The sequence below is a fragment of the Bactrocera tryoni genome, chromosome 4, assembly GCF_016617805.1.
Source record: "Bactrocera tryoni isolate S06 chromosome 4, CSIRO_BtryS06_freeze2, whole genome shotgun sequence".
Classification (NCBI taxonomy): Eukaryota; Metazoa; Arthropoda; class Insecta; order Diptera; family Tephritidae; genus Bactrocera; species Bactrocera tryoni.
Window position 1 is genome coordinate 74170344 of NC_052502.1, and position 288358 is coordinate 74458701.

Sequence of the window (288358 nt, forward strand, 5' to 3'; positions counted from 1 at the left end):
GGAATTTTTTGAATTTAGGGTTGCCATGTGTAGAAACAGAATATAAAATAAGTTTATTACAAAACTGGTAAGAAGGAAAATACTTTACTGAAAACAAGACTTTATTTCAAATTTTTAAATACAGTGTTGCCATATACATACACATGTACATATATAGAAGAAAGTATATGATATAAAAACTTAAAAAATTGTATAAAGGAAAATATTTTACTAAACAAACTGTATAACATATTTTTGAGAATAGTGCTGCCACATGTAAAACAGGTTTTAAAATAAAAAAGACTAAAAAATGGAAGAAGGAAAATTTATTTATTAAAAAAGAACTTATTAAAAATTTTAGAGTATAGGGTTGCCATATGTATACAAGATTTTAAATTAAAAAATATTAAAAAATAGTATGAAGGAAATTTTCTAACTTAAAAAGACTTCATTAGAATTTTTGAGTATAGGGTTGACCCAGTTAAAACAGGGTAAAAAATAAAAAAAAATTCAAAAATTGGAGAAAGAAAAATTTGTTTACTAAAGAAATAATTTATTACAAATTTTTGAGTATAGAGTTGTCATCTATAAAAAAGAGTACAAAATAAATAATTTGTATGAGGGGTTATCTTTTAATAAAACACGACTTCATTATATATTTTGTAGTATAGGGTTGCCATATTTTTTTTAAAACATAGTAACCAACTCAGAAAAAATTAACACCATAATAGATTATATTAATATAACATTGAAGCAAAATTAATAACATACGAAATGAAATGAAGAAAACTTTAGAAAACGCAAATATATTTAATACAGAGTTGCAACCTGTTCAGGTATTTAAGCTAGCTTGAAGGAATAATAGATTAACCTAGTAATCAGACTATTTGCGATGATTTCAATCAAAATTTATAAGTTTAAATTTGCCATTTTCCAATATTTTTTCACTTTAATATATTCCCCATGATGAAAGATAACACATAATTGAACTTCCTGCGCCGCTAATTTTAGAAATATTATTCATAAATAGCGCTGAATCTCTGAGGCTACTTCACTTTCTAGCCGAGTTGTAACTAGCAATCATTCGACAAGAGAAACACCGCTGATTACAACGCCGACATTAGTGAAGCAGCAATAGGGCACAGCCGCGGCAAAATGAGACATCTGTCCAACGGTGGAACAATTTTATCAGTTCGTGATGTTAAATAACAAACTCGCAAGCAAGCAGATAAAATAATGTGTCATTTCGTTAAGATAAAAATGGCAATTGTGAAAATTGGAAATAATTGGTGATGGAAAACTGATGGAATTTTAGTGAGTGCCAACTGAATGGACCTGCTGGATGCACATAATTATTCAGTGCAGAAACGTTATATAAAATAATAAGTGGAAGCGGAAAAATTATTCAAGCAATTTAAGCAGAATACTAAAAGTCTTAAAAAAAGTATTTAAAAATATTTTACCAAAAAATGTATTAAGAAAATATTTATAAAAAAATATAAAAAAAAGTTGAAATTATAAATAATTGAACTATCAATAAAATGCTACATTTTAATAAAAAAAATAAAACGTTTTCAATAGATTTTGATTTAATGAAACATTAAATTCTTAATAACTATATAATAAAGAACTATAAAATATATAAATATATTAAAAAAGTCTGTGCAACGTGTTCAAACTAAAAAAAAATTAATTGTTGTGCAACACTTTGCAAACCGCATGAAGCATTAAAATGAAATTTCATACATATTTTGTCGTTCTACTAATTTTCTTGAAGAAAGGTGAGTCAAAAAATATACCAACATACTGGAAAACTGAATTTTTTTATTGGCAATCGATATTTGAATGAGATCTTTGAAAAAATACAAGATATTTTCGTTCACCATTGATAACAGTTATCTTTGCAAAAGATAAGAGATTGTGGTGAAGTACAAGAGAAGAAATTCTTTACACTCATTAAATAAATTGCCTTAGTCAAGGCAATAAAGAGGGTATAAACAAAATTATTTTCAATTAGGCAAATTAATGCGAACAAAATATTGTAAAAAACGAATGACAGTCCGAACAAAGGCTCTAATGCGACATTGGAACCAGTTTAGAAGCAATTTCAACTCTTTCCATTTATTCTTTCTTTGTTTCTTTGCTCAGACTCCGACAAACAATTAATTCCTAGATGATTATTTTCGACATAAATACCGCACTTTTCTCCGAAGCAGAAAAATCCACAGACTCCCAAGGCAGTCTTATCAAGTGGGGTCTTTTCGAGTTGCTTAACCGTAGTCAAGCCATTAGATCAGCACCTTCTTACTCTTACATACGATAAATATATCAGGTTAAGATCTATCACATCTTGCCGTATGAACCAGTCATATCAACTCAAAACTCGCAGCTTTTCACCGAAGTATCCATGTCTCCTAAGTTCCCTTTTTCAAGCCCCTCCACGAAAACGGTATTTCCAAAAATTTCATAAAAAATCTCTGATATCAACCATAATTAAGGTATTTCAAATATCTTGAGCATTTACTATTAAACTTGCGAACTCTTCCAAAGGTATAAAAGGTTAATAAGCTAACGAAAGAAACGACAATTGACATCAAAATTAAAAAAGTTCTAGATCTCTCAGGAATATTGTCATAAACAGATGACTCTTTAACTGACAAAGAAAGAAAGCACTTTAAACAAATCCTAGCTAAGAACACTTCTTGTTCTATTAGTATCCCAAACCAAAGATCGAAGAGTAAAATACTTAGAGTAACTTTACTTTATACAGTAAACCCTTACTATCTTAGTTAACTCCTCTAAAATCTCATACCTTCCTTACAGCCAATGCTGACTACATTCAGTGCTACGTATGTGAAGATTGCGAGGAAAATGAAGGCGAATTGGTGTCCTGTGCACTTCTTGGGGAGTTACAATTAATAGACCCAATAGTTCAGACAACAGCAGAGACCGCTGCGCTCATCAGCTCAACACAGATGACAACCACAACAATAATAAACGAAAATACCACTTCAGCCAACTTTGAGAACCTGACCTCAACGACGACTGCAGTCACCTCAGCCAATTTTGAGAATGTGACGTCCACGATTATTGCAGTTCAAGAAAACTTAACTACAGTTAGTATTCCGAATGCTATTGACTCCATGGAATCTTATGAGGATATGGAGTGGGAACGGGAGAGCGCAGAGTCGCCAATCTACAACGAGCCTGACAGAGAAACAACGAACAGAACTAGTGGAGAAAAGGAAACTTTGGTAGCCAACGCCACTGCGATTACAACCAATGAGACCTCCAAGACAACGGACGACGAAAGCGAATTAGCAGAACCGGTTAATTTGACTACCACTTTACAAGAAAATACTTTCACGAATACTACTGATATGCTCGGACTGAATGCAACTGCAAACGAAACTTTCTTGAACTCAACTACATTTGTCACAACTCCCAATGCTACCTCGGCAGCAGCACCCGGGAGTGAAAGTTTTGAAAACATCACCCTTGCAGTCGAGACTACTGATGTAGGTCCTCTAAATACTTCGGTAAACGTAAATTCTACCAGCATGGCTACTGAGGTTTTGGAACTCAATGGTACAGAAAACTTGATCTCGGAAGAACTTAATGCAACAATACAAATTAACACAACTGACCTAAATTTTGGAGGTGATACAACAACAGTCAATAATACGAAACTCAGTTCTGACAACGTAACGTCAACAGAGATTTTAATATTGGAAAATGAGGCCAATTCTGGAAACGGAACAATTACAACTACGCCAATATTGGCAAATGAGACCACGAGTTCTTTGGGGCTGAATGGTACAATACAAAACAATACAATAACCGTATTAGAAAACGGAACCTCGAATTCAATGGAGATTAACGGTACAGCAGGTCTTACTGCCGGGACATCGTTATTGCAAAATGGAACCGCGAGTTCTGTGGGACTTAACGGAACAACAGCCCTAACTTCTGGCAATGTAACAACTACAGAATCCATGACCAGTTCCGTAGCTTTTAATGGTACCACAGAAGTTAATACAACAGCTGTAAGTTCGGGAAATATAACCACTGAGACGCAAATATTGGAAAGTACCATAGGAATAAATGGATCAGCACAAGAAATTTCTTCAGCAGTGGATTCTGGGAACCTAACGACAACAGGAAATTCGACATTGGGAAGTGACTTCATGAATTCTACTTCCATATTAGAGCAAGACAATTTGACGATTCCTGAAATAATGGAACTGGCTGAAAATCTTAACGGTACACTGCAAAATATTACCACAGCTACGCTTTTGACAAATTTGACGGCCACTATAACAGGCAATGAAACAAGCGATGCGATTGAACTTAATGGTACTTCAGAGTCTCAAACAAATGCGACAACAACATCGACAAATGCCAATGCTACATCAACTGTAAATAATGCGCCGAACGAGGCTATTATTTCCGAGGAATACTCAGACGAAGATGATGGTAACAATTATGCCGATTCTGACGAAGAGTTCCGCAAACGCTCGAAGACTTATCGCGGAAAGCTTGGTGCTACTCAGGAAACAACAATCAATGGCATCCAGTTGTCCAAGCCATTCCTAGTTAAACAAACTTCTACAGACTTTTTACTCAACAAATATAGTAAACTAAGGCATGTAGCGGGACTGAAGCAAGTAAACATAACCTATAAATGTTACACCGTACGCGTTAAAGGTAAGATTAGTCGATGGATGAACTCTAATTGGGGCAGTAATGCTTTGTTTATATTTTGAAGTTATCTTTTCAACAATTTGTGGGGTATTGTAAGACGATTTCGAAGTTATGAACTAGATGTATTGATATCTGAATTTATTTTTATCAAATATTGCTCTTCTGAATTTTGCAAAACGTTAACCGTTATTTACGTAATTCGTACATCAGTACGAAGTTTTTGAAATTGTGGCCTGTTTGATAGACTACATGACTTCGATCTGCCTTTGCTCTATCAGAGAAAAGGCAGAAACCCACTAGCTCTTTTGTGAAATCTGAAGTTTCGAACTTAGAACTTAAATTCCACTATCTTTTCGTTAGTGTATCTTTATCAATGCATTCATTTGGATCCGGAATTCGTCCATCACACAGATATCAGTCACTAGTTTCAACTTAGTACTGCCACGTTGATATGTCGTTCACCACTTTTATCTGGGAAAGCGTCTTTTCATTATATTTTACACACTACTTTATGTTCTTTTTAATTTTTCAGGCGAAAATAAAGTGCAAATCAACAAAGGCTGCATTGCAGTGCCTGCAGAACGGACCGCCTGCGAGCTGCTAGGAACAAAATATGGTGAGGACGCGTTGCAGGATTGCCAAGTGTGCTTGGAGGGCAAATGTAATAGTCGAAGCAGCAGCAATGATTTGAAATTTTCCATACCGAGTGTTATCTTAACAATTGTAAGCGCTTGGTTGCTCAGTTGAGTTCTCAATGGCTATTCAGCCTTTTCTTCAGTTTATTGCAAACAATATATCTTTATCAATTTAAGCGGTATAACCGAAATATATCCGATATTTTTAGCCTTTTCGTTGCAATTAAATTAGCACGAAAACTTATTTGACACTTTGTTTTCATTTTCTCCTGGATGTACGCGCTACTTTTGCCATGTCACTTATCATTACAGATATAGGTTATCTGATTTATAATAAAAGCGCTAATGACAGGGTTGCACTCATAAATATTTAGCACTTTCTGACTACGGCTGGCAAGCAATAATAACGGGAAGGAAGTGTTTTCATTTGAAACATGATACTTTCCGTTAATAGATACAAAAATAAACAAATATAAAGGTAAATAAAGTAAAGTAAAAGGTAAAAATTTTTAAGGTCACTAGGTGCAAAGTTGACAAATGAAAAGGTAAAGCAACAGCGAATATCTGAAACAGCGATAAGCAATAAGCGTTAAGTGAGACGAAAGAAGCCTAAGAATACCAAATATAGAGGAATCACCGAAAATAATGAAAAAGGCAGAAATGTATAGCAACAATGTGCAACCCGCGAAAGTTTGTCGAAAAAATAACAGTATCATAACATCTTAATGTCAACCAACGTGATTGCTAGGGTGTTTGGAGACTCTTGAGCATACTTATGCAACGCAATTATGCTTCTCAAGTGCGCTGGCTGTTATTGCGACAATTTTACGCTAATGAATTTTGATGATAGGCGGTTAGCGGACAGTAATAAGAAAAAAATTAAATGGGAAGGAAAATAAGATAAATATATAAAAAGAACGAAAGGGTGTACTGTAGTGATACATATACGTAAACATTTTTCCAAATTCCAGTTTCAGATCGTTAGACGTCGTCGCAACAATACTGCAAAATCTTTTCATCTAAGATTTTCGGTAAATCTTCTCCTGCCTTTTAGGCGACTAATGGAATACCTACAAGTCTTAAGGCAGCTGTGAACGACCGAAGGATTTTATGAGCAGAATTTAGGGCGAAAACACACTGTGAGATGTACTATTAGCTGCCGAGGGACTTTAGTTATTACAAAAAATTCTGCGAACACATTTAAGGCAGAGACGCAATTCATAGTTGTTGACACTAGGCCATAACGACAGGAATGACGGTTTAAGTTAGAACATACTATATGCAAGGGAGAGGTTAGGACTGCATAACCAACTAATTCAATAATTCTAAATAGTAAATAAGGATAATGCATGAGCTCAACACTTCATTTCAAAATAGTCATAAACTAAATTTGCATGTTAAGAGATCAGACTCTCCGGAGCTTTGCTAAGCCATTACTAGGAGTAAGTGGAAGGAATTTTTGTATTTTGTTGTCAAATCAAAAGGAGATTCCTTTATCTGTCTTAATCCTTCAATTAATACCAAACCATAAACCCTAAGGCCTAATGCAGACACCTTGAACGAATTTCTCCACAGAATTATTATAGATTTGTCGACTAAGATGTCACTTGAAATTCTTTAACCGTATGACAATGCTACAGTAAATAGTTTAATCGTTGTATGTAACTGGAGACGAGTTATTCTAAGGATTAGTAGAATAAAATATGACTTAGAATAAGATGTGGAACAATGATACAGGAGAGGTTTCAATTGTTGTAACTGGAGATACTGGATTTTGACAGCCAGGACATTTGCGAAAACGAATTAGTTTAGGGATTTGTAGAATAAGATCAGGCTTGGTTCGTACTACTTTTGAAATGAAGCTGGCTACTGGTCAGTTACTGTCAATGGAGAGCGTTATAGATCGATGATAACTAACTTTTTATGACCGCAATTGGAAGAAGTTGATCTTGACATTAGCTGGTTCCAACAAGGCGGGGCTAAGTGCCACACAGCACGTGCAACAACCAAATTATTGCGAGAAAAGTTTGCAGATTCGATTATTTCTAGAAATTCTGACATTGAATGGCCTACAAGAAGTTGTGACATAACACCATTAGACTACTGCTTGTGAGGTTATTTGAAGTCATTGGTCTTTAGCAATAAACCAGAGTCTATTCAAGCTTTACAAGTCAATATTGAGCGTGCTATTCAGAAGTTATAGAACAAACTACAATATCTAAGACTATTGACAACCATTGAAGACCCAAGAGTTAACTAAATTTTTAAATAAGAAGAAGAAGAAGCAAAATCTGAGGCTACTAAGCGCTGCAAAGAGCCAAAATCTGGCCAAATCTTAGTAGAAGAAAGCTACTGATAGCCCCTGACGAATCAAAAGTCAACAAAATTTTAGAAGTAGTAGAAGAAACTACAATATCTAAGGCTTTTGATAGCCAACGAAGGCCCAAGAGTCAACACACCGTTTAAATAAGAAGAAGGAATACGAGTATCTAAGGCTACTGGACACAGCAGAGACACAAATGCTGCCCAAACCTTAAAAGAAGAAAGCTGCTGCTAGCTCCTTAGGAACAAAAACTTCTTACCAGTTAAAGAGAACTCTAGCCACGGAAGGTTTACTTGTTTTTCTACAAAATCTACTAGGTAATTGTTAAACACACCTACAAAGAGTTGAAATACAATTTTATTTTACCAAAATTTCAATTGAAAACACAAAATTTTCGATGAATTTCGAAATAAGGCAATAAAATATAAATTCATATGCGCACTTTTACACTCTGCATCACATTACACAACGCATAGACACATAAAAGAGAGCATAAAATTTAATTCACTGCTATTTACAGCTACAACCAGTACAACAGCAACAACATGACCAAACAACACTTGTATTGTTAATGAGATTTTACGCCTTTCACACGTGCTTTTAACAACTGTCAAATGCAAGGCCAATAATACAACAACCAAAAAAGCAACAAAAACAACAAATCAGGATATACCGTTGTATCCTGACATACATATACTTGTATTAAATTATATGTTTGCTTGTGTGTTAACAACAATTTCGAAGGCACAAACATTCATGGCTGAGTGGCTGGCACTCGTTGCTGTGCATGTGTGTGTGTTTATGGTGTGAACAGGTAGTAAAATATGACTGCTTGATTTCATTTACACACACACAAACATATTGTACATACATTAGCTCAACATAAGGTTTAAAAAGGTTGCTTAGAAAGCTTAAGAGCTACAGAGCGCCATATTAACAGCTTATAAGTGTATGTGTGAGTGAGTGCTTGCATGACTGTGTTTGTGTGGTAAATTGTATAACTGAAAAGCTATTGAAAATAGCGACTAACCGAAAAATCATAAATGTGGCGCATTTATAGCGGCATTTTATTGCACTTGCGCGTTCCGCCGCCGCAACCGTGTGCTTACGCCTGTGTGTATGCCACGAAATTTTATTATCACAAATTGAATTAAGTCGGAAGCGTGCTACGTATGCATTTGTACGTGTTAGTTATAGTTATTGGAGAAATTCAATCAAAAGCTGGTAGTGGAGAGATTTAATAAGAAATATTTCAAAGAGTTCGCGATAGAGAGATGTCTTAAAAGGATGTGGCGTTAATGGAAAGCAAGCATATGAGTACCTATGTATGTATGTATATAATATATGGAATGGAAAATAATATTTTCTCATAAAAAGAGTTTACAGCAGACGTGAGCGTAGTAAATACCGAATTTGTGCTTTAAAGCTCACTAGTTTAAACATGAAACACGAAAACCGTTATGTGAAAAACAGGCTTTGGTTTCAAAAAATCACGTCCATATTTGAATAAAACAATTTTAAGTAGAAAAGTATGATCAGTAATGCAGGGACAGATTTGTACTCAGCCGAGTTGGTAAAAAACGTTAGATACCGGTACTTTTAAATTGTATTATTTTATGAACCTTCTTTACATAGTGAGCTTCCAACTTTCATCGAATCAAATCTCCAAATTACGTATATAACTTATTTCGCTTCGAACCCACAATAAGCTTTTCTCCAAAGCTTTTAAAAATGGCTCAGCAGATTTAAATAACTTTTCAAATAACACTTTAATGCTTCAATTTATGTTTATAGCCATACAGATGCAACTAAATCCTGGCAATTTTTATTAAATGATTTTGCCCTGAGTAACTACCTTTAAAAGGCTTCAACTAACAAATTGGCAAACTAAACGAATTTCTCAAAAACACAGCTTAACGCACTTGAAAACCGCTACCCACGCCACTTTAAGCCAACTACTTAAGAGTTCACGCACACACACATGCATGTAAGGGCAAAGCGTCAGCCTTTCGTTGAGCGTGTGTTGCCTGCCAGCCTGCATGCAATCACATGCTCCATAAAGCGCATGAAGCGTTCCACTTCCTTAGATTTCATCAGCGCAGCGTTGAGGATTTGCTGAGTACCTGCGCATGTGTGTACGCGAGTGTTTGTGTATGCGCCTAAAAGTAGGCATTACCCCAACTGCTTAATTTCGCATATTTCTGCTTTTTGACTTTTCTGTGACCAACTTTAGTTTTTCACTCATTTTCTCTCTACGCGTTAACAAAATAAAAATATGAAAAAAGCGAAGTAAAAATTTTAGGAAAAAGTTATGACCAACCTCATACAGGAAACAAACACATACGCAGCAAAAGTCGTGCAATTGCAAGTTTACGAGTAAAATGACGAAAAATGGCAGAGCCATTCTGGCATATGAAATTTTTAAAATTATTTTCTTGTTGTTTTTTGTGTTAGAAATGAAGTCACTCACGCTTTGCTGAGTTGCGCTTAGAGCGAGCGAATGGTGAGGGGTCACAGGTTAGGTAAACGCAAGAATGTAAATGCATGCAGCATTTTTAAGACGGATATAGGCGTAATCCCGAAATTTTGGCACTGTGGAATTTTATATTTAATAATAGAAAATATGATGGAAAACGTCGATTGAAATGCAAAGCATATTAGTTTTAAAATCTCTAAATTACGATAAAATATGCATATGAAATCAATAAATTCCGGATTATTTAATTAAAAATGTCGACTAAAATCAAGAAAAGCATTAATTTTAAAATTCCGGTATTAAAGTAGAATATTTAAAAGTCTTAAATTCTGAAAGGGATCCGTAAAATGTAAAAAAGGGTCAGTGACAAAATGTAAACAAAGGTTGTGAACTTGGCTAAACATAAACAAAAGGGTCATTGACCTCAAAATATAAACAAAGGTTCTTGTCTTGGTTAAATGTAAATAATGTAAACAAAGGTATAAACTAAAACTAGCTCCCCTTCAATAGGCGACCCGCCAATACAAGGTCCTCGAGCATCCTTTGTGCATAAAAAAACTATTTGTATATGTAATAAACGCCAAAAATTTCAGGACTGTTAAATATTACATTTAGTTTAAAATTTTCAACATTATACTCTCATAAACGATGGGGTGCTCATATATAAATTGAAAGAATGAGCGCAATTCTCATTTGGTAGTTTCAAAGCTACATAAATTTTATTTTGCATTTCGACAACTAACTTTTAATCACTTCATAATCGTTGCTATTGCCTACCGACCACATATATGTATGTATATACTTTCAAATTCTAATATAATTGTGTTATACCCTACTTAGGACGAATATTAAAAGCAAATATGCCTTCACTAACATCAACTATTAACATTTGTACAATAAGTCAACAAATATTTGCTTTCCATCTATTGTTCTGCTATTTGCTTGGTAATTCGTGGAACCTTGTCTGCTTTGTTTCTATGACTTCGGTGGGGTTGCTAAGCAAATTCGTAGAGTAATCAAACTGAAATTGTGTTAACCTCACAAAGTGCGTCTGACGGACTGACATTCCTCTGACTAGAGGGTGCAAACAAATCAATTAAATGCAGATATCACATAATGACAGAGACACAAAGCAGTAAATTGCCGTTTAAATTTAAATATTATTTGGGGTTTCAAATGTAGTGAGCATGAAGAAATGAGCACAGTATTAAATGTGAATGGAAAACTGCTATCACCGAATTGGGGCGTGTGACGGTTAGGGGAAAGAGAGAAGTATGGTTTCATAAGCTGTTTAAAGGTTCCAACTTTGAACTCTATGTATTTATATCCCTACTTGACGTTTTATGCGACTGATAGAATATAATGCGTGCGAGGACAGTTTAATGCAGCGAAATCTCAGGATACATTAAGGGGTTGCCTAGAAAACCGTAGATGAAGACCTAAAAACCTAAACCAATTGGGTCTAACAAAGTGATTGGAAACAGAAAATAGAAGTGAATTTTTGTATCAAATATAATCATTCAATCGACCAGAGCCAAACTCGTACAAAAGCTCGCAAAATATGGAAAGGAAGCTGCTCGGAGTAAATTAGATGGTGGAAAATATCTTATCGAAAACCAAAAGAGAGGTGGCTTGATCTGGACCTGAGGAAATTTCGGAACTTTTACTGCGTATCGCCATTCAAATGAAGAATTTCTTAGGAGTGCTAAAATGAGCTTCTGAAAATATGTGTTCGACGGTCAAACCATACTTGGCTGTAAATTTGAGCATTATCACGAGAAATATCTTAGAAAATGAAAAAGTATCTGCAATCGGCAGAAGTTGGTCTCTAGACGGCCCCTATCAAACAAGCAAGCTATTGCTGCCCAAAAGATGAAGCAATCATTGTTATTTTTAAAGAAGTCCAAAAGGTAGGAAAAAGTCAAATAAGTATGAAATCTCTGTCAACTTTAGACCTTAATTTACCTTAAACTTTCATTACAGGTACAATGATGACAAGACCTAGAAAGTCGGAATCAAAAAGTAACGAAGTAATGATATTTAAAGTCAGCCAGCGAGATGTTCTCAAAGACCTGTTGTGACCAATTACCTCATTTTAAGCTAGGCTAGAAGGAAATGAATAGTTGAAAGATAGTAAATTTATAACCTTTAACCTTTCAGGAGTTGGAGGGAGTGAGCGCTGGCATATTAGGAAAAGCTTATCTTAAGTAAACAATCTTCAAAAGAATAATCTTGCTGCCAAACCGAAATAATGGGATGAGAAAATGTTTTAAATTAATGAAAAGGGTCAACAATTTGGACGTTTTTTTCTAGACCCAAAGAAAAATATAAAAGAATAAGAATAACAGTACACACTTTTCACCTCAACCCCTTTACACCTCCACCAGCATCCACAGCTCCCAAAAGATAGCCAATTTAGTGCTGCTTTTATAAACATATGTACCGATGAATGCTCTTAAATTTGCGCCAACAACAAATGTGCCCTTTAATAAGCATAATAATTCTTTCTTTTCGGACATCTTTCACATGTTTTTTTTCCACTTTTCGTTATCAATGCGCTTTTTTCCTTATACTCGCGACGGCTACGCTCAAATAGAGTTTATAAAATTTATGTAGTGCAACATTGGCATGAAATTGATATGTGAGTGAGGGCGGAAAAAGGTCAATTCGTGCCCCTCACACTACACTGCATAACGGAACTTACTAAATAACATGACAGCGTGGTGAGGGGTTGTCAGCGGTCTGCGTTTGTACTTATAAAAACAACGGGAGCTGGTCGGTCGTAAACGCCAGGCGAAGCGGATATTAAAAAGAAATAGTGCAAACGGAAATTATCGGTATTAAACGTTATCTGATGGATTGCTTAGCTGGTTAAACGCTCGCAGGCATAAAATTCTAATAAGACATATGCGTAGAAACTATACAATAGACAATAGTTGAAGCTGCTTGGAAGCTAATAAGCATTCGGCAAGTTGAAAAGTTTTAGATGAGCTATTTAAGACAGACACGAATATTATATAGCAATCATAACGAATACTACTTAAGGAACATAAGCAATTTAATTTTTTTTTTCAGATAATTTAGGAAAGGAAACCAAAAACGATTGCAGAACTTGAGTGAGGAACTCTGAAAATAGAATAACCATTTTTGTCTTTTTATTATACCGTTCCCATGAAGGTCGCGTCTTTGTAAACTGTTAACTTTGTAGCACTTCTCAAAATTATTTGAAAATCTTTTCTGCGCCTGTAACAGCAACAATAAGGACTTGATATAGCTAGGGACTCACAAAACCACCCATAATCTAAAATTACAGAAAGATTCCGGGTATTGGAAATAAATACACCAGATCCTGACCTATCCAAAAGCTTCTAGCGTACCAAAAAACTTTAGAACTATGAAGATTTTTTTTTCGCCTACGAAATTAAACGGCTATATCCACCGCATATCAAAAAAATAGTTTTTTTTTAGTTATTTTTTTTAATTTTTCAATGTAGCATTTTACTTAATTAATTAATAGTAAAGTAATAAAAAGGTAGATTTACATAACCTAATGGACTTTAATAATCGGCGATTTATTTTGTATTTCATAGCCGATCTTCAGGAAAACAGAAAAATTTTTTCTGTTTAAAATTATCTCAAATCCAGAAAACACAATAATGTTTTGCTATAGAAGGATCCAAAATATCCAAAAATAATTATCGAAGGACTAGTTAAGTTTTCATTTTTGACAAAGTGCAAGTTCCCAAAACCCGTAATTTTTAGGGAGAAAAATTACACTTCAGAGCGGCTAAAAAATCGAAATTAACTGGTGAATATATCTAAGAAGGTCATGTAAAATGTTCACCTCATCAGCTAATTCAAAGAAAATTTTCTCACCGACTTGCAAGTTTGGGTGCCGATTACACTAAGTGAAAAAATTCCAACAAATAACAAATCACATCTCAGAAATTATTAAACGATAAATTTAAAATTTTCAAAAACAAAAAATCGACTTAATAAAATTCACAAGTGAATAACTGTCCTATTGCCTTTAGAGCTTAGACAGCGCCATCTGTGGGAGTTTAGATGAAATTTCAAAGCCAGTTTGGCAGCACTGCCAAATTTGTCATTCCTTTCTATTAAATTACTGTAATTTGCATATACTTGCAGATGTTCGCTGAAATTACTTTCGAAATGATTTAGAAAGAAAATTAACTTGTAATGTATAGGTCACCGTTTAATTATAAATTTTATTAAAAATTGCTATATACATATTTAAATCACATTCATTCAACTACAAGTTAATAAATGAAAACTTAATTAACATGGAAAAATTTTGAAGTATAATTTAATATACTTTTCCACTAAAACACACAACAACATCCGTTCACTTTAAAACCACTAATTTAAACAACTTCCACCCGAAATTTTAAATTTTGTTACATTACAGCGCCACCTATCGTCTCAACATCTTCTTTGTTATGCGAAAGTGGCTGGCAATACTACAGCCAAACAGCTGACTTAACAAAATTCTTTTTGCACATCTCGCCGCAAAAATTATGAACAATTTAAAAGTACATATGTATGTATGTATATATAACTGTTGACATTTAGATTTTTTAAAATAATGCGAGGGCGAATAGAAAACAAGCATTTTAAACAGTCCACATAAAAATGAGCAAACATGTCTGAACCCAACAGCAGCATTTTGGCAGCAGTATGCATTATAGGATTTGGTAACTGCTCAAAACTTGGTTCTAACTAAGTGTTACATTATTTATAGTTTCATGTATTCCAGAGTCCGACAATATCTTAACACTACAGGAAGTCATTTAACAAATATTTATTATGAGGAAGGCATTTACACCTGCGATACGTGTGGACTATGCGAAGCTGATAAAGCAGTTAATGACATTTCAAATTTTTCAGAAAAAATTAATACGCACCTAGTGAAGGTTACGGGTGAAGTTAATTTTAAAATATCTTTCCACAAACGAATAAAATATATAAGGTTATACATGTCAGTTGTAAATAATTTAACCCTTTTGGTATTGCGAAATTCAGCTAGTTTTTTTGTTATTGAGAAGGAATATTAGAAAGAATACTGCATATGTAATGAATCGGTGAATACTTTCAGTGAATATTTTACACAAAAAGCGAATAGTGCGCTTATACGATTATAAAAATATCTCATCCATCAGGAATGATGGATTTTATTTGCATCACGAAAACAGCAGCCACTTTATGGCACATACATACACACATATGTATATGTACGTATGTCACAATTACAAACTTGAAAGGAATTATAGCAAATTACTCCGGTGGAGACATCTACAGTAGCAGCTTAATTTACCCATCATTGCTGCCGGAAGCAATTATTTTACAATATAAATTTTTTCAACTTGTGTATAAAACAACGTGTAAGGAAAATTTTTTATAATAATTATTGTATACAAAATGTTAATTGAAAAGTCCCACTCACCTTGAGTGTGCGCACCACCAAACTGAAAACAGCTGAAAGCTGCAGCGTTTAGTTGCAATATACTTGCAGACGGAAGACCGGCACCGGAACAAGTTAAACGTATAACGACGTGATTCTATTACTAAAACGCACAGACTTGCAAAACCAACGATATGTAAGAATTCACTTGTCAGTTGTAAATAATTTAACCCTTTTGGTATTTCTTAAGTTCTGCTTGTTTTTGTTATTGCAGACGAATATTAGAACGAATCGTGTATATATAATGCAACGGTCAGTACTTTTAGCGAATATTTTACTTAAAAAGCGAATAGTTCGTTTATACAATTATAATCAGATCCCGTCAAGCAGCGTTGATAGTTTTCATTTACACGTGCAAGCGTACTTGACTCTTTAATACAAGAAAACATATTAGCATTGCACCGCGAAAGCAGCAACTGGAAAATTGGCTTTCCTATAGCGACTACAGTACCGACTTAGTTTACCCATCACAGTTTTTTTCAAACTGTGTATCAGACAACATGCGAAGAAAAATTTTTGTAATAATCACTGTATGCGAAATGTTAATTGAAAAGTCCCACTCACCTTGAGTTTACATAAATTGGAAACGGCTGACAGCTTTAGCGTGTAATTTAGAATTATTGCAAATGGACGACCGACCGAGTATAACCGACGCGATTCTATTACTAAAATGCACACACTTGCAAAACCGACGATATGCAATTTTTAAAACGCACAGAAAACTAATTGCACACTTTACACATTCAATAATATACACCACACACATAGAAAAACACTTAAACTACATTAATAAACACTTTAAACTATGAAAACTTTACTATAAAACACTTTTTTCACTAAAAATAATGCACTTTATTAACACAAGCAGCCGAACGCTTTAAAACTCGCAATTACACTAATAACATCCGCCAAAAATGTGACAATTGTTGTTACTGTGCAGTGACACCTAGCGTAACAAGTCTAAACATGCATTTGTCACGTAACAGTAGGTGGCAATAGCGCAGTTAAACAGCTGATTATCTTGAGCAGCTGTAATTTGGTTCAAAATTTTGCAAACGTACGGCACAAAAATTGTAGTTAATTTTATTAAGCGAATAAAACTTATTGTTCTGACTTTTTAATTCAGAAAAAACGCAGTAGCAACTGTTTCTATAAGTTTGTGCTGGTAACAAATAGCAAAGATGTCTAAAGACAATAGCGGCATGTCGCACAACTCCAGTAATATGTCACTAGAGGATTGGGTAAGCGGCCACAGATGTGCAAGTGTTATTGATTTGTACCTGGTACATTGTTTTTGTTTTGTATTGCTTCACAGACCGATCACATTAACACGCGTCTGGATGTAATCTATAAAGACCTCTGCGACTTTGAACAAAGCGTTACTGCACAAAATGAAACTACCGATTCGGGTGAAGTAAAACTGATGGAGCTGCTTGAGGCAGTTAATGAGATACAGCGCACTGCCCGCAGCATACGCCCTATAACGGGCACATTGAAAGACAAACAGGCGCATATGCGTGAACAAATGGAGATGCTGCAACGGTCAGTCGAGCTGATGGAATTGGAGAATAGAACGCGTGCAGTGGACATTATGGAAGAGCCGATGGAGTGACGGCAGTATTGCTATAAACAACAGTTACATAAACATATGCGAGCGTTCATTTACATCAACATAAATACATACATACAAACAATATTGAGTGGCATTTATAGTGCAGCAGCATTTAATTAGCCCTTAATTTTCAATAGTTTTGTAAGCATTTAACGTAGTATTATTAATTTAACTTTGAAATAGTTGTAAGTATGCATGTATGTTAGTGGAATAAGTATAAAAGATGGCGCACAGCTGAAATTAATAGTTTAAAGGTTTGGAGATTAATTTGATGTTATTTGTTATTGGAAAAGCGTAAATGAGTAAATTGTTTTTTAACTTTTAATTTAAATAATTTTTCGAATTTCGTGTTTTTAACTTAAATTATTTACCGAATTTATGTTTATTGTTATAATTAACTTTTTTTTTTTGTAATTTTGAAAAATTAAATTGTTTTGTAAAAAAAATTATTTTTTTTTGTAATTTTGTATAATTCGATTTTTTATTTTTTATTTTTTTTGTAGTTTTGCAAAATTTGATTTTTTATTTTTTTTTATTTCAATAATTTATTTTTTAGCCAACTTCAATTATGCTCAATTACTATTTTTTAAATTAATTGCAATTATACTATGAATAAGGGTATTTTTCAATTTTATAAATTCTTAAATAATTTTTTAATATATTTTTATTGAATTTTATTATTTTGCTAGTGCTACATAAATACGCAGCAACAATTTTGCTTGATTTGCCATACAATAACTGTTACTTAACAAGATTGTTGCTTTGCAGCAGACATTTTGCATATTGTTTTATAAATAAACATACACTTATAAGTACATACATATATATTTCGTTAATTATTTTATATAAATATATAATAAAATTCGTATATTCATTAATAAATATTGGAGAATTTTGCCAATTTTGAACTTCCAAAAATGAGACACAACAGTAGAGAAAAATAATTTTGCATAAGCATTGATAAAAAATAAATAAAAAGTAATATTAAATAACTTAAAAAAATAAATAAATTTATAAATATAAAAAAATTTATAAAAAAAATATAAAACGAAATTTTTAAAAAATGTAACAATATACCTACATATTTAAGTATGTATGTACATATGTATGTACATACATACATACATATGTCTGTATACAAAATTTACAAAAAATAATAATAAAAATTAAATATACATACAAAATACATGTAAAAATGTAAGAATAAATTAAAAAAAACGAAAAAAGGAAATATATGTAAAAAAAAGTAAATAAAAACAAATTAAATAAATAAAAAAAAATTAAAAGACATACAAAATACATACATACAAAAATTATATAAAAAGTTATATGAAAAATTAAAAAACAAATAAAAAAATTAAGAAATATACATTTCTTTAATATAAAACATATAATTAATTAAAAAGAGGAGAAAAAATATTTTAATAATATTGCTACAACTGTTTAGATTTAAAACTAGGGTTTTCAACAAATTTCACGGTTTAACTTTAAAATTTTTTATATCACATTATGGAACATTATTTTAAGATAAACATACTTAGATATCTCAAAAATGCAAATGTTTTTAAACATTTATTTTTTAACTATAAGTGCATAAACGTATATGCATACAGTGGGCGGGAGGGGGCGTAAATAATGATGAATACTATTTTTAGAAGCAATTTGGCCACCGATTTCGTTTCTTAGATTTTCGTTTGCTTTTTTGCATACCTATCGCCTGCATTTACACCAAATAGCGGCGCTTATGTGCAACAAGTGCAAAACGTTGCATAAAATTTATATAAAAAAATAGACATGTACGGCTTTACTGGCTAATGTGTGCTAGTTTCCTACTTGTCGTTGTTGTTAGTACATTTTTGTTGTTGGTCAACAACGCGCATCACTCCTGCCCGCATTCGCATTCGCACTCACATTCACACGCGCACTCACAGTCATCACACACAGCACTAGCACTACCATTTGCGCCGTCCAGCCCCTCCGCCATACCGCCACGCCCACCGACTATTTGCAGCCAAGCCAAAAGCAGCTGCAATGCCGGCCATAGCAGTACCAAATTTCAGATATCAGTATTGAGACTGATGCGTGTCAGAAACTCGCCTTGCGAATCGGCCACCGCGCGTATAATCTCCAAGAGCAGCTCACGTGACAGAGCGCCGATCTTCGGCAAACGCGCAACTTTCGTAAAATCCTTCACTATTAAACGCAAGGCGTAATCTTTGATATCGTAAATTTTCGTTATGTCCGAGGCTTCCAGCGTCTGCAGAACATTCTCATACGTTATATTATGCTCGAGCGAATATTTACAGAAGGCGGCTAAACGATTGTTGGACAAGCCGTAAAAGCAGGGCGCTTGAAACAGATACAAAGCATCCTGTGGTGGCATTTTCGTTTCGCCATAGTAAATGTAGCGCAGTAGCGACTGGAAAGCTTCTTGTGAGGGTGAAATTTCACCGATTTGTATCTAGTGGCCAGAAAGAAGGTAGCGAGTGGTGAAAAGTTAACTGTAAAACGGCGTATACTTACATTCACTGTGTTATCGGGTGGCATAAATGAACGAAACATGCCTTGGAAGTAGGTGCAGCGTGCGGAGAGTATGGATTTGTGCGCGGGTATAGCTTGGCCATCGAGTATGAGATTTATATCGCAAAACTCTTTGCCGGTGGACTCCAGAAAGACCGCCATGTCGCTCTCCAGTGTGGTGCCTAAGTATAGAGTTTAAAATTTAACATATTTTTGTGCTCAAATTAAAAAAAGTTATTATTATATTACCTTCGCTCTTTTCGAAATTATTTTCCATAACAATTTTACCCGGGTTGAGGCGCCTGCGCACAATTTCCACGATTAGCGCTTTGTCTAGATCGCCGAATTCGCTTGACAGCACGACGTCTGCGTAGTTTTCATCCTTTATTATGAATTGCATGCAGTGATCCTTGATGATTTGTATTCTACAACACATAATTTGAGGTTATGTGTAAGTCAAAATATAAAAATGTAACTAAACAAACTTGTTCTTGTCCGCATTGTACAGCGCCTCCAGCACATTCTGCTTGTTGATCTTGAAATCCAAGTACTGTATGCAACCTTGCGCCAAGCGCGGCATTAGAAATCTACCCGCCAACTGGTATATATCGGTTATCAAAATTATTATATTTTTGCTATACGACTCCTTCAGGTCGATTCTATCCGTATATATGTAGTTCAGGATGATTTCGAATGCTTCCGGTGATGCTTGCGCCAAACGCACCTCCAGCATGGGCGCGCGATCTGCGCCGCCGCTACCCACCAAAGCGCTACGTATATCCATGGCTGGTCCGAACACCTTTTCCATCTGCTGTTGACGCGCTTCACGCGCTGCTAAGATTTTCGTGCGCAAATGTTTCGAACGCGCCGCTACAAAAGCGATATGCGCTAAAATTTTTATCTCCTCAGCACCAACTATAAATTGTATATCGCAGAATTGTTTATCGTGAAAGAATTTGCCGTAATCGTCGCGCAGTGTACATTTCGGATAGCTGGAGAATTGAAAGCGATAGGTATCGCCGCGACGCACGCTATTATCAACAGTGCCGCCGAAAATGTACATAGCATCACCGATAACAGCGCTCGCATGGAAAACACGACCCGAAGGCACATCCGAGTTCGGCTCGGGCGTTATTACCGACCACACTTGCGAGTCCAAGTCGTAACAGTGCAGATCGTTGGGCAAGGTGGAGTCCGCCGAGCCGCCGAAAACGTATAAAAAGCGATCGTGATGCACCATAGTGTGCCCGTAACGGCGTGAAGGTGGTGCTGAAGCGGCGCCACGTAGCACTGATTCGTTGGAGATACGACGCCAGCTGGGGGAGAGGTTTCGTTCATAAATTTACAGTTATTTACATACAAATTTACATACGTTTTGGTTTTAAAGTGGAATTCGAAGAGCGAGTTGGTGATCTGCAGACCACTTTGGCCGGAGAAGACATACATGCAGTCGCGCGCAACAGCGACGGGAAAATTACAGCATGTTGGCGGACGTTCACCCTTTTGCTCCACCTCCTCCCATTGATGGTTTTCGCCCTGCATAAAAAATATAATTATTTATTAATACGTTGTATTTAAATTACTAATAAAACTCACCAATAAATTGAGCGTCCACATGTCATTCAGACGCGCATTACCGTCATAACCAGCATATATCCACATCTTATTATCGTAGACAGCAGCGCCATGCGCAGAGCGTGGCACTGGCACACTAAAATCATGCAAAACAATAAAAAAAAAAATATTTCACACTACTACATTTTTTGTTTTTGGTACGCACCGTCCTGTGAATTTCCACTCCACCCACATGGCCGTCTGAAATTTATACTCGAACAAATCATTTTTATTCGTTAAATTCGAGTTCGAATGTATATCGCCGGTGTAGCCGCCAAAGATGAACATTGAACTGCCGTAGACCACGGCGGAGTGGTGATAGCGCGGCGCCGGCGCCACGCCGGTAGCACAAGCACGTCCCCACGATTTGTCTTTCACACCAAAACGTATTAAGTCGTTGAGCATCGTTTTGCCATTGTCACCGCCGAACACAAACATTGCATCCTTATACGCCACAACGGTGTGTTTGCTGCGCCTGCAATAACAAAGAAATTAGTAAAAACGAACAATAAAGATTGACTTAACACTCACTTGGCACCCACAAACTCGGCGCATTCGAGCATTTTCGACCACTGATGTGTGGCCGTGTAGGAACTAAAGTCCACATTCAATGCGTTCAAGCTATAACTGCCCGGTGATATTGACTTGCAGCTGCCTACATCGTACATGCAGACTGCGCCACTACTGCGACAGCTGCTGCCGCTACTGCCCCGCATTGAACTCGAATTGGAATGCGACATTTTGCTGCGCGATGAAAAACTTTTGCGACTCTTACGACTGCCCGTGTTGCTATGACACTTTTCCAGACCTGCCAGGCAGACGTTGCAGTAACCACTGGAGGAGAGACTGCAGACAAAGCCGCTATTAGCGCCACCTACACTGCCACCACAAGTCGTTTGATTGCAATTGCCAGCCGTGCCAATGACACTGCCACATGCAGCGCTCAAGCTGCTTGAAATAGAACTCGATGCTAGACTGATGCTACCCCCACCACCACCGACTCCGCCGCCGCCACCTGCAACACCACCACCACCTCCGCCACTGCTGCCGCTACCGCTACCGCTGGCGTTGCCACCGCTGCCACCGCCTGCGTCTTCAGTGGAATCTGTAGACTCTGAGCCGAGCAAAGCCTTCAGCATTAACGAGTTACAGGTGTAGAATCGCTTTCGTTGGCTTATTTTGATAGCTTTTTACGCACTTGTACAGAGTGAAAAAGTGTCAAGCGTGCAAACTAAAAACGCAGTTATACTATATTATTGCAATTAAATTAATTGTTAACGCCCACGCAATTTGCAAGCTAGCACGCACACACAAAGCCACACACGCTTTACTGGAGCAGGCAAACCACAAAACCAATGTCGTTAAGTCCAGCACTTCGCACTGCCCCACACAAAACTTGCACTGTTAGCAAAACCACAAGCTAATATTTATATTTATGCATTTTTAAACAAATTTTCACTAAAATATCGTTTTTTTTCTGCAATTTTCGCAATTGCTTTGTCTGTATACCAGAATGTATATGCACAATGAACACCCGCATTGACGTCGCCAACAAGAAATTAGCACAAAATTTATGAATGAATTGACAGTTTGTACTGTGCCAAACAACAGCTGAGCGACAGGGCTACCGTGTTTTAAAGAAATAAATGATTCTTTGACAGTAGAATTTGGAGGAATTTTAAGTGGCAGTGCTTCCAAGTGGATACAGTATTAGCCATTTCCACGTCCGTTTAGTTAATTCTTTTTTTCAAATTCAAATAAAAGGAAATATGAAAAAAATATATAAAAATTAAAAAAAAATATAAATAAAAAATTAAAAAATATATATAAAAAAAATTTAAAAAAAATATAAAAAATATAAAAAAAAATAAAAAACATATAAAAAATGTAAAAAAAATATTAAAAAAACATTAAAAAAATAAAAATAAAATAACATATATTAAAACAGGGCTTTAAATTATTTCAACATATATGTAAATACGTTATAAAAAACTATTAAGAATAAAAAAACACAATAAAGTATTTTTGTCATTTCATAGCATCTTTATTTGTAACATTTTTTGTTCATATGCGCTCTATACATACATACATATAAGATTTATTTAATATTTTATAAAAAAAACTTCCTGTTTACAGGAAGAAGGCTGAAAACGTTAACATTCGTTCGCATTTGATGTGTTCATAGAATAAATGTGTATGCACCATTATGTTGATGTGTAAATAAATGAATAAACAATAAATAATATGATTTTTATGAAACAATTTTTAGTTTGTGTGTGGAATAATTAATTGTCAATTATCGAAGGCATTAACTAATAGCTACTTTCTCGGCTAATACTAAACTTATCACAATAATTTGTTTTTGGCAATTTTGGGGATTGACACTTAGGCGGATGTTCTGGGATTATAGGAGAGCTGTATTAAATTAATTATTTACCACTAAAAAATAAAGGTCACTTTTATAGCGATTGAGGAATGCTTGAAAATATCATTGTCTTTATGCATAATTTACGATTGTAACAAATAATACTAATAGTTTCAGTTATTTGAAATAAACTGTGGCAAACTTATGGCATACCGTTATTGCGCTTATGTCTTTGCTTTAGCTGTCAGTACACAACCCATGAGTGGTGTTATTATTATTAACATAAAACTGTTTTTAGGCACTTTGAAATTACTTAAATAAACTTGAATACTGCCGACCTCTACACATCATCCGGCTTTTGTGTACGCTCCAGCGGAAATCCCTCCTGCATACTACTCTTTCTTTGCGCTTGTGCGATCTGCACGATTCGCGAGAGTGGCGAATGTGTGCTGCCAGTTGTAGGCGGACGTGTGGCCGCGCCAACAGCCGGCGTAGCAATGGAAGTTGAGGGTAGCAAGCGAGTAGTACTCGTCACGGTGCCACCGCTGCCCGTCGGGCTGGTCGGACTGGGATCACCTGAACTGCTCGCCGACGAAGTCGATGTTGAAATGTTGAGCTCGCGCGCCAAAGGCGATGGACGTAACGAAAGACGACGCTGCAAGACGCTTTGCGTAGATGCTGATGGTAATGTTGGCGCTGTTGGTACTATATTTTGTGACGCTAATGCGGCATTCATATTCGCACCCGGTGGTGGCGCCTTACCCGGCGGAATTTGTAGCGCTGTAGGCCGCACACTGAAGCGACGTTTGAATTTATTACTAGGCGTAGTAGTACTGTTAGTTGTTGACGATACATTGGTATCACGTTCACTATAACTTGGCGGTGGTTCGGGTATTTGTTGCACAGCTGATGACTTGCGGCGGCGCGTCAGCATGCTAGTTGGACCTGACGCCGCAAGCGTTGTTGTTGAGCCTGTGGGCGCATTGAACGAGGTGGGCAAAGCGCCAACAACTGTGGAGCGTCGTGCATATAAACGATTGGCAGCGGCGTTGTTCATAGCGCGTTTATTGTCATTGCTGAAGAGTGAGAATAATGGTGGCACGTCTGGTAAGTCCATGCCAGCATTACCCATTTTACGTTGTTTATTACTGCCACCAAAGATGCCACCCATATCGCTATGGGTTATTACTGGCGGGCTGTCGGCGGCTTCCTCCATTACAGTTTGCGTATGCATCACCTCTAAAGCGCGTATCAAATCAGCAATTGTTGTATTCTCCAACACCTCTCGTTCCTCCTCTGAGGCAACCGAGAAGAGACTAGGACGACGATCAGCTGCACCACGACCCCCAGTGGGGAAAAGACTGCCACGACGCGATGGCGTGCCTGTGTTTGGCTGCATACCAGACGTAAAAAGACTGCCACGGCGTTGTGTAAGTCCAGCCGCATTGGAAGTGGGAAACAGACTTCCACGCCTCACGCCTGCGGATGGTTTTTGCGTAAATATGGATTCGCGTCTTTTGCGTGGACCACCACCAACAACGGCATTACTGCCACGACGTGCACCAGCTGCCAAACCATTGAGTGCACCCGATGGCTGTTTCGATGTCAAACTGCCATCCGAAGGATAACTGCTAGGCGCGCCAGGTAAACCTGAAGGTTTGCCATTGCCATAATAAGGCGCATTCGCATCAGCTGCCACTGTGCTGTAATAGTCGAGCGGTGGTGCGCGACGCGCCGACTCTGGCACGCTCATAATCGAAAAGCGGCGTGTGCCATTTGGCATCGAAACATCCGTGCCAGCCTCAGCGGCAGTTATGCGTTCTTGTGAGGGTCGCTTCTTTGACGGGAACAATTTACGCAAACCATCAGGCATTGAGAACTTCTTTACACGCGGCTTTGGTGGCTCATCCTCCTCCATATTCACAACATATTCGCGTGGCGGTAAACCGAAACTTGACCGATATAGATCACGACTATCACCCTCCTTGTAACGATTGTTGATCGCCTCTTGTATGCGCTCATTATCACCGCTCCATGTCCATTCCGTTGGCAATGCAGTGGGACGACGTTGGCGCCATGGTGGCTCGAAGTTGTAATCGGAGTTGGCGCGTCCACGAGGCTTAGGTGCCTCATGAATACTCGGATACGACCACTCACTAGCCAATATTTGCGAATCAGACAGTCCGTGATAACCACCATACATGCTGAATTCATCCTCCTCTGGGGGTGGCACACGGACAGCGCCCAAAGCACCAACCACTTTGGCCAACAGTTCGGTAGTTTGCAGAAAAGCATCTGCGTCCTGGAAGGATTTCTGTTTATCCAATTTATCGAGAGCAGTATCGGAAGAAGCGTGAATGGGCGCGAGAGCGCCACGCGCCTCGATGACGTCATACGTTTCAGAGAAGGCGCGTTTGCGCGGGAATTCAGGTGGCGCATCCTCGCGATACATGGTGAGCTCGGGTGCAGAGTTCGAACGGTGCAGCTGCAGTGTTGGATCCGGCTCGGTATAGACCGGCTAGTTGAACGGAAAGAAAATAAAATAAATAAATTGTATGAGAAGGAAATTAAAATGAAAGAAATGTTAAAAAAAGTAAAATTATTAAATCAATAATTTAGGTATTTTTTGCGTTATCTGCACATAAAAAAAACAAAAATTGTTTAAGATTTTTTGTCATTTTTTACATTCTCATCTTTTAAAAAAAAGTGTGTTCCTTTTAATTCTGTACATATATTATTAATTTCAAATGCATACTTACAGCAAATTTCTTGCGTCCAATATTATAGATTACTTTAGTAAAATAACTATAAAGAATTAAAAAAGAATAAAACTTTTCTTAAATTACTTTGTTTGCTGTTAACCATATTTAACCCGCTTAGTAATTGTGGTACACAAAAATAACACTTTTAAAAGTGGCAGAAACAACAAAATTGTTCAATTATTTTGAGGTTAAAATTTTAAACCCGTTATTAATTATGTATTATTTGTTAAAGTGATGACAATTTACTTTTATATATATTCTACTTGAAGGGATTAAATTTATTTCATGTGCAAATAACCCAAGAATATTGTATAGTAAAAACTTAAAAAGTTGTTAGAGTAGAATAATAAAAGAAATAAAATAAATAAGTACCAAACATTGGCATTACTATTTACATATAAGTTTCCAGTTTTTTCAATAATCTTACCACGTTTATCATTATTTAAAACATCTGGAGGCATTTTGTTAAAAAAAATAAATAAATTACATTTTACTTTCAATTACAATTGTTTTACTAATATTTATATTGTTTAAATAACTAGTTATTGTTTTACATTAACCCATTTCGCTAAATAGTCGCAATAAAATTTGATAGTGTGAACATCTGGCTATGTATCATAAACAAAACAGTAACGGAAAATTACACATGATTTAAAAAATAATGCATTCAATGAATAGCGTTGAGCATTATTTCATACAAAATTTAGAAACTTATTTTCAAACATATTCGAGAAGTGTTAAAAATAAGTGGCTCATCCTATATAATATAAATCGATTTTTCTAACGACTACATATCAGTAATTAAGCAAAAAACTGCGAACAATTGATAGAGCGACTGCTAATCGCTTATATCAAGATTTAAGCTAATAGATATTGAAAAAAGTAATTTGTTGGCACTTCAAAGTTCTATTAAGTATTTGGTTTAGCATTGAATTTCAAAATTAATTGTGTTATACTTTTATCGTCTAAATATATTAATTTGTTTAAGTCCCAGTAAAAATAGTATATTATCATACATAAAAAACAAATTTTCGTTGTTAAATTCATAGAATTTTCATTACCTTCACTCGCAGTATATACAGCTCATTCAAAATCCTTCGTAAATGTCCGACATCTTTCGTAACACCACTCCATATGCGATTTTGTGTTGTTTTTATATTCGTCGATAGTTGTTGTTCTAAACGTCTTAGTTTCTTACTTTGTAAACCACTGTAAACGATTTTGAAAATGAATGTAGGGTGCAAATTTGTTCAGAGATTATAATAAAAAATTAAAAATGTTATATATATGTGAGATTAGTTATTTGAAACCAGTATGAAACTTTTAATGTGCCAGCGAAGAAATTATAAATATTAATTTATAATAACATGCAATTGCGTTTGGTATTTAAAAAATGCATAAATAGAAACTAAATATTTATTTAAAAACACCCAACATAAATGGTTGTAAAATAATTTCTTCGATAAAACTAAATAAGTTAGTTTTAATAAACAATAATCAAAGTAAAAGTACGAAACCCCTTTTATAAATACATATATACGTTCGTAGAAGCTTAGATAATATGAATATTATATGATGTATTGAGATGGCTAGGACTTCCAGTCTTGGTGCTATAAAAGAAACTGGGTAGCTAGTCTCAAATAACATCATATGATGTGCCACTAAGTGCTGTGATTTTTATCATATGATCGGGAGTGTTTGTTATGACAGCAGTATAAGAAACGGTGCTTGCTGGCTGCGGGCAGTCTCAAATGGCATCATATGATGTAAAGTATTCATATGATCGGTAGTGATTGTTATGGCAGAAGCCTTCTGCTGTGCCTACATAATAAATTCTACTAGTTGGCTGTAGACAGACTGAAATATCGTCATATGATGTGTTGCGAGGTGACATCACCTGATCGGTGGTAACTATAGTGGCGACAGCCTCTAGCTGAGTTTATATAAAAACGGTGGTAGCTGCTGCAGATAGTCGCATTTGACATCATATGATGCAATAACATGTGACGTGACGTGATATCACATGGTGAGTAATGATTGAGGTAGACTGGGCAAATATATAAGATACGGTGGCAGTTGGCTGCCGGCAGAAATGGTGTCATATAATATGCCACCATGTGATGTATCATATGATGTGTTGGGATTACTACGGCAGCAGTTTTTAGGCCTCAGTCTATCTATCTGTGATAGCTGCCTGCAGGCAGTTTGAAATGACGCCATACGAGGTGATATCTTGCGCTGTAAGGTGATATCATATAATGTGTATTAAGTGTTATAACATCGAGGGGCTAATCGGCTATATAAGAAACTACTTGTTTCAAACCGCACACAGTGGTGTTATATGGTGTGACGTAATGTGAATTGATAATATGTGAAAAGTGCTATGACACTGAATGACTTATAGAGTATACAACTTAAGAAACCATAGACCTATGCTACAAAAAAAGCTGAAGGTACTTCCGAGAGAAGCTGCCAAGAGGTATTATTTTTTACTTTTATATTTAACTACTTTTTTAATTAATCTGTCACCTTTTATAGTTGTCATAAAATTTGCTACAAAAGCACAAAACCTAAGGGAGGATTAAATAGTGGTAGCTGAAGCTTTAAGGCTTTTAAAAATATGTATAAACAAGCTCGTTAATAAAAATAAATTATAAGATTGCACCAATTTTACAATATTATACGCTAAATTTAATAAAATTGTTAGAAATTATTATTTGAAAATTTAATATTTTAATAAATACTTTAGTTAAAGAAAAAATATGAGATTTTAAAAACATGAATGCATAAATTTATAATAAAAATATTAGTAAAAACTAAAAGTAAAGCATTAATACGTTTTTTGCAATACGATTAGCTAGACAATAACATGAACACACACACACAAATCCCCACACAAATATTTATTTTTAAACATAAAAATTTAAATAAAAGTATAATATAATTACCGCGTTATGAAGCCCATAATCATAACTAAGTATCCCAAAGCGAATATGAACCACATTATGACGAATATCTCATATACCACAAACCAAGCACCGAACTCGCGTGGCTGAAACGGAAAGAGAAAATTGTAAACGTTTCAACGTTTTATTAAAATTAAGTTTTTTTTTTATTAAAAATCACTAAGCTCACCTGATCTGCTCCAAAAGTGGGCACATAGTCGCCGAAACCAATAGTTGTTGTGGTTACATAAGCGAAATAAATCGAAATGGAGTAAGACCACTTCTCGAAATATGTAAACACAAGCGCTGGTAACAGTATAAAAATACCGATACCCGGTATCAGGGCGATCAGTATAGCGGTGAGTAGACCCAATTGTGGTGGCACATAATGTTTATCGCGTGACAATTTGAACTTTTTATAGCGGCGATAAATTAACTCGAACTGAAAATATAATAAAAAACAATACAAATTTAAATTAAAAATATTACAAGAAGTATTTATATTAATTTACCGTTTTGCCAAAGTAGTCACCCAAGCCCGCAAAAAGTATACCATTAACCGGTATGCCGATGATCGAGTAAAATATCATAATCAGCCGTCCCGCTAAAGTGGTGGGATATATATTGCCATAACCGACGGTTGAGCAGACAGTGAAGGCGAAGAAAAACGAATGATAAAATGTCCATGTATAAGGTGGCTCAAATTCATCCGCTGTGTAGTTCGTCACCTTTTTACCGCAATAATCGGAAATGTTTTCAAGTATCTCTGTGATGGTGCTCTCGTTTTTGCCGGACAATTCGCTAACGAGGTATTCTGCAAATATGTACCATTGGAAAAATATTACAAAAATGTTTGAAGCCCAAAATGGGTCCCGTAGTAGCATGTTTCAGATCTATGACAAAAAAAATTACTATTTTTCTTTGTTACAAAATCAGCAGTTATATTTTCAAATATATTATGCAAATTCGGACTTACTCCGAAAACGGAAAATACTGTTTAATTCTGTTTATTCTATAATGTTAGCAAAAGTTTGAAATTTGGAATCCATTAGCAATTTCGGACTGACTCCGAAAACTGTAAGGACTATAATGAAACTTTTTCTTCTATTACAACTAGAAAAATCTTAGTCTTCTCAATTCATTATGCCAATTTGTACTAACTTCGAAACTCAAAAGGCAGTTTCAATAATTTTTAATCAATTGCCACAATAAAAACTCCAATTATTTAGTCCATTAGACAATTTCGAACTCGCTACGAAAACTAAAAAACTATTAGGAAATTTCGGACTCACTCCCATAAATTATTTAAATACTTTTTATTTTTTGCAACACCAAAATTTTCAATTTTAAAATCTTTTAGGTAATTTTGAAGTCATTTCGAAAACTGAAAAAAGCTACATATGTTGATACTTTTCTATTAGAATAATAAAAATTTCAATATTATTATATATTATGGAGTTTCGAACTCACTCCGAAAACTCAATAAACTATTTTGACACTTTTGTTCTCCGAAAATTTAAAAAATCGAAGAATATTTTACCTTTACAGTGATAATAAGCTGTAATGCCGGTTCAAAGTGCAAATTCGGAATCACTCCGAAAACAAAAGTATTCATTTTGGAAAAATTCTCGAGGAACTTACACACTTTTCGGCGCGTTACTGTCCGTGCAATGTTTACAATAAACTCAATGCCAACCTTACTTATGGTAAGTAATGTCAAATAAGTCACTAATGAAATAATCAAATTCATTAAATTATTTTTGATTTACAACCCAATAATTTCTTGTAAATGTGGTTCTGATTGTATTATTCTTCTTCTGGCACATTGTATGGCAGAGAATTGACTTTGAAAAGCCACAAATAATAATTTTCCACTTCTTGAGTGTGTTTTCGCTCAACTTTCGACAAAAGCCCCGCGTCAATTCTTAGTTAGAGGACGTGAATGCACTGGAGCCACTCATAAATATACTTATAGACATCATATAAGCAAATACATTTGCAGCAGCCATGTAAACATGCACAGCTTGAGATTTACAACAATTTAAAGCAATAATCATAACAACGCAAGTGACTTAGTAGTGCAATATACTTGCACTTAATCGGCGTCTGGATGATTGCTTATTGTCGCTCAGTTGCTTTATTTGTGCTACAAATTGCATTTGGCAGCCACTTGACAACCACTGACATTCGAACAGCTGTTCGCCATAGTCAAAATACAACACTTTGATTTGTTGTCGCTTTGTCCAGCCGGTTTGTTTGCATAAGTTAAGCGTTTTGCTTAAATTAGTAGCAATTTTCAGTTATTAACATTATATTTTCTTGCAATCTACTTTTTCTTGCTTTGTAGAAATTGCCAGGAATTGTGTGTAAATTAAGAAAATTGTAGGCGTTTATGACTGTGTAAATGATTTGAAAATTGCAATATTTCTTTTCTTTGGAGCATTTGCATACACAAGCGGAAGCAGAAAAACATGTCGCAAAGGTAATGGGGCGTATTTAATTAGGAAATTGTCCTAACCGTTATGACCTCTGAGAAGCTCTATTCAACAGCGTTGCATGTGCTTATTAATCACAAAATAAGCCTCAAAATATTAATTGCATGCATTAATAATTTGACATTGGAAACCCCATATAAATTTCTCGGGCGAGACTAATAAACAAATGAAGCTAAGGCTGGACCCAATTTATATACATATATGAGAATTGTAACGTTGGAGTATTTCTGACTTTTAGGGCTAATTTTCACTTAGCTAAGTTAGAAAAGGCAGTCAGAAAAACAATTCTAAGACATGCAACTGGCACTGGTCATAAAGCTACAATCAATTATGTGAGAAGGAACTTATTTTGTCACCAATGATTCTGGAGATTAGAAACCCACGAAACTATGAGATTTACCTTCGGTAGCTATCTCCGTCATCCGATCGATTTGGAGCCAAAAGAGAATAGTAAGAGAACGCTTTCGGATGAACTTGTTTTTGTTTTAGTAGCAAAAAAGATTTTTAAGGAAAGTTCCACACAGTTATGGGCAGTTAAAAATCTCGGCCCGCTCTGTTTATAGAGCCTTAAAGGTTTTTTCAAACGTCAATTTAGATAAGAAATTAAAGAAACTAAGCGAAAAAAACATTTATCTTTCAGAAAATCAAATGGTGGCAATTCGCTTTTCGCTTGTACATACATAAACCAATTAAACTCAGTAAATGTCGAAGCACAACGGCTTTATAAGGTTTAAAGTCATTTTGACTAAGTTTAAAAACAACAGAAATCAGCCTCAGCTAAGTTTCAGAAGCATACATTGGCTGTAATGTGAGGAAGAAGTAATATATTTAAAAAAATCGAAAAGCCGTGAGCCAGCATAAACGGTAGCCAAGCCAAGATTGAAAGTCAGAAAAGTGTTTCTGTGTGTTTGGTAAGATTATCAAGGAAACATCTAGTATAAGCTGCTCACCTACGGCTAAACTCCTTATTTGAACATGTGCTATCAACAATTAGATCGTCTGAAGAAGCAATCGCGCAGAAGAGATTAGTTTTGGCCATTAAGAAAGGAATTGTGTTCCATCAGACCACACACATCGACTAATTGCTTGGTACCTGTTCCTGTCTATGGCAAATGATTTTGTTAGTCCCTTAGTTTTTGAGATATCGATTTAAAGTTTAGCACACGTTCTTTTTTCCCCAAGAAGCTGCTCATTTGTCAGAACCACCAATATCAGATGACTATTGCATATAGCTGCCATACAAACTGAACCATCAAAATCAAGTTTTTCTATAGAAAACTTTTTTATTTGACAAGATATCTTCACGAAATTTGTCATAGAATATTGTACAAGACAACACTACAATCTCCGAACATATTGTGCGGATCGGAATACTATAGCATATACATAGATATACAAATTGACCGATCAAAATCAAGATAAAGAGCTTTTTATACCGTTTTGAGTTAGGAGAAATGCAGCTTTGAAGGGTTTTACAGCTTCGGTGCAGAAGAAGTTAACGTTTTTTCTTGTCACTTACATATTTACATTCAAACCTACGTATGTACATCATTTTGTATCTATACAGTACTCGGTAGTACGCTGTTTATTTGCCAGCGAAGCATTTTATTTTGATTGCATTCGCGAAATGTAACTGATAAGTGATACAAATACCTAATCTTAATGTCGAACAGTGAAACAACTACTAAATCAACAAAACCAAACGAAATAAAATAAATAAAATGTCATTAAGTCATTGTAAATGTCAATAAAATGTACTTAAAGTCAAATAGGAGCGTCACACTGTGAGTAAATATGTGCAAATTGTGCAGTATATGTGTGTACATATGTATGTATATATTTATGCATAAAACATGTGTATGCACATACATATGTACAACTGTAATTACATAAGATCCAGCCGCCATACAAAATGCGCCATTTAAACGAAATTAATTAATTAAAATAAATTTGTAAAAATCACTGATTCACTGATATTCGCTATCAGTTTGTATAATAGTACAAATTATGTATGCGGAAAATGCGATCATGCATAAAAATAGGCGGCGAAAGTGAAAAGAATAAAACTGAAAGCGTTACTTGCATTCAAAGGCACAACCAATATATCGATAACATTTTAAATCGATTACATGAAAACATGTGCTACACTTTGTTTTTAGGTTTTTTCGCTATTTTTACTGTCACTGTGTCAGCGCATAGCCGTGACACTTTAAACGCCGTTACTTCCGAAAACCATCAATCAGTGACATCACACGAAATGGCGGCGGTAACTACAATGGAACTTGCGACAAGCAGACAAAACAAAACAAAAATACTGTAATGATTAGAGGCATATTACATATGTAGTTATTTAGCACAAGACAATACCAAGCCGAGCCGAGCGATTTTGATTTTGAGCAGAGATTTCTTTTGAGTGCGGCAATTTATTCATTTGAAAGCGCACACGAAGCACTTGTAGCTGGACACACGAGCCCACAATGAAGATATATGTATAATACTTCCGCACTAAACACACATACATATACAAATACAAGCTTTGTAAGCCGGCGAGCGGCAGCTACCGCGTACGCCCACCTATCTCCACTAGGCATGTGATATTACAACGCCGAATGCTCATAGATCGGCTACGCGGCTACGCAACAGCTTCGAATCGTTACTTTTATATGGTTCATTGAGCATTTTGCTTAATTTACGTTGGCTACTTTAGTCGCACAGCTAAATTTCAATCAACTAAACGAGACAAAAGAAAAATTTGAAAAAAAAATTCCGATCGTAGGTGTGTTTCACATACAAATTAATTCGCGCGCGAGCGGTAAAGTTCGTTTACGGAAGCGCTTTTACGACGATACATTACCGAATTAGCTGAGTTTGCAGTTGCGCTGGCCATTGGTCGTTGGACATTCAGCCTGAATTTGCATATCGTTTTATGCACGGTACGTGTGAGTGTGGTTTACAACTAACCTACAACAATACCAACTCGGTAAATGGGGGTTAGCGGCAATAATTTCAAGTTCGATGTCAATGTTTTGTACGATTTCGTTAGTATTTGAGCGCGCATTGATGAGTTTGTGGGTCGGTGGGTGCAGTTTGGTGTCGATAGTTTTCAGAACTATCAGATCAGGGTAAACGAGCGTTCAAAAAGGCAGAAAACATCCCTGAACTAATTTGGAGGAGTGCTGCCAAGTTGACAGTTCTTGGTCGAATAAAAACCCGGGTTCGTTTCAGTTACGTAGACCCGACTGTCGTGGGAACGGTTCATAGAAAAGGATTGCCGAGTTGACAGTCCTAGGCCGAATAAAAACGCGGGTCCATTTCGGTTACGTAGACCCGACTGTCGTGGGGACGGCTCATAGAAAAGGATTGCCGAGTTGACAGTCCTTTGGCCGGATAAAGATCCGGTTCCGTTCCGGTTATGTAGACCCGACTGTTGTGGGAACGGCTCAGAGAAATGGATTGCCTAGTTGACAGTCCTTGGCCGCATAAAAATCTTTTCAATTTCGACTCTTGTTTTCACGTTCGCGAAATCTAGATTTATTGATTTCCAAATATACCACTTCTCAATGTCCGTTTTAAGATCCTTGAAATTCTTATGTTTTCAGTATCGGTACTCTAAGAGGCTCTAATGATAGATCGTCTCGGTTCAGTTGTTGTATGCCGAAACCGACACCCCACGTCAAAAGACAACTCTCACGAGAGTTTCTTATGAATCAATGAAATAAAAATCTCAAAGAATGTAAGATGTTTCGTGAAACCTCTTCACCAAAAATACTGATTTATGGAGCCTTGGGGGAACAAAGCTACACAAACTAGTTTTTGATATACGTAGACGTGAATAAGTGGCGCTTGAAGCGCTTAGAAGTAATCGTCTTTATCTCACAAGCTCTTACTAATGGCTTTAAGCTACCATTTCACTCATAAAATCTTTCAAAATAAAGCACAGATCAAAGAAAGAGGGACAGCAGCTGATATAAACAGCGGATGTGGCTAGTGAAGGTTTCAATAGCCTCACTTCCAACAACAGATCCAACTTAAAAATTTATCGGCGGTTCAGTATAACCTTTAGAATCTTCTTCTAGTCTAGCCTAGAGTTAAATCCTGATCTCTCACAGCAAGATATTAGATTATAACATTTATGGCAATGAAACTTTATATATACATAGGTAGTACATATATCGGATCAAGTGTCTTTACAATTAGGTAAAGTAGAGATCAAAACACTGGGGAAGAAGCTTTAGTAGTTATAGACTGGTTAAAGACAAATATATAAGCTTATAAAAAAATCTCTTGATTAAATGGGGATCTAAAATCTTCGACAATCCTCTTTCTTAGAGAGTGATAGATCGGAACATTGATTTCGCACAGTTCTTTAACGAAAGTTGTATTTCTTAACCAACACATTAAATGATCCGAGATGATGCTAATCGAAATTAGCAGCATTCTTCATACTTGCAAAGGGCTTGAGCCCCAATGCCTTTTTAGAGATGCGTAATTTATTCTAATTCCAAAATCATGTGATGAAAATGCACTATTTCAGAAGTAACACTTTTGATGAAGCAACCCCAAATACAATAAAAACTGATATTTAAATACGTCAGCCGCGATTAAAAATATCTCAAAACTTGCTATTTTTTCTAAATTTCTCTTTTCGTTGGCCAATTAAAAGCCTTGTGTGAAAAGTTTACTCCCACAAAAAAAGCAAATATCTCGACAAATAGTCTGCACTGATTTGCTTAAACAAATTAGACAACTTTTATAGTTATTTTACACAAGAAATTAACGTCTGACGAAATAAACGCTAATAAATTGGATTTTTATATTTACACAAAGTGCGCGCTCGTGAGTCTGACAGTGATGTGCATATGAGTTGACGTGTATCGAAGCATCGATAAATAAACAAAAGCCGCATTCCAGTAGCAGCATTTAGATTATTAATAATTATTATAAGAATCACCTGCCGAAGTGTTAACGAATTTCAAGAAGCTTAGCAAATCGGGCACGAACAGCAAATATTTACATTTTTACGGTTATAATGCAAATTAGGCGGAGATGGATATTTTGCTTGTGCAAATTTCTAAAAATTAACTTTTTAACGAAAAAATCAATTCATAAAACAATTGTGACGTACATGCTTTAAAATGCAGTGCAAATTGCTTTAGCAAACGCCCTCGGTTTGACTCATGCGCAAATTTATTCACTTTTGCATTTTTTTACTTGAGTTGCTTGCCGAATCCTTGACTAAGCAACAGTCACTACTGCAAAAATGTGCGAATTCGCGCTTAAAATGTATTTCAAGGCGAAAAGTGTTGCGTCTAAACCCAATATAATGGCTTAAAAGCACCGAAGAAATAAATAGTTCATATTGACTGAGTTCAAACGTGGAAATTTATTCATGATATGCAATTTTTTCGGATGCCCGGCCTTCGCCTTTCCTCGTCGTTCCCGCAACTAAAAACAACAAGTTCAATCAACAAAAGTATTCATAAGAGAACAACCTCATTTAATGGTTGCTACGACTGAATTCAAGGAAATTAAATATTCAGCTCTTAAAAAATATATGTCCGTTTTAATCCCGTTAGACAAACACTTCGCTAACTTTCGAAAAAGACACAAAAAAATCTTTTGAAAGTCTAAATTAATTTTCCATCCTTTCTCACTCCAAGTCTTTCAATGGGAAACAAATCGATTGTTTAAAAGAGTAAGTGGACAAGAAAGAAGAAAGGGTCTAAAATAATAAATTTTTTATGGAAAATACAACGTTTCTAGGTAAATTTAAATGTAGTAGAATGGTTTATGTATGGAATTCCGAAATCAATACCGAAACTTTGCGGTTTTATTGCTTATGTAACATTTCTAGTAGTTTATATACTGAATCCCGAAATCACAGGATTTTAACATAATTTTAAGTTTGTTGAACTCAGATATGTATAACCGATATTTTTTTTTAATATTAAGATTGAAAATTTGTTGAACTCTTTTAAATATACATTATGTATTTCAGCTATTGAGCTAATTACTCGATTTTTTAGTATGTTTTTTATATTTATATTTATGTATAACTTTATTATCTGATAACGGTACTTTTTAGTGTTTATATTGAATTCAATTGAAAAGATATATGTACATACATACATATAATATAAATGACTAATTATATAAATTTATTTGAGGTATATTGTTACAAGCGGCAAAAATATATTTTTTCGGGATCCCGAAATCAAACTTAGTCAATCCCGAAATTTCGGGATCTCACAAAAATTTACTATATCTTATTTCGTAATTTACGGCATAAATACATATATATCTTCGGGATACCGAAATCAAACTTAGTCAATCCCGAAATTTCGGGATCTCACAAAAATTTACTATATTTATTTTCGTACTCACCATTCATTTCAATACGTTCGCGCAGATCCGTCGCACGTTGTTGTTTCTCGATGCCATGCTCTATGTGATAGTAGATGCTGGCACCGAACATCAAGTACGCTATGTAAAAGATGAGCAATAAAATCCAGCGTCGCGGCGACATAACTCTGCTGACACAATCCTGCGGCCGTTTGCGCTCGCCTCCGCAAAGCACTTTACCACGTGGAAATGCGCGCAAAAGTTTGGCAAACATCAAGCAATACATATTGATGCAGCGATTTTTCGGCGTTTGTGGAAGACAAAGCAAAAACAATAGAAGCACAACAAAAACAATTCAAAAAATGCACATTTGAAATTTTTGGTTCACTTAAACATGCGGCAAATCATTTAAAGGTGACGAAGGCGTTTTCGATTTTTTTTATTTAATTTTTTTCAAGTTTTTTATTTTTAAATTTCTTTTTATTGAACTCCCAAACAGCTTGTGTTGCGTTCAAAATTTTAATTTGCAATTTAGCGCTAGAACCGCTTTTGAGCGACGCAATATGCACATGCCGCGAGGAATATTACGCGCAAACTGCTGACTCTACCGCTTATAAAAGCGTATTCAAAGGCAGCGTAGATATAAGAAATTATATCAAGTGAAATAAAATCAAAGAAAATAGTAAATAGTAACAAAACATTCCAAATACTCCATTGTAGTAAGTGCTTAAGTATTGCTTGAAGTGGTTGAGCGCATTATCAGCGCCTTACGGCCAAGCACCTGCGCGCTGCTACACCACGACGCGCCTACGCCAGTACAAAACGCGTTATTTTATTTTTGTTAAAATTTTTGTTCTTGCTAATGCTAATTGAACGTCATATAATTATTTATTAATTACAAAATGTAGAGATGCGACGTTATCGAATCTGCAAATCTCGCATATTTTGTATAAATACCATAATGATGATGACGTTGTTTTTGTGCTCATGATTGTAGTTACTTGTGTATGTGCCAAGAATGTTTACATTCGCGTATCTAAGACGGGTGTGTATTTTTATTGGCAAAATATACCGTGCAATAGATTAGAGTTACTTGAAGGTATTTGGAACGTGTACACGCAGCGAAAAATTGCGCTGCATGGCGAAATCTATTTTATGGAGGCCCAGTTCGAGGTTCATTATTAAATTTATAATGTTCAGTGGTCATTATTAGTAAATAATGATAAGTTTCAGTTTAAAAACAAAAATTTGCAATAGTTATATTCAATAGTGGAGATAAAATATCGATAAGTATTGAGCAAACAGTTAGATAACCTAAAGATAATAGTGTGATAGAGGGAGCAGTTTAAGTATACTTAATTATTGATTATATTAATAAAAAATATAAATAAATCAATAAAAATAAATATACACATGTACAATGTATATGCGAATACATATGCACGTTCTTAGCAAAATTTTTATTTTTTTATTTTAGAAAAAATTTTAAACAAATAATTGAAAAAAATTTAAATAAAAATACAGAAAAATGAAAAAAGGGAAAAACTAAAAATTTAAAGAAATAAATATTAAAAAATTTAAATTCAAAAAAATAAATTAGAATAAAAAATTATTAAATCGTTTTTAGTAAAAAATACTAATATCTGTGAAAAAATCAAAATATTTATAAAAAAAAGAAATACGTGCCAGAACGTGCCAGTTTGAAGTAAATACATATGTACATATTGTCACCTAAAATGCAAAATAACGTAACATTGCTTTTTATAAGTTTACAGGCGAAGGAAAAACGATGTAATAGAAACCACTCATATTTAAACAAATTTGAGTTTTGATTATAAAATGGTTATATATTGGTTATAACTGACAGCAAGAGGTTAAAATTTTATGATACATACATATGTATGTAATATGATGTAGTAAATCATAAGCAATAAAAACTCAATTTCGATTTTTTTAATTATACGTAGTTTTAAAAAAAAATGTATTTGTTAAAATTATAATATTTTTATTATCTAAAAAATAAAATAAGAAAGATAACATACATAAGTATGTATCTCAAAAATTAACCATAATAAATGTTGGCCCTTTGCTCCCCACCGCAAACATATAATACAATAAATATAATCGATTTAAAACATATTCATATTTTTGGAATTTGGAATTTTTTTTGTTAATTTTCCTTTTAGTAGAAATATTGATTTTTTATAAAAAAAAAATTATTAAAATGTCTAAATTTCTCCATTATTTATATGTATTATATGTATATATACATACATACAAATAACACAAAATTATTAATTAATACTCATAAGCACTAAAACCCATTCAAGTGTCATAGCAACAGGTTACTCATACGCCGTGTTAGCCTAAAGCATAGTTTAAAGATTAATATTAAATATTGTAATTATGATTACAATTAGACTAGCTTAGTAATAACACTTTTAAGTATTATAACACATGTTCTTTACTGAGCTTTAAGATGTTATTATGTTATATATGTAAAAAGAAAAAAATTTAATATTAACGTTTGCTGATAGCAAAAATTTTTCTGAGTGTAGCCAAATTTGGATATGTCACCATAACAACAGTTATTACATAGCAATTAAAAATCGAAAACCCCCAATAACGATACGGCATGTGGCCAATTGAAGTGTATAATGTTGATAAAATATTTATAAAATATGTTCTACATAAGATATATGTATATATTATATTAATTTTACATGCTATATAATTTTTGATATTGAAACAAAATAATTTTTGCAGAGTTAACAGCTGATTTATCAATGCATATTGCAAATATGAGAGTACTGCCAAATTTCAGAGATTTTCTCTCCATAAAGCTTTATGTGAACAGAGAGTCGTTTGTTTGGTGCCTTAACTCGCGCGATTGTTTTTCTTTGTTTTTTGTTTTAATGTTTATTTTGCTACGTAGGTGTTCGATTCAATATTTACTATTTTTTGTTATACATACTCTCGTGCCTTCTGGGCGGTTTGGTGATAAGAAATTCAAAGGCATTTTATTATATTCCTTATTTAAATAGAATGACCTCAGCGTTATGTGGAGTTTTTTTATCATCTTATGTTTTTGTTGTTGTATATGTTTTTTACCAACTTACGGCAATATAAATATACTAGAACACATCTGCCAACAACGTAAGATGTGTTACTCTAGCAAACTCTTGCCAGTATTCGAAAGTACCACTTTAATTTAAGACGTAATTTGAGAAGTACAAAAGTTCATATATCTTCTTCTTCTTTATTGGCGTATAAAATATTATATATGTATGTATATAACAGCATATTAAACACTTCAATTTGATTACATTAAATGAGTTGGAAAAACATGCAATACACGTGTATAAGTCACGTGTGTTTTGAGAGAGAGAAAGATAGAAAAAGAAAAACGAGAGTGATAAACTTTCTTTGCCATTCTTAACATAGCCGTATTTCTAGGATCATGGAAGAGAAATATGCTCCCATGTTCAAAATGTGTCGTTCAGAAAGGAATTGTACGACGGAGATAAACTTCAAAATCGTCACAAATTAGGCTAATATAGGTGTGTCTATAAACCTAAATTCAGCGGAACCAAAAGAAGTATCATGAAAAAGTGGAAGTGTAAAAATCCGATGATTCCCATCCACTAACCTCAATGAAAATCTAAATTTACGTTTTCAGAACTCATCGATTTAAGAAATTTGCACTAAAAATCTGACACTTTAATGATAGTTAACGGGAAAACACAGTCCAAGACACGCAACTTTATCTTTACTGAAAAAAACACGCTAAAAAGCAGAGGCCATTTATTAAATACGTTGTAAATTTAATATCAGCGGTCTTTGAAGAAAAATAATTGGACGCTTATCAAACTTAAGCTGTTTTATTGTCATAAATTTATATATGCCTTAAAAATCTTCATGACCCTCCTCACTTTAGAACATATTGTGCGCACATAACCTGCATAAATAATCATATACGCATGTCCGCACGGACAATACGCTTTTGCTTCTTCTTCCGCTGCTTCTTCTTCAACTTAAAGCAACTACTTGTGGCTACACTTTTGGCGGCGAGTGTACGCCTACCTAGCGGCAGATTAGAACTCAAGTAATTAGCCAATTATTAAAGTAGTTAATTGCTTTTTTATAACCTGGTTACTGATATCTCGAACAAAATAAAGATTACTTGAGAAGAATACGCTTTGCCATGATTTATTGGTATGGAATATGTCGGCGCAGATAGGGGAATAAAAGTCAGTGATTTATGTGTAGAAGCGTGTTTTCACTCTTTACGTTATTGTTGTTGTTGTATTGATTGTTTATAACATAAGTGATTGGTTTGCAGAATTGATTAATTACAGGAACTTGATTGGAGCCAAGGAAAACTTGAGCAAATATAGGGTTTTATGAATTGGACGTGACGTTTTATAGGCATAAATTCATGCTTTATTGTCACATAATATACCTACGACCTAATTAGAAGCTATCAAGAAACTTACTTTTGACTGAGTGTCGTGACGTACCGAATTTCCTGATAAGGTGACATTTTTATGTTTTAGAAACTGTAAAAAAGAAAGCTCATAATAGAGCATAAATCAAACCGGGTTGCATACAGTTACAAAGAACTGGACGTCCTACGAATGCGGTTACCAGAACTATGACCAATTGGATCGGCCCGGTTTCGCGAATCCTAAACTCGTTGGAATTAACTTCTGATACTGTATTGAACACTCGTTTGGGCTGTCTCGAACTTTTCTCATCGGTAAACTCCAACGATATCAGATCGGAAGTAGAGGGCTTCTTCTCCTCCTAAGGTTAGTTAGGTTAAAAGGTCGATCTAAAGATGGATCCCACTTAGACACGAGAACGGCTGTCGATCGTGCTCTCTAAACACTCCTAAGTATTGAATTAGAAATTGCCATACATTTTTGAGGTGGCGAATATCAAATATTAATGTCAGCTATTTCGCCAGGTTCTCCGAAGATATGACTACCAAAATGTTTCAACCGCAGTCTTGCAAAAGCTGAACTGGGTGAAAAAGCGTCTGGGTGTTTCCACCTCATCTTCGACCACACAACTTTGACTAACTGACCCGGGTTTTTTTACGTCTGACAAAATTTTCAGCCTTCTCGTAGGCGCGCTTGTTGGTCAATACCCAGCAAGAATTTTTAAGATTGCAACAACATGAATCTTGTTCAGAGCGAGTATTTCAGTGAATCTCTTCCCACACTAAGCCAGAGGCGCCTGCTAAGCTCACGTGAAGTCCAAAGATCCAGCGCAAAAGGACAACAGATACCCAACACATTCCCGATCAGAGGTAAACGACACAAGCGAAGGAAAAAGGTGGATAGAAAGATCATTAGACTTATATTTAAGTAAAAAAAAAAAAATAAACCTATTGGTTGGATTCCGATTCGTAAACCTTTAGGGCTTTTAGATCGAGCTTCTGCTTTTTCTTGTAGCTTACACCGATATATGGGATATTATATAAGTTTTAAGCGGCGTCGGAACGTTTATGGACGCGAAAAGTCGGATCGCCAATAAGATCTCCTTAACTTTCATTGCCTATTGTTCGGTAGCTTCCACGGAAAGCTCTTTGAAGTGCGCGGTATGAGCTTTTAATTACTCGACAGCTTTGTGTCAACTTATTGCTTGCTGTCAAGAGTTAAGTAGTCTTCTCTGAAGTGTCTTACTGAATCCAGAAATCTCATGTAGTCTTATTTCCTTAACCGTTAAAAAAATAGATAGGATAGGATATTTTATAAGTTTTAAGCAGCGTCGGAATGTTCACGTACTCGAAAACTGAGACCGGCAATGAAATCTCCATAACTTACATACTTCTGATAGCTCTTTGAAGTGAACGTTTTGAGCTTTTAAGATGGATTTGTTTTGACTTATTGCTTCTACTTGCTTGCTTTCGAAATTTAAGAAAGTTAAGTCTTACTGAATCCAGGAAGGTTAGACCAATTTGCAATAATGTTATCGCAATGATTACAATTACATAACTTTCTAGCGAACATTGTTGAGCAAGTAATGAGTACTCATCTCTTAAATACATCAAATTACATACATATAGTACATAGGTAATATTTTTCGAGATAAGCGCGTTCATTTCAAAAAATGCTCGTATACCAACAAGTAGTAGCCGCTAAAAGTCTTAAAGGCTCACACTTATCACTTAATTATCGATAGCACACGAGTATCACAAGCATTCGCATCGACTAACGATAAAGTAATGACACTGTTAAACTCGTGCTCGCATTTATACAATAATATGAAGCGCTTAACGGATGATAAAAAGCACACTTAAGTAATGTATATCCATATCTTATACATATGTATGTATGTATGTACGCACTTGTAAGCAATAAATAATAGTATAAATAAATGAGCGATGACGTTGAAGTTAATCATTGAATTAAGGAAAACAACATTGATGAGAGGAAAATTTCGGTGTGCGATAGCGTGAATTTATAAGAGTGTAGTGTAAATAAAATTGAGTATATTTTTTTAAATCTTTGAAATTTTAATTTTTTTAAACAAAATGCATGAATGACACTCTAGATAGGCGAGAAATTGCAGTTGCAATAACAAATGCAATTTCCTTAATTTTCATTTGATTTTTTTTTTTTTTTTGCAGTAATACATTTTTATCATTTCTATAGAATTTATCGGTTTCCAACTCGTAATGTTTATAAAGAAAGACCATTCATAACTTTAGAAAAATATAAGTACTTATCTAGAAAATGTGTAGTTCGTTCCTGTTATCAATTTCTCGAAATGTTTGCACCAAATTTTGAGTTTTGTAGTATTTAACTCTTACATTTTCATAATGATAACTGTTAATAAACCAGCAGTGTTGTAAGGCGTCAATTTTTCGAGTGCAGACACGGTTATGCCTAGGTAAACACGTGCTTACTGCACGAGCCAACTGAATTCTGAATCTACAAGGCGATCAAAGGAAACATATTCGTCTGGAACCGGTAAAAATATCAACTTTAACTTAAGACCTCTTAAACGACAACCTATATATGAAGCATAACATGTATGAGTTGAGAGAGCGTGCGTACGAAGAACTTGACAAGCTGGCCGACAGTGCTCGAAAATTCTACGAAAAGACGAACAGAACTAACCCCGACTAACACAAAGTTTCAAGACCGGAGCAGAGGTGGTCTAGTGACTGATGCCCAGAGCATACTGAAATTATGGAGGGAACACATCTCCAGCCTGCTGCATAGCAGTGAAAACATAACACCTGGAGATGGTGAACCCGAAACAATGACGGTGAATCAGACATTCCACTGCCCGACCATGAAGAAGTTCGAATAGCAATTACCCGTTTGAAAAACAGCAAAGCGGTAGGGGCTGATGGATTGCCGAGATTTTCAAATGAGGCGGTGAAGAACTGATAAGAAGCATGCATCAGCTGCTTTGTAGAATATGATGGAATTCAAGTATGCTCTGCCCAATTCACAAAATGGGAGACCCCACAATCTACGCCAACTACCGTAGGATAAGCCTGCTCAACAATGCATATAAGGTTCTATCGAGTGTACTGTGTGAAAGAGTAAAGACCACCGTCACCAAACTGATTGGACTTTATCAGTGTGGCTTGAGGCCTGGAAAATCAACAACTGGCGAGCTATTCACCATTCGCAAATCTTGGAAAAGACCGTGACACCCGACACACCACCTCTTCGTCAATTTTAAAGCAATATGTCTGAATTTGGCATCCCTGCAAAAATAATACGGTTGTGTAAACTGACGTTGAGTAATACCAAAAGCTCCGTCAGGATTGGGAAGGACCTTTTCTGAGACTATTCGAAGCAGAGGAAAAGGAAGAAGGTGGAGAAGGACCGCCAAACAGCGGAAAAAAGAAAGACTGGCGCGCTATTGTAAACTCGACTATAACCGCGTAAGCGCTGTCTACGCCAATAAAGAAGAAGAAACGTGGCATTAGAATTGCTATAGTTGACATTCAATATTTTATTATATTTATTATTTTCTACATATGTATTTATCGAGTGTCCCTCGTTTATATATGCAATAAGGCGTGATTTTCCCCGCTTTCTTGGCACATATCGACAGCTCCGCCGCTTATTAGCGGTTGATTGACATTTATTTGACAAAATAACGTACGGTAATTCCCCTCACACCGCAACGACCCGATACATTTTTAGCGACTTACGTTCAAAAATTAGTAACTGCGACTGCTTTTTTTTTGTTTTTGTTGCAAATTTCTTGAAAAAGAAGTGAAAAATGAAATCTCAGTGGCGTCAGTTGACAACTTCGACAACTTTGTAAACAAAACAAACACGTTAACGAGAAAAGCGCATGTTTGTATGAGTATATGTATGTATGAACATATGTAAGTGTTTGTATGCACAAGTGTCAATGCATATTTGCGAGTATTTCTATACGTGATCAGCGCTAAGTTGTTTTTATTAGCGGCGTTTTCGACGACATTACGCTAAATTAGAGTGGCAAAGGAAGTGCACATTTCAGATTACAGCGGTGTTTTTCTTACCAACGGGAAGTGCAGAAAATAGTTTACAAATATAGATAATTTATATTTTTAATCAAAAAATATTTTAATATTTCTTTTACTCTTTTTCTTTACCAACAACAAAACAGCCAACAGGTGTTCCACTTTTTTGTCGAAAAGAAATCAAAAGTATATACATTTTTTCACCTGCTTATATTTCCTCATTCAATTATGATATTCAACGATGTTTGCATTATTCTTATGACATTTTTGTTGTGTCAACTAGACACTTCTACATATTTACATTTACGACAACAAACATGCAAACATGCATAGCTACCGAAATTTTCGTGTGAATTCCGCAAATTGTCACATTTTCGCTTGGCATAATGAAAATGATTAGCAGCTTAAAAAATTTCAAAAAAACAACAACAAATGAAACGTCTTGTAAATAATGGATAAACGTAAATAAGCTCATTGATCGTGATTTTTTCGCAGAAAAGCTATGACATCAAATAAAATGACAAAATACCGGTAGTACTGCAGTGAATTATTTTTATAAACGAAAATGAACAGCTTTTACGTAAAATCTTTAATCATCTTTAATAATAGAAGGACGCATATGTGGGCACTTCTGCATATTAGAAACACAAAAAATCCTTAGGATCAGTGCACACCGCAGCAAAAATTCCTAAATTTGACAAATGTCACACTCCCAGAACCCCCCAGAAACGCAAAAATAAGAAACCGCTTTAACTTCGTCTGCATCGAAACTTTAATACCCTCATAGCTGAATTTCTTATACCATAAAAGGGTATAAAACGAACTTAATTTTGATTTTAATCGATCGAGACCTTTAATCTACAATATGTTCTACAGAAACACCCCGCCAAGTCCATTTCAAAACTCAACCACGTGTTTGCAATAAAAACAGCGTGCATTTGTTTTTAGCATAAAATTATCGTACTATCGATTATAGAGTACTAAATACTCTGAGACATGCAATAAATCATGTTTTGAATATGAATGTAAATTTAAAACACCCACATATTGTAAACTGTAACCCCCGAATTGTGAATCGAAAGTGTCAATTAAATGAATTATAAAACAATATAAAATATTTTTAGCTAAAACAAAGCGGCAGACATTTTTTTCGGTATGAATTGTCATTAAATAATTAACAAGTGTTCGTTAAATTGTGGTAGCGATGGCGCAATGTGACGTTATTTTTACTATATATAAAAAATATATGAATTTATTGTATTATTTGGGCTCAACAAAAAACTTTCCGACATAATCCACACCTTTTCATAAGAAAATGAAAAATAAGTAAATATTTTAATATTTATTTAAGATTAATAAGATACGTAAATGGTACGGAAAAATTTAGAAAGGCGTTGTCTTGTCGATTTTCGTGTTTTATGATTTTCAAAGGAGTTGTATCTATTATTTTATCTATAAGATATAAAAAACACGCCTCTTGGACGTAATGGAAATTTTATTAAAATATATTATTCGCATAATGTATTTTCAAGATATAAAAATATGGAAATTTTATTAAATATATATCTTTTGCATTTATGCAGTTATAAAATATATGTATGTACATTATGTATACATATACATATGTAATCCATAAATTATGACTCGCCATCAAATAGCAGACAAGGATCGTTCATTGTGAAAATCGATTGTTATCGATAGATTAATAAGTGTCAGTTGTTCTAATAGTGAATAATGAAATGAGTTATACAGCAAATAATTTTATGTTTGTGCTTGGAAAATTGATATTTTTACAATCGCACTAAAATAAATAATGAAAAATTAAATAAAAATTGTTAACTGACCAAATATGCTGTAAATAAATATTTAGGTTTTTTTGTATGCTTATTATTAGCATCCTGCTATCAATGTTGTCAAACTTTATCGGTATTTAAAAAGAAAACTATATATTTGAATGCTTATCTGTTAAATTACCTAAAATCATTTTGAAAAATTTGATGATTTCAAGAGACCAAATTACACGCGAAGAGATAGCCCGCTTACAAGTAATCTTTAATTTACTCAAGTTCACCTCAAATGATTTAGCGCTGTAGGGTTTCAGTTAAATTTATTGAAACTATATAATTCAATAATTTACAACAAAAACACATCAGAAAGAAAATTTGTAAATTTATGTACCAAAGGCAAATGTCTGCGGAGCTTAGAACTCGACGCAGTATCGAAACTAAGTTAATCTCCAAAATTGCGTAGCCATTAAGCAGAACAACAATTCTAAGACTCTCCAAATTACGACAAGGCTCGAACAGAGCTTCACAGAGACTTTGCGAATATAAGAGGTGGAAAAATGGACCACATACAAGTTGTAATATTACTAATAGAGGCGCTTACTAAAAAAATAACTGTGCAAAAGCGTGGAGTCTGTATAGCCGCCAGCCATATATTTTTGTCCCATTAAAAAAAATCCAAAGAATTTTCGGGCCTAAAAATGTAAGAAGGGCGCTCGAACACTAAAAAAAATTTCAGCATTATTTAAAAAATTTATACACAGCGACAGCGAATGTAAGAGCTCTGCTATTTTCAATCATTTAGTAGTCCCACCTTTCAAACGGCTAGGGAAGAGATATTTGCATAAATTCAACGTTTCAAAATGAAGTTAACTGCCCGACAATACCGCAATAAAACTCATGCTTTCCTTGCATTATATTTGCTGAACAAAGAAAATTTGATATTAATAAATTTCATGGTCGCCTTTCTACGTACTTTTTGTACAATTTTTAAATATTCTTGCAAGTGGCCGTTTTTGTATGCATATAATGTATTTCCTAGGTACCGCATCGCATTAATCAATCGGTTTACAACACAAGCGATATGCAACGACAGCTTATCAATGCTTCGGGCAGGTCAATGTACGGTAGTTAATGATACAGTTATTTTAATTATTGTAAGTACTATTTACTACTGTTATACGTGGTTTTAATAACTCAAGGTTGGCGCTTAAAGAAAAATTACATACATATAAGTTGTGTTTTCACTGTAGACTTATTGCAAGGAACAACAAAAAACGTTAACTTCGACTGCACCGAAGCTACATATAATACCCCGCACAGGTGAATTTTTTTAGCATAAAAAGTGTAAAAGGACATTTATTTTGATTTTGATAGGTAAATTTGTATGGCAGCTATATCAGCGATTCCAATAAATGAGCAGTTTCTTGGAGAAGAAAGAACATTTCTTTCTGGCAAGTTCATGCCAAACTTAATATACTTTCATTTTACTATTTTTAAGTTAGGCAATGTTGTTTGTACAAAAATAATTTAAAATCATATTAATGCGATTTATTTTTATCACTTAGTAGTTTGTTTAATATTTTTTCAAGCAACTCTATTACAGAGCTTGTTGCCCTTTAAAGTTGAAAAATAGTTTTAAGAACCGGCCTATTCTATTATGGCGCGTTACGGCATACATACTATAACATTTACGTTGACCATGCGCTGACCCATTCTCTAGCTGGCAATGCGCATAAATCACAATTTAGCACAAATCAACTCACACTTAATCGTATTGCACACATTTCGAGTGTCAATTTAGCGTAAACTTCGATAAGATTGCCCCAGTTTGCGTTGGTCTAACCTATGTATATGGCACGCCGCGCCTGCCTACAAGCCTACCAGGCTGCTTGATCAACAGCTAAGCTGTTGGCGGCAAACGACGCTGATATCATAACTTGTGCAATGCAATTTGATTACAGGTACATACTTGTATTGACGCAATTACACATGTAATTCAACTTTGTTTATTATACATTTTAAGTTTTATTTATTTGTTTTTTAATGTGTGTGCATACTTTCTGATATACATATTTTACTCGCAGTACTTTCGATACAAAATACTACAAAAACACTTGTCTCTCCTCACGTGCAGGGTTGGCACTTAATTAGTAGTGCACAAAATTTATGTTATTCATAAATTTAAATGCAGCACGCGGGCAACTGTATAGGCTGTACAATAGCAACAACAACGACATAATAAGTAAAAAAAATTGTTGTCACCCGCAAAATCCGTAAAATCAAGTTCAACACCAAATCATATATTATAGTAGTAATGAACAACACAATCACACATGCATACACAAAATATGATTGATTGTTTACAAATAAACCTGTATATAATTCATATTTGCATACGCTAAGGCTTGCAGTTTAAATGCCGACGATTTGTACGAGGATTTGCATTGGCTTTAGCGCTTCTTTTGCTATTCAAATTTGACAGCATGCCTTGTAAGCGCAGGTGAGTATGAGTCGATAACGCACATACTATATGAAAATAATCGATCGATTATTAATGCTTGAACAACAATAGAGTGTTTACATGCACAATGTTACAAACACGTATTTGTAGCAAAGCAGGCAATTTTTTGTTAGTTCGTGTGTTTGCATGTAGGTTTGCTGGTGAGTTTGGGCTTAAAAACTTTAAAACCCCCACCACCACAATATACATTTATTAGTTAGTGACAAATTTTATTATGACGTTGGCATTTGGCATAGTGCCGAAAGCGTGACCTTCGTCGGGGCGTTAACTCGGTTTGGGAAAGGCATAAATAAAAACGCTGTTTGCATAACAATTGAGCCGAGGATGCATAAATACTTTTTATAAGCCAATAAAGAGGAAGTATCAATGAGAGTGGCTACCAAAAGAAGTAGTAAATACTAATATCTGCTATGCGTTATTTAAGTACGTAAATACTAAATGTCAAAAAAATCGAAACGGCGGAGAGAGAATACGGAAGAATTATTTTTTAAAAGAGTTTATATATAGTAAATTAATATATTTTGATTTTGGATTTATAATAAAAAAAATAAACAAAAAAAAGCGAAAACTTCGGTTTCATGGATAGCATAAAACGGTACAGATCTTTATTTTGATTTTCATCGGTCAGTTTGTATGGCAACTACATAAATGGGCCGATAGTGGTCCGATCTGAACAACATGTTTAGAGACTATAGCGTTGGTTTGACCAATAACTTCAATGTTAAATTTCGAAAAATGTCTTCTTAAAAATTGCAAAATTTCAAATCGATAGATTTTGTCTAATAATCATGAAAAGATAATTAATCGATTGTTTGAACGATTGTACTTTACAATTAACGACAATTAAACAGTTTTATTAAATATAACATGCCACATCAGCTGATTGTGTTTGTTATTTTCGTTGCCAATATTTTACTCCTCTTAATTCTCCCAACGGTTTATTGCCAAGCACTACGAAAATAAGTTAATATTTTTAATATCAACAATGCAAATATTTTGACAAATCACATTTTAATAATGAATATATAACATAAGAGGTAATAATTAAGCCCTAATAAGTATGTGTGTAAGTGCTCGAGCAGGCTAATAATTGATGGGCATAGCGGTATTTATTTCAAATCAGCGTATTTATCAAAACAGTAATACAGTAAGCTAGCGGATTAGTTTTTGAAAATGTTACGTATATTGGCGAAGTTGCTAAGGAGAAAGTATAAATTTGGTTGGTGTATTTAAATAATATATAGAAAGAAGCAGAAAGCTCTTTGAACAATTTTTCGTTTGGCAATATACGATCTGCCGCTATTAGATTAGCTTAGTGAGTTGTTTGTTCGATTCGCCACTCTGCAAATTTTAGGAGATGGATTTTAATGGGTTATTAACAGTTTTTGATGAGTATTTCCAAAAAGCTTTTTACAAAAATTACGCAGGAAAGGCTTTAAGCTCATTCTGGAGATTTTTCTCCAACTATCAAGATCCCACTGTTTCAGCTCTAAAAAGTCCAAAGAGACAAAAAACCGTTTTATTTGACTGAATTTTCGCCTAATCACTGCTAAAAACAAGAGGCATAAATAAGATTCATGGAATTCCTGATTTAACACATCATGGCAACAATTTAAGTTTCTTTGCTGCGTGTCAATTCCACTAATTTGACATGTTCTCTAAACTGCTTTGACAAGTTGGTATTAAAATGTTCGTTATGTTTGCGATAACATTGAATCTAAACTGTCGCACTTCGTACCATCATTTGACATGTTATTATCTGCTTAGGTTTGTGATGGTATGAGGTGTGGGTATCACCGAGGCGACGCGTAGTTTTTGCTACTTTTGGCGTCAGTAAAGCTAATCATAAATTCTTTTAATTTAATTTTGAAAACATCATGGCACAGTCGTTGCTTAAGTCCCTTTGAAGTGATAAAGTGTGGCATTCTAAAGGCAGGAATACAAAAATACTTTAATAATGTGTAGAGGGTATTGGAATTTTAAACAAAATATTTAGTGGGTCAGTTCAGAATCCTTGGCCTGATGTACAAGTATGTACATCTGGGTCCGTTCCGGTCACCCGACTGTGCTGTGACTGTTGCCGAGTACACAATCCTTGACCGGGTATCCGGGTTCGGATCGATTACGTAAACCCGACTGTCGTGGAAATGGGTTGTCAATTGTCTTTGGAACAGCTTGATTTACACGGAAGTCTTATGGCTTTTAAAGTTATGGTATTAATTTTTAGTGCAAGTCCTTGATAAAGACAGTTCCGCATCCTTTGAGAACAGTCTAATGTTCAAGTTTGAGCGGAATTAGAGAAGACAAACATAAATATGTAGGATCTTTTTAACTCGTTTCACGAAAAGCGCATGATTGGAGAAGACTTCTTCATATACGAGTACTACATTGGAATATTCTACTAGACTCAATGGGTGATCTAAAATTAAGCAACCTGTCTCTGGACACGTGCAAAATAGAACCTAATTATCAGACTAAGCAAAAAAATAAGAATAAACGAAAAGATGGTATTCCAAATGGCATTAAAACCAGCTGATCGAATTGCAAAATAATATTCTCAAAATTAATAAATCTGGTTTACATTACTCATTACTTAAGTGCTAATTACAAATTCGGTTAATGCAATTTTAACATTTTATTAATTACATTATGATTACAAGGTGTTGATATTATTAATGAGTGATTTTTTATTGTTATTGAGCTGGCAAAAGCTAACAGCGTTTCGGTACAAAAACAGGGAACGAATGATAAGCGAAAACCGGAATCGGCTTAAATGCAGGGAGAAGACATTCGTCACACTTGTAAAATTAAATCAGCTGCTTTTCTAATTCGGTGCTTTGAGGTATTCTTTTTTTTAATTACTTTCAGACGAAATGCAGATCAAGCATATTTACAGCAGTGAAGCTTTTCTCATATATTTGCATATATAAAACGTCTTAAGTGAATTTAAATCGTTTATTTTTCGAAGACAGACACATTATAAGCTTAAGAGTTCGGTTAACAGGTATTTATGCGTATTTATTATTACACTCGCCAGTCACTATAACATTAATTCCATAAATAAATCCCCCACTCATTGGAATCAAGCTCTTCAGCTGATCTGCATATATCAGATATACTATAAGTAAGCCGTCTGCCGGGAGAAATGTACGGTAATCATATTCTTTACTTCTTGAACACTTTTTTGACGCTATAGAACTGCAATGAAGTCCAGTTTCTAGATAAGTAGTTAGAGTTAGACCACATTACGCCCGCAGGAACCGTCAGTACGAGAAGTTTTTCAGGGAACTACGTCAGGGAGGCTCGCGAATTACGTCAGGGAAGCATTGCGAAATGGAATTCAGAGTTGATCAGGAGACTGATCACAGCAAAATTATCTAGACGGAATGAGTTGAATGGGTAGAATGGAAGACCTGGAAGTTTTTCTAACAACCGAAGATCGGCGACAGTTTTCTAAACACATTTCTGGCATTAGACGTCTGAATCCATGTATATATGTAGAATGACTAGATGCTCATAATGAATTGTAGTCAGAGCTCGGTTATTACCTAAAATATGTTTAATGAAAAAGAAGCGCCTAAGAACCAATTTGATCAAGACTAAAGCTTAGTAGAACGAGGGTAGCTAATAAATCAAATAGATTAGAGGCGAAAATTATGTTGTAGCGGCAAAAAATATTCCTGCAGGAAGTGAGTAGGAATGAGTTGACATTCCATGCCTGGGTCCATTCAGGTTACATAGAGCCGACTAACGAAAAACTGTTCTTCCTCTCTCGTTAGATTATAAATTCGAAGTTAGTTAAATTCTGGTTAACTTAACCAAGACTTCTTCTTTCGGTAAAGAAACGTTTTATAACCTGAACAGGGTATATTAAGTTTGCCACGAAGTTTGTAACATCCAGTAGGAAGCGTTGGAGACCCTATAAAGTATATATGTATGTACATATGTATATGTATAAATGATCAGTATGTTGAGCTGAGTCGATTTAGCCATGTCCGTCTGTCTGTCTGTCCGTCTGTATATATACAAACTAGTCCCTCAGTTTTTAAGATATCGTTTTGAAATTTTGCAAACGTGGTTTTCTCTTCAAGAAGTTGCTCATTTGTCGGAAGTCCCGATATGGGACCACTATAACATATAGCTGCCATAAAAACTGAACGATCGGAATTAAGTTCTTGTATGGAAAACTTTCACATTTGACAACGTATCTGCACAAAAGTTGGCACATTTTTTATTTTTGTTATTTTCTAAGGGAACAATGTAATCTCCGAAGAAATTGTTCAGATCGGTTAACTATAGCAAATAGCTGCCATACAAACTGAACGCATATGTAGTTACTAAAAGAAATGCACCTGTGAAGGGTAGATTAGCTTCGGTGCAGCCGAAGTTAACGTTTTTTCTTGTTTTACTGACAGTTTGGCTGCTAACCAGACATTGAGAAAACGGTCCTTTGACTCATAACGACTAACCTCACTTTTAATTATCAGCTTAGAATAAGAAAACCATGAGTTCAGCGCCTCAATTAGTTAAGCAGATTATTAATTTAGTTTCTGTGAGCTAATTTAATAATTCGATTTAATAATAATTTATATTGTTAACGCGCGTCACGCATGTCACGTACCTTCAAATGATTTTTTGCACATTTTTTTTATTATAAATTAAATAATTAATTAATTTGTAGTAAATACTCAACCTACAGTGATAACAAAATGTCTATGCACCAACTGCTGCACTGCTGCTGATCCTGCGCGTCCGCGTTACTTAAAATCGTTCTGCGTTGCCAACAATTTAACAAGACAGTATGGTTTCGTTTAAAATAATGTTAATAATGCACTTAATTTAAATGAAGTGTTAACGGCACAAAATGGTATTTTTATTATTATTTAATTGCACGCTTGTATAACATTTAGGTAGCATTTAAAAAATCGCAAGGCGTTAACGGCTTGTAAAACAAATTGTTTTGCGCTTCTCTTATTTTTATTTTTATTTATTTTTTTGTTTTTGTTTTTCTTTAAAAGGTATTTATGCTGCGCTTGTGACTTTACTTGTGCAAGAAATTTATATGCCGCCGAAAGCGATTTATTTAAACGTTTTCTTATATTATTTATTATCAAACAAATTCAACATTTGTAATGCCAATATTTGTACATTTGTATGTATGTATGCTCGTATGCACTTAGACTTGTTACTTTCACGCCTTGACACACGATTTAGCACCGATAAAGCCACACCACCCGCCGCGTCTGATTGACTTACTGGCCGTCAAATTTACAGAAGTGTGTTTGTATGTAAATACAAGCATTCAACACACAGATTGATCGAGTTTCGAGTGCGTATGGACAGACAGATCAACACCAGGCGACGTTTGCAGCTTTGTAATGAGCTGCTGCTCAGGCCGTAATGCGATTTTTTTTTTAAGTAATTTAAATACTTTTTTAAATTTTATTATTTAATGAATTCAGTTCGTATTTTTCGTAAAACTCAGATGCGTGTGTACGCGTTGAGTCGCGTTTACGTATTAGTTGCGCGTAAGCTTGGCGCTGTAAATTTACGTATTTAATTTATGATATTGTTTTTTCCTTTTGTTATTATTCTTTTTAGTTAAAACTGTAACACTGCAAACCGGCATACGCTCACCGGCACGTCCATAATATGACTGACCGCTTGCCAGTGTGCACCGCTAACGTTAAATGAAAATTTCCTTTTTGCACAAAATCGAAAAAATTAAAAAAAAAAAAAAAAAAAAAAATTTATAAGTAGCGAAAAACGCGTTCACAACACAGATTGCTGAACCGAGTTTTCTTGACGCGCCTTTGCTGTGTTGTGACTGCTAACGCCGTTGCTCATACTGACTGCTGCTCCTAAACGTTTACTGCTGATGTTGCTGTTGCTGATATTGGCACGACTGTGATTTGTTGCTGCTGCTGCTGCTCGATTTTCAATTTCACACCAACCACCACTGAGCTTTGCTACCGCTCTATATAGGCGCACATGTGGTAGTGTTTGGCTTTTTGTTGTTATTATTGCATATTTGTTACACAGCATTAGGGGAAGCAGCGTTGGCGATCACAATCGCGATCGCACGGCTACACACTCAAGTGAATAATGCAGACGCAGCACACAAGCGCAGAAGTGAGCAGCGCGCGTAGGTGTCACAATAATGCTTTCGCACACACACCTAAAAACACACTTTGTGTAGTTTAAGTCGAGCGCCGAGCGCTATTGTTTAATGGCACACATACATACATATGTACATAGCCACATATACACAAAAATTGGATCAACGCGCGGTTGTGCAGGCAGCAGTTGGATGTAGGGATAGACATTCGGAGCGCTTTGAAGGCGCTGCAAGACGCGCTTTTGAAGATTTCGAAATCACAGCAGCAGAAATGCGCGTCGCTGAGAAAAGCTGGAGCGATAGCGTTAATTTTGCTGTGATATTTTTCAGGCCTTTATTATAATTTATTTAATTCTATATGCTTTATAAATCAAATTCACTTTCACAACAAAAAAAGTTCACAAAAAATATATTAAGCGCGTACATCGCTGCCGAGCAGCTTTGTATCAAATTAACAGGTAGTTATTTACTTAGATTAGTGAGCGACTGTGTGTGTGTGTGTGAGTATGCAGTGGTGACAAGTATTCTGGTGTCGTCTTCAATTTCAATTTTTAACTTTTAATTTATTGCACGCCATAAAATACGTTGTCTCACACACGCATATACATACATACATTTATATTAGAATTAAAGCGCTCCCCGAAAATTCGTTGCCCATATAAATACGCTTGTCGAATTCAGCGTTGCTTGTGCACTCACGCATACGCAACACCAACACAATTACAACACATTGAGCGAAAAAGCGCTTTTCGCGATCGGCGTATACAAACACGAATAAAATTTGCTACTAGATTTATGTATATGTATGCACACACGTATGTATATATCTACAAATCGCTTAGTTTGTCATACTAAAGCTAAATAAAATAAATAAAGCTTGTAAAAAATAACATATTTTTGCAATGTATAGATAAATTTTAGTTAAACAAGTAGTAAGTAACGTTTAGCTTTCTTGTTTAGGTCTTATTATACTGCTCTCGAGCGCAAATATGCTTAGACAGGCATTAATCGGAGCAGTTACGTACTCCTTACATTTTTTCCTACATTCCTAATGATGTGCAAATAGCGGTAACGCTTTAAAAAGCTTATTAAAAACCGGTAACTCGCTATTGAGTTAATTTCAAATGCAAAATTAGCACTTTAATAGTACAAATATATACATATAAAAAAAATATATAAAAAGTTTCAAATTATTTTTGGAAAGGATCTGGAGCATTAATTTTATATGCGCTTTTCTATGTGATCGCTTATTTTTAACTTACTAACTGAATAGTTTTAATACATAATGTGGCAAAGTGTCTGTTGTTAAAAATATGGATTACCGATATATACTTACCGATTTTCCATTCTGTGCTGCTTCCAATAATTTTTTTGGTCCAAATTTTTCAATGTCATTCTTCACAAAGGATGTTCGCGTACAATTTCCTTGACTTTCCTTGACTTTTTATAGCACAATTTACATTCGATTTTATAACACAATTAACATACTGATATTCACACTAAACTCATAACACGTTTTAAACATAAATATTTGCACATTTAACGGCTAGTTATAGGCAATTAAATCACTTTTATTAAATCTTATTTCAACTGTTGACAAACTGAAGTTGACGTTAGGTAACGGAAATGCTTGTTGTGAAGTTTGTTTACATTAGAATGTTAGGCTGTTCCTTGTTGTAATAATGACGGCGGTGAATTTCGCAAAGGTTTAATCATGCTTGTTAGTAGCGTATTTTATAGTTTCGCTGGCAAATAAATAAAATTGTTTGTATTTATAAATGTAACACCGATTACTCTAATTTTTGCACTCTATAGGTAGTATACACTCAAACACGACGTTGTGAAAGGCGTACATATTGTATTTTTGTAAATAAGAGGAAATTATGACAATAAATGATTTGTTGACGCTAAAATATACATACTACTTCAGGCTGCAGCGAAGCAAAAACAACAACAAAGCAAAAAGAGATGAACTCAAGTTACACCAATACTAGTAAATTATTGTTCAAACGCATACATATGTAGCATGAGCACACACTTATGAAATGGCAAGCTGTAGGAGGTAGCGAATTTGCAAATAAGCAACACAAACAAACAGTAGCAATGAATTAAATGTATTATCACCTTAACGATGCGTCTGCTGCTGGCCTCAGAGGCTGCAGAGCACACAATGTGCTTACAGGTTGAAAATTAGCCGGCGCATTTTTAGTTTGATTTACGCAAAAATTTAGAGTTTTCGTCCAAAGTGAAAATGTGTTTGAAACTAAGAAAAGGAGATATTTAAACATTTGTGCGTGTGTAAAGCAGAAATTGAAAATATTGTTAAATAAAAAAGTCATAAAAATAAAATTAAAAGTACATAGTATATAAAAATATATATAAATTATATTAAAAAAAATATAAAAAATATTTAATAAAATAATAACAACATTATTAAAGATATGTACAAAAAATACATAAAGTTAAATTGTATGCATTTTGTAGCGGAAAGCGTCATTCTAACCAACTTTAGCCAAAAAAAATGCAGGCAAACATATGTATGTACATAATTTATTACATTCATATAATAAATTTAAATGAAGAAGAAATGTATCATCACTTTCAGCTAACCAACTGCGCCAATAAAATTGATAATTGACTTTAGATAAACATTTGAGGGCGCAGCTAAGGAGTTGGTTATTTTACAAACATATGTATGTATGTATGCACATTGAAATCTATGAGCATAAAAAAGTCCAGAGATATCAACATAAGCAACTGGTCTTCAAGGGCACCTGTGACGTATGCGTGTGCCGTAGGAGTGCTAGACTAGCCCTTGCAGACATAAAATACGGGTGTACGACAATTGACATATTTAACATGCATAGAGAACATACCCAAAATACGATGTTATAAAAAAAATTGTCAAACTTAACGAAATTGTCTAACTTATAATTGATTTGTGTTGTGTATATTTTTTATAATTAAATGTCAATTTTTTAATTAATATTCACTGTCAAAATTTCGCATTTTATTTGCATTAGAGTTGTGCAATATTTAAATTGATTTTAATGGATGACTACCGATCAATCAGATAGCGAAAAAAATGTTATTACAAGCACTTATGTGTCTGTTTTAATTTCCCTCAAGACCTAGAAATTAAGTACTCACTTAAGGCATTCATAGACAGGTTAACAAGTGCGTGCGTAGGTATTCAAATTAATGCGTAATTTGCATGTAAATTTCCGCCGACAAAGATTTTTATTACAGATTAGTAATTGCTATTAATTAATTGTTACTAAATTTTTAAGTTGCGCACTAAATGCAAAAAGGAAGTGCCTTATGATTTATGTGTTAGTTGCTGACAACCTTTTTTAAATATTTTAAACGAAAGCAAACTGTGATTTTTTAAAGATTTACTTGAAAAAGTAACGTTGTCTGATAATGATTAATATTTAAATTAGTTATAATTGATATAAGAATTTTTTAGTCTAATTTTGATCAAAAAATTTAAATGTACATACATATATACAAATCATTTAGCAGTCATTTTTACTATCTCATATATTTATTTATAAAATTTATTATTATATAAGAATTAATAATTAAAAGTTTAAATTTATTATTTTAGTTTATTATATATTGTATTTAATTTTAGTATTAAATAATTATTTGCTTGTTACTTTTTTAATTTATATTTGAAATATATTTTAAGTCATAAATCGCACATCTGAACATACCACAACCACTAATCGATAGATATGGTGTCACTATAAACTTTGATTGTTATTTATCAATCAAAACAAAATAATATTATATACATACATATGTATATGCATTTAATTTATTACTTTTATAAATCAAAATAAAATGTAAGCTTCTAAATTGTTAAAGTGGTTAAATTTAACAGGTTGAAATACATAAAATTTCTAAACTTCAAACAACACATTAAACTGTGTCTTTAATGAAAAAATAATTTTAATAATTTTGTAAATTTTTTACCCAAGCTCGCGCCCACTAATTATAAACAGTTAACATATTTTATTCATAGCCCATTTAAACTAATTTTTAACTTTCAGAAACTTGCAACAAAAAACCCATCTGACAAGCTATTCACGACTCTTAGGTAGTTATATAAATGCATCATGCTTGTTAATAACTTAAGCAAACAGGCAATGAAACCTAAAATCATTTAAGTAACTTTGCTTATTTTTTCGATTTTTTGTATATGTATAAGCACATTAATTAAAAATTAACAGACAATATTACTAAATGGATGTTTTTGAAGTATTATGAATGAGGTAGTACACGACAGACGCAGGAAACATGGTCTTGTAATTCATTATAAAATGTTGGCAGGGGAGAAAGTTTAGACACATACTATGTATGTATATATGATGAAATATTCATATATGCAAGTAATTTAGAAAATTCTAAGTAAATGTACATATAATATTAATAAATCACTTAGTGATAAGCAATCACAACTTATTTGCAACAAACTTGCAAGTATGTATGTATATAAATATAGTGATTTAAAAAATAAAAATTATGAAATTACGTCGTTTTTAATAACAGTTAATTGTGAACTTTTCCAAACTTATCAGGGAGCAGCGAATAAAGCAAATATGTACATACATATGTATAGTATTTCATAGGAAAATTACAAATTTGCACCTTTCATTTTCATATGCACACATTCTTGTACATACATATGTATATGCAATAACTCATTGTTTACAAATATTGATAATGAAAAGGAAATTAGGTTGATTTATGGAAATAAATAATAAACGCAAAGCTTAAAACTAAATGTCATACAGTTAAGTAAGTATGTATATCGTCATTTTTCTAGAACACTTCGCGGCAGCGCATTTTTAGTTGTTTGTCAACAAAGGGATAATTTTATATTTTTTTCAAAAACTTTGTTGCGTGTGCAAACTAAGCCTATATTCCTCCATTGGTTTCTGTGTTCACGCCCAAACTGCACAAATATGCCTTTAAACACATTTGTTCGGCATTATTTAAAATGTGATTTTGCAAGGCTTTCGCTTGGTCCCGACTACAAAAACAAGTACATAAGAAAAAACAAACAAGAAAGTGTTTTCACATATTATAAATTAGAATTAAAAATCGTACACAGTTATTTCTAAGGAAATACTTGGGTAAATTGATTGGCATTACTCACATATCGGGTAGCACATTATCATCGCTAACATTCAAATTTTCTGTGTAGAGGTAGAGGTGTTTCAAAGCCATCAAACGATTGCCGCCGGTGATGGGTGGTATTTTTAAAAGGGCTTGTTGTAGAAATTGTAAAACGCGCAAGACTACAGTAACACAGAGCAAGGTGGGTGTATGTTCGGCTGGAAGCTGATCAATGAAGGACTTTTGTGCAGAAATAACGGACTAAAAACGAGAGTAAAAGGAGGGGATCAATAATTGCGATCCTAAACATATGTTTCCATAGGAAACTGTGATATTTTTAGGCAGGCTTCAATTCACATTTGTACATAAAACTTTTAGTTTTCTACGCTACAGTTACTCAGGTAGATTTTTAAGGTTATATAGTTTTTAATATTTCAATAGTTTTGATTATATTAATGTGATATTTTTAAGCATACTTAAGTTCATATTAACACCAACAACCTATCAAGTCGGCTACAAACTCTACTAAAAACTAATGCATCCCTACAAAAAAACTGTATCAGTAATTTTAAAGGGGTCATATCCACTTTTGAATTTCAAAAAATCGATTCTTTTTTTGCTTAAATATCGAATAAATGCATATATTTCAGATTCTTCTTCGAGAAGTTAAGTTGACCGGGCAAATGTTGTAGTTTCGTAGATATGAACGCATTTGAAAGAATTTTTTAATTCAGTGAAGTTTGCTCCCAAAATATTAAACGCGTTTTTCTACTTCAGAACCGAAGGGTAAAATTTTTCCGAAACGGCTGGACCCAACGGCATCAAATTTTCACACGAATTTCTTAGATCGATGGAATATGATTTTTAACAATTTCGACATTTAAGTCACTCTAAAATGAAATTTTTTCATAAAAATAATTTTAGGCAGCATTTTAAAATTTTAAAGGAGTCCAAATTTTCAAAGTGAATCAGCGATTATTAAAAAAAAATCCACAATTTTTTTTTTTTTTAATTTGAAAGTGTATATAATCCCTTAAGAAACTCAAAATACTTCAACAGAAATGTATGGTAGGTTTATTGTATGATTTAACCGTTAGTCTTCTTGCTAGGAAATTGGTGATTCTAGGTTATGTTTCGACTTATTTTTTTCGAAACATTTGCAACAACTTGAAATACAATATATATTATTTATCATTAACAAACATATATTTAGTTTTGTACTCCCAAATACCTAAAAGGTTAGAATTTTTTCTTCGACTCACCTGTATAACGTCTATTGTGAGCGGCGGCTTTTGATTGTACAAATTGTATATTAATACGGCAGAAATATGCGCAAATATTTTGGAATGGTGTTTTATTAAAGCTTGCATAAATGCAAATAGTTCATCCGCGAACTTATGTGTGGGCTACAAGGCAAAAGAAATGATTAAAAACACAAAAATTGATGTTACAATAATTTAAAACGAACAAGTGATAAGGTATTTTTATAACCTGAATAGGGTATATTAAATTTGTCACGAAGTTTGTAACACCTAGAAGATAATGGTATCCGACCTGCAAAATATATACACAACACAATTCCTCACTTTTTGAGTTATCGATCTGCACACGTTCTTTTCTCCAAAAAAAGCTGCTAATTTGTCAGAACCACTGATATCGGACCGATTAAAATCAAGTTCTTGTATGGGAAACTTCTTTATTTGACGAGATATCTTCACAGAATTTGACAAGGATTATATTTTAAGGTAACACCTTAAGAAATTTCCTAGATCGGTCCATCGGATTATAGCACATAGCTGCCATACAAACTAAACGATCAAAATGAAGTTGAATGATGAATTGAATTTTCCATGGATTATAAGTAGACTACAATATCTGAAGAAATTTTTCAGATTGGAGCATTATAGCGTGCAGCTGGCATAATAATGGGACGACTAATATTAAGTTCTTGTATGATTTTTTTTTTTTATTTGATCAGATAACTTTACTAAATTTGGCAAGGATAATAGACTAAGGCAGAGCTATTATATCTATCGAACCACTATAACATATAGCTGGCATACTAACTGAATTTATATATTAAGATCTTCTTTTATTTGATTAGATATATTCACCAAATTTGGCAGGGATTATAGGCTAAGGCAGAGTTATAAAATCTGAAGAAGTTTTCCAGATCGCAGTTCTTTTATGGAAAATTCTTTTTTTGTGAAGTGCATTATAGCTTCGATGTAACGGAAGTCAACGTTTTTCCTAGTTAAATTTGAATTTTAAATGACCTGATTTCAAATTTAACCGCTACAATTTTCAAAAGGCTCATCCTTAATGTATGCAATGCATTTGAGGAAGAAATTAGCTGAAAAACACCAATACTCACCGCACCATAGCGCAAACATAACTTCCAAGCTACTGGCGATGGTAGTTCAATATCTTTCGTTGAGTGCAGCATCGTGAAACTGTTAAACATACTTCGCTGATAGCTAATAATATGCTTAGGATGAAACTGCGACTCCTCTTCACTGATAACTTGCAGTTTCGGCTTACGCTGCAAACAACTAGAGAGCAACGTTTCAACCAAGACATGATATGGTTGTAACCTAAGTGGCAGCTTGGGTATATCAGTGACTTCACGAAATGAGTAATATAGGTTAGTAAGGCAGAGAAAATACTATTGAATGAATGAAAATGTAAAATTAAAATATATTTTAATTTAAAAAGTTATATGTATTTTTATATATGTATTTACCGTTTTCACACGATACATTTGAGCATTAGTTGTTGACTCTGCTTTGCTTAGAAATTTAACTAAATAATTTTCCAAGACGAGTATTTCACGCACAAGCCACATTTTTGAAGATCTTGTGAACTCTTTATTGTGTGACAACGTAATGCAGCCACTCACCAGCAAATCAATGGCATACACATCTAGTATTTATGAAAATTTTGAAAAATTCTTGTTTAAGTAGCAAGTGGCACTTACCAATAAAACTTTCTTTTTTATCAACAAACTTTTGTATTTGTTTAGTTTGGAGTAGGCGCACATGCAGCGTTTTCATAATGTGTTCCAACTGATCAAATACGTTATAGCCTACCTTCAATAAAACACCAATTTTTTGTATAACATAGCAGTAGTCATCCACTTGCTGCGCACTTGGTGACTGTTCGCATATATATTAAAAAAAAAATTAATGATAAATTTATAAATATTTTGGAAAATACCTACTTTTTCTGCACCAAGGCCTTGAAGCGCACGCTCTATAGCTACATATTGTCCATAGACGTGTAAACCGCATCCATCCAATTTATAGAAATTCGCTGTCTTTGCAATGGAGCGTGCAAAATGCACAAATGAAGCATACAAATAGAGATAGTGCACCTTTCTAGCACCCTTAAATATCGATATAAAGTAGTCTTCAAGGTTAGGTAGAAACTGGAAGCAAAAGCATTTATATTATTATATTTATTTTAGTTTTAATGCCACTATACTTGTTTTAATTCAGCTATATGCTCACACAGCATTTCCTGATCAGATATGCTATATATTTGCAGTAGTATGCCATTGACGCACTCGCTATTTGATTCTGCGAATAATGTAGGCAGCGTTTTGTATACGAAAATAAATTCATTTGCATAACGCTCACAATCTAAGAATTACAAGAAAAAAATATTTGCAGCCTAATTATTTAAAGTTTTTAAATCAAACATTATGCTTTTACCGTCATACTCCAACATTTTTTTGTACACCACAAGTATAAATTGTGCAACAAAATAATGCATGGTATCTGGCACGCTTCCAGCATCTTTCAACAACTTAAAATATATTTCTATTGACTGCATATAAGGAAAATAGGACCATAGAGCATTAACATAAGGCACCATCGATTCCATATTTGACTGAAAGTAATAAAAAAAAAGGATATTTATTTAAATAAATAAATGTTTAACGTATTAGTACTCAGCACCTGTTCTTCCAAAAAAAACTCCAGTATATGCTTTAGTATATAGTCGTCAGTGCATGTCTTGTCACGTGCAATTTTAATGTACAATTCTGCTGCAGTTAATGAAATGCTTTCATCTTTATGCAATGCAAGTCGAAGTATTGCCTCCAGAAACGTCTGCGATAAACATTCTAAATCGAGTAAATGTCTACAATGCGCTTTCAAGTATTAAAACATTCTTCGTAAAACAAAAAGTTTAAGATTTGCTTACGGCTTTAGTTTCTCCAAAAAGGTAAGTGTAGCCTTTAGCAAGCCCTTCGTCCTTTCCAATTTTAGAAATGTGTAGTAAACTTCCTGCATACCCTTTTCAATAAGAAAGCTTACAAGCTGACGATGGTTACTTACACTTTGCTGTGTTAAAAGTTTATCCAGCATACGTATGAGGCTTTTAAAAACACCACAATGTGTTGCTTTTTGGTGCTGTGCAAAGATGTTATACATTTTTTATTATTTAAAATGCTATGAACACAATGGCTTTATTACCCCCAATCTAAAAACAAGGCGATAGAACTGAAATGCGTCTTCATTAAAGCCACTGGATGATCCAAAATACTGCTCTATAACTTTACTTAAACCTTCAGCTATGTATGACTGACATTCCTCAAAACTGTAAAAATGAATGTTAACCTTAAATTACAAAATAAATTATAAAACATACTATAAGCCATGTAAGGCGCTATTCAGCAGATATCTGCAGATTAAGTCTACCCCGACAAAATCCATACCACATTTTTTTTTAATTTTGTGCACACCAAGAAAAAACTGGTAATCTGTAAAAACACTTCATTTGAAATATGTCCAACAATATATTAAAAAATATATTTACTAATTCGTGCAATTGGTTCTACGAGAAACTTCATTTGCATATCGGAGTCTTGTTTCTGCAAATCCATGCAGCAATTACACCAAATACCCAGTAATTCGAGATATAGCTGGAGTGCCTTCGATTCCACCGCTGTTGTTTGTATATTGCACACTGTTTTACTTAGCTGATTAAGAAAAAGCTCAAATCTGTTGAAAAATATAGAGTTACGATGAAATATATAGCGGCGGCAACCAGCTGCATCCCAGTCGAAATCTTTTCCCGTCTCACACTGCTGTGGAGTAATCTGGGTGTGCAAGCCAATCGCTTTGAACAGTTCATTAATAAAATCTGCTGCCGCCTCCAGGGAAAGCTCTCCTTGGGGCTCGGAACGAAGCAGCAACTGGTTCACACATCGCGATGCCACCACCTGCCGTATGTATTTTCACAATATAGTTCACACATTTGTTTCTTTGTAAAACAAAAGCTTACCTCTGGTGTAGTACCACAAGTAAGAGCGGCCACAAAATTCATATCAAATCCCTTATAACTTAAAAAAAACCAATTGCTAATAGGCGGGAATAATAACAATAATTTTCGATAAAGTCGACAGAACAACCGTTACCTCTTATGGAAAGACTCAGAGTTGCAAAAATCGTGTACACTTCAATAAGTTGAATTCGATAAGTACTACAAAATAATCGATAAAGGTAGTAAATAACATACTAAATAAATAAAAAAAGTATTATCATAATACCTCTTAATAGTTATATTACTTTTCAATAATTTATATTTTGTTTGGGTTTTTTCGTTTTTGTGTTATTTTATAACTTTCATATAACTGACTTTTTAATCATTTCCGGTGTGTTCTTCCTCTTCCTTGTTTTCAAAAAAAAATAAATATTTATTGCATACGGCAGCGCTTCAAACAGCTAAACCAGCTGATCTTTGCTGACACGTTTATTGCATATCTGCTGGTTGTTGCTTTTTTCCCACAAACTTTCAGCTTATTTATAATTTTGGTTATTTCGCCAGTAGATGCAATAATAGCTAAATTGTTTATAAATATAGTGAAATTAATTGTTGATACCAACCAATATATATTCAGTTGTTATTGGCCAACACCATGGAACCTGAGCAAGACGAAAACTGGTACCTCCGCCCACTCTGCGACCCGCGAACAACGTGAGTGCAATATTCATATTTTTTATCCTCTGTTAAGTGTGCAATTTAAATATTTTTTGTTTCAGTAATGCCCCTATCAAAGTTGCGCCTACCAAAGTTGCTGTGAAGACTGAATTGCAAGAATTGCGTCTATCGGAAGATTCACAAAAAATGACAATGGAGACACTGCGGGCGATACATGGCCCCGATTTTCGTCTTAATGACGCATCAGTTTACAGCGATCGGGGTAGTCATATGAAAAAAGCTTATTGGGAAGATCGTGGAACATTAGTTGTACATAGTGTCTCCAACTACTCAGCCGACAGTCAGAAAGCGGAAACTCCAGAGGACCGTTTGCGGCGTTTCGCTTTGTTAAAGTTGGAAAATTATGGCTTCGCGCCTTTGCATTGCGCAGAAGCTTTTGATCACTGCAATGGAGATACCGATGCTGCGTTGTTGTTGCTTTATCGTAAATATATGCGTGTACCAGCTACTCAAACAGATGACGAAGCTAACGAGTTCTTGAATAATGATATAAGTAAAGAAGATCTGTTGGAAATGCGTAACGACGAAAAGGCAGCTTTAGAATCTATTTATGATAAAGCTTTTGAGGAAAAGGAGAAAAATACGGTTTGGAGTTTGAAATTCAAAATAGATCATTTACTGATACATAGTCCGTCAGAGCGACGAAAACGTACTGGTATACCCGACCAAGCAGCGCAGCAGAAAGCGAAACCAACAGCCAATGGAAAGGCCCGCTGTCGTAATTTTGACAGCAATGGCACATGTCGGTTCGGCAACAAATGCCGTTTTGCACATATAGCACCTGTTGTAGAAGAAGGAGAGGGACAGCGGAAAAAACACGAAAGTAGGAATAAATGATTTTTTATAACATGGACGTGTTAAAAATTTTTGCCGCACTTTCAGATTTTCTCGATGGCAACGAAGAATACAATTGGTTTTTTCTTGAAATACGATTTCCAACCGATACTAAGTACCCATACGAAGCACCATTTATCTACCTCAAAACAACATGCCACGATCTACCACGTGATATATTGTTACTTGTAGCGCGCCGTTTATATTGTGAGGCACGCAGCATTTGCGCCGATGGCATGGGCTGTGTTTATAGCATTTGCGAAGCTATACAAAGCGAGGAGGCCTACTCACAACTGCCGAAAGGCGATGCCTATCCATTTCCTTCAGATGCCAAATCACTTTTCGCCAATGGTGGCGACGTTGAAACCACAACAAATGGCGGCGCGCCTGAAGTACTGCCAACACACTATGAACGAGGTCAGACGTCCCATGCCGAACAACAGCGTTCCACCAAACAAACCGAAAATGAAGATCGTGTGCTGCTGCGAAAATTTCTGCAAAGACAGGAAGACGAAAGATACCGTAAAATGATGTTGGGGCGTCGGAATTTGCCTGCTTTCGAGAAAATGCTTGAAATACTGGATTTAATAGAAAAGTCGCAGGTATTTTAAAATTTCTCTGAATAACGAACATAACTGTTAATAAACAAATTGTACCTTCAGGTCATTGTAATATCAGGCGAGACCGGCTGTGGAAAGTCCACACAAGTACCGCAATTCATACTCGACAATTGGCTATTTCATGCATCCAAACTCAAAGATTCCAGCAAAATACCACACGTGGAAGTAGTGTGCACGCAACCGCGACGCCTGTCAGCGATAGGTGTAGCAGAGCGTGTAGCCGATGAGCGCACCGAACGTGTGGGTCAAACGGTGGGCTACCAAATACGTCTAGAAAATAAAATTTCATCTACCACACGTCTAACTTTCTGCACCACCGGTATCCTCTTGCGACGTCTCACTGCCGATCCACTGCTTAGTACCGTTTCGCATGTTATTGTCGACGAGGTGCATGAAAGAAGCGAAGAATCCGATTTTCTACTTATGATACTAAAGGACCTGCTCAAAGAAAGACCTGAACTTAAAGTGATACTCATGTCAGCCACTCTAAATGCCAAATTGTTTTCGGAATATTTTGGTGGTGCACCAGTGTTGGATATACCTGGGCGCACATTCCACGTCGAGCAGTTATTTCTCGAAGATATTCTGGAAGTATGTGATTATGTAATGGAATGTGATTCGCAGTATTGTCGTAAAATTACCAAAAAGGAGGAGGAAGAGCTAATGCGTGAATTAGAATACTCGGATGTAAAGTCAGAAGCTGCCGAGCCTGCCAGGAGCATAAAAGATGACAAGCTCACGTTGGCGCAGATGTATGGGCGTTACAGTGGTAAGTGCTTATTTGAACGATCAAAATCAAGGCCTTATCTTCACGATCAACGTAGGATAGCTGCCATACAAGCTGTTCGATCGAAATAAAATTCTTGTATGGATTTGTAAAGGCTATTATAGTTTAGCTGCAACCGAACTTAACGTGCCTTCTTGTATGTTTTCAAATATCTCATTATATTTTTTTCAAAGATTATTCGAAGAAAACTTGCAAAAGCATCTACCTAATGGAACCAATGAAAATCAATCCTGAATTAGTGGAGTCTGTGCTGAAATACATTGTGGAAGGGGAGCATAACTGGCCCAAGGAAGGCACGATATTGGTATTTCTACCGGGGCTGCAAGAAATACAAACCGTGCATGAAGCGCTCGGCGATAGCGCCCTCTTTGGAAACAGGTTACTATTTGTTCTATTTTTATGTTGCATGCGCTCATTATTTCGTCTATTCTCTGCCACAGAAGCGGTAACTTCATCGTCATACCGCTACACTCATCGCTCTCCAGCGAAGAGCAATCGTCCATTTTCCGACCAGCACCGAAAGGTAAACGAAAAATCGTGCTTAGCACTAATATTGCCGAGACTTCGCTCACCATCGACGACTGCGTATTCGTTGTGGACTACGGTTTAATGAAAGAGAAGCGTTTCGATGCCAATCGTAACATGGAATCGCTGGAGTTAGTGTGGGTATCACGCGCCAACGCAATGCAACGCAAAGGACGTGCCGGCCGCGTCATGCCAGGTGTTTGCATACATCTCTACACGGGTCATCGTTTCCGGTACAACTTCCTAGCACAACCCGTGCCGGAGATACATCGTGTACCTTTGGAACAGCTGGTGTTGCGCATAAAAACCTTGCCTTGCTTCAGCACTAAAAATACGCTGGAGGTGTTGGGGCGTACACTGGAACCGCCTACCGAGGAAAATATACTTTCAGCTGTGCGCCGTTTACAGGATGTCGGCGCTTTAGATGAGACTCAAGACTTGACAGCGCTGGGTCATCACTTGTCGGCGCTGCCGGTTGATGTGCGCATCGGCAAACTCATGTTATATGGCGCCATCTTCCAGTGTTTGGATAGCGTGCTCACCATAGCGGCGTGTTTGAGTCACAAATCGCCCTTTGTGAGTCCTTTTAATAAACGCGCCGAGGCAGAGAAGCGCAAACGTGAATTTGCTATATGCAATAGTGACCACTTGACAATGCTATTAGCATACAAGGTGAGTGTGTTGAAATTTATTTGTTGTGGTATAACATATCTACTTTTAACTTGCAGAAATGGTTGGAAGTGTCACGTCGTAACTTCTACGCCAGCCGCAATTACGCAGATGAGCATTTTCTCTCACTGAAAACATTGGAAACCATTTCCGAGGTGAAATATCAATTCTTGGAATTGCTCGTCTCAATTGGTTTTGTGCCCATCAACATACCACGCAAGCGCAAAAACGCCAGCGATAATATACTCGACTTAACGGGTAATACAATATACTTTCAAATATATTTGCTAAAATATATCAAATTACCTATATTACACAGGTGCCGACTTGAACGTGAATGGTGACAATAATCGTCTGCTCATATCGCTGCTTTACGCCGCGCTTTATCCCAACATTGTTAAGGTGCTTACACCCGAACGCAGCTACATCTCGACTGTCGGCGGTGCAATGGCCAAAATGCATACGGCCAAAGATTTGCGCTTCAAAACACGCCAAGACGGCTTCGTCGCCATACATCCATCATCGGTGAACGCGATTGTGGGCAGCTTTCAATCGCCGTTTCTCATCTATCAGGAAAAAGTGAAAACGTCGCGTATATTCATACGTGAGTGCTCCATGTTGCCTCTGGTGCCGTTAGTATTGTTCGCTGGTAGTGATTTTAAAATCGAATTGCATGGCGGTGATTTTGTATTTCTGCTAGAAGAGGATTGGATTATACTTAAGGCGCATACGCATGAAACGGCGGAGATGATACAATGTTTGCGTTTGGAATTGTTAAAATTGTTGGAGGAAAAGATCAGCGATCCGTGTTTGAATTTGCTAAATCATGAAAATGGTCTGAAGATCATTAAAACAATTGTACATCTTATAACAAATAATAATTAAGTGAAAACATATACATCTGTGAGTGTGTGTATGCTTTAGATAATGTATGTGTATGTGTGAGTATATGTTGTAAACAAAATTGTGCGAAAACATTATGTCTATAAGGTGTGTGATACAATATTGTAGTTTTGTAAAACCATCTTTTCAGTTTTACATATTATTTTGAATAAAATATTTTAATATGCTAATTCGCATAGTGTTAGTAGCAAAATTTTGTGAAAGATAAAAAAGAGATTTTTTTGTTTAATATATAAACTATATAAAATAAAACTTTTTGTTTAAAACGGACAAAGCAGTGTAATTTGGAAAAATAAATTTTGCTAAAGGTATTTTAAAAGCTTAGCATATCTTTAGGCGAATTAGCTCTTTGGAATGGTAAACTATGTTGTTTAAGTAATTGAAATTTTATATAATTTATAAAAATGAAAATATTTTTGTAGATTGGGATCAGTAATCACAATTTATCTAGTTTTAAAATTACTCCGCCGGTTTCGAAGTGAAAACGATTTATTAATTCAATTCTTTTTATATTGCTTATAATAAAAACGAATTTTGATAAAAAACGATATGATCTTTTATTTACTTGTGTATAAATAAGTGTTTCCAAAGCTTTAGAGCTAACGGTTAAGTATAACAGAATAAAAACGTAACTTTACAAAAGAAACGGAAACTGAACAGAAATGACCACAAATTTTACTATTACAAGAATGAATTTGGTACAGTCGAAAAGAGAATAATACAACCAGATATACATATGTAAGTATGTTTTCTAATTTGACTCAATCAAATTTAATCAAATCTTTTAAGATTTTCTGCTTCTGTTGTTAATTCTGTTTCTATTTTATAATTTGACGCTTTCGAATTAGAGGCTTTTAGACTGCTTCTATTTTTTATTTTGTTTATGTTTTCAAAACAGTTCTCTAATTTGACCTTCCCGATATTATATTTATACATATATTATATATATATATGTATATTATATATTTATATATAATTTTCTGTTTCTGTTGCTAATTCTGTTTCTTTTTTCAAAACTGTTTAATTATTATTTTTAATTATTTATTAATTTTTAATGGTGAAGGCTTTTTCCCTAATTTCTGTTCTAGTACTCTAAGTGATGCTTATTTAGCTAACATTAAATTTAAAATTTTCTAATATTGTTATAAAATAATCGATTGTTTTCCGATAAATTTTCCAAATTAATTATTTTTGATACATAAACATGCACCTCAAACAAACTTTTTCTTTGAGTCCTGTAATTTTTATTTTCTTTAGCAAAATCATACAATCTGGCAACAATATTAAAGTATGTTTTGCGCCAAAGTAAAGGCAATTGCTGAAACGTTTGTTTAGTTTTTTTGCGTTTTAAATAAAATAAATAGTGTTTCAACAGTATATTATGAGATATGTAATTAATTAGACGCACGATCCAAAGAAACAATTGATAATATAATAGACATTTTTAAATATGAGTTTGAGCCTTTGTCGAAAACGACGCGTCCAAGACCATAACGATGTGTCTAACATTTCTACAAATTCCACCGTAAATACTCAGCATCGTAGTGCACGACAACGCAGAAGAGACGAGCTACCCTCCGAAAATGTGGGAAATGAAGCTGCCGCACAGGAAGATGCCCCAACGTCCAGTCAAGCTAAAAGACAGAAACGGAGCGAAGGCACACTGGTAAGCAGTTTTAAATGTGCTTTGGTACAACATTTTCATAATATATATACATACATACATATGTAAATCTTAAATTTATCGTAGTCAAATTCCCAAATTGGAATGGACGCTACACGCTGTGGAAAAATTAAAAAAGTTGTTTTAGTAAATTTTATGTGTCATGCACACTACTGCATTGAGTTACATCCGCGTGTCAATTTCATGGTAGGTCGCAACGGTTGCGGCAAAAGTGCTATATTGGCGGCATTGGTAGTGGGTATGGGTGGGCGTGCTCGTGCCACCAATCGCTCGACGTCATTACATAGTGAGTATAAAATTTAAAATTCATGTGCACAATGAAATTGAAAACGTTTTGAGCGAAACTGCAAAAACTTGCAAAACATAGTATCATGATTGTTAAACTTTTTCATTTTATTTTCTTTTTATTTATATTAAGGCTTAATCCGTAATGGTCAACATTCTGCGCGTGTCGAAATTACAATTTCCAACGAGGGTGTTGAGGCTTTCAGACCAGAGATATATGGTGATGAAATAACGATTGTCCGCGCCATTACCCAATCGGCAAGTAATTATAAAATTAAGAATGCAAGTGGCCGTGTTGTGTCAGAGAAGTTTGATGAATTGAAGCGCATTATGGACATACACAATATACAAGTTGACAATCCGGCTTTTGTCATGAACCAGGACAGTGCGCGTGAATTTCTCAAAGAGTAAGTTTGCTATAACACTGTATATGGAATTTATTAGGAATGTGATGATGTCATTTCTTTATCAGTATGGAACCAAAGAAGAACTATCAGCTGTTTCTGAAAGCTACACAATTAGATTCAATACAAGAACAACTTATCAAATGCTATTATGAGTATCAAGATCATAAACAACGTTTAATGCACATTGAAAAGGTTTGTTAACATATATCGTAAATTATATAATAACGTAGACAAATTTTAATAATTTTATTAAAGAAATTGGAAGAAGATCAACAAAATATAGCTGAACTTGAAACAGAGTACCGCAAAATATTATCCTTTGCACAACTAAAGGTAAATTTAATTAAGCCTAATTATTAATAAGAGGACAAAACATTTACACATATTTGTTATAGCAAGAAACAAATCAGAAGAAGGCCGAATATGAGTGGTCTTTGGTAAATCAGTTGGAAATGGCCATTAATAAGATAGAAGAAGCGATTTCTGAAGCTATGCGAGATCGTGACAAACTTGAAGAGCAGGCGAATCGCAAAAACGAAATTGAAAATAAACTCAAAGCCGAAATGGAGTAAGATTGCGAATACTTTTAAACGTTGCAAACTATTTTTAATTTATTTTTTTTGTTATAAATCTGTAGTACCTGTAGAGAAGTCATTGGCCTGAACCGCACAGAGTACGATCAAAAAAAGGATAACTGTCAAGCGATTAATACGCGTTTGAAAGAGAAAGCAAAAGTGTATCATGGTCTCAATATCGATATGGAGAGTCTTAAAAAACGCATTCATCATTTAGAATCGCTAACTACGGATTTGGAGCAGAATATAGCGCAACGCTCAAAGTTAGTATAAACAAAACAAAACAGATTTTAAAAAGTTCAACCAAGTTACGATTTAATATTAATTAGATATTATGATTTTGAAAATACCTTCTTATTAGAACAATGGGCGTTGAAGAGCTACGCCGTCGCAATGAAGCCGAACTGGAGACCTTGCGCAGAGAGCAGGCCGAGAATAAGGCTATGAATGAATCAGACAAACGTGAATATGAAATTTTTGCCGAGAACAAATCACAAAAGGAGGAGGAATTCAGAAATATTAAAATTCAAATAGATAATTCAATGCGTCGAATCGGTGAGTAAGGCATAAATGTAAATATATAAATTGTTATATATCTGCCAGTATATTTTTATTATAATAATCTTTCTTTTTTAATATTATTTTGATTATTTTTTTATTTGTTGTTGTTTTTATTTATTATTTATTTACCTTGCTTAATAGATGGCATCAAGCGCGAAATTTCTAACTTACAAGCAAACAAAAGGAATCGATACTCAATTTATGGCCAGGAAATGCAAACGCTATTGGAGGAAATCGATCGCCAATACCGCGCACGCAAATTTAGTGAGCGGCCGCGCGGTCCCATTGGCAGTTATTTGGATGTACCTGAGCAAAAATATCGTAATGTTGTCGAAAATCAAATTGCCGATTTGCTGCGTGCCTTCATTGTTAACAATACAGCCGATCGTACGCTATTAAATACGATTATACAGCAACGCTGCCCTAATATGCATGTGACAATTATAACGGCGAAATTTTTAAACAGGGTTAGTAATCATAACTGTAAAGCGCAAATTTCTGTAAAATTCATCATTCATTAAATATATTTTATCAGGTACATGATGTGCGCGCCGGTTGCGTACGTCCACCCGCCGGCACGCGTTTGCTCTATGACGTCATCCAGTGTCGTGATCCTGTCGTCATGAATTGCTTAATTGATCAGTTAAGTATTGAGACCATACTTTTAACAGACACTAAGCAGACCGCTGAGCATTTAACCATTCAGCAGGAACAGGTGCCGCAAAACTTACGTAAAATTATCGTAGACGCCCAACCGGCCTTGGAGTACTTTCCGGCGCCGAAATATCGTATGTACTCGTTGAATATACGACCAGCACGGCTGATACAAATGAATGTAGACGAATGCATAAGGTGATGTTTGTGAAATTTTGTATAAAATAATTTAGGTTTTTTTTATTGTAAATATTTGTATTGTGCAGCCAACTTAACGACAATTACCGCACGATCGAAAATGAAAGATTAAAACTGCAAGAAGCTTATGCAAGCACAGGACGTGAGTTGCGCACTTCTCTGGAACAGTTTAAAGAGAAGCAAACGCTTATGCAAAAGCACCGCGATAAAATTATGCGCCTGGAGCAACGTATTGCCGATTTGGAAGGCTACGAATATCCAAATACGAATGAATTGTGTATACTGGTAAAGTTAATGATATTGACTACACTTAAGCAGACGTTTTTTAATTTTTTTTGTTATACAAACAGCAAAAAGAGCTCGCTGAAAATGAAAGTAAACTAGAGCAATATAAGAGCAAATTGGAAGATAAGAAGAGGGAATGCGCTGACGTTGAGCTTGAAAAGCAAAATATAGAAATTGAAATGCGTAAACACACGGATAAACTAGAGGGTATGCAGCGTAATATACGCGAAAAAGAGGTAATTTAATTCATTACAATATATTTTCACGAATATTAAGTAGTTGGACTCTAAAAATCAGAAGATATTTTCTATATATTTATGCTTGCTTTACAGAATGAATTAAACAAATTACAAATGGACATGCGCACCATTCAGGACAATTTTCTCAAATTTGAAGACAAAAAGCGACGCATTGACGAGCGCATACACACAGAAGAGGTGAGTTTCAAAATATACTTAATTTCGGTTGCATCGTAGCTTTAATATCCTTCACAGGAGCATTCCTTGTAGCATTAAAAGATATAAAAATAAAGATATTTTCTTAAAAAAAAAAAAGATTTTTCCACAAAGACATGTAGATATGTGAAAAACTATGGAACTGGTTCGCATATACATATACAGATGAAGATAGTTAAACCTTCTCAGCACGTCAGGATGATGGAGTCTCCGACGTTTCCTTCTGGACAAACTTAATATACCCAATATAAATATATATTTATAATATTATTAATAATTGCCTGTATTTTTTTGAATATATTTTATTTTTTGAGTTTTTTAATATATTAAACACACACAGACAAACAAATCCGTCAAACTAAAGGAGCTGAATGACAAAAAGAAAGTGGCACAAAAATTTGGCCAACGAGTGCAAACAGAGCGTACACCCGACGAGATACTAGATGAAATCAAATTAGGTGAAGTTAAATTGAAGCAAGGTGCGCCCTTAAAAGAAGACCCCGACAAATTAGAGAATGCAATAAAGCGTTTGAAACGTAAACTCTCCGTTGATCGGAGCACTTTGAAGACATTCACACTTGTCACTGACCAATTGAAACAATCGCATTCGCGTCGCATGTATTTTGTGAAGCATTTTAAGGGACACATGATAACCATGCTGCAGTATACTTTTAATGTGAGTGGTTTTTATGATTCATTATTGAATTATTTCTTTACTATTTATTATTATATTATTTGCTTCAACTTTCATCAGACTGCCGAACTAACCTAACCTATATTTTTTTATTTCTTACAATTATTTTGCAGAATGTGCTGAGTAAACGTCGGTTTACCGGTAAAATCGAGGTCAATCACAAAGAGCAAACGATGGAAATATCGGTGGTGCCACGTGACAATCACATCGCCGATGCTGTTACAAACACGCGTTCGCTGTCGGGTGGTGAGCGCTCGTATACAACGGTAGCATTCCTAATATCACTTTGGGCCTGCGTGGATCACCCGTTCTTCTTTCTTGATGAATACGATGTGTTTGCGGTATGTATAATATATTTTCGTTTTTTATTTTATGTTTCAAGCAAAATTTTATACTGTGCAACGCTTTAGGATGAGGTGAATCGCGAATATATGACGCGTTTATTGAAATTTGAAGGCCAAAAGCGTCCGAATCGTCAATTTGTATTCTTGACACCACAAGATATGTCCATTGAGGCTTGCGATTACATACGAATACATCGGTATGTATTTTATATTATTTAATTATGTATATTAATTTTCTTTAATCCACTATTCTCTTTTTGTCATTTTTCACACACAGTTTGGCCGAACCAATTCGTAATTGAGTTGTGGTAATTTTTTGGCGCTGTTTCGATCATGTTAATTTATTTAGTTACACTGTTGAATAATATTTTCTACATTAGTTTTATACTCACTTACTCAGTATTGTTAAATTTCGTTTATTTTCACAAACTACTTATGGATATTAATTTTATTTTTATATATATAATATGTATGTATGTGTATGTACACATGTTTATACGCATTCTCTTAAATGTTTTTGTATGTATACGCGTTAATAAGTATGTATGGACTCGCGACGAACCAAAAACATTTACCAATATTGAAAGACAAAAAAATTACATAAGTTTTGTTAAATCGTTTCATTAAATGTATAAATAAATATGTTTATTGCGAATTTTATGAAATAAAAAATGATTTTAGTCAATATGATACACAAATTGGCGTGAAATGTAATTTAAAAAATATGTGTCGTATATTTTTTTAAATCTATTTGTAAGAAGCTCTATATTTTTTTGCTTTATAATTTTCTGTTCAACTTGATTTTTATGTTACACAGTCAAATATATTTATCTTTATGTATTTTATGTTTTTTGATCTATATAAAAAATTTTACATAATTTTTTTGTTTTTGTTTTTAATATTTTAAACAATTTTTGTTTTTAATTTTTTCTTTATTTTAATATATGTATTTATTTATATTTGTATATTCTTTAGTTTTTTTTATATGTATATTTAAATATATATTTTTATTTTTTTATATTTATTTCTTTTTTTTAAGAATATATTTAATTTTCTTAAAGCTTCGCTTTGAAAGTTTTATTTAAATTGATTTTTTTATATAATTTTAACCTGTAACAATTTAATCTTTTATTTTTTTTTAACTTTTTTGTTTTAAATTTTTAGGTTTGTGTTTCTTTTTATTCATCATTTACTTTAGTGATGATTTCTTATATATCTTATTTTTTCTTTCATTATTTTTATATTATTTAAATCTTTCTTTTATTTATTATTATAATTTTTTTTATTATTTTTTTATTTTTTATTATTTAATTTTTTTTTTTTTATTATTTATTTTTTTTTTATTATTTATTTTTATTATTTATTTTTTTTATTTTTTTTTTTTTCATTATTTATTTTTTTTCATTATTTATTTTTTTTTATTATTGTTTATTTTTGTTTTTTAATATTTTTTTCTATTATTATTATTTTTTTTGTCACCTGTTTTTATATTTTATTTATATGTATGTATATATAATTTAACATCTGTCCTCAACTTTCTCAACATAGCCACGTTTAGTGCCAGCACGCGTCTTATTGCATTCTTTTACCACTTCCTTGAGCAGTTCAATTTCATCTTTAATAAAATCCAACTCTTTTTCGACTTCGTGACGTTGAAACAAAGGATCACGTCCTGAAATTGTAAGCAAACACATTCATATAAGTATAAATACTGTGTAATAATGTCTTTTTATTTTATTCGATTTTTATTTGTTGCTGTTATTTCAACCCTTACCTTGCCTGCGTCGCAACATTCTATAAATATCGCGTATGCCATCCAACGCACGATCCTTATTAAGCTCATTTGTGGCCACGCAATCTTTGGCATTTGCTAAAATACGCTCCCAATGCAGGCACTCGCTACGCGCCTTATTATACGAACGTTCCAGCTCAGCTAAATCGTTTTTTAAACCCAAAACCGTTAACGCGGCCTCATTTGTCACCTTCACCATGCGTTTGCGCATCTCTTCAATTTCCATAAATTTTTCCTGCTCCAAACGCGATATCTCCACCTGAGCCAACACTACAATTAGAATACACGAAATAAAAAGCAAACAAATCCAAAGCTTTAACAATTTTTCATGGACTTACTCAACGCATCACAACGATCCATGCAATCCTTCACCGAATCGAATATCTCCGATTTCTCCACCACCTCCTGTATGACCGTCTCATAAGGCTCCAAGTCGTCTACAGTCGCTTTCAGCACTTCACGAAACTCGGCCAACTCCGATATGGCACGCTTGAACTTTTCAATATTCTCCGCCAGCTCTGCATGCAATGCGGTCTCTTCGGATATCTTCTTATCAGCTACACGTCGCTTATCCTCACAGTCTTTGATGAAATTATTCACCTCAATGAAGCGTTTACGCAAATGCGCGTGTATCTTATAGAGTTTGCGTATGCGACTGGCGTTACTTGCCGCCTGCCGCTTCGAATTCTCCAGCATCTCATCTTGTAGACGCAACATGGCAGCATGCTCACGTTCATTGCGTATATAGAGCAGCTCAATGGAATCGCCTGCCGAATCCCAATTGGGTGGTTTGCTAGTGGGTGTTAAAGAGTCTTATTATGTGCCATGTGCCTCTAACTAACTTTATATGACTTCAAAGCCAACACTTTAGACAAAATCTAGACAAATCGTTACAACAACAACAGCAACTTACACGAAATATACATCTTGCTGCTTGGATTCGATGTAATCGCCAACCGCCTTCTCCGGGCTCAAATCCAAATTGCCGATAACATCGATTTTGGTTGTCGGCTTGAGACGTGGCATCTTCTTTTCAACTTCAAATCAATTAACAGTTACTATATGTAAAAATTTGTAGAAATAATTTGTGTGCGTAAAATATTTTTTCTGCCTCAAACAGTCAATAAAATTATTTTCTTTTTGTCGCCTTGGTAACGCAGGCAGTCACTTACCCTTCCTAACACCTTGTGTGTGTTTCAAGTGTTAATTGTTTTTAACTGAAAATTAGGTTGTCTGTAGATTACCAGAAATAATTTTATTATTAATTTTATCGTATTTATTTTCTAGAAGATTGAACCGCAATCGTCCCTCAAAGACCTCCTCGACCGATTTTTGGTACGATTTGAAATATAACCTTGGCTCGAACAGAACAATTATGGTTTGAAGTCCCTTACACCTTGTGTTGGTAATGCAGGAAATTTTGCACACGTCCTTCACACTCCGAGGAGTTTCTCATCTGTCGCAACCACCCATAGCCAACCACTATATATTCGAACAAATTTGACTGATCGGATCCCTATAAAATATAGCTGACACACAAACTGACCGATCGAGAATAAGTTCTTATATGGATTTTTGGTGAGGGTGCTATAACTTCGAAGCAGCCAAAGTTTACATGATTTCTTCTTTGGATAAACCCTTGTCCCTTTTCTTCTAAATTCGATAATATTGTTGCATTGAAAAAATAAATTCAATTTTGTATTTTTTTTATTTCTTAATTTCCGTATGTATAATGTATGTATGTATGTATGTGCTGCAGTTATATTAATTTAAAAATACACACACACAAATAGCGCAATTACAGAAAGCTTAAATAAAATAGAGTCAAATATTTTCAATAATAATATTTTTTCATATAATTTTTTATAGTTGATTTTCAATATTCATATTTTACACTTTGCTGCTGCCGTTTTTTAACATTAATAAACAATAAGAGTAGTATATTTTGTAATTTTGCAACAACAAAAACTGTATCTGTGAACTAGTTAGTGAATATATTTTTTATTTTATTATTCTTTTATTTATTTAATTTTTTTGTTTTGTTGCGACTTGAGTTTTTAACGAATGATTTTAAATGCTTCCTTTTTTTTTGTAATTATCGCTGATATATTTTTATTTGCAAATACAGCAAAACTGTATTTTAAGATTATTTATGCTTTAACCTTAAAATTTTACTATTTTAAACATGTTTTTGTGTTTTTCTTGTAGTTAACTTAATATGTCCTATTTATTCTTTTATAAACAATTTTGAGTTTTGTTATGTAATTTTTTTGATGAAAATATTTTTTACTTATATTTCAAGTGAAGCCATTTCTAATGGGTTTTGCTATAATTTTTGTAATTGTTTGTAGTTGTTGTTAATATGATGAATTACTTACGCGTCATTTTTAAATGTGTTTTTACAATGGTTAGGCGAACAAAAAAATTTTTTTTGGATATTGCATTGAATTTTAAAAATTAAATTTAACCGAAAAAAAAATTAAATTTCACTGAAAAAATTAAATTTTTAAACTAAATTTCACTGAAAAAAATTAACTTTTTATTTTAAATTTCAAAGAAAAAAAATTAAATTTTCCTTAAGTGCCATTTATAATGAAAACTACTAGTTACTAGTCAATATTTGTCAATCTTCTCCATCCAAGTGCTCCTCCATAAAACCATATGATATTTATATAAAATTTTCAAATTTTTTAGAACAAACAATAAAAAAACTTTATAAGACATACATACATCTATAGACGAGAATTGTTTTAGGCCTCACTTTGCATACAATTTGTGAATACGAAATTTTTTTATGGCGAATATAAAATAATTGGAAAAAAAAATTTAAGATTAAGGCTTTTAATAAAAGCTTATTCCTGACATTTTCATATTACTTAAATTCGATGTACAGAAAATATGTTTCAAAAATTTAAAACAAAATTTAAAGAAAAAATTACTTTTAATATTTTTTTAATTTAAAACCTCAAGAAGTGTACTTTTCGCATTTTTATTCAATATTTCATCGTGCCTAAATACATTTTTTAATTTTTATTTTTCATCAGTTATTTATTTTTTTATAATTAATTTTTATTTTTATAATTATTTTTTAATTTTATAATCAATTCGTTTTTATTATGAATAAATTAATTATTTAATTTATTTTTTATTTATAATGTTTTTTGAATATCTTTTTTAAATAATGTTACAAAATTATATGCTTTCAATACTTTTTGTTTAGTACAAAACGTTCTAAATAAATATTTCCCAAAAAAATCTCTCTAATTATACTGTTAATTTCCCTATGCGATTCCAATAATCGCTTAACGGTTTTCTAGTGTGCGACCAAATGTTATAGAGCGTGTTTGAGTAGGCAGACAATTGTACATAGACAATGAGGAACCAAGCTATATAACTGATTGTTTGTTGGTGTAGTTTGATTTGGCGTTTACCTTATTTGTAACTGTAAAAAGAGAGTAAAGAAATTGGAAAATGATTATTGATTTTTATCGCAAATTATTCACTTTACTAAAATTTTTTTTTGGAAGTGATTTTTTAAATTAATACTGAAAGTGTGATATTTGTTTAATTACTTAAATAAGATAAAATAAAAAAACATTCCAGAAATGGCTAAAAATATAAAAACGTCATTTGAATTACAAAAATATGCAATTAGGTGTATTAGTTTTTATTCTCCATATATGTAAGTTTTTACCCATTTTTAGGTAAAAAAGTAAGTATTAGTTTTATATGTGACATTTTTTCGAAATTTGTTCACCATTTTTAACATATAATTGCTACTTTTATTAGCTACTTTCTTAATATCATATTTTCGAAAATAATCGTAGTAATAAAATAATAGCAGTTATTTTCGAAAATATGATAAATAATAAATTTCGAAAAAAGGCTAAATTAAATTTCGAAAATAAATTTAGTAATTTTTCGAAACACGGTTTTATTAATTATACGAAAATAAATTTAGTAGTTTTTTGAAAAAAGGTTTAATTAATTATCGAAAATATATATGTATATACGCATTGCTGTTTTGAAGACATACATACATATTATGGATATAATTCTTCGGCGTACAAAAGAATTTTATTTAAATAAAAATGTTTCTTGATTTTTTAATAGATATTTATTAACTAAAAAGTTTTTATTTTCACTTATAATAAAGACAAAAAAATTAGCATAAATTTTTCATTTCATTTACGTTATTTGTTGGTGTTCTTGTTGGTTCTCTTCATCATTTGTTCAACACTACACGTGCTTTGTAATACGGTTTTTCTTTATGGAATATTTTTTTTTTTGTTTTCAGCTTCGAAACATGACAAGTCAATCAATTGAGGAGTTATAACAGTACAGTAATGAAAAAAAGTTCAAATACATCAAATACAAATACAAAAAAAACACAATATTTCCATTATATATATATGCAAAGAAGAGACAACAAAGCACGAAATAATTAATTAAACAAACAACTTGTAATTATAATTTTAATTGGTAATCGTAATAATGGTAATGTATATGTGTAATAATAATTATTATATATATACTTGTAATACATTTTTGTATAATTGTATATAGTTTTATATATGCAAAATCTATGCCGAACACACACACACGCCTAACGCTTTTGTTTTTGTTTTGTTTCGCTTTGTATCGATATATGTATGTAATGCAATGTTTTCGCTTGTATTTCCCTGCTATAGCGTTTAAATGATGTAACTACAACTACATTTACATGGGGAAATTGTGATTTCGCATTTAAATTTTCGTTTTTGAATTGCAATTTTACTCGTGTTTAAGTGTGTGTTTGTATGTTTCAAATTTTTTGCAACGTTACGGATTGTGTTCTTGATTTTTTGCTAGTTTTGTTTTTTGTTGAATTTCGTTTAATTTTCACTTTCAATAATGTAGTAGTAGTGGTTGTTGTGGTGGTGTTGTATTTGTAGTTGTTGCCTACATTCCATAGCCGGGATAAGCCATGTTTGGCGCATAGCCAGGCGCCGCCGCATAATTTTGCGCATATTGTGGTGGTATGCCCATTGCCGGTCCAGCGGTTATCATCAGTTGTGGTTCCATTGTGATGATATTCTTGTGTTCGACGGTTTCGTCCTCCTTTTCGCGTTGCGCTTCGTTTTGTTCCAGTTTATCCACTTTGCTGGTGTATTCGCGTATTACCTTTAAAGATCAAATGAATATTAACATGATAAAAAAAAATAATTATAAAAAATCTTACTTGTATCAAATAGGGCATGGCGAAGTCCATGATATTGTGTTTCCATGCCAACTCCAGTATAACATCAGGCCGCAGCAAATCGTAACACTAGAAAAAATTAACAAAAAAAAAATATGACTTTATTCCTTTTAAAAATGTTTTTCTTTCTTTCTCAAAATATCTCGTTTTAATTCTTAACTTTTTCGAACTATATTGATATATCATCTATATCATCATATCATCTGACTTTATCTCAAATTTTTCCTCATTACGCTCTCTCTCTCTCTCCCTTACCCGCTGTATATTTTTATCTGTATTCTGAAAGTTCTCCTTTTAAACTTTGCGAGACTTTGTCTCCGCCCAAGTAATTCGACTTGAGACTTTTCGTCTCTGCCCCCTCTTTTTTCACCATATTGGAGGATATGAGTCCTTCAACTCATTTATAACTCGATATTTTCTTTATATACATATCATATCTGCCTGTTTACTTATCTCTCTTCATTTAACTTTATCTTTAAAGCTTACTTCATATCTAACTCTCTTTTTTATATCTCCCGATTGCTACTGGAGGCTCTTATCTCTCTCTCTGTCTATCATTTTCAATTATATATACGCTCTTTCGATCACTACACACTCACTTGGAATAGACAGGCAGCGAAACAATCATGGGCATTGCGTTCTAGGAACCAACCCAGAAGTTCTTCGGCAATCTCCTGTTTGCCAGATTCAGCCGCATACTCCATTGCATCCTTGTAGAGTTTGTCCTTTTTGCACAATTCGACGCTCTGCTTCCAACGGTTGTTGCCTATATATTAAAGAGATGTTTTCAGTCTCATAAAATTTGACCAGTGTTTTTAGGTTCATGATAATAGAAAACCCCAGCACACCGCATTCCAGTTAAGCGAATCTATTTTTTTTAACCAATTTTCTGTTGCCTTACTCACCTTTATACAGATAGGCAGCAATACGTCTAAATTCGGTCAATTCGTGCTTCTCCAGCTTTTGTGCCAATGCGATTGTGTCGAAGTTATCAAATCCATCAATGGAATTACGTAGACCCTGATAGTCCTCCTCGTCGATGAGTAGGCCGTTGAGCGCCTCGTTGATCGCCTTGTTGTTGAGCGATTGTACTGAACGTAAATATGGTTTCACCAATTGTAAATGGCCGGTCTTCGAGAAGAAGCTAACGGCCCGTGTATGATCCATACGTGGTGCCAACACCAATAGCATGTCGTTCAATAACAATGGTTTGTAATCCAAATAGAATTGTATAGCTTTGTAGTACAATTCGATGTTGGCCACTTTGGTGATGATGTCCTTGAAGTGACCCTCACGCCAAGCCTCCGTCGGATGTGCCATCATGGCAAGCACTGCATTATCGTACTCTTCATACTTGTCGTAGAGGAATACCAGTTCGGACCAAAGGTGCGCCGATTCGGCAGCGCGCAACACTTTTGGTATGTTGACACGCGACCAGAACAGCTCGAGATGCTCACGCATCTTAGACGGCTTGAATTTCGAATAGAGTATAGCCAGTTCGGTGAACATGCCCATGTGTGCGCGTTCCAGTCCCAAAGCGGACTCCAACAACGCAATGAGTTCCTCAAAGTAGCCACGATCTTGGTAGTAATTGATTAGATCTTCCAATTCATCGGCGTGCACGACGATGTGCAGACCGCACATTTGCGCTAGACGGAATTCCTCAGCATCGACGCAAGCGAAGCACACCTCCTTCCATGTGCGTGTCGAATTAGCTTTGCGTGCAGAGTCTACGGCGCCCTGGAACTCCTTCAAATAGACCAATGTAATGGCGAGACGTGCAAAGTTGCTAACATTGTTGTACAACAATTTGGCTGCATCGTACATGCCATCGTTAAAGCAACGATCGCCGATCTTCTGTATGTCGGCATGATTCGGACCCGAAATGAATTCTTCCAAATCAGCAAGACGGCCGGTACGTGCATAGGCATAGATCAACTCGCTTTCAATATATGATTCACGCGCCTTCTTGCGTGCCATCTGTAGATAACGCACCAGATCATCCCAGGAATCAGCCTTTGAGGCAACATCCACCACATCCATGTATGCGCTTGGATCGTCCGCTTTAATGTACGAATCAATGGCCTCCTTAACGAGTCCCTGTTGTAGTTGTGCTTTAGCGAGCTGTGACCAAACGGCCGGCTCGTTGCAGCGCTCGGCGAACTCATTAGCGCGCTCCAAATTATTCACCTGCTCGATAAGCACCTGTATAGCGGAGGTATTCACATCGAATTTCTTGAAGATGGCGAATGCCTCTTCGTACAATTGATTCGAAATAGCGATATTCGCAATATCGGGCGCATCATAGTTGTCCAAACGATTGATATAGTCCATGACGCGTGTGCGATCGGCTTTGATAGCGGTCAAGATAAGCAAATTTTGCAAATTACGATGGTCGGAGAACACAGACGAGTCAAGTATAATTTTTTCGAGCAATTCAATTAACTCATTGGGCAGATCGGCGGTCATGAAGGCCTTCACCGTCACAGAGATATCGTCTGGGTCCTGTGTTTCAGACAGCGCTGTCTGCACGACCTGATCGATCAATTGGCGCTTGTAGGGATTTGCCTCAGACAAAACTTCCACCCAAAGGGCGGGATCGCGACGACGCACCAAATAACGCGCCTCGCTCTTGAACAACGAATTCTCATTGCAAACAGCAATCAGCTCACGATCGCATTGACCGCGTTCATAAGCTACACAAGCCAAATGGGGATCACGTTTCTCGCAATAACGACCGACCACGCGACTATCGTAGTATTGGTTCTCCTTGAGGAAACGTTCTGGATTATTATTCGAATCGATATAGATCTTGGCCAATGCATTGTGTGTAGCGGGTTCTACACAACCGTCATGCACGCGCGATTCCAACCACGGCAATAGTAATTTCAAACGATTACGCTTCTCCACTTCAGCCACTAGCTCATCGGTCGAGAACTGGCCCTTTACGACAAGTATCAAATTTTTGATAATATCCTCAGAGCAATCAACATCCAAGAGACCACCAACGACAACAGGCAAACGTGATGGATTCACTTTTTGCACGTAAATTTCAATATATTTCTGTAGATTGTTACGGTATAGGTAGAGTACTAGATCGTGTACGAAGTCGAAACGATCACAAACAATGATAAGTGGCAACTGATCAGTGAGTTTGGCCTCCTTTAGGAAGTTCTTAACGCGTTCTGCATTATAACAGTTTGATTCCCGACAAATGCGTTCAACTTCCTTGATTTGATTGGTTTTGCAAGCCGCCTGTATATACTTGAAATGCACTTCGGGATCCTGCGAGTAGTTAACGATCGAGCCGAGGAAGTAAAAGAGTCCCTCGTAAGACTTGAAACTCTCGAAGAGATCAATCAACGCTTTAGTGGTCAATTGCTCATGATATTTGGTAGCAATTTGCACGCAGATCTGCAAGTTTTGACGTATATTCGCCGTTAACATGGCTTTCAAGCACTCCAACGAGTCCTCCACGGACAGCGTTCCAAAGTAGCCGACCAGCCAATCGGCATTCAACAGATGTGTATGCACCACAGCACGCTTAATGTCATACAAGTCGGTGTAGTGTTCCAATGCGCGTTGCAACAAGCCGGCCTTCTCGCATAGCTGTGCGATGTGCGCACGATCGTAATGCGTGAACATGGCATTGCCGAGAATGGCATCAGCCACTTGTGGCGCCGAAACCAAATTCATTTCCAACAAACGCGTCTGCAAAGCACCCTCATTGGGGCGATTATGCTTGAGTGCGTCCAACAGGAAGGCAGTACATTGCTGCACCATTGAATGCTCCATGAATATATCGACAATCTGATTGATATCGGCCAGCGGTTCTTCCTCTTCGGCCACCAACATCGAGGCGAAACCGGCGCCTTGTTCCGGATTGGTGCGCATCACCGAACGTAACAGGAATATATAATCCGGGGTATAGTTGACCTTTTTAGCGTACAATACGATCTTCTGGAATTGTCCCGTCTCGGCGAAACACTGTATAACCTTATTGGGCACATTAGCACGCAAGTAAATTGATAGCGCCAATGTCAAATCGGATGTCTTCACCAAATCACCCAATTCTTCGCTGCACTCGAGTTTCTCCTCTTTCAACCACTTCTCACATAACTGTTTCTTACCCTGAACCAACACGGGGCGGCACAACTCCAACGACTCATACTTGTTCAGTTTGCCCTGATCGAGTAGTATGCCAAAATATTGTAAGAGTGGTGGCGTCGTTGAGCCAGCAGGCGACTGCACTTGCTGGAAGCGTTGTATTGTTTGTGGTGTACGCAAGATTCCCTTTGGTGCGAGCGCTGCCACCTTAGCCGCTTCGGCATATTGACCTGCTGTGAAAAGTTTATTGAATTTACGCACAAAGAGATCCTCAGCGCCGGAGAGATTATTGCGCACGGCCATGCGTAAAGCCAAATCGGGATTCTGCAATACCGTATTGATGTATGGGATGATTTGCTCCTCATCGACGGTCACGGATAGTACTTGCCCCTTGCGATTAACACCGATAATGCCGCCACTGGCCTCGTGCGGTGCCGTCACAAAGATCGTATCGGCCGAGATACGATTCATGTAGATGCACGTGGCCGTTTCCATGTCATACAGATGGATATAGCCATATTTGGTGATCAAATAAATGGTATCATATTTGGCTGAAACTTGCATGGCGACGGGGAAATCGCTTTGCGCCTCCGGTGGGAAGAACACATCCACAGACTTTTTGGGGAAAGGCTGATTACCTGCCGGCGGGGCACCTACTTCGATAATATGCAATTTTCCACCGCTTGCAGTACGCACAGCGAAGCAGAACAGTGTCGATGCCTCCTTGTTGCCCTCCATTTTGAAGCTGGCGAAAGAAGCAGCGTGACCTGCATGAAAAAGCATAGGAAATTAGGTGTAAAAACAAAAACAAAAATATTTTAATAATTTTTATGATTTTAGGCATTATTTACAACACCACGCACTTACCTTCGATAGCCTGTGAGACCTTGCGCTCCACCGAGTACAACTGCATAGCACCGGCCACACGATTTGGCAATGCCGATATGCCCACCAACAACAACCACTGTTGCGATGGATTGCAACGATAGTTGATAATTTGACAACCATTTAACGATGAATGGCGATCAAACATTTTTTGCGGGGTGGAATCGCCTTCCATGGACCAATGGTAGACAGAGGTTTCGGTGACCAAGGCCAGTGTGTTCAAAGAAATCCATTTCCAGAAGACTACATCCTCGGTCATGGTGTGCGCCTTCATTTTGGATTTCATTTCGATATTGAAAATTTGCAAGGTCTTTTGAGCTGCAATTACGAATACATATTGGAGTGTTTATATTAAAAAAGTATGGCAAGGACGTTCTTACCCTTGAGCGCAATAACTTTGCTGGCTGGATTCATAATGGCCGAGTCGGCGGAGATGGGACGCCGGGTCGGGTTGCTGACATCGTTCATGTCGATAATGACCACTTGAGCGGTGTCATTGACCTTTTCACGCACGCAAATGAATTTGTCCGACTCCATGGTGAGAGTACTGAACGAAATCGAATTGATGTTGATGCCGACATTTGTGAGCTGCAAGGAAATAAATAAAAATTAAGGGCAATTATTAACGGAATAATTATTTTTGCGAAATTTTAAATATGTATGTAAATATAAAAAAAAACTTATAAATTTGTCAATAAAAAAGAAAAAAACATTCACACGACATTCAATCAAAAAACATTATACCAAAAATAATAAATCTAAAAATTTAGAAATATAACAAAAAAAATATATGAAACAGAAAGAAAAAGGTTTTCAAAGTAAAACATCGTCATCATTTTCATTTAACGCCAAAATTTTCTATTTTTATTATTTTTTTAACAAATTCTGTCTAGTTCAAGGTTACCATTTGTTACACCCAATACAACCCCTTCAAGCTACAATAGCGCCCTCATGTCGGCATGTGCCTTAAGAAAAATGTGGCGCCATTTTTCATTCAATGCAAACTACAAGTACATACATACACATACATACATCAGTTTGCAGACAAATCTAATGCAAATATAAAATGTACTTGAATAAATACAGATTTAATTGCTACTAGCTGCGCCAAAGTCGTAAGAAAAATTAACAAACTTTTTGAACTCTTTATGCCGAGCGCGTTTCCAGTGATAAGCGAAAAGCGCACATACCCACACAGCACTTGAACGGCGCAGGAAACGCAATATGAGTAAGATTTATATTTAAATGCAATAAACTGACAATAAAAGCAGCAAGAGCAACAAAAAAAATCATTCAGTATATTGTTTAAAATATGCATTTTGCAATTCTCTCAATAGAATGTCAATGGCATCAGCTAAAATAAGACGGTAATGCCGGCCGACGGATGAGGGATCACGATGAGATGAAAAATGTTTCCAATTTTATGTTTTTGAATGGGAAAAACTTCCGTCAGCTTACGACGATAAGATGCGATCGCTCTCCTTCATACTCTCTCGAACACAGGGATAGAAATCAGCTCTCAAAAATATTTTAAGCTATTATAAACATCGAGACGCAATTGTTGATTTCTTTATAGGAAACGCTGCTGCGCATTTCTTTGTTTGATTTCGTGGCGATTGTAAAGCAGAAAGCGTGAAAACAAAAAACCGAAATAAGCCAAATTAACGCCATTCCGGCCACAATGCACAACATACATACATATGTATGTGTATAATATTTTATGCCATTACAATAATAACATGGAAATATGGAATATCAGTTAATTTTGTAGTATACATTCAGGGGCATTTAGGTAAAAGGTAACGTTTTTTCGTAAGGCTAATTCACATACATATTTCATTTTATAAGCTAAGTTATTAAACTTCTTCTTCTTCTGCTTTACTGGCGTAGACACAGCTTACGCGGTTATAGCCGAGTCAGTTATTAAACTTACCATATATAACAATTTAAAGCATACTTTTAGGCGCTAAAGCGATACTCTTGTTGCAATTTTCCAAATTCTTGCACTTATTATTCGAAAGTTCGCAAATTAAATATTAGAACATACTTTTAAGCGTCCAAACAATGTTAGCTAAATTTTAGCTGAAACATATAATTATTGATTATATTTTATTGCCCTAAATTCTCGCATAGTGCTATATATGTAATTGTTTTCTACAAAAATATGTATTATTATAGCATACTTTTAGGCTATATAACACATTTACAACTAATCAGAAATTACCGTTGGTTGCTGTTTTTTAAACCTATTTTGTTATAAATTTCTCATATTTATCATTTTTTATAATATATTTTTCATTGCTGTCTTAACTAAAGCATACTTTTAGGCTTATAAAAAATTCCATATAAAACAGTACATTAATTCTTGTTTTGTTTATCTATCACGTGCTAGACATTCAAATATGTATTAAATATTTACTCGCTAATTATAAGAACCTACTAAGACGCTTAGTGTGATGGTGTATGTGTGTTTTAACTCATTTGTCTAAAGACTGTAAATTACTTTGGCCCAACTGAGCAAACGGTGTATATATAGTATCTCTTACTTAGAAAAATGATGGCTAATCATTAAATTAGAGAATTAAAAATTTAAGAATATATCACAACATTGTAATGTTTTAAACGTGGAACTAGGTAAAAGGTCTAGAAATAAATTTAATTCCAGAGTATAGTCAATCATAACACATATTTACGTATTTAAATGTTATTGCTTTTTCGAAATAATGACAATGTGGCCTTCGCATATACTACACTTTTCTCCAAAATTTCGATTATGTTCAGACCATATGGCAACACAATATAAGAAAACCCATCACGCATTTATGTATGAGCTTATGAGGGGAGTTAACAAAAACAACAAATTAATGATAATAATGTTTTTGTGGAGCAGTAAAAGTTTAGTATTGTTACAGTGAAGCAAACGAATGAGCACATAGTCGATATGTACAAATACATACATATGTACATACATATATATGTACATTAAGCTAATGCTTATAACGGCATACAAATTTGTATTTTCGTAAAAGTTCCGTTACTACCATATAATATGCATTCACAGTGGCGCCATTGAGTAGCAGTGGGTCAACTATTAAGTGATTGTATGTGGAACAATATATGTACATATGTATGTATGAGTGTATGTAGTTCCAATTAACTGGTGATCAAGTGTCACTGAACGAAGTAACGATAGGTACAAAGATTTAAACAATTTTAAGAGCAGCACTAAATGACCAAATTTTATCATATATTGCGATATGTATTTATTGTTAAATTTAAGTGTACAAAAGTGGTGTCGATTAATAATTAATTAGAGTTTAAACATAATTGTTTTATCTACATACTTAATTATAACGTTTATTATGATATAAACTTAATTATGAAAATATACAATTGGAGGACAAAATTAAGGAATAAAGCCCATTTGGAGAAAAAAAATATATATGTACATATAAATATATTCGATTTATTAAAACAATTTTAGAATAAAATTAAAACAAGTATTAAAAAATACAAATAACAATATTTCATGAATATTTTACTTCATGGGAAACGGCATATAAACCTACTTTAATTCATAATTCTTTCCTCACGGCAAAACACACGAAAACGTGAGCCACGCTTCTCACATAAAAGACGTCAAAGATTAATGAACTCGAGTGTACAAAATCAGCATAATGCATAAAGAAACACGTAAGAAAATCATTGGATTGTCAGGAGTACATAAACATAAACATATACCGGCGTAATTATAAAAATTGTGCTCAGTTCTGCTTCGTAGTTAGTAATCTAATTATGAAACAATGGAAAGAACATGTAGAAGCCTTAACCACAAGAGACGAAAATCATTTTTATGTCAGCGAAAGGCTTCTCCGGCACCAATTGGTCAAAAACAAAATTAAGCTTGAGTTGGTATGCGCACCTGAATACAAATTCATAAATAAAAATTTATGTCAAAACATACTTACATACATAAGTATGTACTTATGTACGTACTCATATTACGGCGACTATGAATCAACTAAGACAGCATTGGGTAGACTCAATGGAGTAATTGTAATTTTGTATATTTTTTTTACTATAGTACGCCATAAGAAGCGAATAAATTTAAATAAATCACAAAATACCACGAGAAAGTGGAAAAGTCGTAAAAGTATGAGTAAGCTCACTCAACCAGCGCGCTGTACTGAAATAAAGGTAACGAACCGGTTCAGAAGCTGAAGCCAAAACGAAAATTCAAAAGAAACACAGTAAGATGTACTAATAGTTAAAAAATGTTGATGTAACTACAATGACTAGCCAAGAGCGTGTGCTGAATCGAAGTCAGTTCTATGACGGCGAAAAAGCGAATACAATTACGTAGGAAACATAAAATTAGTGATTAGATAATGAAAAATGCAAGAAAATATGAGCATACGGGATAAAGTAAAATATTTAATGTGGAAAAAATTTATTATATAAAACATATTGGAGTTAGCGAAAACATATTATTTGATATGACAATTTGACCCTCAGCTTTGATATCAATTTAATTTTTTAAATAATAAATCTTTTTTAATGAAAAGCCGAAAGCATATAAACTTAAAGTGCTAAGCCAGTAAGCAACAAAATAAATTAAGTATTTAGTCAAGAAACCTACATATATTTGCGTTAACCCCCAAACGCCAAATGATGAGTCACATTTTTGCTGTATGAACACTAAAACATGCATGCACATACACTAAAACATGCATGGCGCATAAATTTTTTGAATGGCAGCAGCGATTCTACTGAGCGCAGCAATATGAGCATACACACATACATATATACATACGTATAACGAACAAACCGGCGGCCGGTCGCACCAGTCACCGACACACTCGGTAAAGCATTTTTTTATTCATTGTAAACTACAATGCGTTTCAATTTCAGTTTCATTTTTTTAAACAGAAATCAGTGCAAGTAAGACAGCAGGTTTAAATTTATTTTTTCTGCTTTATATAGCCATGTGTATGTATGTACCAAGTAAATGTGGAAATTGAAACTGTGATTTGATGTAGGCATTTATGTGGGTGTAGAAGGAAAATCGTGATAAAACAGTCTTCTTATCAAAACTCAATGAAAGTGTATGTATATATACATATGTATGTATGAACATCCTCCTGTAGAGCTTTTTATAACCCAGGAGGCTGATAATGAAACTGAATATTTTATGTGTGCGTTGAAAAGAACATCAGAAAAGTGGGTGTTTGCATTTGTAGTAACACTGTACAATATAAAAAAAAATTGCAGATGATGGTTATTATCAGCTAAAACCCATTTTTTAAACCACAATACTCTTTTAGGCATTTTTAAATAACTTACAATAATCTTACTATGATTCAAACACTCACCTGTAAATGCTCCTGGAAGCGTATAGGCAAAACTTGCGTCATTTTTTGCAGCTACAATAGTAACACACTAGTTATCTTTCACTGCAACGGCGCTGGAATTGCGATTATGATTTACGACTTCAGGGTCACAATGTGTTATAGTTGACACCTTTCGTACTATTTAAATTAATTTTAATATCTTCAAATTCTTTTTTCGTTCGTTCGATCGATTGTGTTTTATTCTTATTAGTTGTTGATTTGGTTTTGACAGTGGTTATTTAGCACTTATTCACCTTAATTAATTATTAATCTCTTCTCAGTGAACCTTTAGCATTTAAAATTGCAGCAAATGGAGATAACATGAAAAAAAAAACAATGAAAGATTAAATGAATGGCAAAACAAAATGCAAAGCTAAGCAAATGAAATCGCCGCAATTCAATAATTGCATTCCTTTACAAAAATTGAATAAACTTTACTTTTTAAAATTGGTTTCAATGTTCGGATTCACTTCGCGGGGTTACAAAACACATCCGTATATTACAATACTTTTGACCTGTTCACTTTTCCTTTGTCCACATAAACACTGAAATTTTAAAGAAAAAGTATTATTATAAATTCAATAGATCTACACAAGATATATAAATTAAAATTATGATGCTCTAAAAAAACTACGTGACCGTACGGAAAGTGGGTAGATAGCTAAATTAACACGATTCACTGCTGGACGTCACCGCCTCTCAAAGAAAATAAATGTCAGTGAGCAAATGCACAAAGAGTTATGGTTGGACGTTAACGAATTTTTATTTTAAAATACTTTAAACTTACAGTAACACATTAAATTTTGGTTTCATTCGCAATATTACTTTATTCAAAAGAAAATAACTGGTACTGTAGAAAGATTACACGAATTTAACGGCACTGATATTAACTTTGCACTCGAACTCATTTACTGCTCGCCGATGTCGTTTTTTTTTCATTTGACAGCAATGAAAATTCAAGCAAAAGAAAGCGCACCACTGACAGCGAAAACGGCGAATTGAAACGAAATAAAAAAATTAGTGGTGAATTCACAGTAAATTCTTTGGTAAGAATGACCTAATCAGAAATAATTGATATTATATACGTTTTGAAGATACTGTATATTTGTTTTTAATATTACATATGCCAAGTTAAAACAACAAACGTTTTCGAGTAACAAAAAGGCATGAAGAAAAAGAACTACGATGCAAAATTCACCACTACTATTTAGTACAAACGAATTAAATGTATGCAGTGATGCTGCATTTTACAAACAGCAATTAAGGTGCGATATACACGATATACATAGAAACGCACAAAAATAATAACTCCTGTAATTCCAATTAATCAACTCCTTTAGCCAACTGTAGAATTCGTTTAAAAATCTAAAATGCTATGTAAAATCCACGTATGCCACATAAACAAAAAATATGTATGCATGAATGCGGCGAAAAGTATGTAATGCTTCATTGCTGTTCAACAACCGCCCACCGCCAATAAGCGCAACAAACGTAGCTACAACATGGTATCCAATACCTGAACATATCAGTTAGAATGAGATGACGAGCTGTATATTTAACTTTTCCAAATGATAGTCATTTTTCACTGTAGTTATCTACAGTATCTCTGTTTCTCTTCCTTCGCCTTTTGCGTTGTCTACCCTTTCTCTAGCCAACTTGAAAAATTTCCACTTTTCCTTTTCGGTCACTTTATAATGTTAAAAAAATGCATCTTTCTTTGCACAGAAACTTAATTTTCGATATAATTCATATGCCACACAATTACCAATTATCGTTGTAGCTTTCTTTGTTATTTATTTGGTTAAATTCGCATTTAAAATCCACTTAAATTGCACTTAAAACGAGTTTAACCATATTGATTTCTCCACCACCGAAAAGCGAAAATGACAAGAAAAATTCTTTCTGACAAATGAAACTTCTCAACTGATGTCAAAATCGCTTGAACAAATATGATTGCATTCATACCATGGTGAATTCTCGACAGGAACTGTTCGATTTACGATTGCAATGAAAAAGAGGAATTTAAGATGTTCTTTCATAAACAGTATTTGTGGTTTATCATAATAAAATAACATATAATAATAAAATATATGTATTTTCAAATAATCAAGGACAAATATTAAAATTACAAAATTGTAGTAAATTTTATTTAAAAAAGTAATGATTCTACTATTTATAATATGTGTAGATTGTCATAAATCCAATTCGACTAAAAACGAATTAATTTTTGGACAAGTATGTATATACCTTCCAAAATTAATTTTACTGAATTATCTGCCAGTAGTTAATATTTCAGCAATTTTTTTTGTGTTTATTTTTTAAATTGATTTTAGATACGAGTTTTCGCAGTGTAGGATTTTTTAATGTACATGGAAGTTGGCTGCTTTTCAATAACCAAAGTGCGGTAAAGCAACTGTTGTTTGTAAATATTTCATATATTCTATTTAAAATTTTATATCCAAACTCTAAAAGACATAATATTTTACATTACTCAATACATAATTTTAATCAAGCACTTTCACCATGCCAGATTCTCCAAAGCTATAGACTGCATGCAATTTTACTAGATTGTGTTTTGTTTATATTTTAACAAAAAAGTCCTACTAAATACTACCCTGTGTAAGCAAGTGAACCCGCGCGTGCGGACAAACTCAAATCTCACGGAGTCACAATAGCCAACAAACAAGGCATGTAAACAATTGTAATTGTGCAAAAAAAGAGGCAAATAAAGTGTACAGTGGCGGAGGGACGCAATAAATTCGTGAATAAAAATTTAAATGTATTTAGTGTGTGCCAAAGTGAACAGCGTCGCATCGTCTTAGAGAATGTGAAAAATCAATAAATTAGTAAAAGAAGTATATAACATAGCTACAGTAAAAATAATTAATTTAATTTTACTAGCCAACAATAACTGTGTATGTATTCGCGTGAGTTTTATTGTGCAAATATTAATGGCAATAAAAAGGACGCGGATGTATCGATGAATTAAGGTGAGTTTTAAAATTATAAAATAAGCGAAAATAGTTTATAACATAATGAAGCAGGCTGTCTTTCTGCATAGTTACAGCAAAAATAGTTTATACTCAATGCTACATGTGCATACATATATACTTTTAAGAATATAATTGTATATAACTAATATATGCAAGTATGAGAAGTAACTCTTTGGATTTTTGTGCAAAATTATTCTATCTTACGATTATTGCTTCAATTTTGTGCTTTGCTGGTTTAACTTGCTGTTTTTGCTATATTTTGCTACACACAGATTTACTTGCAATTATACATACATATATGTATGTATGTACATGCACGCCTCCTGCCGTGCCTTGCACTTGGCTACGACTCTTTCGTTAGGTTGTTTTTTGATCTTCATGCAGCGGGTACAGTGAATAAGTTCCTTTGCTAGTTTTCGCTGTATTCATTGCATTTAGTTTCTATGTTTTTCCACATAAACTCCTCTTTAACGGCATTGTCTTGTGCTGTTGTGCTATTTTTATTGTGCATAGCTTGTTTTTAATTTTTTCCTGTCCCTTACCTTATTCGTGGTTATTGCTATTACTAGTTTTACTATATACTTTTCAAAAGCGAAGCGTGTGCCTGCGATTTGAGCTTCTAAACAGGAAAAATAATAATGTGCAACATTTTGTGACAAATTTACCCATAAATTGTTAATGAAAATCAAAGCAAGAAGAGATAAAAATTTGTATACTATATTGTATTTTAAATTAGAAATAAGTGAAAATAAAATAAAATAGTTTTTTTTTCAATATAACGACAGGAAGTGCTGAAGTTGACGAGCCGGCGCTTGATAATTTTTGTTTGTTCCTATCATTGTGGAGGACATTGCGGTAATTCTCTATACACAAGGAAAAGGTGGATTCTACTATAATAAAAAATAAATCCCACCCTCCCATATTATTGCTAATTTTAGAAACGTCAAAATGCCCTTCGTGCTTCGTTCGCTATTGCGGTTTGTCAGCAATGTGACATGATTTTGGTAAAGTTAAGAAGCATTGACTCCCCAGCTAGCGATATTCAACTGTATACATATTCCGCCGAAGGCTTCCTTACCTAAAAGTAGCATACATAAGTATATATGTATGTATGTACGTTAATTTATTCACTTCTCGAATCGTTGCTGGTTTTTTTGCAACATGTTTTTTGTTCATCGTCTTCGCATTGGTATTTACAAATTTTCTTTCCCTCTGCGTGACATAGCAAAAGTGAATGTTGCACTACGTATACATGGCTTTCCTGCATCACACCTTCGCCTTTCTTTTGTCATTATTTTATATAGTGTGTTTTTTGATTTTATACTGCGAAGCGCGCACATATGTATGTATCTTTCCTCAAACAACCCACTTAATGGCGCGTTTTTGTTTCAGTAAAAATAATAATGAGCCACACTTGTAGGCCTAAATTAGTATTTTACATACATATTTTAAAATCCATTTTATTAATGTCTTAAAATCATCCCTCCAATGGTATATATACATATACATATGTATGTATATATGTATATGCACCGCGCTACTTTCTATTAGTGTATGCAATATTTTGTTTAAATCCTTGACAAGGTTACCAAGTTAGCCGCCGTGCAATAGGGTCGAACAAAATGTGCTAGAATACATATTTTGGATGTAATAAAAAAATTACAATAACTAATTAAATTTTGTATTTTTTATGTGGATTATTACGCTTGAAAATTTTTTAAAATTAAAAACTAAAAAGTCTTCAAAGTATAAAATATTTTGTAATTTGAAAAAATAAGTATTTGTATTTTTTTTCAATTTGTTGTCATCATTTTTATTTAAATAAAAATTAAAATTATGTAAATTTTTACATTCTATTTTATATACTTATGTACATATGTATGTATAAGCCTCACCCTATTAACGTTGTGGCAATCAAAAGTTTTGTTTATTTATAAATCCTCTCTTTCTTTCTTTCTTGTGCTTGCTCCTGACTTTTGGTTTTGCGCTCTCTGGGTAATCGCATTTGTTTATTTTTGTTGAAAATCCATTCCTTTTTGCTTTTATTTTTGTTTCCTGTTTCGGTACATTTCATCCACCAGATATCATCATCATCCTTTCTTGCTCTTAGCCTTAATGTGTGTTTGTATATTTTTGTATGCACATACATACATATGTATGTATATATGTATGTATTTAAAATTCTGGTTTTGTTAACATTTATAAGTATGTATGCAGGTACATTTTCACATCCATACATATCAATTTAAATTTTATAAATTTTGCGCCAACATTTTTTGTATATTTGAAAAGCTGTTATTTCACTTAACAGCGATGTTGTCAAATTAGAACGTAAGGAGTGGGCGGAGTGTGGATAGTTAGCTACATATCTTCTTCTTGAATCATTTTTATTCTGCTCTAAGCATAGATAAATTATTTGTAGAGGTTAATGTCGCAGAGGTTTCTATTAGTTCACAACTAAGTAGATAGAATTTTGGTTAATCGAAACAAGATCAACCAAAAGGCACACAAGGCAGACGGGTTAAATATAGAAATCAAATTTCAAAAGGACAGTTTCTTAGCAGTGCTTGGTTGGAAGTTTAATTATTATATACAATTTCTTATTTCTTTTTATATATCAGTACACATACATAAATGAAATGAAATGAAATAACTTTCTTGCTATTCTAAAAAATAGTATTGATTTCTTTGACTTGCTTCCTATACATGTGAATACTTATATGCCATAGTATATACATACATACATAGCTTCATAAGTAGCTACGCAAAAATACATAATTATTTTTATAGTTAGTGCCGCCACTGCGACTTTTTGCGTCCCCTTTTTTGTGGTTGTTGCAAACTTTATATTGACTTTTTTTTTATAACTTCTCTCTCAATGCCTTTCGCGAGCGCAAGACGCAATACAAAAAAATTATTTAAATTTTTTCTCAGGCAAATTTACTTGCTATCTCTTTCGTTTTGTGTCTCGCTAATTCCTGCTGCACAAAATGCACATGTATAGCTAGTAGATAGTTTTTGTATATATTTTTAAATAGCTTATGCTTGCCTACACCTTTGAAGAAAATTATTATTTTTCATTGTGCGCCATATTGTAGATTTATTTATGTCTTCGCCTGCAATGTTGTTTAACCACCATTAAACATTTTCCCATTCCAAAGCGCTCTCCTCCTTGGAACATTAAACATTATACTTATTAATGTATGCGTGCGCTCTCACTACGCTCTATGGTTTACTCATCAATTTGTTATACCCGGTCGCGTCAGTCCTGCTGCATATTGTTTCTTGATGTTTTTTTTTACAAAATTGTATTTGTTAATGTTCTTTGGTGTTGTCTCTCAGCAATGTCTCGGTTATGCTGCCACATGTGTGCGCCGCGCCTGTTCTCTCGTTGGTAGCTGGTTAACAGGCAGGCTGTGTCGGTTTGCCTGCCTGCCTGCTTTCCTTTTTATTTTTCCTTAAAATATTACTTTATTTTTATTGTTTTTGCTCTTTGCTGTTGAAAAAATGCTAAAGTACAGTGTTCGAAATTTTGCGCTACACTTTAGTAATTGTAGTTGTCATTGTTGTTTTTGTTGTTATAATTGCTGTTGCCACTGTGCGGTGTAGTGTTGCTGCTGCCGACGCTGCCTCAGTCACTGTTGTTAAACTTCTGCTTGTATATAGTTGTTTGTTGCTGCTGCTACTTTTATTTTATTACTTTTTCAATTTCAGTATTTCTTTGTCTTTTGGCCTTTTCTGTTAAATGCAAAAAAGGAATTCCTACTTGCGCACGGATTTTTCAATAAATTTGCTGCAAAAGTTTCTGTCTTAAGAATGTGAAAAATAAGAAATTTTCATACAAAAAGGTGTGTGTTGTTTGGTTTTCAACAAAAATATGCTATTCAATATTTTATTCACAAATTTTGAATTGGTGTACTATATGTTTGTATGGTGTGGGTTAAATATAGTGAATTTTCAGTAACTAATTTTGGATGCTTCTTTGTCCTTGGTGTGCTCGCATTTTAGTGTGCAAAGTGTATGCGTATGCATGTGTAGTAAGTGAAGTTAAAGCAATATTTGGCGGTTGTAGAAAAACGCTCATACTTAAGTGAAAAAAAAACAAATTCTATTAAAATTGGGAATATTATAAATCTAAAAAACAAAAATAAATAGTTTTGATTAGCTAATTATAATATGCAGTAATATACATAAAATTTGATTAAAAAACTTACATCTGTCATATAAATTGTATTAAAATTTTAATAAAAACTAAAGCGAAATAGAAACATAATATTTGGTGATCCTTGAAAAAGCAACTTCATTTCATTTTCCAATATTTTCTGTACACGTAATATTTTTTATTTATTAATTATAAGTGCAAGTTAATGATGTTAATTAATGGTTGAAAATCATAAAAAATTGTCACGCTTATAAAATCCAGATTAGTCATAAAAATTAGTGAAACAGTTGCTTGTTGGTGTAAGTAAAATTTTTGTAGTTTTTCCAAACTTTCACCAAAAATATATTAAACACTGGTTTCAATACAATTCTCAATCGTATTTAAGAAGTTAAAACGCGGCTAAACGATACCCGTCGGTTATGGATTACTTGTTATGCGATTTTTAAGGAAATTTTAATTAAAGTTGCGCAAATAGCGTGTATTACATTATGGGAAAATTTATTAGTATTTTTGTTATAAATAAATTTTGTGGTTTTCTCTTTTTAGTCAACGCTTAGAAATATTAGCGCTTCCGTAAGGCTCCGTACAGAGTTTAGACTTCCCTACAGCCAAAAACACGGCACTTCTAATTGAAAACGTGATATATTAATATATAAACGAGTTTTACGTGGAACCATCAATTTCTTACGGCAACAGAATTATTTCACCTCCAGCTAACGAAAGCCTGTACCTGACTCTGAACGCTTGGTTTGTCTACCAACGGCACCGCCACAATGAACGCGTCTCAGCGTCAGGAGTTTTGTGTGCGCTGGAACAGCCATTTGGGTAGTATCGGCGCCGCATTTCCTCAACTGTTGGCCGGTCAGCGTTTTGTTGATGTGACCTTGGCATGTGAGGGGCATCAAGTGCATTGTCATCGGCTCGTCTTGGCCGCATGTTCATCCTATTTTGATAGCATCTTGGCTGAGAATCCTTGTAAGCATCCAGTCATCATATTACCCAGTGAAATAAAGCTGTGGGAGATCCAGGCGCTCGTCGACTTTATGTACAAAGGTGAGGTGAATGTCACACAAGCCGGTTTACCGCAACTACTGCGCTGTGCCGAACAGTTGCGCATTCGCGGTCTTTATGGCTCCGATGCCGCATTGAATTTGAATCAGCTGAAAGCGCTTACGAATAAAGCGGCTGCAGCAGCTGCTGCCGCGACGCAACAACAACAGGCGGATGGCATTGAGACCGACACAGATACCGCTACCAATTCGACGACAACAACGACAGCAACAGCAGCTAGCGCACTACAGCAGTTACATGCTGGTGGCGGAATGTCAGCGGCTATGATGGCCCAAGAGCTGCAACAACAACAGCAGCAGCAACAAAAGTATCAGCAACAACCGACATTTATGATTAAAAAGGAGCCTATACAACAGGATATGGAACATGAACAACAAATGGAACAGCTGCAGCAGCAACAACTACTACAACAACAAAGCAACGGCAGCCTCGCGCACAGCGCCATGCAACAAAATCACCTTGAACACCAGCAACAGCTCGTACATCAGCAACAGCTACAGCTACAGGCACAACAACAACAACAACGTGTACCGCAAGCAACATTAGCTCATGTGGCCAATGCTGCAGCGGCCATGGCTGCCGCCAGCGCAGCGACAAATTCGAATGCCAACAGCGAGGATGACGATTCGGGCGATGATTCCAATTCCAATCAGGCTTACGAAGAACACAGTAAATATAGAATGCAGCAAAAAGTAACAGCCAATAATATGAAAGCGACACAAGCGGCCGCTGCCGCTGGTACGCATTTGGACTCCACCATAGAAGATGATCACAACTATGTGGCCGCACACGATGAGGATAGCAGCTACTGCGCCAGCGCGGACACTGAACACGAAAGCTCAGCCAATGCATCATTACTCAACATGCTGGCGGCGCAGGCGAACAGCGGTGCTGCTAATACCGCTGAAATGTCCGGTTCTCTAAAACGTGTGCGCCGCTCCGAGGCATCACTGGCTCAAGCAGCAAAGTGCGTTTCAAAAGGACAAACCTTCCAAACGGTCAGCAACATGTTTAACATACCAGTTTCGACAATACGCTTCTACATGGCGCGTAAGGGTATATTGCCACGTCGTAAGCGCGGACGTGGCGCCTCATCAGCGGTGAGTAGCGTGACCGCCGGTAGCGGCGGCATAATGACGGCCACGGCAGCAGCAACTATGGCGCAAGCGTTATCGCAAATGAAGCGTGCCGAAAGTCCGAGTGGCTTTCCAGCTCATCAGTTGGTGAGTGGCGCCAGTGTTGGCGGCAAGGCGCACATTTAATTCAACGCAGCAACGAAGATAAGTAGCGAGCGACACATGTTAAACTTGTAAAGTTTAGCAGTAAGCGTTCAAAAGCTCTCAACGGTTACGAGTGAGATTACAACTACAACTACACATACACTTAAGCGCCGTACGGTGAAAAAAAAAACACAAAAAATACTCTTAAGCTAAGTATGTATGTGTAAGGAAATATACCGCAAACGCCAATTTACTTAAGTAATTATATTATATAAATTAAAATTGAATTATTCTTAAAGTTTCTACGTAAGTCATTCTTGCACGTTAAGTTGTACAAAGTATTGTTTTAATTTCCTACATTCATGGTTAGTAGCTATGTATATGCAATTTATAATTTTTTCAAATTTCATAAATGTCATACCATACACTGTTTACTGTTCGTATATGTTGTGCTGCGCGCAAAATGTTTCAAAAAGTTTTATTTTTTATGCCTTGCATTATTATTCAACAAAAATTCAAAGCAGCTGTATCACATTTTACGTGAAGCTTTTGAGTCATGGGCTGAGCAACAAAATATACATACATACATTCAAGAACATTTTCTATTTAAAAAAAATGTCAAATATGCATTTTATACTAATACAACTGTATGATCCAACGCAATTAATTTTATAATTGCTTAGTTATTTTTTTTATTAATTTTGTTTTACAAAAAAACAACAATTAATTTTTTATTTGCGTTATTTATTAAACTTTTTTTGTGTATTTTTTTTTTAATATATGTACATTTAAAAAAATGTTTTCATGCTGTAAATATTTATATTTAGTAGTAAGTTTATAATTTTAATGCACAAACGATAAAATGATTGCATTTTTAATTTAGTACTACTTAAAGCTAGCTGACTATAGAATTAAGTTAATAGTTTTAAGCTTCAACTAAATTACTGTTGACGAAGCGTTCGATGTGTTAGTGCAAAAAAAAAATGTATTTTAATTTGTTTTAAAAAATGTACGTAAAATTTCATTTATGACATCCAAATTTGTTCGAGGAATTTTTGCTAAAAAAAAATTTTTTGTTATTTAGGACATATAAAAGAATGTATGAAAAAATAAAAATAATATGTTTAAATTTTTTTTTTTAATTTCTGCTAATTTTACTAAAAATTTTTGCAAAAAATAAACACAATGTAAAAATAAAAATTATATTTATAATACTTTATTATGTTCATTGATTTTGTTTATTGATTTGCGAAATTAGACTTTTTTAATTAAAAAATATTTATCAAATCCATTTGCTTCCACTAGCACATGTACGCTTCATTACAGATAGCTATCATATGCTTCGGTTCCATGGGTTTCCTATATTAAGTATGACACTTACTATATTTACAAATACAGATGTATATAACATACATATGTATATATTATATATGTATATGCATATATAATAGATAAGCAAAAAGGTCTGCGCAAAAATCTCTACACAAAGTACACAATGCAGAGCAGAGTTGAAAATGAAAAAAAAAAAATAATTTGCAATGTAAAAAAGTAAACGAACCAATTCAGTTTATTATATAAAACATTAAAAAAAATTCAATGTAGGAGGAAGTAAAGGAATCAAATCGGTTTATGCGAAAATTGATCTAAGCATAAATTCATAAAACCTCACAAACAAATCTTAAATTGTTGTTGTTTTGAATGACAACCAAAAACCAGTTGATCAATCGGGTTGCAATGATAATGGAGAGAATTTGAACATTTAATGGTGATTTCAAAGAATATTAAAACTAAAAAATCTTTTTCCTAAGCTACGATGTTCTGAAATTTTCAATATTTTGCTTTGCTTAATACGATTTTAAACACATGCTGCTTTCATGTGTTTTTTTTTTTTTTGTATATTTTTATATAAGCTAACAATCATTATAAGTAAGTTTTAAATACTCCAAATAATAAATAGTATTATTTTCCAATAAACTACGAACGAAAGAAACCGTGGTTCAGTATTAGAAATAAGATTACGTATTAAGTGTGAAATTTTAGATTTAGTCGAAAAAACATGAACATTTTGGAAAAATCAAAGCATGTATTACATTTTTTCGTATTTTTAATTCTTTTTTTTTTTTACTACTCGGCACATTTAGTTTATCGATTGCAACTTATTCTTAATACAATAGTTAAAGAAGTTTATTTTTTTCGGGAATATAAATATCAATAATATAAATTGCCATATAACTGTTAAAACCGAACTGATTTTTTATATACCTGCAGTAATTTGCATTAAATGATTTAAAAACTTCTTAGTCATCAGAAATGCTTTAATACATAGTTATTAGTTTATGTTTTACAAACATATGTATCTCTCAAGTCAATCAGATTTATGCTGAAACAATTTTATATTTCAATTCTATTGTGAAATAGCCTGAAAGTATGCAAAAAAATAATATTGACATACCTTGAAAGTTACATACATATACCTCGTTAATATTTGTTTTTCTAATAACCAAAAAATAATAATTTATATTAAATAAAATTACCTGAAAGATGGGTTTATACAGTTTAATAAAATAAAATGACGCTCGATCACCGATCTTGCTGGAAAATCTACAAACAATTCCTGTAAAATGAAAATAAATATTGAAAAAGTAAATAAAGACATTTTTAGTTGCTATACTCAAACACCAGTATTAACAAAAGTAAACAAGTTGGAAATGTTAAAGAGATATGATATTTTTCGAAATTTGACGCTATTAAGTGGAGTAAAACTTTTTTTTTAATTTGAGATTTAGCTAAAACATAATTAGCAATTATTTTGTTTCATTTATTATTTAAAGTAAGAATTGTAAAGAAATCGTTATTGATAAAAATATATAATGTACATCCATACATATAAACATGTAAGCATAGTAGAGTGTGTTAAATAGCTGTAAGGATATAATTTTTTTAAATAAGTGCATTCTGAAAAGCTGTAGTAGAAATCTTACTATAGCATGAAATTTAATAAAATATAAATATGTACATATATAATATAAATGCAGCAATTTATTTATAAATAAATACGCTATTGAAAAATATTGTAAAATACTTACAAATGTGAGATATTTTAATATTTAGAAGTGTAAACAAAATAATGTGTATAATAAAAAGAAATGCAATAATGAACATGTTTGAAATGTCGCAAAAAATTCAATATTTATAAACGTAAGTATGAAAATTAATTTTTTTTTATAAAATATATATGTATGTATATATGCTGTAAAAATACAAAAATTATAACACCATTATTATTTTTTATTTTAAAGTTAATATACATAATAAGTTCTTTAAAGTAAAAAATGTGAATACAAAATTTAACAAAACAAAATAAATATTAATTGCAACACTGCCACACTATTAACTATTTCTCCACCCTTAAAATTGTAAACAAATAAACAGCTGGTGTGTTACACTGCCTTGTAGCAATACGCTAGAAAATTAACTTACAACAGATTTTCTTAAATATATAATAAAAAAGATTGCTGTTAATTTGGCTGCAATGTTACGAAATGTGCATCGCTGCAATCAGCACCTAATACATATAGAATGGAGCTCGAAGGGATGTGCCCTTATTTCAACCGCTTGTGGAGGCGTTACCTATGCAAAGGCTGATAACATCAAGTTTCAGAGTAAGATTATAAGTAAACTTGTTGGTCATCGTATATCAGGAAGCAAAAAACGTTGGTATCCCAGTAATGACGTAAATACTTCGAATTCAACTAGACAGCGTAACGCTGAGATGTTTAACAGTGCGCATATAACCAAATCCACTAGTAGTGGCGGTGGCAAAAATACAACACGTCGCATGGTAGTATTGAATAAATTGTTTATGAAACATATAACCGATCTCTTGGCAACTGGAGAAGCCTCAGAGTCTATATTAGGACGTGGTTTACAAGTGACACGCGTAAAGATCTCACCAGATTTCGCATACATTAACGTGTATTGGTTAGCTGGTGGCGAGCCGTTAGCAGATGCACAACTCGAAATGGAATTGCAACGTTGTAGTGGGCGTTTACGCCATGAATTGTCACAATTAATGTTAATGAGTGAAGTTCCACGCATTAAATTTGCTCGTGAGAAAAAATTGTCCAATATCGCACAAGTAGAAGGGTTGTTACGCACAATTGATTTTGGCCCGCTAGAAGAAACAGCTGAAGGAAGTACAGAAGCTGTAGGTGAACATGTGCAACACAATTTGGTGGCTAATCTGATGCAACGTGAATTTTATGGCAAAAATGACATAACCGTAGCAAATGAAAATAAGAGTGACAACGAAGAGGAATTTCCTGAAATGCGACATGATGTACTTGGCCTAGATCATCAGCATATCATGTCCAAAATATTGACAAAAATGCGTAAATCGCAACATGCTTGGGAACAGCATGCACGAAAAGATAACGCCCTTGGTAATGCTGCGGAATCACTTGAGCAAATTCAACAACAGCTTACTCGAGCGGCGGAAAGCTCAACAAACTTTGAAAAGTTTCTGGCTAAAAGACGTGAACGTAAAAGTACGCCAGAGCGTAAAAGACATGATCGTGCATCTGAGTGGGTAGATGAAAGTGCTGAACAAGCTGCTTTGGAAGCAGCTGCTGCCACTGTGCTCACACCTGCGCAACGAAGGCTAATGGAGTCAGAAGATTATTTATTTGAAGATCAAGACGATAAACGTAATCCAAATGAGAAATAGAAATTGTGCAAATTGAAACAAGTTAGTAATTGCAATAACTTATTCAAGTCGTTTAATAAAATAAATTTATTTTAGTTTAAAATTCTTTGAAATCATTTATTTATAATTATTTTTTTTATATTTTAAAAATTAAACCTCATAATAGCTGAAAAGAAATAGTAAAACGGTATATTGATCGTATTGACCTCGTTGAGTAGCTGACCGACACACTTTCCTAAAATAAACAAAAAAAAAATATATTAGTATACTTTATAGGTAAAAACTGAAGCATTTTTTTTAAATTTTTTTTTTAATCAGATAAAAACTTATGCAACATCAACGTTTATTCTCAGTCGAAAGATGGTGAAAGTTTTATTCATCATAGAGTTAAAAAATGTAATTTTGTATCAAATTCACATTTTTTGAGCATATGTATGAAGATACGGTGTTTTTTACTCACCTAAAATAATAGCTATTGGTTTTGTTGCTCCAGAGAATAGTCATATGTTTGCAGCAAGCGGTATTAATCCAGATTTCCTTCAACGATTTGTTTGTTGACATATATATCTATATACTATGCTTGAAATTAAATTTTCAAAAATCCCTCAATCCTAAAAACTTTACCAACCACCAATTCTGTTAATGACCCTATCATCTATCATTTTAAATAAAAGCAGTAATTTAAACGTGTAAAACTTTACTTTCTTTTATTTCATAGAAATAAAATTCAACTATGTTGTATAGGTTGTCAGTTTGTAATTATCCTTACAAAAAACACAATTGTGCTTTCTACAAGGAAATCTACATTCATTTTAAACCCTCCCGTGCTGACGTTGTTGACCGAAGCTTGAGCAGTAACCTGTAAGAGATAAAAATCCAATTAGCAATTACGTACGCATTAATGTATGCATAAAATATTTTGTTGTTTATTTAATCAGTAGAAAACTTATGTGACATCAACGTTTGTTCTCAGTCGAAAGATGGTGAAGTTTAATTCATCACAGTAATGCCGAAATAATGGCAATAATTTAGCAATGACTCACCCAGAAGTTTTGCACGTTTTTTGTTGTACTAGCGATTGCCAGTGGACCCCGTTAAAAAGAATTAATAGCTTATTCGAAGAGACCGAAGCCCATGTCGTCGTCCTCGGACTCAGATTCTTCCTTCTTCTCCTCTTTCTTGGCTTCCTTCTTGTCGCCACCAGCATCAGCAGCACCACCAGCTGGAGCAGCTGCAGCAGCAGCGGCACCACCAGCAGGCATGGACGAGAGTTTCTCGCGACCCTGGGCAATCAATTCTTCAACGGACTTGCCGTTCAATTCCTTAACAACCTTGGTGAGGCGTTCGGAGTCAACTTCAATACCGACCGAGCTGAGGATCTTCTCGATATCGGCATTTTTGGGGTTTTCGGAACCGCCAAGAACAGCCAACAAGTATGCAGCCACGTAACGCATTCTATAAGCAAATATCAAGAAATAATTTAGAAGAACACATCAAAGAGAAACCAATTGCGTACATCGCAAAAGTTTCCGCGCACACAACAACATATCAGCTACATATCAACAACTGCTGTTTAACTTCGAAGGAAATGCAACATTTTTATCTTATAAAATCTTCAACATCTTGCACATATGTAAAACAATAACATATAAATATTATGCACTGTTAGTTGTGTTCGCGTTAGCTTTAATTTTTTTCCAATAAACTTACTTTTAAGTCCTTTTTTTCGACACGAAACGTGTACAGCACAAGAAAATACAACTTTCGTTTAAAAACTTTAGAACGAAAAGAACTCTGTCAGCTAGTTGACATTTACAGGATACTTCCGCCTCTTCGCCACTGCACAGTAACTTGTGCTATTACTACATACTAGAGTTGCATTTCATTTACATTTAGTTGTCAAAATAAGTGAAATAAATAAAATTAATTTAAAATAATTATAATTATATTGTATTTACATATGTTTTGCAGCAATTGCTTTAGTAATAAATATCATAGTTATATTCTAGGGATAATTTTGTTTAAAATTTTCATAAAAATATTTATTGGATACATTCAGTTAAAAAATGCGATAATCTATTACTATTATTATTATAAGTTTATAAATTATTGAATCTCTTAAGAATTGCTCTATAATGGGTCATAGAACTTTGAATATATTAAAAAATAATAATATATTTTAAAGTCTGTTGCAAAATTCTGACAAATGTAATTAATGAATATATAAAAAAAGGGATTTAGTAAAAGTAAATATGCTATATAAATTTTATATTGTTTATAAAGAAATTAAAAAAAAAACTGATAACAATAAAACTAATATTTTTTTTCGAAACTGATTGGCAAAGCCATCAAATTTATAAGCTCAGTGGTAGCATTCTTTTTTCAGGTTAGCTTAGTTGCTATTTTTCTGCACCACCGTTGGTGTTTCTAAAATTTTCTGTATAAAAGATTTAGTAATTTCACAGTAATTGTAGAGAAAATAAATACGTTTTAAGAGCAGAAGCATTTTGCATAAAACAAGTTATTGTGACGTGACGTGTACTAGCATTTTGAATTTATACATTCCAATTAGATAAACACAGCAAAATACATAGAAAACGGTAAATGACGAGTCACAAAAATTTTAACTAAAAAATAGGAGATTAGAGTTATTGCACATAGTAATGGTGTGAATTGGCCGTGAAATTGGTTGATAATCATATGTATGCATGTATGTGTGAAAATATTAATGAACTTCTTTGATTAAAGAAAGTAAAATGCAGTTTTAGAAAAGACGCTGCGGTGTGCTGAGGTAGGAAAAACATTGTTCGATAGCCGAACTGCCATTATGAATCAGCGTCAGATAGCAGTGAAATAGTAATTAGCAGCTGGATTCGCTTTAATTCTACTCGTGTACGTAACTTGCGTGTTTTGCAATTTTCTAGCGCTTTTCCTTATAAAATGCATCTGTTTTGGTGTATTTATGACACTTGTTTGTTGGATTGTTTCTTTTTTTGTTGCGTTGAATTTTTTTTTTACGATTTTTGACAGTTGGAATTATTTGTTTTGTATCTTCGTGTCATTTATTTATTTATCTGCCTTGTGTTGCTTTCTCTTGAATTACTCCTTGCCAACCTCTTCGTTAAAATTGTCAAAACAAGAAGAAGCAGCTGTAAAAGCAGAATTAACGGATGAAAAAGAATGGTAACGTAAAAGCAATTGAAAGCAAGGAACGAAAAATCGAAATCAGTCGAGGGCGAATCAAAATCGTGATAGATACCAAAGAAGTGGATGTGAGGAAAGAACGTATAATTTTTTCTCCAATAATTCCATACAGTGCTGAAAATTTTTCAAACTAATGAAATAAAATAAAATTAATAGAAAAATAATCGAAAAATTCTTGAAATAGCATTCAAGTTTTATAAAGTACGTGGTGACAAATAGTGTAGATATCAGACAAAAAAGTGGTTTAGAAAAAGTGGGCGCAGTACATAAAATCGTAATCGCTAGTGCAGTGTATGCGAAAATTTCTGGACACCACAAAGTGATGTCTTGGAATTAACGAAATCGTAATCGTGTTAATATTAAAATAGTTTTTATAGGTATAACAAACGAATTAAGATAGAAAAAAATAAGAGTTACAACAAACGAATAACCCACAAACGTAGTCGCGCAGTTATCAGTGGCCGTAAGGCAGCCACTTTTCGAGTAAGGGCAGAGGCCCAAGCAGTACAACTACCAGCAAAATGGAGCAACTAATTCCAATTGTTAATAAGCTACAAGATGCATTCACGCAATTGGGCGTGCATATGCAGCTTGATTTGCCACAGATCGCTGTCGTAGGCGGTCAATCGGCCGGAAAGAGTTCGGTGTTGGAAAATTTCGTTGGCAAGTAAGTGTACACCAAAAGATAACATTAACTTACTTATATGTATATATGTATGAACGTATATACTATATGAAGATATGACATATTGTATTTGAATAATCAATGAATTTGGCTGTGCTCCATGGGTCGCATGTGGGGCGGCATAAGATAGTTGGGTGATTGTGTCTGACTGGTGGGTTGGTAGGAACACTTTTAAAAGAAAAATGTACATTGTGTAGCGGTTATTATGCAGCAGGAAGCAAGACGTGATGGTGCCATGCGCAAACACTTACATATGTATGTTCTCGCATGTACGTTTGTCTCCTACTCCGACCACCTTGTACCGTATTTAGTTCAGTCTTGCTTTTGTGTTTCGGATTTTATTACCGCTTATTCTCCGGGCACCTGCCTGAGTGGCCAAAGCAGTAAACGAAACCGAAATGTTTGAATATGTGGAAAAATCAATGTCTTTACATTTTATTTCTAGTTTTGTGTAACCAATTTATACACACTTCAAGGCTTATCAGTTACTACTTATTACTTCTAAGAGTAAAGAAAAATGCAACTTCAGTACTTATTTTTTTTATCACTAACACAGAATTTGTGTATATTTTATTCTATGGATTTTTAAAAATAAAGCATATTCTATACATACACATAAGCATACGTTCATTTTGTGTATCTTTCAGCTTTTTTATCCAATTGCTTTTTCGCTTAATGGTTTTGTTTCATTTTATTTATTTCTTTTTGTAAAGTTTTTACTTTTCGTTAACATATTTCAACGCCTCTGTCTTTTGTGTTTTATTTGCACGCAAAAATTTCAAAATTCACCTTCGTGAATGTGTCCACAGTCTTGGTTTTTAGTTTCCATTGCTGTAAAAGAAGTTTTCGGTTTTAACTTTTCTTTGGTATTTACAGATAATTTGAAACGAAATCTTAAATTACGTTTTTTTCTAAAATTTAATGATTTTTCCTGAACGCAAATACTAGTTAAACTTTAGTACTTGATTTTTTATTTGGAAATCTAATACCTATTAACCGTGTATTATTTTTAAACAATCATCTGCTCAGTTTGTTTCCACTATCCAATTCTTCTGTAAGTAATTGGTTTCTCCATCCGCATTCATAAACATTATCAAAAAGTGATAATAACCTCTAATACAACCACAGCTACACGAAACAAGAATATGTTAAACTGCGAACCCAAATTAAAAATGGTGTGTAAAAGAGGGAGTATTTCCACATATCATAAACTTTAAATTCCAAAAAAATATTTAAATATTAATAAAAATATTATACATACGTTTAAAAAAATAGCAATGTTATGAAAAGGCCTAAATGAGACCAACAAAAAAAATACTAAAAACAAACGGCAAATACAGAAAAAAATTATCACAAACTAAGGGGGTGTTTAAACATAGCGTATGCGCACTATCAGCTGACCAAAAAGGTCATGGCAGCAAGAAAGAGAGCGCTTGGGAGCACGCTTTCAAAGAGCGTACCTTAAATCGATGCAATGAAATTGCACAACTGAGAGCGATTCGTATTTTATATTGAATTTAAATTTTTTTTTTCATTTTTATTTTATGTGCAATTTCAATATCGCACTCCTACGCTTTTTCGCTATTTCACACTATCCCTATTCGTGTTAATGTTTCAGTGTTATCCTCCCTGTGGTGCTACGTGCGTAAATATCAAGTGTAGTACTGCCACTATGTGAAGTTTTCATTGACCTTTCGATCGAAAGATACATATGAACATCCATCTATTGGCGCAAATGTACTTAGTATGTATGTAGGTAAAGTTTGGTTATGTAAAGCAAACAAAGTCTCTGTTTTAGTTTTTTTATTTAGAAAAAAGATCTCAAATTTTATCTAATAAATAATTAATCTATGATTAAAGGGTTAGGTGGGTTTCAAAGGTACAAAAAAAGGTATTTTTACGATTTTTTTAATGTAAACAAGTAGATATTTCAAAAATATAATATGCAATATCGAAGGTAGATATTGGAACAATGTCTCCTTGATATAAACATGTTGAAAATTCAGCCGCTGGGCTCTCATTAAATTTTTCATTTTTTTCTTCGACTTTGAACAAAAAAATCTAATTTTTTGGTAAAGTTTTCGTCATTTATTGGCTTAAAAATAAGTTGTAATTAAAAAAAATCCTTCGTTCAATAATTAGTCAATGTTATTTCAAAGATGTGTACACAATTCGAACTAAATCGGTACATAACTTTTCGAGAAATCCTGTCCACCGACTTCAAAAATAGAGTTTTGAAAAAAACGCATTATGCTGTGCGCTACACCGACGTGGCGTGAAGGGCGGAACTTCCGAAGGGACTATCTCTAGAATTGTATTAGGATCGATTTAAAATTTTGGAAGAATGTTTTAAACATATTCTACTATTTAATAAAACAAAAAACCCCTTAATGGATGAGTAATCTATAAATAATACAACTGAGATATGAGATATAAAAAGATATGTAAAATGAGACTGTTAAATAATCAACCCCTTCGGGTGAAAATTGCAAGATAATTTACAACTGAAGAGGACTTTGGCTATCCTTAGTCACCGAGCGAACATTATCCCTTAAAATGTACTTATGTTTTTGGAGACAACGATCTAAAATTTCGCAAGTTTTTGTATGGAATTTTTTTTATTTGTTAGAAGTATCAGCTTCGGTGAGAGTTTTTTTTCGGTTTTTGTGTTTTTTCTGTAAGTTTGAACGGCTAAATTTTTGTCGACATTGGTTTTTTTTTATTAATTTTCAACTTTGTGCTCGATCTTGTATAAAACTACTTTCAATTTGAATAAAATTCTCTATTATATTATTTTTCCAAATTTAACAGATCAAAAGCAAAATCCAGAATTTTCGGCATACTTTTTCATTATTATAGGAACTGTTATTTTCTTATCCTATGCTGTTGTATAATTTCAGATTCGTTTCAGTCGATAAAGTTTGCAAAAACAAATAAGTACGAGGCAACGAATGAAAATGTAATTTAGGAGTAATAAATTGCAATATTATCGATTTTGTTTGCATGACAATTAGGTTACGAGCACAGGTTATACATACATATGTATGTATAAACATAAGAAATTAAGTATGTAATTACTGATGTATTTATATATTTACATAAAAAAATGAAAACGGGTATTAAAAGATTTGTAGAAGGCTCGCCGAACGAAAAAATGTTACCTGATATTAATAAAGCATAATAAATATCAAATAATTTATCGGACTTCCTAAACAAACAGAAGGCTATGTTTCATGATAACGTTCTACTCACGAGGATATAAAAAGAATGGTAGCTAGAAATTTTGTATTTAATATTTTAATTGGTTGTGGAACCATTTCTCCTTTTAGATGATGTCTCTTAAATATTTTTTTGGTATAACAACTCAAAACCATGTGAATTTTTATGTAATTCGAAACAAACATTTATAAAACTATTATCATGAAATAATATTCCCCACCCATTTTTTTTATCTACAATTTCCTTTTTTCATGTTCTGCTTTATTTACGTACTTATCATTTGGCTTGTTTTCAAATTCATTTTCTACTAATCCGCTGGGATTTAAAGCAGCCTTTTTATTTAATCACTGCGAGGAGGACTTAATTGCATACCTAACTCATTATGCTTGACAGCCAACATTCGGTGGCCTCTCAGTTAAAAGCGAGTAAACTGTTCGATGGAAATTTTGTTATATAAATGACATTTTTCCCTTTTCGCTCGTATTCACTTCTGTCCTAGGCAATGTAAACAAAATGTTGAACCCATTTGTTAAGAATCACTTGATATTTCTGATTAACAAAGCCATCAAAATGGGACGGAGAGCAGTGAAAAAAGAAAAAATATGTGTCCCATTCAACGCTGAGATCATGAGAAACATTTTTAAGCTTTTCTGGTTTTCTGGTATTATCCCCTGTTATGTCTAGCCAAAGTACGAAAAATATAAATCAATAACCATTGTGTTTGCATATAAATGTTATCGACGGATATAAATTCGATTCACTTTGGCTGTATACACAATTGGCAATGTAGATAGAAATCTCAAGTCAAATGTACGTTTTTTCTGCGTTTCTCACGGCCCCATCGGATGTATTAACAGGAATTTGCCACGAGCGTAGTTTTCTAATTTTTTCTTTGATGTTTCTGTCGTCGGATCATTTATTGGTATCATTAAAAAGGGGTTTTTCCTCCAACACAGACGGACTTCGAAAAAAGTAAGATTTCGTCAGAGGACTGCGTTGTGAGCTTCTAACATTTTTTCATCTTCGAATTTTGATACGCTTGGTCTTCTGAGGGCGTGTGTTTAAAACACACTTAAAGTTCACCAAATATTTTCGCTTCATTGCTTTTTTGCCGCAATTATTGTACACATCGTTTATTTTTTGAAGATAATTAATTATCGAGTACTTGACCGCCTGCCTACCGACTTCATGCAAGACTATGGCCAACAACGGTCATTTTTGGTTTCAGTTTTGCGCTTGCAGCGGAAATTTATGGTCAATGCGCTGGTGTATGAAGTAAAATAAAGCAGAAGCAGTACACAAATATCTGGGTCATTAACGTTAACGCTTGCTTTCGATTTATTGTAACTATGGTGGGGTTTGTAGTAATATTGTGCATAGTATAGTAATATTGTAGTAGTTAATACACACTTGGGTGCGCAAAGAGTTTTTCTCAATGCCATTTGCCATTTTATCAATTGCTGAAAACAATTTTTCTTTATTGTTGCTATTCTTGTTGCATATTCATGTTACTAAGTTTCTTTCAACTTGGCATTCTCTGTTAGCGATCTCCATATTTTCACTTTGTTTACATTGTTTTGTCATCACTGACATACACATTTTATTTGGTTTGGTTGCTTAGGATTTCAACATACAAATTCAAATATATTCCATTCATATATTTGCCATAATTTTATTGTTATACGAGTACACTTTATATTGCGCCTATAAGCTGACAAGTATACTTTCCTGCATTGCTGATTTCATTTGTACAGATTATGTAAGACGACTTTGTGTGTTTGCACACTCACTTATGCTTGGATGAGAGCAACAGCTTTGTAGTTGTACTTGGAGAATTTTATACATAAAACATCCAGTCAACTCTGGCTAATATTATGTACATATATTTTGTAGGCTTTGCATCTGCCTTCCTTGCGGCTGTTAGAAAAGTTTCTAGTGCTGCCTTGTTTTGCGCAATTTGCACACCAACCCCTTTAACTTGGCAAGTAATGGATTTTTTTGTATTGAAAATCATCGGCTATACCTTAATTTTTGGCACTCGCCTTTAAGTGCCCATCAAAGTCTATTGTAATTGAAAATATTTTAAGGTTGGTAGCTCAAAAGCCATAAAATGTCATAAATTTACTCTACGATTGGGCTATGAGTAATGTTTATTACTTGCTACATTTAAGTAAATCTAAATAAAAAATACATAAAACACAAAATTGCCGTTATGCGGAAGTACTGCTATCTTTCGATACAGTCTCAACATTTTTTTCTACAAAAAAATATGTAAATTGCTTAAAGTAATTTCTTACAATTTTATCGACCTGACAAGTCCATTCAATATTTCACAGTTTTAATTTGAAAGTATTAAAAGGTTTTAGTTTACATAAAAAAATCTGCCAAAACATTAAATAATTTACATTTGTAAAAATTATTTGAATTAAAATTTTTCGAACCAATCATATTTAATTCTTATTCAAATTAATCACCATATTCTTTAATAAAGTATAATATCGGCTTTTCTTAAATACATATACTCACATCAGCAGAGGTTAGAATATTTGAATATTTCGATTTTTTCGGTATTTAAAATTTTGGTTCATGCGGTTGTTGTTGTTGTACCAGCAGACACATCTCCGAAGTAATTTGTGGGAATGCTACCGAATTTACAGTGCTTAGTCTGATAATAATCCGGGTCCGTTTCGGTTAAGTAGATCCGACTATCTTGGGAACGCGAGTTTGTTAGGTGTTGTAACTATTATCCGTTTTTCGTTGGATATTTCGCCTCTCCAACCACATTTTTTCAATGCAAAATATCTTACATTTTATAACTTCCCAAACCGTTATTTTAAATATTTTATGTTTTACGTGAATTATGTTTTCTTTCTTCTCATCATTATTGGCCCTCACTCTTTTGTGAGTTTCAACTGCTCTTTGATTGCCGTACGTGATCGCTGATGATCGCATATTGTTGATTTGTATGCGTGTATTCGCTGTTGTTTTCAACATTTATTATTTAAATTTCCATTTTCTGGGGTCCACGGTCATGTCTTCTCACATGTTTATCAACGTTCTTCTCGCCAAACATGGAGGTTTCCAAAAGCTTACACAAAGCAAGATATTTGCTGCCGGCTGAAGTTATAAAAAAAACAGTCTACACTGGAATACAATGAGCGCTGCTTGCAACGTTTTTGTATGTATAAAGAGTCAGCCAATATAATTACTATTTTTGTTCTTTTTACCCTTTTTATATTGTTTTACGCGGCAACGTTGTCTCTTTTGACAGTTTGACCGGTTTTTTTTTTGCTTTTTTGTTCGTCCGCAACTAACCTCTGTCGATTTTATATTACCTTAACATTCGTTACGCGCTTGAGTCATTTGAATGATGTGGTTTAACTATTCCTAAAACGTGTTAAGTTTCAGTTTACCGCTTGTGGGTAATGGAGTAATGTTTAGCTCGCGTCTTCAATATGTTTTTCTACGCCAGATTGATAGAGAAAAGCCTCGTTTAAGATATATGAAATAATGATCAGAAAATGATTATTTGTAGATTGAACCCAAAGTTTATTTATTTTATCTATGTCATCCCCCTTAAAGTAATCCCCATTGGCCCAATACACTTGTATCAACGTGTTTTCCAAACTTTTTCCAAAGCAATTGTTAAAGTCAATTTCCCTCAATGTCTTCAATTGACTCAAAACGGCTTTCAAGGAGCGGTCGTTTGAGTTTGCTGAATAGCCAGAAGTCACACGTACCTAAATCAGTGGTTGTCAGGCACGATATTGGTTAAAAATTTGGCGAAAAACTCATGAAGAATCAATTGATTATGCGACGTTACATTATCGTGGTGGAAAAAACCAAGAAGCCCATAATTCTGGCCTTTTTAGCTTCACGCAAACGACGCATAACAATCAAATAGTTTTCCTTGATAATGGTAGTGGGAAAGCATTGTTTCAAAGACGTTAACACGCTGTTTTTCGAAAAAATTTAGTGATTTTTTCGTGCTTTCACTTTTAAAATGGTTTTCACTGATCCTTCGGATATTCCAACGATGACAGTAAGAACTCTGACTGTTAATCGTCGATTCTCTCGCATCAATTCCTTTACTTAGAATACGGCTTAGATATCTATAAAATTCAGAGTTCAAGGGACTTTAGTCTTTATTAAATTTAGCAAAAAGCGTTGACGTTCCGCACGACATAAACATTAGCTAGTATTGAACCTCCATCTGAACTTACAAAGTACCTGTAGGACAACCAGCCATTATAACCTAACATAAGGATCTTGATAAATCAAAGTACATCCCATTCGCAAAGAAAACCGCCAACGCTGGTATAATAGTTAGGAGATATTCAATATACCAGACCCCGTAATATGCAAAACTATACTGACGTTTGCTCAAGTTCGTCGACCGAAGTTAAATATACATATAAATAGAAAATATTTAATGTATTACACACACGTTGGTGACGGTAGAGAAAATAGAACCTTAGAGGTCACTTAGGTTCTGACATCGAAAACATGTCTCTGAGTGAAATTATCACAATACCAACCGTTAGTAATAAAACCGTCAGACAGACAGATAAAAATAACAGAAAGGAAAAAGATAAAAAAAAGAACGAGAACTAAAACGAAGCATATAGAAAGCTAATGAAGCCCAAAGTTAGAGGAGAGAATAAGAAACAAGTTGTAAAGGGAAGCCTTTGTAAAAATTAAAATATATTAGAGCGGCATGCAACACTACATCATACAAATAAATTAAAGTTGGCGAAAAATAGGCATACACAAACTAAAAACTTCTTTTGGGTGATAAACGGGGTTTTTTTTTGTGATTTTTTCTATCAGTGAGGGAAATTATATGATTATTAAATGAAACACTTGTGGTACTTAACCAAAATGCCTTACAAAGTGGTGAGTCAACTTTTAGCTCATTCTGTAGAAAGCATAGATGTTAAAGTATTTTCCACAAGTCATTATCAATTATGTCCCTTTTTGGCAATAATGAAATTTTCAATGAGTTCAATGCTCAGAAGTAAACTTGCGTATGACTCATAATGTTAAAATATTCTAGGGGTCTACAAATATTTAATAAAGCCGAATAGAATATTTTATCAGTGATTGTGAACTCCCTAATAATTAGTGATAGCATAAAAGAATTTAAATTGTTGTGTTGACTCGACGAACGGTAAACTCGATGAAAGGCAAAAATTACATGCACATTGTTTTGTTATGATATTTAATTTGGACATTTTTTAAAATTAAAAAATGTAAAGCAAATTTGCATAAAAAATAAGCCAACAAGCGAGATCGCTTTCTATTTTCGTTTATCAATTTTTTTATGCTGATAAGATGCCTAAGCAAATATTGAAACAAAATTTTTAAGTATACTTCACTTATTTAAAGCCTTTTTTGCACCCGATAAGAGGAAATCAAAAATATCGCAAAGCGAAGCAATAGAACTCAAGTATTTTTGTATTCACTCAACAAAATGATTCATTTAAATTAATACTCGTACTTGTGGAGGATCTTCCATCCTTTAGCACAATTTAGCGTTAGAAAACAAGTAGAAAACTTTTTTAAAATTTTATGTATGTATGTCGTCACCACTTCACCTCGCAACACCTCAATTAAGTCACATGGCTTCTAGCTAGCCATCCCAACAGCATTTCTTATATAGAGCCGGCGGCCAGAAGCGCGGCAATTTGTTTAACATGGCATCAACATTTCACTTAACATCAACTCAATCACGTCACATGGCTTCTAGCTAGCCTTCCCAACAGCATTACTTATATAGAGCCGGCGGCCAGAAGCGTGGCAATTTGTTTAACATGGCATCAACATTTCACTTAACATCAACTCAATCACGTCACATGGCTTCCAGCTAGCCTTCCCAATAGCATTTCTTATATAGAGCCGGCGGCCAGAAGCGTGGCAATTCGTTTAACATGGCATCAACATTTCACTTAACATCAACTCAATCACGTCACATGGCTTCAAGATAGCCTACCCAACAGCATTTCTTATATAGAGCCGGCGGCCAGAAGCGCGGCAATTCGTTTAACATGGCATCAACATTTCACTTAACATCAACTCAATCACGTCACATGGCTTCTAGCTAGCCATCCCAACAGCATTTCTTATATAGAGCCGGCGGCCAGAAGCGCGGCAATTTGTTTAACATGGCATCAACATTTCACTTAACATCAACTCAATCACGTCACATGGCTTCCAGCTAGCCATCCCAACAGCATTTCTTATATAGAGCCGGCGGCCAGAAGCGCGGCAATTTGTTTAACATGGCATCAACATTTCACTTAACGCATGGCATCAACACTTCACTTAACATTAACTCTGTCAAGTCACATGGCTTCCAGCTAGCCATCGCAACAGCATTTCTTATATAGAGTCGGCGTCCAAAAGCGCGGCTATTTGTATAACATGGCATCAACACTTCACTTAACATTAACTCTGTCAAGTCACATAGCTTCCAGCTTGCCATCGCAACAGCATTTCTTATATAGAGCTGGCGGCCAGTAGCTCACCAAATTGCTTTGCTGCCAGCCCTTAAAAAATGCTTTCTTGTATAGAGTCAGCAGCTAGAAACCCGTCATTTCAGATCACATCAACGGGCTAAGATCCAGATATTCTGATCATGCTTGATTATAAAAATTTTTCACAGCCGAATTAAAGTGCCTACGTAATTCTAAATTTCACCAGCTTTGTATTTCAAACACACAAGCTAAGCTCTCCTATTCACTCGGGCAACTCTTAATTTATTATTTCTTATATAGAGCCGGCGGCCCTTTCCTGGGCTTAACATATTGCTCTGGTCATTTGATATTGGCAGTGGTGAAAGGGAAGGGGCGCAAACTCAGCTTGGCAGCTGTTATGATGAGCCCAACGTAATTTCCTGCTGTCGCTAACCTTGCTTATGTGCTATAAACATATATGAATATATGTATGTACATTGCTTGTATGTGCATATTGCACCATAATCGATGACACCTGTGCAATAAAATTGCCGTCGATTTGTCGACCTAATGTACTCGTACTTTATCTCCGATCACTTTCTGCTATTGCTGTTTCTTATCTATATGATTCTTATTATTTTTTTGTTACGTACATACCTTGTCATATATGGTATACTTGTGTTAGAATGTTTTCGTACATGTTTGTATATAAATAATTTGATATTGTTGTTTACTATGTGTCAATGTTTGCATAGTTTTGATTTTAAATATATACTATACATACAGACATACTTTCATACACTTCCATTATGCAATGCGACGTCAATTAGTGTGTAAAGCCAATACACCTTCTATGGCCATAAATACAAAAGGGGACGCCAACCGTCAACAAACTAGCAACAAAAATGACACTTTGAACACTGCTTGTACAAACATTTTATCGAGTATATGTGACAAATTAGTGGGCTTATGTCAGATTAGTTAAAGAGCGACTGAAAAAAAGTTATAAATAAAACAAAGTAGGTTAGATAGTGGTTATAAGGCAGTTAGCACGAAAAATTCCCATAAAATTCAATATTATTATAATTTGGAGATAAAATTCTATCACTTATCTACATGAAATTAATTGATTTTAATAGAAACATTGGCATTCACGGGTAGCATAAATGGGTTTAAAAATATTGTTATCTTGAATTTAATCAGTTTGTATGGCAGCTATATGCTTTAGTGGTCCCATCGGTTCGCAAGTCCGATCATTTAATAGGATTACCGACTTTTTCTTTTGCGTGCCACAAACTTCGGGGTAAATTAAATAATTCCTCTTAAGGGCGATGTTCTTGCAGCGACATGAAACATTTCGGATTCCGTTCGGGTAACATCAAATCGATTGAGCTATTGTCATGGGAACGGACTTTGAACGAACTCTGAGAATGATTTTTGTTGTTGTTGCTGTAACAGCAGATAACATTCCTCACATGTATTTTGTGAATGAGTCGAGACTATCAAAGTTCTTCTCGGAAGAAAATCCATCCGTTAATATTATTTAAATTCCAGAGTACCCTTATACAAGTATATACATATGTACCGTATGTTCTCTCGTTGTCGAAAATTTCCATCGATAATTAAAACTTAAGAAACGCTTTTAGAAAAAGGTCTGGAAAGTTGTCTTTTAGCGTCAAAAAAGGTTATCTCCCTCGATTTCAGAAGTGCCTGTCCAATATCTTTTGAAGGGAGTGACATTCTGTCGACTTTGTGTTAGTCGACCTTAACTCTACTCACATTTGAATAGTCCGAACTTTTTAAGTTTAAGTTCTGCAAGCTTAAATATTATGCCTTTACATAGGGTCGGTTCACCTTCCGAGATTGAGGTACCTTGCTTAGACTGTCAAATCTTTGTTCCTCCAGCTATGGCGTCGAATATAATTTTTGTTAAAATCATGTTGCTTTAGTTAGAGAACAGATGTTTGACTAAATAGCAGCTCTGATTACAGACGGGCCAAAAACTAAGTCCAGAAACCCAGCTTATGGCTGAAGAGCTCTGCAGATTAAAAGTCCAAAGGTTTTTTTAGAATGCTGCTGAGAAAGTATCCATCTGATTGTGAAGCCACAGTCGTGTCTAAGTACAAGATATAAAAAAATATCCGCCCGGTTGCAAGTCCGATTCATGGCATGGGAACGATTGGGTTGACTTTTGTGAATTGTTGAGCCAAAAATTTATGTAGTACTTATACTCCCTTAAAGACTATTGCCATTGTTGATACAACAAGTGCTTAAACAAAACATTTTTATCCGGCTTACCGTGCGCATAATTAAGCGTCAAGAAAAAACAAACATTGCCAAATTCCAAGTGAAATTTACTACATGTCAAAGATCACTGAAACTCGAGCGTATGTCGGCGAAGAATTTCTGGAACTTTCGTTAATTAACTTCACACGTACATATAATCCAAGAATATACACGCCGCGCGAAGAAAGTAAGCAATTGTGGTGTATTGAACTTTAAACTCGAAAGTCAGATGAATTACAAATTCAGTTTTTGCACTGTAAACAAAAAGAAAAGCCGTTAAGCGAATGGGAAATGTGTTTAAAACCTATAAGTCACTGTACCAGCGAGCAGTTAGACTTTGAAGTAAAGGCTGAATAGCCGTAAATGTGCACAGCTGATGGGCATTTATACGATTATATGAGTATAGATCAGTTAGCTGTCAGCTGTCAAATGTTGTTGATGATGTTATGTTTTTAAACCAACGCTGCTGGTGCACACAGCAACAGCTCTTCAAACGCTTGATAAATCATTTCACACGCCGCTTAAACTTTGTTTCTCTAATTAGTCTGTTGCATGCGCTGGACTTTTAATGATTCGATGCGTCATAGCGACACCCACAATCGCAAGCTATGCATGTGTGTGTATGTTTGCGTTAATAAAGAAAACGAACGTATCGTGCTGGCGCTAATTGCGAATGCAGCTTTTCAGCTGAACATATTTTCGATAAATATATTTAATTTTCTTAATTGAAATTAAAGTTCTCTGTTATAACAATAATTGAAATAAGAAAAAAACGTTGCTTAAAATTGTATTTCGTTTGTATAGTACGATTAATGAAGACTTAATTGATTACTTTTTCCTTTGCAGAGATTTTTTGCCTCGTGGTTCAGGCATTGTAACACGTCGTCCATTGATCTTACAGTTGATTAACGGCGTTACCGGTAAGTTAGGCGTATTATTTTGTTTTTATTATCACTCAAAATCTTCTATTTTATCCGCGCAGAACATGGTGAATTTCTGCATTGTAAGGGTAAGAAATTCACCAGTTTCGATGAGATCCGCAAAGAGATCGAGGATGAAACGGATCGTGTAACTGGCAGTAATAAGGGCATATCCAATATACCAATAAATTTGCGTGTCTACTCACCACATGTACTCAATCTGACACTCATCGATTTGCCTGGTCTAACCAAGGTGGCGATCGGCGACCAGCCCGTAGACATTGAACAACAAATTAAAGGAATGATCTTTCAATTTATACGCAAGGAAACTTGTCTCATTTTGGCTGTAACGCCAGCTAATACAGATTTAGCCAATTCGGATGCATTGAAATTAGCTAAAGAGGTCGATCCACAGGGTGTGCGCACAATTGGTGTGATCACTAAACTCGATCTTATGGACGAAGGCACAGATGCGCGTGATATTTTAGAGAATAAATTATTGCCACTGCGACGCGGCTACATTGGTGTGGTGAATCGCTCACAAAAAGATATTGAGGGACGTAAGGATATTCATCAAGCCTTGGCGGCTGAACGCAAATTCTTCCTTAGTCATCCATCTTATAGACATATGGCCGATCGTTTGGGCACACCATACCTACAACGTGTACTCAATCAACAGTTGACCAATCATATTCGTGATACGCTTCCAGGTTTGCGTGATAAATTACAAAAGCAAATGTTGACACTGGAAAAGGATGTGGAGCAATTTAAGCACTTCAGACCTGACGATCCTAGCATTAAGACAAAGGCGATGTTACAGTAAGTTGGTGTCAATAGTTGTTAAATGTGGTCTCCTATTGCTTATGTGCTATTTTATTTTATCTCCAACAATTAGAATGATCCAACAATTGCAGTCAGATTTTGAGCGTACCATTGAAGGTTCCGGTTCAGCTTTGGTCAATACAAATGAACTATCTGGTGGTGCTAAAATCAATAGAATTTTCCATGAACGGTGAGTTAGTAGGGCTTTAAAATTATTATTTTTGAAACTGAAAAATTCTGTTTGTTCGAATGAAATAGTATTCTTCGAAATTGAAAATTCAGTTTTTTCGTAGAAGGAAAATCCGAAAGTATAATTTCTAAAGTTAAATTTGACCGAAAAATGCTTTTCGATATTAAGTATTTCGAAATATAATTTTTCGAAGTTAGAATTTTCCGGCGGTGTTAAAATCAATAACATTTTTGAAGAACGGTTTTCCATGAATTAGAAGAATTTAACGTTTATTATATTCAAAACTTGAAGTTTTTTGTTCGAAAAAATATTATTCGAAATGAAAGTTCAGTTTGTTTCAGGAAAAAAAAAATCGAACGTTTCATTTCTATCGTAAAAAAATTCCTTTCAGAATTAAATTTAAAGTTAGTAGAGCATGTTATTTGTAATTTTCAAATTCATTTGTTTTATCAAAAAAATATTATTCTTCGAAATTGAAAATTCAATGGAATATTCGACTTGAAAGTGACATTTTTTCTAAATAATCCTTTTCGGCAATTTTTAGAAATGAAACTTTTTTGAAAGTTAAAATTTTGATGTTAATTTTTCGAAATTAAACTTTTTCGAAAATAATAATTTCAAAGTTAATCTTTCGAAATTAGATATTTTCGAATTTATTGTCTAGTGTACCATTTCTAATATTAATATACGCATTTATTTACCAACTTTCAGTTTACGTTTCGAAATTGTAAAAATGGCTTGTGATGAAAAAGAATTACGTCGCGAAATTTCATTCGCCATTCGTAATATACATGGTATTCGTGTGGGCCTGTTCACACCCGACATGGCCTTCGAGGCGATTGTCAAGCGTCAAATTGCACAATTAAAGGAGCCGGTCATCAAGTGTGTCGATCTAGTCGTACAGGAATTGTCCGTTGTGGTGCGCATGTGCACAGATAAGGTAAATATATTTTTTATTGTTATATATATTTTTTGTCAATTGCATTGTTAAAAAAATAAATTTCGATATAAAATTTTCTTCAGATGTCACGCTATCCACGCTTGCGTGAGGAAACCGAACGCATCATCACTACACACATACGCCAGCGTGAACAGTACTGTAAGGAACAAATCCTGTTGCTCATCGATTTCGAATTGGCCTACATGAATACCAATCATGAGGATTTCATTGGCTTTGCAAAGTGCGTAGTTGTACAAAATACCACAATTTATATGTTTTTATATGTAACTATTTGATTATTTTGTTTTAGTGCTCAGAACAAATCTGAAAATGCCAACAAGACTGGCACACGCCAGTTGGGCAATCAGGTTATACGCAAAGGCTATATGGTCATACAAAATTTGGGTATTATGAAAGGTGCGTACCTATATAATCAAATTTTTTTAGATTTATTGTAATTAATTTAAGCGTAGCTTAGTTTTTACGTCATGCCACAAATCGTGGAGTGTCTAATATTATCGATTTATTGTTGTTGTTTTGTATTTATTTAACGTATATTATTAATTATAAGTCTATTGTGGTTGAATTAGCTTGGTTCGGGTGTTGAGAGATTCATACGCTTGTGTGGTTGTGAGCTGATAGTTATCGTAATTTTATGTAAATTATAGGTTTGTTTAGATATCAGTAAGTTTTTGTTGTATTTGTGTTTATATGACTGCTATTCGAAGTTTTTTGCTTTGTTTATTTTCATTAGTTAATAATTTCTATTGAAATTGTTATGATAATTAGTAAGTTTCATTGTGGATGTAATCTACAATAATTTGTGCAAATAACCGTTACTTAATCAGAATTTTTTTGTATTTATCTTTCATCCCAAATAGCGGGAATGAAAAAATAAAGTACAATTTTAATAAAAAAATCGGAAAAATAGTGAAGAACAATATTAATCCCAAGTTTCTAAATAAAAATAAACAAAATTGTTTTTTGAATTTGAAATTATTTCGCGCTTGCGTGCTACGTATTCTACCAATGTGGGTATCTTTGAAAAGGAGAGTTTATTTTAAATAAAATCAGAGTTTTGTCTTACTAACATTTAATTACATATTTTTAATTATAGTTTTTCAGTTAGAAATATGTAAATCCTTCCTTATTATCTCTTTTCATTCTTTTGATATAAAAAATATTTTGTTTTTTTTGTTTTACTTCAAGTTTTAATTTTTTTTATTCTGATTTTGGGTTTTTCCTTTTGGGATTTTCTGATTTTGGATTAAAATTCGGATTTTCTTTTTTTTTGGATTCTCTGATTTCGGATTAAAAAATTTGATTTTCTATAACTCATTCTGATTTTGAGTTTAATTGTAATAACTCGGATTTTGTGATTACCAATTAAATTTCCATTAAATTTATTCAAATAAAAAAATTGCAAACCTGGTAAAATTATATATTTTGTTCTTACAACGATAATAACTCGTATGTGTCCAAGATAATGTTTATTAAAATGGTTGTGACTTTCAATTTGAGTCAAATAATTTTCAATCTGTCAAAGGTAATAAATTCCGGTACAATAATTTATAATTATTATTTTTTTTTGTTACAACAACTAGCCTTAAAACTGCGAATAATATTTCGTTTATATTTTTCTCCATTGTTGAATAAATTTTGATTTTTAAAATACCTCTCATAATTAATTTTTTTACATAAATTACAAATTAATTGATTGTACTAAAAATATATAATTTATACTGAAATATTGTTTTCAGGGATTATTTGACTAACAAAAATATTTGCAATTATTTGTCGATATTAAGTAGATTTATGTACCAAATTGTTTAACACTTAAGTTAGACTTACTTAAAGTTACAAAATATCAATTTATACTAAAATTTAGTTTTTAGAAACAGTACACAATTCTTAGATTATACTTAGTTACAAATTTGTCAAAGTCTTTCGACCACTCTGCAGGTTATTTAAATATATAATAATATTATACTTATATTTCCATTAATGTTTCACAATTTTTTAGTACACTTCTGATTTATACAAAAACGTTTAGTACTAAAAAATAGCTATGGCAATAGCTGAATATAATTTATTATTTTGTAGCACCTAATTGCTGTACTTCACATTTTTTATACAATTTTAGTACTTTTTTCTTAGGGTTTATTTAGTACATACAATTCTAGCGTTTTTAAAAACGTTATCCTAGAAAAGTTTTTACAAGTACTATTTGGAAATATGTTTTTTCTCTTTACAAATATATATAACATTTTTTTCTTATTCGCTCAGTAATCGCTTCACTGTTCGTTCTCAGTTTTTGTGTGCGTCTACTTAATTTAAATTAAAAATTGCATGTTTTAATTTATGTATTTAGTTTTCTATGTTTATTTTAATTATCTGTCTCTCCTACTCCTATGTTTATGATTTTCTTTATTCATTTTTGTAGCATTGAAGCGATTTTTGCCACAAATTCTTGGTTCGTATAATGCTCGATATATTTTAAAAAGTTTTCTACAAGAATTTAATTTTAATATTTGCATTTTTCGTTGCAACTGTTTCTTCTCCTCTTGTAATTTGTTCTCAATTTATGTGTGCTTAATGAAACAAGTTTTGTCACTAGTATTGTGTTGCGTTTTTATTGTTATTGATATATTTAACTAAAAATATATACCATATTTATGTTTATATATAGCGAAATTTTATGAATCTATATAATTTACAATTAATGTAATAATATTGATAAACGTTTAAATGCACACACGACACCACTGGATTTGATATTTCTTTTTATTGGTTGCGCATGCGCATAAGTTTTAATATTTTTACTAGCGCAGATGTTTAGTTACGTTACTTTAAGTGTTCTTGTTGTGCACAAATTAGTTTAAAACCCGAAAAATGAGCTTTTGGCAAGTTTAAAAATAAAAATGCGAATATTTTAACCTACATCTGTTTTAGGAACTTTGTTTTATAAAAAATAACTGCAATAAATTTCCAAAAACTTATTTATTGCCATTCATAATGAATTACCGTTAAACATATGCAGTTTTTATACCCTGAACGGGGTATATTAAGTTTGCCACGAAGTTTGTAATATTTTTTCCTCCAAAGAAGCTTTTTTGTTGTTAATATCGAACCGCAAGATATAGTTAGTTGTCATGCAAATCGGTCAAAATGAAATCCTCATTTGAAACATTTTTTTATGCTACAAAATATTTTTTGCCACATATCCAAGCCAATATGTAGTACAATCTCCGAACAAATTACTCAGTTCGGACCACTATATCATATAGCTGCCATACAAACTGACTGATCAAAATAAAGCTCTTGTCTGAAAAACTCTTTTATTCGATAAAATATCTTTACGAAATTTGGCATAGATCCAAGGCAATTATACAATCTCCGAACACATTGTTCAGGTCGGACTACCAGAGCATAAAGCGAACAAAATCAAGAAAAAAAAAGATTTTTTTATAACCTTATATGCTATAAGAAATGAACCTGGAGGGGCTTCCAAACAGCCGAAGTTAATTTTCTTGTTTTTTTTTTTATTACATAACCGTAAATAGATATTATATTAAATATATTCCTCCAAATTAATCTACATAAACATATGTAGGTATACATACGTATTCGTCAAACATAAATCGAGTATAACTGGTTTTACAGTATCGAGTTTTATGAAAAAAATAATTTTTTTCCACTTTTACATTAATCTAGCCTAAATTTTTTGTCACTTGCTATCTATAATTCTTCAACAACTCTTTCTACTTTTTTATCTCTATTTTCACGTATTATCTATTGTATGTACTTCTGGCTTCACCTTTCCCACTTTACTCTCCATTTTTTTTGTTTCATTGTGATTTTTTTGTCCATTCGCTTGCTTCACCCATCTTTTTTTTAATTTTCTGCATGTAATACGCTTTTGAGTTGACTTTCGTCGGAAACTCGTTTCTGTTTTTAAACTTGCTTTCGGCTAATTTTTATGTTAATATGTAAATAGTAATATAAATTTTTTTAAATTATTTTTTTTGTAAATAGTACATTTAGCTAATTAAAATACTTCATATTATATACTTAGGTTAAGTTAGTATATGTAGCTTAGGTCTCACAAAATTTTACGTATGTATATTGTAAATTACTATAGGGTATAATTGTATAGAGTTATCCATTTTACATGCTCATAAAATTTCTATAAATGAAAACCAACTAAAATGTTAATAATCATTTTTTCGAAATTTTCTTCTTTTTTGTCTCATTCCATGCACGTCTTATTGCTATATCTGCATTTCTTCATCGTACAATTGCTGTTTATTCGCCAATTCTTCTTATACTTCTCATCTTTATATTTAACAACACAATTTTTCGAATAAAAATTAATTAATTAAAAACCGTCAACTGTACAACAACATAATTGCAACACCTCTAATTGACTGCACGCCAAAACCAATACACCTCTGTTTCTCGGGCACATGGAAATTGATACTCTTAACACTCAAAAATTAAAAACAAAAATGAAACTTAATACTTACAAACACCTGCCACCTTCCGTCCATCACTTGCTACATTCTACCACTCACCACCACAAACTTGCAAAACGAAATATTTTGTTTTCCTACACTTGAAAAAACAACCACACAACATTGCAGGCGGTTCGCGTCCCTATTGGTTTGTACTGACATCGGAGAGTATTTCCTGGTACAAGGATGAGGATGAGAAGGAGAAGAAATTTATGTTGCCGTTGGATGGTTTGAAATTACGCGATATTGAACAGGGCTTCATGTCAATGTCAAGACGTGTCACATTTGCTTTATTCAGTCCAGATGGACGTAATGTTTATAAGGTTAGTAATTTTTGTAAAGTACAAAAAAATTTTACAACGTTTAACCACCAAAGACCACGTACAAAATTCAAAATAGAAACAGTAACAGCAACAGTAACAGAAAATGCAACAAAAAACCGCAACAAAAACTTGTAAAATAAAAGTAAACAAGAACAAGAGAAATTAAAAACGCGCTTTAGCTCAATGTCGCATGGTGTTTTACAGTTTTATTTTGAAACGTTTGCTTTCATAGAGGAAATGTAAAGTATTGCCCCACGGTTTATTTATAAAAAATGAGAGTTTTTTTTTCAATTGAATACGTTTTTCGCTACACACCACACTTATTAAAGATATAGTAATATTCACGTAAACGTATTTATTTGTTATTATAATTTTATAACAAAATTTTTTCTTAAAGGAAAAATATAATGAGAAAACAAAAAATTAAAAGTAATAATGATAACAAAAAAATAATGATTTCAATGAAAAATGTTAAATAATAATAAAAAAAATAATAGTAAAAATTAAAAACCAATAACAAATTAATAATAATACAAAATACTAAACAATAATCAAAAAAAATTAAATTGACCTGCAATTTTATTTAACTGTTAGTTTATACAGTAACTGAAAACTTTTTTAATTTTTCCCTAATTCAAATATTTAAAATTAATGAAAAAAATAAACACTTGTAAGTTCTTGATGAACTGAAGTGATTATTTATTCACTGATAAATGTTAAATATTTGTTAAATTAAGAAAATAAATTCAATTTTGCAATTCTGTTCAAATTGAAGCAAATAAATTTAATTTGTTTTCGAAAATTTAATTCGGAATTGGAATTCGGAATTATTAGGATTAATTCATGGGTATTTTTTTAATATTTATGTTCTAAGCCAAACTATTTTTTTTTTAAATTTTTTTTTTATAAAATTGGTTATAAAAACTAAATTTGATTTAAATATTTTTAGTTATAAAAATAATTACATATTTATTAAAATAAATATTAGTCTGGATTAAAAAAAAGGTTTGTTCTAAGTCGTTTTTTTCCATAACGAAATGTTTATAAAAGTAATAAAAAATGATAACATTCAAGCAATAAAAAAAACAATAGTAATAATATATAACTAACAAATAACTTTTATGGTGATCATTATTTTAATCAATTGTTTCGGAAAATTTTAATATTTTTTGTTTTCAGTTTTATTTACAATCAAATGTACTTACATATGTATATATTTTATTTTCTTTACTATTTTCCTTTATTATAACTTTTTAATTTAGTTTTATTTTTTGAAATTTACTTTTTTATCTTTCTTCCTATTTTAACATTTAGAGATTTTGTTTATTTTAATTTTTTCTTGCATTTAACACCCTATTAATTTTGCTAAATTTACTAATAATTAAAATAATTTTATTGAACTTTTTCTCTTTTAACCTGTGGTGTGTAGCGTATTACGAAGAATATTTGTATTACTTACCCCAATAATTTAAATATTTTCTAAACAATTGCGTTGCAAACAATTTAATATCTAATAATTTCTTTAATTTACCTGCCCCCTTATAATGTTATGTATTACTGAATGTATGTATGCCTCTCTTTCACACACACACAATACTCTTTTGTACCCGTTATTTAAATTTGGTTTTCGTTATATTTGGTACATGCATACAAATGTACTATTATGTAAGTGTGCGCTCCTGACTGGTTTATTTGAATTGAATAGCGCGTTGCGCGTAAGCGAAAGAAAAACTAAACAATATAAAATAATATTTGCAACCCTGTGTGGCAACAATCTGTTTGGTAATGGCGTTTAAATTTTTTTGTATTTGATAAAAATTACTATGTTTTTATCAACATTTTTCCCAGCAACAAATTTTCATTTGCAATATGCCAGGACATGGCATGATTTTCAAAACGAGCAGTAAAAAAAATAATAATTTAGCAATAGTGGTCTTGAAAACTATGCTCTTGTCAACTGCTGCATATTTTAAATGAAAACTTGTTTAAATATATATTTATAAATAGTCACATTAGCTCTTCGTAAGTAGCCACTTGCTAAACGTTATTTCCATTTATTTTTGAAACACCAATTTTAATGATTTTTTTAGTTTTTCAAATACTCACCGAACCTGACTTCCTGCGTACAAAATTTATAAGTTTTCTTATATATTTTTAATTTCTTGTATTCTCCACTCCTGTTGCTCATTGAAATTTAGTTTGCTTTAATTTGCTTTTCATGTTTTCAATTACAATTCTATAAGTTTACTAATAAATATTTAATTTTTTGCCACTTTTCCCGCATTTAGGACTACAAGCAACTCGAGCTGTCCTGTGAGACCGTTGAGGATGTGGAATCGTGGAAGGCTTCATTCCTACGCGCCGGCGTATATCCCGAGAAACAAGTGGCCCAGGAGAATGGCGATGAGGTAAGTTGTTTTGCATATTGAAAATAAATATTTTTGTGTAATTTCATGTAGGTATGCGCATAATATATGCATATGTGCTGCACATATGTATGTATGTATATGCGAAATTTTGTTTTATGTACATTTAGTATATAGGATATGTTGTACTATATATAGTAATTGTGGCCTGTTCACATTTAGAGCAGCGGGCAAGTTTTCAACTGGCTACAACATTTTTATATACATACATACATATATACATTGGTAGAAATTCAGCAACGAAATGAAAAATTAACAAACAAACATTTACTGTTGTGTTGCCAATATTTACGAAAGTCTATTAAATTTTGCTTTTACCATATTTTTTTTTTTTTTGCAATGCACACTAACTATATTAATTAATAAAAAATATTTATACACCCTTATAAGTTTTTTGGTGTCTAGTCAATTTAATTAGGAAATCCTCCAAAGTGGTGTTGCAGATTTGGAGGTTAAAAGTTAAATTGAAATTATAAACTTGTTTGTTAATTTTTTGGCTATGAAAATTAATTTATGACGAATATTTCTTTGCAATTATACATTTTTTGAGTCTATTTGCTTGCAGCCAGTTTTCTTTCAAAAGTCTTAAAATAGTACTGCAATTTATATTTTTAAAACTGAAAACTTTGTATTCGAAATTTTTGTCTCAATTAATAGTACTCTTAATATTTTTTTGACAACAGTAACAGTTGAAAACTTACCCAGCTCGCTACCGTCAATGTTGCTTAATAAATAATGCTGTACAAATCGATTTTATGAACACTTGCCCGTCTTTTTTTTTCAATTTTGCCGTTATATTTTCTCTAAACAGAGGTTTAAGCTTCAAATCAATCCAAGACCTATCAATAAAAATTTTTTACATCCAAATTTTTTTTCGGTTTTACTTATTCTAATATATATAAAAAATTTAATAATTTTTGTTGTAATTTTAATGCCCTTAAACCAGAACCCTAACCTCAACCTCGCCCTTCTATCTCCTTTACGCTGTTATAATGTATGTAACTGAATTGAAATTACTAACCCACACACGCACAGAGAGTTACACATTAAGCTACGTAAATAAAATAAATAATAATTATTGAAAAAAATATAAAAAATCAACAATCCAAACTACTTTTGTAACGCAAACTTTCGTATATTTCTCTGTTTTATCGAATTTTACTCCATAGCAGGAAGGACAAGAGGTTTGTTTCACTTAATTCATAAACTTTTGGTATTTATTTTGCATATTATTGCTACTCCGTAACATTATATAATGTATGGAAGTAATGGTTTTTAACAGGAACAAAGAAAAAAAACTTTTGTAAAAAGCAAAACAAAATTAACAAAAATAATTTTAATTTCATTAATTTGGTAAATTGGTTGTATGGTGCTTTGATACTTAAGTTATGGTGTATTGTTTTTTTTTTTTGTATAAATAAATATGTTTATTTTGTAATTTTTTAAATTTATTTATACTTTTTTCTGTTCCTAAATTTTATATTTATGCATTATTGTTTAATTTTATTTTAAAAATAATTATTTAAGTTCAATAAGCCAGTCAATTTAATATAAAAGCAGAACTCCACGTACACTTTTAATTCGTGTTTTTTCTTATTTTTTCCAAATCTATTTTTATACGATACTTAAATGAAAAAATGTGTAAAAAATATGAAATATGTACTACAGAAAACGAAAAACGTATGTTTGCCAAATCAATCAAATAAATTTTTTGTTGCGTATTATTTTTTTAATTAACCGTTAATTTTTTATTGTTCATTTTGTTTGTTATGCGTATGTGTGGAGCAAATGCGAATACAAACTAACCACCCTGTTTATTTAAATTGTTCGATAAATCGGTTGATATCCTTGTTATCTCTGCTAATTTGTTTTATAAATTTTTTTTTGGAAAATTTGTATTGCTTTGAATTAAATAATTATTGGAACAGCAACCGAGGCAAATGCAGATGAATTCAGCAGATTATTATTATTATTCAGTTATCGATATTTGATAATACAAACAGAATTTAATTAAATATTATTTTATTTTAAGTTAAGTTAACTTTCGTTAATATTGTTATTAACTATATAATAATACAAAAAATCTCAATGAATATATTTTTATTTATTTCTCTTATACATATTTTTTGGTTTTAAATAATTTTTGGTTTTGTTGAGTTTTTATTAATTATTGTAATATTTTTATTTTAATTTTTTTTATAGTTTGAAAAAAGTAAGTTTTAGTTAATATTTTTTGAACTTGATTTAGAAATATCTGCTGGAAATTTTTGCATAATGGCCCCGGCGGCTGTTAATATCACGCAATATGGGCGCATACATGTTTGAATAATCTCTCTCTACACTATAAAATCGATAAAGAAATATTGATTTTTGAATATGTATGCGTCCTGCTTTTTTTATGCATAGTTCTCGGATTAATTAGTTCGAATAGTTAGCAGTTAATTTCTCGTTTATGGTTATACGTTTATTTGTTATACGTTATATGTTTGTTTTCTACATTTCGTTCAATGAAATCTCAGTGGTTTACTAAATTTTTACCCACCTACAACTGCACCATTTACGGCTTTTTAAATATTTTTGTTCAAATCATCCCGTCATCTCATTTGGAATACCTCCACTGAAACAAAGAAAAACAAGCAGCAACAAGTACCTTTAATCACAAACAGTTAAATAAAACGCATTCTTTCTATATAAACATTTTATTGCCATAAATTTGAAAATTATAATATAATTATTAAATGATTTCCCAGAATTTTGCAATGTATGCACCGATTAATTACTATCAATTTTTTGATCGCAATATAATTATTCATTATTATAACTAAATGATATCGAAAGTATTAAATAATTGTTTATTCTAAAATTTCGGATACTCGATTGTTTAATGATTAACTAATTTCACTTAGCCAATACCGATTTTTTCATGATGAAATATTCCTCGCAATAATTAATTGATATCAAAAATATCACAAATTATTTTTAAATAGTAGGTACCTACATATGTATGTGTCAATAATTAATTTACTCAATCCTTTACTATTCAAATGCCATTTTTTTAATTCTTTTCTTCGCTGAAACTGGTTGTGTTCTATTAAAAAACTAACAGTTTTAACTCGCAGTTTTAAGTATGCTTTATCTGCAATTTTCATTCAGTGCGTCTTTAAAAAATGGATTTTCTTGTTTAACTCTTCACCCTTCGACGATTACAACTTTTTTCTGAAACATTAGTAGTCTGCCCTCTAAAAGATAGAAGCTTAAAGTTAATTTTTAATAAAATTTTACAAAATACACGGAAAACACATAATGCAAAAACACACACTATATACATACATATGTAAATACTAACTCATTATTACATAACTATAAGGTGTATCAATAAAAGGGATAGTACAGTTGTTTTTAATAATATTGGTTTGCTTTCACTAATTATTATTAATTGACACTGGATAGTGTCAAAATTTGACAAGTGTCAACCAATCACCCGTCGAGTACAAAATATTCCATACACTACACCTTTTTTTGATATCACCCTTTTAAATATACTTATATTTCGTCCAACAAGTATCATGAAAGAATTTTATACTGTATTTTTATGATTATTATTATTTTTTTTAATTCTTGGTAGTAAAAACAATATTTTTGTGTAATATTTCTATGTATGATACTTATTGGGTAAATTTTAATTTTTCATATTTTTATAATAGTCGTGGTTGCAAGAGAAATTGGTTTGTAATTCAAAATTGGTTCATTAGACGCTTCCAGTCGACTAAATGTGCATTTGATTTTATAATTTTCGGATTTGTAATTTATAATACTCACATAATACTTACATTTATGTAATTTTATTGTATCATCATTATTTTGCGTCCTTAAATTGCTCCATGTCTACAATTTTTTTTGCTTTTCATGTCATAAACCTGCTCACTACGTCAAACAATTCCGATAACTTCTATCGATAATTAAATTCAATAAATTAATGTGAATAGCTATACACTCTAACGAAATATTGCAAATTCTTTGATTCTTCTTTTTTTCTTTTGGCTCTAAAAATTTTAATTATTGATGTTGTTGGGAACTCTTTTTTTATTTTATTCAAATACAATTTTCTGAGCGTTTAATCGATGGTTAATTCTATAAGATATTTTTTCCTCTTAAGTGTATTCACTATATAATTCAAAAGAGAAAAATAAAATAATCGACAAAATAAAATTCAAACTTTTAAATGCGCATATCTTGTGACCACATGGCGTTAGAATATCTCTGAGATTTTATTTGACGTTTGATTTTTTTGGAAGTGCTTGATATTCAATACTTTTCCTATATGAATTTATATGCTATTTTCTATTTACCTATTTTTTCATTACTTTTTTCCGACTGTTTACTACTACTACTAACACATTGAATGAGAAACTCTCTAATGGAAATTTGTTGTAATGGGATTACTTACGCTATAATTATTATATTTATGATTTCTTATTGATTTGAGAAAAAGAAAATTTGTACATATCCATTTTTTCTTTTTTTCTTTCCCTTTTCCTATATATTTAAATTTATAAAAATAAATATAAAAAACTACTAAAACTACTCAATTGAATTGTACAACAATTCACAATATAAAATGTAAAAAAACCGTATGTGTAATGCTTCCGCTGCCGCTGCTACCTTTGCTGCTGCTGCACATACGCGCGCACACTCACTACTCTCTCTCACATCCACACTTGTTTATACACAAATTACAACAACTTTGCGTTCATCACCATAAATCACCAACACAATTTGTTCACCCCCAATGTTACCGATATGCGCTGCATATAACAACAGTCCGCCAGCGAAGAGAGCGCATCGGATCCTCAACTGGAGCGTCAAGTGGAGACCATACGCAATTTGGTTGACTCATACATGAAGATTGTCACAAAGACCACACGTGATATGGTACCCAAAGCTATAATGATGTTGATTATTAACAATACAAAAGATTTCATTAACGGCGAACTGTTGGCGCACTTGTATGCCACAGGTGATCAGGTGAGTAAATGCGTTTTGTTTTTTTGTTAATAAATGCGTAAAAATGTCGTTAAATTTACTCACAATTGGAATTCTCTTTTTTTAGGCACAAATGATGGAAGAATCGGCAGAATCAGCTACAAAACGTGAAGAGATGTTACGAATGTACCACGCCTGCAAGGAATCGCTTAGAATTATTGGTAAGAGATATGGCAGTTTAGAGCTTTAATTTAATTTTATTTACTATTTGAAAATTCACCAGATAAGGACTACATATCTGTGAAAGACAACCTTTACCGTTAAACTAGAGTACGAAACATTTAATTGCGTTGTCTTAAGTCACATATTATCAGTTCTTCTAAAAATCGCAATATGTATTTTAATATTGTACATATTTTAACATCGCTCCCACATTTATAATAATACCATTTTGTATTAATGCATTTGTTCTAAACACACATTTAAAAAATACTGTCTTTTTCAGGTGATGTTTCCATGGCCACAGTGTCGTCACCGCTACCACCACCTGTCAAAAATGACTGGTTGCCCAGCGGTTTAGATAATCCACGTCTCTCACCACCCAGTCCTGGTGGTCCACGCAAACCTGCACCTACATCACAGGTAAAACATAAATATGGAAACTTATTAAAACAAACATTAAGGCTTTTAATAGTTACTACTTTATTTTTTGAAATTTTTTTCTGGGTTTTTTCGCTAACGAAGAAGTTTGAGACTTAATTTTATTCCCGATGACATTTTTTCATGCTTATGTGCACCTCTTCTAGGTATATTGCACATATTGTTCCTGTATTTTGCATACAAATTATAAATTCACAGTTCACACACTCTTTTTTTATAACCCAACAAATGTTTTTACCTTGTATTTAACTTAATTTTTTCTTTTTCTCACTTACAGGGCTCTTTAGGCAGCGCCGGTGGACGCGGCCCACCACCACCACCCGCTTCAGGGCGCCCAGCACCAGCGATTCCCAATCGCCCAGGCGGCGGTGCACCACCATTACCAGGCGGTCGTCCTGGCGGCGCTCTGCCACCACCACTATTACCTTCGTAAGTACAGATGATTTTATTTCATTTTTATTCTTTTAAGTAGCTTTATAAATACATATACATATTTAATATTTTAAGTTTTGCTTGAGTTTTTTTCTGTTAGTAACATTTCGTAAGTTGTTTATCGTTTTCAAAGAAAAATATTCAACAAGTATTGTGTAAAATCAAAAAAATCAGTTTCTTTTCAAAAATATTTTTAAAAAATTGGGCATCATATAATTTATTAGCTTCTTAATACAATATTTATTTACGTATTATTAATTTATCGACGGTTGGGACCTCTTTTTTGCTTATAAATACACGCCTGCACTCTTAATAGGATTTAAAAATGTACCAACTACTTAAAACACTACTGTTCAAAGAATTATAATTTTAAATTTATTTATTTTTCCAATAATTTCAATACTTAGGAAATAAATTTCACCTAAAAATCTTGCTGAGACCTTAAAACATATTATTTTAGTTATAAAGAATACTTTTTAAACTAAAAAAAGCTAAATTAAGGGCACCTCTCGAATTACATATGTATGTAGGGTTTACTTAATATTTTTATTTACATGACTAATCACAGCATTTTCATGAACTAAAAAATGTAACTAACAGTACGAGTATTGGATACGAGTATTAGATCATTTGGTAAAAGGTACAAATTTTCTAAGTATGGGATATATATGTATGTATATCAATGTTAACGATAGATTCGAAATATACGCGTTGGCCATATCATACAATAAAGTATTATAAAATACTCTAAAAATATATCGATAATTCTTTATCAATAGTATTTATTGATACATTTTTATCAATAACTTTTACTGCTAATATTTTATATAAACTTTTTATCGATACTTTTTCATAAACAACTTTTCCATAACTTTTTTGTCCATTGTAATAATTAACTTTTTTAAATAAATATTTTTAACTCGATTCGATCGATAACGAAATTCAGATGAAAAATTTTTTATGGTAGCACAGCTAACCAAATTTATTCTTAAAATATGCATTCGTTACATTAAAATAATGCGTTTTCTGCAATGATATTTATTTGGGGTCCCTTAATTTTTCGTATTAAGGTTAAGTTAGGTTATTAAATGTAATTTAATTTGCAAAAGGAAGCATAATTTAACAAATGTTTCATCAATTTCATTATATTTATTCACTCATTTGTTGACGTATGATTTTTACCAATACATATTTATGTATATACATATGTCTCATTAATTTCATAGTTTTCATAAATAATTTCTACTTACTATTGTTTTTGTCCATGATCATTTGGTTAAAGTTGTATATAGAGTTTTCACAATATTTTCTAACATCTGAAAAAATTTACAATAAACCAAAATGTTTTTGTCTCTTTTCTTCCTTTCTCCCCAAACGCTCGCTTACTTTTTGCACACAAAATTGTGTGTGTCCACAATACTTGCTAACACCATAAATGCAACTAATTTCAAAAAAAACATAATTTTTGTCTCTTTTCTTCGCAATCCACAATAATACATTTATAACAATTTGAATAACAAACTCTCTTACTCAAATGCTTTCATGCTTTCATGCTCTCATACTATTTGTGGTCATTTTGGATATTTAAATCACAAAAAATATATTAATACTAAATAAAAAAATAAATCATAATAAAAAATTAATTAATGTTAATAATAAATTTAAACTTTATAATTAATAATAAAATTAAACAAAAAATAATAATAATAAAATATTAAAAAAAAATTAAAATAAAACTAAACAACTTTTATAAAAATTTATAAAAATAAAAATGTGAAAAACAATATTTATAATAATTTAATAACAAAATAACTAAACTAAAATATAATTAAATATAAAAAAATTCGCGCGTCCCCTATCTCATATTGCAACCTTGGGTGCTTGTTTTTTTTAACAGTCGCCGCTAAATCAACTACATAATCGCACTCTAGCCGATATGTGTTTACAAATACCTATCCTTCTACCATTACATATAAATCTAATTAATTAGAAAAAATTATACAAGCAAACAAATATCTATCGGCATCTCAATGTAAACATTCCATGCAAAATATGGCAATAATGAAGAAAAAATATCTATTAAAAAATTAAATAACAAAATAATATATATAAACCACAAACCTATCTGTTTCTTGCCATTAAAAAAAATTTATAAGCTGCAGCATCCAAATTTATAGTTTTTGAAAACTTGCAGCAGCAAATTAAACGCAAACAAAGTAAACAAATACAAATGCATATATAAAATTAGTGTAAGAATAGCGCGTTATTGCAAAAAGAAAAAAACAAATAAATAAATAAAAAATTATTAAGAAACTATTAAATAAAAATATTTAAAAAATATTGAAAAACACAAAAATTTCATATGAGTTGTTTTGTAAAATTGCAGAAACAATTCAACGCTTATTGAAAACCTAAAAATATAAAAAGTATCAAAGAAACTTCAATATTTAATAAAAATATAATTAAACGAAATAAATAAAATACACGTAAAAATAAAATTAAATATAAAATAACAATGTTAAAAATAGTAAATCAACTGCATATACATATACATATATTTAAATAATCACTAAAAAATGTTTGCCATTATTTCTAGGCATATTGTTGTTATTGATTGTAATGAAAATATGCAATAAAAGTTAATTAGAAAAAACACGAATAATGGTCTTAAGTAATTTTTTTTGAACGGTACGAATGCCTTAATATAAAAAAAACCAGCTTGGAATCATTTTAAAATATTTCAGATTTTAAAATTTACGTGAGAAACATATTTTCTAGTTAAAAATTTGTGCTATTGATTTTTTATATATAAAAAACTTTTAACAAACGCATACAAAATGTGTGAATATTATATATATATATTTTTTAATAGTGATTTGTGGCTTTTAACTCAGCTCAGAGCATGAGTGGAGGTGAGGTAGATACATTCAGTGTTGTATAAAGCAGTTTTCCGAAACCGTTTTTTACACAGACGTTTTATTCGAGCTTTTTTATTTACGATATTATTTTTTTTTGTTTTTGAACGTTCTAGTTGTTTTCCAACATTACATATTTCCATACCAAACTTTTATTTTGTTGCGCTTTTTGTATGTTTGTATGTTCATTTCATAATCATTCTGTTGTGACTAATTTATGTGTTTAGTTTTTAAATCAAGTGCTTATGTTTTCAAAGTTTTTTATTGTTATCCAAAACATGGTATTTTTATAATATTTTATTTTATTACTTTTTATTTACGTATTGCTGTTTTTGTTACAAAAATTTTAGGTTTTTCTAATTCTAATAACTTGCTTAAAAAATAATTACACTCATTATGCAATGGAAAAAGAATTCCACTACTTTTTTATCAAAATTTGCGTTGTAACCTATATTTTTAAATAGTTTTTTACAAGCCTAAATCCCAAGTTTGTCACCATTATATTTTTATAATTATTATTATATATGATATATTTTTTTATTTAATGATTGTCGTTATTCTTGTTATTAATATTTATATATATTATATAAAATTTTAATTTTTAAAAATTTAAAATTTATGTTGCAATTATTGTTTGAAATTATGATTCTTAAATTTTTTTGTTAAATTTAAATTAATTAAGTTAATCATATTTCTATGAAAAAATCTCGCTTTTAGAAGCTTAGTTAAAAAGGGGTTTCAAACGTTCCGATAAATGTGTATTTTTCACAACCGATACTCGTTACAAAATATTTTTTATTTTCGCATTTTTGTCGTTAGTCCATTTAACGTTTGTATAACAATAAAAAAAATTACAAAACACACGAAAACACCAAAAAATTCTCTAAATACCAAATAACAATAATAAAAAAAATGAAAATCAACAACTCTTTTTTTGCCAACTGGCAACTCTTGTCCTTTAAAGTCGTGTCACCGGAGCGGTTGGCGGCGCAATTACGCAACAATCTGGAGCGAACCGTTACATACCGGCGAGTATGCAGGGACAGGTGAACCAGGTCGTGGGCCAGGCAGCCGTGAATGAACTTTCGAACGTTTTTGCGACACGTTTCAAGTAAAGAATTGAAAAAAACAAACAAACTTACAAATAAAATTTCAAAAACAAATTTTACATTTGTTTTGCGAGATTGAAAAAAGAAATGCTAAGCTTTGGTTACTAATCGCTGCAACAAAACAACCAACTAAAATTATAAAAATTGTTATTGTATTAAAAAAAATTCTACACAAAGAAACAAATACACTCACATACATACACACATACCACAGTATTGACTGCGTTACGACTTTGTTGTGTATGCGTTGTTGTTTTTGTTTTCGAATTTCATTAGTTTTAATCACGCACATTTTTCAATTATTACTGTTTTAATAACTTTGCTCATGTGTTTGTTATGTTCTTTAAATACTCGATTCTTTGCTTTTAATTTTTTAGTTGCTAAAAATTTAAATTGTATTAAGTTTACATGTCATGCTCTCCTTCAGTTACCAGTAATTTTTACATGCACATATGTACATATGTATGATCTTGTTCATCTATTTTGTTCAAAATTCATTAGAAACTTCATTACATTTTTTTTTTACTAAATTTCATACAAAAGACGACGTTAAGAAATTCTACAGGAAGGAAATTTCAAAAAAAAAAAAACTATTTTTTGGAAACATATTTTTGAAATTAATCATATTATTTTAAAACGTTTTGAAACATTTAAGCTTTCTTAGTGCTGCAAATATATTTATTGCATATTATTCTAGTTTTTTTTATTTTTTTATTAATTGGATAAAATTTCTGCTTTTAAATTTATTTTTTTTATATATTCATAATTTATTTTGTTTTACGTTTTATTATTTTTTTTTTGATCTTTTGATAAATATTAATTCTTTATATTTTAATTCTATTATTATTTTTTAATTGCATTATTATTTTTTTAATTTTATTATTTTTTTAATCTTATTATAATTTTTTTATCTTATTATTATTTTTAGTTTTTTTTTTTTATTATTATTTTTTTAATAATTTGTGCTCTTCCGATCTTTCCTTTTTTATTTAAAAAATAAGTTTAATTTTTTTTTGTCATATTTTTGACGTTTCTCTGACTACTGAATTCTGATAAATATTTAGTTATATCTATTTTTTTATTTATGTATTTTAATTATTTAATTTTCTTTAATTTCTTTTTTATTAAATAAATTAAGATTTTTTTGTAATTTTTTTGACGTTTCTCTGATCTTTCAACTTTCGATAAATTATTACTCTTCTACAAACCGGCAAACCTAAATACATATTTACATACAAACAATGAATATACAAAATTAATTAAATACGTACATACATATATTATACAAACAATTATTTAGGGAATTAAAGAAAATGCGTTAAGTATACATAATAAAATTGAAACAAAAACAAAAAAGAGGAAAAGAAAAACTAAGAAAATAATGAAAAATACAATTACAATTAATAAAAAATTTAAGTACATAAGTAATTGAATTAAAAATTCGTTGTTGCTATTTGTGTGTTAATGTAGTAAATAATGCAAATAATATTATATATACTATAAAAAATATAAATATACTCAATTATTCACTGCTCTTTTAATGCATACGCACTTAATATGTGAACTACAAACGGATTTATGAAGAAAAAAGTTTAAATTTAAATGTTGTAAAAAATGCAACCTTGCGTATGCAAATTATGTTGTTTTTGTAACAACTCCATAACGGTATTAGTATTTAGTTACCACTTTACTGCTATTTCTCAAAGTATTTAAAGGCAGTTTCTGCTGCATTGCTTTTGATTGTTAATAATTATTGCATATTTAAATTAAAAAAGTACACAAAAACAATAACAGGGCAAAAGCTTGTATTGTATGTATGAACTAAAATAGTTGCTTATAATAAAGTTAATTGAAACAGACAGTATACATAAATATAAATAAATAAATAGTGAGGTTAGGTTGTCGACATGGCGAAAGAAAAAATATGTAAATCTTTTTGTTTTCATTTGTGTATTTACCATCATAGATACATATACAAGTATCATTTAAATATCATATGATTTGGAAAGGATATTTAAATAAATAGGCAATTTTTAGGTTATGTCAGTACAAAATTTACGAATTTTTCATGTCTACACTCTCTTTACCGTTATCAACTTAACATAACTGTTTTAACGTCTTAATTCTATAATACATTTATTTTTTTTACAATATATAAATTGTATTTGAATTGTTTTTTATTTATTTTTATTGCAAACCGTATTTATTATTATTATTTTAATTATTTGTGTTTTGAACAATATTGATGATAACCCTAAATTTTTTTTATTCGATTTCCAAAAGAAATATCAGATTTAAGATGATTTTTAATATATTGCCCAAAGTTTGTAATGTTCTTGTTGAAAAAAGGTGTCAACCCTGAAAAAATGAATTCTAGGTGATTTGAAGTTTTAGAAATGATAAATTAGGCATACTTACATACAAACAGCGCATTGAAATGAAAATTTCTTGCAAAAAATAACAATTTTAACAAACATGCTTAACCTAACTAAAAAATAACGGTAAGATACAAAGTATATACAACGCAAATTAACTTGACTACTAGAATAAGAAGCAAACTTTTTAAAGCAGTAACAATATTGCAGTGAAATTTTCAAGAAAATTTAAGCAATGTTAGAACACAATAGATGACAAAAAAATATCGATTAATTTTTTTTCGCAGATTTCAAGTGAAGTTAAAATATAGTTTTAAAAAATGTTGTCGGACTATATACGCGGGAATAAAGCTGTAGAAATAGAAAGTAGCAGAGCTTTTGAGGCATGTGCATAATTTGAGGTTAGTTTAGAAAAATTAAAAGTTTTACGAAGTAAAATTGTAGACAGCAATACCAAAAAAAAACTACCGATAAACTATCCGTGCATTATCTATATATATATATATGTATTACAAATTTCTATATATCTTGTCATTTTCAAATAATTACTGCTCTGCATATATCTAGTGTGTTTTTTTTTTAGTGTAAAAAAAATGTACTCTCATCTTTGATCTTAAAAACTAAAAAGATGAAGCGCAGTATCTAATCATAAAAAAAGTAAAAAATACATATACATATATGTATGTATAGTTAACTAAATGCTCACCTCATATACTCTACACACATTAAAGCAAAATATGTCACATCCCATTAGATTACATTTAAAATAACTTGCGGTGGGGGAGCATTAATCGAACTGTATTGGAAGTTGTAGATGACATAGTGTTTTTAAGAAAATGCCAATAATATGCCTTAGCAGTTTTTGGTGTTCTTACTTACAAGTGTACGACGTAGAATAGAGAACTTAATCGAAAGACGCACGAACGGGCAAACAAATTCTGTGGGGACCGAAGCAAACACAAAAACAAATAACATATAAAATATTAAATATAAATTAATAAGTATATAAAAAAAATAAAAATGTGAAGTGAATAAAACATAAAAATTAACATTTAATATAAAACCTTGCAAAATTGCTGCGTAAAAACATTAAAAAAAAAAACCGATTGTATAAAGAAATTTAGTAGTACTGTTAATAAAATGCAGAGAAAAGTGCAAAATATAAATTATTTATTAGTTTTAAAATATATTTGCATACATACATACATACATACTATACATCAATAATGTTGATAAAATGGAGTTAACCACTTTTGAAAATTAAATTAACGCTGAGCATGCATTATTGCTGCTAAATAATATACATTTTCAGCTGAAATTCAATTATAAAAGTAAAAAGAAATCATAATAAAAATATATGCAAGTAAAGGCGGAAGTAGAAATAAAGTAAATATTTTTTTCTTCTTAAGAAGTAACAGAAAACAAAATTATCCGCTATTTGTACCGTTAGCAATTTTGACATATTTGAGACACGCCTGTATTTGTTGCCACCCCGCCAAAAAATTTCACATCATTTTTTTGATAAATTTTAATTTTTTTTATGTCAGTATTTTGACAATTTCAACGCATAAATTTCTATGAAAACATTTATTGCAATATATTATTGTCGTTGAATGACAGCTTAAAGTCGATAAATTCGAACAAACAATATTTTTCTGATTTATATTTGGTAAAATTTTACGCAATCAGCTGCTTTACGTCATTACGTCAAACTGCAAGTAAAAAATTCTTACAGATTGTACAATATTATTTTCACGCAGTTGATATTTTTGTGATAGTACTTTGACGCAAATGTGCGCATATGAAAATCAGTTTTAGTATCAATTTTTGCTGCCTTAACAGTCATAATTTCGCAAGTTGAGTATTAAACTGTAGTTCAAGTTTTGTAAATTTTGACGTAAACAGCAATTACGTCATTATATTGACATGTCTTGCTTATCTCATATTTATTATTTGCCATTATCTTACTGCTACTTACGTTATCGGCTCTTCTTTTATCCATACACCAGTAGAAAACCTTTTGACAATGCTCATCTGTCAGTTGACGGATTGACGCCAAAAAACCATTACATTCCTTTACAAATTCACTCAAACAATACATAATCCACAAGCATTTAAATATGTATTTGATATCTATGTATGTATAACTAAAGTAAATTTTTTTGAGTGTAAAATTGTTGGGCTTCACCATAGTAGCCACATAAGAAAAATAAATAAATATACACAACTTTCAATGCAAGTAAGCTTTGCAATAGAAAAAAAGAAATCACCTTATATGGTACTATAACGCATTATAAAAGAAACAGCAGTGAATTACGCAAGGAAATGTTTTGAATAAAATATATATTATATTAAATAAAATTTTGTAATTTTTTTCGATATAGTGTACCCATAAATGGCATCATACACTTCGAAAAGTGACAATATGATCAGCTGTTTGCTAAAAATAAGCGTACTTTCTAATCTTTTCGGTTTACAAAATATAGTTACTTCGGAGTTCTAATAGGTCCTACACATGCAATCGTGGTGCAAGAAAAGCAATATTTTCTTGATCGCTATTAATTTGATCGAAGCTATTAAGACCTTTCGCAGGTCATAAATAAATTACATATCATCACTGCATTCTAAATCATTCGTTGCGATACCAAAACATATATTTTATTTAATTGAAATGAAATTTAAAACCGGCGTTTGCCAATTTAATGTGTAGAGAATCCACTTGTCTGCTTTTGGTGCTGGGCATATTCTCTCTATTTACCTAACCTTTCACGCTTTCACTACAATCACTGTATATTCCGCATACGCCAAGGTGAGTGTACGCTGAATTTTATTGATATAAGAAAAATATATACAAAACTAATGTTTGTGTTACGCAGCAACTCTATAACTAATATTTAACTGCACTCTATTTATACTTCACTCTCTTTATTTTATGCTCCATTATTTTTGTATTTTTTTAATAAAATTTTATTAATTTTTCTAACTTTTCTGTGCCTTAAATTTTCTTCCCTACAGTCGTCCTGTGCCGAATGCACCACCCAAGCTGCCGGAACGACCTTCATATTATGGCAACACCACAAACGGGCGGCCATATTAAACAGGCTGTGCAAATGGCGATTGCGCCATTTAGAGGTACTCGTTTTGCGAGTGGATTCCACCGCTTTTGTTGGTGTTCGTATGTAACAATACACAATAGACTTTAAATATTAACAAGAAGGTAGCGAAGACAAAATAACATTTAAATTGCTAAGATTAACAAACCCCTAATTGAACGTAGTGTCTATCGAAAGTTTTAAAACGAAAAAATAGCAAAAAAAAAAAAAAACACGAAATTTGAAAGTTTAATCAAGCGCGTAAATTTCCTTGTGTGCTCGCGTTAAATTTGTTATTTGTGGCAACTCAATGTAACTCAATTGCATAGTCTGTGGTGTGCGTAATTTTTCATTTGACGTTTAGAAATGTGGATATTAGCTGATTCACGATTTAGTCAGCAAAACGCATATAAATTCATTTGTAAAATTTTTCCGGGCTGTAAAATGAATTGTCTTATAAGGAGTGCTGAATAAAATACGTAAAGCAGATACAAAATTAAAGTAACATAAGGCCTAAGGACTATCAATCGCATACCCGAAACCAAAACAACATAATTTACAGAAAATGTGCAACCAAAACGTGTAAATAATTCAAAACTTAGCAGAAAAGAAAATATGTTGTGTGGCAGAATGACTAAACATTAGCTAAACCACAGCTACCCACATTTTTGCAGCACACTTTCACAACTAAATTTTCTAATAAAATGGATATTTTGTAAATAAATAAAAAAATACACAATACATAGTTATATATAAATACAACTGCACAGCTACGTACAATTGTTAGCAAACAAATCGTGATGATCAGCTGATTTAAGTATTTTTTTTAATTACAAATTAAAATTACTCCACTATAATTTTAAAAATGCTACAATAAGTGTAGAAAATTAAAGTATAAAACTTTAGCGCATTAAGTATTGTAACCATAATAGTAACAGTCAAGCTAAGTTCTGTATATTTAATAAACAAAAATATAAAATATTTAATTAAAAGAAATAAATTAATAAGTCTATAAAACCGAGTTTTATCCATTTTTTTATTGGCAAAATAAAATTGGCGTAAGTACCCCTGCAATTATGCATTTTTTGCCACCCTTCCATTTTTTCTCGCCACCACTGTCAACGCACGCGCAAATTTCAATTCTCACATGTGGCGCCAGGATTTGCACCAGGCGACCAGAAGTGCACAGCAGGTGTCCACTGCAACCGATTTCATTTCATGCGAGTCACCCTGCACACATTACATTTAGCCAATACACAAACCACATAGATAAATTTTATTTAAGCTGAGCCACCCTATACGCAAACGCCTGAAAGCATGCAGCAGAAAAGCGCCACTGCGCGCGGCAAATCAAAATTTACATGACAAATCAACACACCCCATTTCACTAGGCACACAGAAGCGCCCAACAGGTGGCTGCGAAAAATTTTGCGTGCATGCACACACGCACGAACACGTGTTTCCGTGCAGCTGCAGGCATTTACGCATAACTCAGGCATTTCTTAGCCGATTTTGATGATTGAGGTGTCAAATGAAAGCGTGGAGAAATGCGGTGCTGCTGAAATAGATTTTAAAATAAAATTTTGAATGGCTAAATTTTAAAATGATTTACAAAGTAATTTTTACGTTATTTATAAATAGAAAATGATTTTATAAGCAAAATTGGAGATTTCTTTGCAAATTTTGCAATACTATTTTTTTAAAATGAATTGAAAATTGTTTTTACGGTACTTTTCAGTAAAAAATAATAATTTTAAAGTAAATTTTTTAAATTTTGATAGTTTACGGATTAAAAAAAATAGTTTCACGTAAATTTTTAAATATTGATATTTTAAATGAAGTAAGCATAATTTTTACGTTAGTTTTAAATACAAAAATGTTTTAAATGTTTGTTGCCAATATTATTTTATAAAAAAAAATATTTTATAATGCAAAAAATTCAGATTTGCATAAATTTTTCGTAAATAATATCTATTAAAACATTTTTCTTCATTTTTAATGCGTTTTTACATTATTCGTATCACCAGAGTTGTGTTTTTAATGAAAACACAAATCTTGTCGTTTTCCTAGTGTTTTTTTTATTGATCTGTATCTACCATTCAAAGTAAGGATATTTCTTTAATAATTTGTTATCCGGGTTTACATTGAATCGCACAACAGTATTTACATGCATACATGGTTTTACACAATTTTTGCGCCATTTTTGGCCTATGCACATACAAGTTTGTCGCACTTATTTATTTACGTTTCTATTTTTCTTTTTCTTTTGAAGATTTTTTTCACTTTTTGGACCAGAAATTTTTTAGTTAGACCAGCAATTGCTTACATAATAATAATATATATATATCAATTTCTGCTTTTGCAGTTTTTTTCAAGTTGGTTCGTATAATATTGTACAATGTATGTGGGTTTGTTAAATATTTGTTTATTAAATATGTTTTGAAAGTAATTGAATTCATGTCGCATAACAATTAGGAGCTTATTAAAGCTTGCTTCATTCAGCAGAAGTAACTAGCGTGCTGTAAACTTAAATACAATAATAATTTATATATAAATATTGGAAATTTAGTTAATATTTTTAATAATATAGTATACATATAGAGTGTGTCTAAATAGTTACTGTTTGTATTTTGTATTAGCGATCAATTTATAAAGTTTCAATAACATATTTACGCATGTATTTCATATAATTTATAATTGAAACATTTCTTTGGAATATATACTTTTTGTATATGTATATTTTAGTGTGTATGAGTATTGTTAGATGTATTTGTGTATGCATATTTCGTAAAAGTTCTTTATAACATTTGTGTGTGTGTATTTAAATAATTCAAACAATACTAATGCTACTTCATCTAACCCACAATGGCTTTATAACATTTTATATTTATTTAGTTGTTGAATTTGTTTAATTAAATTCCATGACATACCATAAAAACATTTATCATTAGAAGTTGCACTAGTTATTAGTTGACTAAGTTGAAATTTATGTATAAGTTAAATTAAATCGCATGTATCACTAATTTTACGGTAATTTTAAGTATACTATATATGTTTTAAGTAATTATATTTATGTATGTGTTTGTATATATATTTCACTAATTTGAATACTATATATTTCATAACTTTTTTATAATTTTTATAACTTTTTTTAAATACATTTTATAACTTCTTCGTATATTATATAAATTGTAATAAATACATGTGTGCTAGTATATTTTGCACAAAGTGTACAATATGAACAAGGTTGTTTTTTAATAAATTGTAATCTTTTTCAAATAAAATAGTTTTTTTTTCAATAAATTGTAGATTTTTTAAATAAGTTGACGTTCTTTTAAATCAATTATAGTTTTTTTTTAATAAATTGTAGATTTTTCTTAAAAAATTGTAGTTTTTTTTTAATAAGTTGTAGTTTGTTTTTAATAAATTATATTTTTTTCAATAAATTGAAAATTTTTTAAATAAATTGAAGTTCTTTCAAATAAATTAATGTTTTTTCAAAAAATTGTAGATTTTTCTTAATAAATTGTAGTTTTTCTTAATAAGTTGTCGTTCTTTTTTAATAAATTAAAGTTTTTGTTTTCAATAAATCGCATATTTTTTAATAAATATTAGTTTTTGTTCGTCCACTTTGTTACTGTTCCGAAATATTCCCACTTCAAAGATTTTTACTTGTCACTAAAGTAATACATTTTCGCTAGTTGTTATTTAAGAAATGTTTCATGTAGTGCTATACATATTTAGCAAACATTTCAATTATGTTTAGAGTTATAATGTGCGTAACTCTCTTTTTAATACTTCTTAAATACGTCTGACTTTCGCGAGCCACAACTTTCTGTAAATATTATTTTTTATTATATGTAAACAATTCTAGAGTTACCTTCCTTATATTATTATTTAATATCGATACATTTGGAGTTAACATGTTCATATTATTTTCTAATATCGATAAAATTAGCGTTGTCTTGCTCATTTCAATTTTTCATTATTATATATATTTTTTAAACATTATAAATTTTTTAATTATTTGACATTTTTTTAATTAATACAAATTTTTTTAAATTTTTTATTAATTATTATAAATTTTCCAAATCTAATATTATACTATAATGCATTTATCTTGCACCTTTACGAACTTCGACTTCAATGAAATTTGCAAAATCTTGTTTACTTACAATTTTCACGCTACATTTTACATATTCTGCTTACTTTTTATGCAACTATCCGCATTTCAAGCGCGCCTTTCTTTTCTTGTTAACCATTATTTTTGCGATATTTGCCTTTTTCTGTTCAATTTTCAATCGCTCACTACATTTTCATGTTTTTTTAATTACAATTTCTTTTAAACATCATTTTATTTTTTAGTTTGGTTTATATTTTAATTGCTATGCTGACTGCTTAAAACCCCATACGTGCGTTGGGCGTGCATACATAAATATATAAAATTTGCTTACGCTATAAAAATTGGCACACACTGTAAGCAGTGTTGCCGTAATAAGAAAAAAAATTGACAGAATTATTTACGAGTTTGTTGAACGTTGTTTTTTGTTGTTGTTGTCACTGTTTGCTTTTTTTATATTGAAAATTGCATATATGTAGTACATACATATATATACATATATATGGTTTTCTAATATTATTGCTCGTTTGTTGAAATATATATACTCTATGTATGGTATACATATACTCAAGGCGTTTTCCTCAATATTTAAGCGATTGTTTTGACTTTTGTTTGTTTTTGGTGTTACAATGATTACGAATTCGTTTGATATACGCGCCCGCGCTGCAGCTTGTCCGTTTTATCAATCAAATTACCTGCAGTTGCAGTTTACCGTTATGCGCATTTCAGTTGTTGCATGCGGCTGTTGTCACATTTCCGTTAGCCGGCGCGTGCTGCCTGTTGTTCAGCGCTGTTATTGCAAATTGTCATGCGTTCGTTATTAGCTATATTGTTTTTTGTTGCAATTATTAGTTAAATGTACATATGTGTTGTATAATTATTAATATGGTTTACATATGTATGCTGTTAATAAATGTTTGCAATATTAATTTATATGTGTTGTTTTTTGGTACTTAATGTTGCCTGTGCTTACATACATCTATGCATATGTGTAAATGGATTTTTTAATTAATTGCTAATTTTTAATTATTAATTTTGACGTATACGCCAACATATGTATACCAATGTATATACATATATACGACAGTATGTATATTAAACTTATTTTTTTTAAATATATAATTTAGTAATTTTATTTTCATTATATAATTTTGTCATTTGAATTTCAATTTTTTTTTCATATGTTAATAGCCTAAATAGATACTTTCATACATAATTCGACACCTTTCGTTAAGTTTTGATTTTAGTACACTTAATTGCGATAGCTTATTTTGTCTATTATATATTTTCTTTATAACAAGCAATAAACAATTAATATTTTAAGTTTTTTCACTACTGAAATACATGAAATATGCGTAGCAAACACAACTACACGCGCGCTCGACACCCTTCGTCGCGCAAAACAGCAGCAAGGCACCTGTGCACGCGCGCATACGTCACTGCAGGCTGTCAATATAGTTGCAGACGCTGCAATTTGTCCTGTGATCCTCAATTTATGCATTGCAATTGTTGTTGTTTTTGCCAATGCGACAAATTGCAGCATCATTTGCCGGTTGTTGTTGTTGTTGGTTGGTCGCTTGAGTGGCCGCAAATACACCAATAGCCAGCAGCACGCGTGGGTGCGTGCGTCTGCTATCAGCTGTTGTTGTTGCTCGGACCGGGTGTAGCGGGTATTCGGTGTAGGCGTTTGCCACATTTTTGTTATTTATTTATTATTATAGTTTTTAGCGTATATTTTATAATTTCCATACTTATTAGCTAAATTTATTGAATTTAACTATATTTATATTTATATGTATATGTATATAAGTATGTATATATAAAGAATTGAAATTGCTGCTCGTTATTTTATGCTGTACGCTCGTTATACACTAGCTCGTTACTTTATATTTATGTAAATTGTAAAATACTGTATTGCATTTCGAACATTCTTATGGATTTTTTTTTGTTTTGGTTTTTGCTTTGCCAACTTTGTAAACGCATTCCTTTTTATTTATTTACTTATTTTTTTAACTACCCCGCTTACACGCGCTGCTCATCTACTTTTATTATAAATTATTTAAAGTAAGTATGTAGAGGTGTACGAGTATGTTTACATTTTTGTTTTTGTTTTGTTTGGAAGTATCACACAGGTATATATGTGGTGCGATGAATAGTCATTAGAGTTTGTATGCTTGCCGCGCATATACGCTGCATTTCATACATATGTATGTATGTATATGCATAGATGCTTTATAGTTTTTTAGACGCAAATAGAGTTATATAACAAACCTAATAAGTGTATAATAAAATTTTAGGTTAGTTTTTGTAGTTTTGTGCCATAGTTGGAAATAGCTGTTACACGCCTGCCAGCAAAGCTGTATGTTTTTTTGAAAAATTAAACATTTTCTTTGAAAAATGTAAAAATTTATTTAAAAAAAAAATAAAAATGTATTTGAACATTTATAAATTTTATTAGAAATGTAAAAAATTGTAATTAAAAATGTAAAATTTTTTAGAAAGTTAATCTTAATTTGAATTGTAAGCATTTTGTTTGAAAATTTGAGAATTTTGAACATTTAAAAACAGAAAGTTAATCTAAATTGAATTTTATGCATTTTATTTGAAATTAAAATGAAAATTTAAATTAATTATTTTATTTAAAAATTTAAGATTTTTGAACTTTTATAAATTTTAGTTGAAAATTTAAAAATTTTTTAGAAAGATTCATTAAGATTATTTCAAATATTTTAATGTTTTTTTTAAAAGAATTATATTGAAAAATTTATTAGAATTGAAAATATATAATATATATAAAAATATTATATATAAATTGTAAACAAATAATCGCATTTTCGCGTAGACATGTTTAATTAATTAGTAAATTTATAACCCGCGATAAGAAAACACTATTAGCACGGCTTCCGCAGCACATAAACTACTACTTTATGCTGCATTGAGCAGTATCGACGTTCAGTGAGTTGCGAATAAAGCACGTTAACAGTAAAAATTACATTTTAAAGCTCATGCAGTATTTCAGTTGCACATAACCATGTTTTTTTCACATAACCTGACTTTTTTGTTTTTGTTTTGCTGTTTTTTCATACGTTTTTTGCCGCTTTGCTGACAAATGCCTAACACTTTTAGCACTTTTTACATCAAAATAAGTGTAGTTCTTTAAGTTTTCCACGCTTTCAAGTATTTAGCACTCGTAATTTTCCTTTTTTTAACTATTGTTGAAAAATATTTGAAATATTATATATTTTTGTTGCTGTAAAATTTGTTAATAATTGAAATTGTGTTTTAGTTAAATAGCATAAGTTTAACTGTATGTAGTTGGTCTGCGCAAAACTTTTCACTGCATGCATTTTGCAAATTTCATTGAAGCATCGTAAGCATAATAATTCCTACTGTTACTACTACGCATATAAACGGTTACGTTAACGGCCACGTGTGGTCCGTTTAACAATGCATATATATTCTTGCTAATATTGTAGTTTAATAAATTGTATGCAAACATTTTTTGTTTATTTTTTCAAAATCGAATTTGTATTAATTTTTGCTCGTACTCGTCTTGTCTTGCGTTTTATGGATAAGGTTGAAAACAAACCGTTTTTTAATACATACATAATTTAATATATAATTTATTTATGTTAAATAAGTGTTTTTAAATGTTATTTGTGACTGTTTGCTGCTACATCAAATGTTATTTATACTAAATATGCATACAGTTACTTTGCAAGTGCATTTAATGTTAAATTTCATATATTTGAAAATTCTTTGTTTATATAATTTTGTTTAACAGCACATTTTTGCCGACAACTTCTGCTAAAATGAACTGCATTGTGCGCATGCTACAATTTTTTACTTTATTTTTGTTTTTATTTCTTTATAATTTATTTCGATTTTTTACTAAATTTTTTAATATTTTTCATTATTAATATAGATCTTGCACTTAATTTGTTTTTATAATATTTTATTTAATTCTTTCTTCTTTTTATTGTTATTTTATTACTAATTCAAATTTTAAATTAAAAATCGGTGTTTAGTTATTTTTCGCAAATTTTTCTTTTGCATTTATTATGTATTTAACACTTTTTTGCTCTTGAATATTGTATATACTCAGAAAAGCGCATAAATTGTTCAAAATATTGCAAGTAATAGTAGTTAATAAAGTATTATATAAAGATATATAAGCTGAAGTGGAATTATAGTTGCATAAAATATTTATATTTTTCCATTTAAATATGCGACATAAATACAATTCAATAAACAACGTGAATACTTTGCAACTTATTGATATGCTTGCGCATATTGTTGTTTTTAGCATTTCATTATATATTTATATGATATATGTATATAACACAGCACACACAAGTATGTATGGATATGTGTGTGCGTAACTCTTTTTTTAACCAAAAGTTGTAACGTGCATACACCATGTAATCGTGTTTACAAGTTGTTACAGTGTCATCAATACAGTTATTAATACCTATGTAAACACGTTAGCGGACAGTTAACCTAAAGACAAAACGAAATATTGCTAACAATTACACATTAGAAATACAATAAGTTGTAATAACAACATATTTCCAATAATATTGCATTACCATTATGTATATTTCTTTTACATTTCACAAAGCAAATACACAAAAATACCAACAACGCTTGTTAAATTTGTTAAACTAATAACTACAAACATAACCTTGTACATTGAAGTACGCTTCCTTTCAATACCTGATTTCAATATTTAGTAGGATACATATTTAAACTACATAAATGTGTTAGTTGTTTTTGCTTTTAAATTAAGTATTAAACTTTACCTTTAAATTAATAAATTTTTAGTTAATTATATATCGAGCCTGCGCTGTAGCTGCTTAATCCTCTTTGGAGAGACTGCCCAAGTCGCTAAGGAAACCTTCGGGCGTTAGTATATGCGACGAACCGACGAGCACTTCCCAATTCTTAACGGCATTGGTGACTTCATAAGCGCAACGCATCTCGGACATACTAACACCGCCCACAATGAATACAATGAGACGTGGTACATTCTTCACCTGAGTCTGTGCCTTGTCTTTATGCCAGTGGCCATAGCGTGCGCTGTGGTGGGGAGAAATAGAAAAATAATAAATAAAGGTTCATTAGTAATTGTAGCGTGCATGAACACTATTCTGTTTCTGACTTATATTTGGAGATTTGCCCTTACAGCAATATCGTTCACATGTTAAACAGATATCATTATAACAAAACAAGGAAAAAAGTTGATTTCGGCTGCACCGAAGTTATAATACCCTTCACAGGTGCATTTCTTATAGAAGAAAAATATTTTTATTTTGATTTTGATCTGTTCGAAGATTGTACCGTTAGCTTGGAAAAATATTCTTGCTAATTTCGTAAAAATATCTCGTCAAATAAAAAAGTTTCTATACAAGGACTTGAATTTGATCGAAAAAACATGTACAAAATTTCAGATCGATCGATCTGACGATAACCACGATAACACTCATTTTATGTAATGCGAACGATATTATATTTTTTCAGATAAATCTTACCTTGTTGGCGCATGATAGTTGGTATTCTGCGCACGTCCAGCCAGAAAAGCGAAATGACGCTGATCCAACTTATCTTCAATGCAATCCTCCATAATATCCTTCACGACTGGTGTCCAACGGGACATTTGATAAGTGTGTTCGGTGATACGCTCTTTACGTGGAACGTTGTAGACTTTCTTGCGTGACTGTGGTGGGAAGAGAAAGCAATAACAGAATTATTTAAAATATTTTTTTTTTATATAAATTTATTACTTAGATAAATTAAAAAAAATATATATACATATATATAAATTTTAATAATTATTTTGTTGAAAATTAAAAAATTAAATATTTCTAATAAAAAAACCTACAAATGCTACAACTTACATCGGCAATCACATTCACGCCCAAAAAGCTCAAATTGCGCACCATATCTTGATCTTTCGGCGAGAGTGAGGCGTGCGTGAAGAGTTTGGTTAGATTTTCCTCAGATATGCCGTTCTTGATCATAACATAGAGCGCGATTATGCGTACTTTATCGAAGTTGGAAACATCCTACAACAGAACAGTGTTGATTTAGAAAGTCTTCTTGAAAACATGTATAAAAACAAATTTGGCATCAACATACCGCATTGAGAAGAATGGGCACAATATTGCGCATATGATCCTTGATCTTTTCACCCTCGGCATCGGTGCCCATAGCTAGATCCTGTTCAACGCGACATAACTTATCGGCGTAGCTCTAAAAGGGCGTGAGATGAAATATTCTTAGTAAAAAATATTAAATAATAATAAAACCATATTTAAATAATAATAAAAAATATTTTAATCATATTTAAAAAATTTTGGATTTTTTGTTAAATTTTTAGTAATAAAAAATTTAAATATTTTGCAAAATAAAATGTTAAATAATAGATAATTAGAAAATCCATATTTACCTGATAAGTCTTCATGCAATCCTCAGCCAAGTGCAAATGTGTTGAATATTTGGACAACTCCTTTTGATACTGAGGCATTTTCTTGATCATTTGCGACAAATCGCGCATGGAAGCTTTATCGGCTTTTATATGAAAGCGAAAAATAAACAAATCGATTACCAAATTTAACAAATCTAAATATATAAAAATGACTCATTCCTTACTCGATGTCATGCGTTTCGATTCGGTGAACTTCTTCAGGTTCTGTGTCACCTGCGTGGACACCACAGCGATATGCTCATGCCGCAATTCCACCCACAAGTCGTCGTTCTCATCGAGTAGCACCTCCTTTTCGGGTTGATTCGGACCGGGTGTATAACGATAGACATCGTTGACGATCGGCAACAGATCGTAGGCCATCGCTTGCAGCGTTAATTCGTGCAACAATGGCGAGACACAATCGAAACCACGATCCAATATTAGCAATTGCGAACGTGACTTCTCCGGACCCTCACCCATTGTGGGCTCATCCGCCTTATAGGCGTCCAACTTCTGCTGCACCGCAGCAGCCAAATCTATGTTGCGATCCCAGTCAGTGCGATATCGCACCATCGGATACTCGCCGAGTGTGGCACACAAAGTCGCGATTTGCTCGGCGATGCGATCGATGTGCTTGGCGCGTATCGAAGCAAACGCTGGCGAATACAGACACTGAAAGGTGTCTGGCGAATCGAGCGAGTAGACCTGAGGGAGCGATAGCCACGACAGACGATTGGAAGATAGAGTGGGCGAAAGCGATGGTGCGAAGCATTTGATGTGGGGGAGAAGTGGTTCAGTCGAAGTTTATGTTTTTGTTTTTTTGTTTTTGTTTATGGATAAAATAAAAATAATGTATAGTAATTAATATATAGAAAATTTCCTTTTTTAAAAGATATTTAAAATAAGTTTACAAAATTTGTACAAAGCGGCAATATTTTTATAGACTTTCCGGACTAAGCGTTAGTTACATTCTAGCAGTTAACATGTAACGGGAAGTATAATAACAAGAACAAGCAAGCTTATTAAGCACAAAGAACATTTGACGAAACTACATAAATATTTTGTTTTTGTTTTTGCAAATCCATGAATTTATATACAATGCTTGGAAAAAATAAAGATAAGAGATGAGAAAAAAAATTTAATAAACCATAATAATAGCGCTTGAAAATAAAAAATTAAGTTTTTAGCAAGTTTACATCGCGTAAGAAGTGTGTTCTTAATACTTCAATTCCCAATTATTGTGCGAGACTCACCATTAATGTTTTTTTTTTGCATACAAATGTATAATTTTTAATAATAGCGCTTAATATATTTTTATGTTAAATGCGTATGTTTAACTTATAGCACATTTCTGATGAATAAAGAGTTTTCATGAAATCTTCTTTGGATCTACAGGGTCCGGCACTCGAAGTGTAACCAACTTCAGACCGTTCGCGCAGCTATCGCACTGGAATCAGCTGTTTATAAATTTGCTGAATGACAGTTCGGAGTATTGTTCACAAGTGTATAAAGGCTTTTTGCCAAAAGTGAACGCAAAAAAAGTGTTCAGCGATGAAATTCACGTGAAACGTAATAGTGTGATTGCTTTATATTGCTAGCCAGCAATTGTTCGTGAGCTCAAATACCTTAATGTGAATAAAGTTTTTGTTTATCGCACCATCACTCGTTACAATGAAACAGTTGCTTCGTTTGGCCGAATTTGACCGATCATTGTGTTTTCTGAAGAAACAATTTTTCCAATTGAGCAATTCGTAAACTCTCAAAACTATAGGGTTTACTTGACCGACAGTTCATACGAGAATCTAAGTCATCGGTTGGCCACCAGGAGGCAGCATCCGCCACAAATAATGGTTTGGGCCGCTGTCACCGCAGATGGGCGCTCTCCAATTGTTTTCATCGAGCCTGGTGTCAAAGTAAATGCGACATATTATCGGGAAAGTGTTCTGGAGGCTGCTTTGAAGCTGTGGGCAAACAAACATTTCGATCGCAAACCATGGACGTTTCAACAAGACTCAGCACCGTCTCACAAAGCGCGAGTGAACCAAGAGTGGCTGAAAAACAACGTTCCCAACTTCATTACGACCATACAATGGCTCTTGAATTCACCAGATGCGAGTCCAATGAATTATTCTCTCTGGGCCATTGTGGAGAGCAAGCTCCGAAATAAAAAAAATACACCAGTCTCGAGATGCTGAAGAAAGCCATTGTCCGTGAGTGGGCCAAAATACCGGCAAGTCACAAGGCCATAGTTAAGGCAAAAGGTGGTCATATCGAGCAAAAGTGAATTGGTCCTGAATTTATGATTATTTTCACACATTTTGTACTTTAAAATAAATAAAAATAGTTTCCCAAGCCGAATTTATGGCTTTTTTAAGTGGTTACACTTCGAGTGCCGGACCCTGTATTGGCTTTTTAGGAGTGGTAATTCCAAATTTTTTATTTAGAGCCCCAGCAAGACTCGATTTACTTAGCAGAGAATATATATATTTTTCATAATGCTCTGCTTTTAAGACCCAATGCTTAAATATTCAATTAACATCAAAGAAATATTTCGTAAGCTGACACTAATAGTACAGTTATGTCGGTTTTAAATACACATTGTGACAAAAAAAGCACCCGGAAATGGTCATTAAATTCCCCTGGTAAATGATATTTCAAAAAAATGTATTTTGCTAAGTTATATGGACTATTTAATTATCCATTAAGTGAAGGATATGGTGCTTGAAAATCGTCAGGCAAGTGTTAAAGATATGGCAATATTGTTCGACATCTCTTGTGAGACCGGCCGAATGATTTTGGTGGATATTTTAGAAATGAAATGCGTTCTTGCTCGACTCGTCTCTAAAAAACTGAATTTTTTTCAAAAAGAGTATAGCAAACAGTTCTCTTTGGACATGCTTGATCGTGCGAATTCCGATCCCACATTCTTGGAGAGCGTTATTACTGCCGGTGAGACATGAATTTATGAGTTTGATATGCAAACCAGTCAACAATCAGCGGAGTGGAGGGGAAAAAAACTAGCCGAAACAAAAAAAACCATGACAAAACAGTTCAATTCGATATTCGTGGTTTGGTGCATTATGAATTTGTTCCGATGAAACAGACGGTCAATGAGGAGTTCTATTTGGCTGCATTGAGGCGTTTGCGTGATAACATCCGTCGAAAACAAACGAAATTGTGGAAGAAAAATTCATGGATTTTACACGATAATAACGCAGTTTCGCTTCGGGCCAAGATTATGACCGAAGATAAAGCCAAAAACGCAATGAATACCATCGATCAACAATATCGTATTCATCAGATTTGGCGCCGCGTGATTTTTTCTTGTTCCCTAAACTGAAATTGCTGCTCCGTGAAAACCGTTTTCCGTCGAATGAAGAGATAAAACTAAATTCGCTGAAGCAACTAAAGGCCATCCCAAAAAGTGCTTATGAAAAATGTTTCGAGGACTAGAAAAATCGTTGGCTTGAGTGCTTTACATCTGGTGAGGATGACTTTGAAGGCGACGAAATAAATATTGATGAATAATTAAACATTTAGCGTTTTCTTTACAATTCCCGGCTTCTTTTTTGTCACAATGTATACTTTTGGACTGAACGAATTAATTTAAATAAATTTTTTACTGTTCTGAAAAGTATTTAAATTCATTATTTTTTTATAAAAATTCTATGAAGAAAATTTGAAGTATGGAAAATAAGATTACAGAATTATATAATTATAATATTCAAAACCAAAAATAAAAAAGAAAATAACACAATTACGATTATAATAAAACATATAAATATGAATCAGCAAAAAAAAATGTTATTATTATAAAAAAAAATATTATCTGATATTATATCTTATTACATGCAAGAACATTTAAACTATTATGAATATGTGGTGTGTTTATGTGGAAAGCAAAATTATTGGGATGTTGAAATTACACCATACAAGAAGTGCGTTGATTCATAGGGATGTGGGAAATTGTCAAACAAAAAATCTATTTATTTAATAATTACGTGGAGACTGCTTAAAGTTCGCTTTATAGAAACCTCGTAATGGATTTTGTTAAAGTCAGTGGTAAAATCTTACGATAAGAAAGAGAGCAGTTACACATCCATGCATTAGATCGTGTGTTTATGAGGTTCTGAAATTTTCAAAACACGGGGTAGAGGTGTCGGCTAAAGAAAGATAACAGCTGAATATCGTGTATAAACTTTTTTTTACATAAATAACTTTTTTTTACCAAAAAGTTATTTTTTTAAATCAAAGTTAGTTTAGGCTACTATGATTTCTTTTTTCTCAAGAATATTGCTTAAAAATTGCAAATCTAATTAACCAAGCATTTCGTAAGTTGAATTTTAAGAAAAATTTTAGTTAAAGGATCCCTTTTTAACCAAAAAATTCACATCTGAAATATTTAGGATTGCATTCTAACACCTCCATAGGATATGTACATATGTATTATACATATTTTGGATACCAGATATAATCTCCTTCTTGCTTTTCAAAGGACTTTGAAGTCAAATAACAAATATCGTGGACTTTTTTCCCCACCTCGAATAGCCTTAAAACATCAAATGTCATAAAATTTGCGCTCTATCAAACCTAAAATATAGATTTTTAATTTTTCTGTTTTAACTGAAAGTGTATACTTCCAAACAATAACTCTTTCCTTAATTTAAGTCAAAAGCGAACTGCGAACTTTCCGCAGTCCCATCTCATTGTTTCATTTGTGAGTTTTTCTAAAGCCCGTGAGTTACATGTCAAATTACAGCAAACAAAATTGCGAATAAATGCGAAATTGGCAAATTGTTTTGTAAATTTATATACGCTTGAGTTAGTAATAAAGACAACAACAAATAAACTAACTATATATAAAGTGCAGATAGCTGGAATACAATATTAGCACACAAAATGTACTAATAAAATATTTAAATCTTAAATACTACCAAAAAAAAAATATTTTTTTAAATACCACTATTCAAAAAATAAAAATTTCTACCAAATACGAATAAACTAGTTTTGTAAATTTACACAATTTGCTCAACAATTTCGCATTTATCTGCTAACAAGCATTTTGTATGCAACAATATGCTTGTTCTTATTTTGTTGCCAACATTTTGCACTAGTATTTGCTTTTTTGTGTTGTTTTTTTTTTCTTGTGTTGCATGTGGCATGCGGCAAGTGCTGTGTGTTGGGCGTGTAATTTGGCATATAGTATTTGTTGTTGTTATTGTTTTTTTTTTGGCTTGACATTCTTTCATTCCAAGTGTTTGGTTAGTAGAAAGAAATCAATAAAGTAAAAAAACAACATAGACGTAGTTATAGACGTAAGCACCGACATTGGAGGCGCCGCTCGTAAACGATTTGCTTTTCTGTATACAATTTACATACATTAAATTGAACACTACAAAACAAGTTAAACAAAACTTAAGGAGATATTTCGTTGTTTCGTTTCTTTATTTAATTGCATTGCGCAAACAGCTAAAGTGGCAGGCAAAACTTGCTGACGGACACTTTAACTGTGGCAATTTCAATAGGTTGCATTTTCATTAAAAAAAAATTAAATTTTTTTTTGCGCCAGTGTAGTGCTTGCAATATGCATCTCATCTTTAGTTACAATAAAAAAAAGTGGAGAAGCGAAAAAAAACGTAAGGTGGCAAGTTTTGAGGTTATATAATAAATTCTTATCATATTCTTTACCACTTTGCGTTTTTCAACTTCTAGTTTTGAATTTACCAAGTAATTTACAAATATAAAATACACAACAATTTTTTTACTTAGTTATTTACAACATTCAGAGATATAATAAAACAGAGACAAAGAAAGGGAGAGTGGAGAAAGAGAGAAAGGAAAGAGCGCGCGTAAACTGTGGCAAACAGTGAATAAAGTACAACGACTGCGTTTAAGGAGGAGGGGCATACACAGCAATGCAGCGCTGCAGAAATGGAAATAAATATAATCCTTTCAAATACACGCTAAGAGCTCGTTTTTTTAGAAGCTTTCATTGCTGATTTCATTAGGAATTATTCAATTCAAGAGAGTAGTCGTCAAATCGGTAAATTTTGTAAACAATAAATTGACAAATAGCTCATTTTCATGAAAGAATTCTGTCATCACTCAGATATGTACAGTTATGACATATACAAAACAGCTGATGTTTTCGAATTTACTGAGGACCGCTTAGTGGTACAAAATTTGTTGTTATAAGTCTGAATTCCGCAGTAGATCTCTCCAAATGAGGTTAGATCTCCGGAAAAAGGCACTAGTTAATGCATGGTGAAGTTTTTTTTCGTTTTGAATTTAGTGCAACGTCTGAAGGGCGTAATTATGTAATTAGTTACAACAATAAGAATCCGAATTGAACCAATAACTGAATACTTATTTAGTTGGTACTGATTTGAACTGTGAATTATTTTATTTTTTGTTGTAATCTAACGAAATACACCACAGATAGTTCTAAAAACAAGAAAAAAAGTTAATTTCGAATTTACCGACGCTAAAATACGTATGTAAGACATATGCATTTCTTATAGCATAAAAGTGTTTAAAAAATGTTTATACTTATTTTGATCGGTCAGCTTAAAAGGCAACCAAAAATTCTTAGACGATAAGATAAACGGACGGACTTGAGTAGGATTTTAGTTTTCGCGCTTTATATAAAAAGTTACGAAAAAAAAATTGAAGCTGACATTACCGGATGTGCCGCCTCCTCGTTATGGCTGTCGACACATTTCTGTACAAACATACAAACTTTTTCAAGGATTTAATAAGTACTATTTAGAGCGTGTGCGTGTGTTGAAAAAGTAAGAAGAGCGCGTTGAAGAGGCGTGTAAAATTCATTTGTTTGATAAAATACATATTTTTACTTGAAAAAAAAAATACACAATTGCCGAATGCTTGCACACAATTTAGTTATACTTTCGTAGTATTGATATACATAATATTTTTGATTTTCGAAAATTTCGTTTTTTTCGCACCTGGCATTCGTATGGTAGAAATGCAATATTTATCTCCTTTAGAGTTTTGATCTTTCTTGCAGCGCACGATTTACACAAATCGTTAAATAATTCCTCCGGGCAAACTATAAATATATAAATGTAATCATACAAAGAAATGATAAACGATAAAACAAATGATAATGATTACATACATATACAAATATACAAAGATGTACTTGTATACGTATGCAGTTTAAGTGGCATGTATTGATGTGAATATGTATGTTGGGTGAGCATGTAATTAATAGTACGCAAATGACGCCTAACATATTGATCTATGCATACATATGTCTGTTGGTCTACGAAAATATTTTTTTTTTAACATAAATCATTGTTTTTCTCTTTTTTATGCAGATACATACATTCTGCCATACATACATATAAATAATAATACAATTTAGAGGGTTTTGTAACTGGGTTTTAAGCAGAGTAAGCAGCAGCATGCCGCCAGCCAGTGGGGGTTGGACACACTTGATCTCCGCTAGTAGTTTAATTAGCTTAAATTAATATTTACTATTTTAAATAAGAAAAAAATCGTATATATGTATGTACATACATATGTACGTACAAAAAAATCAAAATATATTTTTTTTAAATAAAAAATGTGTATATTTAAAACTCCAAAAATTAAGAAATTATCTAATAACGAAAAACATTTAAATAAAAATAATTAAATAAATTTTGTGTCAATATACTATCAGAAACTACTGTTCAAAAATTGTTTATTCAATTATTTTATATAAAAATTTTAAATAGTTAATAAAATTATAAAAATAACCATATATTATAAATAAATAGTTAAAACTTTAGATATTTAAATTAATAAAAATTATTAAGAATATGAAATAGTTATAGTGTACTATATTTTATTAAAAGATATTCTAAATGATATTATCAATAAAATTTATATAAATATGTATGTTTTATATCAAATAATAATTTTAATTTAAAAATTGTATACATATCTAAAATTTATAAACACACATATACAATGCATGTATTGTGTATATGTATGTATGTATGCAATTTTTATATTAAAATCAAAATACATATTATTTGGAATCTCAGCTGTTGATTAGCAGTTAAGTTGAAAGTTTGTCGTTGCTATATTCGAAAAAAAATTATTTTACTGTTATATTTAAAAATAAATGCTATAATAAAATTTTATATGGAAAAAGTGCAGACGCGACATTTTCAAGTTCAAAATTAAAGGATCTTGAAAATATTTTTAATATTATCTTTATAAACATAACTTTCAATTATAACATAATCTTTTTCCGTTATTTTTTTTTTTAATTCTCAAATTTTCTTAATCAACAGCTAAATTTCTTATTTACGAACCAAAAAAAGGACTTATATATTTTTGCGAAAAATGTAAAGAACGAAAAAACTAGCGTCACTCGCTTACCCAGTTTTGCTGTAAAAATGCACTTAATATTTCTTAATATATGTACATATGTATATAAAAATATGTAAAATAGTTGTAATTGTAGAGCAATACACTTGAAGACAGTAGATATTTAGGTATGTACGTATGCACATATTTAGAGAGAAATAGATTATTGATATTTTAAAGAGGATTTCAGACATTCAGTTAGTATGTTCAAATGAATTGCATTTAATTCATAGAGTACGCAATATATGACCGAAACCGTATGAAATATTGAAATGTCAGACAAATTCAAAATATTTACAGGACATAAGAACTCTGGTCGCACCACAAATCGTTGCAAAGGTAATATTATATTTCACAAAGTGGTTTTTGTGTGATTTCACAAAGGACTCATTTAGTATTAGGGAAACGCTGCTAAGTTGCAGCTTGTTAAGACATGCCATGTCCCCAAAAGCAGCATTTGGTTAATTAGTGTTAATTAGTAGGCAGTTTAATAAATAATTTCGAAATTGCCTTTTGTACACATATAAATTTTTGTTTAACTTATTGCTCTACCTTGTCTTCATAGGCTAAAAATGCAATATTTATTTCTTTGCATGTGCGTATATATTTGCGCGTAATGTCGCTGCGTATTTGCAACATATGGAATATGTCTTCAGGTATTGCTGCAAAATTTTGAGTTTTTTTTAAAGGGAAATTATAATAAAATAAATTATCAAATTCAAATATGAAATAAAATAATTATCTTTAAACACTACATACCCTCAGTGAAGAAGACGTGCGCATAACGATACATTGGTCTAGCCGGATTCTCGAAATCGCGTATTAATGCGCGCACCGACTCATCCGACGGCGTAATCAAGTAGATGGCATCCATGGTTGGAAGCGGTTCACGCTTTTTGTTGATATCCTCCACCACTGTGAATAAAATAAGGAATAATAAAATATAAGTATAACTGTGCATTGATAATTATGGTATATTTTACTTACAGGTAATACCCTCGGCGCTTATTTCATGCATTTTAGTGCATGCAGACACCATACGCATACCCAACTTATCGACCACCAACACACGCCATTCCATGCCACCTGGGGCTTTTGCAGCAGCTACAGCTCCAGCCTTCTTTGGTGGTGGAGGCTTATACTTCACCACCTCATTCATAATCTCTGTTTCAATCGGTAGAAAAATATATTAGTACATACGAATTTACCGTTATTTTAGTTTGTTGGCAATTATTATTGAAAATCAATAATTCTTTACACCTTATTTATATAATACACATAAAATGTAAGCTATCTAGAAATTAATCATACAAATAATCATCTTTTACACATATGTATGTACATACATACTCGTGTTAGCGAATGCAGGAAAGAGCCGTCATTTATTTATGTAGTACATATATGTATACTGTGATTCACAATTTAACAGGTTTTTGGAGTGATGATGATTTGGAGTGACTATAATTTTAAAAAAATAGCCAATCATTTTCGGAAAAGCTTGAATGTTTCATTTTATTTAAGTAAAAACATTGCAAATGCAAATCTTCCCATTCCTTGGTAACCCAAACACACGCACCAAACCACTAAAGTTCTATTTCACATGACTAATAATAGAATTGCAAGTCCGTAGTCGCACACTTTTCCAGCAACTAAATGGATTTTGCTCTTTTAATGCGTGGTTGAACAGACGGTATGGAAAGACTGACGTTTTAAGTACTATATAATTGATTCGATGTGCGTTTTCTTGGCCATGATCCAGACATTGATTTTCCATTATAAGGCATGTTTTACAAACTTTTGATCTGTTGCCAGCATTGATTGTATTGGAAATCGTGCATCACAATAGTTGGAACTCACAATGTACATATTTCGTGTTTTATTACATGATTACTCACGACTCTTTATTAAATTAATATAAAATACATATGATTGTATGCTTGGGGTGCCGGCAACATTTTGAATGTATTTATTATATAGTATGTGGATTAATGATACCATATCGAATTGAAAGGGTATAAATTAATTTCCTTTTAATCAAAGAAATTTCCGGTGTTAGTAAAACTATATTTGTTAAATATACACAATTATATTCATATATGGCATCAGCAGGTACATATGCCAGCATATAATGAGTCATTTTGCAACCTGTGAATGGCCAATGAAAACAAACACACAGTAAAAAAAAACAATAACACGACTAAAAACAATTAGCGCTAAATAATATAAGCAAAAGTTATGTATGTGTATAAAATAAACGAAATAAAACTTTTCGCTGTAAGCTCATATGCATTTGTGTATGCATAAGTACCCAATTCAAAAATACTATATAATGCAATTGTGTGTACAAAGCTGATTTCGGCCAATGACGTCACAATGTACCAAACAAATATATTTATACATTTCTTTAATTGACATTTCGTTGCATACATTTGATAGATTTACGCGCACGCTAATGGAAAATCCTATATTTTTCACAGCACTATGAATGCGGCATGGCTGATAAGTGGGCGTTGGTAGTGGGTGTTTGGATAAATGCTGATAAGACCAACAGAAAACGACCTACATTATACACAGTATGCAACGTTTGCAGCAAAAACACAGCCTTCATATTGTTGGCGATAGAAAACTACACAATTAAATTGTGTTGGTATGTACGGATATGCAATTCCAGCTGAGCGCAACTAAGTGGAGCTGCGCAAGAAAAAGGTCGCACCGGGGGCATACTAAACGGGGGAAAATCGATAATTGCTTAACGAGGATGCGGAAATTCTTTTGCAATAGATCATAATTTTTATTATAAATGGGTGGACTAAATAAAATTTGTAAGATAATTGAATGAATTTATATGAATTTCAGTACATAATCTTATCGTTAATCGGTCACTACAAAACACTTTTTAGATGTATTCACATAACTGTATGTATGAAGGTTATTTTAACTAAATAGTTAATTATTTTTGCATTTCACTTACTTTGCCCAACCAGCACTTTCAACGCCATTTTTTACGATGCTTTTTCCTTATCCGCGTTATGGTTCCGTCTTGCACCCGCACACAAATTACTGAATAAATTCTACACTTTTCTTTCGATGATAATAATTTTCCAATTCACTACAAGTCACAGCAGAAGTTCACTAAATTTTGCTGCAATGTATGCGTAGCGATGAGTAATGAAGTCGATACAAATAATCGGTTGAAGCAGGCACTTCTTTTCGCCGTGTACCTGAAAACAGGGCAACGTAGTGCCACAATATTTGAAAACAGGGTGATGGTTGTCGAAATCTTATATTGTTTAAAATAAGCACAGGGTAACCAACATCCGGCAAAAATTTCACTTGCACGGAATTCGCTGACGGCGCGTAAAAAATAATAATAAACTCAAAATGCCGCATTGAATGCATCCGGCCATTATGCTGATCGAACACTTTTAGCCTTACGCGTGACAACAACAAAATAAACGCAAGAAAGCAAAGAATTGGGTAAACAGTTGCTAGTGTAAGCAACCAAAAGTCACGCGCAGCAAGTAGTGTAGGTATTTAGACGCTAACGTCGCTCTTGTATTACTATATTCGAAACACCAGTTTATAAGTATCTTAATATGAACAAATTATGGATAAGATATTGTTCGCTAAAGTATTGTTATTTCTTTTTGTTACATGTTACAGAAGTTTATAGAATAAATATCATCTTACACAATAACAAAAAATCCAATATGCACATTTTATCTAAGAAGTACTTATTTTAAGAACGAATAGCGCATATGGCTTCATCTTGAAATTCTACGGCTCCACTGTTTTCAAAATACTTAGCTAAATCTTCCCTTTGATTAAAAGCAGTTGGACTTGATTTTTGAATGAAACATTTCGAATGACTTATTGCCGGATTTCTATTTTCAAAGTCTTTTCTCCAATCGCCCTTATTAATGATATGATTTTCATCCTCCCAATCTGCATACTTTTCTGGACAATATATGTGATCACGATCATTTGACATAATAAAATTGTGTAGAGCGCAAACTGCCAATACGAACTTTTTACATTCAGTTGATTTCGCTGTTATTGGTTTTTTAAATATATGCCAACGCGCTGCAATAATACCCAAAGTATTCTCAATAACCTGATGACCACGAGATAAACGATAGTTGAAAATTTGTCGTCGCTTACTTAGCTCCAAGCCAGGAAAAGGACGCATAACATTATTGAGTAAAGGAAAAGAATAATCGCCTGCAAAATAATGTGGAAATGACGGAATGACTTCAGTGAGTTGTCCTGTACCGGGCAGCGCTAAGATATTTCCTAACAGAGCGTGACCGTAAGACGATTTAGAAAATTGTCCTGAACGAGAAACTTATATTCATAACGGAACCGTTAAAAAAATACCAAAACTCACCATTTTTTCCAATACTAACTGATGTAAGTTTATAATTCGAATCACAGGTGGCCATTAGTATAATATGATTAATTTCTGTTTTTCTAATGGAATGAGAGAGTATAATTTCTTCGTTTGTGACTGCCCCAACACAGTAAGGTAAGTGCCACTTTTCCAAAAAACCTTTTGCCAATTCCCTGTACTTTGCCTCAGTTGGCTTGGCAAAATAAATTGGTTGTAGTACTTTCCATAAAGCTTCACAAGTCTCCAATAGAATTGTTCGTACCAGTTCTACCCAGTCTAGTTTATGGACACGAGTTATATAATTACAAGAAACTCCTTTTGCTAAAAAACTGCGCTTAAAATTAATTATATGATTATCATTTAAAGAATATATGTTTACCTACGTTAGTGTCATAGCAAGCCGTTCTTCAACGGTGATTTCTTTTGGTATTTTGGAGCGCACCAATTCTACTTTTATCATAGAAACAAGTGAATCAAACATGGCAGCATTCATGCACGTATTTTTGAAAAACTCTAAACTGTTTTGTTCTTTCATTGGTAGAAACAACGTCTCAAAACTTCCAGGACGTTTTTTAAACTTACTATAAGTCTCAAAGTTTATTGCAGGCTCAATGCTTTTTTCCTCATCTGAAAGAATTTCTGACGACTCAAAATTTCCTGGACGTTTCTCAAACTTCTCGAAATTTATTGCTGGCTCAATGCTTTTTTCCTCATCTAGTTCTACCGGCGGATCACGTTTTAAACGTCTATACAATGCGCAAATGTACATAAATAACAAGCTGCCTACAGCATGATGTTCCTCTAACATTTTCCTTAATTTATTGTGCAAAATAATTGTCCACTGACCGGCTTTAAGAAATGTTTTGTTTATTTACATATGTCAATTAACAGATGACTACGTGTTTAACGTAACGTAAGAACAGAGTTGCCATGCCCGGACTCAAATACATACTTTTCTTCAAGGAAGAAATCTTCGACTTTTACTTTACTATATAAAAAAAAAAAATCTCAGCATAACTGAGCTCTCAGACGTGAAGCTACAACAACGACCGAAGTAATTTTCATAATTTCTTTCGGATACACTTTTCTTACAAATTAGCGTCTTTAGTTCGACTCAGCTGAGTTTAATCCCGAATATGGCATTTCTAGTTTGTTTATATTTTAATCTTTATTAAAAAAATAACGTTCACTTTCATTAATCAATCCTTCACTAAGATCCCATAAATTTCAGTGTTGCTCGTAATCACCAAAAGCGCGCACATGCTCTCGAATGCGCACCGAGTTGATAGCAATGAAACCGCTCGCATCATTTGCCACATATCCTCCATGTACATCCATGGAGACCAGCTCCTCATTGTACAAACCTCCCGACGCTTTGGCCGATTTACGAGCAATAGCACGCGCATAACCTGGTGCTAATTCAACAATAACTTCACCGCTTACATGCTCCTGGGATATTTCGATGCAACGACGTGCATATTGCGCCTCCGGACTGAACCAGAAGCCATTGTATACATAATCGGCCATGCGATTGCGCAAAACTTGCTTCGTGCGCAACACCTCGCGATCTAAGCAGAACACTTCCAAATCCTGATGGGCAGTGAAAAGTATATTGCCGCCGGGTGTTTCGTAGACACCGCGGGATTTAAGTCCCACAAAACGATTCTCAACAATATCGATGCGACCAATACCATAAGCACCTCCTACTTCATTCAAGAATTGCAGTATTTCAAAAGGTTTTGTGTATTCCTTGCCCGTGGATTGGTCGACCACAGTAGTGGGTAAGCCGCTTGCGAAATGTACTGAAACACGTTTGGGTGTCTTTGGTGCCTTTGTGATGGGATCAACAGTCATTTCATACAAAGATTCGGGTGCGACGTGGAAGGGATCTTCCAAAACGCCCGACTCATAGCTGATGTGAAGGATGTTGGCATCTGTGCTCCATGGAGCGGCCGGTTTAGCGCTAACTGGTATGCCGTGTTTTTTCGCATATTCGATAAGATCCAAGCGTCCTTGGAAGCGATTGCAGAACTCCTCATCACGCCATGGTGCGATAATCTGTAAGAAATTATTTGACGTTGATATAAAAAAAATCTTCGAAGAAAAGGGTAACGTATAAGCCGTTACAAGCATATAACACAATCCATTAACCGAATTATGACAAATTATCGGGTCCGAACATATTGCAAAATAATTTAATGCGCGTTTGACCTGAGTGTATGCCTACGGCCGTGATAACCTTGCATGGACTAATCAAATAAAGTGAATATTAGATTAGTGCTTGGCAATGACCAAGAAGTTTACTCGCAGATAAGTACCGCTTTGAGGCGCTGATAACGAAGACGAACTGCTAAGAATTTTAACGTTTTGCGTAGATCAAACGAATAGGAGTTCCGACGCTTGTGCTCTTTCATAATTCCTATAGATAAGTTAGATCTATTAAGCACGAATCGGAAGCTTCAGAGCTAATGTGTTTTGAAGCTTTCTGCCTGAAGGGATACAGTTAGCATAGTCAGCTGACAGGTCTGGACGCTAGATGTTTTTAATGATGTAACATTTGAACGCGAGACGCATGAATTCGATTGGTATTATCGCGGTTACTTTGACGTGAGGAGTAAAATCTTGGAGATCACTACAAATCCAAACAATTACCGTTCGATTTCGAGGACAAAAGTATTATATTCACGGACATGACTACGATTCTGGATTGTTCGCGTGTTTTTTTTTTTTCGAAAATTAGCACGAACTCCGAATATCTCACCTTAATATGTGGCAGCAACGCGTACGCGTTCAATTCGAAACGCACTTGATCGTTTCCCTTGCCTGTGGCGCCGTGCGCTAAATATTTGGCACCATATTTCTTGGCCGCCTCTACTAGCGCAACAGAGATGCAAGGGCGCGCCAAAGAAGTACCCAACAGATAGCGTTCCTCGTAGATCAAACCCATTTGTATGGCTGGCCAAATGTAGTGTTCCACGAATTTTTCCTTCACATCGGTGACGATCACCTCGGTGGCACCGATGTTTAGCGCCTTCTGACGTGCCGCCGTAAAGTCCTCCTTCTGGCCGACATCGGCCATCAAGCAGATCACCTCATAACCTTTGTCCAAAAGCCATTTCAGGATACAGCTGGTGTCCAGACCGCCGGAATAAGCCAAAATTACTTTCTCAACCATTGCGCTCAAGTGTTCGAATGAGACTAACTTTTCTACGCTTGCAATACGTGTATATTTGTACCGATTCGATGCTCGAAGGAAGCTGCTTTCTTATTATAAGTGCTATTAAACGCTATCTCGATAAGCTCGTGCGCTTGCCGCTGATAAGCAGAGTAAAAATTGGTGTTCTCAAGTGGTTGTAATCAAAAAGCTCTTCAAGATACTCTATTTTATGCAGCCGAAAGCTGTTAAATGTGCGACTGATAAGACAAATTCAGTTTATTTGTCTCGTCATTTGAGGGATGCTATAAAACTTATGAAAAACCAAATATGCTATATGTACAATTTACTTTCGGTAACATTCGTGCCTCGGTTCGTGTTGTTATTGTCAGAGACCCATGTGCGCCACTAGACAGCGGTACGCTCTGGCTTATCGCAAATCTGTAGTATGTATATCATAAATATGTACAGTCCCAGCCCCCAAAGTGCTAATAAATAAGGAATATTTCATATAGTATGTATGTAGGTACATTTTTCGAACTTCTTTCGAAAATGCGTCAAAAGTAGAAAAAAACTTGACAATCTCGAGCACAACAGAAGTGTGTTGAACTTGGTAAATTAACAGCTAACTGGTCATAACCGGTTGTGTTTAAGAAATAAGCTTGAGCACTTAGAACTGATAATCTAAATATACATCTGTGCTACCAAATTAAATGTGTGTAGATCAAATGTAAATACCGATCGTACGCAAAACGTTACTATTTCGAAGATAAACCAAGATATGGATGGAGTATGTATAGATGTTACTTCCGAAGCATTTCTTTTATATTTTCGACGGATCGATAATAACTTACTTTTTATGACCGCAATTGGAAGAAGTTGATCTTGACAACATCTCGTTCCAACAAGACGGTCATTTATGATCATAAAAATATTAAAAATGGCCGAAATGACACTTAGAAATCATATTATCCCTATTGGGAAACCCGGTATAAATGATTAGCGCGACGAGCTGAGTCGATTTAGCCATGCTCGACTATATATATATGTATACGCGATCACATTTTCTCTAGTAGCAATGGTTGAAGATTTTATTAAAGCTTTGAGGTATTAATTTAAAGCTTTGGGCCCTACATGTGTCAGAAATTCGGCCTTAAAATGCTGCACTATGATATTAAACGTACGAATATTGATGAAATCAGCTTTTAGCCACTTTCTTGTGCATTTTCCATAATTTTTTATTTAAGCATTTTTAAATATTTGTATATAGAGAATTGCATTACATTTATTATAATAATATTTTTACGCGCTTATTATGGTCAATTTGTGTTAATGTATTATTATTATATTAAATGTTTTTGTTTTTTTGTAAACATTTTCGCTCTTTCTACGAAATTATGTAAGCTTTGTTGCTTGATAACTTCAGTATTTGATAGTTGTCTGCATTTATTAATATTTTTTTGTTTGCAATATTATTATAAATATTTAATTTCTTTTATTACAACTAATAAACATGGACATTCTTGAAATTTACTTGCTTGATAAGCAAAAACTTCGTCAAATACATTTATCGCCATTTTCATTGATTTTTTTTGGTACAATTTTTTTTTTATAAATTGTTGTTGCTTTTTAGTTTATTTATGTATTATGTTTTGTCTTAAAATTTTATTTTTATTTATTTTTCTGTTTAATATATTTAGGCAATTATTTAGTTAGGTTTGTGCTTGAAATGAGTTTAACAAAGAACAAAAATAAAATAAAATAAATTAATATTATTTGAAGTCGCCTAATTTTGTTTTTTTTTTATTTTAAGAATTGTTCTTTGATTTACTTAGTAAAAATTGTATATGAAAGGGACTAAATTAAAAAACAAAACTTTTTTTGAAAACGTTTAAGTTTTTTATCTTAACATTTTTTTGATGTTTATTAAAAACTGTAAATAATGAAAAGCAAAAAAATGTTCATAAAAAAAGCTCTTTTTTATTAAAAAGAAAAATGATTTCTTAAAAAAATGTCAAATAAATAGTCATGAAAAAAATATAGTTTTTCTTGAAACAAAATGTTAAAAAAAAATTTTTTTATTAAAAATGTACTTTTAATTAGTTTTTTAGTAAAGGGTAGTTAAAAAATAAGTGGACAATAATTTTTTTAATTTTTTATATATTTTTACAGTACTTTTAACATTTTTTTTAGTAAAGGGTAGTTAAAAAATATAATTTTTTTTAATTTAATTATAATTTTTTTTAATAGGAGAAGGTAATTGAAAAAATTGGTTAATAATTTTTTATTGAAGCTAGAGATTTCAATAGGTTTGCATTATTTATTTGCATGTAAATAGAATTTTTTAAGGTACCTAGGGTGCTTGTTTGTGTTGTAATTTCTTTTCTCTTTCTTTTTTGTTTCATTTAATATGACACTGAACTACATACATAATTCCAACTGTTGGGGTTACATTTTTATTGGTTTGTTTATTAATTGCGTATGGTTGTTTTAATTATTTCTTATATGAAGCCGTACTATTTTTAGCTAACGTCCTAGCGACTGTTTATGTATGTTTGTTTGATTTGTTTGATTAATTAGAAATATTTTTCTAAAAGCTGCATGTGTTAAAGCTGTGTGGAAATTGTTCAAGATGATAAACATGCATGGGTGCTTTCGACTCGATTTATATATGATTGAGTTTTTCTTTAGCTATTTTTAGTTAGTTATAAACAAATGGGCAAGTATTTTCGGTTGTTAATGGAAATAGTAGACATTGAACGGTGAATAAGTGGATTTTGAGTTAATATACTATTTGTATAAGCAGTTATTATTGTTTTCTTAAAAAGTGTTAGCAGAAATTTGAGGTTAGTTATACAACTGTGCGAGTTGAAGCATTATTTTGATTCACCCCACTACGCGCTTGAGTATAGAATCGAAGAAAATAATGAGGAAATCACAAAAGTTTACAAATACTAATCATAATATGATTTTCGTATGATTGGTCAGCTGATTATCACACTTAATGATAAGTGATTAGATGACGTTTTGTCAAAAAAAAATAAGCAACAATTGGTATTGTGTTTACAGTAATTATTAAAAATATTGTATGCATTTAGAAATTTTCAACTTTTGGATGACAGGTATAATACTAAACTGTAAAAAAGGGCGTAACTACATTCAGAGACTTCAAAAAATTTATAGATGAATTCAGTAGAGAGAGAAAAGCAAAGTTAGAGGTTAGGAATTATGTTGAAGTACGTCAAATTTAATATCGTTCTAGAAAATCCAGATGCGTATTACTATCATGGTGAGTATAGGCAATGGTGAATTTCATAATATTGGTGACAATAAGGATAGTTAGAGTGAATTTCAAACTAATGGATCTTCAATTTATGAGTTTAGAGAAAACAACTGCCCAACAAATGTCTAGGAGGCACAATAATAATACGCAAAGTAAATATATAAAACAAAAACATATATGTATATGTACTATCTGATCAAATTTGACCCGAATAAAATATAAATTATATAGAATTTTTTTTTATTTTTGAATTTGATCAGATGGTATACATACATATATATACATATGTATTTATACATATGTATGTATATTGAAAATAGTCATAAAATAAAAAAAAATTTAAATATAAATACATAACAATCTAAACAATAATTAATATTCTTACAAATAAAAAAATATATTTAAGCATAAAATTTTTGAAATTTCGTGAAAAAAAGTTTATAAAAAATAAAATTAAACAATTTTGGCATACATAAAATGAAAAATAATAGGCTTTATTAAAATTATACATATTTTACAATTAAAAAATATTATTTTTTTAACTTGTAAAATTTAAAATCTCATTTTTTTTAAATATACAACTGTTATTCTAAAAAACAATAAAAAATATTGCTGCAGTTTTGAACAAAACGACGTTATAAGAATAATAACAATAGTTATAATTACTAAAATAAATTTAACACAGTGCGTAGGAAGAAATAGTTTTCTTATTACATTTTTCATACAAAATAAGAGTATGTCGCAAAAAGCTTTTGAGTTGAAGATTTGGTGAACTGTCAATGCGTAAAAAAATATTAACTGATTAAATTAAAACAAATCAACCTATTTTTATAGAGAATTTACAGTGAGTACACGACTTTAGTGGATAAATGCGTATATGTACGTATGTATATAATTTTCATTAAATTAAAAATTTAAATATGTGTATAATTTTCAACAAATTAAAAATTTAAATATGTATATAATTTTCATAAAATTAAAATTTTAAACAAAAATTATATTTTGTATGCATATTTTTTAAAACTTTAAGCAAACATTATTTTTTGCAGGAATTTATTTTAATTTTTGTATTTAAGGCTAAAAGTATTTTAATAAAGATTTTGTTGTATTATTTGCATTATTTTTTTACAATATTGAAAGCATTAATATGGCCACTGTAAATTAATTAATAGCTACTTTTTATTTAGCTTATTTCATTTAAATTATTATGATTATTATGAAATTTTAAACAACTAATTAATTAATTTCAAAATTGCTTGAAAATTGCAACACATAAAATAATAATGTACGGAAGTGTGAATTAAGGATTTAGTAACAAAAAAAATCATATACTGCATAAATAGCAGAAATCAACCTCAATATACATATGTATATACATAAATTAAATGAAAAAATTTATATACAAAAATTAATTTTCGGTTTTTAAAAAATATTAAAAAATATAAAAAGTGCGAAAAAATGTAAATTTTAAAGAATTATAAAAATTTTCAAGTTATAAAAATTATATATAAATATTTTAAACAAATATTGCTGAAATAAAAAATTAATACACAAAATATTTCAGGCAAAAATTTTTAAAATTAAAATATGAAAAAACATAAGTGTTGAAAAATCGCTCGAAAAGTATAAAATAGCAATATTCAATTATTTCCATATACATATGTATATTAAACGCAATGCATTATTTTTAATAAACGTTAATTGGAAATATTTCTCAAAGCAATGTATGTACATACATATGTACATATATGGTAACAACTTAGAAGAAAAAAATTGCAAATGCTTTCAAAATTACACATTTTTCTTACAAGGCAGTATGAGTACACAAGGAATAAATTCGGCTAATAAACGCTTGTAATATTAAAGAAAAGTGTGCAAAAAATGCAAGTTTTGTATTTTGTCTTCGCTTTTTTTGCGCAAATGCACACAATACACACTGTATATGCATATGTTTGTATATATCTAAGTAGGTTTATAATTATGCATTTTTCAAATAACTGTTATTTTAATGTTTTTTGACTTACACGCAAAGCAACACAGCTAATTGATTTTATAAAATAATAAATTACAATTAATTACATTAAGCTTTACAAAATTATGGATGTAAGTTGTTTTTATAAATAATTTTTGCGGCATTAATATGTACATGCATACCTTACATGCATGCTTTACGCAAAATATTTTTGACATGCGATATATGTATGTATTCATACATACGTGAGCAAATAATATCGAAGCTGTATTTTTATTTTTGTGCTCATTGCAAAAGAATTTCAATGATTTTGTTATAAAGAGTTTTTTTTTTGTATTTTACTGATTTTACTTTAACACTTTGTTGTGTTTACGAATATTTTGAAGCAATTTAAAACTATTGTGGAAAAAATTAACAGCCAAGCAACGTGCAAGTTTGCTGCTTTTAATAATTTTAACAAAAAAGTATCGAATATAGCTTTAAAATCTTGCACAGAAAATTATTTTATATGGCTTTAATATCCTTTCTGCGATACAAATTAATTTTTACGCTCCAACAATTATTATTTCTACCAAAAGACCTAAATAAATTATTATTGATTGTAGGCAGTTTAGGTTAAATGAAATTCACTAGCTCTTCAGCGCGCAGATTTTGCAATGCGCATTTAATTTGCATAGCAGTTATCTTAAATTTAAATAACTTTTCCCAATTGTACAATTTTTCATTAATTTCACGCCTGCTTATGAATATATTTCCGTCGAAATTCATGCATTATCCTTTCGGGTGTACAAACAATTTTTTTGCATATTGAAAACTCTCGCTTTCCAAGAGCACTAAATAACCCGCACGCTTCGATATTGTTAGCGCTCGTTAATGCCGGCAAAAATAACGGTCTATAAACTATACACTCATACATATATATGGTACTCGTTACGTTTTTAATTAAAATCTTCTATGTTTATGCATTATTATTACTCGCATGTTTTAGTTTTTGCTTTTAATTAGTAACTAAAAATAGAAAAACATTAATAAGAAATATATTTTTTATATAACTTAGAATTGTTCATTTAAATTAGCTTCTCTTCTTTACTCAATGTATATGAGTTTTCTATTCTTTTTTTTGTTGTATTTTGTATTCTTTTTTGTTCTAAATGTATCGACTGCAATTACGTACTAAAACACCTAACAACTCAGCTGACTGCTCACATGCAGTGCATATTTATGTGGGGCAGAGTACTTTCAGTATGTAGTCCGTTAGCAGCGCGGGTACGGTTGGACTGTCCTCATTGATTGCTTTTAGTACTGTAAGTTGAAAAGCAGCAAAGCAAAATGCAATTAAATTGATTCTTTGTGTAGATAATTTGTTGGTACTCACTTTTGATTAGCACTTGCAAGGACTGGTTGTTTGGTGTGCCATTCTCCATGTGGTAAGGTATGACAGTGGTCAGATACTTTGGCTCCGGTCCTGGTAATTACAATGGAAAATAATAATAACCGCACGCTTTGAGTGCTTTGTTTAACTTAAAACTATTACCGATCACCAAAAATATTATTTAATAACGGTTAACATGGGCAGTTGAAAACGAATTTCCAAATTTCTTGCACGAAAAACCTTAAAAAACGATTATCTACAAAAAAAAAGTTTGTGTGCAAATCAAAGACCCCTATGTTCAAAAAAAAAGTTTGAAATCGTTTCCGCCTGTTACTAAGCTGCGATTTATAGCTGATTTCTTATAAAATTGATGACAAACTAATAGAAGATGAAGCGCATCCTGAAGAAAATCGTATACGTTCGAAATCTTTTTCACCTTAGCTATGATATATAGCAAATTCTTAATAAAACCGAAGACAAACGAATCGAAGATGAAGCGCATCTTGAATAGGAGCAAAAGTCTATTTTCGAAAAAAGTCCAAAACCTTCTCCGTCTATAAAACCAAAGCCAATGCGTCTTAACTGGTTAAATTTCTCGAATAAAGTATTTATATACGGACGCTTAGATCATATCGGCCGGTGCAAGTCCTAAACCGTCCACTCTGCATAAACAAAATATAATCTGTGGATTATTAGCTCTATAAAAGTGTTATAGTTCTCTATTAAACGGTTGGCATTAGAGAAAAATAAATTTTTGGCCAAGAAGCCATAGAAAATGTATTTTAATAGCTGGCTTCTGTTTAATCGTGCCTCAATGTTGATTTTATGGCGTGTTTAGAATTTTCGAAAAAATGCTGTAAGTTCGAAAAAATTCTAAGTTAGGCTTTTTTATAGGATTTCCAAATTTTGACTCAAAAACTATAGGACATATATTTTTAAGAGCAGGCTCCGGCTTTCTAATACGTATTATACCTTCATCTTACTTTTAAAACGTGTTTTAAAATTCGAAGGAATTCAGAAAGTTCAAATTAATTCTAGGTTATGTGTGTTTACACAGTTTGACTAATTGCCGTTAGTTTTAGAAACGCTCTTCAGACAGTTTACAAAAACAAAACTAAAAAAATATGCTGAAGTTTTAGAAACCCTATTCAAGCAGTTTATAAAAAAACTACTTTAAAAAACATTTAGGATAGGTTTGTTTATATAATTTTGAAAATTTTCAAATTGATCTTAAAGTTTTAAAAACGCTTTTAAAGTTGTATATATAAAAAAATGATATAAAAAAATTTATAATTTCCAAATTCAATTAAAATTTTCGTGCGAATTTCAGGCTTCTTATGTAATCAAAAGGTTAGTTTTCTATAGTTCAAAAATTCGGTTTTGTTTGACACGCCTTCAACCTAACTACTCCAATCTACAGCGCATTCAAATAGCTATTGACTTACCTTGCAATTTTCCACGCTTCTTCTCCACATGATACTGTCGACGTTTATTCTGTACCGCCAGCAACAATGAAATGAACGAGTTCTTCAGCTCTTTCTCATATTCGAGCTCGTCGCGCAACGCCAATTCATTGATTAGTGTCTCGCTGAGTTCCTGTATGAGCATTTCCATTTCCATGTAGAGCTCATTCAATTGTGATATCGATAAATATTGCAATTCTATAAGAAAATTATTGTTTAGCGAAAAGGAATATTAAAGAATGAAGTGTGTACTTACTCTCCGCATACAATGGCGCACCCAACACCTCTCTAGCTTTCTCTATCACTTCCGATTCACAGGTCTCTGCTTCATCCAATGGACTCTCAGCCTCGTCCATAATATCATCAATCTCTTTGATTACCTCCTCAACCGTTTTAATGGGTTCCTCATGCTCCGAATTCAGCCCGTTCAATATCAATGCATGCATATCGAGATCATTGGCTACAGCCTCATCCTCGCTGGTCAATTCATCACCCGGTGTGGTGGCATCAAGCGAATTACCAGCACTGCCATTACCGGCACCAAGCTGATTTTGGCCCAAATTCAATGTGGGCATGTGCATTTGGCGTGTGAATGATTTCGACCAATCGATAGGCAGTATATTGCCAAAGTTGCCAGTGATGGTCCACCACATTCTGTAGAGGTGAAAAATATAATAAAAAGTGATTAGATTATCAATATATAATATATTTTCTAAAAAAATGTAAATACATATGTATATTCTAACTAATTACGTAAAAAGTACAATGCTTAATTAAATATATTTTCAGTCTTGCCATCAACGCTTCACATTTTAATAGCATATTTTTTAATGAGCAAGTTTGTGCCAACAGCACCCATTATATTTAACAAATCGAAACAAATGCGCATGCATTTCTAAAACATCTCAATGGGCCTTTTTAGCGCACATTTTCTAAGAGCACTTCAACTGCCACTAACAGTCATGTTAAACAAAACTTGTAGCAACTCATTTGCGGCTTGCCAACTTACAAACTATAAATTGCAAAAAAATATATAAATCCCAAACAACAATGAACAAAAGTGGTTTTGACAAAAAGAAACAAAAACGAACAAAAAAAATGTTTTTAAGACAGTTAAGTATCCAGCAAAAGCACATAAAATGTAGGTTACAAAATCACAGACAATCGCCGTACATTCATGCTGTTCCACATATAGAATTTACTATATAAATTTAGCAAGCCATATATGTATGTATGCTTTGCTACATGCCTACAAATCATATATGTATATATATTAAAGCTTTCGCACATAACGTGCAATTCGTTTTTTTGTTTGCTCTTAAGGCTTGTCAAGATTTGGGCTAAGGCAATAAAAAAGTGTAAGTAACTTGTCAAGTGCAGCAACATAAATCTGCAGCAATGTGTAGATGACTATAACAGAAAGTATGCTATGACTTTAGAACATTAAAATTTACCGTTATACAAGAAAAATTTGAAATATATGTAATTTACTTTTCGGAATGCTGAGGTTCAAAAGCATATTTATTTCTGTCACTGAATAACAAACAAGTGAAGGACAATTAAATGTAATCGATTAGTTGATTGGTTCTACAAATATTGCCAATGTGATTGATGGTAGTCATCTCCCATAAGATATAATGTGTAGCATAATGCTTAAAAATTCTAAAAAAGAAATAAATAAATAAAAAAATTATAAAAAATAAAACAAATATTAATTAAAGAAACTTAATTTCAAAAAAATAATAATAATTTAATATGAAATAAATAAATAATAAAATATTTTAAAAATGTTAAATAACAAGAACTTAAATAAAACAAATAAAAATATTAAAATTAAAATTACCATGTAATCAATTTCTTTTGCTTTTTTTAAATTTGAAATGGTTATGCATAGAATCAGAAAATTATATTTCAAACTAACATTACTTGGACATTAGGATTTAGCTTACAAACTATACAATACATACATATGTATATGTGTAATAGTACAACGCTATTTACATTCTCAACTAGTAATAGATGACATAATTTTTCATTTTCTTCCATTTCTTTTCATAGTGTACGAACAAAAATGATTAAAATTCTAGCAAGGCAACAGAGATAGCGGCATAGCAGTAATGGCTATACAAATTTAAAACAAAACGGAAAAAACATTATGCACTTGTTTTTAAATGTGGGTCACAAATGGGCGCAAGAGCGCCTTACGGTTCTTGCACACATACTTAGATGGAATCGCGGCGCGTATGATGGGTGGGCTGTTGCTCGCAGGGGGTGGGGTGTGTAATTAAAAAGTGTTAAAGAGGATATGTATGTATGTACATATGTAAACGTTTAGTCAAGTTAGACTTTTTATTGCTCAACTGGAATTGATTAAATGAAAACGAGGTTGCCGTAGGTTAATTGGATTAATGATTTCATTTTCATTTTAATTTTTTTTAAATGTTGAGTATTTGTAATGTCGAGTAAATGAAGAAAAAATATTAAATATAAAAAGCTTTCTTAATTCGTGCGTTAAACATTAAGTACACTATATTACATTGCATTTTCTTTGGGTAGCACACAGTAAAATTCAAATTTGCGTTAGAAAATAATGTATATAATTATTATGGCCATTTGGTTAGAAAATTATGCCAAAAATAAGCATGTGAAATGGAGTTTAACTGTGGGAACAGTTAAAAAGTAATGAATGCAATAAAAGTTATTACAATTAGTGCCCAAACTGCACACTCTCACACTTAAATTCATTGCACATTACAATGAGCATGACTTTCCGTGGCCGCTTTCATACATATGTACATATATTTGTATTTTTCGATGGCTTGCACAAAACGGGAGAGAAATTATTTACTTCATCTTTATGCAATTATACATAAAATGTAATTTCGAAACAAAACTGCTAGCAATCATAAATAAAATAATACGAAACTTTTTTGTAGGAGTTTGCGTTACCAAAATGCACATTTTTTGATTAAAATAAGTTTTAGGATTTTTTTTTCAACCTTATCAACCTTTTTTAAATCAACCTCAGTTTTGACTCTTCTCGACAACACTAGCTGAAAGAAAAAGCATTACAAAGGTCAGACACTTTACTGCAATCATCAATGGTGCTCAGTGAAAACAATGTCCTTTAGAGATGACAAACGCGCTGAGGTTCATTGTCCTAGCTAAGGGTTGTTGATCTTGCTAAATGTAAACAAAGGGGTGATTGACTTCGTAAAGATAGGTCACTAAATGTAAACAAAGAGGTCATTCACTAGGGAAGGTTTGTTGACTTCATTAAACGTAATCAGGGGGATTATTGATTTCATCCTAGGAATGGTTGTTGACCACGCTAAATGAAAAGAAAAGGGATATTGGCCTCAGGGAGGGTTGTTATTATCGTTAAAGGTAAACAAAACGGTCAGAACTTCCCAAGAACATAACAAAAGCTTATATCAATTTTTGTATGGACCTGTCCGGGTCAAATTTGATCTCGAATGCATATTAAAAAAGTCATTAAAAACTTCAATATACTATATATTTAGTTAAAATACGAAATATTTTTTTCTGATTTGCAAGAAACGGAATGACAAAAAAAATATTTATAAAATATATATATTATGTTGTTCAAACACGCCAACACGAACAGGTATTGGTATAAATTACAAAATTAAAATTCCGTTGCGCCAATCAGTTGCATTCATTACGCCTGGAAAATAATTATTTAGTCATTACGAGTGTGGCGAATCGACTTGAAACCTAATAGTGAAAGAGCTAACAAGCATGCAGCGAAAAAAATGTGGGCGCTTGCAAAACAATGCAATTTTAAAAACATTTGAAAGTATGAAGCGACAAACATAAAAAGACACTTGGCGCTAATAAAGCATTGAAAGAAGAAACATAAATAAAACAAAGACATTGGTGAAAACAATGCGCTCAACCACAAAGTCGACACGCACGAAGATCGCAAAAAAATATTAGAAAGTATGTGGAAGGCACATAGTTATGGATAGCGTTGTTAACCTTATCGCTGAGGGGCGGTGGGCACACTTGTTGAGTGGCTTCAAATAAAAAAAGATTTAAAAAAAAAAATAAATAAATTGACGTGAACCGCCAAGTTTACTAGACAATAAGGAAAAACGGCGACAAACAAGCCGTGGCGCGCTTTCATTGCAAGCAATTTAGCTACGCATGCGCAAAGCTATAAAGGTAATTACTCTCAGACGGAATGGAATTTGCATATTTTATTGTTTAGCGCGCGATTGAGTGGAATCTCAAAACAATTTAAATAAATAGTTAACAAAAAATACTACTATTTAGAAATATGAAAATGCTTATTAACAATTTCTTGACATAATCAAAATTTCATAAGCTTTATATCTGGTATCCTCGCATTTTTATACCCTGAACAGGGTATATTAAGTTTAACACAATTTTGTAACAGCCAGAAGGTATTCATATGTATATGCATATAAATGATCAGCGTGATAAGCTGAGCCCCTTTCTCTCCCAAAATTTGATAAACACAATTACTTGTATAAAAATTTTAAAGCTAATTTTCAAAATTTTTTTTTTTGAAAAAATATACTGAAAAATACCCTTTATCTCCATTACATTTAAATTTTTCAACCTAACAATGTATTAATTTACATTGACCTTGTACACGCCTAGTTTATCATTTCCATAAATACATCAACAACTACATTTATGATTACTTTGTAGTTACGCACATCTGTAGAACATATTTGGAAATCTATAAAATAATCGATTTTTTTTATTTCATTTCCATTTACACGCATCAACACCTCGCGTAATTATCGGAATGTGCGCAAATTGAACTCAATTTCCAGACAATTTTTTGTTTGCCATACATTTAGCTGGAATATAGAGATATGGAAGATAACGTGTGTGAGGGGCGCTGAAGCGGCACTCAATTATGCATTTTGGCTGGTATTTTTATTTATCACGCCCTCTTCGCCACTTTTAAATATTTTAATTGCTTTTCTTTTGCTCTTAAGCAACACACAAACATAAGTATAGTATATATGTATGTACATGTATGTACATACACACATTAATTGAAGACCTGAACATGTGGAACTGCTAAAAGCTATCGGCGCGTTGACTGTGCAACCTTGCCGCGAACCTACAGATGGTGTTGAGTAGATTGTTTTGCTAGCTGTTTGAATTGCTGAATGAATTGAGTTTTGTTGGACTTCTTGTTGGCGCACATTGTTTGGGGCGATTTTTTGTTTTTTTTTGTTTCAACATTTCGCCGTCGTTGTATGCGGCTTACAACAATGCCATATTATTCTGATGAGCAAGCATTTGTAGAATTGTGTGTGTACTTGATACCGTTAGTTCACAATACAGTTATGCATGCACTTATGCAAAAAGCACTTCATATCGTCTCGTAAACGCGAACCCACGCATCCGTTGTACATACAAAATTTGTGGTATCATCTATTCAATGCACATGCGTTTTCTACTTGGTCCAAAGTCGGCACATACTATCTAACTAAAAATGTTGATGTGCGAGTGTGTGTGAGTAGGCGAACGGAAGTGAGTGCCTTGTTTGTAGATAGCAGTGAAAACGATGCCGTTTCAAGACTATTCAGCGTTCATAAAAGTTGCGTTAAACTTCTTTTAATTGTGCGAATTGCAGGCAGCGCTTCATTCTAACCTCAATATTAAATAATGACCATGACCGAATTGGCGGCCAAATGAAGTCAGCGGGCTACTATTTCACATACGTATGTATGTATGTATGAATTTGTGCATAGTTTTGATACTTAAATATGGCTCTGCCTGCTGTTTTATAGGCGGCGCATGGTGGCCGGTGAGTTACCACATGGAATGAGGATCTATAAAAATTAGTTTCGGAATTGTTGAACACGCTGTGGGTGGCTTAGATGATACCAAAAGAATTTTGAACAAATTCTAACTCTAGATTGTCACTATTTCTTATTTAATCAAGGCGGGAGAAGAGTGAAACTCATAATCACATAAAGAAATATCTAGAATGTGCACATAATTTGTATTTTAAATTCAATTTCGAGAAATACTTATTGACATTTAAGTACATTCGGTAAACACTAAAATCGCGTATACACTTTTTTGAAATTTTGGTGAATATTAAACTTAGTCTACACTTTGATTTTTCAATTATTGCAGTAACATTACACACAATTGTAAGTTTTTGTCATAAATTTGGCAAAGTTTACAACATTCAGACGGAAACGTCGGAGTATAAAGTATGTTGTATATATGTATGTATGTATGTATAAATGTTCAGCGTGACGAGCTGAGTCGATTTAGACATGTCCTTCTGTCCCTCAGTTCATGAGATATCGATCTAAATTTTTGCACACATTCTTTTATCACTCAGAAGTTGCTCATTTGTCGGAAACGCCGATTTCGGAGCACTACAGCATACAGCTGCCATACAAGCTGACTGATCCATATCAAATTCTTGTATAAAAAACTTTTTTTAAATGAAAAGCTATTTTTACGAAATTTGACATAGATTATTGTCGAATGTAGCACTATAATCTCCGGGCAAATTGTTCAGATCGGACTAATATAGCTTACAGCTTTCATACAAACTAACCGATCAAAATCAAGTTTCCGTATGGAAAACTTTTTTGTTTTTTATATTTGCTATAAGAAATGCACCTGAGTAGGACATAACAGATTCGGTGCAACGGCAGTTAACGTTTTTCTTGTTTTTTACATCATTTCAATTGACAAAAACAACGAAAACAAAACAATTAGTGGCACAAGTGAGCCAACGAGTTTGCGCTGTTGGTTTGTACGTTGCATAGATCAATTTTTATGCTACTTTTACTTCGTTGTATCTGTGTTTTATTGTTTTTGTTGCGTGTCCAAACTTCTTTCACTCAATACTGCATGCATTCATCAAACATTGCGTCAACACATTTCAATTTGATTGAGCAATTGCCACGCTTAATTTGTAGTGCAAAGAAAAATGTGTGTTTTGTGTGCGTGTGAGTGATCAGAAAAACAGTAAATGAATGCTGCAAGTGATTAAGCAGTTTGTAGAAAATAAATGTAAACTCATTGCCTAGTGGTAGTGTTGATGAAAAAGTTTCTTATATTTACGAAAGTGGCGTGAGTTGGAATTATTGTGGTGCTGACAGCGCAAGACAGTTTCATCATAGTAATGCTGCCACTGATTGATTACGAAAAACACCTTTAGTGTTGTTAGAAATGTTATACAACTCATATTACAAATCAAGCAACATAATACAATTCGTATAATTTGATTGAATGGCACTTTAATTATTTTGTTATTTGTATTTTTTTTATTATTTAAAAATAATAATATGCTTTAAAAATAAAAACGTTATGCTTTTCCTTTGTAAAAATCAACATTAATTGTATGTTTCCACTTTTTAAATTTATCGATAAATTTTATGCACACTCATCACCTTAAGCAATATTCAAATGTCATAACCAAAATAAGTGCAACGAAATTATTAATTATATATTTTCCTACGAAAAATAATATTTGCAAGCATTGTATAACGGTATATTCGAATGAATCGGCTGTTGAGTCAACTTTTTTTTGTATTTCAATGCACTATTTGAAGCAAGCAAGTCATAAGACGACGAAAGATAAATAAATATACATACTTATGTACATACATATGTACATATGTATGCAAGTATATTTGCAGTTCTATCAGGCCTTTTACTTTCAATTAAGAGAAAGCTTGATTAGTGCAGTAACAACAAAAACAAGTTTATGTGAAGCGAACACTCATTAAAGCTATCAGTCTCTTGCAAGACTTTTGCGACAAACAATCTTTAGAAAAGAATTTACTATAAGTCAACTATTTCAATTCAGAAGATATCTTCACGAAATTTAGTATTGACTATTGTGCATGGCACTACTAAAAGCTCCGAAGAAATTGTTTTGAACGTACCGTATATGTATGTATATGCCATTCAAATTCGTTTGCTTTTTTCCACAAACAAAAGAATACATGTGAGAAAACATTCATAATTATGTAAATAGTATGTATATGCATGTACATACATATGTATGTACATATAAATTAATTTTTCGCGCTACATTTGATATTCGATTACAATTCATTATCATTGCCATCAACACAAACAACAAACAACAGCAGCAATTTCATACATAGTTAAATTCCATAATTGTTGCCAATGACGGCCGACGACCAGCAAAAATAACAACAAGACTACAGCAATAAAAAATGGCAGCAGACGATACTAGAGATAGACCGCAGCAAATGTACTGCAAAAACAACAATAATTAGATATGCACATTCACATACGTACTTGTTGCTGTACGCAAATGTCAGTCTGTGGCATTCCAGCAAACAGATGTGGCCGCAGCGTATGCACAAGTGCTATTTTCTAGCAATTTTTTATCCCTCTATTTGTTGTACATGTCATTGTTGAGCATTTGCCATGCAAAGTGCGCTAAAACAACAAACAAATATGGACAGGGAAAATCTACAAACATTTCGCTGTGATCCCACGCGTCGTATGAGTAATCCCCTTCGGCAGAGTAGAGCAAAGTGTTGTTGTGCGGTCACATTAATTAATGAAATCATCGACTTCCTCTGTGGCTATGAGGCGATGTGCGTATATTATTTTAAAACAAATTAGCATTTAGATGAAAGAGGGAAAATAAAACCGAGCACATAAAAGGACCATTTTTTTTTAATTTCATCGAAAGATCGAGATGCAAAAAATAAGAAAAGATAACCAATATCGACGAATTAAATAAAAATATAACATTTCAAGAATTTATGATCTACTAGTGAATGAAATATCGATAAATGCACGACTATATATACAAAAATCGATAAAAGCACAAAAATTTAAGCGATTTAAATACAAAGAATGTACAAATTTATTGGAAAAAATATTGATAAAAAAATATGGGTAAAATAAAACGATAAAAATGAGAAAAATCGATAAATATACAAAATGGAAAAATTTGCATAAAATCGCTTAGTGTGAAAAAAGTAATAACCACGACATTAAGGATCGACATGCTGAATAATAGAGCGAGAAGGGTATAAACAATAAATAAAACAATGGCAAAATCGATAGATGCAAAAATCATATGGAAAATATATTATGATAAAATTTATGGAAAGATAAGTAGTTCATAAAAGAAAATGGAAAAGTTTGCCAATATCGATAAATAACAAATTATTCGATTAAGTTAAGAATTTCGATTGCTGTTAATGCATGAGACTTTTAAAATCGAACGAAAAATGTATGGATAAAAAAATCGATAAATACAATATATAAAAATATACGAAAAAGGAGTGAAAATTGCACATATGATAATGAAAAAAGTAATTTAAAAAATTTCGATCGAGAAAAGAAACGAAAATTGTAAAAAAATTATTTAAAAATATCGCTAAAATAATTTTATAAATCAATTATAAAAAAACGAAATAGTTCTAAAAATTGGCCAAAAATACGAACAATTTATAGTAGCGCAAAAAATAATTTTCAGCAAACAAAGATTTAAAAATCTATAAAAAATATAAAAATTTATGAGAAATTCAATTCGATAAATTACGAAAAATCGATGAAATTCATAATCGGTAAATTACAAAAAAAAAACGATAAATCGAAAAAATTTAGAAATGTAAAAATTTAATATCTATACGCAAAAATTATAAATAAAAAAATCGTATATTTCTCGTTCAAAATTGCGGTCGGGTGACTAATATAATTTTTAAAACCGATTAAATAGTATCTGAGGTCTTGGTACAAATATATATACCTCCAAGGGGTTCAAGAGAATACTTTCATCCCCCGATAAAGACAAATCTTTGATCATCATATGGCTTTTGTTGTAATGCTTTAATTAAATACTTTGTTGAATTTAGCTCTGCTTACATTTGCATTAACTTTTTCCACAAAATACTCGATGCCTTTAAATTGTTTGTGCGTCACTTTGACGTACTTTGTTTTGTTTGTACAAATAAATTGATGGAGAAGAAACACAAAAGCTGTGGAAATAATTCCAATTAAATGCATTGTAGCGAATTCCATGCAACATTTTATTTTTTTTATATCTTGCATGAATATTTTAATATTTACTTTCCATTTTTCTGCGATTTTTGCAGCGCAATCAGCGCGTGGGTTTCTGTTCGCGCGCACATGCACTTGACACATACAATCTGGGCAGTAAATTTTTTCGATGAAGTTTGCATTTTCTTCTTTTTAAAATGTTTATAGCAAAAATGATCTACACATATTTATTGTTGTATGGAAAATAAATGTGTACATGGCTTTTGATGATGACTTACAGCCGCGTAAATTTTATGAATTTTATACCGCAGCAAGTATTTGCATTTGCCATGGATTTGCATATAATAATAATAAATATGCTTGCATCTAGATTATTTATATGCATACATATGTATATTGTATATGTACATTTGTAGGTGACGCGCCTGCCGTGTGGGTTGGTGTGAATTTTTTTATGACACAATGCAATGGTTGAAAAATATTTCCGAGAATTTCTGAGAATTTCAGAAATGTCTTTGGCATGAAGCCAGCCAACCGACAGTCTTCAGCAATTTGCTTGGCTTAGCTCACTCATCAAGCAGGCGAGCAAGCAGCCGGCATCTCCACATTTATTCATTACATTTATTACTCGCTTTGTTTTTCTTTACTTGCTTTCGTACTTTCTTTAATGCATGTGCTTTTGATACAGTAAAATTGTGTGATTTATGACGTCGCGTCGTGCTTTTGGTGTGGTCGCCGCCTTCTGTGGCATTCAAAGTTAAGTGAGCATAATATTATGTGACATGCTTTCATTTTGTATACCACATACAGACATACACACTTACTGCAATTTGTTTTTAAATTTTTTATTTTGCTTTAAAAAATATTACTCATTGTCCACACGCACAATACTCGGTTGACGAGAAATCAATTATTTTCATAATTTGGTCATGGAAAGCGCCCACACGCTTAATGGGCGGCTACCGTAGTGCGCTAACAATGCACGCACACTCACACAAGTACGTATGCAAGTAAAATGAGGTGGCATGAAAAGCAATCGAAAATATTTTTTTAGGTAAAAGTAGCACAATGACCGTTTAATTTACATTCAATTTACTACATTAAGAATTCTCAGGTCGTTGTACAGTGCCTAAATGCTCATAAATACATACAAACATCCAAAAAAGTATTGAACTTATTAAAATACCAAACATTCTTCGATTTTCTCTTTTATTGTGGGTGGAAAAGCTTCTTTGAAAAAGATAAAGGGTGTATCATTAGTGTTGTCAGGTTTTTTTCTTTTCTCAGATAATATTACATAGCTGCTTAGAAATTAAAATTCTCTACAGAGCTTTGTATACAACTCAAAAATAACATAACCTCAAAGGTAGACAAACAACACAGAAATATTTCCAATATAATAAAACAAGTAAAAGTTAAATTCGGTTGCACCTAGGTCATAATACTTTAACATGTCCCGGACGGAGTGTTCCGTACCATCGGATTTGGGGTCTCTAGCTGGGCACTAAGCTACCGTGAGAGTCCGCAGGTTGGGAAATAAGTTATAACAAATAAGCAAGATGAGCGGCAGGCGTAGAGGATGAGGCATAAAAGCTAACATATCCGCTGAAGCTCCCATGACTGTGGCGAATGAACACCGCTTCATAGAAATACGCGTCCCCCTTATCACCATGCATGGACATGATGAACAATAAGAATACAGGCGCGTCGGACCCATAATGAGCTGCTTCCTGGTAAGCTTCTGTTCACCATGTTAGGTGCGGCTGTCATTAAGAAATACCGGTAAACAGCGCGGCGCACTGGAAGTCCGTCGATGTGTTGACAGCGTTTTCTCTGCTGGTGGGATGGAGAGGGTGATATGGACATGCTCTGTCGATCTGTCCGCTTCGTTGTATATTAGGAAGCAGTCCGTTCGGCCCCTATGCATTGGTCCCAGGAGTAGTGGCTCCGGGCGATCGCCGATTCGACCATGTTTTCCCGGACTGGTAAAGCGGAGGACAGGCCTTAAGGAACTGGGCTAGGTGCAGTGTCCCCGAGGGTACACCCGTACCTGTCTATTTGAAGCCGTCCCACTGCATACAATACAATGGTAAAAACAACACATGGAGAACAACATGACAAACAACAACAATAACAACAGCAGCAGCAACATTTTTGGAATTATAGGAAACAGCAGCACTGGAAGGTCTCCCCATAGTACGATTATTGCGGAAGCAGACCCCTTTAAGAGGGTACCAAATTGGAAACGTCCCCGAGCAATGGTTTTGACAAACCTGTGAAAGCGAAATCATCACCATCAGCGTTGGGCGACTCCACTACCCAGCAAAGGCGATGTAACCTCGTAGAAACTGTATGGTTGAACAAGAGGACGCGGTTAAGAAGTTGATAGAAACAATGCACCCACCCCAGCGGTCTATCAACAACACCATGAGAGATCTTCTCGGTGTGATAGCAAAGTTACACACAAGTGCTCAGGAGGAGCACATTACAAATAAGGAAGCACGAAAAAGTTGTCTCGTGATGCCAAGAGGCCTCGCGACGAAGTACAGCCAAAGCGAAGAACACCGCCGAAGAGGAGTAAAATTACCCATAAGGAATGACAAATGATTATTATAACTCTCAAATCAATTATGGCGAACCAGATATGATCTGTTTTCCATCTAGGACAGGAAGCAAACGGAATGGCACCAAAATGAACGCTCATAGGGTACTATTTTTTTCAGAGTATTTATCATGGCCTTAACATATCTTAATTGTACCTTTTCGATCGTTAGTTTACAATCACTTCAGACGTCAATATTATATTTTCAGTCATTGAGCTTTGACAGAATGTTCAATATGATGGTATGCTACTTGACATCATCTTATGAGATACCGAGTGTCTAAATTCCAAAATCAGGCGTCTAACACAGACTACGCAGTTTGAAAATAAAACCATTTGCAATGGACTTGTTATATACATATTTTACGATGAGGCAATATTTGACAAATTCCTGACTACAAATAATGGCATGCCATTTCTTTAGTGCGTCATCCAACACAAATTCCGGTGGTTAAAAAAAAACTGCAAAAATTCGTAAGTATATACACGTCCAATATTCACGGAAATTCAAAAACAACCACTTTATCCGCCAAATAAGAATTTTCTTCACAATTTATTTTACTTTCCTTCACATACTTATATAGTTTATATTTAGTCCCCCCACAAAATTATTCATTCACATCTTTACGTTTGATAGCTGGATTGAAATTGCCTGTGCGTGTGTGTGGATGCTGTGTTGATGACGTTGCTGGCATTGGCATACACTTATGTAGTTTTAGCGCAACGCGTATGGGACCCCCCAAATTTGTTGCATTCAGCAATAGAGGGTTGGCAATAAAGAAAGAAGAGTGGCGTTGGTTGACAATATTGGATGATATGATGAGTATATATAGAATACTACTGTTTGTATTCATTTTTGAAGTATACTACAGTATATACTAACGCCCACGTTGGCTTGTTTAGTGTGTTTAAGCATAAAATTTGGCATTTTGGGGAGGGAATAATTAATGCAACGGTTTAATTGAAAGACTTTAATAAAAATATAATACATTTCGAAGGGTATGAACTGAAATATAGATTTATTCCTGTGTAAAACATATCGATATGTCAATAAATTATCGACATTTCCAGAAAAAAATATTTTGTTATCGATATTTAACAATGTAAAGATAAATTAATGATACCCAGATGAATTTAATTTTGCTACTGAAAAATTATTGGTATTTAAGAACTTATAGTTTGGATATGGAAATTTGCAGAATTTTCTATTCGTGTTACCGATAAATTATCGATACCAATTTTTTGGTTGCCGATAAATTATCAGTAATTAAAGAGTTTAGATTTGTTATCGAAAAATTAGCGAAACTTTAAAATTATTTTTTGTTATCGATGTTTATAGAAATTTTTAATTCTGTTATCATTATCGTTTTTGTTTTTTTGTTATCGATAAACTACAGATATTAAGAATTTATTGTTTTGTTATCGATAAATTATCAATATTTCAAAATATAATTTCTTTATCGTTATTTATAGAAAATTTGTTTTGTCGATAAATTATCGGTGTACACAAATTTTTTTATTTTTGTTATCGAACAACTTTTGATAATATTTACAGAAAAACCAAATTTGTTATCAATAAATTATCGATTAAAACTTATTAATATATTTAGTTCTATTTCAGAAATATAAATTTTTTTAGCTTAAAAAAAAAAATTTTACTAATTTTTCATAGCATTTAAACTATGTATGTCAAGTGCGTATTAACGCGCATAAAAAATCCGTTCCACAAAATTTAATACCACTATGTGCTATATACCCCAAAACCTGTTCCACTAACAGCAAAATAACAATTTATTAAAAAGAAGCTCACAAAGCCATCAATCATAGCGCCATTAAACATGTGCGCACAGTTCGCACGCTAGTCGGCTAATTATAGGCAAACGAGAAACCAATACGTTGGAAGCTTTTTGACAGTTTGCGTCGAGTATTTATTTTTTGAACTGCAAACAGAAAGATTATTAAAAAAATTTTTTATTTTGGAAAGCTTCAAAGATATGTTAAACTAAAAAAAATTATAGACGTATGGCAATTTATTTGACTGCTAATATTTTCAACTTCCCTTTTTTCTTGCTTTACAATCTTTTTGGAACTAACTCACTTAACTAATTAATAAATTACTTAATATGCAGCACACTTGTCATTTAAACATTCATACGACAACCGCAAATGGTCGCCATAAAGATAAAAAAGCGGAAAATGCAGTTTAAATGTGCAGAGTGGCAACCATGTGCTTAATTATGGACAAGCGAACGACAACATTAATGCGCTGACTGCCAAAGCAACGCTTTTAAGGCAAAAGTAACGTTGGCAGTGCGAAGGCAAAACTATAAGCAACAAATGATGTAAAAAAAATTTCAGCAATAAGCGCTATCTGCAATTGGCAAGCGCAATTTTTAGTTAAATAAGTGGGCTATTTTGACGATATAATTTTTTGGGGCTTAGTTGTCATTGCCAATTATGGAAACTTGTTGAGTTGCGATAAAGCTTTGCTTAGACATTTATATTCTACTAAAAGCGCACGAATTTTGCAGTTTAGAGTGCTGAATTTGAAACGGTGGAGTTACGCCGTTGAATTATCATCAATCATTAGCTTGGGAGAGAACAACAAATTTCATACTAACTCTACCTATTCTAAAGCAGCTTTGGGACTTAAGAATCGCCGGCCTCGTCTAGTAAAAAGAAATCCATATTTTTTCTAATATATGACTTTAGTAATCTGTATCTAATGTTGCATAAGAGCAATCGCATTAAGCTACATATATTGCGTTAGAAAGGTAAGCTTTCATACTAAAGATACTTGTCAGCCAGTTTTGTGATGGGTGGAATTAGTATAGTTTGGGCAGGCGACAAAGATGGACACCAGCACCGTTCCCATGACAGTAGGGCCTACGTAACCGGAACGGACCCGGATTTTTATCCGCCCAAGGACAATCACATCGGTAGAATTCTGCCGCTACAACAAGGACACCGGCAAAAAAAATACACCATATTTTAAAAATTGTTGAAAATATCGATAAAATAATGGGCGTTCCAAAGAACTATTCGGTGATCAGGAATTAGAAATCCCCAAAACCCGTTTGCAACCTCTGAAATAACGCTGGGGATGGTTAGTGGTGATGAAAAGTGAGTCTCGTACGATAACGTCAAATATAAACGGTCGTGATCGAATCGCGGTGAACGGTAGCGAAGCCAGGAATGAGGGTCCAGAAATAATTGTTGTGTGTTTGGTGGGATTGACATGGAATCATCGACTATGAGCTACTTCTCTACGGCTAAACGCTTTATTAGGGCCTGTACTGTCGACAACTGGACCGCCTTAAGCAAGCAATCGCGGTTTCTTTCTACAATAGAAGTTGAGTTGTGTTAAATTCGGACAATGCCAGACCATACACATCTATAATGAACTCTGGGAGCTTCGTTGGGAGGATTTTATGCATCCAACTTTTAGTTGGGTCAGACACCAAGTGATTTCTATCTGTTGCTGTCTATGGCGGATGATTTTGCTGTTGAAAAACTCGCTTCAAGAGAAGAGAAGTGTGAGAATTGGCTGTCACAGTTTTCGGCCAATGGTTAAGAGGGCTTCTATGATAGTGAAAATATGAAATTACTCTCAAAATGTCAACGCGTTGCGTATTTCACCTAAATCGAATGATTCGAACTATACTCAATGTAAGGTAAAAATATTGGATTTATTTTTTCTAGACCTCGAGGCTATGTATTTGAACTAATTTTTAACATCATAGGATATATTCAGATTCTTGATACATTCTAACAATACTCCACTAAAAACAAACATTAAATTTTAGTGCGATAAAAGCAATCGATTATTCAATACCAAAACAAATTATAATAATAAGGCGTCCCAACTGCCAAACCAGCACTGTGTATCCACATAAATTGTTTTGGGTCACACGAGCGACACGCTGGAGACGATTTTCATGTAACCAACTTGCATTTACGCTCAATGTGTTATTATTTTTATTTTTATTTGCGTGGAGGCAACAACATTTAATAAGGTTTCCTGTGTTTTGTGCACCAAATGTCAGTATGACTTCGGTGCGACATAGTATTTGTAGTGGCAGAAAGGCCAAACAAGGACAATGCGCAGAAGGCAAGTAAGAAGTAGCATGAGATGTTATGGAGGGCAAACTTGCGCGCTAACAATGAGTCATACCAATAGCCACGCTTAGCTCATGTGTACAGTTGGAGAGTATATGACAGTAGACAGCCTGAATATCAGTCAGTCTGTTATGCAGTCAGTGTCCGGAAGCAGCGCAACGTAATAGTTATGGTTGGCAAATTTCATATCCTTCAATCGCTTTGCGAAGTTTTTTATATGTTGTTCGTTTTTCTTTTATTCTCTACGCTTTGACTTTATGAGTCTGCGCTAAATAATTTATTAGGCGCTTATCTAATATGTATGTAAAGTAGAGTGTTTGCTTTAAAAGTTTGTTTTGTTTATGGCCTTACGCTTGTTTAGTAGGTTGTTGGAAATCGACACTTTTATTTTTAGGATGACCGAAATTTCTGGCAGCAAATTCATGATGAGCCATGCGTGTAATAAACATTGATTAAATTTATATGCTTACGTGATTGAAATGTCTATATTTAAGTAGATATGAGACCTGTGAAAAACCTTTGAAAATTTTAAAAATGGAAATAACCAAAGTTGTTTTGAAACCTATCAGAAAGAGAAGACAAAATTACAAAAATTGAGAAAAAAATAATTTACGTGCAAACTGAAGTCGGAAAATGGAAGAGGGAGGGAACCGGTTTATCTCGATTTTCGGCAAAACTAAGGATTTATAGAAAGTGATATGGCAAAGTTGTAGATAATGAGGATCTTCAGCAACTTTTGTCGACAACTTTTTCACATAACCTCAACATTTATGTGAAAATTGAAAATAAGCAATTTTTTTAAGAAATTAAGGACTTTAAAAGCTATATGGCAAAGTTGTAGGTAAGAAAGATCTTCAGCAACTTTTATCTTGACACTTTTTCACATAACCTCAACATTTATGTGAAAATTGAAAACAAAATTTTTTTTTTAAGAAATTAAGGACACAATCGGTAGTTCTCGCGTAATGTATCAGATTTTTTAGAAAAGAAAGGCTTTTTTATCTGCCTTGATCTATATATGGTCTGAGACTCTCTTCTAGACATCTGTGATTATATGTATATATAATAATTTGATATTTTTGCCAGGAAAAAAATTTTGCAAACATAATTTTAGAAAAGCAAGCAACTTACACTAAGCTTTGACATTTCTCAGTTTGTTTATAAGACACAAAAGTTTGGTATGTCCTTTCTGGCTCGCAAGAATATATAAATTTGAATAATACCAATGACAAAATGATTAAACCGCAACGACTTTCAACTTAAGCCCAGTTATTAGCACACACATTTGTAGTAATTTTAGCACGCAATAACAAGTCCTTGCGTTACATTAAGACGACACATGCGCAGTACAAACAGCATAATAGAAGGAAAGAAAAAAATAAACAAAAAGGAATAAAAAAAAACAAAAAAAGAAGAAAAAAAAAAACAAAGAACATCGCAGAAAATAATGTTATTCGAAATTTCTTATTGTACTTTTATACTACAGTCTATAATTTATGCCATCCCACACACCCCACGCACATAATATGCATTTATTAGACACAGGGTTGAGTTTGAGATGACATAATATGTACTGTCAGTGCACAATGGTTAAGAAGCAGCATGTGCACGTATGTATGTTTATGTATTTATATTTAACCGCTTTGTTAGTATTGTAAACGTAGTATATAATTTTGTTGTCATGCGGGTACAACGCAAACAGGAAGAGGACATTAACCTTCGCAATGATAGCATGCAAGCTCATACCACTACCTCAAAGTAGTATTGCTTACAAAGTACAAGTAAAACTAACTACTTATTGTAAATGCTGAATAACATAGTATTTTGGTACGCTTATCCTTGGAGACACTTGGAAAAATAATAATTCTAGTAATAAAAATTGGCGCTTTGATATCGATATTTGACGATTTGTACTATTTAAATGTACCATTGGAGGCCACCTATGAATGGTTGATGTGGGGATTATAACAAGATTCTCCAGAGCACAAATACTATTGGTGCAAACTAATACCCACGATCCGTTAGGTAACAATATCATAAAAAAATGTTAATTATTGGACACAACTGGTGTGAAATTAAAAAAATAAAAATTTTAAATAAAAATGTTCTAAATATTTTTTTTTCTTATTTCGATAAGTTATACCTTTAAAAAAAAAATTTTAAAATTTTATAGTAATATCTCATCAAGTTTATTAAAAAATTGCGTAGTACAAACTCTTTGTAAATATTCAATATAACGTATACGCAGTGTAAACGCTATGACATCGTATATCGAATTTCGATAGATTCTACTATTCAAATAAAATAAAATGAGAAAAGAATTACAAAAATTTACTTCAACAACGCATGGACATAATCAAATGCTAATACTTCTATATACATACATAAGTATGTATATGGTAGTAGCATGCTAAGCTACACATAAGTTAAGCACTCACAATTCAAAATGTGTGCGTCAAGCAAGGGTAGCATTTTTTCCATCATTAAATTGCCATTCATTACACAGAATAGCAAATTAGCCCAAGGGACAATGACTGAAACAAAAAACGAGCAAATGAGGCTTTATTTAAGCGCTAAAATATACATGCACGGTTATAACAGTAAAAAAACGCTAATACGCCGCCAGGTATGTTTATTACGAATATAAGAAAACGTAAAATATTAGAACAAAAAAGATTTACAAAGCCTGTACTGAGAATTAAGACAAATTGCATATTTACATAACCTGCTAATTATATGGTGTTTATTTTGGAGACGTTCTTACACCCATATATACTATACATAAATATGTAAATAAAGGTGTGTGTTTGAGCACGAAAAATTAAAAATGAAACAAAGACAAACGTTGATCTTCTTATGCAGTTAACAAAAAGATGGTAGTAGGGTTTGTTTCGTAACTTCGAGTGTAGCAATTAGCTGCTTCACCTAGATCTTAAACGAACTCAACTTGAGGCTCCACTAAAATGTTTTTTAATGAAAATGAGCTCGCAAAAGTATATACTCTTTGCGAAATATGAATTTTTCAGTCATTCAAGAAATTCGAGTTGTAATTGCAGCTATGTGCCTCAGCTAAAATACGCCTGCATGTAGGCAACGTTTTAATTACGACATGTTTTATTGCGATTATAACCGTTATATGAATTTATAATGTTTTTTTAATGAAACAGGATCATAGAAAGAGAAAGACATAGGAAAAAATTTTGTACAAATTTCAATAAACTTATTGTTTTCATTGTAGGTATGTGTCTTGGCTAATACATGCTGCCTAAATGTAGGCAACGATTTATTTATGAGTGAATTTACTGCGATCAAAACGATTATATAAATTTAGAACATGTTTGAATGGCAAAAGAACAAAATAATACAGGAAATAAAATGATTTTAACGTTTAGTAAACGCTAATAAATTCGAATTTTCGTTCCAGGTATGCAACGTAGGCAACCTTTTACTTTTTAAGTGTTTCTATAGAATTTTAAAGGCAAATTGGAACCACAGTGATTTAAACGCCCGGCAATAAATTTTAAAACAGTGTTGCTCATAATAATACTCTTTTTACTACCGATTTTTGGGCCAATTTCAAAAGCAGAAAAATGGAGCATTTCAACGCTTCTGAAAAGCGCGCTGCGAACTTTCAACACAAAGGAATTTTTTCGGTCAAGTAAAATTTATTGCTAATAGGCCTGTCAACCATTTCTAAGTTCCAAAAAAAGCGCTCATGTAATGCTGTGCTTTATTTACAGTTAAATGTACTTGACTTCTTCGAAAATTACACGACCACCAACACATTGCCAATAACTGTCAGACTTTATTACTGATAAATGGTTACGAATGAGTGAGTGTAAGTAAAGTTTAAATGAATTTGGAGGCAATATATTTGAAGCACTATCTAAGTTGAATGCGAGCCAATTCATAAGCTAAACTTTGACTTGCCTCAACTGGAAATGTTGCGGCGGCGGCGGAAAACTTAGAGAGATAAGTAAGATAAAAAACTGGTGTATGAGTCAAAATATATACATAGCTTTTATAATTATATGAAAAAAATTGTCTATTAAGTCAGCAACAAACTAAATTGAACGCGCTCGAGTGTATTTAAAGCGCAGGCCAAGCAACAAATAATTAAATGGTGACCGAAAAACCGCTGAACCGAAATGATGAATCAAAAGAAATTACATCATCATAGCGCGATAAACGACAGAAAGTGCGAAGAAATTTTTATATAGCAATAAATATTTGCAACGAAACGGTCAAGGACAGTTTTGGTTTAGACAAAATTGACAGCGCGCAAAGTAAAATAAAAGCAGAAGAAAAATGGGTATACTTTGAAGGAAGGAAAAATAGTTTTTGCGCAACTAAAGTAGATTTAATTTTAACTTAAAAGGAAATGGCTTGCCACGCTGCTTGCCACAACTTCAAAGACAACTGGGAGCGCTGTCACTTTGAATAGCATTCAAAATGAGCGGAAGCATTCTCAAAAGTAATCACGGAAAATGCGCTTCCTTTTTACGCATTTTTTTCTGCTCTTCTTTTTCTAAGACAAGAGTGGCAAGTAAAGTATGCTGCTATAGAAAGCAGGAAGTCTAATGTCAGCTTTGACAAATATTTGCACAGCATATCCAGACATTCATTGACTGTGGAAGAAGTCGAAGGTGAAAAGCGTTGCTAAGGAATACTAAGAGGAGCGTCAACAACAAGTGAGTGGGCTTCACAGGAGAGCAATGAAAATATATAGATATAAATAAAAATCTACGCTTGCTGTCTAAGTGTCATGAGCAGCGTTCTATTCATGCCGACCAAGCATAGAAGGAAACCGAAAGGCAGCAAATGTGAAGGACAATGAACCAGGGAAGTGAAATTTAGGTTACAGCCTGCCTTTGGGTGTTATATATACATATATGTATATATTTTCCCAAAGTGCTTAGATGGCATATAGAACCCTTTGGGTGATGCACACTGCTGAAATTTTTTTTTACACATCATTTGGTAACACGCCCGTATCTGTCATTGTAAGTAGGTGTGAATAGGCTATAATGCATTTGTGTGCATAGACTATAATTTATAGTATAATGACCGGCGATATTAAAAGTGTAAAGCCGGAAACTACGTAGCAACTATGATGTCATTAAACTTACCACCAAAGTGTGCAATTCAACTTTTAATTGTCTAGTAATAAAGCACTTACCTGAAAGCAAAGAGAGAAAGTTAAATGATTAGAAAAAAAAGTAATAAAGTTCAATAACAATATAATTGACAGTAAGTACTGAATAAGATTTTATATGGAACGTATTTTTTTGATGGCCAAAACAGCAAACAGTTGAGTGATTTGCACTTTAAAGCGGTATTCTAGTCTAGAAGTTTGAAAAAAAAAATTTGAGTTTTTGTTTGAAATATTTTTTTTACAATTATTGTAGTCTAGAAATTTGATTATTTGATATGAAACATTTTATATATACACGAAAAGGGAGCTAACGTGCGAAAACTAGTTTTCTTGGAAACAGCTGTTAAAAATAAACAACTAATAAAACAAAAAAATAAACAAAAAATTGATTTTTTGACACCTAAGCTCCTTTCCGTAGACCAAATCATATATATGTAAATATACATATATGGATATATATTTTTTTTTTTTTTTAAATCGATTTCTTGTATTTCCATAACTGAGTTCTCCAAAAAAGTAATTTACAATATTCAAATTAATTTCAAAATTATATTAGTTTTTCGCTTGAAAATTTGGCCCTTAAGTTATCGATAAACGACACCCAATCAACTTGCAATATCAGCTGTTCACTGCCACATTAGTAAATGATAAATTATTAATTTTTGGACCTCTAAGTTATGTCTCTGCTTCTGCAAAAAAATTATATTTTTTTAGGTTAGATTCTTCAAAATAAGTAAATGAAAGCTGCGTCTCGGAATTTTTCGAAGCAAATGGGAACGCGAAAGAATGTAAAACGTAATAATTTACCAAAATAAACAAAGAAACTTTTCAAAAATTGTATGATTTATATATTTTTCACACTGAAATGCCAAACATATCAAATGTCGGAGATCTATACGCTCCATTCACGTTTTTATTACATAATATGCCAACATAATATCTAGATAAATACATTTTTAAACACATATTATACATTTTCTTGTGAAAGGAGACAAGTGGCACACTAGCTTAGTGAGAGCAAAAACAAGAAAAAGCTGCACCGCAGCTGAAATACCCTTCACGGATACATTTCTTATTGCATAAAAGTGTATAAAAAATCTTTATATTGATTTTGATCGCTTTGTTTGTATGACATTGCCTTGGAGAATAATCTATGCCGAATTTCGTGAAGATATCTAGTCAAATAAAAAAGTTTTTCATACAAAAACTGGATTTTTAGAAGTCAATTTGTATGACAGCTATAAGCTATAGTGGAGGGATCTGAAACATTTTTTCGGATGTTGTAACCCTAGCTTGGGCAATAAACTACGCCGAAATTCCGGAAGATATCATGTCAAATAAAAAAGTTTTCTATATGAGGACTTGATTTTGAACGGCCAGTTTACATGGCAGCTTTGAGCTATAGTGGCCCGTTAGCGGCGGTTCTGACAAATAAGCAGTTGCTTGAGAAGAAAAGAACGTGTGCAATATTACAGATCGATATCTCTCTCCAAAACTAAGGTACTCGTGGTAAACTTAATAAACCCCGTTCAGGGTATAATAACGCAACACACCCGTGGCGACTAACGCAAACAACGCGTATGAATATTGCTTACTTTGCGTAAGTATGTAATTCTGTACACCTTTGTTTACTTAATTTTGTTTATCTTACATTTGACTTTCATTTTTCATTTCGCGCATATGAATATGTAAGAAAGGTGTAGCAGGCAAGAAAAACCAATAAACAGTTGTCAAAATCACACTAATAAGTGTAATAACAACAAAAAGATAAAAATGCAAAACGTGCCACAGCAGACAATACCGTTGGCGACGATGAAGTCACCTTGACTGTAGTGGCTCCAGGGCACAGCGGCAAGCACAAACCGAAGCACACGCCGTCGTACGAGTTGACAACTTGCTAATGACGTTGTCGTTTGAAACGTCAATTCACACAGTAAAATGTCAATAAAACATGGCACACGTGTGAAGGAATGTAGCGGTTTAAGTTATCTTTTGGCATCGTCTATGATGCCATTGCCGTAATGCATGCAAAACAGAGGCTGTCAGAGTTGGTTTGTGCCACAAGCGTGTTTGAAAGTGAATAGGTGGTAAAGAATTGAGTGTGTGGCTTATGTGATGTACATATGTACTTATGTGGGGTACTCGACGCGTATGTGCTCATTTTCGTCGTTGACATTGACATACTGTTTGACACTTTTCACTTTTACGCAGGCGTACGAAGCTCGTTTCTGCTACGGTTGTTAATGAATACACTGCGTTGGTGTTATGTGTGGCACGATCAGCCACAATATTATATGCGGTGGGTTTAAAGAAGGTAGAATGCAATGATTTAAGGCGCAGTTGAATTTTTCGCACCAAACTTGCATGTAAAATGAGCTGTTGCTGCGCAGGCGTTTTATTGATGTTTAATGGTTTTGCAAAAAATATCCCGAGCCAGTTTCCAGCTGTTTAACACACGGTAATACTGTTGTACGAGGTGTCTGCTATTTTCGCCTCCAATGACGGCTATTCACTACAATATTTGCTGGTTAGAACAGAAGCCCACATGGCACCTTCTGTTATACCCACAATTTCGGCCTGAAGACTGAATTGTAGACATTTGGTATGAAGCTTCCTTCTGTGTATGGATTACAAAAGAAGGCTGCTTCGTTTCACCCTTTGATTTTAGATTTCCCCGTTGCAGCTTTGGATCACAGCATTACTAGTGCAATCTTCTCCACTGGGAAATGGAAAAGAAGTGCTTAGTACAAAATAAGCCTGCTCCTGTTCCTGTTTCACCCTTTGATTTTAGATTTCCCCGTTGCAGCTTTCGATCACAGCACCATTAGTCCAATCTTCTCTACTAGGGAATGAAAAAGATGTGCTTAGTTTCTCGTGAGTCGTGGAGATAAGCTCGAGGAATCTTTGTTTTCACTCCAGCAGCCGCGTCAAAATCTTTTAAAGCAGCTGGATATTAGTTGCCATATGAATTGAAGCCAAGAGACGTTAAAAGATGATTTTGGATGTTAGAAAAGCTGCTTGAACGCTACAAAAATAAGTCGTTTTTGTATGGAAGTGCTGGTGATGTAAAATAGATGCATGCCGACAACCCTAAACTCAAAAGATCATATGTGAAACCTCACCAGCCAGTCAAATCAACGGCAAAGTCGAACACCTATGACACCAAGGTTGGTCGGATCAGAAGGGAGTACAGTATGTTACTGTGTGCTTATAAAACCGAAATTCATCAAGGGAAATACTACCGACAACTACCGACAGGAAGCAACAATTTTCTATCATGACAAGCAATTCGGTCTATCATGACAAGAAAAAATCGGTCATATATAGCAAACGGGTTAAAAACTATTTGGAATCATCCGCCTTAAAGCCCAGACCTGGCCTTTTTCGACTAACATTTTAGTATTGAAAATAACTTGAACCTTAATTAATGAGCTAAGCCTGTTCTCTAGCTCTTCACTCAATACTTTTGATATACATATTTCTTCTTTTCATTTCTTTTATGCCGCTTTAAAGGAGCAAATATATGTTTCAGGCTGTGCGCCGCTTTCCCGCTGCGCTGCTATCTACCTTGCCTTATTGGTATGCAGAATGCAAAGTAAATACCAGTAGTCGATTGCCAAGTGTCAGGTCTGTAAAACGCCCACAGCTGGCGTGATTTTATACAAATGTGAACATAGATATAATACAAACTTACATATACGTATGTGTGTATGTTTATCACACGTACATTTTCAGGTGACATAATTGTTTGTAAGTATTTATCGACGTGCCAAAGTATCGCTTCGCATACTTAACGTTCTCACTGCGTTTCAATGGCGTTTATTTATTTTCTATTATTTTCGTTTGTATATTTCATTTGAATACACTGTCTGCCTTTAATACTTTCATTACAAAGAAATACATTTTATTTTTATTAGCGATGTGTGCATGAGAAGTGTCAATGCGCTTGACAGCTACGCTGCTGCCATGCATTCGGAATGGAAGTGCTTGCATGTTGAGCATGAAAGATTGATTGCATGAATGTATGTACAAATGTGTAGCAGTGGAGATTGAGCAACGATTGCTAAACAAATTAGTAGGCAATCAACGTGCATAACATAGATTAATAGCTGTAAATGATGTAATTAGATTAATGCGCTGACAGCGGTAGCAATTTTTGAGTGGAAAGGTGTCGGTAGGTAACATTGTAAAAGAATAATAATATACCACGAGGACGGACGCAACTTTTTCAAGAATGCATGTAAAGAAGATCGGTCAACTGCAACTGTAATGCAACTTTCTGCTTCAAAAGCACTAAAAAATGGCAACAATATAACGTGTTTCTACCACAAAACCGCTTTATCGACCAGCAGTTTGCTGCATTGTAAACTGTGCACGTACTCCATTTAATTGCCGCAGCATCGCACAGGTCACAGGAGACAGGGCTGACCACAAAAAGAAAAAAATGCACAAGGCACGAACAAGTAAGCAAAGTAAATCGCAAAAATAAGACGTAATAAAAATAAACTTGTTCTTAACTGCGCAAAACGTGAAGAAAGTTCAAGCGTAACTTTTTTCTTTTACACACACACACACGTACTTTTATATATTTCAAAAATGTTTATGTGCTTGTAAAGGTATGTAATTTTCGCTTTTTCAGCCTTTTTAATTAGAAGCCATTGGTTTTTAGGCTTGGCATTAAATAAGAGTTGCCGGAATGACGTAAAAGGTGCAAAAGGTAGTTAAACTTACAGGATTTCGAAGTTTGTATGCTTACAAGTAATAATTCTGGACAATAAATTACAACAAATAAATAAAATAATAATAAATATGTATATAGCTAAAAACTCCACACGTAACGTAGAGTTGAAGAATTTCATGCTTATATGATAAATAAATACAAACACTCAATTTAAAGGGTATAAATAGCTCAAAATTGAATGAGATGAGAAAAAATACAAAAACAAAAAAAAATACGTTAACTTCGACTTCACCGAAGCTATAATACCCTTCAGAAGCTATATGCAAGTGGTCCGATAACGGCGCTTCGGACAAATTTCAGAAAGATATCTGAAAAACTCAAGGGCTCGAGCCATGTACTTATATGCAGATAAACGACAAACTTCGTGGCCAACTTAATATGCTTTATTCAAAGTATAAAAAGAAACACAGGTAGATACCAGAGTTGTTGTTAAATCATTTCCAAGTACGACAAAAAGGTTTGCTATGAGTAAACATGCTCAAGAGCTGAGAATACAGTTTTTCAACTTTTTTTTATATATACATGCATACATACATATGTACATACCAATATAGCACAAGATGATAAAAGCAAAAAGGAAACTTATCAATAAAAACAATAAGAAGTACAAACAGACAGACATGTGCGTGCTTATCTCATTAGTAAAAGATAAACAGATAAATATGCCGCCGCGTCTGTTAAGGTTATTTAGAAAAATAAACAATTCGAAACAAAAATCACAAAAGTTACATTAGTTTATACTGGCTGGCTAGAAAAAAAAAACACAAATCAATGAAGAACAAATAACAGGTAGTGTAAACTCGTATTTAGGTACAAAATTTGTTGTTTTGTTAAGGAAAAAGTGCTGATTCTCACTTCAATATCTAATACATTTCGCCACTTGAGTTTGAGGAAGGTAAATCTTGAAGCAATTTAACCTTTTTTCTGAGTTTGGCGCGCCTTTAACGTCGTGCGGTAGAAAATTATTACAAATCACTTCAAATGCTATGAAAAAGCTACCAAATAGGAACGGAAAGTGAGAATTATGCTGAAATTTAACTTGGTTGTAAAGACACAAATAGCAATAAATATTGATAAATATCGATAAATGCATTGGAGATCAAGAATTTTGATGTTAAAATGGATGCATTTTAGAATCTGGAACTAAAGTAGGCTTTCGGGCTTCATATTGGTGCCAAACACGTTAAATATCGAATTTTATATTTATTTGCTTGATAGTCAAAGCAAATTTTCCCACTCCAGCTGCGATTATAGGGCAGTGACATTAACCAAATTGTTATTTCCTCAATTGTATCGCGACTAACCAACATAAATATAACAGTTGCCTTGTTAAACCAGCACAAAGTAACTGGGGTAAGCTCTGGTCAAATTACCAAATACTAACGCAGCTACTCCACATCCGTCTGAAGTCAAGTGTTGTTTGTGCCTTTACGTAGTTGCATAGGCAAATTGTATAAATCATTGAAGCATACGCGTAAGTATGCTTTAATTGATAAGAATACTTGTGCAACTCTGACGTATAGTGACACAGAGTATTTCAGAGAATTACAGAGAATAAATAGCTGCAAACAGTACAAATAAAAGTAACTAAATAAAAATGTATGGCAATAAAAATAATTTATAATTAAATGAAAATATTATTTTTATAAAAATATTATAAATATGATAAGCTAATGGCTGATTACGTTTAAATATTTCAAATATATTTAATTTATATACATACATATGTATATGGTATATTATAATTTTATATAAATATTTTCGTCAATATAGAGAGATAAGATTACGAGTTGTTTGCAGTAGCAAAACCACGTTAACAGAACAATCGGCAATAATCGATAACGTATGGAGCAATCAATCACTATTTTTCACTTAGTACTGAACATATCTCTACAGTTTTATAAATAATTATTGAATATAAAAAACAACAACAAAAAAGCGAAAAACCAATTTAGAGTAGCCGTGCATATAAAAATATTTGTTTGAACTGTCATTATGGCCTTCCTTATCAGCATGCATGCACAGCCATTGTACAAGTATGTACATATATGGGTCGTAATTGAATTGAACTCAATTTTTTATTTTTTTTGATTTTGCTTGTGTTTGCATGGCGAAGAATGTGAATGCATTTGTTATGTGCACGTGAATACTATTATACATAGAATGAATTGTTTTTAAAGGGATGTGAACAATAAATAAAATTAACTTCAACATTCGCACTGTGCATGCAAGAGTGTGTGCAGCTTCACAAGGGCTATTCTCGCTAGCAACTGTGTGTAATAATCTTTATAAGGCGGAAATGTCATCTCGTATTATACTAATTTATAGTATAGTAATGGTTTCAGACAAGGCGACTCCCTATCGTGCGACTTCTTCAATCTGCTGCTGGAGAAAATAATTCGAGCTGCAGAACTTAATCGAGCAGGTACAATCTTTTATAAGAGTGTACAGCTGCTGGCGTATGCCGATGATATTGATATCATCGGCCTCAACACCCGCGCCGTTAGTTTTGCCTTCTCCAGACTGGACAAGGAAGCAAAGCAAATGGGTCTGGCAGTGAACGTGGGCAAGACGAAACATCTCATGTCATCAAACAAACAGTCGTCGTACTCGCGACTTTGCTCTCGTGTCACTGTTGACAGTCATAACTTTGAAGTCGTAGATAATTTCGTCTATCTTGGAACTAGTGTAAAGATCACCAACAATTTCAGCCTGGAAATCCAACGCAGGATAACTCTTGCCAACAGGTGCTACTTCGGACTGAGTAGGAAATTGAGAAGTAAAGTACTCTCTCGACGAAGAAAAACTAAACTCTATAAGTCACTGATAATTCCCATACTGCTATATGGTGCAGAGGCTTGGACGATGACAACAACTGATGAGTCGACTTTGCGAGTTTTCGAGAGAAAAGCTCTGCGAAAGATTTATGGAGATATACGACGACATTGACTTAGTTTAGCAAATTAAAAGACAGCGGCTACGCCGGCTAGGTCATGTTGTCCGAATGGACGGAAACACTCCAGCTCTGAAAGTATTCGACGCCGGTTGAAGCAGAGGAAGAGGAAGACCTCCACTCCTTTGGAAGGACCAGGTGGAGAAGGACCTGGCTTCGCTTGGAATATCCAATTGGCGCCACGTAGCGAAAAGAAGAAACGACTGGCGCGCTGTTGTTAACTCGACTATAATCGCGTAAGCGGTGTCTACGCCAATAAAGAAGAAATATAAGTAATCATGCTTATGTATTTGTTGTCTCGTATTTTTCAACCAATGTATTTGATTGCAATAATTTTAAAAGTGCTAGGAAACTTTAAACAAAAACAGAGCGCATTTTTTTGGCTTTTCAAACTAAGAGAGCATAAAATTTGTTTACTCCAACATGAATTGTTGTCCATAGCAACTGTGAGTTATGGTTTGTATGAAGAACTATAGAATAAAAATTGATAAATAATCATCTATACGGCTATATTTACTTTTTATAACATTCACAAGTTTACTAAAATCATATTTCAACATTCCATTAGCAATAACACCTGTTTCAGGTTTGGCAAGGCAGATAAATTGCATATTTAGCATGAAATTTGCAATGAAAAATGTTTGTACATAAATATGTATATTTGTAAGAAACAAACCAGCTTGTATAAATGTATATTAAGCTGTCAGCCACCCCAAATGTTAGACATGCACATATGTATATACAATACATACATACATACATATGTATTTCATATTACCAACTGTAGCGCTTTCACCAGCGACATAATAAAATCATTTCGTGCCACCACCAACCCTACACCCACTTTTTGGCTATCGATCCACTATAACGCTGAGTAAAACAAAAATCCACCACCTCCATGTACTACTAAATAACTTGCATGCTAGTGTTTAGCTGTTGTCATACATGCTCCCCGGTCACCATACGCTTGGCAGGACATACGAGCATCAAGAATTGACAAAGGCAACAACAATAAAGGATGTATGGAAGAAACTTATTGGAGTTTCAGGGGACGAAAGCGGTAACAAATATTTATGATCGTCTTTATACGTAAGTATATTTGTATATAGACTTATATGTGTTTGGTAAATGACAAACATACATATATATGTACTATATTCTTAGCGGCTCGTTAGAACAGCAGAGAATTAGTGGGTGTGTGCTGTTTTTTTGTTTGCACGAAAATTCAAGCGTATTTTACAAACAATTCTAATTTAAGGCTTGCGGGTAGTGCATATTCAGTGCGCAGGCGCTGGCAAAGGTGTCAAGAGTAATGCATACATGGAAAATATGCCGCATGAATTTATAAAAAAAAGTAAAGTTTTTAATATATAAGCAACGGAATAATAAAACAACAACAGAGAAGCGTAAAAAACAAATTTGACAAGTAGCATAATTAAAATTGACAGGAAACAATTAGTCAACCAAATATTTGTCATTTTCGTTATAAATATAAAATTAATTTTTACTCACTGGCATTCATTCATGATTTCCTCTTGGCTGCGAACTTGCACCGGTGCCAAATCCTCAATATTCTCTTCGAAATTTCCGAAACATTTGGTTATTTTTTCATCAAATGTATTAACTAAATCCTCAAGACTACCGCCGAATGTCTCAGCAAAGTTATCAACGGTATCACCAACGGTGGAACGTTTATCGCAACCATCATCACCGGGCGCCAAACCAACATCCAATCCCAATTCAGCGGCCAATAAGGAATTACAATTGGGACTTATTGCACCGCCATCAGCCTTATCAGCATTAGTGCCGTTCGCCATGAGCACGCCATTCCGGCTCACATGTGCATCACGCACAGCCTCTTCAAGTAGGCGCATCTTGTTTTCCTGCTTCAACGAGGAATCTTTCAGATTCAAATTCAATGTATCATTAATCGTATTTTGATTGGTAATGAAGTCACAACCGCCCCATTCATCAGTCTCCTCGAATTTAGCTAATGGAGCCTCGAATTTCAGCTCGGCCATTTTGGTGCCGAGGTCACGCATCACGCACGTATGCTCCGCGGGGGGTGAGGCTGGCGCTGTTGGCGGCGTCTTGACGCTTTTACTGAAGGTGCTTAATAAATAATGTTATGAGATAAAAAGGGAAGGCCTAGCAGTTTTGTTCGGTGTTTATCTTCACAAATATTTGCTTGCTTTAGTTTTATTTGTTTGCACTAAATTTGATTGTATTGCCTTTTTACACTGCAAAAAGCTTTCCGCTTTTTCACTTGGTGTTTGTATGGCTGTGTTTTCACAACTTTTCACTGGGGGTGGTATGTATAATTTTCCTATTTTGAACCTTTAAAAGAATTTCGCGCACTTTTACGAATTTTGGCAATGCCTTTTAACACGTTTTTGTGCTTTTTACACACTTATTAGGACTTTTTCTTGGTTTTTCCTTTAGAAAATTCACAATTTCACTGAACCGCGACGCAGCGCAAAATCACTATAACCTTTTCTTTTCAGCTCTGCAGAACAACAAAAACAAAATATTGAAAACATCAAATGATACTGCAATTTACTCACCATGGTTGTCATAATTCACCGCGAACAGTGTGTTGTGCAGTGGCGTACTGGGTGTTTCAGATGACAAAAAATTAGTCAAAGGTACTATATTTATTTTTTATTATTGCGAAGGAATATTTATAATTATCTTTATCAAAATTTGTTATGTGAAATTTTTTTGTAATAATTAGTAAAATTTAAAAGATTTGCAATTGAATTTTCTGAATCTATTTAAGACTTGGGTATTATAATTTTTCCAACATAACATCATACATTTTAACCAATATTTTTTTTTAAAAAAGTTCAGGCACTTGGTAAAATAATTAACATTTCGAAGAATTAAGAAATAAACTTAGGCGATTTAAGAAAATAGGTGCTATTGAAAAAAAGTAATCCAAAGTTATATTTCCGTTTCCGTGTTTGTGTGCTAACCTTATATATATTTTCATTATCTATATAGTACCGTTTTCTATTCGCTTTTCGTTACCAGAATGCATAGAAAAATTATTAACTGCTAATTATGAAAATACTTAAATCTCAATACATTAAATAAATGAATAAAACAGACTTCGCAAAAGTTATAACGAATAAATTATTTAATTTAAATTATCGCACAGCTGTCAAAGCACTTCGGCTTGGGCAACTCTGTATTTCAGTTTTCCCGAAACGGGTGTGTTCCGAAAGCACAAACGCAAGGAAAAGTCACTATCGAGAGAGCTGAAAACATTTGCTGTAGGAAAACATGAAAATAGCTCGTGAAAAGTGAAATTAAATAATTGAAAGTGCGAGTATATCAAATTGGAAAATCGCGCAGAATTCTGCAAACAAAAATTTCGTAAAAAACGCGTAAAAATTTAATAGCAAACAAAGTTCATTAAAAAGGGGGTGCAGCAACAGCAGCAGCTGAGAAGTAGTAACAAAAGAAAAACGTCTGTGTACGGCAGCCGCAAACAAAGAGCGAGCGTAAACGAGTTTAGGGAAGTGCAAAAAGAGCGTGGGTACATGTGAGAGTGCAAATGAAACCGCTAATTGCAGCAACACAAGCAGCTTTTAATAGCAATAACAACACGACAGAAGACTCCCTACAAACGACACACGGTACAAAAACAATAGCAAAGCAATCATCAAGGGGCTAATTACATAGAGTTGTTTTTTTTGTTGGGAACTTATTGGAGAGGGGGTAAACAAAAATCATACTTTTGGAGCAGCTACGTGCGATTGCGAGAGAACTTTGGCCAACTAAATTGAATGATTAAAGAGCGTATGTTTAATAATATCAACAACAAATTAAACAGGGGCGTCAAATGGTGGCAGAGCACAGCCTGACGGCAACGCTATCGCGAGCTGCGGTTCTTCATTGAATGGAAAGAAACCGACAAGCGAGCGTTGCGGCAGCGACGTCAGTGTCGGCTACGTTGCTGATGTGAGGCTATTGGCTATACGACGGCATTGAGTGTGCCAACAGAAGAGTTCGTTCCAACAAGACGGGAGCAAAGCAGCTGAAGAATTTCAGTAAGATTTGTGTAAAGAAAAAACATAATGTTTGTAATTTAAAATTTAAACGACTTAAAGAAAATCGAACGCTAAAACTATGATATTAAACGCGTTGCGATGAAATGAATTTTAGTGTTAAAGAAAATATAAATTTTACAATGAAATTGAGACGTGCGAACGTGCTGTGGATGATGAATTGTCTTAGGAGTAAGCGGGGCGGTGAGGTGAAGCTGAAGTAAGAAAGCAGCGTTGGCGCAAGTAAATCGAACATCTACCGAGCGTGAATATGTAATTCATACATATATATACATAAATGAAGTTAAGCAAAATTGTTATATTACTTAAATATTGAAAATGTTCGAAAACTGAAATGAAAAGTGCAAATAATTTGTTTAATTATACAAAAAAACAGAAAACATGTGAGTACATACAGAAAAGGCAATACATATTTAACTAATAGCTAAAGAAGAAGCAGAATAAGCAAAAGTGTAGATAAGTAATGCAAGAAAAACAGCAGTGCTAAGAAGCAAAGCATTAATTATTACGTTCAAGAGCAGCAAAAAGTGTATTGCCGAGTATAGAGATTTGTGGAGCTGTGAATATACATACATATGTAAATTGATTGAGCGTAAAAAAATTATATATAACATATATGAAATTGCAAACAAATATTCGGAAATATTAAATATTTTGAAATACTATATTAAATATTTGGTGTAAAGTAGTTAAAATTGTGTTAACACAACCGCGCTGCACTGAAGTAAGACAGCGAGCACTTGTGGGTAAGCAGAAGTGGCGACGTGTACGAGGGGGCGTTGGGCGTAAACAGCTGTGAACACAATTTTTTATGTGTAAACGCTGGACAATTTGTGCATTTTGTCCATAATAATAGTGATAAACGAAATTCGATTATTGAAGTTGACTTCAAAATATCTGTGTTTTGGAACAAATCCGTGCTGATTAATTACGAAAAAAAAGAATACTTCACGTTGAATTACATTGCTAACGTGTGATTGCTATTTGGTTACACAAATCCACACAAAATATAAAAAGTATCTATGTATCCGTATAAATGCTTATGCCGATTGGAAATAGAATTAGTTACATATTACATCTAAATGTAAATATTTCGTATATATGTAGATAAAAAATTGAACTGCAATTTAAGATTGTAGTGTAGACATTTGTTTTCCCCCACTAATACCAATTAATAACATGACTACCGCCGATTGTATGGAGTCACTGCTCAGCTCTATGTCCAGTACTTTTGATGCTGAATGCGCTACGAGCACCGCTGAAGGTGGTTCGCTGCTCAATCACGATTTGGCCGAAGACAAAACGCTGAAATGGCGCACTATGGTGAATAATCGATTCGCATGCAAAGATAAGGACAGAAAAGCACAAACACATAAGCAGCAGCAGGCGTCAACGACGGCGGCCAACAGCACTCAACAGGAGTGCAAACAAAGCCAAAACGGCAGTACCAACAGTAGCAACAACAATAACAACACAAAACATATAAAACTAGAGCAACTCGCCAAGGGCAGTGGTGACAACAAGTTGGAGGAGTTGAACAAAACTGAAAATAAAATAAAATTGACAGCACAGGATCAAGAAGATCGTGCATCTACAACCGATTTTATGGAAGAACAAATGAAAGCTTTGTTGGCGGATGATGAGGACTTGCAACAGCCGACGGAGACCACAACAAGTGGCGCTGCGCTGGCGGAACACATGTTGTGTGTGTCGGCTGTAAGTAAAGAGGAAGCAATCGGCATGGAAGATAAAGTATCTTTGCATGAAAGTGAAACTTCAATTGCAGCAGGCGTCGGCCCGGATGCAGCGCACAGAAAAAGACGCAGCAACACCAGCACCAGCAATAGCAACTGCAGTAACTACAATAGTAGCAGTAATGCCAGCATTGGCACAGTCGCTCAAGGTCAATCCGATGATAGCTTTCATGACGGCATTACTGACACAAAGCGTACATGCCAACAAGTTGTGCCGTACACAGCGAATGCACAGCTGGAAAGTGATATGACAGCCGAGTCAGCAAATCAGAATTTGGAAAATTCTTTGGTGGCAGCTACCATTAGCGCGGATGCTGCTGACTTAGTTATGGTCGAATTGGATTCAATCAAGCAAGATATTGATGATGTCGATGAGGATTTGCTTGCAACATCATCTAGAGGTGACTCATGTGACATACCGATTGTTGATACCATAACAACAACAGCAATTACACCAACATCAAACATGCTGCTAACGACGGCAGCACAACTGCCGAAAACGGAACTCACCAGCACTACCACCAGCACTACCACCAGCAACATAAATAGCAGCACACTACTCAGCTTAGAGCAGGGAGTAGACGCAGAGAAAGAGTGTGTGAATACAGCCGATAACGATGTGGCCAACAGCGATGCTACTGATAAAATTGTAAGTACTTAAACAAAAGTTTATAAAATGGCTTAGGTGGAGAAATTTAGGTAGGAAGTTATGAAATAAATAAATAAAATAAGTTGGCAAAATGTTAATCCGTTTTGCGATAACAATTTTTTTCCACTCAAAAAATTGATTTTATTACAACGTAATACCAAAACTTCAATGAAGGAGCGACGGTGGGACATCGGGGAGGCTTAGCAACAATGATTTGCAGATCTTTGTCCCGAAGAATTTAGTGAAATCATCCCCATGTCTAATACCATGTTCCGACCGACACCTAATCATGAGATTTATGCTGTTGAGTAGATTATGTCACTATTCTAATAGATTGGGCAAGTTTCTTCATACAAAAATTACTTTTGTCAATTTCGTCACTGAGGAGATTTGAACGTAATCTACCCGAAATCTCCCTGTGCAACTGCGTTTGTCAGTAAGGCAATCTATTACAAAATCAAAGCTGATTACACTACAAAAAGAAATTAAATCGAAATGACAAAGACCTCAAGTTGCCTCACGAATCTTGAGTGACCGTTGTGTAACTGAATATTATTGCATATCAAAGTTCAACCTATCTAGAATCGACTACGACATACCAAATATGTGACCTGCGTACAATGAATCCCCGCATGATTCATCGAAAGCAACCTTCTCTTTATTTTCGAAACCCGTTGAAACAGCACGTTTCTTGGCTCTCTCGTTAAATTACTTCGATGACAACTAACTGAATCTTGTCACCAAAAAAAATTATCAGATAATTCTAGTTCCTTGAGCTCTATATCTCTTCGCAATGTAAAACTTAAGGTCCATTAATTGCTAAGGATGACGGCATTGGAGTCTTACTTACTGCTGAAGGTTTTATGTAACCGAAACGAAACGGTTCGTAAAGAATAGGCTTCCTAAATAAATCATTCGGATTGATTGAGAGTGCACCATATAAGCATAAAATGTGTTACAGACTCTCCCTAGCCTTTGGTGCCAAACAATTCCATTCGTGCTCTAGTTTGCCCTCTAAAAATTCACCTACGTACATACATATGTATGGATACGTGTGTAGTTCGGTTAAAGCAACACTCATCTAGCCAACTACGATCATATTTACTTTATGTTTAGTTCGGCAGCTTTTTCTATTATATATTTCGTGCTTTTGCAAAAAATATTTGCTTTTGCCTGCACTAGCTGTTACTAACTTCTTTGTTGCTTTTGTTCTACGTGATTCTTTCCGCAAATTTTTTAAATTTTATTTCCCTAGAAAAAAATGTTTGAAATTCAAGAGAATTAAAGAAGCATAAAATTGCAAATACAAATATACAAATGTACGTAGACCCACTCCAATTTTGGCGCTCGCGAAAGCTCTCTTAGCTTCTACTATTTCTGCTTGGCTGTTTTATTAAATATCTTTAAATAAACAAATAATTATCACCTATTAGTTAATAAAGCGTTATTTTACCTAGTTTTATCTGCACTTAACCCTCTCCCATATTCGTACTTGAGCTTTCTGAAGCTTTTCCTCTTAGTTGCAAATCATTTTGTCATCCATTAATAAGAAATTTAAAATTTACTAGAAATAACAGTATAAATCCATCCTTTGCATATAGAAAAATTGAATTATCTAGATATGTGGCACTTGTTTGAAGTTCAGGGAATTCCCTCACTTGGTGCCACTGCTACCTGCTACTCAAATGAAAGCTAGCAAATGTTTAGTTTTCGTCGTCCACTAGCAATCGATTCGTTCATACTACGTATACATTTACACATACATATATTTATTTGTGTATGCTTATCTCTTAGATTTGTTACTGTAAGCTAAAAATCACAATCCCGAAAATTGATTTAGTCCCGAAACTTATTTTTCGGGATCGCATTTAAATTTTTCCTACTAGACAGGGTTTATGTAGTATAATAAAATAAAATAATCGAGTCCCGAAATATAGTTACAATCCCGAAATATATTTCACGGGATTGGATATAAATTTTCTTGACTAGAAAGCATATAAAAAAGTAATAAAATAAAAGAATAGTGTCCCAAAATATATTTGCCAGAATAGGATTTTAATTTTTCTGATTAGTGTTAGTAAATGAGTAAATAAAATTTTAGAATAACAACGAATTTCATATATTTAAGAAAATATATATTCGATGCACCCTGTACGTAAAACGAAATTGGATTTATAGACGAGTTTTAAAAATTGCAAGTATTTTAGATCCAACTCTGCTGTTAAAAGCTCACAGTGGTCTACTTTTAAGCTTTTGGCCGAAGTTAAAAGCCCTCCGAAAGCTAGCGCCAATGTGGTGCTAAATATTTTATGAATTTTGTTAAGTTTCACTTCGTTATAAACAAAGTTCCATACTATTCAACCATTAATCATAAAATTTGTATCCCCTAATAGACCCTTGTGTAAACGTCGTCCGGCTTATCTATCAAATTTAAGGATCAATCTGTTCAAAACCGCGCCGAACAGCTAATTTGAGGTTTTATTCTTTATTTTAGGACGACAAGTGAAGACCCATTACTATTACACAAACCCGAATATCAGTTCAAAACCACGCCAAGTAGCTCATTGGAGATTTGTTTTCTTAATTTTAGGTCGATAAGTAAAGGTCCATATACCCGTTTTGGGAAAGTTTTCATTAAGCTCACTCGGCCATCTGCACTTCCTTCAATTCTAGCGCGAGCTCTCCCGACATTGAGTATGCCACCTCTTTCGGGATTGCCAGCACGATTCGTACACAAGTGTCTATGCACATATCGATTCAAAGCAGCGCGAGCTTTCAGTTCCAAAACACGTGCATAACGCCACTAATGATATCATTTTTGTGTTTATTTGAGTGGATGGAATTTTATTTTATTCTCTTATTGTTTTTTTCATTTCTTTTTTGTGGTATATACCTATTTGGTGTGTCCGAAATTCGTGTTTGAGTCAGGTCGGAGTATGGTAATTTCGAGTTTGAAAAGGTTTTGCTTTGAGGAAATGGTTGCTTCAGATTTTGTAGTAGACGTGCTAATGGACCTAGAAGCTCGGGCGAGATGCCTAAATCGGTTTAGTGCACTTCGTTAGACTAAGCTTTTGTAACGGGTTATGTATTTTTGTAGTGCTTGCGGCTTTCATCTCTCACTTTGCGGTATTTTTGAGTCAATAATGAAAGAGATGGAAGTGGAGAGCTCTGTGTACAATTTTTGAACTTTTTTTTTAAGTTTTCGCTGGTAAATTTGTGTAAAGATGATACGTCGTTCGTATATCCATCAACATACTTAATACCTTCATTAAGAAAATAAGTGATTTCAGAAAGAAACTGATAAATAGAGCTTAACTCCATCGATACCTCCATACCAAGATTTATTAAAGGTTCTTTTCCGGCCTTACTAGTAATTAAGGGACTTATTAAAAATTAAAGGCCTAGTGGACTGTGGTAGTATGGAATTTTAGGCTTATATAAATAATAAGAGATCGAAAACGGATGCGTGAATCTCGAGTCAGATTAGAATTTTTCGTTCCTTCCAGAGTAGATTGGGAAAACGGCAAGGTGACAAGGGCGCGGGGTAAGCATTATGTAGGCATCTATTCGGATGGCTTCAAGCTGTATAGCCGAGTGGGAGGTGGGATCTTCTCTGCAAAGTTAGATACCAAAATCGCCTTTCGCCTACCAGACCACTCCAGTGTCTTCCAAGTGGAGATCACAGCAATTAAAGAAAGCCTTCTTGTTCTGGCGAGAAGTGTGCTCACAACAAGGAATATATTTATATATACAGACAGCCAGGCGGCTGTTCACTAAAGCCTCATAGGGTTCCGTCAAGTTAGTAAAATAATGTCTTTGATCACTTGTTTTACAGGTATCTAGAGGTTGTAATGCATTTCTCGATCAATTTGCTATGGGTTCCAAGGTATAGTGGTATTGTTGGAAACTATGAAGCAGATGAACTAGCCAGAAAAGGCGTCACTCTACAATTAGATTCCGGAAAAGAGGGTATTTATATTTAATCGATATATATCGATATAGCCAAGTCTCGGTAGAATCAATCTCTGACTCATTCGATAAGCAGGTAAGGGTAGCATGAATGGAATAGGAAGAGAATAGCAACTAGCGGTCGAAAGATTCTTGACGACGTCTTGGAAGTTGCGCAGATAAAGCTTTTCATACTGATGAATTCAATCTACTCCCAATGCTATCACAATGGCCCTCAATAAGGTCTATGTGCGTCACTAGATGACTACACAACCCACCTACCTAACTGGGATTTTTCGTTCAGGAACTGTAATTTCAATCGGAATCTCATATTCAAATCAATAGTACAGTTCCTAGGGTTGGAACCTCATTCAAATTTTTTTCCAAAAGCCTACTTAAAAACAAACGCTAAAGGGTTACATGCCTATTCCTTCTGGGGTTATTTTCAAAACTGTAGTATGGTTCCTGGGGTCGAAACCCCAACGAGAATTTCCTAAAGCCTCTTCAAAATTTATTGACCGGGTTATATATGTAGAGAGGTTAGATAGATTTAACACCACGGCGTTCTCCAATGATAACGAATTATATGTCTATTTCTTCTTGGGTTCTCTTACTGGTTTTCCAATTAGATAATTCTTTTAACTCTGGCATTTTCACAATCACAGGCTACAAATGCGCGTGCGGCCAGTGTTAGTCCGCTTCGTCGCTTACGACGTACGCGTCGATTGTCCGAAGTTACTAATCCATCCGATTCTCTGCCTGCTGAGACGACAAAGACGGTGACCAAAGTGGAAAGTCAGGAAATTGCAGCAACCGTTGACGAAGCACAGCCAACAACGAAGCTAGAGCCGGTTCAAAACATGAATCTTCCTACTACAACAACTGACGCTGCCGGTCCGCCACCAGCTACAACTACTATAGCAGCAGGTGCACTTGAAACAGCGGCAGCGGCGGCGGCAGCTGCTGCACAAATCCAACAGCTGCAGCCGGTGAAGCGTGGCCGTGGACGTGGCAGAAAAATCACCGTAACAATGGAGGGCTTTGAGCAAAGTGTCGACTTGCCGGCTAGAGAGGAGGATAAACAGCATTTGGCGGCATTGGCGGACGCTGCGACATTAGCAACAACAAGCGTCGCGCCGCAAGAGCGCAAAACAGTTGGACGCAAGCGCAAACAACCAGATGACGTGGAAAGTACAAACGTAGTGACGTTGCCAGTCATCAAAATAGAACAGGAAGATACTACTGTAAGTGGTAAGGACGTATCGTTGAGTCCTGGCACCGGCGCCGCAGCGAATAGCGGAGATGGCGGCAAGCGGATGCGGCGCAGCGTGCGGCTGGGTAACCGCAACGATAGCAGCGCGACACCTGGCGGCAACAGCAAACACTTGGTAAGTTTGAATATAATTCGCTTTGCACTTAATAGGTTAACATGCGTACCGTTACTTGTAGGATGGTCCACCGCTTGAAGAAATCAAAATCGAACCCACGACTTGTGTGGTAAATCCACAACTAACACTAATCGACCCGCTAAGCTTGACGGAAGCACCAAGCAGTGCTGGTAAGCCATCCATCCCAGTGGTAGAAGAGCGGACGCCACCAAAGAAACGCGGGCGCAAGTCAAAACTACATCACCTGCAACAACAACAGCTGCAGCAACAGCAACAGTTAGAAAAATCACAATCTGGCGCAAGTGGCGCGAATAGCGAGAGCAGCGATCACACGCCGCCCGGCTCAGCAACAAAACGCAGCAGTCACCATGCGGACGTTATCATACCGAAACGATCACAGCGACGCATTAAGCCAACGACGAAAATACTTGAAAATAGCCAGCTGCGCTATGAATTCGAAACGACTAATATGGTGCGTTTGACGCAGGCGCAGAACTGGGAGGATAGTGGCGGCAGCGGCGGTCAAAACGTCGAGTCCAACGCTGCGTTAGAAGCGGAGAAAGCGCATACGGGTAACAAGCAGGTGAAGACGGAGAAGGCTGAACGCGCGGACGCCGCCGAAGAAAAAGCTACTACCCACGGTTCAAATTCTGTCAAGAAAAAACTGTGTGGTAAATTATTGCGCGACATTGAAGCATCGCGCGCCGCATTGCTAGCTAAGGAGCAAGCGCAGCTTGCGCGTCCACGCGTAGACGTAGATAAGTTCTTGGGTGAAATCAAAGCGGCGAAATGGCATACAAATCGTTTGTCAGAGGAGCGCAAACTAACAAAGAAGCAGCAGCGCAAGCTAGCCAAACAGAAGGAAAATAATTTGCGCAAACTCGGGCTGCGCCGTAATACCAGCGAAGAGGCCAGCGATATAGAGAGCCTAAGCGACAATGAGGAGTTCGTGCCAACCACGCGCGTACAAGTGGAACGACGCAGTCATACGCTGCGGCAACGCTCCGCCATTAAAGAGAGCACACCGACACCAACCGCTGCGCCGGCGCAGTCAATGCCAGTTCGCGCTGCAACCGCTTCGCCGACAAGCGCCAAAGCGGGACGAAAGCCGCAAGCGCGTCAACGTAACGTCGTTGAGAAGTCGGCAGCAGCAGCGACCACTAAGCCAACCGCAAATGTTAGCGTGTGCAAACAGAAATTACTGAAAGCGCCCTCGCTTGAAGTCATCGAGATAAATGAATCATCACAAGAGCTACAATCGCCCAGCAGGCGCTCAGTGGGCCTGGCAGCTGCCACTGTCAGCGCGTTGAACGCAATCGGCACTGTGGTAACCATACCATCACCCCCACCACCGGCCAGAACTGCGCAGCAACGCAATTTAATTTGCTATTGCGAGAAGAAAACACAATTCTACACGCGCAACACACCCGACACGGCCTACTGTTGGGCCATTGACAACATCGAGGAGCAGAAGGTGGGCTGTAGTAATCAATTGAGCGGAGAAGTGTTCAATCTGCTGCGCCCCAGTCAGCGTGTCAGCTATATGGTGCTGTGCGAGGACCACAAGAAGCGACTGAGTACACACAATTGCTGCGCCGGTTGTGGCATATTTTGCACGCAGGTGCGTGTCGGTTAGGAAAATATATTTTGTAAAGACTAACTAAACTTTTGTGCTTCCACTTACAGGGGAAATTTGTGCTTTGCAAGCGTCAACACTTTTTCCACGCCGAATGCGCCGAGAAGTTCATACTCAGCAGCCCTATAGATGCGCAGCAAACGGCCAGCAACTACACTAGTCCCACATTGGTGCTGAAGTGTCCGCACTGCGGCATCGACACGCCAGAACGTACCTCCATCGTCACGATGAAATGCCAAACATTGCCTGTATTCTTGCCTAGTCAAAGAGCGCCAAAGATGTGAATACAAATTGTGACCTCACTCGAAATACATATGCCAAATAACCGTTATTTTTTTCGTTACAGCAAAGCTGCGAAAATACCGCTACCCGTTTTGAGCGGCGCCGCGCAACCAAATGGCCATTCCAATGCTGTGACTGTTAACAGCGCTGCAAGCGTAAACGCTGGTGTCGGCGCATCAACGTCGCTTGCTGCTGCTGGCAGCGCCCCCAACAACACTGTACCGCTACGTACGCTGCGTACACATCAAATCAATTTCGAGCAGCTGATACCCGAATCCGTTATGAATGTGGTGCTGCGCGGTCGTGCGCCAAGCAATCGCGATGCGCGTCGTGGCGCTGGCAGCACACGCAGCTCTATGTCGGAATTCTCCACGCGCGACATGTACTACGCGGTGAAGAATGACGATCTCGAGCGCGTTGCTGAAATACTCGGTGCGTGTTTTTTATATAGAAAATAAAAAAAAAGTTAAAAAAATCTATAAATACTTGTCTTTTGGCATATTGCAGCCTCTGATTTCGATGTGAAGACGCGCATGCGCGAATTCCTTAATGGCACCTGCTTGCATTTGGTGGCGCTTTCTGGCACCTTGCCGATGGCCTTTCTGCTACTTTGCAAGGGTTATGCCAAGGAGTTTATAAATATGTTGGACCGCGAGCTGCGCACCGCGGCGATGTGTGCGGTATTGGGTGACAAGTGTGATATACTGAATTTGTTCATACAATGCGGCGCGGATTTGGCAATAAAGGTATTTGAAAAAAAAAAAAATTTAGATGTTAAAATTTTAAAATAATTTTTTTTTTATCTCTATCTCTCCATTTTCTTCAAATTTTGACACCTAGGGCCTAGATGGCAAAACCTGTCTACACATTGCCGCCAAACTGGGTAATCTCGAAGCAGCGCAATTAATTATCGATAGTTATCGCTCATGCCGCAGCATATTGAACTTTTTGGACTTTATAAATACACAAGATGATGGTGGCTGGACCGCTATGGTGTGGGCAGCAGAGTTGGGACACACGGAAATTGTGAGGTGAGTGGCTTTAGAAAACGCTTCTTGCGATTTTCGGGTCTACGTAACCGGGAGGATCGCGGATTTTTATCCGACCAAGTACTATCAACAATGTATGTATATTTTCTACCGTTACAACAACAACCTAACGGAATTGTGAAGGGACTTATGCAAGCAAAATTTAAAAAAAACTGTTATAACTCCTACAAGAAGAAGAAGCTAAATCAATTCTCTTATTGTTCTCATATCTTTCTTCACAGTTTACTACTCAATCACGGTGCCGATCCGAATATTTGCGATAATGACAATAACACTGTGCTACATTGGGCCACTTTACATAGTAATGGCTTGGAGACGATCACAATGTTGCTGCAAGCCGGCACCGATTGCAATGTACAAAATGTGGAGGGTGATACACCGCTGTAAGTATGCCGCTAGGATTTCAGCCAACAAAAATTAACTCTATCCGTCTCTTTCTCTCTTTTCTCTTTCACTCCACCCTATTTTGTGCAGTCACATCGCCTGCCGTCACTCCATTACCCGCCTCTGTATTGCGCTCATCGCTAACGGCGCCGATTTGATGGTCAAGAACAAAGCCGACGAATTACCATACGATTGTATACCGCACGAGGACTCGGAATGTGCACGCACTGTTGGTTTCAACATGCAAATGCGTTCATTCCGTCCGCTGGGTCTGCGCAGTCGCATTATTTGCGATGACATATCGAACGGACGTGAAGCGCGTCCGATACAAGTCGTGCGTAATGAGCAGAAATTGTGTGGCAGTCTGAATGGCGCTGAGCACAATGGTGGCAATGAGCTGCTGGGCGCTTCTACGGCCGCTGCAGCGCATGACGAGTCCGATGAGATTATGCTGCCCGATCTGAAGTATATCAAAAAGTCGATAATTTTGCAAAATTGCACGCCAATCGATTATCGTGTAGCGCAAATGCGCATCTGCTCGTGCATGGATGGGTGAGTGGTGGAAAAAAAAATTTTTTTTATATGAAGCATATATGTTTTTTCGATATTTCTAGCTGCATTTCATCGCAGTGCCAATGCAGCGAAGCATCGGGTCAAAATTGGTACACGGCGGAAGGTCGTTTGAGTGCCGATTTCAATTTCGAAGATCCAGTGCCCATATTCGAATGCAATGACGTCTGCGGTTGTAATAAGGTGAGTGTGGGAGGGAATCGGAGTAAATATTATAATTAAAATTTTAAGGTTATGCAATAAAATGCGAATTTATTCGATTATTTTCGAACGATTATTTATTATTTTTCAAAATTGTATAAATTAATTATTGTAAATTAAAATTATTTATATTTTTTTATTTATAATTATTTTTTTTTTTTAATTTTAACTTTAGTTTTATTTTATTCGGAACTCTTTATATTTTAATTCATAGTAATTTTATATTTTTTATTTTTTGTATTTTTTTTATTGTTTTATTTTATTTTTATTTAATTTTTATTTATTTTTTTATTTTTAATTATTTTTTATTTATTTTTATTATTTTTATTAATTTTATTTGTAAAAATATTTAATCAAATAAATTTATTCCCTTTCAGCTCTCTTGTCGAAATCGTGTTGTTCAAAATGGCATACGCATACCATTACAAGTGTTCGAATGCAATGACACCACCAAAGGTTGGGGCGTACGCACCCTCGTGCAGGTGGCGAAAGGCACTTTTGTATCCGAGTATATCGGCGAAATACTCAGCAATACGGAAGCCGATCGCCGCACAGACGACAGTTATTGTTTCGACTTGGAAAATGGTCATTGCATCGATGCAAATTACTTTGGCAATGTAAGTCGTTTCTATAATCACTCGTGCGAACCGAATATTGTGTCGGTGCGCGTGTTTTTCGAACATCAGGATTATCGATTTCCGAAAATTGCATTTTTCGCTTGTCGTGACATACAAGCGGGTGAAGAGTTGTGGTGAGTTTGGAAATTCTTAAATTTCTTATTGATTTTTTTTAAATAAATAGTATTTAAATAATTAATTTTTTTTATATTTTTTCAAAAAATTTTTCGCAACAGTTTTGATTATGGCGACACCTTTTGGCTATTCAAGAATCGCCATCTCTCGTGCAAGTGTCTAACCGCCGCTTGTCGTTATGCGTCGGCCAAACCCGACGGCGCTGATGCTGCGCCGACTACGAATGCCGCGTTGTTGTCTGCTACTTCGGTTTCACTCGGCGCTCTACAGCAGGCGTCTGAGGCAGCAAGCAATAGTAATTTAAGAAATGGTCATGCTGCCTAAATGTTTGTAGTTTTAAGTTGTAATTTTAATTTAATCTTATGTTATTGTATTAATGGAAGAACATATAAGCACTATTTGTTAAGCAAATAAATTAATTTTTTAAAAATATATTTGCTAATTAATTTTTTTATTTTAAATTTTATTTAAATAATTTTTTAAATATTTTGTTAATAATTTTTTTAATAATTTTTTTATAATTTTTTTTTTAATTTTTTTTATATTTTTTTTTATATTTTTTTTATAATTTTTTTCATACATTTTGATCTGTTTATAATTTTTTGTTTATAATTTTTTTTAATAAAAATTTAATGAAATATACTTTTATAAATGATTTTTTCTTGTTAAAATAAATATGCATCGTATATTTGGTTAATTTTTTGTACATATAATTTAGTTTTTGTTTAATATTATATATAATTTTGTTTATAGGATATTTTTGAAGAAACAGAGTTTGAAATTTAATGTATAAAATTGTTATACAAGAAAGTTCGAGGAACTATTAATCAAACACTTTGAATATATTTTTATTTAAAAAGTGTTTTTATCATTAATTTAATTTACCCTTTTTTAATTATTTATTATTTTTTTTTATATTCATTATTTATTTATTTTTTTTTATTATTTTTATTTATTTTTATTATTATTTTTATTTATTTCTTCAATCAAAAAATTTGAAATATTTTTTTATTTAAAAGTTTAAAAACTAATTCTTAAAAATATTTTGTAAATAAATATTATTTGTTTATTTATTTCTGTATTTTTTTTAGTTTTTTTTGTTTTATTATTTTTTTATATTTTTATTTTTTTATTATTCTTGTTTCTTTTAGTTTTATTTTTTTTAATTCTTTTTTATTTTTATTTAAAATTTTTTTATATTATTTTTATTTTTTTTTATTTTTTTTTATTTTTTTATATTTTATTTTTATTTAAATTTTTTTTAGTTTTCTTATATACATACATATAATTTAATTTGGTGAGAAAAGTTTTCAATAGAAAATTTAAATGCAACTCTAATTTTTTTGTATTATTTTATGTTATATTTATAATTAATTTTATATTATATTATATGTATTATTTATGATCAAGAAAATTGTTATACAGATTGAATAAATTTTTTATAATATTATTCATTATTATTATTTTATATTAGTTATTTATTTTCTATTTTTGTATTTTGATTACTTTGAAATTTTTTGCTTTGTTTGATATTTATTTTTTTCATTTTATATTAATTTTTTTATTTTATATTTATTTTTTTATATTTTATATTATTTTTTTTTATTTAACATTTTTTTTTATTTTATATTTATAGATTTTTTTTCTTTACTACTTGAGGTTTGAGTTTGAAGCTAGTAATTTGTTTTTGTAAATTAATTTTAAATGCATAGGTTTTAAGATAAAATATAAATGGCAATGAGTCAGTAATTTTTTTTTGTTATTTAAAATATTTTTTGTTGAAAAATCCATGTAGAAAATATTTTTTCCTAACCTATCTTATATAGTAAAGTACTGCCACTTTTTGTTTTTGATTTTCTTGCTATGCCGTTCATTATTCTCTTCGAAATGATTATAGCTATTAATGAAGAATATGAAAATAATTTTGTTTCTAAAATGTATGTAGTAAATATTTGAAATACCAATACATACATACATACATATATACATAATCATTAGCAAGTAATTAAGCATAAAAAGCACTAAATTGTATCACTTTCGAACACAATTTCGTAATACAGCAACACTTTTCGGATTTACAGTTATGCAAATGTTTGCCAAAAGTGCCTTGATAAACTTGAAATTGTGTAGCCGTAAATAAGCTTGCTTCGGACTGAAAGCGCGGCGTGGGTGAAGCGTAATATTGAAAATATAGTAAAATATATGTGGCAAGCGGGTTTCTATACAAAAAAAAATATTATAATAAACATTTCTAAATTGCAACTATGTATGTCTAAAACACTAAAAAGTGCTATGGAGCTTTTCTGGAACACTAAAAACTAAGTACTGTAACTGTTAACTGTATATCTTCTTAGTAATAAATATTATTTAGTTTTATTTTAAATAATTATTACAAAAAATAGTCAACTAAGTTAAAAAAAATTATAAAAAATATTTGAAAAATAAATATTTCAATATTTGATCACACTACTTTGATAACTCTATCTTATGACTTTGTAAAAAGTAAAAAAAAAAACAAACACATCCATATACACATATTATTAAATAAAATTTAGAGAAAAATAAAAATACTGAACTAATATTTGTTTAAAAGGCATATAATGTGAATGTTTAAAAATATATAAAATAAAATTATACATACATACATACATAGATGTGTATAATATTGAGTCTTTATTAACAAGATCCTATGAAATAAAGTATTGAGCATAAAAAAAATGTTGGTTGTCTTTTGAACATTTTTGGGTATAAAATATTTTTTTTTAATTTTTGAAATCACATTTTGGAAAGTTTATCCATTTTCTTTACTATCAATCAGTGTATATGGAAATGTTAAAAAAATACCAAGAAGTGTAAAAAATACTTTTTCAGATTTTTACCATAGCGAACCGGTGTTCTAGCTGTCCAAATGAGAGCCCTGTTAGGATTGACCATTTAAACGGAACAATAATTCTTCGTTCTGATAATAATTTTTGTTCTAAGCGAATTCGCTTTTATTTTATTTTAGCTTGCATGATTTCGGAGATATGTTCATTAAACTTATTAGAGAGTGTGGTCACACCCATTTTTTCCAAATTTTTAACCCACAGCCCCTTGCTACTGCGATTTCCTATGCCAAATTACAGGAAAAAATGCTTACTATAATTTTATAGCAACATATAAGACATACATTTGGACCGACTATTACTTTGTTTTAACCGGAGAACTATTCTGGTATGATATTTGGCAATATTTAAGTTGCTATAATTTTTATAGCAAACTAAATTTAATAATTTTACGACAAAAACAGCAGTTTTGATTTCGATGTCATATAATGCTATGCTATTCTTAGTTACACAATTGTCCAAAGTAAACAACACTAATGAAAATATAATTAGATAACATCCCCTCAAGCAAAGAACAAGACTTATGGATAAAGACTTTGAACCTTTTACTGCGAAAGCTGTCAAATTAAAATAGTTTATGTATTGGATGGTCTAGGTGTATGTACATCTTTTTCAGTGACTGTAGGGTATATGAATAAAATATCATTCTGGCACTTTTAAGCCTGGTACAACAACCTAGGTTGAGTTTAGTGAGGAGAAGCTCTTGAAAAGGATGTAATAAGTTTGAAAAAAATGTTTTAAGGGTATAAAAAAATAACTCTGAGGCACAAAAGCTTTAACTATGCATAATTGAAGCTTTCGAACGCTTTTTAACATACAGTGTCTACAAAATTTGCATAGTTTCACAGTTTGGCAGCCCATTTAGAGTTGGCGAACATGGAAAACTGGTTTTAACTTCCTCAAGACTTTCCAAACATCATGTTATGGCAAAGAAATAGATACACAATTATATGCATATACATACATAAATACATATGTACGCATGTATTATATTTATATAATATATTTATGTATATAAGTATGCATTCATTCACACCTACTCCATTTAAACACTGCGCAGTCGACCACAACGAAAAGTGTGTCGGCCAAGTGATAAATAAATTTACAAAAACAGCAAAAACAAGGGGAAAATAGTATAGACAAGCTATTGCTTGTTGTTGTACGCCCGCATAAATAACAAATACACAAGTTGGCATGTGCCAATGCACTTAATCAACTTGTTATCAGCTGCAAGCGAAAGGTGTTCCAACTACCGTTAAATTATGTATCGTGCAATAATTAACACAAATTCGAGTCAATGGCGAAAAATTTAACAAATTGCTTTGGAAAGCGAATTTTAATATTGAATTAAAAAATACATAAAATTAATAAAAATTGCAAAATGTAAATTAATTTTAGATTTTTTTATGGTTAATGATAACAAATTCACTGAAGACACTTTTTCATGAAGATTTAGTCATATTTATGGAAAATTTTTTTGCTATAATTTTATAGCAGCATTCATAACACAAGTAAGTGATTTTTGGCATAACTTGATTTTGTGCCAATGGCGAAAAATTTATCCAAATTCTTTTCGAAATTAAAAATAAAATACTAAGTAAAATTTTTAAAAATAAAATGTAAAACTGTTTGTGACTTTTCTTACGGTCAATGATAATTTTTACGGTCAATGATCATTTTTAAGGAATATTTGGGTAAATTTTTGGAAAAATTTTAACTATAATTTTATAGCAACATATAAGACATATATATGTATATTTGGAGCAACTATTGCCTTCTTTTACCCGGATAATAAGTAATATTTAAGTTGCTATAATTTTTATGGCAAACTAAATATAATAATTTTATGACAAAAAAACAACGGTTTTGGTGCTGTATGTTATGCTATTCTTAATTACAGAATTTTCATATATTTAATTCAGACAAAGTGGTATTTTACTTTTATAGATTTTGAAACTTTGAATAAAAAAAATTATAGCAACTCAAACTATATTCTTTCTAATTAAAAATTTAGTACGCTGTACGCATGTGTAAGAGTTACACAATTCAATATTTTGTAAACAGCGTAAAACTTTTATAATTATAGCAATATTTATAGAAAACACTTTTTCACGAATTTTAAAAGTATATATGTATGTATCAAAAATATGTACAAACAAAGGTACATATGTACATACTATGTATGCATATTTCAGTTATTTATTACATTTCAGTTGGGTCAGTATGTGCATACATATGTATGGGTTGCTATAATTTTTTTCCAAGTTTCAAAATCTATAAAAGTAAACTACCACTTTGTCTGAATTAAATAAACATATGAAAATATGTATGTACATATGTATGTACATATATTCGGTATTATCGGATGCACTATTACTACATACTAATTTACATAAGTTAATTTCCTTGGCCAATATTTAAGCCACTTAGCACCTTATAAAAGCACTAAAATAACTTTTACACTTTTTTTCATAAATAAGTTGCTATAATTTTTATCGTAAATTATTATTATGTTAAAACATGAATTTAAGTTATTTTTAAAAATTTTTGCTGCTTCTGAAATGTATTGTGTGCAAATTTGTGTGGACACAAATTTTATAGCAACTCCCTATAACGATGAAAAATATATTTAAAAATAGCTGATCCGAAGGAAATGTATTTTGAATTATATTATGTTGCCATAAAAAGTTGCTATAATTTTATAGCAAACAATTTTGCACTATCTCTTCAAGTAGTTAACTAAAACCAAGTAAACAACTTGGTTTATTTCAGTTGAATCTTTCAATGTACGTTATTTTAATAATTATAGCTATTTTATTTGATATTATCTGAGCCACTATTATTAGACACTAGCGCGAGCTGAAGAAATTTTCAATTCATTTCCTTTGCCAACGGGCTGCTAAGAATGCGCTGACCCACATTCCTTCCTCCCATTCAACGCAATTAAATTGTAATTGTGTAAAAGCAATGATTTCTTTACATATTGTGCAGCAAGTGTGTGCCGCCTGCATGTGTGTTTGTGTATGTATTTGTATTGTATTGAAGATTTGGCGCGCGTCGCTGCGGATTAAGAGCTTCCGTTCACTTTGAATGCAGCCAAGTGGTTTAGGAATGAGATTTGCGACACAAACAAACATGCTTTACTACGGTTGAAAATTTGTATGTATGTACATATGTATGTGGGTATGTGTGCACACACATTCTCTCATTTGTTTGTTTGAAATCACAGCGTCTTTACTGCTGGTAATCATTTGTTGTTGTTGCTCATCAAGCTGGCCGCTAGCAGATAATAGCCATTTGCCGTTATTGTTGTTGTTGTTATCTACGGCAAAAAGTTCCGCTTTGTTTTCTTTTATAGTTATAGCTGGAGATTTGCTCAGCTTTAGATTACTATTATTTTGCTATTGTTTTTGCTTTGTTTGGCCTAACAATGTTCTTAACACTCTGTGTTAACTCAATCTTTACGCCATTCTTAAGCCATGTAAGCGTGTTATTCATTTGTTGTTGCTGTTGTTGGTACCGTGGTTGTGCGGAAAGCATAACCAAAGCTTGACCTATTTCTGCGCTGTCTCGGTGACATTTGATTACATTCCAACTCAGCTGTTTTGCGGCACCGAGCAACACATACACACAAACGTATATACATACATACATCCATATACATATATGTTTTTGTAAAAAGACAACAGAATGATCTATGTACATGACACTAAACGATAGATATGTATCTTCATCATCATATGCAAGGAAGACGAGCCACTTCAGGGAATTACCCTCTAAGACCATATATTCTGGGAAAGAATTCACATTCCAATCGAACAATCGATATACCAGTCTTTCTCTTCAGAAGATGACTTAGAAAAGTGCAGACCAGAGTTCGGAAAAATTTTTCATTAGTTCGGATTTATGGAAGAACCAATTACGACGTATTGTAGTGGGGAATTTCTTCCTGATATCTTTTCAAACAGCATTGTCACTAGGAACTAGGGTGTGTAAAAGCACAGCCAAAAGTATTGGCTCTTTCTTATTTGGAGTTTATGAAAGAACACTTAGCTCTCTGTGAAGTGGTGGGTACCCTGATACTGCGGCAAATTGCGGCAAAAGTCACCGAAGAATTTCAGATTCTTTTGTTCCCAAGAGAAAGTTTTAATGGATTGGTGGTTTAAGTTATTGTATTAAAAAGATAGAAACATCGACTATACCTCTGATTGTGTGGTGTACATATGATACTCTACTTTCAGTGATTGGCTCAGAAAAATATTACGGCGTTTACTTTCCGAAACCTTTCTTTGAAAAATTAACCACCAAAAACCAAATATTTCAAAGTCCTCGTACAGCAACACGATGCATTTGCTATCTGGGCATAACTGATAACTTTTGGAAATACTTCGGTTGAATTCTATATTAAGATATTAAAAATCATTTCAATTATGTAAACCCGGACCGGCTTACTTAGCAGATTAACTTTGATTCCCGACTTTCTGGCATACCATCTACACAAAGGAGCAGGAGAGTATTCTCCTGATGCTTACTTACTTTGCAAGTCTAAAGTTCACTGAAGAGTACTCTGGGAAAAACGTCAGCTTTGAGATTTGGCTCAGCGGTCGAGCTTAAGCCTAAAAGAGTGCTGAGCCATTACCGCTGAGTTTCAGCAAGCCATCGAGAGCTAGCAAAAGTAGCCTTTCACCCAAGCCCCCGCTCAAGGTTGTGGTGGTAGTTTACAAGTCTTATTCTAAATATATTATCACAACTACAAGCGATCGCTTTTGTAATACTTGTGAATTCTATTTTTATGGCATGCAATTATTTCTGGCATACCAACAACTGGACTTGCTACACCACCAATTATGTTGAAGAAGAGACGCCAGAAACAAGATGCACTACATAAATGCCACTCAAGTACATCATTGCTCCATTATTAAGAAGAATCAACAGCAACAAAAACTGATGCTACAAAATAGTGGTTGTTGTTGGGATCGGAGAAAAAATTATTAATGAAAATTACAATTCAATGCAAATGATCGGCAGAAAATTACAGTGGCATGAGTGATTGTGAGGCGAGGAGATAACGAGAAGTGGGTTATGAAGGAGGCGGCAGCAGAGCTGGCTGTAGAGAGGTTACTCCTTAAGGTAGTTGAATTGAGAGAACAGGAACGAAATCAGAACAGAACAGAATATACTACTTCTTTACTGGCGTAGACAACGCTTAGGCGGTTATAGCCGAATAGAATATACTTTATATATTAAATATATGAGAAAATTAAGCATATAAGCCTTCTGCTGCAAGAACTAAGAACAAAAAATGAAGAAAAAATGTTACTTCTTCAATTTATCTTATCTTTATATTCAAATTTTGGATAGCAAAATCTTTAGCTCAGCCTAAAACACACCCAGCTTGCAGTAACTAGCAATTGTTTGAGGAAGAAAATCTTGAAAGAAGATGAAAAATAGCCAACCTTTTGCAATGCCAAGGAGTGGCCAGTGAGGCCTACGAAATGCCCAACAATTACAGTTAAACACAAGAGTTGAAAGTTGAAAACAAAGTTGTAAAAACAATAACACAAAAAACAAATGAAGCAACAAATCGTGGCTCTGCTACGTGTTGCTTTAAGTAAGAGCTCAAGAAAGACAACAAACAGGAAAATATAAAGGCCCATTGACACGCCCACAAAGGAAATCTTTGATCTAGACCAGCATTTAACAACAACAATGGAAAGGCGAGTGAGGTCAATATCATAAAATAGTCAGAATGAAAAGTACAAAAAAATCGAGAAACAACGCAATGAAGAGATCAAGTGCGCGAATGAGGTATGAAGTCAATGAGTGACCGGATAATTGGTTAAGTGGTAGGGCAGATAGAGTTTACATATACATATATGCACGTGTATGCGCAGAGTTCACTGTTTTCTGTTCTTGCTTAGCCAGGCGCCTAATGATCGCAATTATAACCTGCGAGGCGAGTTGCAAGCGTGTGGGCACGACTGCAGGAAGTATGACTAATTTGACGGTTTATTTTTTATGAAAAAGGTTGCCACTGCTTTTTTCTTAGTTGTATTGAAAACGAAGGTGTCGTTGAAGGCACTAATTGCGTTGGAAAATTTGCGGCTCCTCTCTGAGTGTCCGCTGTTTGGAATAGAAAATACTATAATACGGAAATACAGATGAACGGAAATGACAAAAGTTTGGAAAATAAGTGTCTACCTAAAATCTAACTTTAATTAAATGAAAAACAATTATTCTTTGGTTGGCTACCAAATGTGGTTCGAAAAAGAAGCCTCAAGTGATCTGTAAAGCTTTACTATGGCTAAATATAGCTCTCAAATAAGCTCTCAAAAAGTCTACCGAATTTAGTATCGACAGCCATGAAAGCTGTATTCAAGCTTAGAAGTACTGATAAAAAAACTTGCTAAGGCAGAACGCTCATGCTTTCTGGTTTTTTATAAAAAATCTACAATAAAAAATATTCGAGAATTTTTTCTGCCTTCCGAAAATCTCGAAGGTTCATAATATTTGACTCAAAATGGAGTTTAATATTTTGTATATAAATATTTTATCCAACGATCGGTAATTTGAGGCAAATTGGGTCATAAGTTTTTTAATTTAATCTATTATAGAAATTATCTAAGTTTATTTTAGATAGTTTGAAGAGAGATTTAGTTTCTAAGTTGGAGCTCAAACTATTTCCTTATCTCTGCTAGATTGCTTGTACCGTCATAACCACTACCATATGATCTGATCATTGATTTGTATGTAATTGTAATTGCAATAGTAATTATAACGTTTGTAATGGTAATCCTACAGATATATAATGATAAATATAATAGAAAGTATAGAAATGCAAAAAGTGTAGGCTACTGGTAACTATAATAGAAATGATAATTACAAAGTAATGGTAATAATAACTACAAATACGTTTGGTAATGATATTGGCGATAGATTGAAATTGTCAAAACAGGTGCAACATGTATGGCAGTGTACTGGCGTACAGCACAATAATTGTAATGTAAAAGTAATTTGAAAATAATTGTAATGGTAATAGTAATTTCAAAGGTACTGGTAGTTAAGTAATTGTAAAAGTAATGATTAAATGCATATTGAAAGTAATTGGAATGGTAAAAGTAACTCTAGAGATAACGCTAGCGAAAATGTATTTGTAAAATTAATGTTTATTAATTGTAATAAAAAAGGTAATACCAATTATAATGGTAGCGGCAATGTAATTGAAAAAGTAATGATTAAGTTCATATTGCAAGTAATTGTAATTGTGAATATTGTTTTAGTTATAGTGGCAGCGGTAATGTAATTGTTTAAGTAATGATTAAATGCATATTGAAAATAATTGGAATGGTAAAAGTAATTCTAGAGGTAAAGGTACCGGATTAGACTAAGTGCTTGTTGAAAGTAATTGTAATAGAAAAGGAAATTCCAAAAATAATGGTTATGCGGAAATGTAATTGGAAAGGTAATGTTTGAATTCATATTGCAAGTAATTGGAATGATTAAAGTAATTGTATGATAATTATGGTGGACGTGTAATTGCAAAACTACTGATAAAGTCCACGTTAAAAGTACTTGTGAAGGAAAAGGTAATTTTGAAAGTAATGGCAATGTAATTGTCTAAGTAGTGATTAAATTCATATTGAAAGTAATTAGAATGGTAAAGATTATTCTAGAGATAATGGTAGCGGACATGTAATTGCAAAATTAATGATTAAGTGCATGTTGAAAGTAATTGTAATGGTGGTAGTAATGTAATGGTAAAAGTAATGATTCAATGATTATGATTAAATTCATAATGAACGAATTTTTAAAGGTAAATATAGAGGTAATGTTAACGATAATGTAATCTTTAAAAGTAATGGTTGTCATAAATACTCTGATTCATCTAGTTTTTTATTTATATAGTTATATTTCTGCTCAAAGCTATTACCAAGTCCATCACTTTACGCTTTCGCACTCCTCTTTAGACACGTTTATTGCACTTGTGCGTATAATTCCATGAACTCACCTACTGCCATCAATCGCATTAGTCGCGCTGCCGACAAAGCGTGTAATTAGTTTGCAGACCATTAAATTTATGGCTCAATTGAAATGATTTCGTTCCATTTGTCTTGCAATTTCAATCTATTTCGCCAATGCAAATAAAGTGTTTGAATGATTCGCATAAATTCAAATGCTATTTACTTTCATTTGTGCGCTTGGCTCGCATGGAAAGTGTGTGAAATTGCTTGCATTAGTTACGGTAGCAAATTGGCAACACTTTTAATATTCAGGGGCACATTAAATTTCCATGGCCTTTCTTTTAAACCTCAAATTTTTTTAATTGAATTTGCTTATTCTTTTCACCGGTCTAGTATTCTTCCAAAAATTTTTTACCTAATTTGCTTTACTTTCATCGCTGTTGCCACGCCAAATTTATAATTTGAGTAATGAATAGTGAAGTGTTTTGTTTTTGTTATTTTCTTCAATTTAAATTTCTAATTGCACTTATTTTGTGGCGAAGTAAAAGCTTTCTCTGCAATATTTTGTAGCGTTAGTTGCTTTCATTTGAATACGAAATATTTAAGGTTTTCAAAAACTGTACAAAAAGGGGCTTAAAAATTATGTAGTCTAGTGGCATGTGCAGCTTTCAGCATCATCATTTGAAAAAGCATTTCACTAAATAAAAAAGTGAAAAGTATGGAAAGCTCATTGCCAAGCTTAATGATGCTGTATTGTATTTGTATTTCTAAGCTTTCATATCAAAAAACGTTGTAAACAATTACCAATTTAGCTTTTTTAGAGCTTTCCGTGATTCTTTAGGCTAAGCATTAAACAAATACAAATGTTGACTGCTTACAAAGCTTTGTATTGGTAAAAGTTTTTGTTTTAAGAATTAAAGCTTTAATGTAATAAAAGACATCGTAGCGGTTTCATATAATGCTAAAAAATTTCAGAAAATGCTAAAAAATCCTCTTAAAATCTTTTGAGATGAAAAGCTGCTTTTCAGGTTTCGGAACGCTTCTCAAGATGTAAAAAAACCTTATGGTGATTTTAAATTAAGCTCAAAAAAGTTCAGAAAAGCTGAATACGTTCAAAAGCTTTTGAATTGAAGACCTGCTTTTACGTTTGAAGACAGCCTTTGAAAGCTTTTTTATGAAAAAATGCCCATACAGCTTTTATATATTTTTAAAGCTTTTTCTACACTGAAAGAAATATGTTAGGGTACTTCAAAGCTTTACTTAAGAAAAAGATTTTTAAGAAACTAATGTAAATAAAAAATATTAAGTGGTTTTAAATTAAGCTCAAAAAGTTCAAAAAATCTGCAACATATTCTTAAAAGCTTTTGAGTTGATGAGCTACTTTTCGGGTTTCAGGCTGCCTCTGAGAGCTTTTTACGTTATACATATATTTTCTTATATATTAAAATAAAAGACATTTCCTTAAAATATTTTTTATAAAGTTTCGCTTTATTTATTTTCCAAAATAATTTTTAAGTATTAGCTTCACCTATTACAGTTTCATCTACGCTTTATAAAATTTAAGTAATCTCTACTATTTTTTGTATATGTATGTATGTCTAGAAGGCAACTTCATGCCTGTGTGAGTGCGCATGTATTTTTCGTTGTTTGCTTTTTTCATTAAAAATTAAAAAAATTATTGCCTGTTTCTGTTTTCAAACAAAAAATATTTAATCGATTTAAATTTGATGTTTGTTGTTGTTTCTTTTATTAAACTTATTTACAAACTTATAAAAAAGGTTTAAGCAATGCACAAAGAATAATTATTAAATGATATTGACACCTTCTGAATATATTGTAATTTAAGCTTTTATAGGTTAGGTTTTAAAATTTGCTAAAATTCTTAAAAAAAGTTTTTTTCGACTTTTTTTGCTTGATAAATGCAATATAAATAAGCACAATTTTTTTATTGTGTAGTTTTTATTTATTTATTTTAGTCATTAAACATAAATTAGTTAAATATTAAATACAATTAAATAAATAAACGCGAGAGTAAAAGTACAAAGTCTGCATAAACATTAAAAATTAAATATTTTTTGTTATTTTTTAGTCAAAGCTGCAATCTCTATAAGTAGGTTCCGAAAAATGTGTATATTTTGATTTTCGGAACCTCATAGAAAGTGCGCCTTGTTGCTAAATAGTTAAGCTTTAGATAAATACTAAAAAAATATTAAAGATAAAGAGATACGCTTTCGTTGGTAGTGTTGAAATATTGCTAACGTGTAAAAAGAAACTGATCTTGGCTGCAAAAAGTACAGCCAAAGCTTTCGTAAAAGCTTTGGCTTACGGAAAAGCTGAGATTTCAAAGAGCTTTCATTGGCATGCATGTTGAAAGTGACATGCGTAATTGAAAATATTTGCCTGGTTTGGAGTATTGCTTGGTACAACTTTTGCTAATAAGAAGCAGAAGCTTTTCACTCCGATGATCATATATAATTAAAAGTTGTATTCTTCAAAGCATTAGATAAACAAATGCAATTGGTCATACATTCAGGGCTTTACTTTATTTTTTTTTTAATAAAAATTCGAAATTTTAGATAACTTTTGAGCTTTAGAGCTTTCAGAAGCTTTTGTTGATATTTTTATTAACTAAGTGAGGGATAATCAATACTAAAGTTTTTATTAAAAATTTATAGCTCTACTTAATCTCAGTTCAGCTGAGTGCTTTTCAAAGCTCAAATTTTAGTTAGCTTTTTTCGAAAGGGTGTTTATACCTTATACATATATACATTGCGGTAAATGCATATAGTAGAATAAATAATATTTTCGTATTTAAAAAGCTCATCTATTAATTAGCGCAAATAGTTCACACTGCAGCTTAAAAAGCTCAAATAAGCATCATAAGTTCTTCAAAGCATTTAAGAATATATTGCAGTTTTCGAATTTTCGTTGTATAAGTAGCGCATTGCGGTATTTGAAAGCTCCATTCACTTTTTAAGGCTTCTAAAGCACGTTCAATCTTTCAGTTACTCAATCGATAGCTTAAATTTCGTGAAACATATAAAATGAGAGTGCAGTGTATATAAATATGTATGTATGTAGGAATGGAGTATTATAATTAAGACTAACATTTTAAATAAAAGCTCTATTCCAATGAGCTTTTATGCATAAGTACTTCTATTTGTTAAAACTAAAACTATGATACGCATATAGTTTATTACTTATTATTGCATAATTCCTTGCGTGCCATTAGGCCTATTCTACCCCTCTAGAGAAGTTGTGAAGCTTATGTAAACTTTCAAGCTTTCCCGCTACCACCAAATTCGGGGAAAAGTGGCTTGCCAGCTTTTCGTTTTAGACTCTTGTTAAGCTTAATATTATAAAATGCATTATTATTTGTTTAATTTAAACTTAAATTACTAGCTTGAAACTTTTTCCAAAAAGCTTTTTGCGAGCTCTTTTTCTAAAAACTTATTTTTCGTAAATTTTTTGTTGTAATATCATTTCTTGCATAACATAAAATTACTTTTTAGATTTAGTCCGATACCCCTGGGTTCCATTTAATTTTTCTTGCTTACTTTAGAGTTTCTTCTGTTAATTTTTTTTTCGTAAATTTATGTGTGTGAGTGTGTTTTTTGTGTTGCTTAAGATTTTGTTTATGCTACAATCTTATGAGGTTGCATCCATTTTTTCATATAATAACAGAACAACGTCGAAATGTAGAGCAGAATCATCAGCGCACATGTGACGGCCAGCGCCAAAACGGAGGTCTTCGTGGGGCAGGGCTCAATGATGGTGACAGTCTTATCTGTGGTGGAGAAAAGAGAGAGAGCGGCACAAAAAAAGGGGTGCGAGAGGTAGAAAAGCGGGTGAGAGAGTTGAGAGGTAAGGAGAAAACGAGCGGAAAAAGAAATCGCAAATAGGGCGAAAGTGAGGTAGAGAGAAAAATCAGTGTCACATAAAACTTCGCAAGTTTGTCAAAGCACAAATTACCTTTGGCAAAGTCTGTGCTGGGATCTGCCTTGAAGAATTCACGTTTCTCATCGCCAAAGTCCAGGACTAGAATCTCTTGTGAGATATTCATATCATCATCAGCCTCCTTAGTCTCGTTGCTAACGAAAGAGAAATAGAACACACAAATAACCTAAAGGGCCCAAAAGAGAAGAAAGCCCGGCGCACTCACCCCTCGACAGCGCGACGACGACGTCTTCTACCCAACGATTCGAAGGATTCCATATTCCATTCGCACACAGCCGGTTCGCAAGGACCCAAACAATATTTAACATTGCATTGGAAGATAACACCGTAGCTCTCGGTGAAACGGAAGGCCTCATAGGTCGATTGCAATGCATTGCCGTCAGCGGTGAAACCAGGGAAGATGGTTGGGTCAGTGGGACAGCCATCATCATCAATGATTTTGAAGCTAGTGCGTGCATCCTTAGCCATGGCGACGCAAGAACGCGCAAAGATACCATAGGGAGCTTGAGCAAAATCAAATGGGAGTAAATGGCAAAAATAAACCAATTATTAGTTGACATTCGGCGCGCTTTGCCAAGCAAGTCGTTTCGCTTACTGTCTTCGGGTATTTCAATGCGGAAGTTAAGACGATCACCGATGCGTACGGTCTCCACTTCACGTTGACGTGTGTCCAGTATGCGAATCCTTGGTGGTGGCGCCTCAGGCGATGAGTTGATATGGATCATTTCTGGATCGCGTATGGGCATCATGCCGAAGGTGATGTTCTTCGAACTCATATCATAGGTGCATTTAACTTTGTAGATCTTATCGGCTTTGGTCATGACAACGCTGTGATGCTGGAGTACGACAGTATTCGAATAGACGCCGGTCTAAAATAGAGAAATGATGTGGTCTTGGGGGTTAGATAGGGTTTGAGTAAAACGGGTGGAACAAATTCACAAAAAAATGTTGTTAAGGGTTTAAAAAAATAAAAAAATATACAAAAGTTTTTTTAACACCGAACGATGGAAGACGGAGCGGGCTCACCAACACAAAGCGAAGGTAGAATCAAAACAGATTGAAACTCGGCACGCAAATGGGAAACGACGGTAGAATCGAGGCAGAGACATAGGATGGACCTTCAGTCATATGTAGTTACGATGGTCTTATCGAGCAGTCGGCGTGGTGTATTTTCAGAGGACATCAAACCAGGAACGGATCTACGAAGCCGAAGCGAAGATCTGTTCATCGCACACTCATATCGCAAAGGCCATATAACGCAAGCCCATTATAAAAGCTACGAAAAAATCAATGTCCAGAGCTGGCTTTTGAAACCAGTCTTTTACAAAGACACTTTCTGGATACCGCTTTCACATTATGAGAATTGAATGCATAATAATAAGAAAAGTCTTTATTTAACTTACCACACTTTGCGTATTACAGTCTTGTCCAGCCATGGTCAGATCCAAACGGAACGCATCCGAGTTGATGACGTCGATATTACAAGTCTCCGAACGTCCCAGAGCATAAATACGACCATTAAATGGTTTGTTGGTGCGGACCTGTACAGCGATGCGGGTGTCTTTGCAGTGTACAGAGACTGTGGAGAGCGAAAAAGGAAAAAAACGTGGGAAATGGGTTTAGTAAAACGAAATGAGCTCACTAAATCCTCGATGGCAAGAAAGTAAAATCAGATATGATACATTTTCATGAATAGAGGGTTTTGTGGGATCCAAGATTTCGAAACCCGATTCGGAGAACCCTTTATTTGTATTTTTACTCACCATCATAGCAGGTGCCAGTCTTATCGCAGTTGACATCATTTCTGGTGATGTTGGTCAAGTTGGGATCTTCGGTGGTGTCTAGACTGACAGGCAGTGTGTCCAACTTGTCCAAAGTGCCGGGCGGTGAGGTGGTCTTCTCGCAAGCATTTTCAAAGTATTGGCCAATGGGTTCGCCGTGATCGATCAGTGGACGCTCATGGTTCAGATAGGTTGAGGGACCATCGGGCAGTGTCTTATGGTCCAAGTGGAACAAACGGCAGTTGTACTGTGAACCCTGTGGCTGACCGAGATACAAGAATGAGCGACACAGGAACTCTGTTTCGATTTCACAAGCCAAACGGCAAGCAGATTCCGAAGTCACTTGCAATTCCTTGTCGGTATAGTAATGCAGACCAACATATTGAGCCACCTTCTCCTCAGACACACCCACGCGCGCCACGGCAAACGAACGATTATTCTTACAGGCCTGCGCCGGCTTCAAACACAAGTTCTCAAAGTAATCGGTGCCTTGCGCATCGACCAGCTGCACAAATTGACCCGAGCTACGTCTATCCGAATCGCTCAAGACACATTTCATATTATTGTAATCATATTCAACCGAGCGACAAACGAAACGTTTCTCATTTAAGCAAGCCGACAAGCAGGCCTCCTTGGTGCTGGTGTAGATGAGCGCATTATCGAGACCGCGTATAATCTTATTGGGTACACGCTCGAACGCCCACGGCCGATGGCAGACATTCTCGCTGCGCAGCTGCAATTTCACCATGTAATACATGTTGGCGGAGCGCTGTGGCGCCGCAGAGGGATTGTGTGCCGACGAATCGTTCTGCAGTTGACAGTGTGTCTCCTGCGAGGGCGACAATGGATTGACGACAAAACTGAATGCGGCCGCCTGACAATCGGCCTCCTCACGACACCAGCCCTGACACTCGTACAGCGAAAGATTCTTCACGCTGTAGTATGTGGTGCCGGCGAAATCGAAGTCTGTGAGCTTCTCGAAGGCCATGCGCGCCGCACCGGGACTGGGCAGCAGCGCGACGGCTAGGCAGAGGGCGAGCACAAAGCGCAGATTAGCGGACGGCGTTGTCCAGCCGGACATGATTGCTGCGTTTTGACGGTGTATTAATCGCATCTGCAAAGACAAGAAGAATGGGTGTAAGTGTAAATGTGATGCAGTGCGGCGCTGACGTAATATTTATTAATAGAAAAACTAATCTAAAAAATAGGAATTTATGGTAAGGCTCCCCGCTTGTAGCCTTCTTTCAGCTTCAGTGGTGCTGTGATCGTGTAACGTTATGTGAAATTAATTTAGCGGCAATAAAATGTAAATTTGCACTTTGAGAAAATTAGCTGAGACAGCATTGATCTTTTAATATGGTCGCCGTATAAATTTTAAACTTGAATGCACATCGGTCGCGTTGTTATGCTTCAAAGAATACCTATGTTCATTATGCGGTGAGAGTGTGAGGAACTGTTGTAATAAGAAAAAGGCAATGAACTCGGTGAAAAAAATAATAAAATGCTAAATTCAATCTCGCCGTTGGTGGGAAATTAAAATACTATAAAAACTAAAAATTCAAGAAAAAAAAATTAATTCAAAAATTAAATTAAGAAAAATTGGAAAATAAAATCTTGTCAATATTTAAATTTATTTTTTTTTATAAAGTTGAAATAAAAATTATATTTGAAAAAAAATTAATTAAAAAAAAAATTAAGAAAATAAAATTGTTCGAAATTATAAATTTTTAGTTTTTTTAAAGTAAAATAAATATATAAAAACTTAACAATAAAAATTAGGAAATTAAAAATTTTAAATATAATTAAAAAAGAATTATAATTAATTAATTTTTTACATAATTTATTAATTTATTTTAATTAATTCTTTTGTAATTATAATTACAATTAAGCTGTGAAAATTTTAACAAAAATATCTTTTTCAGTTTTTGTTTTTTAGTTTTAATATTTCGCTTTTTTTATAACCAAAAAAAAATTTAAAATTTTCTTAACTTTTTTTCTAGTTCTCTTTGTAACGGTTTTTTTTAAATACCTATAATAAAAAATTCTATACGCCTTACCCTCCTCACTAACATCACCTTTCTTGCAAATTAATGTCTTTATTTTCTATCATCGTTTTTTTGCCTGCTTCATAGCGCTCATCATCATTGTCTTAGACAACGCAGAAGTGGAAAAAAGTCAACGAAAAAGAGCTACAAAATCACAGCCAAGAAATTATCACTGGTGGTCGCTTTTTGTTTCTACGCTTTTATTACGTTTCAGGTCCGTTTGATTGCCAACTTGATTTAGATTTTCCAAACACTGTGCAACTGCGCCTGCTCGCCACGCCACACGCTTTCCGCATTCAATGACAATGTTGCGGTAAAGTCATGCCAAATAACGGCACAAAGAACTCAAAGAACCGCAAACGAAACGGCAAGAAAGTGAGGCCACGACACAACGATGCTTCTCGATTGCCACTGAGCACACACACACTCACGCGTACATGTGTGGAAAGAGCTGCTGATTGAGCACCGGTATACAGTAACATAGCCAATTGGCTGCAGAGTCTGCAACATTATGTGGCATATTGTAACAATTTGTTTCGGAATTGATGCGAACAGCGAGTGAAACATGAAGCCAGTGTGGTAAATGGGTATGGAATGTGGCTGCCTACGGCAAATTGTACCAACGCGAAGTAATGTCAAGCAGATGCTATATAATCACCGAATGAGGGCGGTTTAGTGCTATACTTGTACAATTGGAAATTATATATATTTCGTTTGGCATTATGACTCGGTTTAAAGGTATAATTTTTTTAGCACAAAGCTTTGTTAAAAGCTTCAGAGGCTTTTTAAAACAATATGAATTGTAAGCAAATTGTGATTGAGCTTAAGAAAAATAGTTCAGTCAAATTTGCGTACTTCAAAGCTCCGAGCTTTCCAAATCTAGATGGTAAAAAGCTATATAAAAGCTTTGAAGGCTTTTTGTATAATCTTTCATAAATTTTCTAGAACTATTTTGAAGGCAAGAGTTGGTCTTTTCTATTCTTTTCAAAATATTATAAAACTATACTATATGAGTTTTAGAGCTTTCGAAAAAGTTTTAAAGTTTATGTAGTAATGATAATGCAGCGTTAAATTTTAGAGCTTTCAAGTATAGTTTTAAAAAGCTTCAAAAAAGAATATTGTACGATTCTAGATTTTATTAATCTATCCTATAAAAGCTTTCATTCAGAGCTTTCCAAAAATGTTTAAACAGTATAAGGAACTGATCATCTAACAATAAAATTTACAGCTTTTGAGTGAAATTTTGAGTTTAAAGCTTCAAAAACCAAAAGAGTAAGAGAGCTTTTGTATATTATATAACCTTCTGATTGATGTTAAGGTCAACGTAATTTTTGTTTTTAAATGTTGTATAAAAAATTTTTTTACTAAAGATTAAAAACTCGATTTGAAAAGCTCGTTAAAGCACTTTTAAAGAATTACTATTTAATTATGCAATTTTTAAGTGTTTCTTGCACGAAATCATTTCAAAAGCATGAAAGCTCAAATATAAAAGCTTTTGAAAGCTCTTTTTCACACTTTTTTGTAGTGTAGATAATTTTCGAAAATTATATATGTTGGTATTTTTTTATTAATTTCGTTTTGAATAAAATAATAAGAAAGTTTTCGGGAAACAAAATTATAATATTCATTTAAAATTACTTTTAAAAGCTTTTATAGCAAACACATGCAAAGCTTTTACTTATACAATTTCGGTATTTTATTATTCTTAGTTATAATAAATTCCTTTCAATTTTTGAGACCGCTTACAATCACCTTTCCATCGCAAATTCACTGGCATTTTTCCACTTAAATCTTGCTGCCAGGCAAATACCACCGTTAGATTTGGCCTTTACAACGCCCACTCAAGTCATAAACCAGCTATAAAACTACAACGCATAAAAATGCTGCCAGGAAAACGGCAATGGGTGCAATGCTGAGGAAAATCACAAGAAAACCAACGACAACAACAAACGTATTGTAGATTTTATATCTGCAGAAACATCACAGGCTCCATTGCCATCGTAAATTCCAGCTTTAATGACCAAAGTGCAGTGGTGAGCCGCAAAGGTGCGTGGGCATGGAAGGACAGCCTGCCAAGTTGGGTGTGTAGTGGTCGCTTAGCAAGAGTGTAGAGTGGTTATAGAGAGGAAAAGCGGTGAAGAGACAAAAGGAGTAATAAAAATTATTGTGGGTGAGTTCAGCAACGATTTGGAAAGGTCATTTAATTTGCATGTTATATAATATAAGCTCAGGATCGTTTAATTTAATAATTCTTTTTGTGGAAGTAAAATGACTATAAAAATGGTGGTAAGACTTAAAAGTTTGAAAAAGGTACAAAAGAACTTTGTAAGGCTTATTTGCCAATAAAAAATATTCAGAGAGGGTTAGAAAAAATATGTATTATTAGAGCGAAACCGTAAAAAATATTTTTTTTAATTTTTATAAATTTTTTTTTGTCTATTTTATAATTTTTTAACTTTAAAAGTATGTTCAAAACAATTATTGTATTTTATTTATGTTGATAAAAAAATTATATTAATTTGAATTTAAATAAAATTTTTTGCAATACATTTTTTTATATTTTTTTTAATTTACTACTTAAAACTATTTCATAAATATGAATTCGGAAATTTTTTGTGTGCATTTTTTTCTAATTTTAATAATTATGTTATTAATTTGGTTAATTTTTTGAAATTAGTTTTATTTTAATTAATTAGTTTAATATTATTTAGCTCATGAATTTAAAGAATTTATTATCATTTATAATTTGGAAGTTGTTTGAAATTAATTTTTTTCTAATTATGTTAATTATTTATATTTTTTTGTGCAAATTTTTTTAATTTTATTAATTATTTTAATTTTTTTTTCGTATGTTTTAAATTTTTTGTGCTCTTCCGATCTTATTATTTTTTTTTTTTTAAGTATTTAAAATTTCTTTGAATTTTTTTTTTTTTAATTTTAATTTAAAAACTATTTTGTTTTTATAATGTTTGACTTCATTAATTTTAATTTATTTTTTTTTTTTAGTTTAATTAATTTTATTTAACTCATGAAGCATTTTTTTAATTTTAATTGGGAAGTTTTTTGGAATAGAAATTTTTTATAATTATGTTAATTAATTTTCTTTTTTTGGATATTTTAAAATTTGGTTTAAAATTAATTTTTTAATGTTTATACATTTCTTATTTAATTTTAATTAATTTGGTATTTTTTTTTATTAACAACATTAAAGTGATAATTTCATAGATTCTGATTCGGATTTTATTAAAATAAATTTTTTCTTGTTTTTTATTAGTAGTTTAAAAATTTTTTTTATTTCAAATTTTTTGTTAATTTGTTTTTATACTTAATTTTAAGTTTTTTAATTATTATTTTTCCTTATAAATTTATTTATTTTATTTTTTTAATTTATTGCTTTAAATTATTACTTTTTTATTGTTTTTTTTTTGCAATTTAATTAATTTTTTTATTTGTTTTGTGAAATTTAATTTATAAATAAAATTTAAATATAGTAGTATTTCAATTCAATAAATATCATAATTTTTTGGAATAATATTTAATAATTTTAAAATTTTTTAATTTTATTAAGCGTTTTGTAATTTTCTGGGAAATTTTAAATTTTATTTGCTAATTTCTTTCATTTTGTTCCACATCTAAAATTTAAATTTTTCCATTGCATCCACAAATTGCCTCAATGCCGACTGAAGGCCACCACTACAACAATAATAACAAACAAATTTGAATATATAAACTCTGACTTCCTGCCCATCAATCCTTCTTGCCACGGTGAGGTGTTGGCGAATCGCTGTTGCAACACCCGAACTTGCAGAAACAAATGCAATGGCCAGCGACAAATGCGAAATTACTTTAATTCGAGCGTGAAAATGCATGCGGCAGACAGCCTAGCAACGGCTGACCGTTGCCACATGCAGCGTACTGTCGCTTCAGCGCTTCCAAGCACAGCATTTGGCTTGCAAGCAACTGCCGCACGCTTTCATACTGCTACTGCCCCCCACTTAGCTGCTCCTGCTGTGGCCACCTACAAATGCCACATCGCATATTCGTTGCAACCGTGTCACAAGCGTTCATGCCACAGCAATTTGCATTGAATTGTAATTTTCATTAATAACTTTTTTTTTGCTGTTGGCAACAACAACTAGTAGTGCATTGCCACTGCTATTAAGCATCATTTATTGTTGTTGTTGCTTCCTTTATAATGTGGTATTGCTGCGCTTTGGAGGCATTTATGTGGCTCGTCCTGTCCGCTTGCTTATTTTTGCCCCTATAATTGTTGGTGTGGCAAGACCAGTTGTTGGTAAAGCAAAAATAATTGCATGCCATAAAAATAGAATTCGAAGCCATTGCAAAATATTGAATTGAATTGCTAGAGCTGCATTATTTTGCACGCAAAGCATGGTAGCGTAATTTGTTGGGCGGAGCCATAGGAGGCGTTGAAAAGTAAGAAGACCGAATTATAGTAGTTTGTTGAATGCAGTATAATGAAATGAAAAAAGCGAAAAAAATTAATAAAAAAAATTAAATTTTTTTGGACTAAATTAAAAAAAAAAATAATATTATAATAAATTAATTAATAAACTATTTTTTAAATTTTTTTAATCCATAAATATTTTTATTCACTTTTTCATATACTATTTATTTTCTATTATTAATTTCTAACAAAATTTAAATATATTTTTAAACTAAAATAAAATTTAAGATTAATTTAAGGTGCTTCAGGAAAAGAAAATTTCTAAAAAAGTTAAAGGTAATTTTCTTTTGAGTATTTAAATTGGAGTAGGATTATTAAGATATACATATGTTTGCCTTCAAAAATAAAGTTTCTATGAAAATTATAATTTTTAACTTTTTTAAATCAAATAATTTTTTAAATTTTGAATTAAAGAAAAATATAGTATTATTTGTAAACTTTTTAAGCGCAAATACTTTTAATAAAATTTTATGTAATACATATTTTTTATTAAATTTTTGGGTAAATTTTTTAAATTAATTTTTTTGTTTTTGATTAAAAAAAATGTTTTATATAAATATTTTTTAGCTGAAATATTTTTTAATTTCTTAAAAAAAATTTAAAATTAAATTAAATTTAAATTTAATATTAAATTTTTAATTATTTTTAATTTAATATTAAATTTTTTTTTTACTTAGAATTTTCTTAATTTTTAATTGGCATAAAATTTTTAGTGCAAATACCTTAAAGATAATTTTTTAAAATTTTAAAAAATAATTATTTTGTTAAATTTTTATTTAATTTTTTTAAATTAATTTTTTAATATTTTTAAAAGTATTTTTGGGTTTCTCAAATATTTCTTTATACATTTGTTTATTTTAAAATATTAATATCCATATTTTTTAATTAATTAAATATTTAATTGTGCTCTTCCGATCTATTTATTTTATAAATAAACATAATTTTATTGTAAATAACAAAATTGTGACAAATGTATGTATGTATACGATTTTTTGTAAAATTTTTGAGTCCAAATAATTAAAAAAATAATGTTTTTAAATTTTTAAAAATATTCATTTTTTTTTAAATTTATAGATCGGAATTTTTTTAAATTTTTAATTTTTAATACTTAATAAAAAAATATTTTTAAAGGATTTTGGGTTTCTCAAATATTTTTTTTTTGTAAAATTTTTTATTTTGAAAATAATTAACGTTCTTAATTTTTTAATTAAGTAAATATTTAATTTTCTAAATTTATTTTATAAACATAATTTCACTACAATTCCAGCATTTCATTAAACTTTTATTCGCTTCCACCCAACTCTATCTCTGCTAATTGCCGCTGCTTGCCGCTCATTAATCAGCCGGCGCAGAAAAGCATAAATGATTGATAGGTCTCAAAGCTAATTGGTGGCACATTGTATGCGGCATGGAAGCCATTTTGTGGTACCACCAACAGCTGCAGCCGACTACAGGCTTATATTAATAGCTGTAACAGCAGGAAGTTGCTCGTTTAGTGCAACAAAATGTGATTAATTGCAGCAGAATAAATGAAGCAAGAAAGCGGCGGCATATGAAATTTAAAATTTTCCTAATTAATGATGCTTTTGCGCTTCGAATTTCTAGAACTAGGAGAAAATAGTCGTGGCCTTTAATGATGGCCTGAAATGCAGTTTAATTGCTGTCAAAATTTTAATAAACTGGCGGTGGCCGACGTGTGAGCAATGGCTGAAGGCAAAAGAAATAAACTTTGCCTGCAACTAAGTAAAAAAGTAAAAATTTTTTCTATTTTTTTTTAATTCTTTGAAAATTTTTTTCTCAAGTTTTTCAACTTTTTTATTGTTGTTTTTTTTTTTAATTTCAGCTGTTATTAATTATTATTACACAAAACGCTTTGGCTGCAAGCATTTTCCTGAGGCAATTCATCAAAAACTCAGCCGCGTTTAGAATCACGCTGCAGCTTCAAAAAGCTTTTAGCACAACTATTAAATAGCAGTTGCTATAAAAGTAAGTAAGAATCTAGTAGAGACCGCAAAGTAGCACCTCTGGGCGCAGAAGTTGCTGCAGCAGCCACTTAAAGACGTGATACTTGCTTTCTGCGCCGAAAGCCGCCAGCTGACGAGTTACAACCTCTCAGTTGCTGCTCATCATTGTCTGCAATGCGTGTGGCTGTATGTGTGTGTGGTGCCAGTGTGCATGTTGCAGGCTTCGTAACTGCATCGGCAGGCCGTTATGCGGCCTTATTATGCGTAAATGGCTGTGAGAATGCCAGCTAGTGATTGTCGGACTGTTGAAGTGTGGATCTTTACTGTCTGTAGCAGCAAAAGCAACAATGACTTTATATGCAACATGAAACTCTTCCAGAAAAATGTTGTTGTTGGCATGCAATGTGAGAACTATCTTACGATGACGGAAACTGGTGGAAGTGTTGAGTTGAAATTTGAGTAAAAATTTACAAAAAATATAATTTGTAAGAAAAAGGTTCAGGAAATCATAAAACTTTGATAATTTATAAAATTATTGCATACTTTTGGGTGCTTGATACTCGTTTTTTCCAGACTAACAATTTGTATACATATTTGAAATTTAGTTTTAACTCTTTTACTAAAACAGTTTCCTAAAAATTACTATTATTTGTTTTTTGGAAAAAATTGTTAAAAAGAAGGTAGCGCCTAAAGCTATGCTTTGTTATTTATGTACGTAAATGAGCCTGATGCTGAGTTTTAAAAGTTGAAAGCGTTTTTCGGTCTAAAAATATTTTTAAAGATTTTAAAATTTTCGACTTTTAAAAAGAGTTTTCGGAATCCCGATTTTTTTCCGAAATTTCACACTGTTTACTATTATACTACTATACTTGTAAGAAATTATAAGCGGTTTAGTTTTTAAATTGCAACGCAAGAAGTTAGGTAGATTTTGTCCCACTAATAAAAAGCGCAAAAATCTTTAGTAACATATTGTATAATATGAATATGGTATTTTCGGGTTTTTTAAAAAATGTGTTTATTAAAATTTTTTTTACTATTTTTGACTTTGTTTTTTAGAGATTTTTCAGCACAAATGCTTATTTGAGGTAAAATATTACATATAGATTACGGGATTTTCAGTATTCAGTTTTCGGGATTCGGGATTTATTGTTTATTTTTTCTTTGTAAACATTTGTAGATTGCTGGAAGACATTTTTAAAATTCATATTCACAAAATTTTTTTCGGGATTTAAAATTTCGGGTGTTTGGGATTCGGGATTTATGGTATATTGCTTGTACGCGTTTATAGATCGCTGTGAGCCATTTTAAAAACATTTTTACTCATATTTGACGTAATTGACAGTTTCGGGATCCCGAATCCCGAACACTAATATTTTGTTCAAATGTCCTACAACTGCCACATAAGGGTACTCACTATTTAAAAACTTTCGTGGCATTTTCCTTTCATTTCTAGCGCATTTCACTTCACTTGGGGTATGCGGAATTCGAAAGACTGAAGCGACGAACTCACTTAAGCAAAAATTCATTACAGTTTACTTATCAGCCGCTGTCACTGTATACATATATTTTTGCAATTTCGATATTTTACGTTAAACAATTATACGCAATTACTTGCTACATTCGCTTAGCGACTAGCCACACTTCTTACCACCTCTCACTCCAGCGCCATGCTTCAGTAAAAATGCACCTTTCACATGTGCAACATTTTTGCACTCGCACAATTCCAGTTAGAATTCACTTGCAATGCAATTGCAAAATTTCTCTATGCATCAGCGCTCACCTGTCACAACGCCATAATGACCAAAACAATGGCACAAAAACAACAACACTATAATTTCTTACATACAATTTACATCCTCTTGACCCACTTTTACGCATAGCTGCATTTGCAACGGCTGTCACCAGCCTTCAGCGCTTGTGTATGGCAAGCAGCTGTGACTTATCACTCAACACACTCACACGCACAAATACACATATGCACTTATACATCGGAAAATTTGCATAAGTTCCCCACTGGACGCACGTGCCGGCCGCAGCGCCTGAGTGCTGGAGTGATGTGCCACTGCTAATGACACTTGTGACACTTGTATGCAACACAACTACCGTGCGTAACAACAAAAGAAATAAATTGTGAACAGAGTGCGCTTGCCGCCACGCTGACATATGGCCACATTAGTTGATGGCCATGCCGCAATGGGCGCTGCAGGCAGGCAGTTAAATATGGCGCATCGTGCCACATGCAACACACGGCTTTTGTCTATGACCAGCGGTTGCGCTTAGCCTATTTTGCACGTCTTTAGCTTGCGCAGCTGTCACTCAAAGCTGCCAGAAATAGCTACAAACTATAGGCGTCCAAAAGAAAATACAATCTAAGTTGCAATAACAACAAATTTTAGTCGTAACAACAGTACGCTTAAGTTACAACAACAACTACCACATAAATAGTGGCGTACAAGTGACCCAGTGTGCGCTTTTGGTGCGTCACCACCGCGTTGCAGGCTTCAATTGTCAGCTGCTGGCTATGCCACTAAGCCTACTTGGGTGTTTTTGTTGTAGTGATAGCAAAAATGCCGCTATGCTCGGTTTGCGAGACATTTTTGTCGCATTTTCCATAAGTTTTGGTGTGACTTCTTTTAAATAGTATTCAAACAAGCCGACTGTTGTGGAAATTTTGCGGTCAGGTGATGTGCTGGAATTTCTGGGCAATGTTGCCACATCGTTTGAATAATTAAGTGTGATGCGTATTAATTTCAAGCTGATCAATGAAATCTGAGTGGTATTTATGTACAGGAAAAAAAACTGAAGCCCACTATAATACAGATATTTAGCAATCCCGATGTTTCGGGATTCAAAAAACGTTATCCCGAGTTTTGTCTTTTTAACCTTTTTATTTTTTGCACTGATACCGAAATTTGGTAATCCCGATTTTTCGGAATTCGAAAACGGGATCCCGAATTTAATATTTTCAAATACTTTTCAATTATGAAAAATAAAGCTGAGTGGGAGGTTTTGGAATTCGAGTGGTAGTTTCAATTTTATTTTTTGCTACCATTTAATTTTCTTTGCATATTCCATGCCACACTGCCACACTTCCAAACATTTTAATTATTTTAATTAATTTTTTCTTGTTTTTTTTAGTTTTGCGCCTTTTAATTATACTTTTTTTAACTCTCCAAACTAAATTCAAAACAACTTCTTTCTCTACTTACTAAGTCAAAGCAATCAAGCCTCATTTCATGCTCTAATAAATACAAATACAATTGTAATGCTAATAATTCTTAATGCAATTCAAGTCATGCATGATGGTATGCTTTTTAAGTGGCCAGAGATAAGATCCGAAACGCTTTCTCTCTCGCTCAAATAGTATTAAGTGCATTTGTAATTTGGTAGGTAAATTAAATAAAGGCAACTTTGTTTGAAATTTTGTTTTTGTTTTTAATTCTAAGTGACAGCGAGAGTAAAAAAACTTTAACAAAAAGTTGGACTGAAAATTCGTATAACGGTGTATATTTTGCTTACCTTTATTTTATTTTTTAGCGGAGTTGTCACAATGCTGCTGTGACTTTCGGCTAAAGAGCTGCAATGAAAGGAAGAAAAAAGTTATTAATAAATTATTTAAACAAAAATTATTTATTATTCAATACCCTTAAAAAAAATAAAAAACTGGAAAAATGTACAATACGCTTAAAAAAATATATTTATACAAAAATCATGATTTAAATTTATTAAAAAATATTGTATCAAAAATTTTTTAGCAACATTTTTTTGTAACAATTTTTTTTTTCAAAAAAAATTTTTTTTAATTTCAGTAAACATATACTATATATAATACTTATATAAATTATGGAAGAACCTTTCAATTGTATTGTAAATCGAAATTATGAGTATACAAATTTGTGATAAAAAATATTTCTTTTAAAAAATTTAAAACGATAATTAAAACTGTTGATTAAAATTTTTCAAAATTTTTCTTCTAAAAAAAAATAAAATTTTCTGTTTCAAGTACATTAAAAAATGGTTGATATTTTTTTAACGTTTTTCAACTTTTTTTTTGCAATTTTAAAGATTTTGATTAATCTGAATTCTGAAAAAACCACTAAATTAAATAGCTAATTGGTATCAGTACTGGCAATTTATTGGTATTTTTGGTAATTTGAAAAAAATTTAAAAATAAAAAAAACTAAAGTTTTTGGATTTTGAAATACTTATTTCTAAATTTTTTTCTTATAATTTTTTAATTAAAAATTAATTAATTAAAATTTGTGAATTTTAAAATAATTATTTCTTATATTTTATAAATATTTTTTCACTTTAAATTTGTTACTAAAATTTTTTTAAATAAAAAGTTATGAAAAAATTAAGAAATAAGTAATTTGGGATCCAAAAATTTGAATGGAAATTACAAAAACATATTCATATTTAATTTAAAATATTTAGTATAACTCTTCATTATTTTTATGTCTTTGAAATTTTAAATATTTTGCAAAATTAAAAAAAAAACTATTTTCTTTAAATTGTTTCGAAAAGTATAAAAATTAATATTTCAAATATTTCAACAATGTTTACATATATGTAATTTTAAATATTTTTTTAATTTAAATTTTAAATTGTTTCGAAAAGTAAAAAGAATTATATTTCAAACATTTTAACAATGTTTATATGTAATTTAAATATCTTTTTGATTTTCAATCTTTTTAACATATTGAAATAAAAAAAAAAATACAAACAAAATATTTTCTCAATATTTTTATGTTTTCGAAATTTGAATATTTTCCAAAATTTAAAAAAGACTATTTTGGTTTGGAAAAAGAAATAAATTTTTAAAATAATTTTTAATCAAATCATCAAAATTTGTCCAACAATATTTATACTTGGGTTAAGATAGTTATTATAAATTTCAAAATTAAGTTTTAGAAATTTAAATATTGTACAAAATAATAAAAAATAGCTCTTTTCAAAAATTTAATTTTTTTACAAAATAATAAAAAAAATCTCTTTTCAAAAAATATGTTTTTTTTTTAAATTAATAATAAAAAATTAAAATTTTGCTTTAATAATTTTTCCAATAATTTTTTTCATTTAATCTTAAATATTTTTTATATTTTATCATTTATTTTTTTAAATTGTTTTGATAAATAAAAAAAAAAAATTTTTCAAATAATTTTTAATCAAATTACTACACTTTTTCCAGGAATATTCATTTTATTAATTTAAAATAACCGTTATAAATTTCAAAATTTTTATGTTTTCGAAATTTAAATATTTTACAGAATCAAAAAAAAATATCTTTTTTTTTAAGTTATATCTTTTTAAATAATAATAGTTTGGAAATTGAAAACTTAAAATTTTGTTGTAATAATTTTTTCCAAGAATATTTATATTTAATTTCAAATATTTTTTAAAATTAAATTTTTATTGCAGTAAGGTGTCCAAAATATAATTGCTATTATGATTTCGAAAATAAACATTTAAGTTAAGAAATTTTTCGAAATTGGCTGTTGAGTTGCAAAACAACATTATTTTGAAAAATTTATTATCTTTATCTTTAAAATTAAAATTGTTTTATTTACTAAATGGTTGTTAAAATTCAAAAACTGTCAACGATATCTTTTCTTAATTAAACTCAAATTGTAAAATTCAAATTAAAATTTAAAAAAATTTTAAAAATAAATAAAACAAAAAAACCTAGTATTTCTTTTATTTCATTTAATATTTTACCCAAAGTGAAAATTTGGATTTTTTGTCATAAAATATTCATACGTTTGTAAGCAGAAATATTTTTCATCTTCTCAAATAGTGAATCTGCGCTTTGGTTAACTTAAATGCGGCTATTGCAATGTTTCCGCTGACCCCAGGCTGATCTCGCAACAATTCTAGGAGCCGCTTACTGCAGTGCTGCATGAAACTGCATGTAGTACTTGTGCACATAGCTATGCATGCAGCGCTGCCGGCTTTCAACTCCTTGCGCATCTGCGTTGATTTGTGAGTTTATAGCATAGCATTGCTTTTATACGCGCGGCGGTTCATTGAACGCTGGCTTAGAATAAAGGCAGCAACAAATGCCGAAGGTATCACTTGTAACTGCGCAGTTGTTGTAGTGGCATTTGCTGGCAGTTTGTGGCATAAAAAAGGTACTATAAAAATAGAAAAAATGAAAAAAAGAGAAAAAAAGAGAAAAAAGGTCGCGGCAGCATGGCAAACTGCTGCAAACAGCAGCTAAATATTTTATATTTATTTTTCGCGCTTTTTTTGCAACGCGCGCCTTGCAATTTTATCTGTTTTTCCAAGGAATTTCGTGCGCGGCGAAGGCATAGACACTTATAGTATATGTGTGTGCTTGGTGTGTGTGTGTGGTGGGCAGTGAGCGAGGCCTCACCCACCAACACTGCCATGGCCAGCACTACCCGGAACAATAACAACAACAAAAGTGAAATAGCAACAACAGCGTCTATTTGCGCCCATGCAGCGGTGGCGCGTTTGTGAGGGCCCCTGAATTGCTGCACTCGCCAGCAGCCAAAGTCGACAATGCAACGTCCATTTGCCTGGTATTAGATGAAAATCTGCAGTTGCAAAGGAAAAGCGTTGAGAATGGCAAATATAGTGAGCAGAAAAAACCAAACACGCCCTAATACTGCGCGGCCGAGAAAAAAAAAAAAAAAAAAATATAAAAATAAAATAAAAAAAGAAATTGCTGTTGTTGTCGGTCAGCTGGGTAGCGATTTCTACTACATTGTTAAGTTTATGGCATTGTTGGGCCGCGCGCTTGCTGTTGGTGGCGGCTGGCAGCGGCCGATAAGATTTGGGGCGTGTTGGCGATGCGCGGTTTTATGGTGAAAATTTTCCACGAAAAAATGCCAAAGTCAAAAGCAACATGGAAAGTGTAGCTGCAGACACAAAGAAGCAAACAAGCACATCGATATGTGTATGCACTCGTTTGAGTCAAATAAAAGTGTGATTTAGAACAGGTGAGTTGGCAAGTTCGTTGCTTAAGTCTTTTGTCTTGGGTTGAAGGGGCAATATTTTGACTAGTCACCAGCCAGCGCATAAGAGTATGCAAATATGCGGGAGTGATACGTAATGCGATAGCGTTGGATGATGTGTGATTTGTTTATGTGATGTGGACTATAGTCACAAATATAGTATAGAAGACGGAGATTACTCGTAGAGAGCATATGTGGTGCCTCTGAAAAATGTTTTTCAAACATTTGGAATGTTTGTTTTGAGATAATTGTTGTAAGTGCGGGAAAAATAAAGTATAATAATAATAAGAAAAATAAAATAAATAAGAGTTGCCAATTAATTTCAATCTGAAATATGTAATTAAATCGCAAATTTCAGCTTTTGAATAAAAAATAATGAAAATATCGGAAATATTTAATAAAATATAGAAAAGAAAAATTCCAAGGTTGCCATATGTTTTTACATATTCGAAAAATTTTAAATTTAAAATAAAAATAAGAATCAAAACGAAAGGATTATTGTTGACACTTTCTTTTTTAAATTGGAATAAATATCAAGGTTGCCAATTCTTTCTTTATGAAAAATTAAAAAATAGCATCAAGGTTATGTAAAAAATAAGTACTTAAATCGCAAATTTCAGCTTTTGAATAAAAAATAATGAATATGTTGGAAATAGTTATTAAAATTTAGAAAAAAAAATTCAAGGTTGCCACATTTTTTTTAAATATACGAAAAACCTTAAATTTGTTGCCTGTTTTTTTATATTAGAATAAATATCAAGGTTGCCAACTCTTTCTTTATGAAAAATTATATAAAAATTAAAAAAAAAATAACATCAAGGTGGTCATCTCTTTTATTATTATTGGAAAAGTATCAAATTATAGAAATAGTTATTGTGTATTGGAACAAAATTATAATTAAAAAATAACAATGTGGCAAGCTCTTTTTATATTACCTGAAAAATTTTCCCTAAACACGAGTTATTAAAATTGTAGCTCGTCATTTTTTTGATTTTAGGTAAAAAATATAATTTATGCTTGTATAGAGTTGCCAAATATTTTAATTTAGAATTGTTAAATTTCAGAAACTATTTCTTGTACATAGCATGCAAACGATATATTCAAGCAGTACAACACTAAAAATATAAATTTTTGAAACAGGGTTGCCAAACAATTTTGATAAAAAAGTTTTTTATTAAAGTTAATATTCAAGGCATTTTGGGCTACATACAAGTTTCTCGAGCAAAGTAATAATATTTAAAAATTATTGCTCAAGAAATTGTTTAGAAATAAAAATAAAATATAAATATTTATATTTTTATATAAATATAAGTATTTTTTTTATTTAAAATTAATTTTTTTAATTTTTCAAAATATTATTTATTGTTATACTATAAAAATCAAAACTTTTCAACAAAAAGTTTAGTTTTTAGAAATTTAATTTAAAAAGTTTAAGTTTGAAATTTTGAAATAAAAATCAGGTAAATAAATTAAAGAATTTGTTTTAAATTTTATAAAAATAAGCAGTTTTTATTTTTGATGTTTTAATTAGTTTTTTTACTTTTTCAAAAGCATTTTAAAAATATAAATTTTCATATAAAAAAATTTTCATTTAAAGAAAAATATTATAAAAATTGTTGACGTTATTCTAAGAAAAGTTTATTTTTCTACTAAAAATTGCAATTTTTAAAATTTTGCTAAAAAAAATAAAATATTTTCTTTCTACTTCACCAACATGCCTCGGCCGACAGTCGTTCAACTCCTGCTACAATTGCTGCAACCATAAATTTTATTTATGCGCTCGCCGACTCGACTACTTTATGCTTCATTGGTGTCATAAACAACGCTGTGGCTTGTTAAAATATTTCTAACAACAACGGAAACAACAATACAACAACTGCACAAACACAGCAACAGCACATAATGGTAACAATGCTTCCAAATGGAATACTTGCAACAAAAACAAAAAAAAAAAACAACAACCTCCACAATAATAGTAAATACGCTGTCTAACTGCATTGCTGAGCGCTAGCACGCCGCTGGGCGAAGAGTCGTCGATACTTTCCTATATACATATATATATATTCATATATATATATACATATGTATATACACATACACGTGGGTATATATATAATATGCTATGTGTATTTGTGTATATTGATGCTTAGTTGGGTCTCGTTCGTTGTAAGTTTGCTACATTTATCGCTTTGCAACACCGCATGCGGTTGGTTAGTTATTGCCGCCACAGCGGCGCAGAACAGCACAGCTTCGTTGTTGACCATTGTTTGGGAACTCTAATGCCAGTTTTCCTATTTTTCTCACTTTATTGCAGTGCATTTATTTTTTTGTTGTTGTTTTCGTCTACGTGCGCTAATGTGAGGGCATCTAGCTTTTAAGTTTTTCACTTCTTTAGTGCACGCTTTGCTTTGGAAACTGTTGGAAATCGCTTTCTGTTGACTATAATTTTATAAAACGTTGAAAAAAATTTTAATATTTTTTTAGATCGGAATAGCACACGTCTTAAATTTTTTAAATACTTTTTATTACTATATATATTTTTTTCACAAAATATTTTTAATTAAAATATTTTAAGCTTAAATTATTTTTATTATTTTTAAAATTATTTTTTTATAAAATTGTTTTATTACAGTTTTTTTTATTAAAATATTTTGAGGTAAAATGTTTAAATTTTTCAATATTTTTAAGTTTTTTAAATTCCAAAATTACTTTTAATATTTGTTTAGCTTGAAAACATTTTAAAAAATGAAATTTGAAAAACATAAAAATAAGAATAAATAAAACAACAATTTTTTATTAAAAAAAGTTAAAAATAAATTTTTCCTTTAAGAACTTTAAGCAGTTTAACTTTCTCAATAGAAAAAAAACGGTGTAAGGATTTTTCAACCAGATATAATTTTTTTGATGTTATTATTAAGATTTTTTTTTATATATAACAATAAATTTTGAAAAAAAAAAATTAATTACGAAATTAAAATTTCTTAAAAAAAATGTTATACTTTTTTATAATTTCATACATTTCTTTTATGAAAAGAATAAAATATAAAAAAAAATATTGAAAACAAAATTTAACAAATATAATAATTAAACAAAAAAAAAAATAAATTACGAAATGAAAATTTCTAAAAAAAATGTTAAACTTTTTTATAATTTCATACAATCCTTTTATTAAAAAAATTACATATTTAGAAGAAAAAATATAAACAAATATTTAAAAAAAATTGAAAATAACACATTTAACAAATATAATAATTAAATATTTTATTTAAAACAATTTGTCATAATTTTTTATATTTTTTTAATACGCCACAATTTTTTTCATTAATTTTTGAAACAAAACCATTTTAATTTTTCCAAATTTTTTTATTTTTCTTTAATTAACAATTTATTTTCAAGTCTAAGCTCATGAAAGCAACAAAAAGTTCACTTTTCTATGCCAGCGCAATAGCTTTTCTCTTGTTAGATATGTATTCCTAACACAACGCTAACTACTAGAGTTGTTGTTGATTTTTTTGTTGTTGTCACTGTGTTGCCTTGTTTCAGTTGTGCTATTTGCCACTAAGTCACATCGTGCAGCAAAACACTTTTACCCAACTACGCTTGACATTGTTTATAGTTGCATTGGCGCTACAGACATACAGTGGCAAAATTACAAGCGATCGAGTTCGGTGCTTAAGTCTTTTGTTTCACATTGTCGGGCAATGTATAAGTGACAAGCTGGGCGTATTGGTGTTCAGGACGCCTTTTAGTGGCAATAAATGCAAACTAAACAGTCGCGATAAAACATGTATGGCACGACCAAAGGGCAACAACAACTACAAAACTACCACAATAAGTAGTACCTGCGGTACTTGTTTGGCGGTGGTTTTTTCCTTTTTCAACAACATTTGTGGCTGGCAGATAACAGCACTGCTAGTAGTAGTAGCAGAAGTGTGCAGTCGTTATTGTTAGTGTCATTATTGTTGTTTCGGCGGTGTTTCTACTGGCGTTGCTGGTAACATGCGCGGGCGTGAAATGCAAATTTTTGCAAACATGCAGGTAGTTGATGGCGTTTCGGTGGCGTATTTTGTGCTTTTTGGCGCATTTGAATTTTTATTGCAGAAAAAGTGTAGATAAAAAGTTACAAAAAGTTTTTTTAACAGTAAATTATTGAAATTTTTTCACTACTTTGCAAGTCAAGACATATTTTAAAATTTCAATAATTTTCTGAAGAATTTAATTTTTTTCAAGTGAAGACAAATTTTTCCAAAAGAAGAGAAAATGTGAAAAACTATATGAAATTTAAAAATTTGTTGTTTTGTTTCGCTATTTTTATATTGATATTATTTTTATGTAAATATTTTTTTTAATTTTGGATTTTTTTTGCTTATATATTGCTTAGCAATTTGTAAAATATTATTTTTTCATATTTTATATATGTTTATTTTGTTTAGTAATTTATATAAAATTGTTTAATTTTTTTTATTTATATATCTAAAATTGTCCAATACAAATCGTTCTAAACCAAGAATTAAAGAAAAAAAACAATATATGTCAGTCCAACATATCAGCAACTAATCTTCCACTTAACGCTTAAGTAATGCTTATCCGGCAGAACGCGCTTTCAAAAAGTGGGTTAATACTGACCGGTTTACAATGAGGCGGTGACAGCTGACAAGCGGAAAAGAAGTAAGCGATAAGCAGGTGATGAGCTAAAGCGAAGACAAAACAGCAAACAAGTTGGAAAATATAAGTAGCGCGGGATTAAGTTGCTAAACAAACTTTACTGTGAACGAAAATCAGTCAAGCGAAAGAGTGGAAGAAGAAAAAATAATAAAAATGATTTCTAGGATGCACCTCGGTAAAAAAAAAGTGAGGAAGGGAGGAGAAATGATTTAGTTATCGAAAATTTTGAAGTAAAGTGGTACAAATATTGTATTATTTATGAAATAAAAAAAAAAATTAAAAAAGAAAAAAATTAAGAAAATTAAAAAGATTAAAATTAAAAAAAGAAATATTTTTTTTTTTAAGATTTAAAAAGCGAAACCCACAACCGCTTTTAATTTTTAAAATTTCATATAGTTTTTCACATTTTTTTTTTGGCAAATTTTTAGAATTGGCAATATTAGAATTTTCAAATATGTCTTGCCTTGCATAGTTGCGAAAAAATTTCAATAATTTACTGTAAAAAAAATTAAATAAAATTTATTATTATTATTTTCATTTAATTCAATTTTTTTAAGATTTTTTTTTAATATAAGTAAATTTAATTTTTTTAATTATAAATACTTTTATCATTTTACAGAAACATTAAAATTTTTTTCCAAAATCATATAAGTTTTATATGAAATATTTTTTTTTTTCTTATTTAAATGAGTGAAATTTACAATATTTGATGATAAATAATTAAAGCCACAGCAAAACATTTGTTATCATCTGCTTACAATCTGAAATGAAAGCTTTAAGCTTTGCCACTTTCATTTCCTGTCTCTCAATAAATTAAGCTGCATGCGTCGACGGTTGGAACGGTGTTACCGTTAATGATTTGATTATGTCTGTCTTCTATGCAATCACTCATTCAATCAGTCTAATGAAGCGCTGTTGCTATTGCTTTATTGTTGTTGTTGTCTTTTTTATTTGTTTTCTATTTTTATAGCTTATTTGCCTTAGTTTTCGGTGTCTTATCTTTGCTTCATTTGTATAAAATTTCAATGGGTTTTACGTGATTTAAGTTATTTGCTGTCGATTTCACAGCAATTTCGAATATTTACTGATGTTGCTTTTTTTGTGATTTTTTCATTAATCGCATTAAAGCACTTTAATAATTTTCAGCATATTTTTTTATTTTAATTTTTATATTACAAATGAAAATTATAAAATTATATTAAAAATTAAAATTAAAATAAAATAAATTAAAATAATTAATTAATTAAAAATTAAAACTTTTATATTAGTTTTTATATTAAAGACAAAAATTTAAAATTAAAAAAAATTAATTAAATGAAAATTAAAAAATATTTTTATGTATAAAAAATATATAAAACCTTTTCATATTAAAAACAAAAATTAAATTTAAAATAATTAACTAAACTAATTAATTAAATTAAAATTAAAATAAATATTTTTATGTATAAAAACATGTAAAAAGCTTTTCATATTGAAAACAAAAATTAAAATTGAAAAAAAAATTAATTTAATTAATTAATTAAAAATTAAAAAGTATTTTTAATACAAAACTAATAAAAATTAAAACTAAATTAAATAAATTTATTTATTAATTAAAAATTAAAAATTTAAAATAAAACCTTTTTTATTTAAAAATATGTTAACATATTTTTGTTTTTCATTTTAAATTTTTTAATTAATTTGTTTTTAAAATTTTTAAATAATTTTTATTTGTTTATATATATTATAATTCTCAAAGTTCAAGCAATAAAAATTAAAGTATAATTTTTTCAGATGTTTTAAAATTATAAATATTTCTTAAATTTTCTGTTAGAAAATATATGTACATATGTAAATTTAAAAAATTATTTTTAAATATATGTAAGTAAATTTTTGTTTAGGTTCATGTTGTATCTGCTTGCACCGTTATCTAATTAATTATGTGACATCCATATGTAAGTAACTTTTAATTTCTTTTCTAATTTTTGTTTACGTTTACGTTGCTGCACGTGCATAATGCACTAAAAGCTGTGTGGGTAATTACTTAACACTGGAGAAAGTTTTTTTTAGAAAATTTTCCTATGAAATATTTTTGAGTAATTAAATGTTGCTTCTTTTTGAACTGCTCAAAATTCAGTTTTTAAATTGAGAAAATACTAAACAATTCAAAGGGAAAGAAATACAAAGGATTTATCGTAAACTATATTTAGTTTTTTTGAATAATTTTTCTAAATTTTCTAAAAATTTTGTTGTTTTTATATTATTTCGGAATTTCCTAAACATTTTTTTTAACTATATATTTTTCTAAAACTACAATTTTTTATATAATAGCGAAATTTTCTTAAAATAATATTTTTAAATTTTATTTAAACTTTTTTTTGAAATTTTTTCAGTAATTAAATGTTATTTTCTTTCTAAATTGCTTTGAATTCAGTTAAAAAATACTAATAAATTAGAAAAATAATGCAATAATAATAATAATTTGTTGTAAATTATATTAAAAAATTTTTATTAGAGTAGTTTTTCTAAAATTTTAAAAATCATGTTGGATTAATATTATTTCAAAATTTTCTAAACATTTCTGTTTTTTTTTCTATTTTTAAATTTACCTAAAACTACTATTTTTTACCTTAGTTATAAAAAAAAATTTTCTTAAAATAATATTAATTTTTTTTTAATTATATGTTTTTGTATAATTTTTTTAATTTTGTTTTTAAATTTACTATGTTTTTTAATATAATTTCTATTTTTCTATATTTTTGTTTTTAATTTTCGAAATATAAATTTTTTAAAATTATTTTAAATTTGGAAACTTGAAGGAAGTTGTGGCACATTTTGTTGAAACGGCTCTCTTTCTTAATATATCTACCACACTATCTTTTTTAAAACAGTTGAAATAAAATCGTTGCCTACATTTAGGGTTCCAGTGATTTAAGACTAACATGAGACTGTTTATATTTTCATGTTCATTAATTCTATTTATTGTTCTAAAGGTTTCTATTGTGTTTAGTTTATGTGCCACTATTTTTGTATTATCTTTTATTATAAATATACAGTGATTGGAGTTTGAAAAAAATAAATCATATAGATAATGCTCCATTCCAATCATATTTCAATCACGGTATATTCATAATCAAAGAGAAAAAGCAATATTTGAAATTTCTGAAACATATCGACGAAGCACGTATAAAAAAATGCTTGTTAATATACTCCATATTTTTAAACAAAATAAAATTCCCCTTAATGTAGGCAACGTTTTATAGGTTGCAGGAATTTTGTAGGAAAACGTAGCCCACATTTAGGGGTTTTATAAAAAAATATACTGTAAGCCTAAAATGTGATATCTTCATACTACTTGTACTAAAGTATTTTCAGTTTTAGACCTCATGCCATAAGAGAAGTTAACTTTTCTCCAAATATATAGTTGTTTTCTGCTTTAGGTTTCCACAAGTCCCGTCTTATCAACCATAGCAAATATTGTATGAAAAATACAACTTCGCGGTAAAAAACCAAAAATACATTCACACATATAAATATATGTGCAGTAATAGGCGTTCTTTCGGTGTTGCTGCCGATGCCAGCAAGAAGCTTCGGCTGGTCACTCAGCGGTGAACAGTTAGAAAATGCTTGCTGACAATGGGAATAAATAAAGCAGAAGACAGAGGGGGGGTTTAACACCACTACATGGTATCAGAAACTAGAACTGAACGCTCAGAGATTGAATGCTGGTGACAAAGAGGCAAAATAGAAAATAAAAATTGACAGGAAAAGTGGAGAAAATGTAAAAAATTAAAAAAAAAATATTGATTTCATGATTTTTTGTCGTCAATTCTTATTTTTAGCGACACCAGTGCTCATTTCTTTCCATCTCACATACACACACACACACAAGCATTAACAAATAGAACACAACAAACGAGTTAAGAAAAACTGCACGGCAACTTGCTAGTTGGTGTTGACCACTAGTTTTACCACTTTGCCGCTTCACTGGCCAGAATGGCCATTGCGAGTCGACAACAAGAACAAAGCGTGCTGCCACAATGCGACTCCATGCCAACTGTGCAATGCCGGACATTGTGAGTGTGTGCAGCTTCTAGTTCCACTTAAGTTGCTGCTAACTAACAACTTTTCCTTTGTTTCGGCTACTGATTGCATGTGCCACAAACGTTGCAAGTTCATTGCAAACGAGGTGGTGGTTGGTATGTGGCAAGTGGGACGGTGGCGTGGTTGTGGGTTTGTCAGAGTGCTTGCAGTTGGGTTGCGAATCGATGTACACATACAATTGTATAAGAAAAATTTGAGTTTTCATTGGAAACAAAATTAAGAAAAATTAAAAAAAAAATTGGATAGATATTAAAAAAATTATAAAGATAAAAAATTTATTTGGCGTGAGTGATAAAAGCTCCTGAAATATTGAAAAACAGAAAACAAAAGTTTGAAGTAAAAAAAAATTAAACACACGAATAGAGTTGCCACTTAATATAATTTTTAAAGTTTAATTTTTTTAACGTAAATAGAAAAAAAAGTAGGACGTATAAAAAAATAAAAATCACGAATAGAGTTGCCACTTAATATTTTTAATATTTATTACAGAATATTTCCGAAAATAGTTGCCATTCCAAAATCAAACATTAAATATATGTATATTCAAAATTGCAAAAAAAAATCGTCATAGAGTTGCCAATGACTTTTAAATTTTTTTAAAGTGCTTTTCAACTGAAACGTAAATTAAGTTAGAAAGATATACATATAGTGTAGTACATTTAGAAGTGTATTTTTGGGTTAAATAAAGATGGAAAGAAAAATAGTGTTGCCATATTAACCAAATACAAATTATTTTGCATTTAAGCACAATTTTTAACGAAAATATAATATTATAGTAAAAAAGTTTGCGAATGATTAAACGAGAAATAGGGTTGCCATATAAATTAAATTTTTTTTTTTATTTAAAACTATTTTAGCTTCGATCTAGAAGCTGAACGGCGTAGCACGGGCAAAATACTTAAAAATTTTGAATTTGCGTACAGGGTGACCATATAAATTTTGAAAAAAAATAATTTTGCAAAACAGGGTTATCGCAAACATATGAAAAAATAAATTAAATTAAAATACGTTTCACCTCACTATCTGAGGAATAGGGTTACCAACTAAATTTTTGTTTTTTTTATTTAGAACAATTTTATAAATCGAAACTGAACAGCTTAGCACAGTGCAATATATTTAAAAAATTTTCAATTTAATTTAAACAAATTTGCGAACAGGAATGCCATATAAATGTTTAAAAAAATTAGCGAAATAAGGTTACCACAAATATCAATTAACAAAACAAGGTTACCATAAAAAGTTAAAAATATTTTATTTTAACATAAAATCAACCAGTAGGGTTGCCATACAAATTTTAAACATAAATCATTAATATAACAATTTTTGATAATTTACAAAAAAAATTTTCAGACAGGATTGCCATATACATTTCGGAAAAAATTTATACATTTTTAATATGACTGCCAGAAATATTTAAAAATACTTAATTAAAAACTGAATTTACGGGTTGCCATGCATTTTTTAAAATAAATTAATTTTTTAAGCATACAAGTGTTGGTACAAATATTTTTTTTATGTCTTAAAATTTGCTAATATTCAAAGGTTTGTATTTTTTAAGCATAATATGATTGCCACAAATATTTTTGATGTGTTTTAGAGCTGAAAAGCTGCATTCCTTGAAAGAAATGAAGTAATATAAAAAAGATTTTTTTAAATTTTTTTACTGTCATGTAATCTAGAAAGCATTATTTTCGCTTTCCTATTTACCATCTTCACTGCCACATCATTAGAATTTATTTTGCGAGTCGCGCTCGTGTACCCAACTACCATAAAAGTGTCGGTTAGTGGACACTACAACTGCCAAACTTAATTGTCGGTCGCAACAAGCTACAACAAACAACAACAACGCCACATTATGATATCTCTTACACATATAAATGTCTAAGTGTGCAAACATGGCAACTTGCCGCATGAATTTTATGGCGAATTCGTGACTTTAATATGGCAACTTTTATCAAATAAGCGCACAGCATTTAATTATACACACATATACAAACATACTAACGTGGGATATTGGCAGGAGACAGCTACTAATGGTAGCAAATGTTGCACGAAAAAACGAATGCAAAAATGTTGCACAGCATCTGCTTTGATATATGGCGTTTGCATTATACGTTGTTGTTGTTGCCTTGGTTATTTTATTGCCGCTTGTTGTTGGCAATAAAAAGGGCTTTTTGGCCCTAACGAGCGCACTTTATGTGGCACGCATAAATTTTCTAGCAACACGCTGCTGGGCACACAATTAGACACATAGAGTCAAAAAGACTATTGAACGGATAGAGGGGCTAGGGACGCGGTGTTAAATGCTGTCGTGTAGTGCCACAAAGGGTAGGGAGACCACGCACGAGCGTGTGCTAGCTAATCGTGCGCTGGCGCCTTTTTATTAATGCCAAATGGCGCACAACAACACAAAGCATAAGTATATACATACATATGTATGTGTGTGTGCCTCCTTTGTTCGTAAATAACCACAGCTGCATGTGCAACAAGTCTCGACTCTTTATTGCGCTGATATATGTGCGTAAATATGGTATGTTGCATGTGGCATAAATGCTATTGGTTGATGCATCATTAGTTAAACTGCTTGTGGCAGTTGTGGCCATGTGGCTGACGTCCAATGCTGGCAATTAGTGTTTGCTATGCGAGAATTTTACTATTATTATACTGATTATTGGTATTTTTGCTTGCCCCAACATGTGGCATGCAGCGGAAATAATGCAATTTCAGACGCTTGTCGGCTTGGAAATGTCTCGCAAGTGTTGCTGCAATAGCTTATGCTATTTTAAGGTGCTTTTGCTGCCATTTTGCTGCATATTTGTTTGATTTTTTGCTTCTTGAGCTTTTTTATTTAATTCTTTTGAGTTCCCTTCAAATGCCTGCTTGTGGTAAATAGCGCTCTCAATCAATGTCAGCTATTATGCGTGACAAAATCTGGCAGGCCAGTGCAATGGTGTGGCAAATCGATTGGTATTGCATATGCTATTATTGTTGTTGGTGGAAAAAAATCGTAAAAAAAATGTTAAAGTCTTTTGCCATGCGAATCTATGAGTCAAATGAGTAAGGAACATCGATCTTCAGCATGATAAATCAATGTTGGTTCGTATATGTAAGCTTCTGTTTCACAAGTTCATATCCTCAGCTGCCTTTCTAAGATTAAAAGCTTTTTTGAGCTTTTAACTTCAGTTGTTCAGTTCGAGTTCTCTTACTTCCATCCTTAATTTCAATATTCCAGTCAAAGTTGGAAACTTTTAAGTGCATGAAAGTTAGCTATTCTCCTTCAGAGCTTTTTTGCTTCTAAAGACTGTTTTTTTTCGGTTTTTTTGCTTCTAAAAAAAGTTTTTTTAGTACTTTAGCTTTTATTCTTTGCAACCGGCCGTTAAACTTATTTGAGCTTTTTGAAGCTCTTTTGGAGTTTGAGCCAACATAACTAAAGCTTTTTATACTCACAGCTTTTTCTATAGGTTTGTTAATATTAAACTTCCAATTCGAACCTTTTATTTCAGTATACTAGCTTTTAAACCTTGACTTAAGCTTTTAAGCTACCAGAGCTTTTATAACAGATCTCTGATTTTGAATATCTAGGCTCACATTATAGCCTCTTCATTTTGAAATCTTCAGCTTCAGTGTGGCGATGACTGAAGCTCAAACGAGCTTTGGAGTCCCTGTCATACGTATATTTTATTTCACACTAATCTACTTTTAGGCGCTTAGCCAGCGGGATCAACTAATATAAGCTTAATTTCTTCAGTTTTGGAACTTTTTTTCAGTTTCTGAGCTCTTTTGTCTCCCCAACGCACCTCTACTAAGATTTTTAGCTACAGTTTCGTTGCTCTTCGGTCATCAGATCTTCTGCGTTCGTTTTTTAGTCGGCTTAATATGACTAGAATGTCCCATACATCTTCTTCATAGATCAAGCTATATATGGCAGTTAGCATTTGTTTATTTGCCCAGAAGAGGAAGAAGAACAACTAAAATCAGCCAGCGAAACAAGCAACTAAGCAAACAGCAACATTCCGATGTCTTCAGCAGCAAATATTTGCTTAGCAACATTTTGCATTTGCATGCAAAAATTTACATTTTACATTTTTTTGCGGCTGTTATTGTTGTTGTTACTGGTTTTAGAAGCTAGAACAGCATGCACGCTGGTTTTTGTTGTATTATATTGAGGCTTGTTGTTGTTGTCGTTCGCTGGCTACATGTCACAGTGGCAGATAAGTTTGTCATTGCTTGAATATTGGCAAAACCAGCAACAACAATAACCACAAGAAACAAAAATAACAACAACAAAATTACATCAAAATCAGCACAAAAACAACAATAACAGCTGCAACAACAAAAGTAGCAACAAACAACAACTACTTTTCACATATAATACTAACAGCTGAAACAACAAAAATAACAAAAACATTTTAGCTGCTGCATTTCGAAACGCTGTTGCTCGCTGCATGTTGCAGATGCCTGTAGATGACAGCTGCCACACAGGCACACACTCACATGCGGACGCCTGTATGCATTGAGTGCCAGCGCACTCCTACGTATTGTTGCCACACAGATGATTCATTACCATGCAACAGCGCTTATTTAAATATTTGCTACCTGCCACAGCAGCATGCGTGTGCAACATACAACAGCCACACTACCGGCTACAGCCACAGCCACATATCGCTATGCGCTGTGGTATGCGGAGCCGTTGTTTGCGCAGCTGAGATGCTTGTTGTGATTTTGCACACACACACACACGTTCGATGTATGCTATTATTTCGATCTACCTCTTTGCATACGCAACTCGCTTTAATTTGCCAATTCCTCCTTTCTGACTTTGTTTTAGTTGTTGTTGCTGTGTTTTGCTTTATTTCTTATGCCTTATGGCGCAGCATTGTCATTAGCTGCAAATTGAGGTGTTAAAGCAGCAATTGTGCGTGTTGCAAGCAGCACATGAATGTAAAAATGAAAAATTTCGAACAAGCATGCCTACAGTAGGGAACATGCACAACAATAGCAATAATAATAGCCTACAAAATTAACAAGCAGAGAGACAGAAAATATCAGCAATTGAAGTGCAATGTTGCAATAAGCTTGACAGCGTAAAAAATTGCAAGCAACTACAACAATAAGAGTGCAGAGCATAGTTGGTAATTTGTTTTCGATGCGCAGTGCTTAGTACAGAAACTGGTGTATTGCGCAGTGTGTCAAAACGCAAACATCTTGGCTTGAATAGTATAAAAGGCATCATGTGATTGTCTGATGATGTTTAAAAAAAAGAAATATTGGTTTATAAAAGCATTACTAATCGAATATTAGTATTGTATGCTAACAGGTCTGTGCTAGTGATGTGCTGATGTGATATTTGAATGCAAAAAATCAAGTCGGTAGATCATATGAGCATCATGTGATATTAATTTCATAAGAAAAAACATAAAAAAAGCTTCGAGGAGACAATACTTGAGCGTACAATACATTTTGAGTGCGTTTGAGGCGCTACTGTGTCATTTTAGTACCGAAAAGTAAGTCACAAGATCATGTGATGTTCACGAGATATTTAAAACAAATATACAGCAACATCTAAATGCATTAAAAGTGCCATATTTTGAATATTTTCGCAACAAATGTTAATATGATATTTAGATGTGATGTTTCAGCACAAGCAACTAAGCTCGTTGGTCATGAGATTATCACGTGAGTTTAAAAACAAATTTACAGCAATATTTATAAGTTTTAAAACGCTTTATTTTAATACATTACAAGGAAAATGTAAATATGACGAGCTGCTGTTGCGTTTCAGCTCCAGAAGCTTACTTCGAAGATCATATGATTATCACATGATAGACAAAGAAAGACAAATGCGCGCTAAATATTATTATTAAAGCAAAATTTTATCATAATAAAATATATGTGTGCATTTGATGTGCCGATTGTGAGATTTTAATACGAAATACTATATAAAGCTTGCAGATCATGAGATTATCACATGCTATTAATTGAACTTAAATAACTAAAAAATTGTATTTACAATGTATATTTAAGCTTATTTTGCACAAATCACAACAGTTTCGCTTAGTTTTGGGCGCATTTTTGTAACGAAAATATCATATGATGAAACATCAAGTGATCGAAAAATATCACATATGCGAAAAATATAAAAAAAATACATGGAAACTGCAATGGTGGATTGATTTTAAGAAATATTGTTATACATAATTTTTAACACACATTGTATAACCTCATGAAACACTGTCAACGCAACGAGTTCGTTGCTTAAGTCTTTTGTTAACTGAGCAACATATTTGCTTGTTATCATTATTGTTGTTTTTTGTCATTTTCAAGTTGCTACGTCAATTTATTACAATTGTCCTTGTTGCTCGTTAGGCCCATTTACTTTGCTACCGTTTTTACTAGAACTTAAATGCATATGCGCCAAGACAGGCAATCAATCGATGTGCGTTTGACTAGAGAAAATTCAAATTTATGCGCATCTATTGAGGACTGCTGATGCAGTGCAATAAATAGCGAGCAAAAAGACTAAACAAGTTTTGGAAAGTGCTTCAACCTCATAATATTTTATAACATAAAAAAATGAAAAAAGTTTAATTAAAAAAATTTTAAAAAATTTTAAATTTACCAAAAATTAAAAAAAAGGTATTGTAAAATATACTCTTATACTGCAAGCCAGATCATTACTTTTAAAGTGAAAAGTGCTTCAAATTCGTGATATATGATTGTAAAAATTGAAGGATTTTTTTTTTTTTTCAAACTAAAATAAATTGTTTTTTAATTAAAATAAAAATTTTAATTTAGACAAAATATTATAAATATTAAAAACTATTAAAAAATTAAAAAAACAAATTATTTTTAAATTTTATAAAAATTTTAGTTTAAAAAAATTAAGAAAATATTTTTAAATAATTAAAAAAATATTTTTTAAAATATAGAAAAAATATTATAAATATTAAAATATACTCAAATCATTTATCTTATTTAATTTTTAAAATTTAGTTTTTTTTTTATTTGGATTTGTAAAAATATTATGTCTTAAATTTCAAGTCAAATCATTAATTTAAGATGCGAAAGTGATAAAATTGAAAATATTATTAGCATAAACAATAAAATGTGGCAAGGGATGGCAGAAGACTTACTCATAAATTGAAGTGCGAGAGAGAGCGGGAAGCAGAAGCAATATTTATAGTTGAAATGACAGCAAACTGTTTCCTCAGTGCTGCAAAATGTAAAATTTGTGCGCTTTTCTAATATGCAGATCGCTATCGAACCGCACAATGCATCAATACTGCTAGCGTGCCACCGCTAAGCAACTTGCTGCTCCTCCAGAACAGTCCACTGGACAAGGCCACAGCTTAGCATGCAACTGAGGGCCATGTGGCTGGCAGCAAAAACCTGCAACATGCACATGTCATCAATTGTTACGGCGTGCTGACGAGCTTGGCATGTTACCTGCCAAACTGACTGTCAGACAGTCAGTCAAGCGGACTGCTGTAGCGAACAGTAGCCTAAAACAAAAACAAAAAAAGTACATAACAACAAAAACTAGCGCTTGTGTCATCAATCGATGGCTATGCTGATTAATGTATGACCGCGGAAGTCGCATTCAATCAGCCGCGGACTGGCAGGCATACATAAATAAATTACAACAAACACACATACATACACTTATACAGTTGCAGTTAAATACATGCAAGCGTGTGCGTTGGTGAGCAGTGCCAACTAAGCCGCTGCATGCGATTTGTGGTGTTTTTGTGCATTTTTTGGGCTGCCTCATGACATTTATTGTCAAGCGGTCGCAATCTGCTCGTATGACATTTGATTGGTGGCCAACTGCACAAGTGGTAGCAGAAACAGCGGCAGAGCAGCAAGAGCAATAGATCAGCGTGTCAGAATCGAATTCTCTTGCCGAAGCTTGCTTGTAAATAAGTCACGAACATGAGTGCGAGCGACGGAAGTGATTGGCTGTTCTGACTCTGGCTGCAAGTTCTTGTAAGGGAAAATTATATTTGTTGTTGTGAGCATTATAAAATATATGTTGATTCTCGTTACAAAAAAAAAAAAACAAAAATTGAGGTTTAATTTATGAAACCATTTTTAATATTTTTTACATAATTTTTTTTTGACACATTTCTAAAAAAAAATTAAAATCAGTATGGAATTTAAAATATTATAAATTAAAAAAAAAAATTGAGATATAATTTCTAAAAACATTTTTATTTTACTTTTGTAACACAATCTTTTTTGACAGGCATTTTTCAAAAAAATAACGAAAAAATTTTGAGACTTTTGTTTGAAAAACAAGAAAAACTAATTAAAAGATTTAAATTTTTATTTCAAAATTTTAGTTTTTATTTCAAAACCATTTCAAAAATTAATTCAAATTATTTTTATCTAATTTTCATTTCAAAACCAATTGAAAAAAATTTAAAAAATTTTAAATTTTTGTTTTTTTTTTTCAGTTTTAAATTTATAAAATTGTAATATTTTCATTGCAAAAATATATATTATTATTCTCATTATTCAAATAAATAACATTTGGAAAATATAAATTTAATTTTTTTTTTTAATGGAATTCAAAAAATTAAAGGAAGGTTTAAAATTTGCATTACTTTTTCCGGTATTTGAAAGTTTGAAATATTATTTTAATCATTTAAAGCTTTTAACAAAAATGTTAAGCGTTCAACCCTAAAAAAATTAGACCGGATTTATTTCAATATAAAAATTTAAAGTTTAAGTTTATTTTCTTTTTAATTTATTCAGTACTCATTGGAATAAAAAATTAATTTTTGGCTTATTACAAAAAAAAATTAATTTTAATTAAATATTTTTTTTTTTAATTTTTAAATTAATTTAAATTAACTAAATTTAATTAATTTTATTTTTGAAAATTGTTTAGAATTCGTAATATTTACCAAAATTTGCAGTTCTTATTACAAAACATTAAAAATATATATTTTCAAATAGTTATTTAAACTTACTTTGATTTGCAAAGTGCCTGAAAGAAAAAAAAGAAAAAGAAAATATTGTTAAATTAATTATTATTATTTTTTTAGGCTAAATTATGTAAATTAAATTTTCAAAGTAATTTTGTAGTTCGAGATCAAAATTAAAAAAAAAGATGCATAGAGGGTGCCCGCAGCTTTTCGAAACCACATATTGAGCTTACAGAGCTTTAAAAGCTCGAAAGCTTCATGGATTTACGTCAGCATGTGTAGCCAATATTAACTTTTTGCTCTATTATAACATTCCCAAACCAACCAACTCTCATAGAAAAGACCCCGTCATTTGAACTTGGTACAATGACTTTTTGAACGCGTTTGTGCATTAAGGAAACAATGAAAGCCTCAGTTAGATCCTAACAAAGGTGCCATTCATTAGACTTATGGACACGCTGGGTTAACCTGATTAATTATCAGAGTTTTTTGAGAATAATTTCACACATTTTGCGGAAGTAATAACAGAGAACTGGTAAATGTGATAATTTTTCAAGGTCAAACAAGATAATGTACATGAAAGAGTTTATTTGTGTTTAGGGTCAACTTGATGTCAATAAGAGCTCTAGCAGGAAGTAAATGTTCGTTTTGATAACAACAGAAGTTTCATTTGTTTACAGAACTGATTCAGTAAGAAACTTAGTTCGTTTTTTAACCGATTGAAGTACAGAGTTTAATATATCTAATTTGCTATTGACTTGCATTAAGTCTCTAAGTAATACGCTGGTTATTTGTTAATCGTTCTTCCATATTGGCCTTATCATGGAATCAAACCCTACTTAGCCATGTTCACAACCATTTTTACAGCGAAATTCTGTATAAAATAATTAACATCGCTGGACTGATGTTGGCTTCACGAAGTATGAAGATCAGACAGTAAAAGTATAGTAGTCCTTTTTTTAATCTGGGAAAACTCAAAAAAGTGGGTACCAAAGGGTGTGATCTGACGATAATCTGAAGAAGTGAAGAAAGATTTAGGCTCTGGGCTCTAAGAAAATAATAATATTGGAAGAAGAGAATCATACATAAGATCGTATTAGTTTACAAGCAGCGATCTATCCGCTTCTGTTTTCATCTTTAATAGAAGAGAATACAAAATGAGTATAAAAGAGCTAAAGTCTAAGAAAAATGGAGTCAAGCTTTTATAAGGTTTGGAACCTAATGAAAGATATGTTAAAAATAACAACATTTCAGCGTGAATTTCTAATGGAGAATGTATAAAAGAGGAAGAATAATCCAAAATCAATGAAAAATCAACTTTGAAGTAAGGAGAACGGATATTTTTGGATTAAAGTAAGAAAAATTTTTATTTTTCGGAGCCGAAAAAGAGTGTTTGATGTTTTGAGGAATCTCGCTGATTAGACACCATACCAGCGCTATTCAATATTCAGGAAGCCAAAAGTCATTTCAAGCAATGTTAAGCGCGGAGAGCGACAAAGCCACTGCCCGCCGCGCATCACAATGCAGCTGTCACTTTAATTATCAAGCGGTCACCTGCAGCTGAGCTGGGTGACTTTAGTGAAATAGTAAATCAGGCTGACTTTGATGGTAGCGGCAAGTTGGAGTGAAATTAAAAGCATATTTCGAATGCGAGCGGGGGCAGAGATGGCGGTAGGCGGCTAGAGGGTACTGCGTGGTCATTTAAAAATAGCAAGCGCGCAATACAAATGCTCCTAACATAATAAATAAAGAGACAGCAAGCGCATGCCGACAGCTTTTGTTGGTAGACACATTTGTATGTATAGATGAGTGTGTGTGTGCTTGTGCAACATGTAATCATATGAAGCTTGCAACAAACCAAATATTGCAGCCTGGTTAAGAATTGCTGCTTAGTTATTGTAATAAATGTGCGCAAATTTATTGTGTGCTCGAGGAGCTGTCGCTTAGTTGCTACAACAATGCGGCATGCTGCTGCTGCTTCTTTTAAGCGAACTTCTGCTTTTGCTGCTTCATAAGTACAGGTATTTGCCGCACTTTAATAGCTTTGCATTTGCTTTCTAGCTTTTTTACTTTATTGCTAGCCCTAAAGTGCTTTTAGTAATATTTATTTGCTTTATTGGTTTTTGCTTTTATTGTACTCCGCTGCTTTGAAAGACCTTTGAGCCACTGGCCATTATTGAAGGTGGAATTCCTTTGAGTCTGCAAATAATAGGCAGCTGAACAGTGCCAGAGGCGTTGCATATCAACCATGATTTATAGAAAATCATTTGGATTGAGACATCGAGTGCTTTATTATAGTAAATATATTGAGGTATTAGCGGTAATGAAAGTTTATAAGTGGACTTCGAGGAGCCTTACACTCAAGCGCAAAAGTGTGCTTTCAAAATAATTTAGAAAAAATTTAAAAACTTTGAATTTTTCTTAAATATAAAAATTTCGTAAATTGTTTTATTTTTATTTTTATTTTAATTTTTAACCCTTGGACTACCATTTTATTTAATTTAAAAAAATATGATGAAAAGAAGGCCAAAATATTTTTTTTTATTTTTTTAACCCTTATATTACCAGTTTGTTTAATATTTATACAAAAAATTAAAAAGACACAAGGAATTTATTTTAAAATTTTGTCAAAATATAGAAAGTTTCGAAATTTCAAAAACTTCATAAATTGGTTAACCCTTAGACTACGAGTTTGTTTAGTTTTAATCAAAAATGTTCTGAAGAGAAATGTGTTAAAAACTTTAAAAATTTTGTAATTTGTTTTTTAATTCAAATTTTTAACCCTTAAACTACCATTGTAATTAATTTTTATAAAAATATGCTGAAAAGAATGCATAAAAGGTTTAAAAGTACGGATATTACTTAAGTTGTTTTCTAAAAATAGCAACTTTCTAAAATTACAAAATTTAATTTTTTAACCCTTATATTATTAGCTTATTTAATATTTATAAAAATAATACTAAAAGGCACAAGGTATTTATTTTAAAATTTTGTCAAATTACAGAAATTTTCGAAATTTGAAAAACGTAATAAATTGTTTAACCCTGAGACTACCATTTTATTTAATTTTTATAAGAAATAAGCAGAATATAATGCCAAAAAAGTGTAAATGCACGTATGTTACATAAATTTTTTTCAAAAAATAGCAATTTTCTAAATTTAAAAAATTTAATTTTTTAACCCTTACTTTAGCAGTTTATTTAATATTTATAAAAAATATTGAAAGGCGCAAAGAATTTATTTTAAATTTTTGTTTAAATATAAAAATTTTCGAAATTTCAAAAATTTTGTAAATTGTTTAACCCTTAGACGAGCATTTTAATGCATTTTTATAAAAATTTGTTGTAAGGAATGACAAAAAGGTTTACATTAACATTTTTAACCCTTAAGCTACCATTTTATTTCAAATTTTTTTATTTTTAAATTTTATTAAAAATATTGTTTCAAAATTTTATATTTAAGGAAGTTACTAAAAACTTAGTCTAAAAACATAAATTTTCTAATTAATAAACTTTTATTATTTTTTAATAACCCTTATACTACCTATTTATGTCATAAACAAATATTGTGAAAATAATGTCAAACAAGTTTAAGCAGTTATTATACAATTTTCTAATTTTTATAAAATTTTGTTAATTTATTTAACCTTTAGACTGCCATGTTACAAAAATTTTGTAAAAAATATTGTGAAAGCAATGTATAAAAAAAATTAACTAATTATAGGACTTTCAAAACCCCTAACTTTTGCACAGATTTCTAAATATGAAATATATTTTTCAAGATGTGGTAAACATCAGTGCATTTAAGGGTTAAAATATATACAAAAATGCTATATCAGGTATTAGATCATTTTACCGAAGTACCAGAAGAGTGAACCAGAGTTCTAGAGATTGAAATACTTCAAATTTTCGGTTAATATTTTAAAACATATTTGTTTTCGATATATAGGCGATTAATGCTTTGAAATTAATAAGTGGCTATAACACCTTAAGTACTTTGCATATACAAGTACTCGTATTTGAGACCTATCAATCCAAGCACCGCTGGGCTGTAAAAGCTGTCACAATCATAACTTCTTTGGAGAAAGATGAACAGAAGACCGTCAAATTCCATTCTAATGTAATTATTATGTTTTCTAATACTTCCTACAAGCACCTAAATGCATAATTTTCCCTATTTTATTATAATAACTCCGCTGCTGCCACACTTTAACACGAATTGCTGTGACTTTCCTGCATTTTGCGCTCACAAATTAGAACTTAATAATAATATTAAATTGCCACTTAAGAAAAACACTTCCCTGATTGATAAAGGCCAGGCATGTATACGTTTAAATATACATATATGTTTGAGTAAGTGTGTGTATGTGTGAAGCGCGTTTGAGAAAATCACTTGGTTAGATAAAATAATTGAATGTTGGAAAAAATTGAAAATGAAAATGATTTCGTGATTACAAACAATGGCAATTATGTGCAGTAAGAAAAAACAAATCACGCACACACACACACAAGCGGTTAAAAAAGCGATAAGTGAAGAATGTGCGACGCAAATGTGTGTGTGTGTTTAATAATTGTAATTAAAAGCTGTTGTTGGCGCGATAAATGAAGACGCTGAAGACTCTCTATTTGCTTGAGACAAACACACACACGCTGAGAGCAGCATAAATGCATATACATACATATATATAAATATTTCAGTTCACCACGCATGCGGCTGCATGCTACAGCAGTAATCATCTAAGCAATGTGCAACTTCCGCCTTTTGTTGCAACTAGCAACTGTCTGAAACAACAGCCACCTGCCGAGATCAGAGGCAAAGTGACCGCATAAAATGCCTGAATGGTTGGCTGGCGTGCGCATGGAGTGGGCAGCAGAGCAGCGTTTGTGGCAAGCACAGCTGGCAGCTGGTATGAGCTTTGATGCGCCAATATATTAAGTGCTTTGTGTAAAAAAGCAAAAACAAAATAGACGTAGATGAGCTGCTGGCCAGCTGCAATGCGTTCACATGTATTACCGCGAGCGCCGACACACACACACACACTCTTAAAATGCTTTATTTTGTGTGAAAAAGAATGAAAATAAATAATTAGATTTCTATCAATCGAACGTGTGAGGCATCAACACCTGCTGCGCGCCACACTGAAGGTTGCAACAACCTTTTCAAGTTTTCTTTTCGATATTTTCCTGCCAACGTGCGTTGCACCAGCCGCCCAGTTGGGTTGCAGGTAGTGCGCATGCGCGTAATTACATATACACATGCATGTGCGTGTGTGTGTTAATTATTTGTAATTTTTCTCTTGACTATATAAGTACGTTTACTACTCACCTTTTTGCGGCCAATGAGCCTTATTTGATGCTGCAACAACAAGAATTGATTGCTTGGGCAGCGTGTAGCAGCGCTGAAAGTAAAGAAGAAAAGAAAGAAATGATTAAAATGAAATGTTATGGGAAAATCAAATAAAATTATAGTGCGTGTGGGTAATTTGAAAAAAAAAGAAAGGAGGAAAAGGTAGAAAAAATTTCACAAAATTATAAACTAGAACAAATGAATGAATAAAATATTTTTAAGAAGTATGTAAACATTAAACAAAAATTATTAAACGAATTTGAGTTAAAAATATTTCAATTTATTTTATAATGCAATATAAACAAAATAACTTAAAATTATAAAAAAAGAAAAAAATAAAATTAAAATAAAATAAATTTGAAAAATTTTTCCAAAAAAAAAAGAAACAAAAATTCAAATAAAAATGTGCCAAAAAGAAATTTTACAGAAAACAATTTTCCAAAAACAAAATCACAAACTGTTTTTTCGAAAGTTTCCTAAAAGCATTTTTTTTCAAAATTTTCCAAAATTT

The 288358-nt window shown here is 32.7% G+C and overlaps 19 protein-coding genes and 2 non-coding genes across 45 annotated transcripts; 8 read left to right on the top strand and 13 right to left on the bottom strand.

Moving 5' to 3' along the window:
- The first annotated feature begins 1647 nt into the window (after nt 1-1647).
- Nucleotides 1648-5562, top strand: LOC120776019 (mucin-19-like). The gene is made up of 3 exons (XM_040106463.1): nt 1648-1760; nt 2803-4686; nt 5216-5562. The coding sequence occupies exons 1-3, from the start codon at nt 1712-1714 to the stop codon at nt 5428-5430; spliced, it is 2148 nt and encodes a 715-aa protein (XP_039962397.1). The 5' UTR covers nt 1648-1711; the 3' UTR covers nt 5431-5562.
- An 11041-nt stretch (nt 5563-16603) lies between these two features.
- Nucleotides 16604-17401, top strand: LOC120774561. Its single transcript, XM_040104295.1, has 2 exons — nt 16604-16840; nt 16915-17401. The coding sequence occupies exons 1-2, from the start codon at nt 16781-16783 to the stop codon at nt 17209-17211; spliced, it is 357 nt and encodes a 118-aa protein (XP_039960229.1). The 5' UTR covers nt 16604-16780; the 3' UTR covers nt 17212-17401.
- A 1467-nt stretch (nt 17402-18868) lies between these two features.
- On the bottom strand, nt 18869-22903 carry LOC120775366 (leucine-zipper-like transcriptional regulator 1 homolog). Its single transcript, XM_040105529.1, has 8 exons — nt 21877-22903; nt 21512-21820; nt 21328-21442; nt 21104-21267; nt 20217-21047; nt 19981-20156; nt 19735-19913; nt 18869-19672 (listed from the first exon to the last, which is right to left on the bottom strand). The coding sequence occupies exons 1-8, from the start codon at nt 22482-22484 to the stop codon at nt 19268-19270; spliced, it is 2787 nt and encodes a 928-aa protein (XP_039961463.1). The 5' UTR covers nt 22485-22903; the 3' UTR covers nt 18869-19267.
- Nucleotides 22904-23841: 938 nt separating this feature from the next.
- On the bottom strand, nt 23842-62022 carry LOC120773383 (open rectifier potassium channel protein 1). 4 transcript variants are annotated; one of them, XM_040102214.1, is made up of 9 exons: nt 61966-62022; nt 59290-59428; nt 58502-58910; nt 38297-38488; nt 29930-30231; nt 29608-29859; nt 29421-29524; nt 27534-27681; nt 23842-26228 (listed from the first exon to the last, which is right to left on the bottom strand). In XM_040102214.1, the coding sequence occupies exons 4-9, from the start codon at nt 38436-38438 to the stop codon at nt 24051-24053; spliced, it is 3126 nt and encodes a 1041-aa protein (XP_039958148.1). In that variant the 5' UTR covers nt 38439-38488; nt 58502-58910; nt 59290-59428; nt 61966-62022; the 3' UTR covers nt 23842-24050. The 4 variants fall into 4 exon arrangements, with proteins under 4 accessions (XP_039958148.1, XP_039958149.1, XP_039958147.1 ...); XM_040102215.1 differs by lacking the exons at nt 59290-59428; nt 61966-62022 and adding an exon at nt 59088-59106; XM_040102213.1 differs by lacking the exons at nt 58502-58910; nt 59290-59428; nt 61966-62022 and adding an exon at nt 55745-56937.
- On the bottom strand, nt 61942-67676 carry LOC120773384. Its single transcript, XM_040102218.1, has 15 exons — nt 67582-67676; nt 67114-67519; nt 66946-67057; nt 66771-66894; nt 66499-66707; nt 66252-66435; nt 66006-66183; nt 65776-65933; nt 65513-65719; nt 65270-65447; nt 65036-65214; nt 64667-64957; nt 63555-63698; nt 62333-62553; nt 61942-62206 (listed from the first exon to the last, which is right to left on the bottom strand). Exons 1-15 carry the CDS (start codon nt 67621-67623, stop codon nt 62092-62094), a joined length of 2748 nt encoding a protein of 915 aa, XP_039958152.1. The 5' UTR covers nt 67624-67676; the 3' UTR covers nt 61942-62091.
- Nucleotides 67677-68061: 385 nt separating this feature from the next.
- On the top strand, nt 68062-73132 carry LOC120774825 (putative ATP-dependent RNA helicase DHX57). Its single transcript, XM_040104635.1, has 8 exons — nt 68062-68274; nt 68340-69121; nt 69181-69734; nt 69795-70521; nt 70713-70917; nt 70980-71736; nt 71793-71991; nt 72053-73132. The coding sequence occupies exons 1-8, from the start codon at nt 68216-68218 to the stop codon at nt 72616-72618; spliced, it is 3849 nt and encodes a 1282-aa protein (XP_039960569.1). The 5' UTR covers nt 68062-68215; the 3' UTR covers nt 72619-73132.
- An 819-nt stretch (nt 73133-73951) lies between these two features.
- Nucleotides 73952-80409, top strand: LOC120774406 (structural maintenance of chromosomes protein 6). Of its 2 annotated transcripts, XM_040104031.1 has the most exons (18): nt 73952-74302; nt 74387-74606; nt 74739-75012; nt 75078-75204; nt 75268-75345; nt 75408-75580; nt 75650-75850; nt 75949-76142; nt 76290-76615; nt 76684-77000; nt 77069-77285; nt 77351-77521; nt 77618-77722; nt 78081-78416; nt 78548-78775; nt 78845-78975; nt 79056-79086; nt 80327-80409. In XM_040104031.1, exons 1-17 carry the CDS (start codon nt 74087-74089, stop codon nt 79078-79080), a joined length of 3339 nt encoding a protein of 1112 aa, XP_039959965.1. In that variant the 5' UTR covers nt 73952-74086; the 3' UTR covers nt 79081-79086; nt 80327-80409. The 2 variants fall into 2 exon arrangements, with proteins under 2 accessions (XP_039959965.1, XP_039959964.1); XM_040104030.1 differs by lacking the exon at nt 80327-80409 and having other exon boundaries at nt 79056-79143.
- Nucleotides 80263-81861, bottom strand: LOC120774407 (kinetochore protein Nuf2-like). The gene is made up of 4 exons (XM_040104032.1): nt 81484-81861; nt 80909-81363; nt 80553-80840; nt 80263-80450 (listed from the first exon to the last, which is right to left on the bottom strand). Exons 1-4 carry the CDS (start codon nt 81594-81596, stop codon nt 80296-80298), a joined length of 1011 nt encoding a protein of 336 aa, XP_039959966.1. The 5' UTR covers nt 81597-81861; the 3' UTR covers nt 80263-80295.
- Nucleotides 81862-83714: 1853 nt separating this feature from the next.
- LOC120774405 (clathrin heavy chain) lies at nt 83715-98109 on the bottom strand. Of its 3 annotated transcripts, none has more exons than XM_040104027.1 (10): nt 97957-98109; nt 96630-96736; nt 96174-96477; nt 91182-91389; nt 90784-91119; nt 86715-90683; nt 86409-86575; nt 85792-85878; nt 85516-85733; nt 83715-84012 (listed from the first exon to the last, which is right to left on the bottom strand). In XM_040104027.1, the coding sequence occupies exons 3-10, from the start codon at nt 96213-96215 to the stop codon at nt 84003-84005; spliced, it is 5037 nt and encodes a 1678-aa protein (XP_039959961.1). In that variant the 5' UTR covers nt 96216-96477; nt 96630-96736; nt 97957-98109; the 3' UTR covers nt 83715-84002. The 3 variants fall into 3 exon arrangements, with proteins under 3 accessions (XP_039959961.1, XP_039959962.1, XP_039959963.1); XM_040104028.1 differs by lacking the exon at nt 97957-98109 and adding an exon at nt 96979-97101; XM_040104029.1 differs by lacking the exon at nt 83715-84012 and having other exon boundaries at nt 85434-85733.
- Nucleotides 98110-98864: 755 nt separating this feature from the next.
- On the top strand, nt 98865-106371 carry LOC120775049 (protein bric-a-brac 2). Of its 5 annotated transcripts, XM_040105027.1 has the most exons (3): nt 102719-102842; nt 102899-103032; nt 103893-106371. In XM_040105027.1, the coding sequence occupies exon 3, from the start codon at nt 104120-104122 to the stop codon at nt 105677-105679; it is 1560 nt and encodes a 519-aa protein (XP_039960961.1). In that variant the 5' UTR covers nt 102719-102842; nt 102899-103032; nt 103893-104119; the 3' UTR covers nt 105680-106371. The 5 variants fall into 5 exon arrangements, with proteins under 5 accessions (XP_039960960.1, XP_039960963.1, XP_039960962.1 ...); XM_040105026.1 differs by lacking the exons at nt 102719-102842; nt 102899-103032 and adding an exon at nt 98865-99181; XM_040105029.1 differs by lacking the exons at nt 102719-102842; nt 102899-103032 and adding an exon at nt 99926-100064.
- Nucleotides 106372-109082: 2711 nt separating this feature from the next.
- LOC120774965 lies at nt 109083-110455 on the top strand. The gene has a single exon (XM_040104854.1). It carries the CDS (start codon nt 109170-109172, stop codon nt 110361-110363), a length of 1194 nt encoding a protein of 397 aa, XP_039960788.1. The 5' UTR covers nt 109083-109169; the 3' UTR covers nt 110364-110455.
- A 193-nt stretch (nt 110456-110648) lies between these two features.
- LOC120776224 lies at nt 110649-110730 on the bottom strand. The gene has a single exon (XR_005705410.1). It is a non-coding gene; the product is annotated as a small nucleolar RNA Me28S-Am982 (small nucleolar RNA).
- Nucleotides 110731-111022: 292 nt separating this feature from the next.
- On the bottom strand, nt 111023-112162 carry LOC120774966 (60S acidic ribosomal protein P2). Its single transcript, XM_040104855.1, has 3 exons — nt 112053-112162; nt 111386-111797; nt 111023-111201 (listed from the first exon to the last, which is right to left on the bottom strand). The coding sequence occupies exon 2, from the start codon at nt 111794-111796 to the stop codon at nt 111455-111457; it is 342 nt and encodes a 113-aa protein (XP_039960789.1). The 5' UTR covers nt 111797; nt 112053-112162; the 3' UTR covers nt 111023-111201; nt 111386-111454.
- On the bottom strand, nt 111269-111349 carry LOC120776225. The gene has a single exon (XR_005705411.1). It is a non-coding gene; the product is annotated as a small nucleolar RNA Me28S-Am982 (small nucleolar RNA).
- A 639-nt stretch (nt 112163-112801) lies between the features above and the next one.
- On the top strand, nt 112802-152442 carry LOC120774523 (dynamin). Of its 13 annotated transcripts, none has more exons than XM_040104227.1 (18): nt 112802-112942; nt 113915-114213; nt 127038-127111; nt 127174-127930; nt 128007-128123; nt 128835-129063; nt 129147-129304; nt 129374-129480; nt 133707-133900; nt 136189-136308; nt 137496-137510; nt 137995-138006; nt 141148-141351; nt 141437-141530; nt 141815-141951; nt 142247-142398; nt 146281-146427; nt 151816-152442. In XM_040104227.1, exons 2-18 carry the CDS (start codon nt 114068-114070, stop codon nt 151895-151897), a joined length of 2745 nt encoding a protein of 914 aa, XP_039960161.1. In that variant the 5' UTR covers nt 112802-112942; nt 113915-114067; the 3' UTR covers nt 151898-152442. The 13 variants fall into 13 exon arrangements, with proteins under 13 accessions (XP_039960161.1, XP_039960156.1, XP_039960155.1 ...); XM_040104222.1 differs by having other exon boundaries at nt 113924-114213; XM_040104221.1 differs by lacking the exon at nt 112802-112942 and adding an exon at nt 113621-113837 and having other exon boundaries at nt 113924-114213.
- Nucleotides 152443-160167: 7725 nt separating this feature from the next.
- LOC120774014 (protein ROP) lies at nt 160168-174019 on the bottom strand. Of its 2 annotated transcripts, none has more exons than XM_040103294.1 (10): nt 173832-174019; nt 171848-172024; nt 171620-171775; nt 171413-171522; nt 162664-163183; nt 162461-162582; nt 162151-162264; nt 161910-162077; nt 161544-161728; nt 160168-161091 (listed from the first exon to the last, which is right to left on the bottom strand). In XM_040103294.1, the coding sequence occupies exons 1-10, from the start codon at nt 173857-173859 to the stop codon at nt 160869-160871; spliced, it is 1803 nt and encodes a 600-aa protein (XP_039959228.1). In that variant the 5' UTR covers nt 173860-174019; the 3' UTR covers nt 160168-160868. The 2 variants fall into 2 exon arrangements, with proteins under 2 accessions (XP_039959228.1, XP_039959229.1); XM_040103295.1 differs by lacking the exon at nt 171413-171522 and adding an exon at nt 169444-169547 and having other exon boundaries at nt 160869-161091.
- A 453-nt stretch (nt 174020-174472) lies between these two features.
- LOC120775272 lies at nt 174473-176119 on the bottom strand. Its single transcript, XM_040105369.1, has 3 exons — nt 175634-176119; nt 175248-175579; nt 174473-175192 (listed from the first exon to the last, which is right to left on the bottom strand). Exons 1-3 carry the CDS (start codon nt 176056-176058, stop codon nt 174600-174602), a joined length of 1350 nt encoding a protein of 449 aa, XP_039961303.1. The 5' UTR covers nt 176059-176119; the 3' UTR covers nt 174473-174599.
- A 273-nt stretch (nt 176120-176392) lies between these two features.
- Nucleotides 176393-178462, bottom strand: LOC120775273 (argininosuccinate synthase). Its single transcript, XM_040105370.1, has 2 exons — nt 178012-178462; nt 176393-177308 (listed from the first exon to the last, which is right to left on the bottom strand). The coding sequence occupies exons 1-2, from the start codon at nt 178423-178425 to the stop codon at nt 176478-176480; spliced, it is 1245 nt and encodes a 414-aa protein (XP_039961304.1). The 5' UTR covers nt 178426-178462; the 3' UTR covers nt 176393-176477.
- A 4951-nt stretch (nt 178463-183413) lies between these two features.
- On the bottom strand, nt 183414-218599 carry LOC120774986 (fasciculation and elongation protein zeta-2). The gene is made up of 5 exons (XM_040104894.1): nt 217609-218599; nt 186751-187148; nt 186477-186692; nt 185035-185124; nt 183414-184961 (listed from the first exon to the last, which is right to left on the bottom strand). Exons 1-5 carry the CDS (start codon nt 218136-218138, stop codon nt 184879-184881), a joined length of 1317 nt encoding a protein of 438 aa, XP_039960828.1. The 5' UTR covers nt 218139-218599; the 3' UTR covers nt 183414-184878.
- A 2213-nt stretch (nt 218600-220812) lies between these two features.
- LOC120775041 lies at nt 220813-233214 on the top strand. 2 transcript variants are annotated; one of them, XM_040105016.1, is made up of 12 exons: nt 220813-222572; nt 227150-227908; nt 227970-229529; nt 229595-229824; nt 229891-230258; nt 230334-230572; nt 230667-230857; nt 231097-231258; nt 231350-231811; nt 231874-232012; nt 232408-232781; nt 232884-233214. In XM_040105016.1, the coding sequence occupies exons 1-12, from the start codon at nt 221349-221351 to the stop codon at nt 233104-233106; spliced, it is 5931 nt and encodes a 1976-aa protein (XP_039960950.1). In that variant the 5' UTR covers nt 220813-221348; the 3' UTR covers nt 233107-233214. The 2 variants fall into 2 exon arrangements, with proteins under 2 accessions (XP_039960950.1, XP_039960951.1); XM_040105017.1 differs by having other exon boundaries at nt 227186-227908.
- A 13898-nt stretch (nt 233215-247112) lies between these two features.
- LOC120774921 lies at nt 247113-287833 on the bottom strand. Its single transcript, XM_040104797.1, has 9 exons — nt 287827-287833; nt 282547-282563; nt 261363-261420; nt 249349-250480; nt 248989-249164; nt 248181-248454; nt 247791-248088; nt 247601-247719; nt 247113-247415 (listed from the first exon to the last, which is right to left on the bottom strand). The coding sequence occupies exons 4-9, from the start codon at nt 250478-250480 to the stop codon at nt 247264-247266; spliced, it is 2151 nt and encodes a 716-aa protein (XP_039960731.1). The 5' UTR covers nt 261363-261420; nt 282547-282563; nt 287827-287833; the 3' UTR covers nt 247113-247263.
- Between the last annotated feature and the right edge of the window lie 525 nt (nt 287834-288358).

Bases quoted from the DNA above. Each gene is read 5' to 3' on its own strand.
- LOC120774406 (XM_040104031.1), top strand. From the start codon at position 74,087: ATGAGTTTGAGCCTTTGTCGAAAACGACGCGTCCAAGACCATAACGAT. The intron at 75,851-75,948 runs GTTAGTATAAAC...CCTTCTTATTAG, and splicing joins AATATAGCGCAACGCTCAAA to AACAATGGGCGTTGAAGAGC. The intron at 77,522-77,617 runs GTAATTTAATTC...CTTGCTTTACAG, and splicing joins GTAATATACGCGAAAAAGAG to AATGAATTAAACAAATTACA.
- LOC120774523 (XM_040104227.1), top strand. From the start codon at position 114,068: ATGGAGCAACTAATTCCAATTGTTAATAAGCTACAAGATGCATTCACG. The intron at 127,931-128,006 runs GTAAGTTGGTGT...TCCAACAATTAG, and splicing joins AAGACAAAGGCGATGTTACA to AATGATCCAACAATTGCAGT. The intron at 142,399-146,280 runs GTAAGTACAGAT...TGTCCTTTAAAG, and splicing joins CCACCACCACTATTACCTTC to TCGTGTCACCGGAGCGGTTG.
- LOC120774561 (XM_040104295.1), top strand. From the start codon at position 16,781: ATGTCTAAAGACAATAGCGGCATGTCGCACAACTCCAGTAATATGTCA. The intron at 16,841-16,914 runs GTAAGCGGCCAC...ATTGCTTCACAG, and splicing joins ATATGTCACTAGAGGATTGG to ACCGATCACATTAACACGCG.
- LOC120774966 (XM_040104855.1), bottom strand. From the start codon at position 111,796: ATGCGTTACGTGGCTGCATACTTGTTGGCTGTTCTTGGCGGTTCCGAA.
- LOC120776019 (XM_040106463.1), top strand. From the start codon at position 1,712: ATGAAATTTCATACATATTTTGTCGTTCTACTAATTTTCTTGAAGAAA. The intron at 1,761-2,802 runs GTGAGTCAAAAA...CCTTCCTTACAG, and splicing joins ACTAATTTTCTTGAAGAAAG to CCAATGCTGACTACATTCAG. The intron at 4,687-5,215 runs GTAAGATTAGTC...TTAATTTTTCAG, and splicing joins TTACACCGTACGCGTTAAAG to GCGAAAATAAAGTGCAAATC.
- LOC120774825 (XM_040104635.1), top strand. From the start codon at position 68,216: ATGGAACCTGAGCAAGACGAAAACTGGTACCTCCGCCCACTCTGCGAC. The intron at 70,522-70,712 runs GTAAGTGCTTAT...TTTTTTTCAAAG, and splicing joins GATGTATGGGCGTTACAGTG to ATTATTCGAAGAAAACTTGC. The intron at 71,737-71,792 runs GTGAGTGTGTTG...TTTAACTTGCAG, and splicing joins CAATGCTATTAGCATACAAG to AAATGGTTGGAAGTGTCACG.
- LOC120775041 (XM_040105016.1), top strand. From the start codon at position 221,349: ATGACTACCGCCGATTGTATGGAGTCACTGCTCAGCTCTATGTCCAGT. The intron at 229,530-229,594 runs GTGCGTGTCGGT...TTCCACTTACAG, and splicing joins GTGGCATATTTTGCACGCAG to GGGAAATTTGTGCTTTGCAA. The intron at 230,858-231,096 runs GTGAGTGGCTTT...CTTTCTTCACAG, and splicing joins GGACACACGGAAATTGTGAG to TTTACTACTCAATCACGGTG.
- LOC120774014 (XM_040103294.1), bottom strand. From the start codon at position 173,859: ATGGCGTTGAAAGTGCTGGTTGGGCAAA. The intron at 171,523-171,619 runs GTATGTAGTGTT...AAAATTTTGCAG, and splicing joins GCACGTCTTCTTCACTGAGG to CAATACCTGAAGACATATTC. The intron at 162,078-162,150 runs GTATGTTGATGC...GTTCTGTTGTAG, and splicing joins TGCCCATTCTTCTCAATGCG to GATGTTTCCAACTTCGATAA.
- LOC120775273 (XM_040105370.1), bottom strand. From the start codon at position 178,425: ATGGTTGAGAAAGTAATTTTGGCTTATTCCGGCGGTCTGGACACCAGC. The intron at 177,309-178,011 runs GTGAGATATTCG...AATTTCTTACAG, and splicing joins CGTTGCTGCCACATATTAAG to ATTATCGCACCATGGCGTGA.
- LOC120775049 (XM_040105026.1), top strand. From the start codon at position 104,120: ATGAACGCGTCTCAGCGTCAGGAGTTTTGTGTGCGCTGGAACAGCCAT.
- LOC120774407 (XM_040104032.1), bottom strand. From the start codon at position 81,596: ATGCCACGTCTCAAGCCGACAACCAAAATCGATGTTATCGGCAATTTG. The intron at 80,841-80,908 runs GTAAGTCCATGA...TTCTAATTGTAG, and splicing joins GGATCGTTGTGATGCGTTGA to TGTTGGCTCAGGTGGAGATA. The intron at 80,451-80,552 runs GTAAGGGTTGAA...TTACAATTTCAG, and splicing joins AATGTTGCGACGCAGGCAAG to GACGTGATCCTTTGTTTCAA.
- LOC120773383 (XM_040102214.1), bottom strand. From the start codon at position 38,438: ATGTCGCCGCGACGCTGGATTTTATTGCTCATCTTTTACATAGCGTAC. The intron at 30,232-38,296 runs GTGAGTACGAAA...ACATATTTGCAG, and splicing joins CGAACGTATTGAAATGAATG to AATACCTCGTTAGCGAATTG. The intron at 29,860-29,929 runs GTAAATTAATAT...TTATATTTTCAG, and splicing joins GTGACTACTTTGGCAAAACG to TTCGAGTTAATTTATCGCCG.
- LOC120775272 (XM_040105369.1), bottom strand. From the start codon at position 176,058: ATGTTAGAGGAACATCATGCTGTAGGCAGCTTGTTATTTATGTACATT. The intron at 175,580-175,633 runs GTAGGTAAACAT...TTTTAAGCGCAG, and splicing joins CGGCTTGCTATGACACTAAC to TTTTTTAGCAAAAGGAGTTT. The intron at 175,193-175,247 runs GTGAGTTTTGGT...TTTCTCGTTCAG, and splicing joins AGTTAGTATTGGAAAAAATG to GACAATTTTCTAAATCGTCT.
- LOC120774921 (XM_040104797.1), bottom strand. From the start codon at position 250,480: ATGCGATTAATACACCGTCAAAACGCAGCAATCATGTCCGGCTGGACA. The intron at 249,165-249,348 runs GTGAGTAAAAAT...CGCTCTCCACAG, and splicing joins GACTGGCACCTGCTATGATG to TCTCTGTACACTGCAAAGAC. The intron at 247,720-247,790 runs GTGAGTGCGCCG...CTCTTTCGTTAG, and splicing joins CGTCGTCGCGCTGTCGAGGG to CAACGAGACTAAGGAGGCTG.
- LOC120773384 (XM_040102218.1), bottom strand. From the start codon at position 67,623: ATGAATTTTGTGGCCGCTCTTACTTGTGGTACTACACCAGAG. The intron at 67,520-67,581 runs GTAAGCTTTTGT...TACATACGGCAG, and splicing joins CTTGTGGTACTACACCAGAG to GTGGTGGCATCGCGATGTGT. The intron at 65,720-65,775 runs GTATAGTGGCAT...TTTTGCTTCCAG, and splicing joins ATATAGCTGAATTAAAACAA to TTTCTACCTAACCTTGAAGA.
- LOC120774965 (XM_040104854.1), top strand. From the start codon at position 109,170: ATGTTACGAAATGTGCATCGCTGCAATCAGCACCTAATACATATAGAA.
- LOC120775366 (XM_040105529.1), bottom strand. From the start codon at position 22,484: ATGCTGAAGGCTTTGCTCGGCTCAGAGTCTACAGATTCCACTGAAGAC. The intron at 21,821-21,876 runs GTGAGTGTTAAG...TTGTTATTGCAG, and splicing joins GCCGAGTTTGTGGGTGCCAA to GCGCAGCAAACACACCGTTG. The intron at 21,268-21,327 runs GTGAGTTTTATT...TTTTTTATGCAG, and splicing joins TGTGGACGCTCAATTTATTG to GGCGAAAACCATCAATGGGA.
- LOC120774986 (XM_040104894.1), bottom strand. From the start codon at position 218,138: ATGCGTGACCTCGGCACCAAAATGGCCGAGCTGAAATTCGAGGCTCCA. The intron at 185,125-186,476 runs GTAAGTCAATAG...TGTAATTACCAG, and splicing joins GAAGCGTGGAAAATTGCAAG to GACCGGAGCCAAAGTATCTG. The intron at 184,962-185,034 runs GTGAGTACCAAC...TTCAACTTACAG, and splicing joins CTTGCAAGTGCTAATCAAAA to TACTAAAAGCAATCAATGAG.
- LOC120774405 (XM_040104027.1), bottom strand. From the start codon at position 96,215: ATGACGCAAGTTTTGCCTATACGCTTCCAGGAGCATTTACAG. The intron at 91,120-91,181 runs GTAAGAACGTCC...TCGTAATTGCAG, and splicing joins CAAAGTTATTGCGCTCAAGG to CTCAAAAGACCTTGCAAATT. The intron at 85,734-85,791 runs GTAAGATTTTTT...TGATCTTTAAAG, and splicing joins CCATGCCCTATTTGATACAA to GTAATACGCGAATACACCAG.